The sequence below is a fragment of the Stomoxys calcitrans genome, chromosome 5, assembly GCF_963082655.1.
Source record: "Stomoxys calcitrans chromosome 5, idStoCalc2.1, whole genome shotgun sequence".
Taxonomy (NCBI): Eukaryota; Metazoa; Arthropoda; class Insecta; order Diptera; family Muscidae; genus Stomoxys; species Stomoxys calcitrans.
In genome coordinates this window covers 158,269,902-158,551,084 of record NC_081556.1, presented here as the reverse complement: position 1 = coordinate 158,551,084, position 281,183 = coordinate 158,269,902, and the positions used below count along the sequence as shown (strand labels likewise).

At 37.5% G+C, this 281,183-nt stretch overlaps 4 protein-coding genes and 1 long non-coding RNA gene across 10 annotated transcripts; 4 read left to right on the top strand and 1 right to left on the bottom strand.

The window, feature by feature from the left end:
* Window positions 1-47,738: 47,738 nt before the first annotated feature.
* On the bottom strand, window positions 47,739-48,226 carry LOC106095946 (uncharacterized). The gene is made up of 2 exons (XR_001222832.2): window positions 48,159-48,226; window positions 47,739-47,995 (listed from the first exon to the last, which is right to left on the bottom strand). It is a non-coding gene; the product is annotated as an uncharacterized LOC106095946 (long non-coding RNA).
* Window positions 48,227-94,892: 46,666 nt separating this feature from the next.
* LOC106095948 (uncharacterized) lies at window positions 94,893-161,055 on the top strand. 5 transcript variants are annotated; one of them, XM_013263408.2, is made up of 9 exons: window positions 94,893-95,053; window positions 100,698-101,399; window positions 147,460-149,032; window positions 149,092-149,286; window positions 149,352-149,517; window positions 149,579-149,732; window positions 149,792-149,934; window positions 150,101-150,317; window positions 158,421-161,055. In XM_013263408.2, the coding sequence occupies exons 2-9, from the start codon at window positions 101,354-101,356 to the stop codon at window positions 160,604-160,606; spliced, it is 4,680 nt and encodes a 1,559-aa protein (XP_013118862.2). In that variant the 5' UTR covers window positions 94,893-95,053; window positions 100,698-101,353; the 3' UTR covers window positions 160,607-161,055. The 5 variants fall into 5 exon arrangements, with proteins under 5 accessions (XP_013118862.2, XP_013118861.2, XP_013118859.2 ...); XM_013263407.2 differs by having other exon boundaries at window positions 94,893-95,207; XM_013263405.2 differs by having other exon boundaries at window positions 94,893-95,245.
* A 19,860-nt stretch (window positions 161,056-180,915) lies between these two features.
* On the top strand, window positions 180,916-219,850 carry LOC106095942 (uncharacterized). 2 transcript variants are annotated; one of them, XM_013263397.2, is made up of 8 exons: window positions 180,916-181,058; window positions 210,036-212,501; window positions 212,812-213,042; window positions 213,923-214,034; window positions 214,118-214,371; window positions 218,948-219,086; window positions 219,145-219,299; window positions 219,370-219,850. In XM_013263397.2, the coding sequence occupies exons 2-8, from the start codon at window positions 210,986-210,988 to the stop codon at window positions 219,483-219,485; spliced, it is 2,523 nt and encodes an 840-aa protein (XP_013118851.2). In that variant the 5' UTR covers window positions 180,916-181,058; window positions 210,036-210,985; the 3' UTR covers window positions 219,486-219,850. The 2 variants fall into 2 exon arrangements, with proteins under 2 accessions (XP_013118851.2, XP_013118850.2); XM_013263396.2 differs by lacking the exon at window positions 212,812-213,042.
* Window positions 219,851-227,921: 8,071 nt separating this feature from the next.
* LOC106095939 (serine proteinase stubble) lies at window positions 227,922-229,506 on the top strand. Its single transcript, XM_013263393.2, has 7 exons — window positions 227,922-228,006; window positions 228,072-228,352; window positions 228,413-228,786; window positions 228,840-228,985; window positions 229,043-229,150; window positions 229,264-229,299; window positions 229,376-229,506. The coding sequence occupies exons 1-7, from the start codon at window positions 227,922-227,924 to the stop codon at window positions 229,504-229,506; spliced, it is 1,161 nt and encodes a 386-aa protein (XP_013118847.2).
* Window positions 229,507-252,672: 23,166 nt separating this feature from the next.
* Window positions 252,673-276,300, top strand: LOC106095944 (serine proteinase stubble). The gene is made up of 6 exons (XM_059369982.1): window positions 252,673-252,898; window positions 266,636-266,815; window positions 274,412-275,026; window positions 275,254-275,431; window positions 275,494-275,791; window positions 275,846-276,300. Exons 1-6 carry the CDS (start codon window positions 252,673-252,675, stop codon window positions 276,140-276,142), a joined length of 1,794 nt encoding a protein of 597 aa, XP_059225965.1. The 3' UTR covers window positions 276,143-276,300.
* The last annotated feature ends 4,883 nt before the right edge of the window (window positions 276,301-281,183 follow it).

The window sequence follows — 281,183 nt, the reverse complement described above, 5'->3', positions numbered from 1 at the left end:
GTCAGCGTTTTCATTTCAATTTCAATGTTGATATTCAAAAATGTTTTTGTAAGGATCTCTCGTTGCACGTACTGCCAGTTTCAGAGTCAGAAAGAAATGAATTCGTTTGTTTGCTTCGCAAAAATCCACTCATTCATTCTCTTTTTTTGGTGGATAAATGCGATTTTACCATTGGTGTCGTTGATGTCTTTTGTCATTACCATTGTTGTTGTATTCATGGGTTTGTTGTTGTTGTTGCTGTTTGCTTTTTCAATTATTAATTGAAAACAAAAATGGACACTCATTAACCCAATTCCTTATTGAAATTAATAACCAAGTACGTGGGTGGTTTCCCACATTACCCGCAACGAATTGCTTGACCATTCGATATTTTCGTGGATTTGTATCGCTTCATTTTGGTTAAGTGGACAGTTTTGCAGTTATTATTCCATAGCGGACTCACAACACAACACTTCTGTGGTAAATGCGATAGAGAACACTATAAAACCAAATTTATTTACGTATGCAATGGGGACAGCCTTATTTGTGTCATATATACACTAATTCTGTAAACAAAATCCTATAGAAGTTTGCTTCATACAAGTTTGACACCTTTAATAAATGAATTTAAGGGCATATGTGAATTTGAAGTCCAAACTTTTTGAGAAATTTGTAGAATTTCGCTGTCAAAGGATAAGGGAAACTTTCCCAGTTTAGCACCTCCGTCTTTCGAAAACCTGACGATGATGGTCTGAGCGTAAATCCATCTTAAGTTCTTGTTTTTCTAAGTAGTAGACACACGTTGGCGCTCCTCGTACTTAATCTATTGAAAGTGACTTGGTTGGGATTTTTAACTTGCTGTCATGCATGGGCTGTATAATACAGATATCATACCATTCATAATATTGAATATGGTGTTGTCATCTGGTGGACGGCTCTTTAAAACCACCTATTGTTTAATAGTTAAACTGATCCAAAGAATGGCGAGTCCGTGAATTACCACAAGACTGAGGAAAACAGAATCTACGCAATAAAATTAAGTATACCTCTGTATATTGTGACCAGAGATCTGCAGCGATGTATCGCATTTCCTGCGCATCGCATTAACATTTATCGTGTGTGGTTTCCGAACTTGGACCGATTTGTCGGCAAAATCATCCACATTTTGTAAGACATTCGCCAAGAAATCGGTCTGAAATAGTCTACGAATTCGGTCCCAATTCGGTGCGACATAAAATTTCCATCAGAATTTTCCTGGAATTTTGCTCCGGCATCGGTACGATATGGCGGTAGATATATCAAATTTCCTTCAACCGTGTCGTTTCGACACGGTTGGCAATCTCTTAACTTTACTTTTTAAGAAGGTACATATTTATTGTTGTCATAATAAATGGGCTCTATTGTCTTTGTAAAATCAACACAGCAGCTAAAATTGGAATCAATATGTTGTGTTGATGCGGTGTTTACATTCTCGTCTTATATTCACTCATAACACTGCTATGGACAAAGCCGATGTAAAAGCGGTGATACACGAAGTATGAAAATTAATTTATAAGTATTCGAATGATCGCCACTTATATCAGTGTGCTGAGCCTAACACCGCATCGTACTTATACCGCTTTTTGGAGTGTATACCGCAAATCAGAACAAGTAAAAAGGTATTAAGTTCGGCCGGGCTGAACTTTGGGCACCCACCACCACCACAGGTATATATATATACCACCTTTCGTCATACTTCGGTAAAAAATGCATTATTTATGCATCCATAGCTGCTATATCCAAATATGGTCCGATTTGGACCAAATTCGGAACAGACATTGAGTGGTCTAATTAATACAAGTCACTGTTCAATTTTGGTTCAACATTCGTCTATTTGGCAGCTATATCCAAATATAAACCGATCTGAACCATATGGAACACGGATGTCGAAAAGCCTTTCATAAGTCACTGTGTCAAATTTCAGCGAAATCGGACAATAAATGCGCCTTTTATGGGGCCAAGACCTTAAATCGAGAGATCGGACAGTATGGCAGCTATATTAAAGTCCGGACAGATCTGGAGCAAATTGAAAAAGATGTCAAATAGCCTAGCACCGCTCACTGTCCCAAATTTCAGCGAAGTCAAACAATAAATGCGCCTTTTATGGGCCCAAGAACTTATATTGAGAGATCGGGCTATACGGGAGCTAAATCCAAATCAGGACCGATCAGGGCCAAACTGAAAAAGGAGTGGCCTAACACATTTCACTGTCCGATCTGGGCCAAATTGAAAAAAGGATATCGAAGGAACTAACCCAACTCACTGTCCTAAATTTCAGCGAAGTCGGCAATAAATGAGCCTTTTAAGGCACCAAGACCTTATATCGAGAGATCGGTCTTTATGGCAGCTATATTCAAATCTGGACCGATCTGGGCCAAACTGTTGGAGAATATATATATATATATATATATATATATATATATATATATATATATATATATATATATATATATATATATATATATATATATATATATATATATATATATGTATATATATATATATATATATATATATTTCATTGAAATGGGACCAAACATTCGCCTTTTATAGGCCCACAATCTAAAATGGGGAGATCGGACTGTATTGCTGCTATATTCAAATCTGGACCGATCTGGGCCAAATTGAAAAAAGATGTCGAAGGCCTAACACAACTCACTGTCCCAAATTTCAGCGAAGTCGGACAATAAGTGCACCTTTTAAGGGTCCAAGATCTTAAATCGAGAGATCGCACTACATGGCAGTTATATCCAAATCTGGACTAATTAGGGCCCAACTGAAGAAGGATGTCGAGTGGCCTACCACAACTCACTGTCTCAAGTTTCAGCAAACTCGGATAATAAATGTGTCTTTTATAGTCGTAAGACCTTAAATCGACAGATCGATCTATATTGGGGCTAGATCAATATATATAGTCCGATATAGCCCATCTTCAAACTTAACCAACCTATGGACAAAAAAGTATCTGTGCAAAATTTCAACTCAATATCTCAATTTTTAAAGGCTTCAGCGTGATTTCAACAGACAGACAACAGATGGACGGACATGTCTAGATGGTCTTAGATTTTTACCAGGATCAAGAATATGTACTTTATCCCAGCAAAATCTCTCAATACCAAATAACCAGACTTGTAAGCCATATTTTCGAATAACTTTTACATGGCGATGTCCTAGAAGTAAAGTCCTTCCCCACAAGCATAGCTAACGTTAAAAAATAAATGCTTATGGGTAAGCATACATGTTGTCAAAAAATAATGACATATTATCTTAGCTGAACGTTGCTAAAAAATAAGTATTTAGACTCAAACATGTTCGCGCCTATCACGGCATACTGAAATTGATCAAAAATTTAATCAGCATGCAAATGCTATCAGAACAACCGCAAATGTTCATAGATCAAATACAGTTTTTTATGAACAAAACGTTCCAAACTGTCCGCAAGAGTCCACATTTTAACTATGTCTAGTGTACAGTACAGTTCATTGAGCCGAAACTTGAATCGGACAACACGGATTGAGATGTGAGAAATTTGCCCCTGTGCCTTAATGAAATGTTCATGCGCAAATTTGTTGCATGTTAATAATCTAATAACTATGAGTATTGACGTCAATTTCAATCAGGATGAATCTTATATACCTTTGACCTTAGATAACATTGGCAAAGTATTTCAAAGTACTACTTTCGGTAATACATACATGTATATTGAACTAGAATATTAGAATTACATATTAAAAAATAATTGTTTCCACATGTCAGAAAATCAGTACATATGTGAGTTACATTGAGCTAAGAGTTGTTAGCTAACTCAGAATACTTGTGTAGAGGTAGACGATTCGCTTCTCACCAGAATGAGATAATTTTACCCAGCCTTAATTGGATTATTGACCAATTTGGAACACATTACGGTTATATTTTTTTCAAAGTCCGACCAAAGAACTGACTTTGATCTGCGATGGGCATTAAATCCATAAGCCTTAATGACTCAATTATTCCCGAAGTTTTAAAAACTTCATTAGTACGGCGTATATACAAGAATGGTAGCATTCTATTATATACATTCTATGTTATAGAAAAGAAATTGGAGGAAATCATGGTTAGGCGACTAAATAGCTTCCTGAAGAAATATAAAGTAATAAGCTAAACCCAGTATGGATTCCAAAAAGAAATAAATTTAAATCAGCTCCTCGGATATTTCTTCATCTGCATTAATAGAAATCTTGTTTTATTTATAGATTTTAGCAAAGCATTCGACACCCTGTCTTACACCCAGCTACTGAACACATTAGAAACATCAGGAATAAGAGGCAATTGCCTAAACTGGTTCAAGAGCTATCTCAATTGCAGAAAGTATAGGGTAAAAATAGATAATACGATGAGCAGTCACATAACAACAAGCTTCGTAGTACCGCAGGATTCCAAACTGGGTCCAATACTCTATATTATATATACAAACGAAATGGTGAAATTGCTGAATAATAGCGAAATGTTCGTATATGCTGACGACACTGCTATAGTCGTTTCACAAAGACGTACAAGAGGCAGAAAAAATTATGCAATCTAAGTTTAATGCAGTCTGTAAATGGTGCCACGACAATGGCCTTATAACAAACTCCAGCAAAACAAAAATAATGCGCATTAGACCTCGACACATTCCTCATTCAGATATTGAGATATTGAGATAACCTTTCACGATTTTAACTGTCTACATAAAACACAACTGAGCAGCAGTAACGATTATTGTACGACAAAGATTGAACTAGTTGATAAATATAAATATTTGGGGATCATACTTTCAAATGGAAGTTCACATCGTAGAACTTACTAAAAAACTACGAAGGTCCATGTTTTCTCTATACCATCTAAGCAACTGCTCACCATACTATGTCTTAAAGTAAGCCTACTGATCGAATCACAATTACGAAATGGAATCACACCTTGGGGCAAATCAAAGCAATGTAGGCTGCTCCAAAAGTATCAAAACCGACTTGTAAAATTTCTATACAAAAACAACAAAAGCATACAAACCAATCAAAACAAACCAAGGGATCATAATCTTTTTAAATCACTTGACATACTGAACATTGAAGGCATCTACAACGCGACTATTTGCCATGAATTCTACAACTCTTTCTACAACACATACAACACTCCAGAAATACCTGAAGTAGGCTCAGTGGAAAATACCATATACCCAGACACAATAACGACTACCGCAAATTCTCACTCATCACAATTCTGTTAAATAAATTACCATCAGGCATATTAAATACAAAAAATAATGCAATAAGAATGAATATGGTCAAGAAGTACTTACTATCACACTAAGAATGAATTAGAAATGTTAAGAGTATTGTCGCAGAAGCACTATTTAAATTAGTAAAATTTTGAAATATATTATTGTTATTCTTATTTTAGATATAAATACTACACCTTGGCTAAGATCTCATTCTACAGACAAACCAAATGGTTTCGTGGGAATTTAATTTTAAAACCAAAATGTACAACTTTAAAAATTTTCATAATGAATAATAACCCTCGCTATTAGCAAGTATTCTATTGTAATGGTGTGTTTGTTTGGCACACACCATTTTCGTGCAAAATTGCATTTATCACCGTAACCCACAAAGCAATCAGCAGAAGCCCGCTCATCAAAACAACGGCGGAAATCGGCAATGCTTGTGGCAGAAAAATGTGATCATTTTGTATTTTAAGCCAAACACTTAATCAAATTCCACATTTGAGTAATTGAAATAATCAATAGTGAAGGCATTTATGTATGTATGTGAGTGAATATGGGAGTTGGTATGCTAGTGTCAATACCACTGGGTATGTGTGTGTATGCCCCATTGCAGCCATGCATTGTGTCTTCTTCTTTTATTGCTTTACATTTGTGTGGCTGCTTTGTTTTTGTTGCTGCTGCTGCTGCTGCTGTTGTTGTTATTATCGATTGTTTGCGACTGCAGAAAGGCGTTAAACCATTTCAATGTCTAACGAATAATTCTATTTTTGGTATTTATGATTAATACCCATTTTTGCTATGGGAGTATTTTGTCTTATTTACTTTGCAGCACCGCATAAGTGCATGGCAACGACGAACATTAATACTTTCAAAGGGGATCCAACTATAGAAACTTATATGTTCATAAGTTGTCACGTGATACAATGCAAAATGTTACTGCTAGACTTTGTGTAGACATACCATAGATAATGAAATATAATTTAGGTTGTTAATGGCATTAGTTTTACGAAAACTTTGAACCATTGGAGAAGATTTGAATTATTGCAACAAATACCAATTGCCCTTGAGTAGCGTCGAAAGAAAGTTTCTGGGGTTATGAACTTAATGTTAAATAACAGGTTATGAACAATAACTTTACCTACAGAGTATGTGAAACGCTAAAAATTCGCCAATTTAGTTTCACTTATCCGTAATTTTCAGTTAAGCATAGTTCGGATAAGTGAATTTCATGTCCAATTAAACGATAATGCATAGGAAAAAATCACCGTTAAATCACCGTCTGTCTGTTTAAATCACGCTACAGTCTTCAAAAATAGAGATATTGAGTTGAAACTTTGCACAGATTCTTTTTTTTTATTCATAAGCAGGTTAAGTTCGAAGATGGGCTATATCGGACTATATCTTGATATAGCCCCTATATAGACCGATCCGCCTATTTAGGATCTTAGGCCAATAAAAGCCACATTTATTAGCCGATTTAGCTGAAATTTGGGAGAGTGAGTTGTCTTAGGCTCTTCGACATCCTTCTTCAATTTGGCCCTTATCGGATCAGATTTGGATATAGCTGCCATATAGACCGATCCTCCGATTTAGAGTCTTAGGCCCACAAAAGCCACATTTACAATATTATCCGATTTTGCTGAAATTTGGGACAGTGAGTTGTCTCAGGCCCTTCGACATCTTTCTTCAATTTGGCCCTGATCGAACTGATTTGGATATAGCTGCCATAAAGACCGAACCCTCGATTTAAGGTTTTGGGCCCATAAAAGGCGCATTTATTGTCCGATGTCGCCGAAATTTGGGACAGTGAGTAAAGTTAAGCCCTTTGACATACTTCTACATTATAACATAGATCGGTCCAGATTTGGACATAGCTGCCATATAGACCGATCTCTCGGTTTTAGGTTTTGGGGCCATAAAAAGTGCATTTATTGTCCGATGTCGCCACATTTTGGGACAGTGAGTTGCGTTAGGCCCTTCGATATCTTTCTTCAATTTCACTCAGATCAGTCCAGATTTGGATATAGCTGCCATATAGACCGATCTCTCGATTTAATGTGTTGGGCCCATAAAAGGCGCATTCATTTCTGCAATTTGGTCTAGATAGATCAAAATTTGCATATATCTGCCATATAGACCGATATCTCCCCAAAAAAAGGCGCATTTATAATCCGATTTAACTCAAATTTGACACATTGACCCATATTAGGTTTTTTGACATCCATGTTGTATATGGTTCAGATCGCTTTATTTTTAGATATAGCTACTAAAAAGACCAATATTTTTGAACAATGACTTGTACTTATTAGTATTTGGTCCAAATCGGATCATATTTCGATATAACTACTATGGGATTTTCACCGGATTTTGATGAAAGGTGGTTTACATATATACCCGAGGTGGTGGGTGTCCAAAGTTCGGCATCCAAATTTGACAACACACCTATTTGCAAAGTTATTTTGCGTCGTTATCTAAGGCTCACTGTTGTCTTGTCCCAAGGTCAATTTCCTTACTGTCAACGATATTTTGACCTTCATTTTAGATTTTTGTCTTTAATAACAAGACGCAAAGTTAAGGCTTTATTAACCCACTTAAAATAAACCAACCTTGATATGCAGGAAAATATTTTTCACCAAAGCGAATATTTCCTTAAAAAATTGGATAATTTATTCTACCTTTAAAATTATGAGTGTATTAGAAGCGAGTAGCGTATCCCTTGTGAGTAGTGTACTAAACCTATTCACATCTGCAAAATTCCAGATTTTGGTCATGAACATTCCACTAAGGAACAGGGGCAAACTTCTCACATATCAATGAGTTCAGTCCGATTTAAGTTTTAAGTTCTATGATGAGGAGCCTCCTTTTTGTAACCTCTTTAGACAGAAGTTTTACATTGCATAGTACCTCACAAATGTTGCCAACATTAGGAGGGGAAAACCACCGCTGACAATTTTTTCCGATGGTCTCGCCAGGATTCGAACCTAGGCGTTCAGTGTCATAGGCGGACATGCTAAATCTGCGCTACGGTGGCCTTCACACCTGCATCTCGTAAAATCTTTTCCAGCAGGATATAGAAGATATCCCACGATAAGCTGCCTACCTGACTGAAACAACGTTTGGTACGGTTTTGAGAAGTTCTTTCTAATTCTTACTGTGGGACATGCATTATAAAGCAGTCTTATTAATTTTGCTGGAATACCAACTCAAATATGGATTGAAATCCTTTGCACTATAAGAGTAGTCAAAAGTGAATTAAACGAAGATATGGTAAGTGCTGACCTGTCCTTCTCGTTTTTTTTTTCGAGATTTAGCGCAGTATGAATATCTGGTCTGTGTTGGATTTATCGGGACATAGTATGCTGAGGTTCCAATCATCATTAAGCGTTCTTCCAATCAGATGCATACGCCTTATTAGCGTGTCCAGTCTTAAATATTTCAGCTGTCAACCCACCGGGTCCTGCAGTTTTGTTATTTTTCAATCGGGTCACTACTATTTGGAACTCATTTTGACTAGGCGTTATACACTCTGTAGCATCATCTGGGACCAGTTTTGAGGCAATGTTTCATTTTTGGTAACATTTCAACAACATGTGATTAGAGTTGCATCCTAGATGCGCACGATTTTATACATCAGCTTTTACACGTTTCAAACCGATTTTGACCATACTCAACGTATAATATGTTACAAGTTATAAAATAATGTGATTTCAAACATGTTAGACAAATTGAAACAGCACAATTGTTGAAACATTCAAATGCGCAAGAAGTCTAATCTAATTGGCTTAACCGACCGAAAATCAATGTGATTCGATATGCAGATGGGCGGGCAAACAGCCTTTTATTAATCGACTAAAAATTTCAGGTTGCTCATAAACATATTTGCATCAATGTGTTACACACTGAATGTCGACGATAGCAGACTTACCTTCTAGCGTACGGTGAGTTTAACTAAGATTTTTGTTAAGTTGCCAAATTTCAAAGCAATTTGTTTTTCTCAGACCACAGATTTTTTGATAAATTATCAATTAAAAATAAGGCGTTCGCTACGTGATTAAATGACTTCTGCGATTTGTTCCCATCCGTGTTCAGATTGCATGCGCGATAAAGTGTCATCAGCGACTCATTTGTATCCATAACTCATTTTAGATTTGTTTTATACGTATGACTGGAATCACTTGGTAGCTTAATCGAATGAATTTAGTTTTACGGTATGCTCGTACTATTTACCTATTTAAGAAAATTTCATGGCAAAAATATATTTGTAGTTAGGACACCGAATGCAATCGTAAGTACAAAATGTACCTGTCTTTTCCGGGCGCCGCATAGTGTTCCAGAATCGATTTTAGAATTGTTGTAGTTTTGTAAAACTTCTATCGTAGGAGATGCTTTTCGGAACATTCAATCGTGGTTTAAGGGAAAGTGGATATTAAAACAAGTAAAAGCGTGCTAAGTTCGGTCGGGCCGAATTTTATATACCCTCCACCATGGATCCCATTTGTCAATTTTTTTGAATGAATTTTTCAATATATGTTAATATGAGCAACATCAAGTTATTGACCGATATGGGCCATAGTTGTCATGGCTGTGAGAAGTCACAAAAAATCCACCTCCGAAATTTCAGTCAAATCGAGTAAAAATGAGCCCTCTAGTGCACAGAGTGTCAAATTGGGAGATCGGTCTATATGGCAGCTATGTCAGGCTATCAACCGATTAAGACCATACTTGGCATAATTGTTAGAAGTCATACCAAAACGACCTATACAAAATGTCGGCTATTTCAGGTTACGAGTTGATGGAAGTCATTCTTCAACAATATGTGCAAAATTGCAGCCAAATCGGATAAAAATTGCGCCCTCTTCAAGCTCAAGAAATTAATTTTAAATGGCAGCTATATCAGGTTATTAACCCATTTAAACCATACTTGGCACAGTTGTTGGAAGTGATACCAAAACACCACGTGTAAAATTTCAGCCAAATCGGATAAGAATTGCGCCGACTAGAGGCTCAAAAAGTCGAGACCCAAGATCGATTTATATGGCATGGCTAGATCGTCTTTAAATCTCATGACGATAAAGAATATGTATATTTTATGGGGTCTTAGATTTCGAGTTGTTACAAATGGAATGACGATATTAGTATACTCCCATCCTATCCTGGAGGGTATAAAAATATCTGAAAATTGGCTGTATGTTATCTTATATAAAAATTGAAGTTGAATTTAGACTCAAAAACGGCTTAACCGATCACCTTGAAATTTTTACAGATTGTGTAGTTTGTTCTGGAAATAAACATAGGCTATATGATTTTTTGATAACGGACGGGGGGTGGACCCTCCCCCTAACCACAAAAGTACTACCCAAAAATAAAAGTGGACCGATCGGGACAATATGGGACTCAAACGAAAGGTATTCAGGAGTAGAGAACGAGTTTCATATTAAAAGTTGGGTCCAAGTAACTGGCCACAACCCCAAAACCCCCTAAAATATGTTTTTTGGACGATCATGACAATATGGATCTCAAATGCAAAGTATTCAGGAGTAGATTGCGAATATGGTCAGGAAGGAGAAATAGGCATTACAGTTTGTTGATTTCGGAAGAGGGCGGACCCCCCCCCTTTACCCAAAATCAAAAGTGGACCGATCGGGACAATATGTTTATCAAATGAGAGCTATTGGAAAATAGAATACGAATATGATATATAAATTTGGATCTAAGTACCCATCGGGCCGCCCCAACCCCCCCTTATCATTGAGCTTAAAAAACTTGAATCGGACTGCACTCATTGATATGTGAGGAAGAAATCTACCAACAATTAAAATTAAAGATTTGCGGCAGTTGGATTTCAATCTCGGACCACGGTGCGCCGATGAAAACCTTAACCATCCGTTTTCGCCAGCTACTAGGTAGTCAACCCTTAATATAAAACAGCAATGGACACATTTTTGAGTACGCACTGAAAAATATGAGGCCATGGGCTCGGAATTATTGTGCACTCAGGACCTTTGATATCGACAAAGCTTAACATAATTTTATACAATTAATTTGTGAAGAAGTCACAATGATTACTATAACTAACCTCCCATTTAATAATAAGTGACCGAAGTTTATATTTCCACTATGGAAGCTAAATTTTGTTCTCACTTTCGGTTTCGTGGATTTTGGTTGTACATAGCTGTACTTATCCAGATTTTTTTTTTAATTTTACACATCTTACTATCGACGGATCTTTTTGTTGCACATTTCTTCCAAATAATTATTCTTTTGATTTTCTTCAAATATACACTAAAAAAAAAGTTGGCCGAAAATTTAAGATTTTTTTCTTTGCAAGATTTTTGCAATGCAAGAAACCAAAGAACCATAACTTTGAAATAAAGATACTATCTTTAAATTGATTTTTTTTATGTACTAAAGGTTAATCATGTAACCCGTTTGAGTCTTATTTTACTTCAAAGGATGACTGTCCAATTATTATTTTTTGCAAAATTCTTTTTTAAACTTAGCATATTAACCAAAAAGAATTTTAAATTTATAGAAGCACCTGTGGTACACTATTGTCTTGCCCAAGGTCATTTTCCTAATTTTCAACGATATTTTGACCTTCATTTTAGATTTTTGTATATTTTGTATAATAACAAGACGCAAAGTTAGGGATTTATGGAACAACCATTTAAAAAAAAAAGAATCTTTAAAATGAAGGAAACTATTTGTTACCAAAGGGAATTTTACCTTTAAAAGTTGTAAAATGGATCATCTTTAAATTAAGCTTGCTAATGTTTGGCTCGAATCTCTAGAATTTAGACAAATGTTTTTTTCAGTGTATTTTCTGAAGGTCAAAATGATAATGACTTCTTGCAGCTTTTCATTAAATTCCATTTCCTCATTTTATCAACAAAAAACAAAATCCAAAATATTTAAAGTGAAACATTTTAATTTGCAAATCATAGAAATAAATTGTTCTTAAATGTCTTTATAAACATTCGGACCCCAAAAAAAAAACACATCGAAATGCTTTCATATAGCACAACATTTTTTTTTTTTTTTTAATATAAAACACTTGCCAGGCGTTTAATGCGACAAAGAAAACCTCTAACGCACTTATTTATCTCAACCTGTTTAGCACACTTATCGCTGATATCCACCATGCAAAAAATTTAATTTAATAAATTCCGATACGATGGCGTCATAACAGCGAAAAAAAATAATCACTTTTGTTTATATTATTTTGAAAATGACAGTAGCTAGTAAAATATTACCAGATAAATACCAGTGATATAAATAGAGTCAAAAGCATAAATTCTAGTGCCAGCACAAAAGGTTGTATCGCCTGAAAAGCATTTGGATAAAATAGTTAGCATAATTGAAAGCAAATATCGCAATCCTAAAAATAAAGACTATAGCCTCCACAAAAGGATGAAGGCAATACTGACTTTGTCATTAACTTTAGACCTAGGCAAGTTTTTTATTTAGCCCATAACTCTCATATAAACCGATCAACATTAACGAAATAAACGAAATGTTTACGTATCGTGTTTCATTACGGCTTCCACACTGAAAAAATTTTGTCTTTACTTTCAAGATGCTGAACCTTACTTAAAGATGTCCACTTTTCAAATTTTTTGAGGAAACAATTCCTTTGCAGAAAGATTTTTACTTGAAATTAAAGAATTTTTATATTATACTAACGGAACCAGGCCCGCTCCGCTGCGCCTTCTTTAACTCTCTAATATCTGTTTAGGGTGGGGACACTTTGCCCTGAATGCAGATATCGAATTCATGCCATTGTAACCTATGACGCGGAACACGTTCGAATCCTGGCGAGAACATCGAACAAAGTGATGTTATCCTCCCTTAATGTTGGCGACATTTGCGAGGAACAATGCCATGCATGCATCATTTAAAAAATTTTCCTCAAAGGGTTGTCGCACTGCGGGACGCCGCTCGGACTCGGCTATAAAAAAGGTGGCTTATCATTAAACTTGAATCGGAAAGCACTCATTGATGGGTGAGACTTTGCCCCTTCTCGGTTCCTGGTGGTAATGCTCATCCTTAGGGTAATGTTCTCATTAGGGGAGGGATGGCACCTCAGACATTTCGACTGAAATATGGATATCAAATTCGTTCTTTATTCCCAACGGAAATGAAGTTCAGTTTAGGAGGTGCTTTAGGGTGTACCCCAAAACACTTGGCTCCAAAACTGGATATCAAATTCGTTTTCAATATACCTTTAATTTGAGTCCCATATTCTCATAATGGGTCAAACAACCCATTTGACGTATGTTTAGGAGAAAAAGCGCTACCTAGACTTGAACGCAAAATTTTAATGTCATATTCGTAATCTTCTCCCTAATACCTTTCATTTGAGTCCCATATAGCCATGGTCGGCTAATACGCCCATTTTGGGTATTTGGGAGTGGGCGACCTCCCATTACCTTAACCTAATGTTCTATGCCATTTTTGTATTCTACTGTCTAATGGTTTTCATTTGAGTCCCATATTGACATGAACTTCGAATATATCTGTTTAGAGGAGTTTTAGGGTTGGGGGGACCCGCTGGGTACTTGGACCCAAATTTTAATACCATGTTCGTATACCATATTTCTGGACTCCATTACCCTTCATTTGAAACCCTTGTTGTGCCTATCGGACCACTTTCGGATATGGGTGGCGATTTTCGGGTTAGGGGGAGGGTCAGCCTCCACCCGATTTCTAATAATTATATAGCCTATGTTTCTGTTTCTGTCTGTAGTAATCACTCTACAGCCTTCTAAAATTGAGATATTGAGCTGAAATTTGGCACAGATACGTTTTTTTGATGCACGCTGGTTAAGTTCTTGAACGGGCCAAATCGAACCATATTTGGATATAGCTGCTATATATACCGATTTTCCGATAAAGGATCCGATTTTGCTGTAATTTGAAAAGGAGAGTAGTTTTAGGACTACCGTCATCTGATCCAAATACGGATAGATCAGACTATATTTAGATATAGCTGCCATATAGACCGATCTGCCCATAAATGGTATAGAGTCCACAAAAGCTTTAGTTTTTATCGGATTTCGGTGAAATTTTAAATAGGGGTTAGTTTCAGGCCTCCCGGCATCTGAAACAAATATGATTCGGATCAGACTATATTTAGATATAGCTGGCATATAGACCGATCTCCCGAGAAAGGGTCTGAAGCCCATAAAAGCTTTTTTTACCCGATTTCGCTGAAATTTGAAGCAGTGAGTAGTTATGGGCCTCTTTATATCCGACAAAAATATGGTTCAGATCGGACTATATTTAGATATTGCTGCCATTTAGACCGATCCCACGATAAAGGGTTTGAAGCACATAAAAGCTTTTTTTATTATCCAATTTCGCTAAAATTGTAACCAGTGAGTTGTTTTAAGCCTCCCGACAATTGATAGCATTATATTTAGTTATAGCTGTCTTATAGACCGATATGCCGATTAGGGGTCCGACGAACATGAAAGCTTTAATTATTACCCGATTTCACTAAAATGGGAATTAGTGACATGTTTTGAGCCTACCGCCATCTGACCCAGATATTATAAAGATTGGACGATGATGAGATATAGCTGCAATAAGGACCGACATGCCGATTAAGGGACTGACACCTATATAAACTGTATTTATTATCCGATTTTGTTGAATATTGAAATAGTGAGTTATTTTAAGCCTTCCGACATCTGACTCAAATATGAATCAGATCAGACTATACAGATATAGCCGTCATATAGACCAAACTTCTTATTTTGGGTCTTAATCTAATAAAAAGCGGATTTCTTGCCTGATTTCGCTGTTACTTGCATATGAATTCTCTGGACCTGAATAAAATATGATCAAGACCACCCCTTATTTGGATATAAGTATGGATATAATAGTAGAGTTATAATAAAATGGGATGAGTATTTTACCTTTGGTGGTGGATATCCAAAGTTCGGCCCGGCCGAACTTAACACGTTTTTACTTGTTTGGTTTTGTAATAATACATGTATAATAGAAAAAAAGTTGTATATATAACATTATTAAGTTTTTATAAGTTTTATTTGAAAAAAGCCCAAAAAAAAAACTATTGTTGTGTAGATTGTCCCTCGTCCATATACACATATGCGCTCTGCCCAAACTGGATTATTACAGGAATGGCAATAGTCCCTTGTTTCCCGTTGCCGTCCGTATTCAGAACGGCATAGGCGACATGACGGTCTGTTCGTTCTAGACATAAACGACGGTGCAGCTCCTTCTGCCAGTTTTGTTAATATCTAAAACGACCAAATTATGTAGTTATTCTGTTTTTGAACATTGGAATTGTTTTTTCTTACCTTTGCATCAAATGCTTCCATATCGTTCCGTATCCTTGAATATTTGGTTATTCAGGGATCATTCCTCAATCTTGGTAGTGCCAATTGTTTTGTCGGTAACAGTAGGAATGACCGTCGTTTGTCACTTCTTTTTATTGGCTTCAACTCATTGTATGAAATAAATGCAACTGATGCAGTAATGTCCACCCTATTATAAAACACGACCAATGGCCAGCGGTTTGTTCAGCGCTTGCATGTATATGTCAAGCATCGGGTCTATTGTATCAACGCCCGATTCGTAGGCGTTGTGATCCAAAATAGCAAACGGCTTCTTCTTTTCAGTTTGCGTGTCCACACCAGCATGATGTTGTGTCGACAACAAAATTACCGATTTGTTCTTCTTGGGCACATATGAACATAGTGCTATATTGCCTTCGTTGAAGCCGAACAATTTGCTGTTGATATTACGCGTATGATTTTTTTGGAATTCCTGAGGCATACATCTCTTCTTCAAGAGTACTGTTACAAAATATGCGGGTTTCTTCCTGATCAAAGTACGCACCAAATCCAAAGATGTGAAAAAATTTTCGGCATAAATTGTGCGAAAATTGAAGTACAACATTCGGCCCTTGTTTTACGTCTCGTGCCTGGTCGCGCAATTTCCCAGAGTAGATAATTTCTTTGACAGGATAAAATGATTTGAGTCGCACAACCACCAGTACTTGGCAGGATTCGATGGAATGTTAAGTAAAGTGGGTGTGACCTTTGTATAGGAGTAATTGCTTATCAACGGTCACTGCATCATGCAGAGTGTAAGCTGCTGCCAAGTTAGACTGAAACGTTTGCCACATATTATGAATGGCCGCAGTTTTGCTGTTGATTAGTCGCTGCTTCGCGTATTTCCATTGTCGTATCTAAGGCATTATTTTATGCACATCATACGATCTAGTGATAACGCAGCTTTATATATTGGACAGCGCTTTAGGCCCCATAACTCTTCAAGAGGCTCACTATTCGATTTAGTGAGTCCAGCATACAAAATAATAGCCAATGTCTTCTGTGATGAGCGAGGGAATATGGTAAAGGGATCATATGTGGTTTCCACTGGTCCTGGAAAACAAGCCAAAAGACAGTGCATTTATTAACGATTTCTTGAAATTTCTGTACACACGTTTAAATCTCAATAGAAACTAAACTATTGGTCGGATCGCTTTGAAATTTCTAGATAAGATTTCCTCGGAAAACATGTGAGGTTCGGGTCGGGTATACTTCCCATGGACCATCAAGGAATAATTTCGGTTTGAAAGTGAAAAAGGGACCCCAGGGACCTTCTCACCCGCCAGATGGAATAATTAGAATCAGATGTTTAACACTAAGGAAAGAGAAGGGAAATTAGGCGCCAAGTGTCTGGGTTCTGTTCTACTGACCTAATACCATCACTCTAACTTGAAATGCAGCAGTGACACACCAAAGGCTGGAGGAAGTCAAATCCAAGGTCAGTGGGTATAAAAAAATCAATTTACCAAAATTATCAATACAAATATTTAAATGTCTGCATAGTGTGACAATAATAACAAAACTGCAAAATGATGCGGATACCAAATACTGATGTTAGTTTCTGCGATACGGCCTAATATTCTATACAAACACTCATTAATGGTACCTAATTTATTTGCCTTTTCATTGCGATTGCGAAGATGAAGTGAAGGTGTTAAGGTAGGGTAGGTTTACTTTTGTACGCGTATTGCCACTGCATATTTATAACCGACGCAATCCAGAAAGTTCACACTGAATAACAAATTAGCGATTGCGAGACGCCGTGAAATACCTTTGGTCATCTAACAAACTACAACAAGTGTTTTTACAAATAACTGACAATCAAATAGTTGCACGCATTTTTGATTCTCTATCCCAATGAGTCACTCTGAGTCAGAGACACCCACAGCAAAGGTTTCAAGTGAATAGAAATTGTTTGCTCTTCTTATTAGTCAATTGAAGTGCTTCCGTTTGGTTTTCTGTGGACGAGATGAAGGCAATTCATACTTATTCCAGGAAAGGTCTGCAGATTCCATCATTCAATGTCTCTCTTTGTCTATCCGTTGGAGCTATGAGTGAGTTATGCACTCACTTGTCATAATTTCAAGTCGTAAATGATCAATTAATCGGAATGCTTCTGGCACTTAAGTGCTTCATGGGCAAATATTGCTACATGCTGCCTTGGCCATGATATTAGAGCCCCTGAAAATGCCAACTGATATGGATTGGGCACTGAGTGAGTATTTTATGATGTCGCACAGCAGTAAAGCAAATGGAATATGGGTGAATTATTCCCCCGTCTTAAATATAAAAGAGTGAGGATTTCTAGAACCACATTCCTACATTTGATTGGTCATATATTTTCGTTTTGTTGATTTTTTTTCAATTCATGTTGATTCTACCGCCAATATGCCATCAAACTCTCCTTTGGGCTGGGTGGAACGCCAATAAAGTATTTATGTTAACAAGATGTTTATGAATAGACCTTTGTAGGCTATTCATGATTGGAATGTGATATTATAAAATGTACGCACATGTAATCGATACACTGTAAAATATTGAATTTAGGTACAGAAAATCATTTTATTCAAGAAAGAATTCGATGAAACTGAATGATGAATTATATAACTTCCCCCAAGGATCGCATTTGTCAAATGCAAAGTCATAACAAAGCATTATGAGCAAAATTCTTGCAAAGTGGGGTGATAATTAATGAGTAATAGCTATGTAAGGTTTTCTTTTTTATCCTTATTGGATTCTTAAAATACAAAAATTATATTAAATAAATTATACTAGAGATTACTTAGTAGGATATTGTATAGAACAAATTTATTAAAACTGTTGTTTGTTTAGTATATAAATTCACATGTTGAATCAAAATAAACAAATAAAAAACAAATTAATGAGCACGCAAAATTTAAACTAAGTCTTACAGTAGTATACCAATTCTAACGTGTGGATTATTTCGATGCAACAAATCGTAACGCTGAAACTAGCGCGTTTTGGGTGCACTAGTTTCAGCAGGTGCATCCTATTTCGCGCCCGAATGGAAGCATAGTTTTTATGTTTAGCACAATATTTAACGAACTCTAGAAACTCGGACGTTTTAAAACGGACATGGGTGCAATACGAAGAATATCAAAGTGGTAATGACTTCATTAATGTTGTGCCTCTACAAACACGGGAAATTGCTTTAGAATGTCACCAATGCATTTAGTGCAGCAGTAGCGCATAGTGGTTTAAACTTCCTCAACTAAATAACTTTCTTGTGGAAATTCCGTTAAGGAACAGAAAGCTGCTGTATATTCAGAAAGTTTTCTGCTGGGATGCTCGCATGGGTTTTTTAGAGAGCGAATTCGTATTGTTGTCAATAAGATATTTCAATTTAATCTCATAGTGTCCCGATCGAGCACATGCTAGCAGTGGATATTTATACCCACCACCGAAGGATAGGGGTATATTCATTTTGTCATTCCGTTTGCAACACATCGAAATATCCAGCTCCGACCCTACAAAGTATATATATTCTTGAGCGTAAAAATCTAAGACAATCTAGCCATGTCCGTCCGTCTGTCTGTTGAAATCACGATACAGTGCTTAAAAATAGAAATATTGAGCTGAAACTTTGCACGAATTCTTTTTTTGTCCATAAGCAGGTTAAGTTCCAGGATGGGCTATATCGGACTATATCTTCATATAGTCCACACATAGACCGATCCGCCGACTTAAGGCCTTGGGCCCATAAAAGCCACATTTATTATCCGATTTTCCCGAAATTTGGGACAGCGAGTTGTGTTAGGCTTTTCGACATCTTTCTTCAATTTGACCCAGATCGATCCAGATTTGGATATAGCTGCCATATAGACCGATCTCTCGATTTAAGGTTTTGTGCTCATAAAAGGCGCATTTGTTTTCCGATTTTGCCAAAATTCGGGACAGTGGGTTATGTTAGGCCCTCCGACATCCTTCGGTAATTTGGCCTAGATCGGTCCAGATTTGGATATAGCTGCCATATAGACCGATCTCTCGATTTTGCCAAAATTTGGGACAGTGAGTTATGTTAGGCCCTTCGACATCCTACGTTAATTTGGACTAGATCGATCCAGATCGATCGATCTCTTGATTTATGGTTTTGGGCCCATAAAAGGCGCAATTATTGTCCGATGTCGCCGAAATTTCTACATTCTTCTTCAATTTGGCCCAGATGTGTCCAGACCGATCTCTCAATTTAAAGTTTTGGTCCCATAAAATGCGCTTTTGGTGTCCTATGTCGCCGAAATTTGGGACAGTGAGTTATGTTAAGCCTCTCGACATATTTCAGCAATATAGCACAGATCGGTCCAGATTTGGATATAACTGCCATATAGACGGATCTCTCGATTTAAGGTTTTGGGCCCATAAAAGGCGCAATTATTGCCCGAAGTCGGCGAAATTTGGGACAGTGAGTTGTGTTAGGCCCTTCGACATCCTTCTTCTATTTGACTCAGATAGGTCCAGATTTGAATATAGCTGCCATATAGACCGATCTCTCTATTTAAGGTTTTGGGCGCATAAAAGGCGCAGTCATTGTCCGATATCGCCGAAATTTGCGACAGTAAGTTAATTTAAGCCCCCGCGACATCCGATCTCTCGATTTAAGGTTTTGGGCCCATAAAAAGCGCAATTATTGTCCGATCTCGCCGAAATTTGAGACAGTGAGTTTTGTTAGGCCCTTCCACATTCCTCTTCAATTTGGCTCAGATCTGTTCAGATTTGGATATAGCTGCCATATATACCGATATATGCGGCATAAGGTATGCATTTTTCAAAGGATTTTGACGATAGGTGGTTTACATATGTACCCGAGGTGGTGGGTATAATGCCTTTTTACTTTTTTTTTTTGGCGACCCATCCTATTTTAAGGTGATTTTTGGGGTGGGACCCTGGCTGCTTGACTTCAATTATTTTTAAACACATTATTGTTTTTGGATAAGTAGAAAGGTGCAAACACATTTGAAACAACTGTGGGACGTACAATACCTCTTTGTGATAAAGTGACATGGCTGAAGGCTTCACAAATGCCGCCAGCATAAGTGACAGGGTAACCAACTCAAAACCTTTCATCTCAATTTCTCGCCAGGATTTAAACCTAGCCGTTCAGAGTCATGGGCTGTAATTCTAATCTGGTTGATACGGTGATCGCTGTAGTACGAGTATGTTCGAGTTTCTTGCTGTGTAGATTGATTGAACAGCAGCAATTATTAAATTACCCACTCACAAGTGTGTCCAACCAGCAAATGACAAGAAATAAAAGTTGGTGTATGACGATAACGTGCGTTTTTGCTGTTGTCGCTTATTTGTTGTTGATTTGTTGATATTTTTTGCTTTCAAGATCAATCCAATTGTGGTAAAGTGTAGTGGGGACGCATTCTGCCGTTGGCTCCAACGCTATCCCATGTGAGTGTGACTTGGAAGAGTGCGGACAAAATTGAAATTTATATTATTTTTTTTTATTACCGCAAACCATGGAATGTGCCGAGTTGTGCGTTGATTGGTTTACGTGTTTATTTTTATTAACAACTTTGTATGTGAACATTGATGGAATTGAAAGCCATCCAACGTATATGTTGAGGCTTCTAATCCAGGGCCCCCCACCAATCAACCAAACAACAAATCCATGGTAATTGGAAATAAGTTGGAGCAAATTACATGTGCTCAAAATGTTCGCTTTCATTACAGCCTTGATATTTCCCAAGCCATAGGGCTGATCGACAACTTGTGGCGTTCTCTACTTTTATTACGCATTGACACTTTTTGCTGCAATCGTAAAGATATCGTCCGCTAAAATCTAACCCAAAAAAAAAAAATACTTTAAGATAAGATTACTTGCTAATGTACGGATTGACTTGTGATTGCTGTTGTGGCAAAACAAAACAAACAATGTCCATTTTTAAACAATAACAAGCAAAGTCAAAACAAAAATACTCATAAACTGATTAGCCGTTAAATTTTTTAAATTTGAATTCAAGTGCAAACATTGGTACACCGCAAATAAACAACAACTTGAGTTACAAGACTCATCCTCCCCTCCAACAATAAAAATAAATTTATGAGCAAGCAGCATTCAGCAACAAAAACTCGTATCCACCAAGTTACCTCCCATATATCCATCGGCACAGGTATAAATTCCGATGCCCAAAATACTCGAAGATGTAAACATCTGAACGCACTTAAGTCCACCCACATCATGCCAAACTTTTTTGCATGGTGGATTACTAAAAATCTATATCTATTAATTTCATTGTTCAGATCGATGTTTTCGTCGAATCGATCATTTCAAGGCTCTTCCTCTGTTGATTCAAGTGCATAAATTCCGAGAAGAGAAGAAAAACTGCAGCCGAATGTTTTCAATTGCCTTTGCAGGGGAATCTGCAAGCGGCGTGGTGCATTCCTTTGTTGCAAATTGAAATAATAGAGATGTGAATAGTGGCCTGCTTGAGTGGTCTACTGATTTATCAAATTTTCAGTCTAATAAAAATAAATAAATTGGATTGATTTCGCATTCCACACATAACCATCCAATTTGGATATGACGTCAAATTTTAATGGCCCACATGGTAATAAAGTGCATTTGTATCCACCTTACACTGCGAAACTATTAAAACAATAACAGAGAGAAGCTGAAAAGGGTTATGAAAGAAGAGGCGAAAAGTGAGGGAAGTAACCTAAAATTAAAATTTTTACTAAATTTTATTCAAATTGTCTACAGTACTGATAAGATGAAGAGAAATATCTTTATGGGACATTGTAACACTCAGGCAAGTTAGTAAAGTGAAATTTTTCGATTCATGAATACCTCAACATTTTTTTTGTAAAATAAAAAACTCCAATAAGACAAAAAATAATTTTTGGGTTTCTGAGGGCCCTACCTACCACCCAAAACCCCATAGCAGGACAAATTTACCGTTTGGGAAAATATAGATGTCAAATGAAATCTATTTAAAGGTAGACTCCAATGCTGATATAAAAATTATTCCTTGGTGTCCGAGGCGCCTCCCCACTCCCAAAACCCCTCAACAGGACATGTTTACCGATTGGGACAATATGGGTATCAAACGAAAGATATTTGGAAGCTGAGTACACATATGTTATAACAATTTGGTCCAAAGTGTCTAGAGGGCCTCCCCAATCCAAAAAACCCCAATTGGGACAGAGTCTGGGACCCTGCCCACTCAGAAAATACCCTTCAATAGGACTTGTAGTTCGATCAGGATAATAAGTCAATTAAAAGAAAGGTCTATGACAGTATATTTTTAATCCAATGTTGGCATAAGGATTCAAGTATCTGGGTCACGTCCTACCATTCGGCAGGACAATAGATCGCGACAATAAAAGATTCAAATAAATTGCAACGCCAAACTGTCATGTAGGATGACCGAGAATATATTGTACTCAAATGAAAGGACGTGCCAGAGGGAAATCCCCCTACCCCTATCCTACCCAAAAAAGTGGAATTAAGAATAATATATGAATTATATGAAATTATAAATATATGAAGGCCGATCAGGATAGAATAGGACAGAAATAAAAGGTCTTTGATAGTAGAGTACGCTTTTTACCCTCAGATTGGGATGGACACAGGAGGACCTTTCGGATCTTCAAGAATGTAGTACCGCAAGTGGTCGCTTTGAAATATGATTCTGAATGTAGATAAACAATACAATAAAATTAATTAGTGTGTATCTGAATGAGACCCCTAGCTCTGAGTATCTTGAAAACCTCCTTCAAAATACTTACCATTATGGGGCTCAAACAAAATCATGCTCTATTGCGATGCTGATATTACTTCAGAGTCCGCCTCTATGGCAATAAATAATAGGTATTTCATAGTAGAAAAGGAATTTAATATCCAAGCTTGAGGCCAAATGTTTGGGATCGTGTTAACCCATAAACTCCCACTGAATCAATGACAATTGGGGCTCAAATGAAAGAAATTTGAGAGTAGAGCACGATGCTGATATTTTTTCAGGGCTAAGTACGGCTAATGCTGACAACATTTTTGAGATAGTATGCCATGTAAAACTTCTCTCCAAAGAGGTGGAGGCCCCTTATCATTGAGCTTAAAACTTGAATCCGAATGCACTCATTAATATGTGAAAAGTTTGCCCCTTTTCCATAGTGAATGGTCATGGGCAAAATTTTTTGTTTGTTTGTAAGTACGTGGGTGGCCGCCCCACCATGCATACCCCTCAACCTGGACATATTTATGGCAAGAACGGGCTCAAATCTGTATCTGTTTCATGGCCAAGTGTTTCAGGGACTCCTCACCTCACAAACTCCCCCAAAAACCACACATACATACTGACTATAGCAATATGTAGCTCCAATGTGATTTTTGGGAGTGGTGTATGAATCTGATATCCACTTTTGGGGCAAAAAGTTTGGCTACTCCTATCCACCACCAAATCCAAGAGAATTAACTAAATCTATTGTAAAAGTAATAGCGGATTTTTCATATAGTCGGCGTTGACAAATTTTTTCACAGCTTGTGACTCTGTAATTGCATTCTTTCTTCTGTCAGTTATCAGCTGTTACTTTTAGCTTGCTTTAGAAAAAAAGTGTAAAAAAAGTATATTTGATTAAAGTTCATTCTAAGTTTTATTAAAATGCATTTACTTTCTTTTAAAAAATCTGCAATTACTTTTTGGGCACCCAATAAAATCCAAACTGTAAAGGGCGGACCCTCCCCTTACCCTATTTCCAAAACCGCCAGATCTCGGAGATGGGTGGGATATCTAGGGGGCCGCTCCACCTCCAAAGCCACCAGCCAAATGGAATATAAACCAATAATGACAATATGAGACTCAAATGATAGGTATTTGAGACCATAGCACGAATCTGATATATGAGGATCCGCCTCACTCTCAAAAACACCCCCATACCGCACATATTTACCGACCATAGCAATATACGGCTCCAATGTAAGGTTTTTGGGAGAAGAGCACCAATTTAGTATCCTCATTGGTGCGAAATATCAGAAAGGCCGTACCAGCACCCCCAAACAGGACTTATTTCCTGACGTGACCGTATGGGGCTCAGATAAAATAAGAGAGTGAAAGAAGGCGCAGCGGAGCGGGCCCTAATTAGTAATATTATCAATGCTACTACATACCCTAAGGGAGGAGGATGCCCTGCTGGCATATTCATCCGCCTTCTCATTCCCCAGAACACCGTTGTGTCTGGGGCCGGCTTAATAATAGCCTTGCTCCACTTTCTCAGACACTATTTGCAGTTTCATAGCTCTATCGTTATATACACGTCTATCGCGTTCCAATTCTCCTCCGATTCTAACATGACGGTTACTATATTGTCTGCCATTAACTGTGGCAATAATGTATACGGCCGACGGCTTTTTGGGGAATTATCCCATTGCCTCCGCCAGTTTTTCATCGTTGTTACTCTCTCTGAAATTTTGGAGGTGATACATTTCTTTGTATTCTAAAAGTCATGACCAGTACGGTCCATATATGTGCGAAGTATGGTCTTAATCTGTCCATGGCCTGAAATAGGCCTAATATAAGCCGATCTCCTGATTAGACTTCTTGAGCTTTTAGAGGGCGCAATTCTTATCCTATTTGGTTGAAATGCTGCATTTATCGTTTTAGTATGACTTCCAACAGCTGTTTCAAATATTGGTTGATAGCCTAATATAGCTGCCGATCTCCCAATTTTTTTACCCGATTTGCCTGAAATTTTGGAGGAAATATTTTTGGAAATATTTTTCTATGTCTTCTAAAAGTCATGCCAAGTACGGTCCCTATCGGTCAATAACTTGATATAGCTCATATATATTGAAAAAATCGTTCAAAGACAAATGCGATCCATAGTGGAGGGTATATAAGATTCGGCCCGGCCGAATTAACAACGCAATGTGTTTTCAGCTCGTGAAATTGAAGCCGTTTTTGATATCAAAAGTTATGACTGCGCAGTACATTCTTCTTTTGCGCTTTGCCATAATGGCGTTTCCCCGTTACGAATCTGATAACATCGACTGATGATCCGGCTTTCCGCAAGCCAAATTGTCCTTTGGAAATTCCATTTACGTATGCATCCTCTGTTTGTAATCTATTATAGATAATTCTTTATAAACATTTTCCAAGCGTATCCAGCAGACATATAGGCCTGTATAATTCAGTTTCTGTAAGTTGTTTACCTGGTTTTGATTAACGCATAAGTTTCTATCTTTTCCATACTTCTGGGAAAACACCATCTTTCAGGCTCTTTTTAAAAATCATTAAAAATGGTCTCAGTTTCATTGCATGTATTAGAGTTCTGTTTGGTATGAGATCCGGTACTGGCGCTTCTTTGTCCTTCAAGTTTAGAGAGCGCTACGTCTACTCAAGATTCTCCAGTAGGAAACAATGTTTTCACAATCGTGTCTATAAGGTGGTTCTGGGGTACCCATATCACCGCCACTATTGGTAAGCTTATTTCTTTTAGGATTCTTTCCATATCCTAAGCATTCTTTCTCGCGTTTTGTATTACCATCTTGTGTAATAGCATAATATGCTGAAGTTCCAATCTTCAGCTATACATTCTCCTTACAAAATTGCGCAGACGGGAGCCTTCAGCCGCCAACCCATCGGTTTCTACTGCCTTATTGATCTTCATCCGGTTTACTACTACATTGATCTTATTCTAGGTTATATGAATTTTATACCGTCCCCTGCGATTGGTTCTGGGGTACTCTTACCACCGCCACTATTGGCAAGCAGATTTCTTTTAGAATTCTTTCCCAATCCCAAGCATACTTTCTTTCTTTGTTTGCCCTTGGAGGAGGAGTATTTCCAATACCAAAACCATCGGTTTGACATTTAGTTTTGTGTTGGAATTTTCGGACTTAATTCTGGCTCCTGAATATAACTATTCGCCCACTCCCACGTATTTCCATTTCATCCGCCTTCTTGCCCTGTTTTTACCTCGACGTTACTGACTGCAGAGTTGCATCTATGCGGTATTCTTGGATTTAGTAGCATTTCAACACTCCCGATCCTATGATGGGTTCCTTGGACCAGGAGTTTGGTACATTAATTAGAATTTTTTGATATTTTTCAATGAATTGGGCAATGAATTACCATTGGGACGCTATCGACGTTCTCTCTTAACATCGAACGTATCCTCAATACGCCTTCCATCACCACTACATGATCAATTTGATATATTTGATGCCATGATTTTGGAGCGCGAACTCTATTGGACTCAATCCATTATCTGATGTTTTCTCCTGGTGGCAAAATTTTCCGCTCACTGGGCCAAAGATAATCCAATTTCCTATTTTGGCATTAAAATCTCTCAGAACGAAGTCATGTGAAGGCAGCGTATTTCCTTGTTCTGTTCATCCTTGTCTTCCGTCGGGGAGTGTGCACATATGATGTTCAAATGTTGATCTTTTCTGCGAATTGTGGCTACCTATCGGAGGGGATAAAAGGGTGGGTGGGTCAGCCTGCGACTAATCACAAATCCACAGACAAACTCATGTTTGGCAACTTTAATACCAGGCGTCATCCCACGGTCCTTTCCTTTTACTTTTCTAGAACATTACCTATGGAGAGTTTGGACACTTCAAGAACAGATTAGACACTTTGGTGAGCGTGGACAGATGCTCAAGGGTTGCACATACGTGTGGGCGTGCCGGTTAGGCGTTTGCTCCCGAATCTTTATTTAATGCCATAAGCGGCCTTACGTCCTCTTCAGCAACCCCTATAATTTTGACCCGCTGGCCCTATTTTCCTTATAGAGCATCAACATATCACAGTTTCCACCAAAATGTCATATTTTCTGCTTTAGGTTTTTGTGTCTACTGCGTGAGAACTAATTGTCATATTTGCAAAATTTTATTTAAATGCACTCTAATCAATGAAGCCATTCTGTCATGTACGAGTGTGTGAAGTGTGTGTGGTATCTACATATTGAAATGGACATGTGATATGGTACTTCATTGTATTGAATGATGCATTCATCTTTTGTCATTTTGATTGACCTTGATCGCTTTCATATCATCACAAATGAAAATAATTGCCGAAAATTACCGCATAAAGTCCAAAACTGAATAACTATGACATCAACTTGGTGTGTTGTTGTACTCTTAAATTGGCCATTTTGGAATGTTTCTCTTCACTGGCTGAGTGATGGAATCGATCGATGATTGAGATCAAATAAAGGGTCAATCATACATGTCGCCATTGGGAATGCGACACCCGAAATCGATCGATCAAGGTACAAAGTGTCCAATGGCCACAACATTTATAACCATTTGTCATGTAAGCAGCTACTGATTCGCTTGAGGCTCCAACGCCTAATGGATGACCTGTCTTTTCAACATGGAATTCCATAGACAGCAAAATGGTAATGATTAGCAAAAAGGGGTTTAGCTCATGGTGTCAAGTGGTACGTACGCATTTGGCTTTCAGTTTGCGATAGCTGGCTTTTAGTGGCGCTGGCGCCTCTCAAAGTCATGCGGGCCAATTCGCTTAAAATGCCTCAATTTAATGTAAACGCTCAAAAAGTCTTCCGAAATGTTAAATGTTTGATATGATTATGAATTTGCACGCCAAAATACCACACAGCCATCCGTTGATTGAGGTGCCGTGCACACACAGCAAATTCCATTTTTAAAACTATTCGCTGAACTCATAATCGTTTGTGGCAACGATTTACTGACTGAAATTCTGTTCCATCTCTAATTGGACGACGATTCGCAAAGCGATCAAAGACCATTTATTAGAAATTTGTGCGAATTTTGTTTTAATTTTTTGCTGTTGTTTCATTTTTAAACCTACGGAATTTGTGAAGCATTAACGCAGTTTCCATTACCTCATCCGCAACTCGCATGTTCACAAGTACAACTAGAAAAGAAAAACCTCAGAAAAAAACTAACTCAAGAACTGCCTATTTGTCGTCATCAACGAAAATGGTCTACAACATCATCAGCTGCCTAATTGGGAGGGGGTCTCTGCAAGTCGGTTAACTTAATTAGCGGTTTGACGTCACACGATGGTCCGAGGGACGACGCATCGACAAACAGATGAACCATGCTGAAGGAGGGATTTTCTTTGGCGAATTTCATTTCCACTTCAATGTGTTTAGTGATTTCCATGAATGAATTTTCCTAAATTCACAGTAAAGTGAGCTCTTCACTTATTTTTTACGTCAGAATTTATTTAATGGAAATTTATTTAATCATCATCTTTAATGGAATTTTCACAAATGAGGCAAAATTTTTCTCCTGAGTTGCTGTAAAACCAGCAACAGTAAATATTATTCCAAAAAATATATTGGCACCTTTCAGAGAATATTCTAATTTATGGCCTCAGGAATTTCTTAAAAACTCAGAAAAATAATAAAAGGCCTTTTAGCTTGAAAATTATCATGGGAAATTATTGAGATTATTCCTAACATATATTTTAATAGGAATTCAAGATTGTACCATAATGTTCACTGAAAAAAAAAATTTGCCGAAAAATTAAGATTTTTCCTTATTTGTAGAATTTTAGCAATGAAAACAAGCCAAAGAACCAAAACTTTGAAATGAAGATGCTATCTTTAAATTTAATTTCCCATTTACTAACAGACATGGCCATCCGTTTCAAATTTTAATCGCTGATTGATTCTTATTTTAGTTTACAGATGACTGCCGAAATATTATTTTTTGCAAAATTCTTTCTTTAAACTTTGCATCTTAACCAAAAACAAGTAAAAAGGCGTTGAGTTCGGCCGGACCGTACTTTGGATACCCACCAACTCGGATATCTACGTAAACCACCTTTCATCAAAATCCGGTGAAAAATGCTTACATTATGCCCCATAGCAGCTATATCGAAATATGTTACGATTTGGACCAAATACTTATAAGTACAAGTCATTGTTCAGTTATGTATAACAAAATATTGATCTTTTTAGTAGATTTATCTAAAAATAAACAGATCTGAACCATATACGACGCTGATGTTAAAAAGCCTAACATAAGTTACTGCATCAAATTTCATGAAATCGGATTATAAATGCGCCCTTTACGGGATCAAGACTTAATATCGAGATATCGGTACCTAGACCGATTTTGTCGAAGAGCCTGACACACCTCACTGTCCAAATTTCGGCGAAATCGGACAATAAATGCGCCTTTTATGGCCTTAAAACCTTGAATCGACCAATCTGAGACAAATTGAAAAAGAATGTCGAAGAGCCCAACACAACTCACTGTCGCAAATTTCGGCGAAGTCGGACAATAAAAGCGCCTTTTATGGGCCCATAACCTTAAATCGTGAGATCGGTCTTTATGACAGCTATATCCAAATTAGGACCGATCTGTGCCATATTGCAGAAGTATGTCAAGAGGCTTAATCTAATTCACAGTCCCAAATTTCGGCGGCATCGTACAATAAATCCATCTTTTATGGCGCAAGACCCTTAATCGAGACATCGGTCTATATGGCAGCTATATTCAAATCTGGACAGATCTGGGCCAAATTGAAGAAGGATGTCGAAGAGAATAACGCAGCACACTGTCCCAAATTTCAGCAAAATCGGATGAAAAATGTAGCTTTTATGGGCCTAAGACCCTAATTCGGCGGATCGGTCTATATGGGGGCTATGGTGTTATCATACCCACCATAATTCGGGGATGGGTATTAAAACAAAATAATATAATAAATATAATATAAAAACTAAAAATTTAACAACAATTTTCTATGAAAATTAATTTTCCATAGAAATTTTTATGAAAAAACTCAACAAAATATTCAACATGTAGAAATGTAATCAAATAGGTTTACTAACATTTTATTCTTATAATATTACTCACCGGATAACAATAAAAATAATTGTTCATGAAATTTTTGCATAAAAATTTACTTCAACAACCCAATGTTCTAATTTAACCCATTTACATGTTTTCCAAATTTTCACATCTGTCTGAGCGAAGTACGGGCGAAGAAAGATGACCATGTTTTTCTGCACTCCATTTGATTTATAGCTTGAATTCCTATTATTACACCTTAGATGTTGGGATCGTCTAGGCGAGACAGAAGCAGAAGCAGCAGGAATCGACAAAAACATCGAGTCGAGATGGTCAACAGTTGTAAAGGTTTTTAACACCTTTCGAGAGTGAACACTTGGCATGTGGAGAAAATGTGTTCCGCTTGTCGATATTTAGCGCATTGTTTAGCTTAATTTCCCAGTTGGGGGATTGAGTGAATAGTCGATGGATAGACCTCTATGGGCAGAGGTGTAATATTCAAATAATGAAAGTGGTCTACAATATACACTCACACAAATACACAACATACATACGCGATTGATGCATCATTAGCCTAAAATTAGAATAATTATCGTACTGTGAACACAGTTGGCCAAGCGAACATCTTCTGGGTCCAATGCTACAGCCCAACAATTACGGTAGATTTCTTCTAAATACGAGAACTTGAAGTTGTTTTGTTGCAGAAAGTGGCGAATGTTTGAGGAGTGGCGTAATCTTCGTTAACAAATTTTGGATCGCTACAGTGAGTGCCCTTTATGTAGGCACGATGACCTCAAAACCTCAAATTAACATTATATTCGTTAATTAAATTTGGTTTGTTATTTACACAAAATTCCCATAGTCTGAAACATACAAAAATTTCTATGGAAAACGAAATAATAAGTTAGAGAAGGAGCGAAAAAGAAATATACAACAGATGGAGCCCTAACAACTGTGTCATAGTCTTTCAAGCTACATTCTCAGAAGAAATTACTGAGCATTAAACTGCATCAAAAAACATGCGGCTTACTTCAGATTCATTGATCAATTTTAAAATCTAAGTTTGATTTAAATAAAAGAAAATTCGGATGTTCCATATTTAGAGCGGCTAACGTAGCTTATTAGGATGTTGGCATTTATTCGACAGATAAACGGGTATCGCTAGATTATTTTCAATTTCATGACAACCAAGAACATATATTCTTTATAACGTCTTAGAGCTATATTTCTAGGAAACCCTTTGACGGAATGACGACGATAAAATAGGATACAGGGTGTCTATGAAGGATGTTATAAATATCATGACTAAAGTTATCACAATTGTCATAAGTTTAGTGAGCTAAACATATGATTATTTATTCCACTTGGAGTTGAACCACTCTGTTACAAGTGCAAAACTGTCTCAAAACTTTTTTCACTATAATCATATCCGTCAATATCTCTTGCGGAAATATAGAAGTTATTTAAACTCCAGAAGATTTGTGGTATGAGTATTTGTATCCGTTTGAATTGTCTGCAGTTAATTTATGTAAACAAGTGACATAACCTAAGCTTTAAATTAAACCATAAAACATTCCAAACGACACAGCTCTGAAAGTGACAGTTTCAAGACTCATGAATCAGTTAAGAAAAAAATTCTATGATTGACAAGTTTTTTACATTTATGCTAAAAAGTCAAATTCTTTACGCTGTTTTGGCATTTTCCCCAGTTTGAATAACTTAAATACGTAATTCGAATAGACCAGAGTTTGGCATACATTTATGTTTTTGCACAATGGGAAATAATTTCCATGTGCTAGGTGAATTAAAAAACATTGTATTCAAAATTTCTTCTTCACAAAGTTTCTTCTAAGATCTAATGAAAAATTTATTCCCAACTTGACTCGAGTGTTTTCTTGAAGCATGTGAGGGTTCCTCAACATTGCAGTGTATTTTAGTCAGAGAAACTGGTCATAATGGAAACTTGTTTCACACTTGCGGCACTCCTGACATTGAGATCTATTATAGTCATGTCAAGGCTTGAGCGAGAGCGTAAGGAAGAACTTGCTAAGATAGGTCGTCAGGCTACCGTTATTCTCACTATGATCCCCTGCCGTAATAGAATTAACGGTTATTACTTATCAAAAGCAATCGAATTAGCCAGAGCTGGATCCTTTTGTACACTCGAAAAAGTGGTTCAGTTAAAATTAATTAATTTTCAATCAAATTGAACTTTATATAGCGCTAAAGACATTTTTATTCGATTATAGTTTATGTTCTTATCAAAAATAGGGAAATCGTACGAACTTCTGGTTAGTTTAACGATAACTTGACCGAATTATTATTTGGTATAAAATGTTTGAAATTTTTACTGTGAGTAAATTAAAATGTACAAATATTTTCCAAAATCTTGTTTCCTATTTGGGCCAATTTTAAATAATTCACAATAAATAATTAATTTTTTTCACTTCAATTCTCGATAAATAAATATTGCCCCTGCTATAAAAAACTTTAATCATTAATTGAGAAATAAACAGTTTTATTTATATATGGCAGTCTGCTGACGGTCGCATTGGGCATTTTTTTATTTTTATCAATTTACATTTTATTCTATTCTATGTATATATTATGGCATTGGAAAAGGTGCAAACTTTTTCATATTTTAAGTACACAAAAACTCATCTGCAAAATACTCGTTCTGACCAAATGAGTTAGTGCTAAAAATTTCTTTAAACAATTTACATTATGTGAATTATTTTATAAAATGTCTAAAAAGAGAGCACAAAGTTTTAAGCATCATTAAATTTTCTTTCTATTATTATTTTGTATAAACCGATCTCCATTTGCCCATTTTAAGCCCAAATAAAATATTTTTCATTAAAAACAGTGATAGGCACTTTATCCGATTTTCCCTTCATATTATTCACGTCTTTGAATAAAAGCGGAGTTATGCTAAGCGATTACATAAAACAAACATACTAATATAATAGTGATAATAGACTGATCGGAAATGAATTGCCGAAAGATCTTTGAAAAATATGGCATATTCTTTAATGCGATGCAAAGATCATTGCATGAATGCTTTAAAAATGTATGTGAAAAATGCTAAATGAGATATTGTAAAACAAATTAATCATCGATTTTAATGTTTTATGCAAATTAATGTGCAATAAAAATAAATCCTGCAAAAATGGAATATATTTTTGTATGGTAAAACTTGCAAAAAAGCACAGGATTTAGCACTCAAATATCGAAGAAGCCATATATCCGGATTGGCGGACGTTCTAGAGGCCTAAGGGCAAATTTATAAAAATGTTTTTGAATTCGCTCAATACGACAAATACGAAACCCAAATGATGGCTAAATACTCTAACTTCCATCTAACAAAAGTGTTAGGAATAGGAAAATCAAAGAGATTTTTCTTAATAAAAGCAAGGGCTTTATAAGCGTCAGTTTTATATAATCAATATACGGAACAAAGGAAAACACAAAAAATCGCAATAGGATCGCGAGTTTGCCATGAGTTTTTAAGCACACAATTTTCAAAGAAGTAGGAATGAGATGACACAATCTGTAATTCAGTCCTCTTTCACTAACTCTGTAGTTGTAAGATTTTCAAAGTTAATTTGCTCTGGACGGTTATCAATATTATTAAATAAATACAACAGGTCCGTTATCATATTGGCTAAATTGAGTCACTGCCACTGGAAAAAATGTTTCCAACATCACGACTCTCGGTCGTAGTTTTTTTAATCGGTTAATTGCTGTGTTTTATTTTAATACTAAACAGCGCAAATCACATCTTATCGGCTTTAATCGCATGAAATTATGGCTATTCATTACCAATAGATATCTATGCACTGGAATTCAGTTCAGTTCATCTGATTTGCACTGGACAGAACTAAAATAAAGCACAGCATACATATGTATGTATATTAACTACAATGACAATACAATTATTCTTGAAGATTTAATACGGCTTGCATCGGGCGATGCATACATATGGGAGCTATGGTTTTTCACATGGGTAGTACACTACTCCATACAAAATTTCGTGGAAATTTTTAGGACTTATAAAGACTTTATGCAAATTATAGAAATATACGCCAATAGTTGGATGGAAGTTTTACCGGATATCTTTTCCATCAGTAACGGATTTTCGATCGATTTTAATAAAGTACGAAGAAGATATTAGCGGCATCATTTAAGCAGAACGTAGTCATTTAAAATCAATTGACCGACACAAACAATAACCTGTTGAAATCCTAAAACTAGTTTGAGAACAAATTAAAATGAGCGCAAAAGAAACAATTTCATCGAAATGCTGAAGCTGATTCGCCAAAACTAAGATATTCCCAAAGACAACCTCATTTTGAAGGCTTTGAAATATAAGGATCGGCCTATAAATAGTGTGTTGGCAAGCAGTACAAAGTTTAGCTCTGACTTTAACCAAATGCCTTCGAATATGGGCCAGTTCCTGCACCCAGTAGAGACTAAATTTTCAAAAAAAGTTTGAGATATCTTTACTAATTTCACAGTAACAGAAAAATTTTGGCAATTTTCGATTTTGAAAAAATGTGGGGTGGGACCTCCCCCAAAATCAAATCCTGGCTACGTCCCTGATGAGAGCTATATCTAAATTTGAGCCGAATTTCACCAAAACTCAAAACGTTTGTCCCTAAGCTAATCAAGTGATATGTGCCAAATTTCGTGAAGGTTGGTTATTAAATGCGACCTGTACCATGATTACAAAACACGGACACACAGGCGTATTCGCCGATAGATGAACATGCCTAGATCGAACTAGGATGTAAATCTGGGTCGATCATTTAAATGCCACAGTTGTGGTTCTAGGTGTAACTTGTGTTTAATTAGCAAAAAGTGCCATACTTTGTGCTCAAACTAAATTCTAAGACGTAAACTCCTCCAATGGATCCCAAAAAATTCACTTTTTCAAGTTTCGAACGCCGTTGTGGCACGCGTTAAGATATATTCATTTACAGGTAGTAGCAGTTGCCCAACAACAAAATATTGAGAGCACTATCTGTCAAAATCAATGATAAGTGCAACTCTGATTTTAGGTATGTCACTAGTTCGCTCTATTTTTCTTTGTTTGTGTGTGCCAGTAGTTATTGGGTTGCCCAAAAAGTAATTGCGGATTTTTTAAAAGAAAGTAAATGCATTTTTAATAAAACTTAGAATGAATTTTAATCAAATATACATTTTTTACACTTTTTTTCTAAAGCAAGCTAAAAGTAACAGCTTATAACTGACAGAGTCACAAGCTGTGAAAAAATTTGTCAACGCCGACTTTATGAAAAATCCGCAATTACTTTTTGGGCAACCCAATATTTACTATAATACACACACACACACAACCAAAACTCGTTGACAGATAGTGCACTTCGCGAGGAAAAATTGTACTCAGCAGTTTACGGTACACTACCTGGTAATTATGTCATGTTATTATTAACCGATCGTCATATTATTTCGTATTTCGCTAAAAAAAAAAAAACATGGAGAGTATGCGCTTCAAAAACAAACTCCTTCAGTTTTTTGAGACACTCTAACATACTTATATAGGAAAATGTCCCACTTCCATCAAAAAATATTCCTATAATCCAACCAATAAAATATGTATTTCGTTGTCGCAAAAAAGAAACAAAAACATAAAAAACATTGCGCATGAACTGATAGACATAGTGGCAAGTGCCTACATGTCTGTTTACTCATTCGCCAGAAAGTCATCGAGGACTGAGTGACAAATACCCAACCGCGTACAAATGTGTTAAAAATCATCATCGTTGCTTAAGATGTTATTCAAAAATTCGACAATAAAAACAATTTATCTAATCTTTTCAACATATTTCAGTTTATTATCAATGAATGGCCGCTGTTTTATTTACATACATTCTCATGTTTATTTTTGGAAGTTGTTGTTGTTGTTTTGCACTCAGATGCCGTTTCTTTCACTAAGGCTGATGGCAGCGTTTGTTTATGGCCATAAAGCAATGAAATCGACATAGAAAGTGATGTTTGGAGACGGTGACCAACAGCAGACTTAATTTTAATGTGTTTATATGACTTAAACACTACAATACAAATAGTATTTAATAGCTTATTTTGAATTTTGTACTCTTCTTTATAGTCTTCCATATATTTGTCCAAAAATAACACTTCTTAATATATAACCAATTAAGAAGACACTAAATTCGAATTGTATTACCATACAACTTAAAAGAAACCTATCACTAGTGGGGTTGCCAATGATGTCTATTTAACCATGGTTGCCTATTACGGCTGGTCAGTGAATTATATTTTATGTTATTTCACCCGAAGGGGAGTAAGTCGAGCTAATGACCATAAGAATGGTCATTAGCTCGATGTATTTAAATCGAAGCGTAAAAAACTTGTAAATTGCTTCTTCTACTGTACATCCTATACACCATAAAGCAGGGTACTCAGTTTTTAGTTGTGAAACACTTCAACAAAATATCTTAATTTACTTAACGTATTTTCTGCGCCAACACAATCCTGCCTTCATATTAACTACTTGGGCCTAATTGCTAATTTTAAGTCATTAGCATGAAAAGGATTTTAGTTGTTCACACATTTTGTATTTACAATTTTGTTCATATCAAAAGCCGAATAGAGAACCAACTCAAAGCGAAAATTGAAAAATGTCTTCGAGCAAACTTCTCAAGTAATGTAGTAGTCGTTGAGGAAAGCGTTTTGCAAAATGTTGGCAAGATTGGTCAAACAATGCGCTTGCAGTAGCTATTTGGGTGAAAATCTGTCGATATACATATATGACAGCTATATCTAAATCTGGGCCGATTTCTATGAAATTCACCAGTAATATCGAGAATCATAATAAAATTCTTCTTGCAAAATTTCGAAAGAATCCATTTAAAACTGAGCACTTCTGGTAATATTTCTCAAAATCGGACGAACATATATATGGGAGCTATACCTATATATGAACCAATTTCGAACAAACTTCTCAGATACAGTGGCAGTCGTCGAGGAAAGCGTTGTACGATGTTTTGGGAAGATTGGTCAATAAATGCGCTTGCAGTGGCTCTAGGAGTAAAAATCCGGCAATACATATATATATGAGCCGATTACCATGAAATTCACTAGTAATGTTGAGAGTCATAAGAAAATCCTTCCTGCCAAATTTCGAGAGAAGCGGTTAACAAATGACCATTTTATTGCATTATTACTGAAAATCGGACAAAAATATATATGGGAGCTATATCCAAATATGAACCGATTTTTTCCAATTTCAATGGGCTTCGTCTGACATGCCTGTAACTGCGATCTGTACTTTGCACACAAATTAACATCGACAGGCAGACAGACATACCTAAATCGAATCAGAAAGTGATTCTGAGTCGATCGGTATACTTATCAATGGGTCTATGTATCTCTCTTCCTTTTGGGTGTTACAAACAAATTCACTAAGTTATAATACCTTGTACCACAGTAGTGGTGTAGGGTATAAAAAGCTATAACTAAATTCATCATACACAAAACTAGTTTTATATATATTTGTATGTTTAAAACAATTCTTTGCAATTGTATATCATCATCAAATATTCATTTTATTACAACAACTATTTGACTTGTGGCAACACTGATCACAAAATAAAGAATTTTTTACGAGTTTAAAATTGTCATTCAAACATTTTTCTTTGTGAGAGAAATAGTAGCCAGCTGAATTCTATCATTTACAGTGGAACATCACTTTAACCAACTTCCCTATCTTATATATAAAAATGAATTTGTGTTTGTTTGTCGGTTTGTTTGTTTGTTCCACATGGACTCAAAAACGGCTGAACCGATTTCCTTGAAATTTTCACAGATTGTGTAGGTTGGTGTGGAGGCTATATAATTTTTTGATATCGGGAGGGAGCGGACCCTCCCCCTTAACCCAAAAGTACGATCCAAAAATAAAAGTTTCCCGAACAGGACAATATGGGACTCAAATGAAAGGTATTCAGGAGTAGAGTACGAATTTCATATTAAAAGTTGGGTCCAAGAGTCCATTGGGTCCGCCACAACCCCAATAACACCCTAAAATAGAATTATTGAACGATCATGGGACTTAAATGCAAGGAATTCGGGATTGGATTACGAATATAGTCCGGAAGGAGGAATAGGCTTTATAATTTGTTGATATTGTTATTGATATTTGTTACCCCAAAACACCACCCAAAATCAAAAGTGAACCGATAAGGACAATATGGATATCAAATGAAAAGTATTGAAGAGAAGAATTCGAATATGGTATTAAATATTGGGTCCAAGTACACAGGAAGTTGTCATAACTCCAAAACTTCTAAAAGCTGACAAATTGAACGTCCATATCAATATAGAGCTCAAATGAATGGTATTCGAGAGTAGATTACGAATCTGGCTTACAAAATCAGATCGAAAAATACGAGGTCACCCACCCCCTAAAAACGCTCCAAATAGGCATATCATCATGGCTATATGAGGCTCGGTTTATTTATTTGTTCCGTAAAATAAAAACGGCTGAACCGATTTTCTTAAAATTTCCCAGATTGTGTATCTTTTTGTGGAAGGAAACATAGGCTATATAATTTTTAGATATCGTATGGTGGCGGACCCTCCCCCTTACCGCAAAAACGCCAACCAAAAGTAGACTTATAGGCACAATGTGGGTATCAAATGGAAGGTATTGGAGATTTGAAAACGAATAACGCAATAAATATTGGGTCCAAGTACCCAGCGGGCCACCCAACCCCAAAACTCTTCTAAACAGATATATTCGACATTCCCATCAATATGGAACTCAAATGAAAAGTATTGGACTGGAGATTACAAATATAGCATTAAAAAATAGGTCCAAGTAATGGGAGGTCGCCCCCTAAATGGACATATCAGCCGACCATGGCTATACGGGATTCAGATGAAAAATATTTGGGAGTAGATTACGAATATGACATTCAAATTTGCGTACAAGTCTAGGTGGCGCTTTTCCTTCGTAAAATACGTCGAAAAGATTAATTGACCCATTATGACAATGTGGAACTCAAATGAAAGGTATTTGAAAGTAAATTACATACGTATTTGATATCCAATTTTAGAGCCAAATGTTTGGGGGTACGCCTAAGTCACCCCATAAACTGATTCTCATTTCCGCCTATAGCAAAATGGAGCTCAAATCAACGGTATTTGGAAGTAAAGATCGAATTTGATATCTATTTTCATGGCAAAGTGCCGGTGGTCGCCCAGGGCCCAAAGCACTCTCCAAACTGCTCATTTTTACCGACCACTTCAATGCAAATGCAAATTTTGCCCATTAATATTCCACCAGGGTACAGGGGCAAACTTCTCACATATCAATGAGTACAGTCCGATTCAAGTTTAAGCTCAATGACGAGGGGCCTAGTTTTAATTGCCGAGTTCCAACGGCATGCCGCATAGCGAAGAAGTTTTAACATGGCAGGATACTTCACAAAAAGTAACCATCGCTAAAAATGTTTCCCATGTTCACTCCGGAATTTGAAACTAGGCTTTCGACGTCATAAGCGGCCATGCTAACCTCTGCACCACGGTGGCCTCCACCATATCTCATCTGGTCCCGGGGATTTTCAACTTTTAATTTTTCTTAATTTTTTTTGAGAGAGGCTTCCTAAGAATTGTTCGCACCAAATAATATTTGTAGCCTCCTCCACAGTCGATTTACCAAAGAATGACAATTTTGAAAACACCTTTTCTTGGCCGAAATGCTTATTTGGGAATTTTAGAAAAAAAATTCGGGTAGTTTTTATTTGCGGAAAATTGAAAATCGGACCACAAATAAAGACCTCTTGGCAATGAAAACTTGCCTAGAGGTGTCCGCACTACCTAGGGCCCGCACAAAAATTACAAACAGTTATCTCTACCCGTTCCTAACCAGCGGATTTTTACTATTTTTTTATGCTATCCCGCTGTATTTTTGCACTTAGATCAAATTAAGCCTAATTTTGGTCAGTTTCTCTATAAGTGTTGGTATTCTATTTTGCTTTCGGAATAGCCGTAGAATTTTTTAATTGTTTCGCGAGCGAAGTTTTACAGCTATCAAATGTTTTTGAGTTAATACCAAAAACAAAAAATCTGCACTTATTGTTTTCTCTATTTTATATATTTTTTTCAAATAAAGAAAGAAAAACGAACCATTGAAACCAAGAAAACAAATAAAAATGATGCTGGCAATAGTTTCAAGTTTTGCCCCTACAATAGTGTTTTATCATTGTTCTCACTATAAACAGAGTACTACTTTCCCGCCCATTTTTAGTCAATGTTCCGTCTACGTTTTTTTTTATGTGGCAGCATTCCGCTCGAAAAGCTGAACAGAATACTCAGATTAAAGTAGTATTTGGTCTGTCCTCACTGATGCGTTATAGAGAAGTTTGACTGTATGTTGTTGTGTTGTACCACTTGCGTATTGTTGTTGCTATTGATGCCGTTGTTTCAGTTCTTCACACAGTGTTATCTACCTTTGGTTTTTCATTTCACAGCAGTCTGTTGTTGATCGCTGTTAAGTGGAGTGTTTTTTTGTTCTTCGTTGATTCTTTGTATCCCTTTCGTTTCTTTTAGTTGCCGCATATTTCTCGATGAGTGTATATTTAAACACGTACATGACGTTGGGGTTTTGTTGAACACACTCATTCACAAGGGAAATGAAGATTGTGGATAAGCTAGCTGCTATGCTTGAGAGCTGTCCACCCAACAAACATTGTTACGACTGTTTGGACAGCTTTGAAACCATCTGATCCCGTATGTGAATCGTAGACGAATCAATGTGATGGCATGCATAGGAATTGTGTAGAGGGGGTGGTTTTTATTCTGCTTCCGAAATAGTTGCTTATATGTTCAAAATATTGTTACGAGCGAAATTCGACAGTAATCATTTATTTGGATTTGTATATCTTACAGAACTTCTGTGGTACACAGGGAAGGGGTATTATAACTTAGAGCCCGCATGTTGTTATCGAAACGAATTTCATGTGTAATTAAGAGTTTGTCTAATTGGCAATTCGAGCAAAAAGGAAGTATTTCCAATGTACGTACATACGTCAGTGTTAAAAAGGCTAATAAAATTGAGAGTAAATACCGAAATGTCTATAAAATCAATAAGATAAGCTAAGATGTCTGTCTGTCCATATTAATTTGTGTGTACAAAAAGTACAGGTCGCAATTTTCATCTGATCGTCTTACTATTTAGTACATTATTTAACGTTTACAAATCAATATTAGACACTTAACACTAGTTAGATACTAACTACAATACAATCACTAAAGTGATCTAATAATTTATCTTTGAAAGAACAGCGCAACTGATAGTTTGAAGGTAATGTGAGAGAGAGAGTTTCAAAGCGGAACGGCGAATATGAATAGATGCCATTGAGAGAGCAAGCTACGGTGCATCATTGGTATCGATTTATTTCTTCGGTTCGACCTTGCAAATCTAATTCACTCAAAGAAATGAGATGGTGCTTGTGTATATATTATCTTATGTAAAAAGGTCAAAGCAACACGTCATAAAATAATACACCTTATAAAGATCTGGAGTGATGGAATGTGGAGTCACGGCTACGAAGACCATGCACATAGCGTACTACACTGTTGTAGAACGTATCGATCTTCCAGCTGCTTCGAGAGTCACAGTTAGCAAATATTGGGTTGCCCAAAAAGTAATTGCGGATTTTTTAAAAGAAAGTAAATGCATTTTTAATAAAACTTAGAATGAACTTTAATCAAATATACTTTTTTACACTTTTTTTCTAAAGCAAGCTAAAAGTAACAATTGACAGAAGAAAGAATGCAATTACAGAGTCACAAGCAGTGAAAAAATTTGTCAACGCCGACTATATGAAAAATCCGCAATTACTTTTTGGGCAACCCAATAGTTCACTACCGTAGAGAAGACTAGGTATAATATATGACTTTGCCAATAGTATTCTTACCCAAAGAGGAGTAACTTTTTGAGTAGCCCAAAGCGAGCGAAGCTTAGAATAACCTTGGCCAACAGCAGCATTCCATGACAAGGTACTGTTGAATGTCACCCCCAAGTTCTTCGCACGAGCCACGATATCCAATCTCTGATTAGCCACAACAACAACAGGGTCGCAAGTGTAACGTGAAACCCTTTTCTTAATAACCTTGGACTTAGGGGATTAAGGCACAAACCATTAGCATTTGCCCATTCATAACTCCGAGATAGGTCATGGTTGAGTATCCAGACGTGGTCTTCTGGTTATTCCTTAGAACTACTTATATAGGCCTGCACATCATCAGCATACATGTAGGCCTTACAAAATGAGAGCTGTTCTGGCAGGTCGTTGCTATATAAAGAAAATGGAATAGGACCCCAAATTGATCCCTGGGGCACTCCTCGAATAACAGGCAAGGGACTAGAAACAGCTGACTTCGAATCCACGGATTGGGTACGATTGGAATGATATGACATAATTAAGCGAACAGACGAAAACATATTGTTATCGACTGTATCGAAAGCCTTTGAATGGTCGAGAGGAGAACAATGAGGTTCAATTCGCCATTCTCCTAGTTATTTCTAACATCCTTCACGACATCTGCTTGAGCATATTATACAGCTACGTCCGGGTCCGAAACCTGACTGTTTCTAATATAAAAAGATAATTTTCATTTATATACGAAAACATCTGCCTATACATTATTATTTTAAATACATTGAACAGAAAACACAAAATGGGCCAAAACTCCTTGGAATTATTGGGTAAGGGTATAACGTTAGTGTACTTCCATACGACCGGAAATGAACTCCTAGTTAAAATACTATTAAAAATGTGGGTAATTTGTGGCAAAATATATGGCAACAGTGCCGTAAGAAATTTTGGTTCAATGCCATCGAATCCAACTGCATCTGATTTCACCATTGAGAAACCAACACCAAAACTGTCACTGACAAACCTCAAGAATGAAATCAAAATCATAGAAACTAGGATCTATGCTGGGATATTCGTGAAGGTAGCACTAAGTTCGTCCATATCTGTGAAGTTATCAGGGGATCTGCAATCGATGCCAATGTCGTGACTGGCCTTCGAAGTCTTCTTCGAACCGATCGTCGAGGTGAAACGTCTGATGTAGTAGTTGACTTTGGCAAATTTTATCAACTTATTGACTTGTGCTCTGTTGGAGCGATATTCCTCGAGTAGGTAGGCGACGTCCTAAAACGCTTCCATTTACGGTATGCAGTGTTACGGGTCGCAATTGCAACACGATAATCTGCCAAAAACCAAGGTTTAGTCCTTGGGAAAATTCATTTCATTCTGACCAGGAGTGTAAAATCCTGGATGGCACACACATTTCCAGACATAAAGTTCACCTGATCGTCTACCTATTCCTTATGGTACAGTAAAATCCAATCGATATCAGAAATTAAAGAAGACACGGCTTCGTGGTCCAGACTACTGTAATCTATATATGAATAAGACTCCTCCCTTCTAAGAATTTCAAAGCCGTAGGATATAAAAATTAAATCATTGTTAGAGCAGCACGATGCGGAGAGTTGGTCATACGAGGAAACATTTGAAATCTCACTGACAAAGAACAAATCTAGAAGGGTGCTGGAACTGGACGAAATATGAGTCGGCATGGATGTGTTAGTCGGTAATAAGCCCAATGAAGACATCTGCATGGTGAGACATGTGTCCAAAAGGATGTTAGAATTAAAATCACCTGCTATGATGACATCCTAGTAGGTAATAGTGAGGTGTTCCACTACTTCCATGAATGGTCCCCCATCAATGTTGTTGTTTGGCCTATAGACACAACTAAGTAACTGCTTCCTTTCCGCAGCAGATATTTCGATGAACACATATTCAATGCTATCATCACCTTCCGTTCTGGCACACATGCGAGTCCTTAAATTTCTGAGGACATAAATCGCTGTGCCACCTCCTCTGCGTAGTCAATCAGCCCTGATGTTACTTTTAAAACATCACAAATTTAAATAAAATGTACAAAATTTTTAGGAAAAGTGCTATTTTATTCGTATAAAACTTTTTGCAGACATTTTTTTCATTTAAGGAAACACATGCTACCATGCTTATTAATTTATTGTACACACACATATCCGTTTGGTAAACGAATTTCTATTCGTTAGCGAAAACATCTGATTTTAACAATTATAGGCTGGAACTTTGAGCTCCTACTTGTGTGGGCGCGTCCACAGGTTGCGGATGGTGGAAAGTCAGGAAAAACGTTTTTTCCGCAAAAAGGAAAAAGAAGACGTGAGTGTGAGCGAATTGAGATCTGGCAGAATGAAGTCCGGAAATTCTACCAAAGAATTAAACATCAAACCGATGGCTTTGGTGCAGGCACATCCTCCTGCAGAGACAAAGTAGGAAATCTGGTAACTGACACAGATAACATGCTGAGGATATGGAATGAACATTTTACCCAACTGCTAGTGTCCGACGTTGGGGGCGAAGAGGATACCGTAGAACCAATCCCTGATGATGGTATAGAAAATTTACCTCCTAGTCAGAATGTGGTCCATGTAGCAGTGACCCGACTAAAGAACAACAAGGCAGCAGGAGCCGACGGGTTACCCGCTGAACTATTTAAGACCGGAGGCGATACGCTGATAAGGCGTATGCATCAGCTTATCTGTGCAATCTGGCTAGAAGAACGCATACCCGATGATTGGAACTTCAGCATACTATGTCACGTACACAAGAAAGGAGACAAGAGGGAATGTGCCAACTACAGAGGAATAAGTCTCCTTCCCATCGCATACAAAATATTCATACAGCGCGAGAAGGAAAAATCAACACCTATCATCCCTTTATTGACTACACAGCCGCCTTCGATATTACTTTACGTTCAAAGGTATTTCAAGCCATGTCTGAGTTTGGTATCCCTGCAAAATTAATAAGACTCTGCAGGATGACACTTGCTGATACGCGTTCCTCAGTAAGAATAGGAAAGAATCTCTCCGAACCATTTAATACCAAACGAGGTTTCAGACAAGGAGACAGCCTATCGTGTGATCTCCTTAATATCCTGCTGGAGAAGATTATACGAGATGCAGATGTGAATAGATATGGCACACTAATCAAAAGAGAACACATGTTACTCGCCTATGCCGACGGCATCGATATCATAGGTCGGTCCCCGGAAGTAGTAGCTGTAGACTTTGAAATAATCGAAAGAGAGTCAGTGAAAATGGAGATAAGACGAATTGAATGGTTTCAACTCCCATAAAACCTTGCACAACCTAGCAGATAAAGAAAATGGAGAAAGTTGGGAACCACAACTTTGAGACAGTCAGTAACTAAATATATCTACTTCGGCACCGCCGTAATCGAAACTAATGACACAAGTTTTGAATTTAATCGAAGAATAATACTGGCAAACAGATACTACTTTGGATAAGTAAACAGTTTAGAATCAAGGCCACCTTTCAACAGACGAAGATTGCACTATACAAGACACTGATACTACCCGTTCTGTTATATGGTTCCGAAGCATGGGTACTTGTGAAAGCAGATGAGGCAGTGCTTGGAGTATTTGAGAGAAAGATTCTTCGTAAAATATATGCGTCAGTTTTATGTATTAATGGAGACAATAGGCGACGTATGATTCACGAGCTGTATGAGCATCAAAATACAACGGCTGCGTTGGCTAGGTCATGTTGTCAGAATGGATGAAGAAGCTCCAGAAAAGAAGTCTTTTGAAGGCAAATACGGTGATACACGCAAACCGAGAAGACCAAAAGCCCGATAGAAAGATCAAGTGGTGGGGGACACCTCGAAACTTGGTGTCCGGGATTTTAGAATGAGCGCAGAAGATTGAGGCGCTTGAACGCTATTCTACGTTCGGCTAGTGGAACAAATGTTCTGTCAATTAAAGAAAAGTAAGTAGTAGTAGGAAAGTAAGTGGCTACTGAATACCAAATTCGATAACTATTCTGTTATCGCTTTTTAATTAAACGATTTTCGTTAAAACATTTTACTGAATTCCACTACAGAGCAAGTTGGACAGAATAGTTATAAATATGGTACAATAATAATAGTCGATAACACGTGCCTTGTACTGTATTGTTGAAAAAAAAAAAACAAGGACATAATTTCTCATTGGTAGAGTTGCTGTATTATTTCAGTGCTATCCAGTGAAATCAGATGTTCTGGATACAATTTCTGTTTGGTGTTTTCTTTTTCCAGCAATTTGATATTAATTGGGAATTAAGGACTTGTATTTTCGTGACAAAATATAAAAAATATTGGCAGCGCTACTAAGGGAAACCTATATGACAGGCCACTGTCTCATGCCGATATCATTCTATGGCATCATAAATTGTCTGAGTTTGGTAACAGATTGCTGCATTAATCCAACCAATCACATCGAACGGAATATGGAAGAGGAAAAATTATATTTGCTAAACTATAATGTAAGCATTTGTTCTGCCTCAACAAATTACGAGTATTGCTTTTAATTGCAATCGTTATTAATTTTTCGTAATAGTAACACGAAATTATCATCTCAAATGCAAAAAGGCGTAAAACCATTACGTTAATTGTTCAAAACATTTCCGCTTGAACATATACGAAATGATTTGTAATAATTATGACATTATAACTTTAAAAATGTTCGGGCGGGTCGAAATATTGCGAGATATATAGTAAAATACTTAAAAAAGGCAAATCGCTAAATAAATCGGTCTAATCTGTGTATATCTTTATTTCCATAACAACGCTTACATGTTTTTGTAATCGACATTAAGAAAATAATACCTCCTACAATAGGAGTCAACAAGTTTTGTATATCCTAACTTTCAAAATGTTATTCCCCTCCACAAAACATTTTCGCTATTTGAAAATATTTTCTGTTACACCTTTCTGCATATCAAGCTCTACTGCAATATTTTAGTCATAATTTTTCCTTCAGCTCATGTTCCTATCACAGAAAACTTTTCAAACATTGTATAATTATTACTATGCTATAAGGAAATTTTTTCCATCTTATGATGCTGCGGAAAACAAATCAAGTAGGAAGGCATGCCTAATGTAGAACAACAGACTTTTCTCATTATATGTCGAGGTACAACCTGTCCGTATGTCACTTTCACTAACGGCAATTTAAATTTAGAAAATTTCTTCTTTCAATGTCATCGCATACTAAAGCCAAGAGAATGAATGGATGGACGGACGGACGGATGGACAGAGATAAAGAAGGCAATTGTGTTAGACATTTATAATTTGTTACATTTTTGTCATGCTGCAAGCGAGACCTTTTGGTAGGAATTCATGTCCACCGTTCAGGGGCCGTCACAGCGCTAGACAATGATGTGTGAGATGATACAATAAATTTAAATTAAAAGCAGAAGTGATCATTCCTAGATCGCGCAATTCTTGCGAAATTATTTGGGGAATGTGTTGTTACAAGAACTATCAACAGCATTCATAGATTAATTAATTTTAAAAATTCATTTATGTACATCACATTGTATCTGTGCAAACCATATGTAAGTACGCCTGAATGTCAATTACTTCGAAATCCATTTAAAGTGTCATCAGCATGATTTTACGATTGGCATTGCAAGAAATCGCAATTCTTGATAACGATTTCATTCATTCAACAGATTGTCTGAAAGTAATTAACCCTGATTTAGTGAAATTTTTATTCATTTATGACTTTCAGTTGTAATTAAAAAACGCCCAGCTATGAGCGATTCCAGTATAAGCTGTTCAAGTGATATACAATAAACTTGGTGGTAAACTTGCAGGCTAGAATTGTTCTCAATCTGTACCTGATGAAAATTATGGTAATGTGTTATTATCTACCAGTACGAGTATTTTAAAGCCCAGTTGATTGATACTTAAATAAATGTATAATGTCAGGTAATAGAAATTGTTATGGAAACTTGGAAATTTTTGAAATTTGCCCATGAACATTCCATTAAGAAACTGGGGCAAACTTCTCACAAATCAATGAGTGCTGTCCGCTTCAATTTTTAGCCAACGATAAGGGTCGCAGAGCGACACCCCTTTGTAGAGAAGTTTTAACATGGCAAAGTACTTCAGAAATGTAGCCAGCATTATTCCTGACAGGATTCGAACCCAGGCATTCAGGCTCATAGGTGGACATGCTAACCTCTGCGCTACGGTGGCCAAACACATTGTTATTCATATATACATAGGTAAAGATTTTGAAGTTCGCACCTACATACTTAATTGACCCGTAGTGAAATTTCAAGAGGACATGACTTTTATCTGACATGTCGATAGCGTCTTGGACAAGGCGAAGGCCGCATTCCACGCGGCATTATTGAGAAGGAAGGTGGAATAAGTAGAAGGGTCAAACTGACAATTTATAAACTGGTCGTCTGGCCCACAATGGCGTTTTCTTTCCCTGTGTGGAGTTCTATATCTTCGAGCCAGATGGAGAGGATAACATTGTTCGAAATGAACGTGTATGTGGGTGCCGGACTGCCCAGAATAGACGTATTCATGATCAACATGACCATTAAAAAACGGCGAGAATACATTACACACCCAAACGGCATCGTTCGCGACGCATGTCTCACCCATCAGGAGCTCCGGAAAGGTCCTCCCCCTACCTGTCTTGAACATATGACTGACAGCAATATGCTATTTAATGAATGTGGTGAGCTAATGTACTACCAAAGAAGATAGGGAGACATGGCTTCAAAGAAACGGTATACAATACTGACCAATAACGGCCTATTGGCACTTGACCTCTATTCTTAAATATATGTAAAAGCATCCACGAGAGTTGGATATCTTGTTTTATTCCTTTTCCTTGTAAATAGTTTTTGCTTTCAATTACATTACATCAATTACATGTTTGTTTATTTATTATACCCTCCACCATAGGATGGGGGTATACTTATTTCGTCATTCTGTTTGTAACACCTTGAAATATGCGCCTGAGACCCCATAAAGTATATATATTCTTGATCGTCATGTCCTTTCAAGTCGATCTAGCCATGTCCGTCTGTCCGTCCGACCGTCTGTCTGTCGAAAGGACGCTAATTTTTGAAGGCGTAAAGCTAGCCGCTTGAAATTTTGCACAAATACTTTTTATTAGAGTAGGTCAGTTGGGATTGGAAATGGGCCAAATCGGTCCATATTTTGATATAGCTGATATAGGTCTTGACTTCTTGAGCTTCTAGAGGGCGCAATTCTCGTCCGATTTGACTGAAATTTTGCACGTCGTGGTTTAGTATCACTTCCAATATTTGTGCGAAGTATGGTTCGAATCGGTCCATAACCTGATATAGTTGCCATATAAACCGATGTTGGGTCTTGACTTTTTTAGCTTTAAAAGGCGCAATTCTTATCCGATTTGGCTGTAATTTTGAACGTGGTGTTTTGGTATCACTTCCAACATTTGTGCGAAGTGTGGTTCGAAACGGTCCATAAACTGATATAGCTGTCATATAAACCGATCTGGGATCTTGATTTCTTGAGCCTCTAGAGAGCGTAGTTCTCATCCGATTTGGCAAAAATTTTGTAAAACGGCTTCTCCCATGTCATTCAACATACGTGTGCAATATGGTCTGAATAGAGCTATAGCTTGGTACAGCTCCCATATAAACCGATCTCCCGATTTTTCTTCTTGAGCCCCGAATCGGACTATAACATGATATAGCTTCTCCTTCTTCTCCGTCCTTATTCATTATTCTTTGTTTGCCTAAAAAGAGATACTGCGCAAAGAACTCGACAGATGCGATCCATGGTGGGGTTATATAAGATTCGGCCCGGCCGAAATTATCACGCTCTTACTTGTTTGATTTGGAGTTTGACAGCATTCCGCCTAATAAGCTGAACAGAATACTCCGCTATAAGGGGAAATATGAGAAAAGCGATTAACAGAATATAGATAACGCATAGCACTGTTAAAGGCTTTGCATACCTTATCCATACTCTGAATTGATGAACCACAATAATCCTCTAAACAGTAGAGAATATTGGACATTATCAGAGCATTTACTTCTTTTAATTCGATGTAGTTAGCTGTTGGAATTAGTTTTAGTTTGCAACGATGAATTCCAATTTTAACCCTTTTATTCAGGGAGCCCGGAAATGAATTTTAATTAAATGGAATACTCCCAATGATGCTATATATAAATAAAAAATTATCTCAACGCCAACACAAAAAAAATCGATTTTGAAAATTCTTACCACGGATGTTGGGGGTCATAACATAAATCATCATGCAAAATTTCAGGAAAATCGGTTAATATTTGCGCCTTCTAGACGCTTTAGAAGTGAAAACGGGAGGTCGGTTTATATGATAGCAAATTTTCAGCAAAATCAGATAACAATTGCGCCTTTTAGAGGCCAAAGAACACAATTCGGGGAAAGGTTTATTTCGGAGCTATATATCAGGTAGGTTATAGATCGATTTGGATCATTTTTATAATGGATGTTGGAGGTCATAGCAGTCATCATGCAAAAATTTGAGACAAATTAGATAAGAATTGCGCCCTCTAGAGGCAAAGCGCTGCTAGATTGGGCATTGTGCGTCGTTTGAAATCTTATATATAAAAATCAATTTGTGTATGTTTGTGTGTTCATTATAGACTCAAAAACGGCTGAACCGATTTTCTTGAAGTTTTCATAGATGGTGCATAATGATCCCGTGGGAAAATAGCGTACTACATTTTTTGATAGGGAAGCGGACCCTCCCCCTTACCCTTATTTTCAGAAACGCCAGATCTCAGAGGCTGGGGCGATTTAATCGAAATTTTGTGTGCTCTCTTATAATAACCTACAAACAAAAATTTGGTATCCTCATATCCAAATGTGGGACCAAGTTTCTGGGGGTCCACCCTTCCCCAAAATACCCCCCAAACAGGACTTATTTACTGACCATGGCAATATGGCGCTAAAATAAAGGGTATTTGAATGTAGAATACGAATCTTATATCCTGATGTAGAGCCAAGTGTTTGGGTGTAGCCCATCCTAGAGAACATCCCCCAAAGAGGAAAAATTTACGACCATAGCAATATGGGGCTCAAATGAAAGGTCTTTGGAAGTAAAGCACAATACTGATATCAATATTCGAGAAAAGTGTATACGGTGTCACCCCACCCCTTTAACACCACCCAAATAGGAAGTATTTGCTGACCATTGCAATATGAGTCTCAAATAAGAGGTTTTTGAGAGAGAACACGAATCTGGTATATATTTTCAAAGTCAAGTCACTGAGTGGCCGCCCCATTCCCCAAAACACCACCCAAGCCGGTCATGTTTCTCGACTATGAAAAAATGGGGCTCAAATGAAAGGTAATTGGGAGTATACCATGAATCTGATATCAACATTCGGGACCAACTGTCTAGGGGACGTCCCACCGCCATAACAACCCCTTAAATAAGACGTATTTGCTCACCAAGATATTTTGGGTCTTCAAGACAGCGGAGCTCGATATTCATAGTTTTTAGGGCCCATACCCCAAACCGGACATATTTGCTGGCTTTTGCAATAAGGGATTTAAATGAATGGTATTTGAGGTTAGAAAACGAATTTGTTATCAAATTTTGAGGCCAATGGCAATATGGGGTTCAAATAAATAAATGAGAATAGAGCACGTTGCTGATATATTGTATTTTCAGGGCTTAGTGTTTGGGGGACGACCCCACTCACAAAAATACCCCTAAATCAGGCATATTTACCGACGATGTCAATGTAGGGCTTAAATGAAAGGTATTGGGGGGCAGAGCAAGAATTGATATCCACTTTCGGGACCAATTTTCTAGTGGTCTATCCCTTTCCCAAAGTACCCCACAAATAGCAATTTTTTACTGACCATCGCAACATGGGGCTCAAATAAAGGTATTTGGGAGTAGAATACGAATTTGATATCGAAATGTAGGATCATGTAAAGGGTAAAACTTTTTCGACCATGCGAATATGTGGCTTAAATGAAAGGTATTTGAGATTAGAAAACGAATTTGATAACCAATTTTTGGGCCATGTGTTTGGGGACGCCGCATCCTGTAAACTCTAGGTAAACCAATGACAATATGGGGTTTAAATAAATGGTATTTGAGAAAAGAGCACGATGCTAATATTTTTTTCAGGGCATCATCATCAGACATCGTGAGAATATCGGGCTGAAATTAAAAATTTAAAGAATTGAGTACACCTTACATCCAAACTTAAATTCGTAGACCAATAAAGATCAAAAGGGGTTCAGATAAAGGCACTTATATTGTTAAACTGTTAGTCAAGCGATATACTATTTTCATAGCATGGTATTTCACTAAAAGCTCTTTAATTGACGAAAATAAATATTCAAGTGAAATTTTGCTCGATATAAAGTAAAAGAAGCCACAGCGGAGCGGGCCCGGTTCAGCTAGTCGGCTATAAACTTGAGTTGGATAGCACTCATTAATATGTGAAAAGTTTACCGCTGTCCTTAATAGAAAGTCCATGCCAAATTTGCATTTGAATAAACTCCTATATATAATTAATAGTATATGGTCTTCGCCGACTTTTGACTTTCTACTGCATAGATTGTCCAAAACTTTTACCTCTACCTGCATAGAGAATAGTTTTAAATCCCTTACTTGTTGATATTCTTGTCCCAAGGATTATAGTGGTTGCTTGGCATGTGTTATTCTTGCCTGTTATGTATTGACTGTAGCTTAACTACATTTTCTTTAGACCTTATTTTGGTATATATTTAATCGTTAAGGTTTTTTTCTTACATTGCTTTACATTTTTGACAAGAGTTTGAATCAGTTGTTTAAGTTCTTAAGTAGTATCACGGTAAGTTGAACCTCATAACCTTTATCTAGTGTAAAAGCTGGCTGCCGTAGGTGACATCACACCAAAGGTCAGTGGCCCCAGTTGTGATGATGGAGCTAGCAAGAGCTTTTGTCTAACGAATCTTACAAACCCTACGTCACCTTTGCTCTTTTTAGAATTATGTTTCCTAACCAATAAGACAAATGGACGGAAGGCATGGTTTAAGTATCACGAAACCATGGCTAAAATATTTTAATTATTTATTTTTTTTGTAACTAAATGTTACTTCAAAGTAACATGGAATAGCTGCTACAAATGGGTATCTGGGAGTATCCTAAACAAGCACATCTAAAGAAAACGCATATGATGATTGTCAAAAAAAAAACCTCTAGGAATATTTGTTTTGTCATCACTCGATTGTAAATTGAAACTATTGAAATTCTAGTCACTTAGCTATTGTTGTGCGGCGTCATTTATGAAATATTTTTTTCCTGGATTTTTTGGTGATTTATAGCTTTTTTGAGCGGCGGATTTGCATGAATCACACCAACAGCAACAGCGACAAATTTGTCACAAAAAACAGCATAAATTATTTATTTATTTTTATTATAATTTATTAATTGACCAATAACGGCAATCATTCACCAGCACATCCAGCCATCTACATTCATTCATTCATTCATTCATATTTATTTAAATATTCAAATAATTAATAGCAGAGGTGAAATTTATTCAAATAATCGAAGATCATCTGATACTCAATTAGCGAATAGCAATTAGAGAAGCATTTTATTTTGATTTAATTGAACCTAGATGTCATCGTAAGCATTTACGCTTAAATTGCCAGTGAATTATTCTCGTACTAATGTGAATAATTACTAGCACAAATTTATATAAAAATAGAAATGAATAAAATAATCAACAATAAAACAGGCCGAAAGGCAACCTCCAAGGCTTCCTCTTGCTCTAATCGAGCATTGTTTGTATTTAATTAATTTTTATTGGAATCTTTGCACTACGGGGTCCCGTTTAAATGAAGTTCAAAATCATATTTCTTTCATTTTAAATCGATTTGGCACATTTCTTTTAAGGAATATTTGTTTATTTTAGCAATCAACGCTACAATCGGAAGGGATTCTGTTCTTAGTGCAAATATATACATACGGAATGAATAAAAAATAATTCGAAACTGAAAGAAAATTTGGTTAGATAATTATGTAATTTTTTTTCGTGTTTATGGCCTCCTCCCCAAACTCTTAGAACTTTTATCCATTGATTTGACTTCCTGAGTTCCAGAAGCCACATTTTTCCTCGATTTAGTTGAGTGAAGTATACTTACACTGATAGAAAAACTGGATACTTTGGCAAAACCTATTGGTACTATTTTATACACATTAATTGGAATACCATTTGGTATTAAGGCAATGCCAAACGAGGGAGACTATAGGAAATTGATGGCTGTCTGGCCGACTGACAGTTCATTGCCCAGCCTAAACGGGTAAAGCTAGAAACCTGAAATTTGTCTTGGGTCATAGGTACACGATAAGGCTGGATATGGTGAAATTCGTACGTTTAGGTACTAAAAAGTACCGTACATAAGGTACTAAAAAGTACCAAAAGTACGAAATGATATATATTTGCCAGTGCGAACGGAAAGGGCTAGATTGTTGTTGTTCTTGGGCTCAAATTAAGGAGCGTCCCGAAAAACGAAGGCTTGATAAGAAAAATTTTGGAAAATCGTACCGGAAGTGGAAGAAATAGTACGTTTAGTACTACAATGGGTACTTTCTTTGTAAATTGAACTAGAGCTCTGAATTTCGCAACTTAGGTATACTATGACAACCTTAATTGGGTGACTAGAAAAGTTTTTGAAAATTTTTATGTTAAGGTACTAAAAAAGTACCGAAAAGGTACGAAATGGGTGAACGTTGTACAGAGCAAATGGATAGAGGTAGAATTTTGACTTAAAGTACATCTGGTGCAAAGAAAAAATAGAAAATAAGTACTGGTAACGGGATAAAACGTACGTTTAGTACAGCAATTGGTACCATTTGGAACTATTTTTACAGATTGAGCTAAAGGTGTGAAATTTGGCATGTAGGTAAATGCAGAATTTTGCCCATGAACATTCCACTAAGGAACAAGGGCAAACTTCTCACATATCAATGAGTGCAATTCGATTCAAGTTTAAGATCAATGATGAGGGGCCTCCTTTTTATAGCCGAGTCCGAACGGCGTGCCACAGTGCGACACCTCATTGGAGAGAAGTTTTACAACATTCTCACGAATGTTGCCAGCATTAGGAGGGGAAACCCACCGCTGAAAATTTTTTCTAATGGTCTCACCAGGATTCGAACCCAGGCGTTTAGCGTCATAGGCGGACATGCTAACCTCTGCGCTACGGTGGCCATATATTTCCTAGGTAAAACTAAGAAATAAATGATAGATGATTTAATGATCTATTCAAAATTCCTAAATTTTGGTACCAAAATTGGTACAATTTTGTACTTCCTATTCTGATGGAGTTTTAGTTCTGAAATATGGCATTTAGATACAACTAAGAAATATATGATGGATGATTAAATGTTCTATAGAAAATTCGTACATTTTGGTTCCGTTTGGTATTTCTGTTAATATGGAGCTAGAGGTCTGAAATTTGACATGAAGCTATGGAATGTAACTACGCAATGGTGGGTGGGTAAATGATCTATTTACCATTCGCATATTTTGGTACCAAAATTAGTATCATTCGGTACTTTTTGTTCAGAAGGAGTTAGAGTTCTGAAATCTTCTATGTAGGTACAAAAATTCATACATTGTAGTACCAAAATTGGTACTATTTTGTACTTTCTTTACAGATGGAGCTAGAGGTCTGATATTTGGCATGCAGGTACAATATGGTCGGAAAACGGAAAAATATGGTCGGGGACTTATTCATTGATTCACAACACGTACATTTTGGTACTTCTCTTCAGATGAAGTTACAAGAAGAAAATATATAATGGGTGACTAAATTATCCATTCAGAATTTGTACATTTTGGTACCAGAGCAAAATAGTACGAAATGGCTTATATTTGCATACAGCTAAAGGGGAATGCTAAAATTAAGCAATTTAACAAACATTATTGCAGTTTTCACAAAAATATGACACGTAGAAGAAAGATATGACACGTGGAAAAAGAAAGAATATATTGGGAAAATAGAAGATAGTTTTATTCATTTATTTAGGTACTCAAACGTACGTAATTGTATTTTCTTAACAGAGTGAGCTAAAGCTCTCAAAATTTGGATACAAGTACAACTTGACAATAAAGAGGTGACAAGAAAAACTTACAAAATGGTTCTTTCTTTGCGAATTGATTAAAGCATTACAAATTAGGATAGGGTTACACCTTGAAAGCAAAAAATGTTGGACGGTTAGAAGATTTGTTTTTAATTCGTGCATTTAGTTACTAAAACATAAAAAACCGTACTCTCTTTACAAAGTGATTTTAATCTCTCACGATTGGGATATAGCGACACTTTGACCATCAATTTTTGGGCGATCGGAAGATTTTTTCAAAATAGTACATTTCGGTACTAAAACATACAAAAGTGTTCTTTCTTTACGAATGAATCAAAATTGGGATTAATTTTTACCTTTACAATATATTATTGAGCGTGTTAATGATTTTTTTGATGTATTGTTAATCTTGGAACTATTTTGGTACTTTCTTTACGGAAAGGAACAGTTTTCTGAAATTTTATACTCAATTATAAGAAAACTTCATAAACTGAGTGACTACCTATGCTTTTGGAAGTGCTACATTAAAAAGGGGATATCAAAACGGGGGTAGCGTAGCGGATCACGGGGATGCTGGTTGTTTAATAAAACGAATCCAGAATTGTCAAGATGCAATATTATCCAAAATAATAATATTTTTAAGTTATTTGTTTCAATTCATTAGGGGGTGGGATGTTCAAGTAATAACGGGAATGGTATTAAAACAATCTCGGTTTGGTACAAAGCCCATAACAATGTGGTATTAAAAACAATACCTGTTTAATAATACATCTAATGCCAAACGGTACTTATTGTTTTGTATCCATACCAGAAGGTTTAATTTTGTTTACTGTTTGGTATCGAAATAGACAACCACTCTTAATATAATGGCGATGGATTCCGAAGTGAAAATAATTTCCTTATAAAGCTGTGCCCTGTTTTATTTTTAGATTTCCCTTTGCCAAAAGAATCCATTTCATAAAATGACAAAAATTTTATTACCATATTTACCCTTGATATACACATAGATCGAAAAAGTTTTATGATCATCTTTTTTCAGGGTGCCTCACTTCAATGTTGACACAAGACATTGAACATCAAGAGAGATTAATCTGCTAATGTGACAGAACATAGTTGAACTGGGAGCAGGCATCATCCAGAAGTGTAGATGCTCATCAGAAAACTGTGAAATTTTTTGGCTGCCATCGAGCTAATTGCTGTTGCAGCACAATGATAATTCATATGTACAGCTGTCATTCGGTAAGTTTGTCAAATTTATGTATGCGTTCATTTCGCTTTTCTTCAGTTTGTTTCTAAATTATATGTTTACACGCTACTGCTACTTTGTTTGGCGAAACGATGCCTCTATATGGCTGTCTGTCCGTCCATGCGTCTTACTGGCTATTTGTTTTCTTTTATTTTTTGTTTTGTGTTTGAGGATTTTTCGTTAAACAAGTGTTTTTCAATTGATTTCGCATTGTAGCGAGAGATGGCGGTGGAATTGTGTTGTGCCAACAATGGCGTCATTATTTTATGGGTGATTGTCGCAGAGATCTGTAGCTGATGTTGGTTGTTGGTCGTTGGCTGATGTCTGATTGTGCGATGCGATATCTTTGCTTAATTGAATTCACATTCGTATTCGCGCTTTAAATCGCAATGGACCATCATTTCTTCAAAGCGCCAGGCGACGGCACAGTGGATGAGAATTGGACTTAAATGGCCTTTTTATCTGCCACCAAATGTCAACGCAATGTAAGCTTCAAGCCATAAGATCTGCTTTAGTTCCCTGCATGGAACATTAATCACTGACATCATTTGTTACCAATTGTAGCCGATACAAATGGAAAATATTTGGAAGACTACATCATCATTTCAATAAATTAAGATTACAAATCTAGAGTTAGCAAATAAATCTAGATTCAGTGAATGATATCTCCTGAGACAGCAATTATTTTAATTGCATCCTAATAGCCGTACAAAGGGTTAAGGGTTTAAAAAAGCTTTGTTCAGTGAGCAAAGTTAAAGTGGACTCTGATTTACTTCAACCAAATAATAACCTCACTTATTGTAATTTCTGCATGCACTCGTACAATATTAATATTATCTAATAAAATATTTCGATAAAAATCTGTTGAAAAACAAAGAATTTTTACGAGACTTTAGAAAATGATCTCCTTACGATATGCAGATAAATATATTTTATACCACTTTATCAACACAATTTTTTTTTTTAATAAAATGACCAAAAAAATTTTCTTTTGGTAAAAATTTTGAAATTGGTAAAAATTTTGAAAATTGTGGTCGCTATTGTTTGCAGAAACTGACCCATTGGTGATGACATTTGGTCATAAACTCAGAGCTGAATTTTGCACTGATTGCCAACACACTTCCAAAAGATGCACACAAATGACATATATATGCCATGAAAGCTAAGTAGTCGTAACGCAAAAAAGTTTTTTACTACAAAGAAAAGATCAGCTAGTGTGAAAGGTGTCAGACTTGTTTTAGTGTCGTGCTGACATCGTAGACACGTTTTCGCTGTATATTCGGTAGTACGATCTACCAATGTATGGTCCTTGAAGTCACTACACCTAATATGGCCGATGAGTTATTCTAACCAAATGACGAAACGTGCCCCATAGTGGTTGGTGTGTATTGTGATCTCTGGCTTTCCTTTTCCATTCCAAAAATTTTCGATCGGTGTGCCCGTCTTGAAAGTGAAACAAAACGAAAAATTACTAATTTTTCTTTGGAAAAAATGTTCAGACTAACAAGCATATAATTCTTTTAAAGACATTTTTAAATAATATTTTTTCTTAAGATAAAATTTTAATTGAAATAATAAAACGAGAATTAAGAGAAAATTCATAAACAATTATGTCATAGAAAAATGTTTGTTAATTGTTTGTCTTTCGGATCAATTTTAATAAAAAATTTTTTGGCAAAAAAAATTTCATGGAGATTTTGGCTTAGAGAAACTTTTAATAACGTTTCACAAAAATTTTATCCGTTTTAATGTCTTATTGCTTTTGATGGTTTCTATACTAAAAAAATAAATTTGTGGCAATAATCCTACTTCTTTTGACAACAGGTGCTGTGCTGTTTTATGCCAAAATCATTATATCCAACTTTCTTCGCTATATGGTCATAAAATATTGGGTTGCCCAAAAAGTAATTGCGGATTTTTTAAAAGAAAGCAAATGCATTTTTAATAAAACTAAGAATGAACTTTAATCAAATATACTTTTTTTACACTTTCTTTCTAAAGCAAACTAAAAGTCACAGCTGATAACTGACAGAAGAAAGAATGCAATTACAGAGTCACATGCTGTGAAAAAATTTGTCAACGCCGACTATATGAAAAATCCGAAATTACTTTTTGGGCAACCCAATATGAAGAAAATGATTTTTTTGTTGTAAAGACTTAGGAAATAAAAAGATTTTTTATCAAAAAGTTTTAAAATTCAAAATCAAACAAAGGAATTTAGGGTCAGGCGTAATGGGTTAAAAATTGTCTACAGAGAGTTTTTTGCTGAAATTTTGTCCTTAACAAAATTTATTAAAATTTTGTCCTTCAAAACTAATTTTATTGATTTGTTTTTAATTTTGTCTTTAAAAAAATTTAATGAAAATATTGTTGTCTGAAGAAAAAATTTTTGTCTTAATAAAAATAATTTCGAGGAGAGTCTGGCCCTCATTAGAAAATGTTACGGTGAAATTTTGTCTTTAGAAAAATTTCATTAAAATTTGTTTAGAAAAAATGTCATTAGAAGTATGTTTTTTAATAAGAATTTCATTACAACTTTGTCCTTAAGAAAAATAATTTTAAGACAAAAACAATTTTATATCAAAATGTTGTCTTTGCAGAATATTATATATATGAAAATTTGGCATTTTAAAAAATGTTACTGATATTTTTTGTTAGAAAAAATTTAATTTAAATTTTTTCTTCAGACAAAATCATTATGGAGGGTGGGGGGCTCAGGCCCGAGGGCCCCCCACTTAGCAACGTCCCCAATTTATAAACCTATTGCGTCCATACATAGTTTAGCTGCTGGAGGTCAAAGTGAAACCCATTGTGTAAAATTTCAGCAAAATCGGATAAGAATTGCGCCCTCTATAGGTTGAAGAAGTATAATCGGGAGATCGGTTTATATGGGAGCTATATCAGGTAACAAGCCGATATAGACCATACTTGGCACAGTTGTTGGAAGTCATAACATTACGCTTAATGCTAAATTTCAGCCACATCGGGTATAAATTGCGCCCTCTAGCGGCTGAAGAATTCAAGATCCGAGATCGTTTTATAGGGGAGCTATATAAGGTAATGAACCGATTTGGACCATACTCAACAGAGTTGATGGAAGTTGAAACAAAACACTTCATGCAAAACTTCAGCCAAATCGGATAAGAATGGCGCCCTCCATCAGCTCAAAAAGTAAAGATCCAAGATCGGCAGCTATATCAAAACCTGGACTTATATGACCCATTTACGAATTCGTAAGAAAACTTTAAGGAAATTCTGAGGGACTTTTTGAAATTGCTCAGATATTTCCGATGTTTTATTAGATTTTCGTGACAATTTCAGAAACTCTAAAGTAACATTTGAAATAGGCCAGAGAATTGGAACATTTTCTGAAGTTTGACCCCAAATTCCAAACAGTTTCGGAAGTTCCATCGGAAAATCTGAAAAATTTCTCGTGTTTTGTCAGAATTTTGCCCGAAAAGTTACCTGTGATCTAAAAAAAAAACATCCGAAGAAATATGGAACCCTCTGCAAACTTTCGGAGGTTTGTTAATTTTATTTCCACAATAAAACTTCCAACTCTACTGCTCTAATGCTTCTAATCGACTAAAAAAAGCAAACAAAACCAGTAAACACAAAATTTGCCACGTGCAAACCTTTCCAAAACAAAAACAAACCAAACCGGTATACATATCAAAAATAGGCTAGTGCGAAAATGTGCAGAGATTCTGAAAAAACTCTCAGCTGATGCTCGGAAATACGAAAAATTGCAAAACAACAAATTCTTTATGCTTATGTGCGGATTTCTGCAGAATTTCGTTACAAACCCAATCGGTATACAAAAAAATTGACCAAGTCCGAGAATGTGCAGACATTCTAAAAAAAACTCTAAGCTAATGCTCGGAAAAACGAATACGACGAAACAAAAAATCCCCTTAAGAGTATGTGCAGAATTTTTACAGATTTTCGGTCATAACCGCAATGATCAAAAATGATCGTAAAATCTGGCCGAAAATCGGATAAATTTCAAAGGGAAATTTTGAGTATCCGGCAAATTTTCTTATAAAACATCAGAAAACTTCGGAAAAACACTGACTTCAGAGGGCTGGGCAAAAATTGCTCACTGGGCTATTTGAGTTAACCAAATATTCGATAATACGAAACCTCCCTCTTGATTCTATGGCATCACAGTAGTCGGAGTTGTCTACGTGATCTCCGCCATCTCGACCCAGCCTATTACTTGTATATTATTTAATAACCTATTTAGCTGCCTAAACTGTTGTCTTCCCCTCCTTCTTAGCTAACACAAAATTCCCAATCTAAGTACCTAAACAAACAATAACAAATCTTATAGAAAACGAAAGCAAGGTGTAAATGTTGTATGAAAAAATTTCGAGGCGTAAAGGTGCGAATTGTCAATTGGCCATGCAAACGACACTGTGCCGAATCGGATTGTCTGCCTCCTGGTGGTGTGGTTGGCACACACCCTGCTTTTGTGTGACTGCGTCTTTCAAGCATTTTTTTGGCATTTGTCAAAAGTTTAAATACTTGGCCGTTAGATCATAAATTAATTAACTTGTTATTTGAGGCGGGCCATAAATAAAATTTTGTCACATCCCTGTACTCAAGCGCTCAAATGGAAGCGAATTAATTCCGACTATTTCTTATTTCTGCCAATCGATGGCGGTTTGGTTTTTTTTTTGTCGCGTATTCTCAATAGGTTTCTATGCAAATCAACCTATATTCGCACTCATGTTTGTACATATGTCAGTCAATGTTTATTTAGTTATTTATGTACGTGTGACAGTTTTCATTCATTCATTCATTCGACTGCTTTGTCGACTGCTTGTGTTGCTAATTTTTTTATTTTTTATTTTGGTGGAATCAATTGAATAGCAACTTTTCAAGATGCATTCAATAAATCAAAGTTTTAACTTTCGCACCATTCACAATCTCCCACTGGAGATGACATCTACTAAAGGTTATCACAGCAATTAATATTTCATTGAAGTTTGAAGTGGCATTAAGAGGGTTGGTCTAATCAGATGGTTATTGTCTGCCACTTCCACAAGTTCTACAGGATTAGAAGAAATTCATGAGATAGTGGTACATGAGAGCTTTCGGCAGATGTTATTGTATTTTGAAATGGGTCATTTTCCGCCAATATTTAGGGGGGTCTAACATTTCGCCTAGGCAAACGATTTTGCTTGAACTTCATTGCTGGCGAGAAGAAAGATCTGTTGCTCAGTAAAAGGACAGCATGTAAAGTTTTTCATTTATTTATTTTTGTTTTGAAATTGCACCATTTCTAAAATCTTCTTCATCTGAGTTTCGAAACTTCATTCATCTCCTTGTCTGAACCTAGTTTTGTAATGAATGGCTCGTACTGGTCTAACTTATTTTAATTGATGAGCAAGTGTCTGTTTAAGTTATTCTGCAAATACTTACCTGTTTTTTATGGGATACCATAATCGGGCAAGACTTCAAATTGACTTTAAAACAGAATGTGTCGATCTGTTTCTCTATGGTCATTTCGAAGACCATCTGACTTTAGATCATTCAATCAGCTCACAATAAGTCATCTCTTTAAGCGTATTGAAATTGCCATCTCTGTGTTAGGTTTGGATCGGTTGTCGGAATGCTTAGCGCAACTCTATAGATTGCGCTGTAAATATTATATTTAAAACCAATAATTGGTATATGAAGCGACTCGTAAAGTTATTGACTGGTTCCTACATCTTATTAATGCAACATTTTCATATGGTATTAAACACATTTGTGGACTTTCGCCACAAGCCTTAATTCAAAAACGGAACATATACTATTCTCAAACTAATTTTTAAGTTTAGAAGAACTAACAAAAAAATTTGAGAGAACTTCTGTAGTTTTCATTAAAATTCTTATCCGATTTGGATGAAATTTTGCGTGACTTGTTTTGTTATGACTTTCAACAACAGTGCTAAGTATGGTTCAAATTGATTCTTTACCTAATGTAGCTGCCATATAAACCGATCTGGGATCCTAACTTTCTGAGCCCCTTATTATCCGATTTGGCTCAAATTTTGTAGGATTTGAGGGTATATAAGATTCGGCCCGCTGAATTTAGTACGCTTTTACTTGTTTTAAATTTATCAGCGTATTTTTCATAGCGTTTTGATTACTCTTGGGCTAATTCTCGCCCTTCTTTGGAACAGGGCTTTCTAAGTCCCACTATTACAGAAAGTATTTTTTAAAATTCATTCAAAGCTATGCAACAGTTTTATTATCACTTTTCTATTTTCACTTATTTTATTTAATTTTATAACAAATCATTTAGACTCTTACTCAAAGACCAAACGAGAAAACAATCAATGGCATCGAATATATTTATAATATCTATAATAGGCATATATTTGTAATTTTACTTCTTACATACCCTTCTAAATGCTCTTGGAATATCACATAGTTTGGATGTTGATATACCAACAAATTTGTCTTGTAAAAATATATAAGACCGAAGTAAAAAAATTTGGCATGGTTTGATCTCTTACCGACCTGAACATGTTTGCAAAATTTCATCAAAGTCGGTTCAGATTTGGATATAGCTGTCATATGTATGTACTTATCCCTCGACTTACACATATAAGACCATAGTAACAACAATTTTCTCCACGAAGTTAATGATAAATTTCTACCGATCTGCATGATGACATGTATTATCTTGTTACCGAAACAAGTCTGCAAATTTTTATCGAGTTATATAAAGCTCCCACATATGTCGCCCGATTGACACTTCTTTTAATCTTATAACTAAAATTTTCGCCGGTACACAAATAAAATCGCCTACAAAATTTCAATTAAAAATTTATGAACATAAATTCGGTTTCAATTAAATAATTAACTGATTCAATCATTTGTATACCCTACACCACCACTGTGGTACAGGGTATTATAGATTTGTGCATTTGTTTGCAACCCTAAGAAGGAGAAGTGCTAGACTTATCGATAAGTATACGGATCGGCTTAGAGTCACTTCCTGATTCGATTTAGCTATGTCCGTCTGTCTGTCTGTCCATGTATTCTTGTAATCAAGGTACAGGTCGCATTTGTTGTCTGATTTGCACAAAATTTTGCATAAGTCTCTTTTTTGGTACGAGGACGAACGCTATAGATTTGAAAAAAATTGGTCCAGATTTAGATAAAGCTCCCATATATATCTTTCGTCCGATGTGCCCTTTTAAAGCTGTAGAAGCCACAGTTTTGGTCCGATCCTTGCGCAAAATTTCTTTGAAATCGATCCAGATTTAGATATAGCTCCTATTTATATCTTTCAACCGATATGCCCTTTTAAAGCTGTAGGAGCCACAATTTTGGTCCAATGTTTACTAAATTCAGCATGATATGTTTCGTGTGACGTCTTAATACGTGTGCAAAATTTCATCTTAATCGGTTCAGATTTAGATATAGCATCCACATATAACTTTCATCCGATTTGACCTATTAAGGCTGTGGAAGGCACAATTTTGGTCCGATAATTACCAAATTTGGCACGAAGTGCTTTTGTGACGTCCCAATATGTGTGCAAAATTTCATCAGAATTGGACCAGATATATGTATAGCTCCCATATATATCTTTCATCCGATATGCCATTTTAAAACAGTACTAGCAACAATTTTGGCCCCATCCTTACGAATTTCGGCAGGAGATATTTTATTTGACGTCGCACTAAAGTTTCCATATATATATTTTATGCGTTTCGACTTTTAAGGCTGTAGTAGCTACAATTTTGGTCCGATCGGTACAAAATTTTTCATGAGATGTTTTAATTGACATCCCAATACGTGTGCATTTCATCAAAATCGAATCAGATTTAGATAAAACTCCCATATATATCATTTATGCGTTTCCATATTTAAGGCTGTAGAAGCCACAATTTTCGTACCATCGTAAGAAAATGGAAAGTTCTATTCGACATTTAAATAGGTATGCAAAATTAAAGTCTGACTAAATTTGGATATAAGTGCTATATATTAAAAGTATTACGTATACTAGGTGGAGTAGGGTATTATATAGTCAGTTCCACCCGACTTTTGCCTTTCCTTACTGGTTTTAATTAAATATGATTTTTTTTTAATTGCAGTCGTGATTGACATTTTTGGCAATTTTCTTCTTGATTCAATTAATGTTTTTATTGAATCTGAAGGAATTTTTTAGTTTTTAATTAGAAAATTAATTGAATCAATCATGTTTTTAATTGAATCGAAAAATGTTTGAATTATAATATGTGCACTGTAGCCTTTGATTGATTTTATTTTATCACTATATTACATATCGTCTCCTGTGTCCCACATTAAGAAAAGTAAAAAAAAAATTAATTCGATTAAAAAAATTAACTGAAAATTTCGAAAAATTTCAATAGTTATTTTATTAATTTCGTGATTAAAGACGATTTTTTTTATTTTCTGTGTATGCATAAATGCGGCACGTTTTTTTTTTGTTATTCCCCTGAACACTTTTGTCAAATTTCATCAAAATCGGATATAGGTTCTATACATTTGAATAACCCAATTTTCAATTACATATTAAATGGTTTAAACTACCAAATCCCAGATCTGAATTATATTCGTCATAAATCTGTCCATCTGTACCGTCCGATTCCCATTGACAGAACTGAAGTTCTCTGGAATAGTTGTCGGCTAGGTGAACGGTATTCTATATTCGGTTCCACCCAACTTTACCCTTTCCTTACTGGTTTTAAATTATAATTAATAATCGATAACTTCGGATAACTAAAATTAAGTTATAAATCGATAGTTTATGCAGTTGAAACTTTACAGATAACAAATATGAAGGATGAGTGGAAATTGATGGCTTGATAAACGTTTGATTGTTCATAATTAATGTCTTTAACTCTTTGCTTGACTTTGCATTGAGTGAATGATTTATAGTAAAAAATAATTTATTACCTCAAACAGATAATTGATGACAAATAATTATAGCAGAAGCTCCTAACTGCATTCTCAGAGAGTGACTACGGCAGCTTCTAAATTGACCATAATTGCCATACCACTCAGGCACCAGCCGCTATGACAAATAAGAAATAACCTCTTGAGAGATATTAAAACAAGCGACAATGAACATAACTTAAGAGAACTCCGATTGTAATAAAGCTTCCAATAAGATCTGTAATTATCGATAAGTCTATAAAACATTTATGCTGCTTTCGTTTAAATTGGTTACAAAACGGCCATTGGATTTTTATTTCATGTAGCGAGTTGATATTTAGTTTAGATTCGAGCTGTTTGATTGTGACATCAGCTTCAAGTGACTCGCCCAGAATGTCAGTTGCTCATTCAGACATTCATGGTATGCAAGTATGCCAGTCATCCAGTAAGTCAGTCGAATAAACGGACAGACAGATATTGTATTTATGAGTGCTGTCGTGTGATCATTTAATAAAAGTGTTTGGCAATTCCAATTGTTTTATTTTTTTGTATGTTTTAAAGGCTTACGTTCGTAATTGGGCTGCAATCCAAACAGAAACTCACAAACACACGTACGCACTCATTAGTTGTTGTTATTGTTCTCCAGCTATGCGAGAGTAGTCAACTACGCCCACACCTGAGGGCCAACCACCGCCACTGGTTGCATGGCGACACATACACACACTGACGCATGCGCCACATTTACATATTTAGCTCACCTCCAATTCAATTACCGAACACAACTCACCCCACACCACCCAACTCACATTTTCCAGTTAACACCAATACGGGGTCATGATATGTTGTAAAAGATGTAATCGCTGTATAACTAACATCTCACATCGCTATAAACAATTACGATACGCTGTTACAATTTGACTGGAGCGTTGAGGTAATTTTGGGATTAACTCTTAGCGAATGTTGGAGATAATAAGTTTTGTGTCATATTCTAACGGTAAGTAATAACAATGAGTCACCTCGTAAGATCATTACTAATCGATTACAGCGTTTATCTCATATTTCAACTTTTTGTCTTCTTGCCCAATAGGCTTAAGTCAGATTCTGCAGAAATATAGATTTCTTATAAATGTGCTTTCATCATTGCCAGGTGCTATCAATCAAACGCTAGAGAAATTAAGTGTTTTTTCTCTAATGTTAATGAATTCATAGAATTCTTATGATTTTTAAACAAAGCGTAAATCTGTTTTTACAAATGGCTTTATTAAAACAATTAACAAAGTTTCTAATTTCATGGATAAATTTCTGTGGATTTATTAGACATCGGAACTTTATGCAAATTCAAATAATCCATATTGCTATTGAAATCCAATATTTGAAAAATTTACATTAAATATATATCAAATTTACATTAAATATATATCCTATTACTGAATTCAATAAATTTTACTCGTTATGATCACCTTCTTCCTTTACTTTTGCTATGAGTCGGTTGAACATCGATTTTCAAGCTGTACGAATGTTATATGCCGGTATTTTGGGCCACTCCCGTACAATGGTTTTCTTCAGCGCATCGATACTGGCATATTTGTACACACATAACCAGGGCATGTGAGGTATACGAGTACTAGTCTAGACATTTCGTTTGTATCACCTCGAAATATTGATCTGCGACCCCTCAAAGTATATATCATAAATCGTATAGAAAAAACGAAAGCTACATCAAATTCTAAGAAAATTATCCAAAGAAACCATGTACCTAAAATAGCACCCTAATCGGTGCCTCTCAACTTGAAAATATAGATGACTGCCTTTGGCAAAAAATAAATGCTAGAAATAATAGCCTTTTCCAAGCTGAGAGAAGCGGATTATGATTTGATTTTAAATTCATGGTTTCTTCGCAGAATTTTCTTAAAGGAGAATTTTCTCTAAGGACCCGTTCCACCCGGGATAAAACATATGCTAAGGAACAGGTGGATAAATTGTCGATCCCATGACATCAATATAAGGTAGAAAGTGGCACAGAGCACGCTACAGAGGGGCATGTTATCGCCACTCCTCTGGGTGACCACCACAAATAACCTATTACGGATGCTGACTGAGGAGGGATTTGAACACGTCTGCTATGCAGAGGATATTATTCTTCTTCTAAGGGGTAAGGATCCGAACCAGCTATGCAGACTGAAATATGAATGTTTACGAGAAAGACGAAGATGGGCCAATTTGACGCACAACGTTTCGTCAATAAAACGATTTCGATGTCTGACAAGGTCAAATATTGGGTCAAATACTTGGGTGAAGAAGTGACATATTCAGAAGTGTACTGAGGAGGCTCACAGATGTTAGGTACTATGAAATAAAATAATTTATTAAATAATAATTGTTAAGTTAATACAATATATTTTAAAATGTGTTGAAATAGTGTAAAGCAGAAAAATAATGATGTGAACAAATGAAATAGATACAAACGAAACAAATTTAAGGACATGGAAGAAGGTTGACGTGGTACTTATAAATATTATTATACCCACCACCGTAGGATAGGGTCATTCCGTTTGCAACGCATCGAAATATGAATTTCCGATCCTACAAACTATATATATTTCGGATCGTCGTAAAAATCTACTACAGTGTGTTTGCCCGTCTGTGCGTCTGTCTGTTGTAATCACTCAGAGCCTTCAAAAATTGAGATAATGAGCTGAAATTTGGCACAGATTTATCTTTTTGACGCACGCTGGTAAAGTTCTTGAACGGGCCAAATCGGTCGGATGTCGGAAGCCTGCGTAGCTTCAGGCTTCCCGACATCCGACCCAAATATGGTACAGATCGGACTATATTTAGATATAGCTGTCATACAGACCGATCTGCCGATAAAGGGTCTGAAGCCCATAAAAGCTTTATTTTTTTTTACCGATTTCACGGAAATTTGAAGCAGTGAGTTATTTTTAGCCTCCTGACGTCCGACCTAAATATGGTTCAGATCGGACTATATTTAGATATAGCTATCATATAGACCGATCTCCCGATAAAGGGGTGAAGCCCATAAAAGCTTTATTTTTTATCCGATTTCGCTGAAATTTGAAACAGTGAGTCCCAACACATGACCCAAATATGATTCTGATCGTAGTATATTTAGACATAGCTGTCATATAGACCGATCTCTCGATAAAGTGGTGAAGACAATAAAAACTTTATTTATTGGGTTGACCAAAAAGTAATTGTCGGTAATATATTGGGTTGCCCAAAAAGTAATTGCGGATTTTTTAAAAGAAAGTAAATGCATTTTTAATAAAACTTAGAATAAACTTTAATCAAATATACTTTTTTTACCCTTTTTTTCTAAAGCAAGCCAAAAATAACAGCTGATAACTGACAGAAGAAAGAATGCAATTACAGAGTCACAAGCTGTGAAAAATTTTGTCAACGCCGACTAAAAGTTCATTCTAAGTTTTATTAAAAATGCATTTACTTTCTTTTAAAAAATCCGCAATTACTTTTTAGGCAACCCAATATTACCCGATTTTGCTGAAATTTGATACAGCGAGTAGGTCAAGCTTTATTTATTGTCCGATTTCGCTGAAATTTGAAACAGTGAGTTTTTATGAGCCTCCCGATATCCGACCCTTATATGGTTCAGATCGGTTTATATTTGGATATATCTCCCAAAAAGACCAATATTTTGTTCTACAACATATATTAGACTTAATTTATTTAATATATTAATATATTAGACTACTCAATGTCCGTGACGAATTTGTGTGTTAAGTTATCCAATTTTCACCGGATTGTGACGAAAGGGGATTCACATATATACCTGAGGTGGTGGGTATCCAAAGATCAGCCCGCCCGAACTTAATGCCTTTTTCCATGTTTTATTTTAATATGATATATATTATAATATGACATATAATATATCCTCATAGAGAGATTGGCTTGGAAAACGAAGCTGATGACGGAAGACAACAAATGTAGACTTCCTTCATGTGGATGTAGATTTCATGGTATTGTGCGGAAAATGCTAAGATTGGTATTTATTATGATTCACTTTAATATGTATATAAATTATACACATTCATTGTCAGTATCCACGACATCTATTCATTGCCCTTTTATCAAATTGGTAAAAAAAAGTTATTTGAGAGAAGGGATAACTTTCGAATAAATTGGGTTATTGAGTAAATCGCTTTAATTGGATTTGAGCTTGTCACAAATCCAAATAACAAATTTGTTAATCAATAATATATATTCGTTTATAGGTTCGATTTCAGCAAATTTTTTAATTGAATATACAAATTTCTTAATTGAACCAGGTTTTTCATTTTTCCTGTGTGTATTTTTGCGATAAAAATTATATCCACATTGTAAAATATAGTATACTAGCCGAACCAGGCCCACTCCGCTGCGCCTTCTTTAACTTTCTAATATCTGTGGCGACACTTCGCTCTGAATGTGGATATCGAATTCATGCCATTGTAGCCTATGACGCTGAACACGTTCGAATGCTGGCGAGAACATCGGACAAAGCGGTGGTTATCCCCTCTTAATACTGGCGACAATTACGAGGCACAATGCCTTGCATGGTCATTTAAAAAATTTTCCCCAAAGAGGTGTAGCACTGCGGGACGCCGTTCGGACTCGGCTATAAAAAGGACCCTTATCATTTAATTTAAACTTCAATCGGAAAGCACTCATTGATGTGTGAGAATTTTGCTTCTGCTCGGTTGTTTTTAAAAACTAGGGTAATGAGAAGTGCTTTTTAGGGGAGGGATGGCACCTCAGACATTTCGACTCAAATATGGATATCAAAGTCGTGCTGCACTTCCAACTCCCTTTAATTTGAGCCCAATATTGCCATGGTCGATAAATATGAACCGTTTGGAGGGTGTTTTGGACACTTTGCACTGAAAAAAGATATCAAATTCTTTCTCTATTCCCAAATACCCTTGATTAGAGCACCGTATAGCCATAGTCGGAAATTAAGTTCAGTTAAGGGGGTGCTTTAGGGCGTACCCCAAAACACTTGGAACCAAAATTGGATATTCGTTTTCTAATTTTAATACCTTTCATTTGAGTCCCATATTGTCATAATGGGTCAATTAACACATTTGACGTATCTTTAGGGCGAAACGCAAATTGTAATGTCATATTCGAAATCTGCTCCCAAATACCTTTCATTTAAGTCCCATATAGCCATGGTCGGCTAATATGTCCATTTGGGGGTATTTTGGGGTGGGCAACCTCCCATTACTTGGACTTAATTTTTTATTCCATGTTTGTAATCTACTGGCTAATACTTTTCATTTGAGTTCCATTTTGGCATGAACTTCGAATATATCTGTTTTGGGGATCTAGTCCCCAATACCTTTAATTTGATACCCTTATTGTGCCCATTGGGCCACTTTCGGATATGGATGGCGTTTTTGGGGTAAGGGGGAGGGTCCGCCCCATTCCGATATCAATAAATTATAAAGCCTGACCAAATAAACCTATTTTAAGGGGTTTTGGTCCTGTGGCGGCCTTCCAAGCCAAGTACCTGGGAGGTCCAAGTACCTGTGAGGTAGTTGGAAATAAAGTAATTTCAACTTTTTTACCATCTCCAAAAGCATGTGTAAAGAATCATGGCATATAAGTTTTGTATTGTCGATTTAAGACCATTTTGATTTAAAACTTTCCAGAGAGAGAAAGGTTTTAAGCCATTGACCCCAAATACTCAATTGTCAAACAAATTTTCTGCAAACTGTAAATTAAAAAAATATTTTTAACCACTTTGGGCTTTTAAAACTTTTATTCCCGTTTTGGGAATTGTAAAGGGATTACGTTTTATGTGAATACCATTATCATATTTTTTTATTATAGTCTTAACTTTTATAGAAACGGAACTTCAACGTTTTTCCCACTTTCATGAATGATTCTTTCCATTGATATGTGATTTTGGGAGAAAACAACTTTCGACAATGCAGTCACCATTTGCTAATTTTGCATTCGTAGTTTGGTAGCTCTGCTTATCCCAGTCATATATTCCAATCTCCAAATTTGCATGACACCATGAAGGCAGTGAATGATGATGGTCGTGATAAAGCTTCAGCGAAACAGCGTCGCATCGCTCAATGCACATTTGGATGGGAATAAAGAGGGTTTATCTAATTTTGGCCAAATTCTAAGCAGTTGATTTGTCAGTTTTCAGCTTTCTTGGCCATAAATCAAATTTTTAATTTTTCTGTTGGCATTTTTTTCCCTCTAGTTTGGTGTGCAACAATGTTTAGCGTCTAATGACTTTCTGGCTCTTGTTTGAGACGATTTTTTTTTGGCATTACTCCTTTCAAGTATTGGGGATTACCAATACCTGTGCCATGCGACGCTGGCTTTTGTTTGGGTTTGCTCTTGACTGATGTTTGCTGTTCTGATGGTCATGATCACGATGACGTGATTGAATATGGCCAGACGGACTTCATGGACAATGAACGATTTGCGAAACATGTTCTTGCTGAAACAGAACTACCAACTGTCGAAAGGGGGAATGAAATGAAATCTAAAGACTTCTGTGACGGCGACAACAAATAATCAAAAATGTATTACCATTGTTTACATCGGAATCTGGTTGCCTAAGGCACACAGCTCGTTGTGGCCGTTGCGTATGGCAGTTGTCAATTTACACCCAGCGAGAGGACAGACAGGTAAACTCACGCAAAATTTGTCAAACTGCTATCGAGACACATGAATTATGACCACATTGAGTAGTTAATTTTTTTACTCTTACCATGGAGACAGTATGTTTTTGACATAGTGTTCATATTTGCTTGCCCAAAGGCAAAGTTGAGGCGATGGTTCGGAGGGTTCGTCTGGACTCATGTGGGTGACGCTATGATGGCGAATATATCTGCCAATGAATCAAATTCCTTATAATCCATACTTAAGTTAGACAGCGGTCTATGACACTGGGTGGCCACTATCGTTAACTTTTTATTGTCTGTTTGACGATTAACCCATTAGCAGAAGTGCGCTCAAATTGTACACTCTCAAAAATATTAATTCGTATTGGAATAATGGAGTATAAGTAGCATTTACTACAAAATTTGGATATTATTTCATAATTTTGCCGCTAAATATTGAAAAAAACTTTTGTTTGAAAAATTTTAACTCAGTAATATTTTCTATGACAGTTAAAATTTTTCAAAATTATTTATGAAAATATATTGAAAAAAAAAATAAAAATTATGAAAATTAAAATTTGTTTGCGTTTAGCTGACCTTTTTCAATTTCTTTCATTTGATTGTTGCGGCTATTGGTCCATTAAAAACAAATACTAATACTACTAAATTTGCCCATTAACATTTCATTAAGGAACAGGTGATACTTCTCTCATACCAATGAATGCAGTGCGATTAAAATTTTAAGCTCTACGATATGGGGTCTCCTTTTTTATGTCGAGTTCGAACGGCGTGCCACATAGCGACAACTCTTTGGAGAGAAGTTTTACGTGGCATATTACCTCACAAATGTTGCCAGCATTAGGAGAAGAAAGCCACAGCTGAAAAATTTTTTCTGATGGTCTCGCCAGGATTCGAACCCAGGCGTCCAGCGTCATAGGCGGACATGCTAACCTCTGCGCTACAGTGGCCTAAAGCTACCCACTGTTTCAAATTTCAACGAAATCGGAAACAGTGGGTTTAAAGCTTTAATTGGTTTCTGGCCCTTTTTCGGCAGTTCGGTCTAAATGACAGCTATATCTATATATAGTCCGACCTTAACCATATTAGGCTTGGATATCGGTAGGCTCAAAAACTCACTGTTTCAAATTTCAGCGATATCGGGTAAAAAATAAAGCTTTTATGGGCTTCAGACCTTTTATCGGCAGATCGGTATATATGGCAGCTACATCTAAATATGGTCCCATCAGAACCATATTTGGATCAGATATCGGGAAGCCTTAAGCTACTCACTGTTTCAAATTTCAGCGAAATCGGATAAAAAATAAAGCTTTTTTAGGCATTAGACCCTTTAACGGAAATCGGTCTATATAGCAGCTATATCCAAATATGGTCCGGTTTTGGCCCGTTTAAGAACTTAACCAGCGTGCACCAATAAGACGTATCTGTGCCAAATTTCAGCTCAATATCTAAATTTTTGAGGGCTGGAGAGTGATTACAACAGACGGACGGACAGATGGATAGACGGACAGACACACGGACATCGTTAAATCGTCTTAGAATTTTACGACGATCCGAAATATATATACTTTGTAGGGTCGAACATTTATATTTCGATGTGTTGCAAACGGAATGACTAAATGAATTTACCCCCTATTCTACGGTGCCACCACCGTTAAGGTTAAACAAATTCCACGAAAGTTAAATGTTGAATTTTATTTATTTACTAAAATTTTTTTTTTTATCAAGATTATAGAATAGAACATAGAACTTTGACAGTTTGTTTTTGTAAAAATACAAATCTACAATAATAATATTTTCTATAAAAATCAAATCTTGGCCAAATTTTGTATAAAAATCTAAATTTTAAACAAGTAAAAGCGTGCAAAGTTCCGCCGGACCGAATCTTATATACCCTCCACCATTGATCGCATTTGTCGAGTTTTTTTACCGATATCTCATTCCGATTCGAACCATAACTGAATTGAATGTTGGAGACCATAGAAGAAGTCATTGTGTAAAATTTCAGACAATATGAGTAAGAATTGCAGCCTTTAGGGGCTCAAGAAGTGAAATAGGGAGATCGATGTATGAGACTATAGACCCATTCGGACCATATTTCACACGTATGTTGAAGGTCATGTTAGTAGCCGTTGTACAAAATTTCTCCAAATAGGATAATAATTACGACCTCTGGAGGGTCAAGAAGTCAAGATCCCAGATCGGTTTATATGGCGGCTATATCAGGTTATGGACCGGCTATATCAGGTTGAACCATAATTAACACAGTTATTAGTAGTCATAACAAAACACTTCATGCAAAATTACATCCAAATCGGATAGGATTTGCGCCCTCTAGACGCTCAAGAAATCAAGCCCCCAGATAGGTTTATATGACAGCTATATCTGGTTATGGACCGATTTCAACCATACTCAGCACAGTTGTTGGAAGTGATAAAAAACACAACATGCAAAATTTCAGCCAAATCGGAAAAGAATTGTGCCCTCTTGTGGCTCAAGAAGTCAAGATCCAAGATCGCTTTATATGACAGCTATATCAAAACATGGACCGATGGGCTATCCATTTACAATCCCAACCGACCTACACTAATAAGATTATAAGAAGTGTTTGTGAAAAATTTCAAGCAGCTGGCTTTACTCCTTCGAAAGTCAGCGTGCTTTCGACAGACAGACGAGCGGACATGACTAGATCGACTTAAAATGTCATCACGATCAAGAATATATATACTATATGGGGTTTTAGATGAATATTTCGAGGAGTTACAAACAGAATGACGAAATTAGTAGTGGAGGGTATGAAAATGTTAAATGAAAATTTGACATTTGAAAATATTTTTCGAACCTATGGTAGGTGAATATTCTCGCACCAAACATTAATTACCTCTCATTGAGATTCACAATTTTTCCAAGTGTATCATATAATCAAATAACTTTCAATTGTTGTCTCTTCAAAACTACTCAAATTTATGGAGTTTCTATTCATTTCATTAGCCAAGATGGATGGGATATACTATGGGGCGAGTACACAATTTGCCCAAAAATATTCAAATTCTTATTCATATTTAATAAAAACATGTTTGAAATGGCGTTCAGCCACGAAATTTGAACAGCCACGAAGTCATTTAGCCGATCAAACATACAAATCTCGAAAAACTTCTAAAAGAAAAGCATCACGACAGAAACGTGAGGAGCCCATTAAAACCAAAAGCCAAAACTAGCTTTTAAGCTAACGTTTGAGTGGTCTGGTAGCGCCGATCTTAAGGAATCAATTATGCAAATATCAATAAAAATAACTTCTGCAACAACAACAACAGAACGGCAAACCTTATACGAAATAATTGATATGTGATGTAATCGATTAATGTTAGTCACTTTGAAATGGCAAGCGATTGATTGCCTTTAATCGATAGACAACGATTGTCAAGAATTGCGGATGGTAATACTGACGCTTGGATGTTGGTAGTTGGATCATATCACTCTGACGCATAAATGTATGGATTTAGGAGCAGCACTTTCCCAATGCCCCCCACCCCATGTAGCATTACACATAAATTGGTTCAAGACAAACCCCAGCCACCGCCATTGCCAGCTTTATCTTTGCTACAAGTCAACATGAGAACATTCTTAACATTCAAGTTCGATTTGAATCATGAGCGGGGTATCCAGAAATACCATGGCCGGGGGCAAATGCGAGTTTTATTCATAATCCCCGCAATTACAGTGTGTAAATTATTCACACTCACATACCAATCGTAAAACTGACGACAACATTTTTAAATAAAGTAAACAATAGTTCTTATGGGGTCTGTAGGCGACTTTGTGATGCCTTATATTTAGAATCAACTTGATGGTGGTTGATAGTTGGGTCGGGATAACATCACTTATAACACTGTTTAGTGGAAAATAAAGAAAAATATTGGATATGTTATATCGAATTATGAAAATACTTGATTCCGTGATAACACCTAAGGCGATGGGTGAATGGATTGAGGATGGGAGCAGCTCATACCATCGCGGTATAATCGAGGCGACGAAAGGAAACCTGGAAGGAAGGGAATAGGTTTCCGATCGGATACCTGAGATGAACCTTGAACTCGAGTGCGAGGCACTGCAGCCATCGGCACAGTCTTGGATTGACGGAACCCTAGTATTGCCATCTGGAAGATCATGTTATACGGATGAATCAAAGCTAGAGGACAGAATGGGCCTGGGGGTTTACATTGAGAACCCAGGGAATGAGATCTGTTTTAGGCTGCCTGACCATAACACGGTCCTGCAGGCGGAGATCCGGGCGATCACGGAATGCGTGAAGTGGTGTGATGCTAACGCGAGGACGTCGAGTTTGAACATCTTTACCGACAGTAAAATTGCCATAAGGGCAATAACAACCAGGATGGTAATGTCACGAACATTCATGCAGTGTAAGAAGGAGAGTAACGCCTTTTCTGAGGATGGGAAAATCCGCATCATTTGGGTGCCGGGCAATAACGGAGTAAGGGGAAATGAAAGGGCAGACGATTTGGCGATGAAGGCCAGAGGACTGCCGTCAGTAAACTTGGTTAACCCGAAGCAACATTGTGGAACAACGAAACGGTCGGTAGGACGGCGAAAATCCTATGGGGGGATCCAGATCGTGAGAAGACTAGGCTATTACTGAATGGAAGCAAGAAGGAGGTCAGTATAGCTATTGGTATCATAACGGGACACATAGGACTATGAGCTCACTTATGTAAAATCGGTGCGGCAAGTGATAGCATGTGTAGGGCATGCGGGGAAAATGATGAGACGTTGGAGCATTTCTTTTGTCATTGCCCGGCTTTCGCGTCCAACAGATACCGGCACTATGTGTTTTTTAATAAAATGTTTATAGCACTGATAAAAATATACGATACTTTGCCAATACCTGCTAGTATTTTTTGTTTCTACCATTTGGTATTAATTTAATACCACCGCCATTATAATATTTTTGTTTTAATTTAATAAAAAATAATATTTTTTTCGATGTGGTCAAAGAACATTAGAGTGTATGTGTAATTAATGAAACATTTTTTTTATACCCACCACCATAGGATGGGGCCATCTAGCCATTCCGTTTTTAATGAAAATTTGCCCATGAACATTCCATTATGGAACAGGGGTAGGTTCTCACTTATCAATCAGTACTGTCTAATTCAAGTTTTTAGCTCAATGATATGGGGCCTCCCTGAATTTTTTTTCTGATGTTCTCGCCTGGATCCGAACCCAAGCGTTCAGCGTCATCGGCAGACATGCTGACCTCAGCGCTACTGTGGCCTCCATCGACCCCAAACGACCATATAGTATATGTATTACGCCGTGTTGATTTGTAGGCATGAAAAAAAAAAAGAATCGTATAGCAAAAACATAAACTACATGCAATTCTAAGAAGTTTCTCCGAAGAAACTAAAATAAAAAACTAAAGAAAATAAAATCCTTATCCGCGCCTCTCGACCTCAAAATTTTTTTTCTGTTAATTCAATATTTTTGTAATCAAGGACAGGTCCCATTTGTTGTCCGATTATCGTAAAATTTAGCATAGGTCCCTTTTCTGGTCTAAGAACAATCGCTATTGATTTTGAACAAAATCAAATCATCGGACAAAGCGGAGTTACCATCTTAAGGTTGGCGACATTTGCGAGGTACAATGCCATGCATGGTCATTTAAAAAATGTTCCCCAAAGTGGTGGCGCTCTGCAGGACGCCGTTCGGACTCGGATATAAAAAAGGTCCCTCATCATTGAGTTTAAACTTGAATTGGAAAGTACTTATTGATGTGTGAGGATTTGCCCCTTCTTGGTTCCAGGTGATAATGTTCTTCCTTAGGGTAATGTTCTCATTAGGGCAGAGATGGAACCTCGGACATTTCGACTCAAATATGGATATCAAATTCGTTTTTTATTCCCGAAGGAATCTCCACCCAATATTAAAAAATTATATAGCCTATATTTCCTTCCAGACAAACGCACAATCTATGCAAATTTTAAGAAAATCGGTTCAGCCAATTATCATACAGTCATAATAGGTCCAATGGTGTTTTGAGGAGTGGCGTGACCCCCTACACTTCGATCTGATTTTGTATGCCAGATTTGAAATCTACTCCCGAATATCTTTCATTTGAGCCCCATATTGAAATGAATGTCCAATATGTCTGTTTGGGGGAGTTTTGGGGTTGGGGCGTCCCGAGGGGTACTTAGACCCATATTTTAATACTTTATTCGTATTCTACTCTCTAATACCTTTCATTTGATAACTATATTGTCCCGATCGGTCCACTTTTGATTTTGGCTTGCGTTTTTGGCATAAGTGGGAGGGTCCGTCCCCCTTCCGATACCGAAAAATTATATAGCCTATGTTTCCTTCCAGAACAATCTACACAATATGCGAAAATTTCGAGAAAATCGGTTCCGCCGTTTTTAAGTCTATACGGAACAAACAACCGTGTCCCATATATCCGTGATTGGCTAATGTGCCCATTTTGGGCGTTTTTGTGGGGGTGGGGTGACCCCCTATACTTCGACAAGAATTTGTATGCCAGATTCTTTATCTTATCCCGCATACTTTTCATTTGATACCCATATTGTCCTTATCAGTCCACTTTTGATTTTGGGTGGTGTTTTTGGGACAACGGTGGAGGGTCCGCCCCTTCCGTTATCAATAAATTATAAAGCCTATTCCTACTTCCTGACCTTATTCGTAATCTTCTCCCGAATATCTTTCATTTGAGTCCCATATTGTCATGATCGTCAAATAATCCTATTTTAAGGGGGTTTGGTGCTGGGGCGGCCCCATGTACTTGGACCCAACTTTTATTATGAAATTCATACTCTACTCTTGAATACCTTTCATTTGAATCCCATATTGTCCCGATCGGTCTACTTTTCTTTTTGGGCAGTACTTTTGGGGTAAGGGGGAGGGTCCGCCCCTCCCAATATCAAAAAGTTATATAGCCTATGTTTTCTTCCAGACCAACCTACACAATTTGTGAAAATTTCAAGGTAATCAGTTAAGCCGCTGAAAATTTTGTTGATGTTTATGCTCAGGCGTTCAGCGTCATAGGCGAACATGCTAACCTTTGCGCCCCGGTGGCTATAACCTGATATAGTTACTAAAATACCTTTCGTTTTAAGGTCTTTAAAATAACGATTCAAAAGTGATAATATTTTAAGGGTTCTCATTTCAACTTGTCTTTTTGGTAATCGACATCACCTCACTAATAAATTTCATTGGAATGACGGAAAGTTTTATTGAAAATTCTTTTGGCCTGAATGTAAGACTGGCAAAGGATTTTGAGAGCCCTCTTGATACTGAAACTAATGTCAGATTTATATTCCTCTAAAATCCACCTTTTAGAGCAGTCTCATGATATCATGATCAATGGATTTGTAGATGAAAATTTTTTAACTATTTTTAGCCTACTTTAAGTCTTATTCCATAAAGTTCCCATAGGATGTTCAATCAAGGGCAACTTGGTTGTATGCTCGGCTTACGTGTACGGACCTGTGGTTTCGTTTTCCAGCCAATCTTAGTATCCACTCCATGGTTTTTGGCTTTAGATCACCCACCAGGCACGTGGCTCGAGTTCCACATCCTTGTGATTGGTTTTCATGTTTTAGGGTTTTTTGAGTAGTGCATGATAACATGTTCTAACTCTACTGCAAAATACTTTTCCTATCTGGAGTTTATGAGAATTTTATTTTATTTTTTTTAATCTGTAGCCAAATCTTATCTGTATTTCGCGATGGTGCCGAAAAGTGTAGCGTACATCTATAACTATTAACAATCAATAAAAAAAGCATGAAGTCTAATTTTGATTCGATGATGACGTCGCTCCATACAAGACGGACAAGATTCTGACGAGACAATAACTTCACAACTTCAGGTTTCCATTTGGCATTAGCAAAATAACGTAAAACGTTGTTAGCTGCTAAACTGAAAGCCGTAAACATCAACCAGTCGAACCAGTGAGCTGCTGGATCCAATCAAATATGCAACAAATAAAATGTGATTTCACACATTTCGCGAAACAAAAAATCTCTCTGGCCGGCGGCAATCTCAATGTTGCCATTAGCAAAATCGTTTAAAAATTCATTCGTTAAATTAGAACTCAGGTGATAAGTGTTGCAATTGCGGGATGATATTTATGAACAAACAACTGATTTGATTTATGACAATATTTGGCTACAATTTGGACGATTACCATGTCAATGGCCACATTTTAGATTGCTTTTCATTTGTTTTAGCTAAACTTCAGAATGACTCAGTTTAGAAGAATAAAATTCGGTCATTTCGCGCCATCGTGATTCGTTGCTCTAGTTCATGGATTGATAAAAAAAAAACATTACCAAGAAGCCTATCAGCGAGATATCTACAACACAAAAATATTCTAAGAAATTCTGCGTACATGCCCCCACTGCGGTACTCAGGTAAGTGGTCAGATCTCTCCAAAAAATAAAAATTAGTCACAGCAAAAGAACTCATAAGAACTCTACATTGATGATTGATAAGGTAGTTTTGTTTGCTTCCCCCCACTATTTCGATTGGAATGCAACACCCAACAACTGGGTAAACACGAGATGCAGTGGCCAGAAGCGTGGAATGTAAACATTTTTTTTTTATTGAAAAACCATTACAACACAATCCATTAATGGGCCAGGCCAATATTGGAGCAATGTGGCTCGATCAATTAAACGTTGGCAACGAATAAATGGGAAACCAGCCGACTTGGTGCTTGCGAAAAACAGTTTAGAATTGTTTTGTTTGAAAGGAGGCTTGATCATCGCCAACCCCATTATCATCATCATCATCATGATCGTTGTCGTCAACATGACGTAATTAAACGCGTGTGAGTATGAAAGTCGATGATAATTGGCTATCACCTCGAGCTTTTGAAATGAAATGGTCATTCAGTTTTCCGTGTAATTATCGACCATCCATCCATTATGCATGGAGGCACACTTTGGTGTGGCTTTGAGTCTTATTGCATTTTCCTGTGAGCGGCGCCGATGTTTATTTTTTGTCTCAAGTTCATGGTCATATTCACAATTAGCTTTTGTAGTTGGCGTTACACCATTTCCCAAGGCAATAAAAAACAAGTAAGGGCGTGCCAAGTTTGGCCGGGCCGAATCTTATATACCCTCCACCATGGATCGCATTTGTCGAGCTCTATGCGCGGTATCCCTTTTTAGGCAAACAAAAAATATTGATTAAGAACTGTAATGCGATTGGAGCTAAATCAAGTCATAGTCCGTTTCGGACTATGATAGAAGTCATTGTGTAATATTTCAGTTCATTCGGATAAGAATTGCGCCTTGTAGGGGCTCAAGAAGGAAAATCGGGAGATAGGTTTATATGGGAACTGTATCAAGCTCTTGATCGATTCAGACCATATTGGACACGCATGTTGAAGGTCATGAGAGAAGCCCTTGTACAAAATTTCTGCCAAATCGTATGATTTGTATGTCTTTTCAATTGCATATTATAGTTGTATAAACTCATCTTCATTGCATTTAGGGGATAATGAATGATTCTCTTCGTAATCGATTAGTTGTTGTTTACTCATTTTGACTTCGTTTTGTATGCCTCTCATTAAATTATCTAGGCTATGTATAAATTGTGTACAGTCATTTAACCATGGTATACAGTCATCATATCTGATATTATTATTTTCAACCAAAGTATTCAAGTTGTATTTATCAACACCGCAACATTTGATAGTTGGATGGAATTCTTTGTTACATGCACTGTCACATTTAACACTAGAATCCCCCCGAATGCCAATTTTGCACTTGCCGCACTTAGCCATGGCGAGCACATAAAATGTTCAAAAATTGATTTCTTTAATTTTGTTGTTTGTAAGAAAACTTCAGGTTGTCAACACAAGTTTAACTAGGATTCACTTTTGTAATCTTCTTCTTCTTATATATAAAATTTAATTTGTGTTTGTTTGTTTGTCGGTTTGTTTGTTTCTTGCGTATAGACTCAAAAAAGGCTGAACCGGTTACCCTGAAATTTTCACAGATTGTGTAGGTTGATCGGGAAGGACACATAGGCTATATAATTTTTTGATATTGAGAGGGGGCGGGCCCTCCACCTTATCCCAAAAGTACTACCCAAAAATAAAAGTGGACCGATCGGGACAATATGGGATTCAAATGAAAGGTATTCATGAGTTCGGGGAGTACGAATTTAACAATAAAAGTTGGGTCCAAGTACCTGGGGGGCCGCCCCTGCCCCAAAACCCCTTAAAATACGATCATGACAATATGAGACTAAATTGAAAAGTATTCGGGAGTAGATTATGAACATGGTCAGGAAGTAGGAATAGGCATTATAATTTATTGATAACGGAAGGGGTTGGACCCTCCACCGTCATCAAACACCACCCTCCTCCAACACCATCCAAAATCAAATGAAAAGTATGCGGGATAAGATAACGAATCTGGCATTCAAATTCATGTCGAAGTATAGGGGGTCACCACACCCCCCACAAAAACGCCCATAACGGGCACATTAGCCAATCACGGATATATGGGACTCGGTTTGTTTGGTCCGTATAGATTGAAAAACGGCAGAACCGATTTTCTCGAAATTTTCTCATATTGTGTAGGTTGGTCTGGAAGAAAACATAGGTTATATAATTTTTCGGTACCGGAAGGGGACGGACTCTCCCCCTTATGCCAAAAACACAACCCAAAGTCAAAAGTGGACCGATCGGGACAATATAGGTATCCAATGAAAGGGCCACTGGAGGTTACCGTAGCGCAGAGATTAGCATGTCCGCCTATGACGCTGAACGCCTGGGTTCGAATCCAGGCAAGACTAATGCTGGTAACATTTGTGAGTTACTGTGCCATGTAAAACTTCTCTCCAAAGTGGTGTGGCACGCCGTTCGGACTCGGCTATAAAAAGGAAGCCCCTAATCATTGAGCTTGAAACTTGTATTGGACTGCACTCATTGATATGTGAGAAGCTTGCCCCTGTTCCTTAGTGGAATGTTCATGGGCAATATTTGCAATTTTAACCCAACCCCAAAACTCTCCTAACCAGACATATTGGAAGTTGATTTTAATATGGGGCTCAAATGAAAGGTATTCGGGAGTAGATTTTAAACCTGGCATACAAAATCAGATCGCAGTACAGGGGGTCACCCCGCCCCTCAAAAACGCCATTATACCCATTATGACTACATGATACTTGGCTGAACACATTTTCTAAAAATTTTCATAGATTGTGTACATTTTTCTGGAAGAAAACATGGGGTATATAACTTTTAGATATCGGGGGGAGGCGGACCCTCGCCCTTACCCCAAAAACGCCACCCATATCCGAAAGTGGTCGAATGGGCCCAACAATGGTATCAAATGAAAGGTCTTGGAGACCAGAAAACGAATATGGTATTTGGGTCCGAGTACCTAGCGGCCCCCACCCCCAAACCCCAAAACTTCTCTAAACAGATATATTCGAAGTTCATGTCAATATGGGAATCCAATGAAAAGTATTAGGCGGCAGATTACAAATATGGCATAAAACATTAGGTCTAAGTAATGGGAGTTCGCCCACCCCCAAATATCCCTAAATGGGTATATTAACAGACCATGGCTATATGGGACTCAAATAAAAGGTATTAGGGAGTAGATTACGTATATGACCGACGTTAAGGACTAGGTGGCGCTTTTCCTTCTGAAGATATGTCAAATGGGTTATTTGACCCAGTGTGACAATATGGAGGACCTTTTCAAACGCATTTCTAAACCTATCAGTTTCTATAGCGATTTCCTCTATGATTCCCGCAGTATATTCTGATTTTGGTTGAAATTCCTCGTTTCAATTTTAAACAAATATTAGTTTCGGTGAATTAGCTAGCACGCATGCTACATGTGGAGTAGGCTATCAAAAGGTCGGCTAGGCCCGACTTTTGCCCAAACTTACTTGTTTAAGGCAATTTTTAAGACACATACAATGTGTTTGAGTTTTGTAGAAATGGTGTTATCTTTTAAATGACAATTGCTGGTGGGCGCACATTACTAGTAATGCAGCCATCACCTTCAGCTTCCTTAATGCAGTTTTTTTGTGGCGGATTTTTTTTTTTCATTCTGATTTGTACATTGTTTATGAATGCAATTTTATTAAATATGTACATATGAATGAAGTAAAATAATTTAACATGAACAGATGGAGGCTATGATCCATCAAGCAGCATGTCTTCATCAATAATCCATCCGCATGGAAGTGGGTCAACAAAGTTAAGCCGTTTGAAATTTGCATTTAGCCTTTGGGCTAAATGCAGGAATTAAATCGCTCTTGCACTTTTATAGAAATGCACAAAGCTTTCCGCATCAAAATATCGCTTTAGCTGATGTGTATCTCAAATCAAATAAAAAAAAAAAACAAAAACCAACAATGCTTGCAAGATATAAATTCGGTTTCTTTGAGAAATGTTAATAGCCTGAGCTAGCGTTTGGCCTTAGCCAAAAACTGTAAACTTTCGTCTGGGAACTGGTATCAATGATGTATTGCCTTATGCAAATCGACTCCTCCCACATGGTCAATACAGCAAACAAACATGTACAGGAGTTGTCTTTGCTGAATTTTTTGTTTTTTGCTTTAGTCTTACTTTCAGCATAAAATTACCATTTCGTTGGGAAAAATATTTTCAGTTTTCCTTTTGCAAAGAAAGTTTCCTTGTGAACTAAGCAACAAGTCCCAGCAGTTACCCAATTTTACCAAACATTGTGGTACACGTTTCTATGCCAAAAGGGTTTCAAACATGACCGTTTCACTTTCCCAATATGTGACAATGTTTCCATTGTAAAACCAATAAAAAGGCATAAAGTTCGGCCAGGCCGAACTTTGGATACCCACCACCTCGGGTGTATATGTAAACTCCATTTCGCCACAATCTGGTGAAAATTGGATAAATTTCTGGATTAGAGAACACAAAAAAAATGTTAATCATCAAAAATCGTTTTATTATTTTCCCATTAAGATATTCCAAAATATTCCCCCTTAAGATCTATACTCTGATTGAGTTATCTCCAAAACATGCATTCTGAAGGCATCAACCGCTTGCTCAGGTGTCGAAAAATGTTGACCTTCCATTTTATTTTTAACGTACGGCAATAAAAAGAAGTCATTCGGTGCCAAGGCAGGACTATACGGCAGATGATTCATCAAATTGATATTTTGAGTGCTCAAAAATGCAGTTGTTTCGTATTTTTGGAGCATTTCTTTCGACTAATCGACACGAGCCTTTTTGAGCGATTGATAAATTGTGTGGGATCCAACTGTATGCTGGTCCCACTAATGCCTAAGGTTGTCTCAATCTCACGATAGGTCACATGACGATCTTGCAATTTCAGTTGGCGCACAGCATTAATGGTTTGTGGAATAACAACTGATTTTGTAAAACATTCGTGAAATCCGTCTTGGAGTGACCTACGAGCTCGGTAGAATGCACAATACCATCGATAAGCACTGGCCCTTGATGAAGTTTCATCGCCAAAAATTTAATTTAGTTCAGTTGAGTTAATCCACGTCGAAATTTGTAAAAAAATAATCGCAGAAAATGTTCACGATTTTATTCCATTTTTTGGGCGAGATGAATCATTTAAGTTACTGTAAACAGCACAAATAGCGCTCGCATGTGAAAACGTTTTGATTACGTAAAACCTCAAAAATGTCAGGCTTAACGATAGAGCTGTCAGTTGGCAGATTGCAACACAAAGGTTGTCCAATCCCGAAATATAAAAGGCAACCTTCGTATAATATTCAGGGTCAAAACCAGGCAAACGTCCTAGTCGGCCACTAAATATTATTATTTATAGATTTTTATTGGTGGAGGCTTGGACAGACGATCCAACCTCAAATCAGCCATCGACTAGAATTATTACGATTTATTCTTGATTAATAATTGTTTAATTATTCCCTCCACCATAGGATGGGGGTATACTAATTTTGTCATTCTGTTTGTAACTCCTCGAAATATTCATCTGAGACCCCATAAAGTATATATGTTCTTGATCGTCATGTCACTTTAAGTCGATCTTGCCTTGTCCGTCTATCTGTCTGCCTGTCTGTCGAAAGCACGCAATCTTTCGAAGGAGCAAAGCTAGCCGCTTGAAATTTTACACGAATACTTCATATTAATGTAGGTCGGTTTGGATTGTAAATGCGCTATATCGGTCCATGGTTTGATATAGCTGCCATCTTGGATCTTGACTTCTTGAGCCTCTAGAGGGCGCAATTCTTATCCGATTTGGCTAACATTTTGCATGAGGTGTTTTGTTATGATTTACAACAAGTGTCTTAAGTGTGGTTTAAGTCGGTTCATATCCTGATATTGATATCATATGAACCGATTTGTGGTCTTGACTTCTTGAGCTTTTAGATGGCGCAATTTCTAACCGATTTTGGCTACCTGATATAGCTACCATAAAAACGATCTTGAATCTTGACTTTTTGAGCCACCAGAGAGCGCAAATCTTATCCGATTTGGCTAAAATTTTGCAAGAAGTGGTTTGTTATGACTTCCAACAACTGTGTCATAAATGGTTTTAGTTGGTCCATTACCTGATATAGCTGCCATATAAACCAATCTGGGATCTTGACTTCTTGAGCCTCTAGAGGTCGCAATTATTATCCGATTTGGTTGAAATACAACAACGACTTCATTGACTTCTCTCATGGCCTTCAATATACGTGTCAATTTTGGTCTATATAGGTCTGTAGCCTGATATAGTTCCCATATGCGATCTCCCGATCTCTCTATTTTACTTCTTGAGCCCCTAAAGGACGCTCTTTTTATTCGACTTCTGCTTTTGTCTCCAACATTCTACTCAATTATAGTCCGAATCGGACGATAACTTGTTTAGACTTATGATTGTCAATTGGCAAAGCTCCCCAATATCCGCTTTTCTATTATGTGCTCTTTTTTGGGTAGACGCAAGTCATAGAATGATGATTTTTACAAGGTGTTCCTTATTTTCCCTATAGACTGTTACAATTTAAAAATTGGAATGTTGAGAGAAAATGAGTAAACATAAAATTTCCAGTAAACATAAAATTGCATTTCAAAGGGACTTAGACATTAAACTCCAAAAAACAAGTGATCATTTAAATATTTTTTAAACATGTTAATACAAAGTAAATCAATGAATATAAATAACGATTTAGATAAACAAAGTGATTAAATTAAGGAAACCCATAGGATGATGACTCCCATAAAAAAATTTGCGGAAGTTATAGAGAAATCTCCATGGAAAATTTTAAGAAGATTGGTTTATAAATGTGCTTGCAAAGGCCCTTGAAGTGAATGGCGGGAGATATATAATGGCTAAATCTTAATCTGAACCGATTTCTTTGAAATTCACCAGTGATCAGACGGGTCATAAGAGAAACTTTCGTGCCAAATTTCGACAGGATCGGTTAACAAATCTCTAAAAATGCGTTTGCAAAGGCCCTTATAGTGAAATTAGAGAAGTACTATCAGTATTAGTTAAAATCGGACGAATATATTGCTATATTTAATTCCGGTCCGATTCCGACGAAAATTCGTGGTAGTCATAAAAGAAAATGTAGTGCAACATTTTGAGAAGGTGATCGGTTGATTATTGCACTTGCAAAGGCTACAGAAGCGAAAACCATGCGATGCTTATACACAAAAAAAAAAAATAACTCTTAGAAAAAAATCAGCTACCAAATTTGTATTTGAATCTTTCAATTCTCAACGAATTTTAGCATTGAATCGAAGACATTATTTGTTGAAGTAAGTAAGTCTCTACAATAGTAGAGACTTACAAAATTATTGAAATTTTGTTTACTTTCAACATATCCTTTAGTGGAGGTGGTTGTTAAAATAGGCGTACTACCATGTAGAACACAAAACTCACATGCCATTCGTGACTTGCGAATCCAGGTTCGAGTCCCCCGGTCGGTCAACAAAATGTTTTTTTTTTTTTTGTTTCATTCAAAACTTATATGGCATAAAAGAGTTGTTTTGACTTTTTATACCCTCCACCATAGGATGGAGGTATACTAATTTCGTCATTCTGTTTGTAACACCTCGAAATATGCGTCTAAGACCCCATAAAGTATATATATTGAAATTTTGCACAAATTCTTCTTATTAGTGTAGGTCTTTTGGGATTGCAAATGGGCCAAATCGTTCCATGTTTTGATATAGCAGCCATATAAACTGATCTTGGGTCTTGACTTCTTGCGCATTTAGAGACCGCAATTCCTATCCGATTTGACTGAGATTTTGCACGTGGTGTTTTGGTATCACTTCAAACAACTGTGCTAAGTATGGTTCAAATCGGTTCATAACCTGACATAGCTGTCATATAAACCGATCTTTGGTCTTGACTTCTTCAACCACTAGAGGGCGAAATTCTCATCCGATTTGGCTGAAATTTTGCACGTGGTGTTTTGTTATGACTTCCAATAACCGGTTCATAATTTGATATAGCTACCATATAAACCGATCTGGAATCTTGACTTCTTGAGCTAAAAGAGGGGTCGATTCTTATCTGATTTGGCTGAAATTTTGCATAAAGTTGTTTGTTAGGACTTCCAATACTTGTGAAAAATATGGATCAAATCGGTCTATAACCTGATATAGCTGCCATATATACCGTTCTTGGATCTTTATTTCTTGAACCAATAGAGGGAGCAATTCTTAACCGATTTGGCTAAAATTTGCCACGAAGTATTTTTTTATGACTTCCAACAACTGCGATAAATATGGTTCAAATCAATACGAAACCGGATATAGCTGCCATATAAACCCGTCTGGAATCTTGACTTTTAAAGCCTCTAGAGGGCGTAATTCTTATCCGATTCTACAACGGCTTCTCCCATGACCTTCAACATACGTGTCCGATATGGTCTTAATCGATCTATAGCCTCATACAGCTCCTATATAAACCGATATCCCGAATATGCTCCTTGAGCCCCTACAAGGCGCAATTCTTATCCGAATGGTCTAAAATATTAACCAATGACTTCTACTTTGGTCCTGAACATTAATTTTACTTATGGTCCGAAACGAACCATGACTTGATTTATCTCCAATAGCATAACAATTTCTCATTATTCTTTGTTTGCCCAAAAAGAGATACCGCGCAAAGCATTCGACAAATGCGTCCATGGTGGAGCGTATATAAGATTCGGCCCGGCCGAACTTTGCACGCTCTTACTTGTTTTATTCTCAAGCATAATGATTTTGCACAAAAACTATTATTTCTTGCCTTTCTTTCAACAACATTCGTCAGTAAGAAATATCTATGGAAATTTGAAGCACATAGTTCAAGAAAGTTTTAATGTTCAAGAAAGCTTTAATCCTTTAGTGTTAACAGTAATATTTTTAAAAAATAATTCAATCGTAAACTTTAATACTAATACCCAATTCGTAACCCTTACTTAAGATTTTGTTCAATACATACCAAAGACACAATATATTTTAGAAATATATTGCATTTACTAAACTCTTTGTCATGCAAAAGTTAAATCAATTTAATTTAAAAGTTTTTAGCCGTTACATTTTGGACTACAGCTTACGTAGATGATTTGCGATACGTTTATAGAGGGTTGTCAAATAACTGAAAATAAAAGCATATTTTTAGGCGCAATATAACAAACAGAGTTGCCAACACACCGAAGCATCATGCAATTATTTGCGGGCAAGATGAATGAGTTTTCGCAAGATGAAATTAAGCAACACATAAAACTTAAAAAAAAAATGATTTTAGCTCAAAAAATTAAAAACCTTATCGAAATAAAAGCATGAAAATATACCACAATAATACAAACATTTTAGCAAAGGTATATTTTGAGCTAATCAGAACAATATTGAACACAAAGGTATTTTAACATAAATTAGGAATATGATATCCTTGTTATGGATAAAATGTCAGTTTCTAAGGGTGCCACATTAGGATCTGAACTGATCTTTGAAGAAGTTTGAAGTTATAATAGAATACAACGTGCAAAATGTAAGGGCAATCGGAAAAGAATTGGCCTCTGTGTTTACTCAAGAAGTGTAATTGGGAGATCGATTTATAGAAAAGCTATATCAGATAATGATCAGATTTGAACCATCTTTGAGCTTTATTATACTTTTGGCATTATATACAAAATTTGATGAAAATTGACAACTAGTTTCGATTGATATATATTTTATATTCCTGGATGTCATAGCCAGATGAAAACACATTCGCCGGAAGTCGATTCCACATATGAACCGTTCGACTAAACAACGAATTATCTCTGTAGTGCATCTTCCAGTCAGCTGGCCAATCAATTACAAAACATGTGTTTTCAATTGTGAAAAACTACCATAGTTCAAGGCGATCAATAATAATTATGCAAGGGAATACGCTCAGAGAACTCATTGGTTGGAATTCGATCATAAGACCTAAGTGATGATCGGATCGGTAATTTTCACAGTTTAGTAGGCATCGTAAGTACAATTGAATAATATAGCTACATTCATCTTTAACTGTTGTATCAACAGTCTTCTATTTTAAGAGTCCCATTGTAATGCCAACAAAAGGTTAGCAGAGTCAACCTTTCTCCCATTGGGGTCTGTATTAGTTTGAACGTGGGCTACGGGGTCAACCAATTTTGGACCGACAGCGACTCCGGGAAAATTGCTTGTCTCCGGAACCGAGCCCTTAAACATGCATTTCGTTTGCAACACCTCCAAATATTTATCATCGCCCTACAAAGTTTATGTATTCTACACATTTTAAGTCAAGCTAGCTATATCTGTCCGTCCGTTTCACACATAGTACAAATCGAGGTAGAGTTCGAACTAATGAGGCCATCCATGATGTTTTCATAGATATTCTTATTGATCTATATTGTTGGCTGTTCCCGATTGGTTCAAATGAAAAAATGCACTTATGCGGATACAAAAAAAATTAAAAATGTTTTTAAATATAGAAAAACTAAAATTGAAATTTTTACTAAAAAAGTTGTTAAACGAATTTTGTTCTGAGAAACAGAATTTTAAAGAAATTTTGTCCAAACATAGAAATTCATTGACATTTTTCGCAAACACATAATTTCAATGAAATTTTTTGTTAATACAAAATTTTTAGACAATTTTTATGAAAGTGTTGTTCAACGAACTATTTTTTGAAGATAAAATTTCAATGAAAGACAAAGAAAAATTTTTAAGAAAAAACTTGATTAATATTTTTCTAAAGGCAAAATTTTACTGATATTTTTATAAAATTTCCTGAAGAAAAATTTTTTATAAAATTTTCTCTAACGATAAGGTTAGGTTAAGTAAGAGTGGCAGTCCTTTACAGACTCACTTAGACAATTTTAGGTCCATTGTGATACCACAGTAGCGGCAGACCAAGGCTTCTGGCGGGAATCGAACCCACAACACCTGCACTGGTAATCCAAGCACGCTACCAAAAAGGCTACCGGGACGCCCAAAAAACTTTTTTTCTATAGACAAAATTTCAATGAAGTTTTTTTTAAAGACAAAATTTCAATGAAATTTTTTCTAAAAGAAAATTTTAATGAAGTTTTTTCTAAAGACAAAATATCAATGAAATTTTTTTCTAAAGATAAAATTTCAATGACATTTTTTCTAAAGACAAAATTTCAAAAAAATTTTTTCTAAAAACAAAATTAGTTTTATGTTCTAAAGACAACTTTTCTCTGAAGAAAAAAATTTTAACGATTGATTTTTAAAACAAAATGTTAAAGATATTTTTCTTACGGAAAAATTTTAATGACTTGTTTTCCAAAGACAAAATTTTAATGAAATTTTTTATATTAATGACACTTTTGTCGGTTTATATGGGAGCTATATCTAAATCTAAACCGATATGCCCTATTTGCAATCCCAATTGACCTATAATAATAGGAAGTATCTGTGCAAAATTTCAAGCGGCTGTCTTTAAGCGTTCGACCGCTATCGTGATTTTGACAGACGGTTGGACGGACGGACATGGCTAGATCGACACAGAACGTTGAGACGATTAAAAATGTATATAATTTATGGGGTCATAGACGAATGTTTCAAGGTGATACAAACCGAATGACTAGATTAGTATATCCCCATTTTATGGTGGTGGGTTTAAAAAGATATTGACAAAAGCTTTATAGGATGAAGCCAAACACAAGTATTTTATCATCATAAAAAATAAACACAAATACAACATATTGACTTGCATTATGATTTTCGGATATTTCCATTATGCATGTAAATCACTGTATTCGGAATCAATTTTTTTCAATGTGGCAACTCAAATATCACCGATTGTTTATATTCTCTCTCCTATTCTTGTTCTCCTCTCTCGTAGGGGTTACCTCTTTCGCATATCTCAAAGATACACATTCATTTTGCTGTCATTATCATATAGCCATGAGTAGGCACTTGGGAGCAGCTATCGCACACATATGGATACACATGGGCGCAAATATCGGCTCTCTGTTTGTGCAACGGAATACAACGAACACTACAAATAAAACAAACACCAAACAAGTATGGACGGGCTAAAGTCGGGCAAAGCCGACCATTTGATACCTTACACCACTTTACATTACAAATTACATGTTGTGCAAGTCATAGAATAAATAGATGTATAAAATGCAGAGATCAGTTGATAATTTCGTTTGCAAAGACCGTGAAAGGGAAAATCGAAATTCACCAGATTAGTTAATAGATCACCCAAATAAAAAAGGGAGATTCAACAATCTAAATCTCAACCATTTGAAACAAAATCGGCACCCATAGTAAAAGTCATAAAAACGACATTGAGCAACATTTTGAGAAAATCTGTTAAGAAATACGCTGAAAAAGTTTCTCAACATTAAAATCGGGTGACCTATATGTACATATATATGGGAGCTAAATGTATAACGATTGCTGTGAAACTCAACTGCCGGGAGTCATAAGGGAATTATTTGTGCCAAAACTCATGAGAGATTAAGATTTTTGCAATATTATTCCATATCGGACACACATATATGGGAGCTATATTCAAATCTGATCCGATTTTGACAAAGATCCTCATTTTTTGTAATAGCTGTAGAAGAAAGCGAATTGGAAAATTTTGAGAAGATCAGTTGAAAAATGAGCTGCCAAAGGCTTTCCAAGTGAAAATCGGGCGTCACATTTGTATATAGAAGCTATATCTAAATCTGAAGCCATATCTATAAAATTCAACAGCAACGTTGAGAACCATAAGAAAAACTTCGTGTAAAGTTGAAAATCGGTTGACAAATGACGATATTAGAGCAATATTAGTTTAAATCGGACGAACATATATATCGGAGCAACATTAAAATCTGAACCGATTTCAATAGGCTTCGTCTCTAGGCTAAAAAAGAAGTCTGTGCAAAATTTCAAGATGATCGAAAAAAATTGCTACCTGCACACACAAATTAACATGGACAGAGACGGGGACATATATAACTCGAATCAGAAACTGATTCTGAGTCCATCGGTAAACTTATTAATGTGTCTATCGCTCCCCCTTTTGTATGTTACAAACAAATTCACCAAGTTATAATACCCTGCGCCACAGTTGTAGTGTAGGGTATAAACATGTTTCTAACCATCGGAGGAGATACGCTCTGGCGGTGCGATCTCATCGCAACTCATTCCATCAGTTGGAGTAAAAACGTTGCGCGAACATGAAGTACGGAACGCATGTGTTTTGTTTATTTCTATAATAAAATCACAAATGCTCTTAGGCACACGAACCAAGTCAATTGAATTTTAAGAAAAGAAAATAACAATAATAACACAACAACAAAAATAAAAAAAAAATCAACAATTGAGAAGTGAAGTGCATATTATTTTCATTATAAAAGACCCCCCTTAAATGATAGAATAAAAGAAATTCCAAGCTACAACAGCATACAAATAAAAAAAAAGAAAGGAAAAAAAGCTAAGGAAACGACGCTTTGGAATGTGTTGTGTGTGGTGTTTTCTGAAGTGAGCAGCAGTATTCAAAGCGATTGATCTGTTACATGGTTGGTTGACGGCTCCAGACGGGAAGTAAGTGCATAAACGAAGCCTAAATTAAACCCCCACCCCAAGCACCTTCAGTGATGCAAATCCCAGGGAGTGGAAAAGGGGAGCTTCGTTTACGCAATACGACCCAAATGACAACAACGATAGCAACAGCAGCAACAACAAGCGTTTGTTCTATTCTTAAAGTGAGCCAAGTTCATATGATTTGTTGTTTGCCCAAACTCTGGGTGAGCGAGTGTGTGTGTGTGTGTGTGTATGTGTAGAGGTAAAGCAACGGCGACGGTGGTTGTGTATTCAGTGTGTTAGTGATGTGTTGGTGGGGTTTGTTGTTTTGGATCGTCATTTGTGCGGGGCATCTGTGCGTTACAGAGTATGCCTATGCCTCCTCTCCACCATTCCTCCCCATCCCCCACGGCGCAATCAAAACAAGTGGCATGCTGATGTTTGAATAGGTTGTAAGACAATGAAATCATTTTCAACTAAAATTGTAAATGTTGTTTAATTGAATTCTGAGTTCTCATATTCCTCATATCTGTCGCGACTGATTACAAATGTACAACTACAACAATGTGAACGAACACAACAACTTATCGTCCCATGCCATTACATAGTGACTACCGAAAGTAACCGAGTAGGTATGTAGTTGAAGAGTTGTAGTTGGGTTTGGGCGTAAGGTAAAACAACTCTTTTTTTTCGCTGAGAAGGCTAAAAGCATTCAATACATGTTTTTGTTGTTGTCATTTGTGTGTAAGTGGATCCTCCTCAGTGGTAATATTGCAGCAGTGTTGCCACAGGAGAATATATTCGACCACAGTGTAGTTTTAAAATCAATGTTTTACAAATTTATTTTTGACCCATACCAATTTTAGACTATTATGGAACTTGCTAAAAGAACTAAATGTTTTTCTATATCTTTCAAGCCTTATAATATAGGGGTCAAATCAAGTGTGCGCATTTGCCCTATACTATATCTCACACTTAATTGTCATAGATCCCTTTATCATGATTGAAATATATTAATAAGAGTACCTATAAGTGCTGTAAAACTTGTGCATGCCTGTTCCTGATTACAATACATATGTATTTGGCCAATCCGTAATCATAAAATCATTGCCGTAAATGTACTTTTAATTACTCAGTTTATTCATAATTTTATTATTATTTTTTTATTTATTTAATATTTCCTCAATTTTTGAACATTTTAAATTTCTGCTGTAATGTTTTAATAATTTTATTATAATTTATTTTTTTATGTTATTTGATTTTATTTCCCTTACGTCCCTTCATTGCCCTTAAATATTTATAATATTTAAGGGCAACGAAGGAACGTACACCTTTTGATTGTTACTCCAAACGGTTTTAGTTTAAAAATCTTAAATCTAACTGACCAAATTTGGTAGAGAAACTCCAAACCGGTAACGCTTTATTTGAGCTTACAACAACAATGACTCTCTTCTCTCACGCTCTGCAGCACTCACCTCTTCGATGGAGGTGCATGGCAATTTTTTCGCACACAAATTGCAAATACTTGATTGTAAAGGTGGGGCGGTGTGTGAAGACAAGTTGGTAACTCTGAGTGGATTTGATTGAAATTAATTTTCGTATTCGGTTCGTGTGCCAACGATTCCGTCTGTCCATTTTTATCTGTTTTGTTTTGTTTTCACTGTTTTTTTTCTGTTCTGTTTTGTTTCTTTTTTGTTTAATTGTCTGCCAAAGTTTTGCATGAGTAACTCGCTTTCTGAGAATTAGGGTCGTTCATAGCTGTCCGTTTTCGCATATCGCATTCGTTAGTAACGCTGCTGAGTCTTAACACAATAAGAAAATTTAATTTCCTTCTGTTTCTTGTATTGCCACATCGTAAAGTTAAACGCAATAAACCGTAGATGGAAATTATTTCAATATGGACTCTTTAGACCAAAATAAACAAAACAAGTTAATAACATATTTGAGAATATAAGGATAAGGGTTGCCATGATGTTATGACATGATGTGTTATTGAGTTAATTCAAATAATTAAGATTTTCCTTCAACTCAAAGGATATAGCTCATCATTGATTGATAGAGGTTTAACAAATGAAATGTTCAGAGAAATTTGTTAGTAACACCATAAAAATGTTTGTTGTTACACCAGAAACTCTGATGAAAATGGAATAGCAGTTATTTTCTGTTCAAACAGTTGGTAGAGTTGAAAAGGCCACAGTAGCGCAGAGGTGGGCATGTTCGCTTATGACGCTGAAGGCCTGCGTTCGAATCCTGGCGAGAACATCCGAAAATTTTTCAGCAGTGATTAATGTCCACTAACGCTGGTGTCATTTGCGAGGTACTATAACATGCATAGAAGCCATGTAAAAAGTTCTCCCCAAGGAGGTGTCGCACTGCGGTACGCCTATGACGCTGAAGGCCTGCGTTCGAATCCTGGTGAGAACATCCTATAATTTTTCAGCAGTGGTTGATGCCCATTAATGCTGGTGTCATTTTTGAGGTACTATAACATGCATAGAAGCCATGTAAAAAGTTCTCCCCAAGGAGGTACCGCCATTAAAAGGAGGTTTCTCATCACTGAGCTTAAACTTGAATAGGACATAACTCATTGATATGTAAGAAGTTTGCTCCAGTTCCTTAATGAATTGTCATGGGCAAGCTTTAAGTCAATCTGCTATCCATAATTATAACCACAGCCATAAAACTACACACCAAAAATGGCAGCACTGGTTGATAATTGGGTCCAAACGTCTTCTTCGAAAATGAAGAGTGTTCTATTTACTCTGTCATTTCATCACGCGAAAAACTCACAAACGAACCACGTCCGAAAATCGTTGAAATTTAAAATTCGTGCTTTGTGACAATTTTCTATCGTTTTCTACGAACTTTTTATAGTCGTCATAACCAATGAGGCTCATTTCTGGTTAAATGGATGAAATACGCATTTTTGGAAACGTTTTAGTGAGCTAGAAAATTTTAATTTGAAAACCATAGACAGTGTTTGCAGATATGTTTATTGTTTTGCTCATTGCCCAATAAAGAGTTTAGAATACCTCCATACAAAGCTAACTAACTTTACTCAACAACTTTTTAATTTGTGATCTAGTCGCATACATAAGTGCCATTTCTATCTTTACAACATTTACAACTATCTGTTGGTATCGTTATTAGCGTATTTTAAGGGTTTTTCATATTTCATTATCAATAGTTGACAACAAGCAGAACAGTCCCAATGATATTTCTTTAAACAATAGCTGGTAAATTAAAAATTGTCTTTGCTTTTTATACCATCCACCATAGGATGGGGGTATACTATTTTCGTCATTCTGTTTATAACTCGTCGAAATATTCCTTTGAGACCCCGTTCTTGATCGTCATGTCATTTTAAGTCGATCTAGCCTTGTGCATTCTTCTGGTCGTCCATCCGACTGTCTGTCGAAAGCACGCTAACTTTCGAAGGAGTAAAGCTAGCCGCTTGAAATTTTGCACAAATACTTTTTATTTATGTAGGTCGGTTGGGATTGTAAATGGGCTATATCGGTCGATGTTTTGATACAGCTGCCATATGAATCGATCTGGATCTTGATTTCTTGAGCCACTAGAGGGCGCAATTCTTATCCGATTTGGCTGAAATTTTGCATGAGGTGTTTTGTTATGACTTTCAACAACTGTGCTAAGTATGTTTTAAATCAGTCCATAATCTTATATAGCTGCCATTTAAACCGATCTTGAATCTTGACTTCTTGAGCCACAAGAGGGCGCAATTCTCATCCCATTTGGCTGAAATTTTGCAAAATGTGTTTCGTTATTACTTCCAATAACTGTGTCAAATATGGTTTTAGTTGGTCCATAACATGATATAGCTGCCATATAAACCGATCTGGGATCTTGACTTCTTGAGCGTCTAGAGGTCGCAATTATTATCCAATTTGGCTGAAATTCTGTACAACGACTTTTCTCATAACCTTCAACATACGTGTCAAATATGGCCCGACTCGGTCTATAGCCTGATACAGGTCCCATATACACTAATCTCCCTAATTTACTTCTTGAGCCCCTAAAGGGCGCAATTTTTATTCGAATTGGTTGAAATTTTACACAACGACTTCTACTATGGTCTCCAACATTCAGTTCAATTACAATAGCTCCAATATCATAGCAATTGGCTATGATAACCTCTGCGCCACCGTAGTGCAGAGGTTAGCATGTCCGCCTATGACGCTGAACGCCTGGGTTAAAATCCTGGCGAGACCATCAGAAAAAATTTTTCACCGGTGGTTTCCCCTCCTAATACTGGCAACACCTTCAAAGAGTTGTCGCACTGCGGCACGCCGTTCGGACTCGGCTATAAAAGGAGGTACCTTATCATTGAGCTTAAACTTGTGTGGGACTGCACTCATTGATATGTGAGAATTTTGCCCCTGTTCCCTAGTGGAATGTTCATGGGCAAAATTTGCAATTTACATCATAGCAATTCTTTACTTTTATCATATGTTTGCCTAAAAAGAGATGCCGGGAAAAGAACTCGACAAATGTGATCCATGGTGGAGGGTATATAAGAATCGGCCTGGCCGAACTTAACACGCTTTTACTTGTTCTTCTTGTGATTTAAATTGTAAAGAAAAACCCTTAATATAGTTTGTGAGATGTCCTAAAATATTACGCTATCAAAATCCAGTGATGACATTTTCATGGCTAATATTTCTATAATTATCCACCTAAGTTTTTTGACACCCACAGCAGAGTGTTTATTATTGGATAATTATCCACAACACTGCAGTCGTACTCTTAATGGCAATGGAATGTCTGGCTCTCATCAAGAGACGAATGGGCTTTTAATGAAGGTCTCTGTTACAGGGGAAGGCCAATGTCGTGTCATCTTTTGGCCCTCTTGGCAAAGACAACAGACAACAGTCCGTGTTTGTCTAGTCTTTGAAGAAAAAGGTTTGTTTGCAGCTCTTGTTGTTATTGCGGCAAAGACAACTTCGATAAGATATAAAAAATAAAAACATTATAGAGTGCAAATTGTTCCAATATTACATGCAGACACACATTGCTGCGTACATAACGTACAAAGGCCCATAGGTACATAGGTACCAGTTTTGTATCTTATCGCCAAGAAATTTGACCAATTGATAAGTTTCAGTGAATGAGAATTGAGCTGGTGCGAGCAGATACTTTAGTTAGTCATTGGCATTCTCAACCACAGCCACGAAATTGTCCCAACCACGACAAACGTCCAACGCCAGCACTTAATATATCAGCAACGAGATCGGGTACCGCCTTTATCGATGACTGGATATACACACGTTAATGAAAAACCACGTTACTCGCTCGCCCTGGGGGCAAGACGTAGAGCACAATATCGTATGTATTTATTTTTCTGCTTCAGAGCTGTGATCGTTTCGCCGCAGATAACCACCAAAGAAAGCAAAGAATGATTCCTAAAGAATATTTTTACATCCCCAGTTTAGCCCAGTCAAAGCGAACGCAACGCGCAACGAGGGACACCACCAGAACAGTGAATAATAGCGCAGATAAATTAGTAAATAAATAAGAAAATAAATAAAATAAATGCATGATTTAAGTGGCAGTTTGTGAGCAGTGAGCAAGCAAGCGAGTGAGTGAGTGAGTGATCCAGCCAGCCAGCCAATATTGGATAACGCTTTCCTCGCTCGGTGTGAAAACAAAGACCTATCGCTAGTTTCAATCCATCCATCCACCCAACTATCCAACCATCAATCGAAGCAAGACAGTTTCTTTGTGCTGTTTGAAGCAGTGTCCCACAAGCGGGCAGGAATATCAACAGCCACTAAGTAAATGAGCAAGGGAGTGAGTGAGTGAGTGAATGTTTATGTCAAAAGATAAATAAAGTGGATATCAGTGATTAGTGTTTCAAGAAATAAAATATTCCACGAGCATAAAAGCCAGCAATAATTATGTTAAATATTTACATTTGTTTGGCAACAACTCAAACTCCAACTACAACAACCACCACAAAACAATTACAACTAAAATCCCTATAAGCTGAGCAAAGTCTTTTGCACCTCTAGGATCCATAATTTCAAGACAAACAGACAAAAGCAATATATACCCATCCATCAGCAGCCATTGAACCTTTTAACATGGATCTAGAATCCGATGATTTCGAGCCCTGGGAAGATTTCTTTGGTAAGTTTTATGCATGTTAAGGCCGGTACTATGTTCGTTTAAAAGACATGTTTTCGCGATTACTTTTTTGAAGCACTGCAAAATATTAATCTTAACGTAATAATTTTATTAAAATGTTATGAGAAGTCATATCCTGTTGAAGGTAATCAGCAAGTTTTTTTTTTTTGCTTCCAAATCTATTATCTGAAAACAGTAATCGCGAAAACGTATTGATTTTCAACGCAATAAGCGAGCATAGTAGCTGCCTTTATGTTTTACCCGTAACTTTCATTGTCTATCAGCTTTGCCGATTGGCTTATGATAAATTGTATTTTACTCACACAATACTGTCACTCTATAGTAGATGGCGCTTCAGTTGGCGCTTTTAGTCCAAATTGAATTGTGTTAGAACCCAGGGCAAAACTGCGCTTTATAGAGCGCAAATACAAAAAAAAACTCCTTTTTTTTCTTTTTTTGCATATCTATCGTAATCTACACTTTCATTTGATACCTATTTGCCTATGTTACCTGGGTTAAAAATTCTCAAGACCCCGGATCCAATTTTTAGACATGTTTTTGCATATTCGTAATCTACTCGACAATATCTTTCATTTGATACCTATAATGCCTAGGTTGAACCACTTCCCCCCAAGGAGGGGTTTTTGGCCCCTAGGGAGGCCCAGGAGCCTTTGCCCCAAAAACGGACTTCAGATTCGTGTTCCTGGGGTCAAAATTAGAAGAAGTCCAAAAAATTAAAAAATCGGGGGTGCGCCCAATGAAGTACAGTTTTCCCAAACCCAGAATTAGGGTTCAAGCCCACATTTATAGCTTTATTTGACAGATTTCCTATATAGCACACTAGCTGGACAGGGCCCGCTCCGCTGCGCCTTCTTTTACTCTCTAATATATATTTAGGGTGGGGACACCACGCCGTGAATGTGGATATCGTGCTACTGTAGCCTATGTCCGCCTATGACGCTGAACGCCAGTGTTCAAATCCTGGCGAAACTTCGGACAAAATTTAAAGTGGTGGTTATCTCCTCTTAATGCTGGTGATATTTGCGAGGTACCATACTATGCATGGTCATGTAAAAATTTCTCCCCAAAGAGGCGTCGCACTGCTGCACACCGTACGGACTCGAATCGGCTTAAAAAAAGGCCCCTTATCCTTTATAAACTCAACTTGAATCGGAAAGCACTCATTGATGTATGAAAAATTTTTACTCTACTCCCAAATGCCTTTCTTTTGAGCCCCATATTACTGTATTGGTAAATAATTCGGGTTTAGGGGGTATTTCGGGGGTGGTTAATTGGCCATCAAAGTAAATATGAGATCCGTGCTCTACTTTCAGAAACATTTCGTATGAGTATGAGTATGAATGGCATGATCGGTAAATAAGTTGTGTTTGAAGGTGGGAGTGGACCCCAGTGTTTTTTGTCCCGAAAATGGATATAAATTTCCCAAAAATCTAAAAATGTCCATCCCAAATACATGGCTCTATATTGTCGTGATTGGTCTATATATCCATTTGGCGGGTTTTGGGCTGTCCCATGGCGCCCGTCCCCAACAATAGAAACCATGTTTTTAGTTTGGTGATTGTTAGAGTGCACAAAATTTCGAAGTAATCACATTACCAATCTCCGAGATCTGATATTTTTGAAATTAGGGTAATGAGAATTGCTTTTTGGAGGGTGTTTTGGGGCTGGAGAGGCCATCGGCACCTGAAAATAGATATCAAATTCGTTCTTTACTCCCGAATACCGTTGATTTGAGCTCCATATTATTGCTATAGTTTGAAATGAAGTTCAGTTTAAGGGCTGATACCGACCAAATTGGATACTAAATTCGTTTTCTACTCTCAAATTCCTTTCATTTGTTCCCATATTGCCATAATGGTTCAGTTAATCTATTTGACGCATTTTTAGGAGGAAAATAGCCACCTTGACTTGAACGCAAATTTTAATGTCATATATTTAAACTAATGTCGTATATTTAATCTATTCCCGATTTCATTTGAATCATATATAGCAATGGACGGCTGATATGCCCATTTGGGGGTTTTTTGGGGCGACCTCCCATTACTTGGACCTAATTTTTTATGCCATATTTGTAATCTACTGCCCGATACTTTTCATTTGAGTCTCATATTGATAGGAACGTGGAATATTTCTGTTTAGAGGAGTTTTTGGGTTGGAGCGGCTCGCTGGGAACTTAGACTCAAAATTTAATATGATATTCATTTTCTAGTCTCCAATACCTTTCATTTGATACCCATCAGTTCTCTTTTGGTTTTGGGTGGCGTTTTTGGTATATAAAAATTATATAACTTACGTTTCCTTTTTTGATTCTACGGTACAAACAATCAAACCGAGTCTCACATAGTCATGATGGGTCATATGTCCATTTGGGGAGTTTTTACGGGGTGAAGTGACCCCCTACACTTCAATCTGATTTTGTATGCCAGATTCGTAATCTACTTCTGAATACCTTTCATTTAAGCCCCATATTGATATGGACGACCAAGTTTTCTGTTTTTAGACATTTTGGGGTTAGGGCGACGGGTACTTGGACCCAATTTTGAATACCGTATTCGTACTCTACTCTTTAGTACCTTTCATTTGATATCCATATTGTCTTTATCGGTCCACTTGTGATTTTGGGTAGTATTTTTGGGGTAACGGGGAAGTTCCGCCCCCTTCCGTTATCAACAAATTATAAAGCATATTTCTTCTTCCTGACCATATTCATAATCTACTCCCGAATACCTTTCATTTGAGTCCCATATTGTCATGATAGTCAAATAGACCTATTTTAAGGGGTTTTGGAGCTGGAGTGGCCCCCAGAAACCTGGACCCAACTTTTATTATGAAATTCGTACTCTACTCTTAAATACCTTTCATTTGAATCTTATATTGTCCCGATCGGTCCACTTTTATTTTTGGGTAATACTTTGGGGTAAGGGGAGGGTCCGCCCCCTTCCGATATCAAAATATTATATAGCCTTTGTTTCCTTCCAGACCAACCTACACAATTTATGAAAATTTCAAGGTAATCGGTTCAGCCGTTTTTTCGATGTGTTACAAATGACAAAATATAGTTGGCAGAAATGTTTCTACATCTTTAGTTTTGGGATCTATAACCACTTTACCCGGTTAGTACCTATACAGGTCTGCCCGTCCGTTTGGCTTTGAAAATTAAGTCAACGAATATTTGCCTTTCCAGTTTTTAATTTTCCTTTCCTATCGAAGCTTCCTCGCAACTACCTTAAATATTTTTAAGACAACTATTCTTCCGTCTTATATACTACGCTTTAGACTGAAAAATTAAAATAAATAATATTTCTGTTCCAATTTATCTCCCCCGATACATTCGTATTCATATAATTTCAAGTTTGTTGTACAAATTCTAATCCTAGACTGTATTATATGTTTACCCATAATTAACATACTTTAACTTAATGAAAAAACACAAAAAAACCCATGCAAAGAAATCCTCAACCATGACTTGTTTCTAATGCAAATTAAATTTCAAATTAATTTTAGTCTTGGTGTACATATATCGCTCACTATGTTTGTGCAAATATCATACGAAGCCATCTAAGATAGAGTCTATTTTCGAAACTTTTTTTCAGCTTGAGGTTTTCAAAGGCGAAATATTTGTTTTAGAGGCACTTATATGAAACATAAGGTTTGTAACAATAAAAATGTTTGCAAGAAAAATTTTATACCCACCACCAAACGATGAGGATATATTCATTTTGTCATTCCATTTGCAGCACATCGAAATATCCATTTACGACCCTATAAAGTATATATATATATATTCTTGATCGTTGTAAAACCCTAAGTCGATCTAGCCATGTCCACCCGTCCCTCCGTCTTCCCAATTGTCTATTGAAAACACGCTACTGTCTTAAAAAATAGAGATATTAAGCTGAAACTTTGCAGAGATTCCGTTTTATACCCTCCTACCCCCATAGGATAGGGGTATACTAATTTCGTCATTCTGCTTGTAACACCTCGAAATATGCGTCTAAGACTCCATACAGAATATATGTAATATTCTTGATCGTCGCGACATTTGAAGTCAAACTAGCCATGTCTGTCCGTCCGTCTGTCTGTCGAAAGCACGCTAACTTTGATCTTCGATCTTGACTTCTTGAGCCTCTAGAGGGCGCAATTCTCGTCCGATTTGACTGAAATTTTGCACGTATATAAACCGATCTTAGGTCTTGACTTCTTGGGCTTTAAGAAGGCGAAATTCTTATCCGATTTGACTGAAATTTTGCACATAGTGTTTTGATATCTCTTCCAAAAATTGCGCTAAGTATGGTTGAAATCGGTCCATGTTTTGATATAGCTGCCATATAAACCGATCTTGGGTCTTGACTTCTTGAGCCTCTAGGGGTGCAATTCTTATCCGATTTTACTGAAATTTTGCATGAAGTGTTTCACTTCTTACATCTGTGCGAAGTATGGTTCAAATCGGTCCATAACCTGATATAGCTGCTATATAAACCGATCTTGGGTCTTGACTTCTTGAGCCTCTAGAGGGTGCAATTCTATTCAATTCGACTGAAATTTTGCACATAGTGTTGTGATAGCACTTCCAACAACTGTGCGAGGTATGGTTCAAATAGGTTCATAACCTGATATAGCTGCTATATAAACCGATCTGGGATCTTGACATCTTTTAGAAGGCGCATTTCCTTTCCGATTTGACTGTAATTTTGCACGTGGTGCTTTGGTATCACTTTCAACATTTATGCGAAGTATGGTCCAAATCGGTCCATACCCTAATATAACCATATAGACTGATCTGGGATCTTGAGTTCTTGAGTCTCTAGAGAGCGCAATTCTCATCCGATTTGGCAGAGATTTTATACAACGGCTTCTCCCATGTTCTTCAACATACGTGTGCAATATGGTCTGAATCGATCTATAGCTTTACACAGTTCCCATATAAACCGATCTCCCGATTTTGCTTCTTGAGCCCCGAATCGGACTATAACTTGATATAGCTCCATCTCCTCCTCCGTCCATATTCATTATTCTTTGTTTGCTTAAAAAGAGATACTTCGCAAAGAACTCGACAGATGCGATCCATATAAGATTCGTCCCGTCCGAACTTAGCACGCTCTTACTTGTTTAAGTTCGAAGCTATCTTGATATAGCCCCCCTATAAACCGATAAGACGATTTGAGATCTTAGGCCCATTAAAGCCACGTTTATTATCCTATTTCGCTGAAATTTAGGACAGTTAGTTGTGTTAGGCCCCACCACATCCCTGTGATTATGACCCAAATTGGTCCAGATTTGGATATATCTGCCATATCTCTCGATTTATAGTCTTGGGCTCATAGGCGTTCATTGTCCGTTTTCGCCGAAATTTGAGGTAGTGAGTTGTGTTAATCCCCTCGACATCCCTGTTCAATATAGGCTAGATCGGTCCAGATTTGGATATAGCTACCATAGACACCGATCATCCCCATTTAGAGCGATCTCCCGATTTAAAATCTCGGTAAAAGGCGCATTTATTGTCCGATTTCGCCAAAATTTGGCACAGCGAGATATGTTGGGCTTTAGCATCGATCCATATTAGGATATAGCGGTACATATACCGATCCCCCGATTTAAGTTCTTGGGCGCATAAAAGATGCTTCTTTTAACCGATTTCGCTGAAATTTGAGATGAATTAAACCATTTTACATCCTTCCGTGTCTTAAAAAGTGCATTGTATTAAACGCATCGTAATCCTTGCCGAGTTGGGTCCAAATAGAATCATATTACGAAATAGCTACCATGGGTTCATAAATGATGCATTTTCCAACGTATTGTGATGAAAGGTGGTTGATATATATATCTGAGGTGGTGGGTATCCAAAGTTTGGCCGGCCGAACTTAATGGCTTCATATTTGTTTTTAAAACCCATTGAGAATAATTTAATAATTCAGTATAATTGATATTTGGCGTACTCAAAAGATGTAAAATCTTATTGGTCGCTACCTAATTCAAAATCACATCCTCTAAATATCGGAGAACATCCATGATAAGGGTTTGCGAAATTTTGGCGCCGCCATAGTTACCATCCTTTTGAGCATGTTTTTTGATAAAGTAACCAAAGTATTAAAATGCCAAATAAAGACCTCAACCATTTAAAATATGCACCTTGCATCTTAATAAAGATTAAGCAAAGTTGTTGACTTTTTTTGCGTAGCAATAATAAAAAAAAAATGACGAAATTTCCCAAATAATGTAACATTAAAAAAAATCGCACTTACCTTATTGCCTCTTTAGAAATAAATAAAAATTCCAATCAATATCAATAATAAAATCATCACAAAGAGGCTTTTTTTCAAAAAAGTCTCTTATTACGTCCTCAACCCTAAGCTGTTCTCCAAACGAGATACAAGCGGAGGGAATGTGAAAAAAAATCGACAACAACAGTTTTCGCATTAAATGCCTTTGCATGTCATTGACCTCGCTGATATGAAATTGTCATTCGATACTGCGCGTATTTAATTATGCCGCTCTAAATACTTACGAAAGCGATCATTAAGTATGGTTGAAATATTTGTGGAGATGCGGCTGCCTAAACCACCAGCCCCCACCAGAGGGGTAGGAGAGGCTGGCGGGCGGGCGTGCGAGCGGTCGGGTAGGCATTGTAAAGCGAACGGTTTTGATGCCCGTGCGAACGGTATTGATTTGTTGCTGATGAATGCGATCAATTGCCCATAAATTGGCCCAAAAAACTGCGACAATGGCGGCGACGATGACGACGGCGTCTACTCAACTACAATGGACGACGCCAATGATGCGATGAGGGAAAGATGAAATGGCTTTAACCCCAATACCATTTTAATGGCTTTTGTTCGATTGTTTGTTTTTACCAAAATGAACTGTTGTTGTTACCACTATTTACGCTACGACACAAGACACCACACACCACCCACCCTCCTGCTGCACCAACGATGTACGGCTTTTGGGATGCGCTACCACTAGTCACTGCAGAGAAGTGGTTGTGGCGCGTCAGTGTCGTTGGAGGACCGATCAAAGTTCGCTGTGTGGACCAGAAACTAAGAAACCAGTTTCGGAGGGTATCATGCCTGACCATATTCGGCATCGTGCTTGCTTTTTACCATAAATGAAACGCTGCTAACAAAGACAACAACAACCACCGAGACCACAACAATGGCAGCGAATCCAGCATACGAGAGACAACAGTGATTATTACACAATAACCTGTTGGACCTCATCGCAGTGGTGCCAGAAATAGCACCGACCACAGCATCACTGGGTATCGTCATTACATTGCCCGTATCTGTCCAGCGCAGCGAACGCGGGGCGCACACACATTTAGATTAAACTGTCCAACAAGCGTCCTCGTTGCCTCCATTCAGAGCGATCGAATAGCATTAGGCCATTAATTTGGTTTAGGCCATAACTAATCGTCAAATAACAAGTCAATGCTAAATGATTTTAGCCTTCTTTTGGATGCAGCCATAGTCCACAGTCCATAGTCCACAGTCCCGGTGGGCAATCCAAGGCATTGACATTCTAAATGCCATATGGGGTGCTATGGTGTCGGACGATAATAAAAATGTCAAATAATTTAATTAAAAGATAATATGCAAGACAATGGATGGGTAAAGAAAACAAATCGAAATCGAAATGGAGCTGGAAGAGGATGAGACATGAGCAAAGGAAGGGGGAGCTGTGATTAACAGTTGGGCTAACTGATTAACTTGAAAATGGCCATTTACCATTGAGACACCTTGAGCAAATAGGTGTTTTAGTTATTTCAATGATCCCAATAAACTTTTTTTTTTTTATTTTTGGTTAAATCACGTTGTAAATTCCATACAAATGAGTCATCCCTTTTTTGAATAATGATGAAGTGCTGTAGTTTAGTATAATGCACAAAAGACATGTGATTTACATATGCATACAGATTACTACGAATTAAGGACTTATCATGGGTCAAAGGATCTTGGCAGTGAATTAGAACCAATGCTATGCTAGTCATTCCATATGTAACAGCTAGAAATTTTGATTGGTGACACCTTAAAGTACATATATTCTTAATCGTCTTGGCTTCTTAAGACATTCTAGTTATATTTGTCCGGCAGTCTGTCGAAATCACGATAGCGATATAACGAATAAAAATATTGACTTGAAAGTTTACAGAGGTTCTTCTCATTGTCATAGGGGATTGAAAATGGGCCATATCAGTTCACATTTGGATGAATGTGGTCCATTGACTTGACTTCTTGAAACCTCAATTTTTGCTGATTTGGCTGGCATTTTGAATGTGAAGTTCGTCTGTATTCTCCAACATGCACACCAAATCCCGTCCAGATAGGTCCATAAGTAAATATAGCCCTAAATGGACCGATCGCCGAATTTGAATTCTTGAGCCATTAGAAGCCTCCAATTGTTCTTGGCTTGACCGAAATTTGGTATGTAAAGTACGGCATAAAGTCTTCCAAAAAGCACACCAAATCTCAAGACAGGTCTAATAAATTTAGATATAGCTCTCATATATATAACGACTACAGGATTTGAATTCTTTAGATGCTAAAAACCTCATTTTGTTGGATTTGTCTGAAATTTTGTATATGAAAAGCATTTGGGCCTTCTATAACCCACCTCAAATCCTAACCAGATAGGTCTATAAGTACATGAAGCCCCTCTACAAACCGATCCCGGTTTTAGTTCTTGAATCTTTATACTCCTCAATTTTTAAACTGAAATTTGGAATGTACACTTATCTCCTCTTAGGTTAGGTTTAAGTGGCAGTCTGCCATCAGACTCACTTAGACGTTTCCATTCAATGCCTTCTAATTCCTACCATTGAACCATTCAGATTGCTTCAAAAAGCCCAAATACTTGCGAATGTTCACATCCGCTAAATTAGGCAAGTTCTAATAGGAATCAGAATCTACAGTGGAATTCTTTGTGACTACCATTGCAGGACACACCCACAGCAGATGCAGTCTCTTCTTCATCGACGTCCTCACAGCTTCAGCAAAAGTCGTTACTTGTAACCTTCAGTTTTCCAATCAGACAGTGATCTGTCATGACGGGCACAATGATTGAGACATCTGTTGTAGCCAGCGATAGCAAAGCGGTGGACCTCTTCAAGTCCATCCCGTTCCATAAAAATCGATCCTGTCATGTAATTTCTGAGAGTCAATCAATACCCGATTTTTATACCCTCCACCATAGGATGGGAGTATACTTATTTCGTCATTCTGTTTGTAACTACTCGAAATATTCGTCTGAGACCCCATAAAGTGTATATATTCTTGATCGTCGTGACATTTTATGTCGATCTAGCCATGTCCGTCCGTCTGTCCATCCGTCTGTCTGTCGAAAGCACGCTTACTTTCGAAGGAGTAAAGCTAGCTGCATGAAATTGTGGACAAATATTTCTTATTAGTGCAGGTCGGTTGAGATTGTCCATGTTTTGACATAGCTGCGATATAAACCGTTCTTGGGTCTTGAGTTCTTGAGCCTCTAGAGTGCGCAATTCTTATCCGATTGGAATGAAATCTTGCACGACGTGTATTGTTATAATATCCAACAACAGTTCCAAGTATGGTTTAAGTCGGTCGTTAACCTGATATAGCTGTCATATAAACCGATCTGGGGACTTGACTTCTTGAGCTTCTAGAGGGCGCAATTCCTATCCGAATTGGCTGAAATATTGCATGACGTATTTTATAATGACTTTCAACAACTGTGCCAAATATGGTTCAAATCGGTACATAACCTGATATAGATGCCATATAAACCGATCTGGGATCTTGACTTCTTAAGCCTCTAGAGGGCGCAATTCTTATGCGATTTGCCTGAAATTTTGTACGATGTACATATAATTTAATTGTGGTCCAAACTGGAGCATAGCAGAGCAAATCTTTTCATTTATCCTTTTTTCGCTTAAGAAGAGATGCCGGGAAAAGAACTCAAAAAATGCGATCCATGGTGGAGGGTATATAAGATTCGGCCCGGCCGTAATTAGCACGCTTTTACTTGTTTTTCTTCAGACTAATACCGATAAGAATTAAGTTAATATGTATGGCCTTGTTTACGGAATCCATAGTGGTTGGTACTTAATATTCGGTCCGACCGAACTGAGCCCGTTTATTTTTAATCTTCATCATTAAAAATGATGTAGATATTGATCTGAAACTTTTCACTATCGATTTCGCTGAAATTTGGTACAATAAGTTGCGTTGAGCCCCTCGACATACGTACCGAGTATGGTCTACATCGGACTATATTTAAGTACAGCTGTCATATGTACCAATCACCCGATTTCGCTGAAGTTGGGCACAGTGAGCTGTATTAGGTCGCTCTACGTGCAGGCAGAGTATGGTTTAGATGGAACCATATTTAGATATTAGTTCCCATGTCGACCGATATTCCAATTAAGCGCCTTTCATCCAGAAATGGCGTATTTATTACCCGATTTTGCTGACATTTGATACAGTTTGTTATATTGTATTCCTTAATATCCCTCCCGAATATTGTAATTCTGCCGATTTGCGGTCTTGAACCCATATAAGTTCCATTTATTGCCCGATTTCGGTGAAGTTTGGAATAGTATGTTGTTTTAGACCCCACGACATCCCCACTGTGATTGATCAAGATCGGACCATATTTCGAAACAGCTGTTATAGGCTCAGATTAAGACGAAATATGGTTAATGTGCTCTAGAATCGATAATATTTGTCCTTAATTAAAACAAAAAAAAAAAAAAAACTCATACAAAATTTTACGACAATCGGACAACAAGAACATCTCCTGTACCTTGATCGCAAAATGCATGGCCAAACAGATAAACGGCGTGGCAAACTGGCTATGACAGAACATTTGTCCCATTAGCAGAACTTAGAATAGCATTCTCCTTCTAAAATCTCTGACACAAAGTTTTGAGATTTCTTTCACAACGTGATCTTTCCATCGGGCTCTTGGTCGTCCCGGTTTGCATGTTCCACCGTGATCGCGTCCAAAAGACTTCTTTGCTGGGGCTTCTTCATACATTCTGACCTAGCTAACGCAACCGTTGTATTTTGATGCGACTAACTATGCTATCATCGTCATACAGCTTAAACAACTTGTGCTTCATACAAGGCCTATATTCTCCATTAACGCAAACTGGTCCATATATTTTACGAAGGATTTTTCTCTCAAACACTCCTAGTACTACCTCATCTACTTTTGCAAGTAACCATGCTTCGAAGCCATACGACAGCACGGTTAGTATCAGTGTCTTGTATAGTGTAATTTTCGTCTGTGGTGGTGGATTAGGTGTCTTTGGCAAGCAGCTGAGGGCTTGCTTAATCGAAAGTAGCATCTGTTAGCCAATATTATCCTTCCTTTTATTTCAAAACTGGTGTCATTTGTTTCGGTTATGGCGGTGCCGAGGTAGATAAAGTTGCTGACTATCTCAAAGTTGAAGTTCCCAACTTTCTCTTTTCGATGCAAAAAAATTCAAGGTATAATACCACGCACCACAGAAATGGTGTAGGGTATAACAACAAAGTACACCATCTGGTTGGATAGACTTATTCCCATTTTGTTCAGTTCATCTCAATGGTCAGCTTTCCGGTTTGATCGCAGAACGCAGTGATGTGCCAAGAATTATAAAATTTTGTGCTTATGAAATTCCAAAACAAAAATCTAATTTGCAGACGATAAATTTGGACTGTCGCGTTTGATAAAAACTGTGCATCTGTTCCCATCCCTTGAAAGCGTTGCCAACAAAACCCACCGTGACGGACGGTTAAAGTTAAAGGAATGATAAACTTGTACCTTATGTTTTGCGATTTGTGGTTCCACAAGTTTCATTTTGTGTGATATCTTCACATATGTTCGGTACTGGCATGTACATATGTGCGAATGCAAGACGCCAGACGCCTGGCCATACAGAAATTGCCTCCCGCCTCAATTTCCCAACACGACAATATTTCATATTTTTGGACTGATTTAAGCTGCCGGTTTTGAAATACTTAGCGCACGATTTTCCTTTTCCTCTTCGATTTTTTATTTTGGTTTTATTTTGCTTTGTTTGGTTTGTAGACTCACAAAACTTCATAAATCTAAATGACATCTTTTGGTGAATTGCACACACATATCCATCGAAGAGCGAAGCGAAACGAGTGCGCTGGGCGCTACGCTGGTGGTTGGCGTTAATAGTTTTTGTCTTTTTGAAACTTTTTTATTAGATTTTTACCCGTTCCCCACATGTTGTCGCATGGATGGTAGTGGTGGTGTTGGTGGCGAACAAACAAATGAGCACGAACAGGTTTTACCTACTGATGCAACAATCGACACTACCACCACCCAGCATCCAACATCCAGCATGGGCGGCCCACGCATTCATCCAATGGCCACTTACTCGAGGCTAAACATTTCACAAATTTAAAAACAAGTCAAAAATCACAAAATACGCTCGAAACTACGTCAGCCAGCCAGTCAGTAATGGGTCTGGTATGGGGTAGTTAACTAACTCCTGCTCAGCTACACTGAGAGAAAATGGGTAAAATGAGAACTGCAGGTACAAAGTGTACTTAAAATAGTTACCATTTTGCCGAAAATTAAGTATTTTATTGGAAATCAAAAAAAAAAAAAAATAAACAAAATTTGGCTATTGTCAGTGCTTGAAAGGATATCTAAATTTCGAGATTTTTTTTTCATTCTTTTTTTCTATTTATCCATTTATTATTTGGTGTAAACCGATATTTCTGTTTTTGGCTATTTGGAAATTAATGGTGTCTAATTACAAAAATTTCCTATAAAGCTGCTGTCCATGCAAATCTTCAAAGAAACGACCAGCCCCAAAATACCCCTCTCGACGTCGAAACGACGAAAAAGAAAAGGAAGCGATTTCAAAGTTTTCTATTGGCGTTGTGCATATTTCTGAAGGTGATTTCTCTTTACGGCTATGAAACTAAAAGCCTTGCACCACTTACACTTGCGTTGTGTGCGTTTATGTTTCCTACTCGCATGGATGGGGCAGATAGTACATGGTGTCCGTGGTGGATGGTGCCACAATGGCCGTTGCAAGTCTCCGCATACTTCAACCATATCGGCGATTTTAGTTCAATCTTTTTTGCTGATGTTGTTGTCTTTCAGTGATCACATGGAGATGTGAAATTTCATATGCACTTTACATATGGTCATGTAACCCAGCAAAACAATTCATATTCGATTCTCTCATTTTTCACAATATGAGATTTTTTTGTTTGTTTTAATGAATGGGCATGGATCAAAAGAAAATTCAAATCAATCGCTAAATTTCGCACTTCAATAAAATGATGTTTAAGTACCAGCCAGCAGTGGTGATTTACATGTTACTCTCTTAAATACATCAAATAAAATTCCTCGATTGATGCGATTCTATGGCAACGAAAAACACTTTCTTAGATTCGTGGCTAGACCGCCTTTACAAAATATGTGAATGGGAAAACAGGAATATTCAACACCAATATCGGCTGATAGAAGGAAAAGTCAAATGTCGATTTCAAGCAAACTTCTCAGATACTGTGGCAGTCGTCAAGGAAAGCGTTTTGCAAAATTTTGGTTGGATGGGTCAATAAATGCGCTTGCAGTGGCTCTAAGAGTGAAAATCGGGCGATATATATATGAGAGCTATATCTAAATCTAAACCGATTTCTATATAATTCATTAGTATATCGAGAGTCATAAGAAAATCCTTCCCATCAAATTTCAAGAGAATCGGGTAACAAATGACCATTTCATTGCATTATTACTGCAAATCGGATGTACATATATATGGGAGCTATATCCAAATCTGAACCGATTTTTTCCAATTTCAATAGCCGAAAAACATGCCCGTACCATATTTTAAGACGATCGGATGAAATCTACGACCTGTAGTCTGAACACAAATTAATATGGACAGACAGACGGACGGACAGACAGACAGACGGACTTAGCTAAATCGAATCAGAAAGTGATTCTGAGTCGATCGGTATACTTATCAATGGGTCTATCTCTCTTCCTTCTGGGTGTTATAAACAAATGCACTAAGTTATAATACCCTGTACCCCAGTAGTGGTGTAGGGTATAAAAATCGACGTTACAGTTGACAAATTATATGGGGAACTTTAAAGCCAAGAAAGTGGACCTATGAATCGCCAAGCAAAAACGAACTTAGACACTGAAAATATTTGTTAAAGACCACATAGGGTATATAAATTCTTGATCGTCACGACATTCGTCTGTCTGTCGCAAGCACGCTAACTTTCGAAGGGGTAAAGCTAGGCGCTTGAAATTTTTGACAAATGCTTCTTATTAGTGCAGATCAGTTGGGATAGTAAATGAATCAAATCGGTCCATGTTCTGATGTAGCTGTCATATAAAGCAATCTTGGGTCCCGACTTCTTCAGCTATAAGAGGGCGCAACTCTTATCCGATTTGGTTCAAATTTAGCACGTGGTATTTTGGTGTGACTTCTAAAAAACTATGCCAAATATGGTCTAAATCAGTTCATAACTTGATATAGCTGCCATATAAACCGGTCTCCCGACAAGAATACTTGAGATTTAGAGAACGCAATTGTTATCCAATTTGGTTGAAATTTTGCCCATATTGTTTTGGTATGACTTCCACCAACTGCGCCAAGTAGGGTCGAAATCGATATATAACCTTATATAGCTGCTATAAAAACCGAACCACCGACTTGATTTCTGGAACCCCTGGAAGCCGCAATTGTTGTCCGATTTGGCCGAAATTTTGCGCATAACGTTCTGCTACCACTTCCAATAAGTGTGCCAAGTACGGTCCAAATAGGTCTATAACCTGATACAGCTCACTGGAAATCGCAATTGTTGTCCGATTTGGCTGAAATTTTGCATGTTGTATTCTGTTACGACTTCCAACAACTATACCAAGTACGGTCCATATCGGTGAAAGACCTGATACATACAACCAATCTCCCGATTTGACTTCTTGAGCCCCTGGAAGCCGCAATGTTAGTCTGATTTGACTGAAATTTTGCATGTACTATTCTGTTACGACTTCCCACAAGTACGGTCCAAATCGGGGTAATACCTGATATAGCTCCCATATAAACCGATCTCCCAAATACCCTTGTTCGTTTCTAGAAGCCTTAATTTTTGTAGGTTTGGCAGAAATTTGGCATGTGGAATTATATTATGACCCTTACTTAATTTATTTTATGTACATTTTTTTCACCCCTGGTGGTGGATGCCCAAGATTCAGCCAGATCGAACTTAACACGTTTTTACTTGTTTGGGGCTAAAAAAGTCAAATCCAAGAACTTATTTTTATGGGAGCTCTATCCGAATCTGAATTGATATGGTCCATTTGCAATCGACCAACGACTTACAATAAACGCTCACAAGCATCATCCACCTATAGTAGAAAAACCCACTGCCTATACACAGTGGTTAAAGTCTAGTACTAACTACGACTTTTCGCCCGAACAACTGTCAAAAATGGTGACGAAAATGCAAACACACGAAGTGGTACTGTTTTCTATAAGCAAAATTTTAGCTACATGTGGCTGCGCTAATACAAATTTCGCTTCAATTAAATGCTCACGAAATTGGCTCCAATCAACCCTGTTTCAATGATGTTGTCTTTGATGTATTTGAGCCTCATATTACAATAGTCAGCAAATACTTCCCCTTTGGGTGGTGTTGTGGGGGTGGGGTGGCCCAATAGACACTTTTCGCGAATATTGATATCAGATTCGTGCTTTACTCCCAAAGACCTGTCATTTGAGCCCCATATTGCTATGGTCGTATATTTGTCCTCTTTGGGGAATGTTTTTGGAAAGAGGCGCCCCCCCAAACACTTGGTCCCATATTGCGATATCACCTTCGAATTCTACTCTCAAATACCTTTTATTTAAGCCCCATATTCCCATGGTCAGTAAATAAGTCCTGTTTGGGGGGTGTTTTGGGGAACGGGTGGACCCCCTGACACGTGGTCCCACATTTGGATATTAGATTCGTATTCTACTCGCAAATACCTTTCATTTGTGCCCCATATTGCCATGGTCGGAAAATATTTCTGTTTAGGGATGTTTTAGGGTGGGTCGGCCCCCCTAGGTACCCCATCTGAAATTTGGACACCAAAATTTTTATTTTTAGTGTACTATATACGTGCACACAAAATTTCTCTTAAATTGCACCACCCATCTTCGAGTTGTGGCGTTTCTGAAAATTAGGGTAAGGGGGAGGAACCGACCCCCCCCCCCCCCCCCCCCCCCCCTTCAGATATCAAAAAAATTTAGTACTCTATTTTCACCACTCGATCATTATGCACCATCTATGAACATTTCAAGAAAATCTGTTCAGCCGTTTCTGAGTCTATAAGGAACACACACACAAACATACAAACAAACAAACACAAATTGATTTTTATATATAAGAAGAAGATATAAATTCAGAAGATTTGTTTGAACACTCTTTACTTTTTTACACTTATCTCTAGTGTCTCAGCATTTAACCATCCATCAACTGATTGATGTAGCACAATTAAGAAAATACAACTCTCTGGATTTGACATAGAGGTGGTTTCCAAGCCCCAGGCACGGTGTCTTTCAATCACATATGCTTCAAGTAGCCCAATAATGTGTACTGAGTTATGGCACTTTGTTCTAATTACACACAGTGGGAAGTGTGACTGGGTTATTACACATAAAGGAGAGTGTATGTGGATGTGTGTGTGTGTGTGTGTGTGTGGTTATGGAAGTGTGTTCTGCAACGATTTGTTATGATCTCCGGTTTATCTGAAAGTCTGTTCGTCTGTCCGTCCTTTCAAAACGAAATAGAAAATCACTGAACGCAAATGGCCATCAAATGATGGCTTGGTGGCTATCGATGTGAACATGAAGTAAATGTGCGAATAAATATTAGAAGTCAATTGCGATGAGTTTTAGCGTTTCAGCATTTCATCGTTTCAGCCTGCCTGCCCGCCTGAAAATCTTAGAGCACATTACCATCTATTTATGGAGCCAAGACGCATTAGTTAATCGACGACATAGATTGATTGACAACCTGTTGCGAAAGGTGTTCCATGAGCTGTCCCCCAAATGGATATCACATCGATATGGCTGGCTGGCTTGCTCGCTTGCTGGAAATGGATAGGCAGAATCACTGATCGCTAGAATCATGGTAGAATGTAAGATGACAGTTCGTTTCATTGGCTAAATTTGCTAAATTTTCAATGTTCGAAGATTGATCGATTCACTCTCAGCTTTAAAGATGCAAATGGATCGCTAAACTTTCGAATGCTCCATCCAGCGATCGAAGGAAATTACTGCGACCCAACATTTAAGCAACATTCCGTCTTCACGACAAAAGTCTAATAAATAATTGTGAGAAGCATTTGTTTCTTAGAATTCTAGGCATGGACGTGAGCGACTGCTTCCTTGGAGACACCAGCCGCAGCTTAGGAGCTGTGGAGCATATATATTTACCTGTGTGTATGTCATCTGACTGGACATGATGTGGCCATAAATGTTATCACATGTTTCTTTCTTTCTCTCTTTTTTCACATGCGATGGCTCTGCCTATTAATTTGTATGCGAGTGTATGCAGTTCCCCGGCGTTGGTTGGCTAAGCTTTCCGCGATTTAAGGTGAAAAAGACGAAGAAGCGACCCATGCTCCATTAGTCTCCAAGGAAAACATGATTTATGGCTAAGTTTAGACCAAAACATAACTGCCGCTATTGGCCAAGACTAGTTACGGCCACATTCCAGCGAACATTGAAGCCGTTGCTAACATCCACCATCCCATGGCCTCAATTCGGTTGTCATTTAGTCTTGGCAGCAATCGTCCAAACCCATAACGAGCAACCAAGAGAGGGAGAGCACAGCGATAATTTAGTAGACTGCCAGACAGTAGCAAAGCAAAAATGTCACCCGGCCATGATCCACCAAATGGGGCGAGGGGCCTTTGAGGCAAATAGTCCAAATTTGATGTTGCTGAAATGCCATATCAAATGTCTCGCACTGAGGTGGATACTACTGGGGTGTGTAGGGTGATGTGTGAGTCAATTGTGGAAATTATTTTTGCAAACGTTTCAGAAAGCAAAAGTACTGAAGCAGACATTTTTCAAGTGTAAAGAACGCTCCCAAAAAACAACTAATGAAAAGAAAATTGAAGCAGGTGTTACATATTCTGTTTGTTTTATTGTACTACATCTAAAAAAAAAAGATTGAATAATAATGAACGAGAAAGCAAAGTTGACGAAATTATATTCATTGTTTTTTTTTAGCCAAAAGCTGCCGTTTCAAAGTCTTGATGACAATTCGCATAAATTTAAACCTTTATTATCTGAGATTTGCTTCCCGGTTTCAATTTGTGAGACACGCTCTAAAGTCGTTAAATTAGCTAAATTTACGATCAAAGTACAACCAAGACTGTGGTTTTCTTCCGTATATATTTGTATATCCATAGGTGGTCCGTTTGGATGGGCCAGACTTTTTAATATCAAATGTCATCGGTTCTCTCGAGCCTTCTGTTGACGCCAAACTAATGAGGTTGATTTATATGACAGCTACATGGTAACAGTGAACTCTACGAAGGGCTAGTTTGAAAGTTTGGGTGCTTTCGACAGACGGAGGGACAAGGATACATCGAATAAATATGTGGTGCCTAGGAAGATTAGGTATTCTTTATTGAGACATACACCAATATTTCGACGTGTTACAAAACGGAATGACGATAATAGGTTATGTTTTAGGACACGCGCCTGGCAACCGCAGGCAATCCGTCAGAGCAGTATCATTGAGGCATCGTTAATTGGCTCAGCAGTTTTGTTGTACATCCGTATTGTTAGCGGTGCGCATCTCATCGCAACCCAAGATCAGCCGCGTCTTTCGGCTATTCTCAAACCTGTGCACCACGTCATTTAGCGGGTTCATGACCTAGTGGGGAAAGTAAACGGATGAGATAAGCAAGTTGTGTCGCCATTGCTGTAATCAGATTGGAGATTTGAGTTTAATCTCTTCTTTCCTACAGAACATCTTCATCTTGTTGACCATTGAGATAAGGTTCCTAAATTAGAACAATTTATACTGAGGATTTAGAGAGTGCAAAGTACTGCTTCTGCTTGCCCAATTCAGTACGTTCATGATGTTGGCACTATTTGAATATATATTTCAACAAACGATATATCCTTAAGCTTTACCCCTGGCCAGAGGGACTGTTTTCTTCCAATTGTCCAACGCATGAAATCCTTGGATTTTTCATTGGTGCAATCGATTACCTTGAGTTTTTCCTATCAATGGGTCTCACAAACATTATATAACTACTGCTGACACTATCAGCTTGGTGTCAAATTGCTTCTAATAGTCGACCAACCAATACTTTGTGTGTTTTGGGCAACTTAATGGTGGCCTCATCTCCAGTGCGAACCTTGCCGCCTGTCGGAATGTCGAGGTGACCTCTGTTACTGTCTGCCAACCCCATCCATCATGGTTCAGACGGAGAGGATTCCTAACTTGTTTGATGTTTTGCTGCTGACTCCCCCGTTGAGTCGACTAGAATCATCACTCAGTCAGAACCACTCTCCGACTGAGTCCAATATAAGACCCATCAACCGCCATCTCTACCAGGCGCCTTTCAAGCTCGCTATATTGCTCGGCTAGATCCCAAATCAGCTTTCCAAGGTCTTTTATCATTAGTGATTTCTGTCCCTGCGTATCACTTATTGCGAGATCTGGAGAGGAGGGTGTGGGGATAATCCTATACGAAGAGGAAGATTTCATTTATTTCTATTTATCGTCGTAGGTCGGACCATGGGGAAGGCTCAGAAAGAGGGGCCTACCACTAATATGGGAGTCTTAAGCGGCTAGAACAGGATTCAAAACTCCAGATCTCGTCAAGATTATTACCTCGCAAAGGCAATGACGATGGTAATATACCCCCATCCTATGTCGCAGGATTAACAAGTCAAAACAGAGCTCAATGTGGTAAATTTCTGACAAATTGGATGGTAAGAACGGTTTATATAGCAGCCATAACGAGCATGTGTTGAAGTGTCCATGTGTTGAAATGCAATATAAATCGACCTACATCATGCAAGATTACTCTCTTTGTTGTCAAAAACGTTATGACACAAACATTCGTTTAAAAGACCATACATATCGCAGTAGACTAATCCCATTCTCAATTTAATTAATGAGATTGAGATCTTATCGCCTTGATACAAAATTTCCGCTGCCCAATGTGAAACCTGAGTAAATAATAAGGTATTGGTCGCAGTGCCAGGTAGTTTGAAATCTTCCTTAGAAAACCTTCAGCATACCGGAGGCCACCGTAGCGCAGAGGTTATCATGTCCGCCTATGATGCTTAACGCCTGGGTTCGAATCCTGGCGAGACCATCAGAAAAAATGTTCGGCGGTGGCTTTCCCCTCCTAATGCTGGCAACATTTGTGAGGTAATATGCCATGTAAAAATTCTCTTCAAAGAGGTGTCGGTTATATACCCTCCACCATGGATCGCATTTGTCGAGTTCTATGCGCGGTATCTCTTTTTAGGCAAACAAAGAATATTGAATAAGAACTGTTATGTTATTGGAGCTATATCAAGTCATAGTCTGATTCGGACCATAAATGAATACTGAACATAGTAGAAGTCATTGTGTAATACATCAGTTCATTCGGATTAGAATTGCGCCTTGTTGGGGCTCAAGAAGCAAAATCGCAAGATCAGTTTATATGGGAGCTGTATCAAGCAATTGATCGATTCAGACAATATTAGACACGTATGTTGAAGGTCATGAGAGAAGCTGTTGTACAAGATTCCATCAACTATCCACTAGCCATTAGTTTATTATTAAAAAAATCAGTTTAACTTGGTGTGAAATCACTTTGTCGTTCGATTTTTTTTTTAATGATCAATTTGGGCAAAAATAACCTTCCTCAAAAACGCACACTTGATAGCTGGACTTTGGTCGGAACATTTGGCTGTCCAAGGGCTCATGTTCAAATGAGCGGACGACATTTAATTCTATTATAAATGACTATGACTTTGAATTTAGCTGCAATAAATGTTTGTCTTTGTTGTTGGGTTCATATGAAGCCATTTATAGAGTAGCAACCACGACATCCGCAAAAGTGACGTTCACTTTCAATTGAATAAATTGGCAAAAGCTACGATTTTGGCACGTACAATACTTTTAAGTGATATTTGATATGCTAAACCCAAATTGGCAACCTTTTCTTGGCTTAATAAATATTATGACTAATGAAGTTTCCTACTTTCAATTTTTTATTGTAAGTGTAAAATGTAATGTTTGCAGCTATTAATTATATTGTCGACTCCAATTCTTAGGTAAATTAATAAATTTAGTATGGACTATCCGAATAAACACTAACGCCTATCAAAGATGAAACTGTTGTCCATGATTCAAGCGAGTAGTTTGTGTTAATGGTTGTAATTTTTTCATTGGGGGATATCAAATCTTAATTAGGCCGCATTTATATGTTAGATGATGTATAACACGACATCTTCTTAAACCTAATTTCAGTTTCTAGGCACAACAACAAATCAGCAGTGGAGAATGATGCCAAAGACAACATTTTTCGAAGGAATTAATTAATTGAATTAATTTTTCTCAAAAGACAAAATTTCCAAAAAAAAGAACTCTAACAACTCCTAGCTGAGCTTACACTATCGATTTAATTTTGGTCACTGTGTCTAAGTTTGACTAATGGAAAACTTTTTTTCATTACTAGGGACTCATCAAATTATTTTCCTTTAAATGTTTGTAATGCTTATCCAATTCTCTGCCAATTTATAATTCTTTGTTTTAATTAGATGCTCTGTTTTTTTTTCAAATTGCAAAACAGTATTCTGCCATTGCAACTTATGTTTGGTTAACCAACAGCATGTAATTGCAACTAAGTAGTCTTGTGCAGAGCAGAGCATCATTATCATCATACTCACCGCCATCCATCCATCTATCTGTCTATTTATCTATTAATATTGACATTCGGTTACCATGGAGAGGAACATGTATCATATTCATGTGAATTATTTACTGCGAGGATGAGATTGAAGCTGCCTCATAACATCGAACGTCAACCATTTACCTCAACTGCATCAATAAATAAACGGATGGATAGATGGATATGTCTTGGAGCCGCAACGATTCATTCTCGTCTTGATGCGAATGTGGCTTTTGCATTGATTCGTCATGGCATTTGTCACCCTTAGTTGTGTATGCATTTGCGGCATTGTTAGAGGCGTGAATAATATCTGACGAAATTAGGTCAGGCCAATTGATTTCATTATCTTCGTCGGCAGTTGTGGCATCGTTTTAAAAAAGTCCCTTCAAATCGAAACATTTGTCTAATGACAATATTAGTACAAGTATGACGGAGTACAAATATTTGTTTTGCGATTTCAAGGCCATTAAAGAAAGCCCCGTAATTAAGAAAATGTACAAATATTTACAAATTGCCATAAATATGTTTGACTACGAGTTGTGGAAGGTGGGTGGAAATATTGTCTTAAAACTAACTATTGTTTCAGAAATGTTGCCTCATTTGTTAGCTAAGTAAGTCATATCAATTGCTGCATTTCTTCAGAACAATAGTCAATTTACACACCAAGAAATATAGAATCTATAGAACAAACACACCCAATAAAGGTGAAAAGAAGATGACGATGATATGTTAACTAAATTTGAATGTTCAAGCCTTAAAATATGTCATAAACAAATTCTGATACTGCACTAAACATACAGTTTTGTTACACTTACTTTAAACTTTTTAAGGTTTCTTCTGCCTTAAATGGTAGTAGAAGAATTAACGAACTAACTTATTTATTATTTAATATTTTCGTAGGCAGGTTTAGTAGGTCACATTATCATTGAAGTTCAAGAAAAAGCTTTTGGAAAAAAGGGCGACATAATAACTTGGTTAAATATCCTAAAACAGAAAATAGGAAAAGAAAAAAGGTAATTTTTAAAGTAAAATGGGAAGAGAAAACTTGTGTCCGATAATGTATAGAGACTTAAATTGAAACATCATAAACGTATTTTAAACTCTTTCTTCTTCTTTCATCCATTATCAAAATCATTCGATTGAATAACTCTTTTTTTACAATATATAGTGCAAACAAATAACATTCAATAAGATTCATTTTTTATTTATACTATACTGAGCTTATATAAAATATAAGTAAGGCTACTAAGGCCATCAGGTAATGATATTATTTATCAGGTTCCTCAGAAGACGATTTTCTGTAGAGATCAAAGCTATAAACCAATTTGTTTCTAAAATCATTACTGGAAGCACTCTAAGGCTTCAGCTGCAGCAACTACAACAAAAGTGATACTTTTAAATTTCATATGTTCTTTCTCTGAAGATGTTAATTAATATTCAATAAGGCAGAACAAATACAAGCTTAAGCTATTATTGAATCTAATAATCCCAAAAGATTGAAGTGTGGAAAACATTACACATATGAACTGTAGATATTTTTAGTATCTTTAGGGATTTAAAGAGAGTTTTTAAAGAAAAGAGTTTGCAGTTGCTTTGCAACTCAAATACTGAGAAAATGTGTGACCTAATGCTAATGATTCGAGCCAAAGATAAGCAAACTTAATTGAAAGATGATCAAACTTCCAAATTTTTAAGGATACATTTCCTTTGTTGAAAGGTATTTTCCTTGATATTAAGGATTTTTTCTTTAAATAATAGGCCAATGGATCCTTAACTTTACGTCTTGTTATTCAAGACAAAAATATAAGATGAAGATCAAAATATTGTTAAAAGTTAGGAAATTGACTTAAAGATGCAAATCTTAAGTTTTTTTTTTTTTAGGTTAAAAGAAGAATTTTATAAAAACTAATAATTGAACAGTGATCTGTAAAGTAAAATAAGAATCAAGCAGCGATCGAAATTTGAAACGGATGGTGGTGTCCGTTAGGATGTAGGTAATTAAATTTGAAGATAGCATCCTTATTTTAAAGTTTTGGTTCTTTAGCTCGTTTTCATTGCTGAAATATTACAAATAAGGTAAAATCTTACATTTTGGGCCAAAGTTTTTTTCTGTGTATGTAGGTCCTATAATGGAATGTTAATTCATTTCTCTTATACACTTAAATATGAAGTTAAGTTTGGTTTATATTGGCCTTTGCTCTACTGAATGTGTTTTCGGTCTACGATATCAGTAATTGTCGCAAGAAGAGGTGAGTAATTCTTTCTGCTAAAAACGCGAATGCCAGTATTACAATTATAAGCTTCTTGCTTTTCTATCTTTGCCTATAAAAAGCATAATATTCACCTCCTTTTTGATAAGACGGTTGAATAGATTTATGGGAGATTCCCAGTCTTAAATGTGGTTTTGAAATAATAAAAAAAAATATTTTTATTGTTCAGATGATTAATACAGGGGGTACTATACAAGCATAGAATTCATTTTGCTCTTTATTAATAACTTTAAAAACTTTTATCATAAAATTTTAGAGTAGTTTTATGAGAACAAGTGATGTGCTAAGTAAGGGTAGTAACATTGCAATGAACTGACATTGAAGTAAATTTTAATAAAACAGGATTGTTTAAAAGTTAATATGAAGACCATTTAGATAAAAATTGCGTCCTGCAAAAGAACATGCAGACGCTCCATAAAGCGGTTTGCAGTTTGTGGGATTGGAGTCCTAACAGAAAATTCTATGAAGAGTTTCTGTCAAAATTGATAAGATTTGCTATCTTCAGAAGCACAAGAAGATTGGTTTATATAATTATAGTCTTACAAACAAGTTCAAGTGAGTAGGTTGGGCGGTAATCTTCTCCCCAGAGTTTGAGTTCCAGTAAGGAAAAAAGACAAAAGTCGGACAAAGTCCCGCCGAGTTTACATACCCACTACTTTTAATACATGCAACGTATTCCAGACTGATTTTGTATATGTATTGAAATATTAAACATGACCTTGCAAGGTTTCATACGATCGAACCTAAATTGTGGCTGCTGCAAACTTAAAAGCTCGTGTCGGTTAAAAGATTTACATATACATAAGCTATATATATATATATATCTGAACCGATAAAGTACCTCATGCGAATTTGTATAGATCGGACTTAAATTGCCACACTACAGCCTTTAAAGGCCGATATGGCCTGAAATTTATATATAGAATCGAATCAGGAAGTAGTTCTAAGACAATCGGTATACATAACAATGGGTATAGCTTGTCTCCTTCGTAGCGTTGCAAACAAATGCACAAAGTTATGATATCCTCTTTCACAGCTATAGTGTAGCGTACAAAAAGGAAATGACAGGTACTCATGAATGGCCCCAAAATCAATTATTGATTAACATTTCCACTTTTCCGGGCGTTTGACAAATTGGTTGCGGATCCATAGTGGCATGGCATACATATTTGGAACCCATCTAACATAGGACTGTTTTTGTTGAAAAACTAAAATCCAAACGCACAGTCAAAATTCCATTCCATGTAAATTACATGGCACAAGTTTTTTTGATAGACAAATTAGAGGGCAGGGCAAGTACAAATAAAAGTTGAACGAAAGTTCAACAGTGACAAATGCTCTCTTTGGTGGTCTAAAAGGAATTCCGGTTGTCAGTAACATTAAAACGTCGTAAATAACCGATTTGTATAATTAAGTGTAACGCCTTTTTACAAATTAATGACGATCTCGTTTAATGGCTATGAATCGCGACCTTTTCCCATTGGCAATGGGCATGTCAAAGAAATGGTGAAATTGAAAAAAAAAAAAAACAAATTAAAAATCGAATTTGGTAAGTAGGGCGGCCGGCACAATAATGCCCTCTACCCCTCCTTACATGCCTAGTCATTCCCACTGCTGTTTTAATCTTATTTTTGCTTTTTGTAAACAACAGCAACTGCAGCCTGTTTTTGCTCCATGGACTGATAGACAGAAATACTGAATGTCTTAGAGCATTGACAACGTTTTTCAATTTTAATTGATCTTTCGGCCTTTGGCTGGCGGCTATGCCACCGTTACGCGAAAATCCAATTGAATGATATGCTCAAGTCACACAGAGTACTCTTTGTGGATGGCTGGCGGTATGGCTGGGATAGATGGATTGGGGCTCGTCGCCTGATGTGCTTCTACTCAAGACCATGGCATGTGGTAGTTTGTTTAGTTCACTCGCAAGATTTGAATACGATCATAAAAGGCAAATACTAAACCCCATGACCCAAATTTGTGGTGCCGCCATCAACATTTTTTCGCTTTCAATTGGAATGGAAAAATACAACAACTGCAAGAACTACCACAACATGCCACATAAACTATAGATGAACGAACGACCGACCAAGCGATCGAACGTTTCCCTGGAGCGTCGGCCAACATTCTATCCAAATGGTCACACCAAATACTTTTTGTTTTGTAAATTTAATTTGTTTTTTTTTTTTTGGGGAAAAGGGTGACCAAAGTTGCTGTGACACCGACAAAAATCGCCGCGTGAAAGTCAAGTACAAGCCATAAATTGGACAAGCCTCTCTCCCGCCCCGGTCACTCGAACAACAGTCTGCTTGCAACAAATAAGCAAATGGACTAAGTGAGCAAGTAGATAAACAAGCAATTGCCGCCGCCACCACCACCAGCACTACAACTACAGCAAGCAATCAAATATGACATACGGCGAGCGTGTGTGCTATGCACTGCGCATGAGTGCATGCCATGGCTCCATACTCTCCATTATTATTTGGTCGCTGGTGCAACTAACTAAGCCGCACTTTCATTTGTTTTCTAAACTTTAATTTATCGAATGGATAAAACGCTCAGCCTCTGCGATTTGCGACGAGGGGATCAAATGTTCGGCACAGAAATGGAAACATCTCTTTTTCCACTCTGGGGATTTGAAAGCCTTGCCTGTTTATTGCCATATCGATTCGTTTTGGTTTGGTTTAGTTGCATGGATGGATGGATGGATGGCATGAGTTAAGTTGAGGCATTGAAAATGCGTCTGAGGATCCGCGAGCAAACATTTCATTTGCTGCGTCGAATTCGAGTTGGCGTAGATGATATTCGCCTATTGGCTTGGGTATGGGTTTGGGTTTCCATTTGTGAATGGAAAAGCAGTGTTATCTTGCATTCGATATCATTGTTCTACTTTTCACCATTTCAGCTAAAAGGCAATTTAATTGTTTTCAAAAGAACCGCAGAATAACAACCCAAAGCCCCAATTGTTGCAAAAACAAACCAACATAAATACGTACATATGTTCATAGATAGAGATACAAAGGGAGATACACAATAGACAGCCATGGGCGAATTAGTAGCAAAACGATAAGAACGAGTAGCTATTGTATTAGAGTTTGGGAAATACTTGAATAGAGTTTTCAATAATTATGCTTATCTAAATGAGATGTGTTCCTTCTTGGAGTCCATAACCAAAAGGCAAATTACCATAATGCTACAATTAAAAAAATATGATATAGCTTGAATCCAAAGTACACGCAAAAAAATAAAACGTTTAGTATATTTGTACGACAAATATATAACTTTTATCATGAAGTGTTTCTTTTATTGCAACCGTATAACGTTTCACTTCAACATATCAAACTTTAGCCATTAACGTAGCATTATTGAACGTTGCTAACTTTCTATATTCTAAACTTTTGGCAGCTTCGCCTACGGCAAAAGGACCTTTCTTTTGTTGTAAAACCAAAAAGTCTTTAATTTCTAAATCATTCGATGGCCGTGAGGGATTATTCTTGTACCGGACAATAATTATTCTCTTGTATCTTTCCTACCAGAGAGAAAGAGAGTATTTGAGCGTATAGACAAGTGGTTCGGAAAAAACTTTACACTGTTGCACATTACTTTGTTCTTAAAAACACAAGAAAATAATCCCAAGCAGGACCATGGACAAATAATTGCAATGGTGTGCTCGTCCCTTGTGTTGACATATTCTCACACATGACATTGTTCCTTTTTTCTGACTGGGCAAGGAACATTCAGTTTATTGAGCTGTTCGGTCGAGTGCGGATGGTAAACTCGGAAAGTAACCTTTTTAAAGTTTCGCCTTATGGTTGGTACTATGTTCGTTTTTCACTGTTGAAAATACATGCTTTTCGCTATTACTTTTTTGAAACACTACAAAAAGTGCAATGCTTACATAATAATTTTATTAAAATTGTTTCATAAGTTACGGGGGAATGTCCTACTGAATCAAATCACCAAGTTCTTTTGCTTCAAAGTCAATTATCTAATATATATAATCACAGAAAGACTTCACAGAAAGCGTTCATAGTACCAGACTTTTAGTACAAAAAAGGTGATATGTCCAGTGCCAAAATCATTAGAGCTACAGACAGATGTCTGTCAGGTACAAGAAAACATAGCATGCTTTTATAGGCACATGCATTGTTTGGTAACATTTACGCTATAAAGGAATATCCATCAGAAAGTAGGTATTTAAATGTGCGAAAACAACAACCCCTATAAGTAAGTTTTTGTTTTATTTAAAGCATATCGAATAGAGAAGCTGATAATACAAAACCATAATGGAGTTATGAATAGGAAGTCTTTTAACTTAATTGTGCATCATAATATTGAAATAAATCCAATTAAACTCTGAAAGAGTTTGTTTGCCTATAATTGATAAATAATTGAGCTTGAATTATCATATTTTAAAACCAGTAAGGAAAGGCAAAAGTCGGGCGGTGCCGCCTTTATAATACCCTACCCCTACCCTATAGGTAGAAAGTGGGAGCTATATCTTATTTTGACAGAATTTGATGGACCTCGCTGGATGCTTTCAGATGGGTTGTTAAACAATCCGTATCACATTTCGATCAAATACAATATGTTCAAACTGTAATAACTACGGTTCACAAATGACAACATTATTGCGAATTTGATAATGTGGTGCTCGTCGAGAAAAACGTTGTGCTAAATTTTGGCAAGATTGGTCAAAAAATGCTCTTGGAGTGGCTCTAGAAGTGAAAAATCGGGCGATATGCATATGTGTCCTGCCATATTGCGAGAGAATCGGTAAACAAATGACCATTTGATTGCAATATTACTGCAAATCGGACGAGAATATATATATGAGAGCTATGTCTAAACCTGAACCGATTTCGAGCAAACCTAGACATTAGACATTATGAAAGTCGTCGTCGAAGATCGTCGGTAAGATTGAACAATAAATGCACTTGCATGGGCTCTAGGAGTAAACATCGGGGGATATATATATATATATATATATATATATATATATATATATATATATATATATATAGCTCTCATATATATATATATATATATATATGAGAGCTATATCTAAAACTAAACCGATTTCCTAGAAATTCACAAGTAATTTCGAGAGTCATTAAATATTTCTTCCTGCCAAATTTCGATAGAATCGGGTAACAAATGACCATTTTCTTGCATTATTACTGCAAATCGGGAGCTATATCCAAATCTGAACCGATTTATGAAATTCACCAGTAATGTCGGGAGTCATAAGAAAATCCTTCCTGCCAAATTTCGAGAAAATCTGTTAACAAATGGCTATTTTATTGCAGTATTACTGCAAATCGAACGATCATAAATATTGAAGCTATATCCAAATCTGAACCGATTTTTTCCAATTTCAATAGGCTTCGTCTCTAGGCCGAAAACATGCCCATACCAAATTTGAAGACGATCTAATGGGTCATACCCATTTTCAACTTATTCTGCAGAATTGCTGCAGCCACTAGTAATGAATAACAACAGAGCTAGGACTTTATTTCATCTTTTAGACTTTTTTCCTGTTGTGGGTTAGACATTTCTCAGCTCGTCTTTCCCCCGCTACCTTGTTTGAATGTTATTTATGAATTTTCCCCCCATTAAAATTTCATTTTGAGTCGGATGGTATTCTTCTTGCAAAGTAATGTCTCGAAACGGTATAAGCATCTTCAATCGACCTCTCGATTAAAAGTCGTTCTCTTTCCAAACACAACAAATTCAATCAATATATTCAACATCTCTTTTAGTATTATGTATGTCTTTTACAAGCTTTCTGTTTTCCCTTTTTATATTCAAAAGAAAAAACTCTTTTTATCAATATAAACTATTTAAAGCCAAACTTTTTTTTACTCATCCGCAAATAACCACGATATACCAACAATGATGGCAACTACTCTTTCTCATCCTACCCTTATCTTTAATCACCTGAATTATACATGCATTTGATTGAAAGCCAACATTTGTAATACATACCGGGAAGAGTTTTTCTCGTTAGCAAACACTCTATTTCGCTCATCCACTTCATCTTTGCTTCGTCATTTGTGTGTCAATAGAAAATGAGGTTCGTTCATCTCTCGCAAGGGATTACTTGTGTGTGACCTATAATATTGGTATTCAAAGGATATTCCCATGAAGTATGTGGTGGGCATGTTAGCACGAAGCAAAAGCTTTAAGCTTCAACAGGAAACGGGAGCATAAACTATAACACTAAGGGAGTGGTATCAGATGCAACATTGAGCATTGGGTTTGCAGTATAGAAACCTGTAAAGACAGATACATTGAATGCTGCATCAATACACTTAGAAAATAGATTTGTTGCCTCAACCGCAACTTTTCTGTTGCCACAACCAAATTTGGTTTTCATTCGGCACGTTGGTTTTTCGTTCTTTTTCTTGCTTGTTCTCTTTTTTTCTTCGTTCTCTGTCAACTTATTACTCTTTCAAAACAATTTTAGTAGATTTGTGGGTGGTCGAAGAGATTTAATTGATAGTTTCCACGCATCCGCTAGTGTACCGATATCATCTTCTTAATGATGAATTAACGCAATAAGAAAAAAACTGGCCAGCCGAGGGATTTCAATCTGGATTTGCCATTCCTTCAGTTGCATGTTGGTACGGTATGCAGTACTAACTGATATTGAAATTTTGTCCGGTGGGGTAGTTATACCAACTCTATGTTGGTACAACTACCCTTAGGAGTGACTTTTATAATATAAAGTTGTTGATACAACAGACAGAAGAATTTATTTTTTATGGAAGTGATTGATGGAACTGACGCATCGGTTATGAACATCTTCTAGTAATTCTTTTTATAGTATAGTAGTTAGGATAGGTTCTGAACTATGAAAAAAGCCAATCTGTGGTTCAAACAATTAAAACTGATTTGACATTTTGTTCTTATAATTGAATTCCAACAAATAATTTCTCTGGGTGTAAAAATTATTGCTAGTCTATGCACCAAACATTTTTAACCCTTTTTATATAAGATTCGGGCCGGCCTAACTTAGCACGCTCTTACTTGTTAACAATAACCTTTTTTTCAATGTTTATATATCTTGGAATATAGTAAAATATTTGCAAATTGTCGGATATTTTTTGTTTTTAGTTTTTTTAGTGTTTCATCATGCATCCTCTCCGCCTATTTTTACAACTCGCCAAGCTTCATAAGTTTTTTTTTCGAAACTAAACAAATGCTGAAACTTTTCGGTTGAACTAAACAAATCGCTGCTAAGACAGACATCCATTTAACAAAGATAAATGCTAATTAGCATTCATAAAAAAATCCATCATCAATCTCGATAAAGTAGATACCAAAAAGATTCCTACGTAAATGAGCACAATGGTAGGCGAGTGTAAGACATGCGAGTATTTACATATTCTAGTATTTTTCTTATGCGAAACACCAAATCACTGAATGTACGATTTAACGCCCCAATTCTTCGGTGTTGACATGGCCCTACATATGGAACACGTACCTTCGGCATGTGGTTCCGGTTTGGTTGAGCAATAATTTATAAGTATGCCCATTTTGTACATTTCCATGTTAAGGGAGACAAGCCGGGAGCAGCAACTTCAATTCACCTGCAGCAACTAACGAAGTCATTTCCTATCTCTCTTTTAATCTATGCACTCGCTCGCACATTTGTCACCAAACGAGAGCTTTCGAGTGATTGTGTCTCAATGTGCAATGCAATAAGGGTTGCCAATCAATAAAATGAAATCAAGAAAAATAAAATAAAATAAAATAAAATAAAATAAAACAAAATAAAATAAAATAAAATAAAAAATAAAATAAAACAAAATAAAATGTAAAATAAAATAAAATAAACTAAAATAAAAGAATAAAAAAAAATAAAATAAAATAAATTATTGTTTGATTATATTAATTATTTTAAATGAAAAAAAATATCCAATTTCTTGTTACAAAAACAATGATTGACAAAAAGCATGTACATATGGCAATCCTTAATTGCATCCCCTAATTGTTTAAAGTCTCTTTTTTCCATGTTATACCCCCAAAATACTGTGAATACTCTTCTCCTACAAAGTTTGGCTACGCACAGAGAAAATATCCAAAAGAGAGGTGGAAAAAAAGGTGACACAATGTTGCCGGGCTTGGAATGCACCAAAGTTAATCAGCTAAAGTTAGTACCGGTTTGCAATCGAATCGAATCTGGTCGTTAGTGGTATGCAGCACGCAAATGAACATTGTCCGGCATTTGACAAGTGGCGTTGTTTTGCATTTTAACCCATAGTACGTTGGGAGTTGAACACACAACCATCCGTGCATTCGGCTGTTGAAATCGATAACGGCAAAGTCTTGTGATTGTGGACTGTTTCATATTTTTCAATGGGATACATTTTTGAAGGATGTTTTGTTGCATGCCAAAATTAAGAGTGAATCTGGCTTTCAAAGCTCCACATATAAATAGGCTTCTTAAGCTTCTGGCTTGCTCTTTGTGTGGTAGGATGTTCGTTAATACGACTTAATTTGCAGTGGCTCAAAGTTTCTCTTCTAAGGTAAGCAAACAAACAGTCCTCCCAAATAAGAATGAAACCTTACATAGGTGCAATTCACACACACACACACACACACATACTCGTACGTGCACCCCATAACGCCTTTCAACATACGGTCATCGGCCAGCCTGCCAGGCTTTATACCCTTAACCTTTGCCAGCGTCTCGGTTAAGGAGTATTTAGCACCATTTGCTATCGACCCTGATATTGTTGTTGTTTTCGTTGTCTTGTGGTGTTTCATTCATGAACCGCCGATGTCGCTGCTTTGAAATGGGCGCAAAAACAAAAGGCGGGCAGAAATACAAAGTCTAGACATTGTGGCCATAAGTGCATGCACACATTCTAGTGGAGCATTCTGTTGCATGTCGTTTGTTGCAGGCTTTAAGTGATTTCTTTCAGGTGGGCGATGTCGTATGAACGCCTACATTTCGTCATGTGAGCGTGCCGCACACGCATATACACACATGCACTTGTGGTTCCTTCCTTTGGTTACAATGGGGGGGAATGTCTCCCAAGTCAAAGACTTGATTTACCTTGGCATAGATGTGTGTCAACTGATTTCATTCATTTCTGGCCAAATCTATTCAGTGATCAAAATAATCACAGCTGAGTATTTCAAATTGCACTCTACATGGCAATAAATGGAAATTAAAAAAAATAAATATATTTTTTACTTGATTCAATTAATGAATTGAGATTGAATGACAATTTGGAAAGAAACAAACATATTTTTTTTCATATTTGCTTTTGACAAGTATCAGACATTCCGAAAACTTTCAGCAAAATTTGATTAACATAAAAAATGTTTAAATTCCTCAAAATTAAATTTCCATAACAAATTTCGACAAAATATGATTCTCACACTGAAAAAATGTTTGTCGTAATTTTAAAGATCTAAGTAAAAGGTAAGCAAACTTATTTTAAAGATGATAATTTTTTTAACTTTATTGGGAAACATTTTCTTTGGTGAAACAAATTTTCCTTAATATTAAGGATTTTTTATTTTAAATGGTAAGTTAATAGATCCTTAAGTTTGCGTCTTGTAATTAAGGACAAAAATCAAAAATAAGGTCAAAATATCGTTGAAAGTTTATCACAACACATTAAAGAGACGGGACACAACATTGACTTAAAAGCTGTCAGAATTCTTGATAGAGAGAGGAATGAAAATAAGAGGTATACTCTTGAAAGTTTACGAATACAACAGAGGATAGAGACGTCGATGAACACGAAAGCGGATGATGATAAAACAAAGCTACAGTATTCCGTTGCAATAGTTTAGAGTGTAAACATAGTTCTGTGATATTAGTTTTTAATTTTTCGCTGGAATTTTTTACATTTTTTTTCATTATAAATGTGTCGTGATGTCCAGTTTTTTAAAAAATTAATAGGATAATCCAAATGTAAATATATGTAAGTAAAAACTAGAAAAGTAACGAAATAGAACAAAATATTTAAAATGCGTCTCTTGTTAATAGATTTCACTAAATAAACTCTTGAAAAAATCGGAAAAAGCCGACGAAACGTCGAGAAAAGGATGAAATAAACTTGTTTTATTTGCATTTTGACACATATTGACGCTAACAACCCGCAAAAATCACGTAAGAGATTATAGAGCAACAGTGGTCACTAACAAAAATAATAGAAGTTAAGAAATTGAGTTTGAGATAAGCCAAAAGTGAACCTTAGATAAAGACGCAATATTGCCTTAGAAATAGGAGCGTTTTCAAATGTTTAGTTTTTTTAGGATATGGATTCTTAGTTAAAAAAAAAATACTTAAAACAAGTAAAAGCGTGCTAAGTTCGGCCGGGCCGAATCTTATATACCCTCCACCATGGATCGCAATTGTGGAGTTCTATGCGCGGTATCTCTTTTTAGGGAAACAAAGAATATTGAATAAGAACTGTTATGATATTGGAGCTATATCAAGTTATAGACCGATTCAGACTATAAATGAACAATGAACATTGTAGAAGTCATTGTGTAATATTCCAGTTCATTCGGATAAGAATTGCGCCTTGTAGGGGCTCAATAAGCAAAATCGGGAGTTCGGTTTATATGGGAGCTGTATCAATCTATAGTTCGATTCAGACCATACTAGACACGTATGTTGAAAGTTATGAGGGAAGCCGTAGTACAAAATTTCTTCCAAATCAGATGAGAATTACGCCCTCTAGAGGCTCAAGAAATCAAGATCCCAGATCGGTTTATATGGCAGCTATATCGGATTCTATACCGATGTACGCCATACTTAGCACAGTTATTGAAAGTCATAACAGAATACCTCATGCAAAGTTTTAACCAAATTGGATGAGAATTGCGCGCTCTATTGGCTCAAGAAGTCACAATTCAAGATAGGTTTATATAGCAGCTATATCAGGTTATGGACCGATTTGAAACATAATTAGCGCAGTTGTTGGGAGTGATACCAAACCACTATGTGCAACATTTCAATCAAATCGGACGAGAATTGAGCCCTCTAGAGGCTCAAGAAGTCACGACCCAAGATCGGATTCTATGGAAACTACATCAAAACATGGACATGTTTTGGACCGATTTGGCCCATTTACAATCCCAACCGACCAACACTAATAAAAAGTATTTTCAGTTAGCTTTACTCCTTCGAAAGTTAGCTTGCTTTCGACAGACAGACGGACGGACGGATGGACGGACAGACTGACGGACATGGCTAGATCGACTTAGCTCGGCTCATGTTTGGATATACACCGTATTCACCGATCTCCCGATTTAGTTTTTTATCCCAAAAATGGCTTGTTTATTAACCGATTTTGCTGAATTTCGGAAAAGTGAGCTGTGTTAGAGCCAGACGTCCGAGCTGTTTTTGGCCTAGATCGGACCATATTTCGAAAAAGTTGCTACGGATTCATAAATGGTGCTTTTTCTAGTGAACATTTTCGTCAAAATGCGGGTAATATGGAAATCTGAGGTGGTGGGTATTCAAAGGTCTGCGAAGGCCGAACTTACTTGTTTAAATTTCGTTGGTTGGTTGGTTTATCTAACCAATTCACAAATCCCGAGTCTTTAGAAACTACACGGCGTGTAGTGTATCCCAACCATTCAACTTTGCCTACCTGCAGTCATCACAAATAGAGATTGTGTTTACCTTTAATATCTTTGCGATATTTAGCATATGTATGTCTATCTGTGCGTCTGTCTGTCCGTCAGTAATCCAAGGTGTATGGATAAACATTTGTTCATAGATTCGATGCTTTGTGGCAGGCAGATAACAACACCAAGTACATGTAGCACTAAGCACTGGGACACCAGCTACAACTCCAGCACACCATATGCGGCTCAATTGTGGCGGTCTATTGGCGCTGCCGCGGCTGCGGCTGATGCTTAACGCTTTTGCCTAAACGTTCACTGATATCTGCACACATTTAGCGCTAACGCTTGCCATGGCGACGGTGTATTTATGAATGCAAATAAGGCGCACTGAAAGGCATACGCCAAGACGTGTGTCTGTGTGTGTGTGGTGGCACATTTGGAGAGAACTTCTCGAGAAGTCATTCAACTTTTCAGGGTTACAGACGTCTTCCATGCGCCACGACCGTGTTGAAGAAGTTGTAGACGAAGAAGAAAAAACCCAAACGAAATGAAAGGAAACGACAACTGCATAAATGTGTACGCTTGTGTGTGTGTGCAGCTCATATGAATGACTCTTGACGAATGAATCTCTTGACTGTTCCAAGTTGCAGGATTTATGTTCCAAGAATTCATGAACACTTTGCTGCTGCCACACAATCCCATCCCATGTCATCCATCTTGGTGCCCTTGCAACACACATGAAATATGAATGAAGCCAACACAGCTCTTCTTCATGTCGTTGGGAGAAGGCTTTGAAGGAAACGGAGGCATTTCCGCTTAGTTTGGCATGCAAAATATGACATTTATTTTTGGATATTTTTTTTTGTATTGTTGTTTTCGCTTCAACGCCCACCCTGGAAGCAGTGTGGTATTTATTTACATTTGAAGTGCTCGCATGAGGCTATTTATGTCCTTCTATTTGTGTGAATGGGGATGGCGAAGAGAAACTGCGTTTGTTCCAGGGTGAATTTCAAAGGCTTTCAATGAAGGGTGCATTTCAATGAGACAGATTATCCCACTTCTATTGCCTCAAAACAATGCAAAAGTGTTAATTTATTGAATGTTTTACTTGCAACTTCAACGGTAATTTAAATAACAATAGAATCAGTGGGAATATTACGATAAAATATCTCACCTTACAACATTTGTATATGAATGATTTATAACGAACAATTAAAGTAAGGCAGCGATCAGTTCGTGTGACCCCGAAACTTATATACCCTCCATTATTGATCGCAAGTGATGACTTTTTCAAATATATAGGACGCACATCATGTTATGGGCCGATAATGACTGTGCCTCTCATAACTGCTGCAAGTCATAAAAAAATACGACATTTAAACTTTCAGCCAATTCAGATAGTAATTGCGCCCTCTAGAGGCTCGAGAAGTCAAATCGGGAGATCGGTTTAAATGGTGGCTTTATGATTTTATAATCCTGGTTGGAAGTCAAAACAAAACACCACGTGCAACATGTCAGCCACATCAGATATGAATTGCACTGTCTAGAGGCTTAAGAAGTCAAATCGGGTGATCGGTTTATATGGCAGCCATATCAAAACGTGAACCGATTTATTCCATTAACATTCCCAGCCGACTTACACTAATAAGAAGTACTTCTGTAAAATTTCAAGCGGCTAGCTTTACTCCTTCGCGACAATTCACGGAAAGGGAAAATTCACCGAAAATATTCAAATCATCAGCATATATGACAAGAATAGCTTTAGGCTAGCATTCATAAGTAAGAATACCGTAGGTAGTTTATTTAGTAGGACAAAGATTAAGACAAAGACCGAAGACCGAAGACAAGTCTAATGTTGTATACAACTTCAACGGTAATTTAAATAACAATAGAATCAGTGGGAATATTACGATAAAATATCTCACCTTACAACATTTGTATATGAATGATTTATAACGAACAATTAAAGTAAAGTAGCGATCAGTTCGTGTGACCTCCATTATTGATCGCAAGTGATGACTTTTTCAAATATATAGGACGCACATCATGTTATGGGCCGATAATGACTGTACTTCTCATAACTGCTGCAAGTCATAAAAATACGACGTTTAAACTTTCAGCCAATTCAGATAGTAATTGCGCCATCTAGTGGCTCGAAAAGTCAAATCGGGAGACCGGTTTATATGGGATCTATACCGGATTATGCACCGATTTGGACCATACTTGGCACGGTTGCTTTAAATCTTAGCAATACATTACTCACCAAATTTCAGCCATATTGGTTATGAATTGCTTTCTATAAGGTTCCAAAAGTCACATCGGGAGATCAGTTTAAATGGTGGCTAATAAGAAGTACTTCTGTAAAATTTCAAGCGGCTAGCTTTACTCCTTCGCGATAATTCACGGAAAGGGAAAATTCACCGAAAACATTCAAATCATCAACATACATACCTGGGTTTTCAGAACGCCTTAATAACTCGGACATATATGACAAGAATAGCTCTAGGCTAGCATTCATAAGTAAGAATACCGTAGGTAGTTTATTTAGTAGGACAAGGACTAAGTTAAAGACCGAAGACAAGACTAATGTTGTATACAAAATACAATGCGATGGGGACAATTTAAATTTATGCCCAATGGCATATGTAAGAACCACTCGGACAAAATTAAAAACTATACTTTCGGCACATAAATCCGATCAAAAAATGGTACACAAAATAGTATCATGTATATCGCTTGGCTAACAGTATTACAATATAAATGGCTTTATATGATTTCTGCATGATCTTTATTGCTCTACGAATTCGCTCGAAGTCTTTTAGTTTGAATTTTAGATGAACTCCACTCTTAAAATCCGATTAATGTTCGATTTAGGAGTGTTTACGGGGTCCCCCAAGCACTTAGCTCTGAAAAAAATATAAGCATCGTGCTCTGTTTATCAAATTCGTTTTCTAATCTCCAATACCTTTCATTTAAGCCACATATGGCCATGGTCGGTAAATTTGTACTTTTTGGGGGGTGTTTTGAGGAAGGGGCGGTGTCCCAAATACATGATCCATATTCCACTCCCAAATACCATTGTTTGAGCCCCATAGTAAATAATTGCTGTTTGAGGGGTTTTGGAAAAGGGGTAGAACCCCAGAAAATTGGTCCCGAAAGTGGGTATCAATTTTGTGCTCAACTCCCAAATACCTTTCATTTGAGGTCCACATTGACATGGTCGGTAAATATGTCCGATTTAGGGAGCGGTGTGGTTCGCCGAAAACTTAGGCCTGAAAATAAATCAGCGTCGTGTTCGACTTTCAAATATCATTTATTTGAACCTCATATTGCCATTGGACTCAAAATTGGATATCAAAATCGGTTTTCTAATCTCAAATACCTGTCATTTAAAACCATTACTGGAAAAATCTATAAATATGTCCGGTTTGGGATACGGGCTCTAAAAACTTATATTTTTATATATTCCACCATAGGATGGGGGTATACTAATTTCGTCATTCTGTTTGTAGCACCTCGAAATATGCGTCTGAGACCCCATAAAGAATATACATTCGTGATCGTCATGTCATTTGAAGTCGATCTAGCCATGTCCGCCTGTCTGTCTGTCGAAAGCACGACGAGCACAAGCTAGCCGCTTGAAATTTTGCACAAATACTTCCTATTAGTGTAGGTCGCTTGGGATTGTAAATGGTTCAAATCGGTCCAAGTTTTGATATAGCTGCCATATAAACCGATCTTGGGTCTTGACTTCTTGAGCCTCTAATGGGCTTAATATTTGTCCGATTCGACTGAAATGTTGCGCGTAGTGTTTTGGTATATTTTCCAATAACTATGTTAAGTATAATTCAAATCGGTTCATAATCTGGTATAGCTGTCCTATAAACCTATCTTGGATCTTGACTTCTTGAGCCAATAGAGCGCGCAATTCTCATCCGATATGGCTGAAATTTTGCATGAGGTGTTTTGTTCTGACTTCCTATAACTGTGTTAAGTATGGCGCAAATCGGTACTTAACCTGATATAGCTGCCATATAAACCGATTTGGGATCTTGACTTCTTGGGCCTCTAGAGGGCCCAAGTCTCATACGATTTGGAAGAGATTTTGTACAACGGCTTTCTTATGACCTTCAATATACGTGTCTAATATGGTCTGAATCGATCAATACAGCTCCCATATAAACCGATCTCCCGATTTTTCTTCTTGAGCCCCTCCCTACAAGGCGCAATTCTTATCCGAATGAACTGAAATATTACACAATAGCATATTCTTATTCAAAATTCTTTGTTTGCCTAAAAAGAGATACTGCGCATAGAACTCGACAAGTGCGATCGATGGTGGAGGGTATATAAGATTCGGCCCGGCCGAACTTAGCACGCTCTTACTTGTTGAGTCTATGAGGAGCACACAAAAAAACATACAAACAAAACGACAAACAAACACAGATTGATTTTTGTAATAATATATATTCTCAGAAAATTATGTAGATTTTCTATATATAAAAATGAAATTGCATTTGTTTGTAGGCTTATAAATTTGTTTGTTCCGTATGGGTTAGTCCGGAAGAAGAAATAAGCTATATAATCTCTTCATATCGGATGGGGGATGACCCTCCCCCTAACCTTCTAAACGCCACCCTAAATCAAAAGTGGACCGATCGGGTCAATAAGATGCTCAAATGAAAGGGTGTAGAGTACGAAAAGCCTCCCCTACCCAAAACTCTCCAAAAATAGGCATACTGTACCATCATGTCAATATGGAACTCAAATAAAGGGTATTCGGGAGTAGATTAAAAATATGGACAATAAAAATTAGGTCCTAATAAAAGGAGCCGTCTTAACCCCAAACGCCCTCCGAAACCCCCCAATGGGAAAATTAGCCAATCATGGCTGTATGGGGTTCAAATGAAAGCTATTTTCGAGTAAATTACGAATATGACAATAATATTCATGTCCAATTGTCTGAGGGAACAGCGGAGCGGGCCAAATTCAGCTAATATTTATATAAAAGATGTACTTTTACCAAAGTTTCATATATATTATCGAAAAATTTAATATATCCCAAGAAAAGTTAAGAGTAGTTTATTCGAAGAAATACTTTTAAATTGTGCTACCATTTGATCAAAGGGTTCATATATTCTTCTGCAAATTGGGTTTTAGTAATATTTTGATAAAATTTATCGAACCGTGGTGCAATTTTATACAAGGGGTCAAAATGACCAGGAAGTCAATCTAGGTTTATCACATAGCTTTTCCCGTAAAAATTTTTATTTAAATAAAAGAATATATGAAAATGAAAGATTATACCAATTTAATAAAATGCTTCATACTTTTTCAAAAAAAAAAAAAAAATGTTTTCTTCGAAAAAATTTCGAATTTCAAAAAGAGGTCAAAATGACCGGTTGGTCTCTCTAGTGTTTACTAAGGTACACTGATGTCTTGTTGCAAAGTTAAGGTACTATTAAACTACGATTTAAAATAACAAAAACTCCATAATATCAAGGAATATATATTTCAGGAAAGACACATTTTTCACCTTAAAAAGTTGAAAATTTTCTCATTTTTAAATTAAGTTTGCTTATCTTTGGCTCGAATCTTTAAAATTAAATCAGCAAAGTTACTCACAACTTATCTACAAAAGAATATCCTTCTATATTCTTTCCCTTTATTTTTTTATGAATAAATAATTCTGTACGTTTCTTTCTGTGATTGTGGGAGAAAATGTGGTAAAGCTTACCAGAGACTGTACACTCCAAACACCTATGACATTCCATAGAAAAAAATAAAAAAAACCTTAAAGTCCCCATGTGGGAGAGCATCCTTTTTTTTGATGGCTCAACCTAAACATAGTTTCTCAAAAAAAAAAAAATCCAAAATACTCTGCATTCCTTTCCTCCTAGCTAGCAGCTCACAACCAGTCCTACCGCTCGAAGCTCAATTCTTTGTGAATCAATCACTGCTGCTGATACGCATTCCTAAGCGTTTAATCATCGCATGCGCACAATTCTCGCATGGATTTTATATTGAAGCGCACTGGCATTAACATCGCAATCCGCGTCGCCGTCGTTGTTGTCCCAGAAAGTCAAAAGGAAAAGAAGAAAAACTCAATAAAACAAAGCTCAAGCTCTTCCCAGTTACCAATGGCAGGCATCTGGTTTTGTTTGCTTCTTTGTTGTCGACTACAAACTTTTGTAATTCTCCCCTGGCAACCCACACACAGCTACACCGCTCTCCAACTCTGCGCCTGGGGCACAACTTGTCGACGCTGTTGTAAGCATATGTGTTCGAACTTTTCGCCTGGCTTGTAACACTGGAACGTGTCTTAGAGGCGCCAGTTGTATTCATCTTCAATGGCAAAAGCAGTGAGCTTGGAGCTGAGAGGGGGTAGAGGTGGTGGTGGGCGTTCGACTTACTGGAATTCCAAAGTTCAAAGTAATCGCATGGAGCTAGGGAATCATTGGTTGCTGGCGGCAGAGGCGACGGCAGTGGAGGTGGTGGTGATGCATGTTAAATTGCAATTGCCCACACTCTCTGAGGCGGATATTTTCCTTCGAAATTCACATTCGCAGATCTAATAATGAAACAAAGTTCTTTGTTGCCTTCCTGAACCCATGAGTGTTGGCGTTGATCCTCTGCGATTCGATCTACACGTGCTCTGCACCATGCACACACATACGCCGTTGGTGGAAGCCATAGCCACATGTGTCGTACATAGGGACTCAGGGTGCCATGCTGGAGCTGGTTACAAAGGCCATAATTGTTTTCCTGGTCTTCCCTGAACTTCCCCATTGCCTTTGCCACAGTGCCAGAACGCGCATCTTGCTCACTGAAAGTTATTTTTAGTTTGCTCACCCAACCAATCAACCAAGCAGCCAACGCAGCTCTGCATTCCTGGCCCATTGTATCGGTGGGAGATTTTCCTTTCATCTCATGCTGCAGTAATGGTGATCTTCTGGAATCCATGTTAATAAGAAAAAAAAAAAAAACAAAAAAAGCATTAATCGACCACATCATCCCAGTATTCGCAGAATCGTCATTACACTACACTGATAGGCAGCAGACGGAGAAGGCAGAAGGGAGTCACCCGACCTCAGAATGCATTCTCCTATCAGAACTAAGGCAAAAATTCATTTGAATCATTGACGATGTACAATTGGATGTTTATATGGATGTCTAAGGCTGAATTTTTGAATGCAGTTTGGCCCATGCCATGTGTTTGTGATGCAGCCACGACCGCATGCACACGTGTCTGTGTGCGTCCGAATGAATTTGGGTTAAAGTACTTTTGGACGGCAGGAGGTCAAAATACTTGAGAACCAGAAGATATATGAAGATCGCAGCCATAATGGCAGAGGGTGTGCGTAAATCGAGTTTGTCGCATTTGTAGCCTGCCATGCCGGTTTGCAGAGGACTAAATTCTGTTTAGACTGCAATTTCACTACTGCTTATTGGGACCATCCGTTTAAGAAGCTGCAAAAGTATTTTCTATTGATTTATACCCCACTTTTAACCCACTAATGACGAGTATAAATCCAAAAAAAAAAAATATTTTAAAAATGATCACCATAAAAATTGGTGCCCATTTGTAAAGCAATAAAGAATTTTTTTCAAGTGTGGCGTGGTTCTTATTTTGAAACATTGTGAACCAATGTGGTGGAAGATGTCTAGTCCCCATTTTTGCCTATGGATGGGTGTTACTTACGAATGGCTATTTACTTCGTTACTCGTGAGTACGAGGGTTGCCTTTTATATTTGCAGGTTAGACACCCCTTGTGTTGCAATCTGCCAACTGACAGCTCTATCGTAAAGCTTGACATTTTTGAGGTTATACGTACTCAGAACGTTTTGACATACCATAGCTATTTGTGTTGTTTACAGTAACTCAAAAGATTCATCTCTCCCAAAAAATGTAATTAAAACGAGAACATTTTCGTGCGATTATTCTTTACAACTTTCGACGTGGATAAACTCAACAACAGTGCATCGATGAACTTAATTAAATTTTTGACGATAAAACTCCATCAAGGACCAGTGCTTAAGGTTATTTAACAGAGCTCGTAGTTCACCACAAGACGAATTTCGGGAAGATCGTCCAAAATCAGTTTTTGATACTGCAAGTTCGTCATGTGACCTTTGGTGAGATTGAGACAACCTTGGGCATTAGAGGGACCAGCATACATTCAAAATTAAAGGGTGATTTTTTTGAGGTTAGGATTTTCATGCATTAGTATTTGACACATCACGTGGGATTTCAGACATGGTGTCAAAGAGAAAGATGCTCAGTATGCTTTGACATTTCATCATGAATAGACTTACTAACGAGCAACGCTTGCAAATCATTGAATTTTATTACCAAAATCAGTGTTCGGTTCGAAATGTGTTCAAATTTTGACAAATTTTGTTCAGCGATGAGGCTCATTTCTGGTTGAATGGCTACGTAAATAAGCAAAATTGCCGCATTTGGAGTGAAGAGCAACCAGAAGCCGTTCAAGAACTGCCCATGAATCCCGAAAAATGCACTGTTTGGTGTGGTTTGTACGCTGGTGGAATCATTGGACCGTATTTTTTCAAAGATGCTGATGCGGACGCAACGTTACGGTGAATAAACACATTTCGAACCGAACACTGATTTTGGTAATAAAATTCAATGATTTGCAAGCGTTGCTCGTTAGTAAGTCTATTCATGATGAAATGTCAAAGCATACTGAGCATCTTTCTCTTTGACACCATGTCTGAAATCCCACGTGATCTGTCAAATACTAATGCATGAAAATCCTAACCTCAAAAAAATCACCCTTTACATGAACATTTGACCGTCCAAAAAATTTGTTCGCGTTGAATCCCACACAATTTGTCAATCGCTCAAATAAAAAGCTCGTGTCGATTAGTCGAAAGAAATGCTCGTCTATGACATCGTGACAGGTGATGAATTGTGGATTTACGCGTGTATGAGCTCGAAATTAAACAGCAGTCGACTGTATGGGTGTTTCAAGATAAGCCAGGAAAATGATCGCCTGTTTTTTCGGAAAAACTGGACATGTCTCCATCGTACCACTAGAACAATGCAGAACAGTCAATTCTGAGTGGTACACAAGCATTTTTTTGCCAGTTGTTTTCCAGGAAATCAGGAAAACCAATCGCCCAAGATGGACCAGTCTTCACCGCAACATTGCGAGCTCTCACACATCGGCTCAAACAACTGCATTTTGAGCACTCAAAACATCGATTTGATGAGTCATTCGCCGTTTAGTCCTGATTTGGCACCGAATGACTTCTTTTTATTCCTGTATGTAAAAAATAATATGAGAGGAAGCGGTTGTTGCGTTCAGAATGCATGTTTTGGAGATACCTCAATCAGAGTGGCAAAAGTGCTTTGAAAATTGATTCAAACGCATGCAAAAGTGTATAGATTTTAATGGGGAATATTTCGAAAAAACAACAATTATTAATATTAGTTTTGTGTTCTCTAATCCCGAAATATAAAAGGCTACCGTCGTAAGTCCCAAAATACTGACATGTTCATATATCCATGATTCTTTTGAAATTCTAAAAAGTCCGCTTAACAAACCCTTAATTTTTTCTGACCTTCTCCATCACCTGCAGATGAGACTGCATGGACAATGATGTCAATTTCCTAGGAAAATACGGCTGTAGTCATACGCCGTTCTTTCTACTCTCTAATTTTATAGCCATACACTGTCTTTACAGTTATACAGTCTTTGGTTCTGTTGCACTAAGAAAGATTTGAAATTTTTTTGGGTAAAAGTTTATGGCCTTGAATAATGGATTTTGCAGGAATTTTAATTTTTTGCCTTAATACTATAGAAGCATAAAATGTCAACATGTCGTCAAGAACTTGGGCCGAGTGGAGTATTTGTAATTCTTCTACTGTGCGGCTTTCTAGCGTCGATCTTGCACCCTGCTTCAGTTTTTAAATTGTTGCCAACTTTTGCTGCTTTGGGCAAAGATACAAAAGCTGTCAAAGAATTTGCGAATTGCAGCTCTTATCCACAACAGAGATTTTCTATGTCGTATTTTCTGTAATTTTTCAAGTACTTCACTTTAAAGATGACGAAGGAAGGATTCCCAATATTGTAGACTTTGCCACTGAGTCTGCATACTCAGTTGACCGAGTCTGTAGCCTAAGTAACTCAAACTCATACATATATGCTTCGTATATTTCGCTTATTTTATTTGCCTATCCAACATTTTAATAAATTTCCTTTTCTTTCCAATTCTTACAGGCATTTCTACAGATTTCGCGCCTTCGCTTTTGGGCATTTACGATAGATTGACCACATCGCTGGATGGAGGTGTTATAAAACATTCAACACCCATCAAAAGCAGTATACCAAACTCAGACTGTGATAACCAACTTGTAAGCAAGACACCCAAATCTGAAGTCACCGCCCAGCCCCACACGGAATCGTATTTAAGTAAACTACAGAGTTACGCCAAACGGGCTGAGCCCAAGGCAACTCTGGTAGAGGGCGATAATTTGTCACAAGCTTCGCATACCCACTCTAACAGTGGTGGCAGTAGCAGCAATAGTAGCTTAAGAGGGTCTCTAGAATCGGTGGCATCATCGAACGGTACGCTTAGCAAGCATCGCACCAACATTCGAATTTTATCTGCAAATGTACAACGCATTATAACACATTCCGATGCAGAGGCTGTCGATGCGGTGGACATAGAGGCTCTTCAGAGCACTACTAGAACAACAGATGTGAATGGTCCTCACCAAAGATTATACAAAAAAACATCAACGCCCCACCCAAATTCACACCACAAATTAAAATTTTCCCATTTGCCTTTGTCAAAGACCACCGGGAAATTGACACAAACAGGCACCGAGTTGGTGGAAACATTTAATGTTGCCCTTAAAGATGAGGCAAGTCCTGCCCGCAGAAATGAATTGAAAACGAATGGTCTGGGGAAGCCTGCAACGCCAGTCGTTTGTCCCATATCTGGAGTGGATGATGACAGAACTCCCACGAATGCCTCACCATTCAGTTTCGAAACCAATGCCAGTGAGAGAGGCCATGGCTCTCGCCTGCTAAGCCTGCCCCAAAACAACTACCTTCAAGACTGTTTGGCAAATGAAGAATCGACTTTGGATGAGATAGTCTCCAATATGTCGCTGGAATATATGACAGCAAAGGAGGAAACCGCCGAGGCTATCAATGCAACAGTTATAGCTGAGAACCAAAAAAATCTCAATCTCGATACAACCTTTGAGGACGTCTCAAAGGACTTGCCGGACAGACAGTTTGTGGATGCCATAAATGCTCCATTGATCTCAAAATATGCCACCCGCACAGCAACAACCAGGCCTTTGACTTATGCGCGTTCCAAAAGTTTGGCGGCCCGCGACTTTGCCCAGAAAAATATTGAAGTTAAGAAAACAGCGGCCACCTATTCGCGATCTATGCTGCTACCCGATTTGGAGAGTGAAGAGAATCAATTTTCAGCCGAGAGCTTGGACCGCCTAACCGATATCAAGTCCAAATTCTCTCCCAAAGAGTCAAGAAAGATCTCCAGCCTAGTGTCACCGGATATAGCCAAGCTTAAACATCGTCCCTTGTCTTCCTCATCAATATGCTCGACTTCATCTAGCTCCAGCTCCAGTTCGGGTGCCGAGCACATGAACGGAAAACTGCAAACATCTTACCTGGCAAGTGTGGAGAGTTTGGCTGATCACAGTGAGAACGAGTTGGCGGACACACATTCCGGCATGACGGTGTTTGAGAGATCCTGTATGGAAATAGTGGACTCGGAGAAGAACTATGTCAACGATTTAGGAGAAGTTATAAATGGGTGAGTGAGGTGGTATGAATACCCGCCCTGAGAGTTCACCTAAAATGTCTGCTTTACAGATATCTCTTGGATTGGAAGGAGCGTGCTTGCCTGCGCCAAGATGACCTGGATGTTTTGTTTTCAAATATTGAGGATGTCTATCACTTCAATAAGTTTCTGCTCAAACAGCTATCGGAAGCCATCTTAAATCCGGTGAAAATTGCAAAATGTTTCATAGATCTGAGAGAAGGCTTTGATGTTTACACAACCTACTGGTAAGTTTTGCTGAGGAAATACCTCTACAACACGAGCAATTCATTGAAAAAACACGCTTTTGCAGCACCAGTTATCCCGAAGCCATATCCCTGCTTACCAAACTTCTTCAGGCCACCCATACCAATGCCTTGTTGGCCTCCACCCAAAGAATGCTGCACCACACCCTGCCACTGGGCTCGTATTTGCTGAAGCCAGTTCAAAGGATTCTGAAGTATCACCTGCTGCTGGATGTGAGTAAAAAGTCGTAGGGTGTAGATTCGGCTATGAGTATTCATTCTGTTTTTCGTTTAGAATTTAAGAAAGCATTGCGATATCAAGGAAGTCATGCAGGCCTATGAAATTATGCGTCAGGTGGCCCGCAACATAGATCAGGTCAAAAGGAAGTTGGAACAGCAAACCAGAGTGAAGGAACTTTCCGGCATTCTGGATGGCTGGCTGGGACCAGGTAAGTCACTAAGTAAGGACCTCTATGTTCAGGTCGATTATACTTTCCTACCATTCCAGAGCTCACTGTCCTTGGGGAGTTGTGTCTGGAGGGTGTACTAATGGAGAACAACAAGCCACGCAAAGTTTTGCTTTTCGCCACCATGCTGATAATAGCCAAAGCCAAAGAGGACAGTCGTTTGCAATTCAAAAGTTACATTCACGTAAGTAACCGACTGCTAGTACTGATACTTCAATGGCAGTTGCTGGTGTTTTTGGCAGCAACAGCAGCCATGCAATTGCATCGTCGAATTTGAAAATAGAAAAACCAAAGCATAACAAAAACAGAAATAGAAAAAAAAAGAGTAACGCTTATCTCCTCTTTTGCAGCAAAACAATCTCATGCTGAACGAACACTTGGCTGGCGAACCCACAAGCTTTTATGTAATACCATACGATGAACCTCGCAGCCAAATCAAGTTAACAGCCAAAAATCGTGACCAGAAACGCCTGTGGACACAACACATTAAAAGTGTCATACTCGAAAAGTTCGATAACATTCCATTACGCGCCAAGGAGCTGGTCTACCAATTGGGCGATGAAGAAGGTATGTCGCCCGTTTCAATCTCATATCGCACGCCTTCCACGGAAGTATAGCAACTTTCTTGCTCTCCCTCTCTCTCTCTCTCTCTCTCTGACTAAGTTGCTGTTGTTACACGTTTTACACACACACACACACATACGTACTTTGTTGGGACCAAAGTCTATGATTGTTTGTAAACCACGTGTGCCTACTGTTTAATCTGCCAAAGGGAGGTTCTGCTGACTAGTAATTGGTTTTAATTGGCTTTATGCACCAAGTCCTTGTTTCAAACTTATGAACTTCCTACTTGAGCAGAAAATATCTCTTAAGGAAATTTGGAAAATTCGCAAGCACATATCAGCAGTCAAGTGGAAGCTATTGCAAGTGAAAATGGGTTAAGTTTGGCCAGGCCAAACCTTGTATGGGGGGTCATGCCAAAATTCAGCCAAATTAAAGAAGTCACATCTTAAATTTACACAACGACCTACATCAATGCAAAATTTCAAGCGTATGTGGGATGATTCGTTGGAATGCTATCACGATTTTGAAGACAAAATCGGCTCAAAGTGTGACATAACCCCATACTTCAAGGTGTTACATTCGAAATCACGATATTAGTATACCTTCCTATATGATGATTGGTATAATAGAGAAAGTGATATTCAAGGTTCAGTCTAAATACAGTAAGCCCAGGAATTTTGATACCTTCCAACGTTTGCAAAACCTTGGAATAATAGTCGAAGGCCCTTCAAAGTCTCCATATATTCTTGATCATTATGACACTTTGAGTCAATCTAGATATGTCCGTCTGTCTGCCTGTCGAATATGACAGATGACATGCATGATGACATGTATTCGTCGGCAAATTTGCATTTACATGACTAATCTACAACCAATCGGAAAAAGTTTTGAACCAGAAACCATGGGACTAAAATCAAAATCAAGTCTCCGGTTTTAACAATAAATTTTTGGTTCTGGAACAATGTATACAGCAATGCTGGCAACTATGCCATGTAAAACTTCTCTCCAAAGAGATATCGCACTGCGGCACGCCGTTCGGACTCCGTTATAAAAAGGAGGCCCCTTATCATTGAGCTTGAACTTGAATCCGACTGCACTCAGTGATATGTGAGAAATTCCTTGGTGGAATATTCATGGGCAATATTTGTATTTGTTGTTGTATATAAAGCAAACTTCCGATTGTTTCCAAGGCCCACGGTTTCTTGAGAAAAACATTCTCGTATTTGACATAGATTACGATTGCGACAACCACTAAAATGGACCCACCCTAATGTGCATGTGAAATTTGAATAACATTGGCATTTACGATTATGAACCTTTGGGTTTTTAACGCGCACTCAGACTATTTAAGCCTTATTGCTGCCTTAATTTTGAATGTTAGATGTACTTCATTCCTGAAATCCTTTCATTAAGCTGCATATTGCCCGCTTGATGTGCTTTGGGGGGGAAGGCAAAGGTCCAAATACTAAATTCAATTTGGCATCCGACTCTCAACCAAATACTCTACACCATATTGAAAGACTGACATGTTTGTTCGTTCAAGAGGGAAAGTCCCCCTCCTCTTCACAAATCGAAAAAGGAGTACCTCATTTTGTATTTTTCACATGTAATCATTATAGTTTTTAGAGAAAAAATTTCATATGGAACTAGCCGGACGGGCTAGTTCGACTTAAAATGTCATGACGGTCAAGAATATATATACTTTATGGGATCTTAGACGAATATTTCGAAGAGTTACAAACAAAATGACGAAATTAGTATACCCCCATCCTATGGTGGAGGGTATAAAAATTAAACTAATTGAACGAAATTTTGAATGTAAAGTTTTACTATGACTTCTAACACCAGAACATAAAGATGATGTTAACAGCAAAATAAATCGATTAACCGCTGAAAATTATTCGAATAATTGTCTATTTGGAAATGTAGCACTTTGAATTGCTTGTTTATTTGAAAGTTCACAAATAACCGATTAATCGTATTTACACCCAAATAGCATGTTTTCTTTGAAATTTGTATGATCTGGATTTAACTAAATCCAAAAACAAATCCAGAAAATTTGTACTGCGTTTTGGGGGATTTAAGTGACCTACCCAAGCGTACATGCATGTACATGAATATGGTTATCACACACATCAATTCACAATTCTTGAAAACAGTTGCATATTTTGGTACTTTTATCGATTATTCAGCCATGTAATCGGATTTATGTGAGATTTAATTTTTTTTAACCCCTGTAAAAATGGGATTTATTTTTGCATAGCAAAACCTGCAAAAACACCTAGGATTTAGCACTTTAATCTCGAAAATACCATAATCCCGGATTTAGGTGCCAATGTGAAGTCATCGCATAACAATTATGGCTTCCATGGGATTAAAATGTAAATTTCATCCAAACCGATAAAACTTCTAGGCTCGTATGTAGTTAATTTGAAGAACCACTTTGTATGATAGCTATATCCAAAACTACCTACAATCAATAAGACGGACGGACATATCTAGATCGACTTGGAATGTCAAGACGATCAAGTGTATATACATTATGGGTTTGCAGATCAATATTTCGAGATGTGACAAACGGATTAAATAGATTATTATACTTCCCACTCTATGGTGGTCGGTACCACAATGATAACGCTGCTCTATAAACAGTCAATACTATCATTAGGAATTGTAAAGGGTGATTTTTTTGAGGTTAGGATTTTCATGCATTAGTATTTGACAGATCACGTGGGATTTCAGACATGGTGTCAAAGAGAAAGATGCTCAGTATGCTTTGACATTTCATCATGAATAGACTTACTAACGAGCAACGCTTGCAAATCATTGAATTTTATTACCAAAATCAGTGTTCGGTTCGAAATGTGTTCATTCACCGTAACGTTGCGTCCAACAGCATCTTTGAAAAAATACGGTCCAATGATTCCACCAGCGTACAAACCACACCAAACAGTGCATTTTTCGGGATGCATGGGCAGTTCTTGAACGGCTTCTGGTTGCTCTTCACTCCAAATGCGGCAATTTTGCTTATTTACGTAGCCATTCAACCAGAAATGAGCCTCATCGCTGAACAAAATTTGTCAAAATTTGAACACATTTCGAACCGAACACTGATTTTGGTAATAAAATTCAATGATTTGCAAGCGTTGCTCGTTAGTAAGTCTATTCATGATGAAATGTCAAAGCATACTGAGCATCTTTCTCTTTGACACCATGTCTGAAATCCCACGTGATCTGTCAAATACTAATGCATGAAAATCCTAACCTCAAAAAAATCACCCTTTATATCAAATAAATAAATGGAGAACTATATCCGTATTCTTCATAAGTGAAATACCTTTTACCAAATGCATCCAATTAGCTCCCATGTTAACCTTTTGAGGTCGAAGAATTAACCCTTGATAGAGTTTTGATCTTTTACACAGTCATTCTTAAAACAGACCTATTTACTAAGTAAAGTGTCGCCACAATGGTAAAAATGTTATATGCCCATTCGTCCTCAAAGGTAATTATTTGGGTAGAAAAGTGTTTTCGAATATAGCTTAGAATTCAAAATAAATCAGTTTGTGTATTCTCTATAGGCCACCGTAGCACAGAGGTTAGCACGTCCGCCTACGACGCTGAACGCCTGGGTTGGAATCCTGGCGAGACCATCAGAAAAAAATTTTCGGCGGTGGATTTCCCCTCCTAATGCTGGCAACATTTGTGAGGTAAAACTTCTCTCCAAAAAGTGTCGCACTGCGGCATGCCGTTCGGATTCGGCTATAAAAAGGAGGCCCCTTATCATTGAGCTTAAACTTGAATCGGACTGCACTCATTGATATGTGAGAAGTTTGCCTCTGTTCCTTAATAGAATGTTCATGGGCAAAATTTGCAATTTGCAATTCTATATAGACTGCCAGAAATAAAAACACAGTAAAAATAAGGCATGCGCTAATTGTTGTGGTGGGTGTGTTGACTATACAGTGAGCGCCAAAATTAAATGTACAACATTATTTGATTTAAAAAGTTTTAGTTTCAGCCCTTAAATTTAGTTCGTATACAAAATACGAAAATAAATAAGTTTTTTGTTTCTGAAAAAACGTTCTATTTAGTGATGAAAGCAAATGTGAGGTTTTTGCAAAAAAAAACAAAACTTGTAAAAGTATGGCTTTTGTACACTTTATGTTGGCGCTTACTGTAAGCTTTCTTATATAACTAAATTCGGTAAAATCCCATAAAAATTAGTTACCTGGATGCTCAAGAAGCCAATTCAGGGCTATATATATTTATAGAACTGTCTGGCTGACGACAGACGGACGAACACATTGATCGACTTAGAATGTGAAAATTAAATCAAAAGGGTTGGAAATCGATTTTTCGAGGCGAGACGAGTAAAAATATTCTCCCCATCATATGGTGGTGACTATAATAAATATTTTCCGCCTTAAATTCTGGCCTTTACAAGTCAAAAACATAGAAAATTGTGAATGGCCCGATATTTTTCGATCTAAATTTTTTCAGCAGATCTCTAGTACTGCATAAAATAAAGGAAGATGACATCTAACTCTCTCAAACTGTAAAATTTATCGCTGATACTGCTTTAAAAGAGTTTCCGTTGCAATTATGATAGCTACTAAAGGGATAACTATTTCAACAGGAAACTGCACCTCGTCAAACACTTTGACGATCTAATTTAGCTAATTTCTTTGCTTTATCTACTCAGTTAGAATCACTTTATGATTCAATTAAGCTATGTCCGTCCTTTCGTTTGTCTGTCTATCGGTGTATATATGTATATGGCAGCTAGATATAGTTCCAGGTTTTATCCGACGTGGACATTTTTGGCTGCAGTAGCGCCGCAATTGTAATCTAAATATGACAAGTTTTCGCATGAAAAATATTTTTCATGTGATATGCACTGATAATGCATATACTGATAATATTCGATAAGGCATTATACTCGATATCATATTTTTATACCCACCACTATAGGATTGGGGGTATATTCACTAAGTCGTTCCGTTTACAACACATCGAAATATCCATTTCCGACCTTATAAACTATATATCTTTGGGATAGTCGTAAAATTTCAAAACAATTAACCGTCCGTGTCCGTGTGCCTGTTCGTCTGTCCATCTGTGTGTCTGTCAGTCACGTTTTAGTATTTAAAAATTGATATATTGAGTTGAAATTTTGCACAGACTCGTATTTCTTTTATATGCAGGTTCAATCTTCATGTCCGAAATCGGACTAAATTTGGATGTAGCTTCATAGAGGCCGATCTGGCGACTAAGGGTCTTAAGGCCATAACAGGTGCATTTTTTGTCCAATTTCGCTGAAATTTGAAACTGTGGGCTGTACTAAGGGCCCCGACATCTGACCCGAATATGGTGTAAAACGGGACCAATATATAGACCAATGTGCTGATTTAGGGTCTTAAGCCCGTAACAAGCGCATTTATTACCCGATTTCGCTGAAATTCTGAACAGTGAGTTCTATTAGGCCCGCCGATATCCGAACCAAATATTGTCCAGATCACAACATATTTGGATATAGTTGCCATATAGACCGATCTGTCGTTTACAACCCGTTTTCGGTGAAATTTGGAACAGTGAGATGTAGCAGGACTCCCGGTATAGTCCAGATCAGTCTTTTTCTAGATATAGCTCCCAGCTTTAATGTCTTGGCCCATAAAAGCTGCATTTATAACCCAATTTCGCTGGAACTTACAACATTGGGCTGCTTGGAGGCATCCGCCATCCGACTCAAATATGGTCCAGATCGAACAATATTTCTATATAGCTGCCATATAGATCGTTCTGCCGATCAAGGGTTTAAGCACATAAATGGCGTATTATTTATACGATTTGGGTAAAATTTGAAATAGTGAGTTGTATTAAGATTCCCGAAATCCGATCCGAATATGGACCAGATCGGACCATATTTAGATATATCAGCCAAATAGACCGATCAGTCGATTAAGGGTCTTAAGCCCATAACAGCGGCAGCGCAATTTTCGACAAAATTGCGGCTTTCAGAAGTCACATCAGGAGATCGGTTTATATAGGAGCTATATCAGGTTATTGACCGATTTTGGACCGTACTTGGCACAGTTGTTGGAAGTCATAACAAAACACTATCTACAATAATTGCGGTTTCTAGGGGCTCAACAAATCAAATCAGGAGATCGGTTTATATGGGAGCTATATCAGGTTATTGACCCATTTAGACCTTACTTGGCACAGTTTTAAGAAGTCATCTGCGTATTCTTAGCCAAATCGAAGAGAAATTGCGGCTTGTAAGGACTCAAGAAGTCAAATCGGGAGATAGGTTTATATGGGAGCAATATCAGGTTATAAACCAATTTGGACCTTTCTAGGCACAGTTGTTGGAAGTCATAACAGAACACTACATGCACAATTTCAGCCAAATCGGACAAAATTGCGGCTTCCAGGGGCTCAAGAAGTCAAATCGGAAGATCGGTTTATATGGGAGCTATATCAAGTTATAGACCAATTTGGACCGTACTAGGCATAGTTGGTGGAAGTCATAACAAAACACCACATGCAAAATTTCATATTATAAGCCAAATCGAAAAAAAATAAGTGCGGCTTGCAAGAGCTCAAGAAATCAAATCAGGAGATCGGTTTATATGGGACCTATATCAGGTTATTGACGGATTTAGACTGTACTTGGCACAGTTTTTAGAAGTCATCTGCGTATTCTTAGCCAAATCGAAGAGAAATTGCGGCTTGTTAGGACTCAAGAAGTCAAATCGGGAGATCGGTTTATATGGGAGCTATATCAGGTTATAGACCGATTTGGACCCCACTTGGCACAGTTGTTGGAAATCATAACAGAACACTACATGGAAAAATTTCAGCCAAATCGGACAAAATTTCAGCTTCCAGGGGCTCAAGAAATCAAATCGGGAGATCGGTTTATATGGGAGCTATATCAGGTTATTGACCGATTAAGACCGTACTTGGCACAGTTTTTAGAAGTCATCTGCGTATTCCTAGCCAAATCGAAGAGAAATTGCGGCTTGTAAGGACTCAAGAAGTCAAATCGGGAGATCGGTTTGTATTGGAGCTATATCAGGTAATAGACCGATTTGGACCACACTTGGCACATTTATTGGAAGTCCTAACATAACACCGCACCGAGATCGGTTTATATGGGAGCTACATCTAAATCTAAACCGATAGGGCTCATTTTCAATCTCCAAAGACCTACATCAATATTAAGTATCTGTGCAAAATTTCAAGCAGTTATCTCTACGTGTTCGATCGCTATCGTGATTTCGACAGACAAGCGGACGGACGGACATGGCTCGATCGACTCAGAACGTCGGGACGATCAAGGATATATATACTTTATGGGGTCTTTCGACTATTATTTCGAGTTGTTACAAACGGAATGACTAGATTTGTATACCCCCTTCCTATGGCGGTGGGTATAACAAATTTGAGATTGACCCTTGGTAAAAATTTAAGTGCACACAACATTTATATTACAAACTTTTAAGTCAACTATCTAAGTTGATTATTTTTGGCAGGCTTCATCTCTCACATATCTAACCAAACATTGGTGATAACAAGTCGGTGTTGGGGTCTAACTGGCTATTCCTTTTAGTTGATTTTTTAGCAAATAATGAACACTTTTTAATTTTTTATATGGCTAATGCACGCTGATATTGTTTTCTTCTCTCAATTTTAGTGAATTAGAAAAAAAAAAAATACCAAACAAATTGTAAAATGCAGATATTGGTGAAATCGAAAGTTGTATTTTACACAAACAAATAAAAACAAAACCAACTTAAAAACAAATCCCAAGTGACAACACCTTTGGGGTTAGTACTGCCAGTAAAAATTGCTTTTACAAAAAAATTGCACCTCACGCACCATTTTTTAGACATTGCAGCCACAAGTGCATCTCGAGCCACACAGAAGGTCATTTTTATGTGGGGGTAGATGTACAAGGCAAAGCGCACAAGCATGGGTTTTAGGCACATCTCTTTCACTGGAACGCATTAAATAAACATTGGCTTTTTAGTTAAACACCCCCCACCCTCCCGTTTCCATGCAAGGCTCCATTAATTGTAATCCCTTTTTGTCTTTTAGATCGCTCCACGGATAAGAGTCACAGGCGATGGGGTTTGAACACCACTTCCACGCCCACCTATTTGGAACGGCGCAACCAATTTCGGCGCAGCGAAATGCGTAATCGCTCCAAGGGCAAAAGGAAGACCATTACGAGTGCGGCATCCATTGAGGTATTCAACGAGACGGCCAATAAGGAGCCCCACAACTTCTTGAAGTCAATTTCCAAAAGTGCCGAAAGCATAAACGAACAGGCCAATTTTGAAATAGAAGGCGTGGAGGACATGGTGCGACTGCGCGATGAAAAATGTGATAATGAGAATTGTCTCAAGGCACACAACTGTACATGCCCCAAGACCAATGGCAAGGAGGAGGACATCAGATCAATGTCAGTCAGACAAATAACTAAATCGTTCCGTTTCGGTGGCAGCGGAAAACCACTGAAGGAGCGCAGTAAGTCGGTGCCGCGCATAAGCATGCAAGTGGGTAACTTGGACAAAATTACCCAGGATCCAACCAAAGAGAATTCTTCTAAATGTGCCAGCGCAGAGAGCGAGGTGACAAATTTCAAAACCTTGCCCAAACGCATGTCGTCCACCTTAAAGAAACAAAAGTCCAAGACTAAAGAAACCTCCACCTTCTACATGGCCCTTAGTGAGTTCGAAGATGCGAGCACCACGGTTTTAAAAATCACCGAATCTTCAGAGAATATCTTAGGCCCCATCAAGCCTGAGGACGTTCAGAACACTGAGGATATGCAACAACAATCAAAGCAGTTGCCCGATGTGATACAAAAGGTTGAGGATAAAAATGCGACTGAAAAAGAGAGACCCCATACTCTGGCCATAACCGCCTCCGAAAAGGCCAAACAGGATGCCCAAATTGTTTTGGACCTACTCAAGAATAGTAAGGAGTTCGACAAACTTTGTTCCAAATTGCAAAAGAAACGCTCATTCGATAAAAATATGGGTTCTCCGAAAATTGGAGATCCTAAATGGACCAAAGAGGGAATGCTGGAAATGCCACCTAGACCACCCTCAAGGTCTCCACCGCCTTTGGAAACCGATATGGAGGGTGAGGAGCTTAAACCCCCCAATGATCATCCTCTGGAGGAGCCTATTTATGAGACTCTCTTGAGAAATGTTCATGTGCCCTACAAATTCTCGCCCGTATTGGCGAGATCAAAGTCTGTGCAATACAACAACAACAATGCTAACCTAACCAAGGAATCGCCAAAAAAGTCTCCACCGCCCAGACCAGAATCGGACTATGTTACCTTGGTCTACAATGCAGAGGGAGTTTTAAAACACATTGATGACGTAGAGGTGTCACAGCCATTGCCCAAGGAAAATGATGCCACTTCTCCATCATCCTCCTCCTCGTCTACAGTAACGTTGAAAAGGGAAAGTATCGATTCGAAAAGTCCCCCCGAAAATAATCTGTCCCCGGATATACCTCAGCTAATGAGCGCCAGTTTCCATGGCACTTCCGACTTCAATCAAGCCAGGTCACACACACCAAAAAGTATTCTCAAGCGGCTTTGGAGCCATTCCACGTTGACCGTGCAAGAGTCATCCTCGCCATCTTCAGCAGCTTTGTGCCGTTCGGTCAGTAGCCTGGAGAGGCGTGGCTCCTCCGAATTCGAAAAAGAGAGGCATTCCGTCTTGCATTTGCAAGGCAGTGAGACCATAGGTGAACGCATGGCGCATGTCGATTATGCAGATCCCAGAACCCTCTTCGCTGTCTGCAAATTTGATCAGGCCAAACAGCTGCAGCGGGACTCTGTCTTTTCGTTGACCTCCTCCAATGATAGTGTTTGTGATACAAAACCTTCAAATCTCAATTCGTCCCATATCAAAGACAACTTCGCCTACGAAGACTGTGTGGAGGCTTGCCTCGAGAACGACTTTAGAGATTCCGCAGTGTACAGTGATGACAATGCGGGGAGGAATGATAAAAATCTAACGCTTAATCTAAGGATGTCCCAAAATCCTCCTCTATTGCCAAAACCGGCGAAAGTTCCTCCATCTCCATTGGACAAAATGCCACTGAAGCGTACAACATCGTCAAACAGGGAACCGGCAACGCCATTGCCTTTACCCCCGGTCAACTTTCGTACACCCGGTGTTATAATGTGTCCCCCGGACTTGAGTCCTTCGAGTACCCGCAGTTGGGTGCTAAAACAAATTGATAATTTTAGCAAATAAGTTTAGAAAACACTCATAGAGTAGCGTTGCCATATTAAACAAAAAAAAAAAGAAATAGTTCTCCAACAACAATTTCTTTGTTCATGCATTTCGAGCATTGAACAGAAAAATTCATCATCCAAAGACTAGGGCTTTGACCAAATAGCAAATGCCTTTAGATTAGACATAGACCAGTTATATTATTGTATTCTGCATAGCATATTTTTGGGCGCATCAATAGTGACTACCCACAATCGCATTTTGCGCCCAAGGCGTATGCATGTATGTATATTGCTATGTAAGTATGTTTGTTTTTAGTATTATATATTTGTAGTGAGTTGCATTATTATTATAATTATTATTACAAAGGATAATAATTTAATATACAAATTAATTTATTTTACATTCACAATAGATGAATGTAATTTTAACAATTGTTTTTATTGTAAACTTTAGCCAATTTTGTAAAGAAAATCAACAATTAAAGAAAAATCAATCGTAAAATGTTACGCATATATGTAAATAACCATAGCTCAGTGTTGTTTTATTCCTAAGCGAATGGGGGAAGGTAAGATGTATGGTTGAAAATGAAATTTCTCGAGTGATTTTTCAGCAAAAGTTATAAGTTTTGGAAATGTTTGATACCATACCGTATCAATTTTTCTTGGTGTGTAAGACATGTGCCGGGCATGTTGGGAAAAAAAAAACTAAATCTGATGCCAAATGTTCATTAATGGTCCGATTTCCAATTTTTGGATAGTGCTCGAAAATTTGTTAAAAAAAACCGCTTGAGGTTCATTACATCTCTTTTGGCATCGGTGGTTTTCGACCTTTCTTTTATTTTTTTTTTTTTTTTGGAGTTTCGGCAGAGCCAGTCTTCGTATTTTGCGATTTACAAAGGCATTTGTGGTTCGATTTTCATTTTGACATTTCTGGCTACCGCAATAGGAAAAAATCGGCAAAAATATATATATGAGAGCTACATATAAATCTAGGCACTCCGGTAACCGAGTTGGAGGCATGCTCGGATTGCCAAAGCGGGTGTCCTGGGTCCGATTCCTAGCAGAGGCCTTGATGTGTTGCTACTGTGGTATCCAATGCACTTAAAATTGTTAAACTGAGCCTTGAAAGGACTTCCACTCTTACCTAGCCATACCTACATGTAAATCTGGACGTCAATCATAAAACCTCCAAAAAAAAAAAAAAACCAAAATTGTTTTTTCTACCGCCTTAAAAGACCATATCGGATGAAAAATATATATGGGAGATCTAAATCTGACCCAATTTTGATAAAATTTTGCACACATATTGAAACTTCACACGATACGTCTCATGCTAAAATTTTGTAAAGATAGGACCAAGAGTGTGGATACAAGGACTTAAAAGAGCAAATCTGGACTGATTTTTTCAAATCAATTGCGTTCGTCCTTGGACCAAAGAAGTGACTTGTGCAAAATAATATGAAAATCGGATAAAAAATCGGACAATGCACGGATAGACAGGCAGACATAGCTAAATCGAATCAGGAAGTGATTCAATGGATCTAGCTCTTCTCCTTCATAGCATTGCAAACAAATGCACAAAGTTATGGTACCCTGTACCACAGAGGTGGTGTAGGGTATAGAGATAAGGGAAAAATTGTCCCCCATACACTTGCCCCATAAGCTGATACCACGTTTCTTTTCTACTCTCAAATACCTTCCAATTGAATCTCTATTGTGCGGATCGGTATATAATCCGGTTTGAGGAGGTTTTAGGTTGGGGCTGTCCCCCGATAACTTACCCCCAAATTTGCATACGAAATTCTTGGTTCTGAAAATATGCGCCGAGGTCCATCAAAATTGGTGCAGAATTGGATATATTGTAGCTCCCACATTGTACATAAAGTTAGGTGTAGGGTATTATACAGTCGGCACTGCCCGACTTTTGCCCTTCCTTACTGGTTTTGCTTAAATCGGTCACTTATCTCCTTGATCTGGCTTTTTTGAAAACTGTGGTGAATACGTTCGAATTATTGAAGATATCAAATTTCGCAAATGGGCTTTACCTTCATACTTGATTACTGCTTTCGATTTTACTTTTTTTTATCCGACTGGATTTATGGATATACATTTTACATGACTGAAAGCTTCCCAAATGTCTATCTTCTGATCTTCCTGCTAGCATCGAAACACAGATTGATAGAGTTATTCGCAAAATATCCGCATAAGCGCCAAGGTGTTCTTCTAAGGAGAGACAGTGTTATCTTCTTAAAATTAAGCTGAAAAAATTATGACAATTTTTAAAAAGCGTCCCATTTTACATACTTCTCCCCTATAATATTCACTTGAGATTGTTTTGGGTGATGAAAACGTCTCAATAGTATTTCTTCAAGTATTGAATTGAAATGAATCAATCAAATGACTACGAATACAAGTCATTCTTTGAACGAACAAAGTGCAAATTTTAAACATTCCCAACAAAAACCAAAATAAAAAAACCGATCTTAAGAAATTACAGAGTCATGTACCCATGACACCGACTGACTGTGAATTTGCCTACAGCCATAGGTATTATGACTGTGCGTTCATCTGCACAGTAGTAAAATAGCTCGGTCACCCAAAGAGATTGCCAGGGGTACCATGGTCAATGAATGAACAACTGTCGTATCATGTGACTAGGCCAGATTCATGGTATTCTCCACACAAAGCTTGCAATACCAGTGAAAGCCATTCTCCTGACTTCACATTAGATAGTCAATTGTAACGAAAAAAAAAAACTATTGCTTTGCATGCTCCTAGAGGAGCAAGTGAAGGCCATGGCTTTAGCTGCAATGTAAAAGAGTATCAATAGTCATGTGTATATGTTTATGATGTAAAATTGCAGCAAAGATTGTGAGAATTGACCGGAGGGATGTGTAAAACTTTTAATTAGAGTCTGTTAAATGGTTACTTCGTTTCTCCAATGAACTATGATGAGCTAATTCATCATTATGGTCGATTATTAAACATCTGTGTATATCTTTCACAGCAGTGAAACGGTATGCAACCTTTAACCATTGTACAATGGTCATAGGCCACTGGCTGCATAAATAAAGGGTGATTTTTTTGAGGTTAGGATTTTCATGCATTAGTATTTGACAGATCACGTGGGATTTCAGACATGGTGTCAAAGAGAAAGATGCTCAGTATGCTTTGACATTTCATCATGAATAGACTTACTAACGAGCAACGCTTGCAAATCATTTTCAGTGAATCATTTTCAGTGAAATCATTTTCAGTGAATCGACAAATTTTGTTCAGCGATGAGGCTCATTTCTGGTTGAATGGCTACGTAAATAAGCAAAATTGCCGCATTTGGAGTGAAGAGCAACCAGAAGCCGTTCAAGAACTGCCCATGCATCCCGAAAAATGCACTGTTTGGTGTGGTTTGTACGCTGGTGGAATCATTGGACCGTATTTTTTCAAAGATGCTGTTGGACGCAACGTTACGGTGAATGAACACATTTCGAACCGAACACTGATTTTGGTAATAAAATTCAATGATTTGCAAGCGTTGCTCGTTAGTAAGTCTATTCATGATGAAATGTCAAAGCATACTGAGCATCTTTCTCTTTGACACCATGTCTGAAGTCCCACGTGATCTGTCAAATACTAATGCATGAAAATCCTAACCTCAAAAAAATCACCCTTTATTTATGACCTATACCATTTTCGTTCCTCTAGGAATTTTGTAACATTGGATTTGCTTGTAATGAGTAGAGGCCAGCTCTCGGATGCATCTTTTACGAAGTTGCAGAATCTTATCCAGGGGTTTTCGACTCTTTCAAATATAATCTCATTCGACTCATTCTAATATTTTCTTTACTTAGACTGAGAGATGTACGCAACCTATTCTTAGATCAAACAGTTTTGTGGATATTGTGGTCCACGGTCGTTTTTGCCTCTTCGTTTGGTCCCAAGACTTGCAGACTTAAGTCATTCGTATAGGACGTCCGCTTGACCATCATTGTCCTTCAATGTCCTCCTTAAATTCCACTTCCTTTTCAGGTCGTAAGTTCACTTGAGCAAACAACTATAATTGAATTTTGTAAATAACTAACCGGCTGAACCGATTACCTTGAAATTTTTACAGATTGTGTAGGTTGGTCTGGAAGGAAACATAGGCTATATAATTTTTCGATATCGGGAGGGGGGCGGACTCTCCCCTTAACCACAATAGTACTACTCAAAAATAAAAGTAGACCGATCGGGACAATATGGGATTCAAATCAAAGGTATTCAAGAGTAGAGTACGAATTTCATAATAAAAGTTGGGTCCAAGTACCTGGGGGGCCGCCCCAGCCCAAAACCCCCTAAAATAGGTTTATTTGACGATCATGACAATATGGGACTCAAATGAATGGTATTCGAGAGTAGATAACGAATATGGTCAGAAAGTAGGAATAGTATTTATAATTTGTTGATAACGGAAGGGGGCGGACCCTCCACCGTTACCCCAAAAACACCACCCAAAATCTAAAGTGGACCGATAAGAACAATATGGGTATCAAATGAAAAGTATGCGGGAGTAGATAATGAAACTGGCATAGAAATTCATGTCGAAGTATTGGGAGGTCACCCCACACCCACAAAAACGCCCAAACCGGGCACATTAGCCAATCACGGATGTATGGTACTCGGTTTGTTTGTTCCGTATAAACTGTAAAACGGCTGAACTGATTTTTCGAAATTTTCGCATATTGTGTAGGTTGATCTGGAAAGAAACATAGGTTATATAATTTTTCGGTACCGGAAGGGAGACGGAAACTCCCCCTTATGACAAAAACACAACCCAAAATCAAAAGTGGACCGATCGCGATAATAAAGGTACCAAATGAAAGGTATTGGAGAATAAAATACGAATATGGTATTAAAATTTGTGTGTAAGTACCCATCGAACCGCCCCAAACCAAAACTCCCTCAAACAGATATATTGATCATTTCAATATGGGGCTCAAATGAAAGTTTTTCGGGAGAAGATTTCGAATGTGGCATACAAAATCAGATCGAAGTATAGGGGGTCACACCACCCCTCAAAAACGCCATTAGACCCATTATGACTATATGATACTTGGTTGAACCGATTTTCTTAAAATTTTCATAGATTGTGTACGTTTGTCTGGAAGGAAACATAGGCTTTATAATTTTTAGATATCGTTCCCCTTTCCCCAAAAACGCCACCCATATCCGAAATCGGTCTGATGGGCACAATAAAGGTATCAAATGAAAGCTATTGGAGACCAGAAAACAAATATGGTATTTAGATTTGGGTCCAAGCAACCAGCGGGCCCCCCTACCCCAAAAATCCTCTAAACAGATGTAATCGAAGTTCATGTCAATATGGGACTCGCATGAAAAGTATTAGGCAGTAGATTAAAAATATGGCATAAAACATTAGGTCCAAGTAATGGGAGGTCGCCCACCCCCAAATATTCCCAAATGGGCATATTAGTCGACCACGGCTATATGGGACTCAAATGAAAGGTATTAGGAAGTAGATTACGATTATGACCTTAAAATTTGCGTTCAAATCTACGTGGCGCTTTTCCTCCTAAAGCTAGGTCAAATGGGTTATTTGACCCATTATCACAATATGGGACTCAATTGAAAGGTATTTGAGAGTAGAAAACGAATTTGATATCTAATTTTGGATCCAAGTGTTTGGGGTACGCCCTAAAGCACCCTTAAACAGAACTTCATATCCGTTGGGAATTAATAACAAATTTGATACAGATTTTCAGTGAAAAGTGCCGGTGGCTGCTCCAGCCCCCAAAACACTCTACAAACGGTTCATATTTACCGGCCTTGGCAAAATGGGGCTCAAATTAAAGGGATTTGGAAGTGCAGCACGAATTTGGTATCCATATTTGGGACGAAATGTCTGAGGTGCCATCCCTCCCCTAATGAGAACATTACCCTAAGGAAGAACATTTCCCACCATCGGAACCAAGAAGGGGCAAACTGTCACACATCAATGAGTATTTTCCGATTCAAGTTTAAACTCAATGATGAGGGAACTTTTTTTTATAGCCGAGTCCGAACGACGTTCCGCAGTGCGACATCTCTTTGGGGAAATTTTTTAAATGACCATGCATGGCATTGTACCTCACAAATGCCGCAACCTTAAGAAGAGATAAACACCGCTATGTCCGATGTTCTCGCCAGGATTCGAACGCGTTCCGCGTAATAGGCTACAATGGCACGAATTCGATATCCACCTTCAGAGAGAAGTGTTCCCACCCTAAAAAGATATTAGAGAGTAAAAGAAGGCGCTGCGGAGCGGGCCCAGCTCGACTAGTATCTAAATATAAACCGATCTGAACCATAAAGGACACGGATGTCGAATTGCCTAACATAAGTTACTTTAATTTGATGTAGACAAATTAAACAAGGATATAATAATCATCGTATTTTATTATAACTCCACTACAATATGCGTAGTTATATCTTAATAGGGGCTGGTCTCGGTCATATTTTATTCAGGTTCCGAGAACTCATATACAAGTAAATTTTTCGCACAATAAATCTGCTTTTTATGGGATTAAGACCCTAATTGGAAGATCGGTCTATATGACAGCTATTTCTATATAGTCTGATCTGACCCATATTTGGGGCGGATGTCGGGAGGCTAAAAATACTCACTATTTCAACTTTCACCGAAATCGGAGAAAAAATAAAGCTATTATCGGCTTCAGACCCTTTATCTACCGATCGGTATATATGACAGCTATTTCTTAATATAGTCCGATCTGAACCATGTTGAGGTGGGATATCGGGAGGCTGAAAACAACTCACTGTTTCAAATTTTAGCGATATCGGGTAATAAATAAAGACCCCATATCGACATCGGTCTATGTGACAGCCATATATAAATATAGTCTGATCTGAACCATATTCGGGTCCTATGTTGGGTGGTCTAAAAATACTCATTGTTTCAAATTTCAAATGTTTCAGCAAAATCGGTTAAAAAATAACGATTTTATGGGCTTCAGACCTTTATCGGGAGATCGGTCTATATGGCAGCAATATAGTCCGATCAGGTGTCGGGAGGCTTAAGATAATTCACTGTCTCAAATTTCAGTAAAATCGGATGAAAATTAAAGTTTTAATGGGCATTATCGGCAGATCGGTCTATATAGCAGCTATATCCAAATATGGTCCGATTTGGCCCGTTTAAGAACTTAACCAGCGTGCATCAAAAAGACTGTGCCAAATTTCAGCTCAATAACTCAATTTTTGAAGGCTGTAGATTGATTACAATAGACGGACGGACAGATGAACAGAAGGACAGACACATGGACATCGTTAAATCGTCTTAGAATTTTACGACGATCCGAAATATATATACTTTGTAGAGTCGGTAATTGATATTTCGATGTGTTGCAAACGGAATGACTAAATGAATATATCTCCTATGCTACGGTGGTGGGTATAAAAAAATATATCTACAAAAGTTACGAGTATATTATTGGACTTTATGCTTGAAATTGCATTACCATTGAACATCACGTTTATGCAGCAACAGTACCCTCTCTTGGAGCTTTTCGAGCTTAGAAATACCGAATTGGTCGAGACAAACCTGCAGACTCACTCACATGACACGTTCGTGTGGATGTTGACCACGTTTTACATTTTTCATTGGAGAGGATTCCTGTAGATGCTTCACTTCCTACATGAACGATAAACGGCTCACGTTCAAATTGCTAAAAGTTGCATGTATGTTATGAATATTTTGTTTTATAATTTTGTGGTTATTCCACATCTCGAGGTAGCTTACAATGTTTATGTGGCCACTTTAATTTAGTTCCTGTTGAATATCGACTCTCCGGCCATGATTACTCCTAGGCAATTCCATTTCGCGTGTGATCGCTAGCGAGCCATGCAGCAGTGGAGTTTGTTGATTCAATCAATTTGCAATTTTCGCCCATTTCTCGTATTAACGATAATTACTGAATACATTAAACAGTCCCGAAAATGTTTTGCAGCAATTAGCAGATAATTATTACATTTTATTGGGGACAGTAAAAGAAAAGATGTATCATATTAAGGAAGATGAAAAAGTATTCATCATAATTAATTTTCTGGAGAATAAAAAATAAATGAATTGGTCTAGGCCACCGTAGCGCAGAGGTTAGCATGTCCGCCTATGACGCTGAATCCCTGGGGTCGAATGCTGGCGAGAGCATGAAAAACATTTTCAGCGGTGGTTATGCCATTTAAAAGCCTCTTCCCAAATTGGTGATGTACTTCAACACTCCGTTTGGACTCGACTATAAAAAGGAGGCCCTTTATCATTGAGCTTAAACTTGTTTCAGACAGCACCCATTGATATGTGAGAAGTTTGCCGCTGTTCTTTAATGGAATGTCAGCGGGAAAATTTGCATTTGCAATGAATTGCTTTAGAATTGCTTGCGAATTGAAGTCATCCAATTGTTTGCCGTTCTGCGAACAAAAAGGATTTTAAGCTTTATCGAGTTTTTTTTTCAATATGACAAGAAGTTGATCACACGACAATATTTGTAGGAAAACCTGCACACTGGGAGCGCCAGCGAGAGCCATTGCAACGCTACATGTGGATACCATTGAAGGAATTTTATTTGTGTGGACAATAAATCCATCTCTTCAACACAAACACATCCATTGGAAAAAGAACAGCTAGTAGACTTGGTGTCGAACTTAATTGGTTCGAACTTACATCACAAAGGCGTTTTCGCAATGAATTCGATAAAAGTACAACGTAAGGCTCTTAAAGCCTTCAAACCTGGGGATATCCGATAATGACCTCCTTAGCCAAGAGGTTGAAACGCATCAGACCATGTTTGGTGTTGTGGTATCTTCTGACTGACTGACTTCTACTTTTCCCTTGCAAAGAATTATTCGATCAATAAGCTCGTCTCGACAGAGGAATAGATTCTTAGATAAAAAAATCAACAAAATTAATTTAAATTAAAAAAAAAAAAACACTAAAAAAATTGAATAGATTTTTTTTTTAATTTTATTGTAACCCGGTGTAATATACGTCACATTAAATTGATATGTCAGGATTTGATACTATGATTTTCCTAGGATGGGACAATTAAAGGGACAGTAATTGTTACCTTTATGAGGGCCAGGTCGGTCCATATTTTAATATTGCTGCCATATAGACCGATCTTTCTACTTAAGATCTTGGACCCATATAAGTACAATTTCTTAGAAGGTTTCGCTGCAATCTTGAAAAGAGATATGTGCCGAATATTATCCCGACCAGACTACACTTGGTTGTAGCTGTCATACCGAGCGAGCTCCCGATTTGAATCAACTTTGACGAAGTTTATGGCAGTGAGTTGTTTTAAACTCCATAATCACCGTGCCAAATTGAATCCATATTGAATTATCTATGAATACTAGCTGGATCGGGCCCGCTCCGCTGCGCCTTATTTTACTTTAAATGGAACAAAATTTTCATTGGATGTCAAAGTGGGTGGGAAAAACATTAGCCGGAAGTCGGTTCCACATACGAACGGTTCGGGCGAAATAGGAATACTCTCTATAATGTATTGTGCGGTCCGCTGGCCAATCAATTACAAACGGGTGTGAGTTCCTGGAATGTCTAGTATCCCTGACATACATCCTTACAACAGGAATAAAAAGAGTAATATCAGACGAACACACAGTATGAAAGTACCGATAGAATAGCGCAAAACAACCCACATTGCGACGATGGTGAAGGGAGGCAACAGAGTTGGATACTCCACTGTCCCCAATCAACGCCATCGCTCTCCTCTGTACACGGTCCAGTAGCTCCAAGGATGATTTTGAAGCTCCAGCCCATGTGAGTTGTACTCCATTTTCGGCCTTATGAAAATTAAAAAGCTTTTAATGATATACCATGCTACGAAAATAGTATATCGCTTGACAAACAGTTTAACAATATACAATAAGTGCCTTCATCTGAATCCCATATGATCTTTATTGGACTACGAATTTAAGTTTGGACGTAAGGTGTACTCCATTCTTAAAATACTTTAATTCAGCTCGATATTCTCATGTTTTCTCTGATTTAGGGGGTGAGGAGGTCCCCTCGACACATGGGCCTGAAAAAATATCAGCATCGTGCTCTTCTCTCAAATACCTTTTATTTAAACTCCATATTGCCATTGGTTTTGAGGGGAGTCTACAGGATAAGGCGCCCCCCAAATACATGGCCCCAAAATTGGTTATCAAATTCGTTTTCTAATCTCAAATACCTTTCATTTGAGCCAAATATTGGCTATTTTGGTTATTTTGGGGAAGTGGTGATGCCTTAAATAAAGGGTGATTTTTTTGAGGTTAGGATTTTCATGCATTAGTATTTGACAGATCACGTGGGATTTCAGACATGGTGTCAAAGAGAAAGATGCTCAGTATGCTTTGACATTTCATCATTAATAGACTTACTAACGAGCAACGCTTGCAAATCATTGAATTTATTACCAAAATCAGTGTTCGGTTCGAAATGTGTTCATTCACCGTAACGTTGCGTCCAACAGCATCTTTGAAAAAATACGGTCCAATGATTCCACCAGCGTACAAACCACACCAAACAGTGCATTTTTCGGGATGCATGGGCAGTTCTTGAACGGCTTCTGGTTGCTCTTCACTCCAAATGCGGCAATTTTGCTTATTTACGTAGCCATTCAACCAGAAATGAGCCTCATCGCTGAACGGTGAATGAACACATTTCGAACCGAACACTGATTTTGGTAATAAAATTCAATGATTTGCAAGCGTTGCTCGTTAGTAAGTCTATTCATGATGAAATGTCAAAGCATACTGAGCATCTTTCTCTTTGACACCATGTCTGAAATCCCACGTGATCTGTCAAATACTAATGCATGAAAATCCTAACCTCAAAAAAATCACCCTTTATTTCCAAGAAACCTTCCAAATGGGCGCAGGTTGATTGGGACATAAAGGGGTTTCAAATCAAAGGTCTTAGGGAGTAGAGTACAAATCGAAAATGCAAATACAACTGACTGTGAAGGATCTCTGGCTCATTCAAAATTTTGTATCTGATATGGTACAACACAAACATATTAAATAATGTATTTAAATAAGGATCCGTTGCTGTGAAAGTTCAAATTATTTCTAGACATATCCAATATTACCGAAAAGCCGTGGTAGGGTGGTACTCTGTTTCGAGTGGCATCTTTTATATATAAATGAAGTTTTTTAATATTATTGTAAATATTATTTTGTAAATATTTCTTGATATTTAAAATTTTTCATAAAATTTCATAGGAATTTTTTTATTCAAGCCTATCGATTCCAGTTAACCGATTTCCAGCAATTATTAAAAATCTTTTAGACACTAATTAGCGCTGTTTTTTTTCAGCGTTTTTCGACGCATTTAAATTTAGCCAGTTATCTTTCTGCCAAATAATATTTAATTTACAAATAATTATTAAAATCTAATTTATCAAATCCCTTAATGCGCTCTATTTAGCATCGACATTGCAAAATTTTGTTAACAATTTTTTTTTTTGAGGGGCTATCAAATCACTGCCCAATTGATTTTATTACCCAGTAGACAGTTATAAGACAAAAGCAACGGAAAAGCCCAACAAAGCAATTCGATTAACATTTCAATCGCACAACAACACCCCAAAGTGTGCTAATACCCTCAAGTTAATCGAATTCGGATTGTGGTAGGTTTTTGTCTTATGCGCATATTAAACGCTTTCGTAACACAGTGATCGCTTCAAGGTCACATTCAAACCGAATGATTTACTAATCAATCTTACTTAACTGTTTTATACGCACATTACGATTTGATATCAAAACGGAATATGTTTTACGTTTAAATTGAATTTTCAAACTACCTGCGCATATTCCAGGAAATAAAAATGTATCATTTTAATGCCATTTTCTGAAAATTCATAATACACGGAGACATTTAAAATTGAAAAAAAAGGAAAAAATTTTAAAATCGCACAAAAAAAAAGAGTAATATCTTAAAATTTTAATTTTGGCTACGGCGATTTTCGCAGTTTTGCCGGCGCTATTTGTTATTATTTATAGGGAAAAATGATTTAAAAAATCCGCAATTTATAAAATATTAATATTCTGTTTTAGGGCCAACAAAGTCTGTGTTTCTCTCAATTGCAACAGTCATTAAAGGTATAGGATGATTTTTAGCAATTATTTTTTTTGGCAACACTGGTTTAAATAGCTCACGCACGTTTCGTGTTTTTTTTTCACTGTCAAACATCGTCAGTTTGGTCTATAATTTAACCATGATTCGTCCTACAAAACGAACAACGCTTACAAATAATTGAATTTTATTTTAAAAAAAGCGTGATCTGTTAAGAAAGTTAATCACGCGTTTCTTCCATTTCCATATTAATTCTGCTCATTTTTGGCTCAATGGTTACTTAAATAAGCAGAATTATCAAATTTGGAGTGAAGACCAACCAGAAGCAATGCATCCAGAAAAAAATCACAGTTTGGTGCGGTTTATGGGCTGGTGGCATCATTGGACCGTACTTCTTCAAAGATGATGCGAATCGCAACGTAACTGTGAATGGTGAGCGCTGAAGAAGTATGATATCCAATTTTTTTTTGCCCAAAATACAAGAGCTTGATTTGCATGACGTGTGGTTTCAACAAGACAGTGCCACATGCCACACAGCACGGGTAAAAATAGACTTATTGAGAGATGAGTTATGTGATTAATTTATTTTGCGATCGTGACCGGTCGATTGACCGCCTAATCTTCAAACATTAAGATTACGTACTATCGATTCAAATATGGATTTCATGCATTTTTCTGAATTTAATGCCTTTTTTTAAACTTTCCTATAACTCTTAACAAATCATCCCTTATTAAGCTTAAACTTAACACAGTTTCATCTTTTGTCGATACGCAAATTAAGATCTTGAACGGTTATTGGACAAAGCCGAACCCACTTTTTTCGCAAATAGACCTATCTCTCAATTTAAAGCGACTATGTCATAATAAGTGTATTTTTAATCAGAGTTGGCCAAACCCGGACCCCATTAGTTACTCAATAGGCCGATCCCCTGATTTAGCGTAATGATTCAATAACAACTATATTTTAAATCCCATTTCGCTGAAATAAGTAGCGATATGATCCAATATAATTGCCTATAACTTGGCACTTCAGATTGGCAGTGGTTAAAAAGCCTCCCCGTTAGACTTTGTTTGTTCACTGTATTCCGCGATCTCTGCTTTTTGCTATAAAGCTTCGGCAAAAGCAAAGTTCATGGTCCATTAAATACCCTCTCTTCCTACACATTTTGCATTTCTTTCAAACAGCCAACATACATAGTTTTCTACAAGTTGAGAAGGTATATTCAAGTAATTAGAATAGCCAGCATATACTCAAAGAGGCGTTAATTTCAAAAAATAAAATGAAAAACGCATATCTCATTGCCCTCAACCATCATTACTGTCATTGACTCTATTAATGTTAGCAGAACAAATCCGCGGAAACAATTAAAATTACCAAATGAAGCCACAGAGCGAAATGTTATGAATCATGGTTTATCATGAAGCTTACGAAGCTGCAAGATCGGCCCATTAGTGGTTGAAATGACCGTGATTTCTTCTCTTACGCACGGGCAACTGGCCAGCAGCTAGCCAGTCAGCTAGTCGAACGTTTAAAGTCGCATTCAATGAGGGGGTTTTACCACTCACATCTCTAGGCATTGACGGAGACGTTAATTACGAGTACAATGCTTCGTTTTGACAATTTTGAAGGTTTAGGTTTTTGGCAAAAAGAAGTCTGCATTGAATTCGAACTCGCACACATACCCACACACACACATACACTTCTTGCAATGGATGTGTATGGGCATATGCTAGCGCCAATGGTCTCTGGGATAGCCAGAAAGATCTTAACCCCTCTGAGGGTTCATGTAATTTCCGCACATTAAAATGTCCCATGATGGTGATGGTCGTATGTATTGTCAAGCAAAGCAAGTATTTGCTACCGAAGAAGACTAAACGATAAATACAACTTTAGGTCCCATGTAAATCTTAGCCAACAACGGTTTCTCTGTGCTTTTTTTTTTCTTGTGTTCAAATCCCAAAAATTCAGCAAAACTGCCATAAATCCAAAGCCGCAAATAAATAACCGTTCCCAATGCGCCACCGCTACTGTGGAATCATGGATCGATGCAATGGCCAAGAGATGACATGAAAAGAGCCAATCAACCGGCTAAGTATGTAGATAGATAGATAGATTGGTAGGTAGGTAGTCAGGCCGTCAAGTGGTCAAAAGCGGCGGCAAACTATTGACCGACCATTGATTTGTGTTTCGGGGAGGGCGGGACTGTAATGGACTGCGTTGAGCCGGGCTTTGTTGTGGGTCTGTTCGTTTTGCTTGAATGATTCGAATCCACCACACAAATGCTTCCAATGTAATCTTAATTACCACATTTGACCAATGTGATGACCGTGGCGACATTATGCATCCATCGACGAGTAGTATTACTGTAATTATGGCTGGTTAAGTTGGCTTTTTGGGAAATTAGGCAATTTTTGGCTTTTGTTGTTAACAAAACAAAAACACTGTTCAAATAAAACAACCGCACACACACACACACACACACACTAACGAGCAAGTATCCATATATCAAGCCAAACAATTGCCTCTTAATCAGTGTTGCCAGCATTATTGCCTTAACAGAAGTATTTGTTGCAACAAACCAAACACGGACACAAAAGGTCTTTGATTTGATTACAAGTTTCATTATCCCTTTGATTAGACAAAAAGCTTGCCATTTAGGATAGTTATGGGAATTTTATAATAATCTGCAAAGCCAACGGAACATTTTTTGTTTTTTATTTTATGTTACTTATTTGACATGCTAATCAAGGCACATTTGTATTAAGAAATGTTTTTATAGCCTTCCATTTGTAGTTCCTCCCAAAAACTGTGATTTTGTGAACTCAATAACTTTTAAGATGCTTATGGTTATTTTGGCAACTCTTATTTGGTTGAGAGGAGGTGGAGCACTTACCTTAAATGCAGTCAATGACATTAGATATTCCACATTTTCAAATTTATGATGAGCACAATTTTTGTAAATGTATGGAAGTAAAATTGAACAAATGTCGGTCGATATGCCATTCGTGAACATCACCGCTAGGGGTCAAATACTGTTATTTTATATAAAGGGTTTTATTTTGCCATGTAAAAAGAAAAATGCCATTTGGTTAGAATAAATTATCGGATGTTTATGTCATAATAAAGAGGAAGATGTGTCGTTAATAATGAAAAAGAACATGATCCCAATGGCCAATTGTGATCACCCTTTGTCAGAGGAAGCACGGCCCGGAAACTTTTCCCGATAAAGAACAATGGTTTCGTTGCTTATGTGGCACGTAGCGCCATTTTGTTGAAGGTAAATGTTGTCCAGATCTACACCATCCGACTTCGAACATAAAAAATTATTGATCATCTCTTGATAGCGCAATCCATTCACAGTAGCTGTTAATACAAACTCATTTTCTAAGAACTAAGGTTCAATGATCCCGCCGGAACAAAAATCGCATCAAACAGTTACACGTTGAGGAGGGCTATTACGGATGCTGACTGAGGAGGGATTTGAACCCGTCCAATTGAGCAGAAATTTTGCACAAAGACTTCCAACATTCGGCCCACACTCATAGAAAAAAGTTTGTTGAAAATAGCAACCACTGTCTGCTGAGTATTAGTAGTTAATTTTGCTACTATTGTAGCAGTAGTTCTGATATTGCAGCGGTAGTACAGCAATTTCAGAGTAGCAGGCTTACTGCTAAAAAGGCTTTTGTTTGCTGAAAATGACTCCTGCTTAATTATGAAGGGGATGTTAGAAGAAACAAGTAAAAGTGAGCTAATTTCGGCCGGGCCCAATCTTATATGCTCTCCACCATGGATCGCATTTGTCAAGTTCTTTGAATGACTTTTTTAGATAGAAAAACACTAGTCAAAGAAAAACCACCCCCAAAATTTCAGGCAAATCAATTAATAATTGCGCCCTACAGAGGCTCAAAAAGTCAAACTGGTAGATCGGTTTATATGGGTGGTATATCAAATTATATACCATACTTGGAACAGTTGTTGGAAGTCATAACAGAACGACATATGCAAAATTTCCACCATATTGGATAAGAATTGTGCCCTCAGAAGCCCAAGAAGTCTAATCGGGAGAACGGTTTATATGGCAGCTTAATATATCAAAACATGAACCTATTTAGCTCATTTACAATCCCAACCGACCTACACTAATAAGAAGTATTTGTGTAAAATTTCAAGCTCCTAGCTTTACTTCCTCGAAAGTTAGCGTGTTTTCGACAGACGGAAGGAGGGATAGACGGACGGACATGGCTAGATCGACTTAAAATGTCATGATGATCAAGAATATACTGAATACCTAATGGGGTCTTAGACGCATATTTCACAGTGTTACAAACGGAATGACGAAATTTGTGTACCCCTACTCCATCTTGTATCCTATGGTGTAGGGTATAAAAATAGATCACATATGTAAATGTGTATCTCAGTGAATGTTTATAATCACCACTGAGTGCAAACTTTCCTTAACCTTTTTTCTTTAAATTTAGATACAAATTTCGAAAACAGGCAACCATAAAAAGTAACAGACAAATTACAAATGTTTGCTAATACAGTAGCCCTATGTTTGCTGAAACAGCAGTAATGTCTGCTTTCCCATTTCCAGCAGACAAAAATTGCTATCTTAGTAAACATTTTTGCTGTTTCGAAAAAAAAATTTTGGGTTGAGTCCATGGATGGTCCATAATCTGCTTTAGCTCCAATAGCATAGCAATTCGTAACCATTATCCATTGTTTACTTACAGAGAGATATCGGGCAAAGAACTTGACAAAAATAAGTTTCGACCCGGTCGAACTTAGCACGCCTTTGCGTGCTATGATTTCTAATAGTGTATGGTTCATATCGGTCCATAACTTCAGGTAATGCAAATTTCCCCATGAACATTCCACTTAGGAGCTAGGTCAAACTTCTCACATATCACTGAGTGCTGTCCGATTAAAACTTTAAGCTCAATGTAAAGGCTCCTTCTTTTTATAGCCGAGTCCGAACGGCGTGCCGTAGTGACCAGATTTAACATGGCATAGTACCTCACAAATGTCGGTAGCATTAGGAGGGGATAAACACTGCTGAAAATATTTTCTGAATGTTCCCGCCAGGATTCGAACCCAGTCATTCAGCGTCATAAGCGGACATGCTAGCCTCTGCGCTACCTTGTCCTCCGTACTCCATAATTTCATGTATCTTCCATATTTTTGAACAAGTTATACAGAGAACATATGAAATGCGATCCGTGTTGGAGGGAATATAAGATTCGGCCCGGCCGAACTTAACGCGCTTTAAATTTTTTATACCCACCACCGAAGGATGGGGGTATATTCATTTTGTCATTCCGCTTGGAACACATCGATATATCTATTTCCGACCCTATAAAGTATATATATTCATGATCAGCGTAAAAATCTAAGACGATCTAGACATGTCCGTCCGTCTGTCTGTTGAAATCACGCTACAGTCTTTAAAAATAGAGATATTGAGCTGAAATTTTGCAAAGATTCTTTTTTTTGTCCATAAGCAGGTTTAGTTCCAAGATGCGCTATATCGGACTATATATTCATATAGCCCCCATATAGACCGATTTAGGGTCTTAGGCCCATGAAAGCCACATTTATTATTCGATTTCGCTGAAGTTTGGAACAGAGAGTTATGTTAGGCCACTCGACATCCTTCCTCAATTTGCCCCAGATCGGTCCAGATTTCGATATAGCTGCCATATGGACCGATTCGCCAATTTAGGGTCTTAGGCCCAAAAAAGCCACATTTATTATCCGATTTTGCTGAAATTTCCGACAATGAGTTGCGTTAGGTCACACGACATCATTCCTCAATTTGGCCCAGATCGGTCCAGATTGCGATGTAGCTGCCATATAGACCGATCTCTCGATTTTAGGTCTTGCGCCCATAAAAGATGCATTTATTATCCGATTTTGCGAAATTTGGTTAAGTCAGTTAAGTTAAGCGCCTCGACGTCCTTCTTCAATTTTGCCCAGATCGGTTCAGATTTGGATATAGCTGCCATATAGATCGATCTCTCGATTTAAGGTTTTGGGCCCATAAAAAGCGCATTTATTGTCCGATGTCGTCGAAATTTCGGACAGTGAGTTACGTTAAGACTCTCGACATGCTTCTGCAATATGGCACAGATCGGTCCAGATTTGGATATAGCTGCCATATAGACCGATCTCTCGATTTTAAGTTTTGAGCGCATAAGAGGCGCATTTATTATCCGATGTCGCTGAAATTTGGGACAGTGAGTTGTGTTAGGACCTTCGACATCCTTCTTCAATTTGGCCCAGATCGGTTTAGATTTGGATATAGCCCGGCCGAATTTAACCCCTTTTTACTTGTTTGTTCTAATCTTACTCTTAAACTTTGCATCTTTACTTTGAGAATATTAGCATTTAAAGACGATCCTGTGTTTTAGGATTTTCTTTGTCATTAATACCCGAAGATTAATGTGGTATGCTCTGGGTATCTTCGTTTATTAAAATCGTCTCGAAAGAAAAATTCCCTGTCAAATCATGAACAAATGATCTTGGGTTACGTAAGGTAAGAGTGGCAGTCTATAATTTAAACAGACTCACTTAGACTTTTTTAGTCCACTGTGATGCCATTGCAGCGACAGACCAAAAAAGGTTATAATACGATGTTATAATACTTCTAAGGAGTAAGGATCCGAACCAGCTATGCAGAAGGGCCGAAAGGGTCTTGCAGATGGCACACGACTGGGCTAGACCTAGGGGTCTTAATGTTAGTCTAGAGAACACTGAAATCTGCATGTTCACGAGGAAGACAAAGATGGGCCAAATTGACGCAACATGATTCCTCAATAAAATGATTTCGATATCTGACAACGTCAAATACTTAGGTGTGATCTTGGGCAGGAAACTGAATTGGAAATGTCACATTCAGGAGCGTACTGAAAAGGCTCACAGATGTTGGGCACTATGTAGGCGGGACGGAGGCTCGAAATGGTTAAATATATCACCCATATAAAAAGAACCCCGATACCTTCTTGAGTCTTCAAGATGAACCGATTTGATTCCTAAAATAATTAAAATATGAAGTGATTCATGTTAATTAGCCTCAGATTAGGCCCAGATGAACTCAGCCTATTTCTACTTATAAATTTATTTGAATTTGTGGCTTCTCTAAATAGTTTTAAATGCCTTACGTTTTCCCCAATCTACTCTGGTTTCTTCATAACAGTAGGCCTATTATTTTCGTTTAAAACCGGCTTTTAATGGGCCTAATTTCCAATCGTTTATGCCCTTCTCTACGCTACCAGCTAATTTTCTAGTCATTATCTCTGCCATTAAACTACTGGGTCAAAAGTCGAGTTAACCTTTTATCTTTTACCAATCTAATTCAATAAATTTGCATATTTTATACAAATTTTCTTTTCGGTTCATAAATGTAAAGCGTTTAGGGAAATCCAAAACAAAAAACTGAAGACATTTTTATTTAAATTAATTAGGAACACTGAATAACCATTCTTCCACAAAGCACTGTGTGCGTAACAAACGGTTTTTGTTTCATCCCACCACCTTGGAGCTTTAGCAACGCTCCTATCAGCGGTTGCCTCATCATTACGATGATGTTGACGTCGTCGCCAAGCACCGGCCAACCGTCATTTGAGACAGCAGTTATGAGAGAGATGTTATGAACGCACTGCCATTGTGCCAGGATCACCCCAAAAGATATGGGGAAGACAGACTTTTCGCACATTTATCGCGCAAGACAGTAGCCAAATGGAGACCAAAACAAAACACAATTTCAGCAAAGCAATCAAAATCGACGAAAAAAAAAAACAAATTTAAGCTTTTTGGCTGCAAAACCGCAAGACAGCGACGACTGTGAACTACTCCCATCCAGCTATGACCGCCGCCGCTGCCGCTATAGCAGCAGAAGCAGAGACTTGCGCCGCGTTGGAGCAATGCAGTGTAAACAATAACAAAAATCGGAGACAGCTGTTTTGTTTTGCTTCTTTCTCCCATCGGTTGGGATTGTTGCTACGGCACTCATTGTGCGCAAGCGCGTCAGACTTCTTTGAGACTCGACTCGAGAAGGTCGTTTCGATTCGTTTGAACGCTTAGCAATCAATCCAACGCTTTCCGTTGACTTCTTCGTTTGTTTGCATTTCGGCTTTACGTTTTGTCTTCTCCATAGTCCAAAAGCCCAAAACCATCGTCGATCGTCGTCAAGCAGTGGTCGGCGATTTGTTTTGATTAATTATCGATTAAACGTCGTTGGGTCTAAACGCGGCACGCGCAACGGTTTCGATTTGCGGAAAGACTTAAAAAGATTACAAACGTCTCTTTTGTGAATCTGTGGTTGGCAAAAAACAAAGTGTAAGTGGTGCTTTTTGGCAATGTGTTATGCCTATCAAAACAGAAAAACACCCATCCAAACCCAAAAAAGAAGGAAAATGGGAATAATTTTAAACAACAAATTAACAAAAAATATGCTTGAGAAGAAACCAAACAAATTTAGAAAAATTTAAACTAAATGTGTAAACGAATTAAAGGAAATTTAATTGTTGTGTGTTGATAATGATGTTGCATGCAGCAAGTTGCATGTTGCAGCTGTCTTCATCCTGGAGCCATTAAACTCTAAGTCAATCGTCATCGCAAATTACCAACCCAGCAACGACCAACATCAACAGAGAGTTGCCGTAACTGTTGTGTCGCTGTCGTTGTGACAACAATTGCTTGCAACAATTGCAACACTAACAGAGACTGAGATCAAGACTTGAGTAAAGTAAAAAGTAAAAAATATAAAAAATTAAAAAAAAAAACGAAAGAAACAGTTGGTCCGTGGTTTGTCATGGCATTGTGACCATGTGCTGCAGCGATATTTTAACCACAGACTGCAAACCTCAAACGTCGTTGGTACAGCAATTTTGTTGGTATTTTTGCGTCATTTTTACTATAGCCCAAATTACAAATTGTGTTTTAGTGTGAGTGTGAATGTAAATTTCAACGTATCAATCTTTATCTGGTTTAGTGTTTTTGCGTGAGTATTACCTCCTGTTGGGGATTTCCTATTGACATCGTTGCATACACACACTCACGCTCTCGAATCATATGGACTTGGGATGTATGCATTGGAGTATTAAAACCAGACATGAAAACCTTGAAATGAAATTTTTGTTTACGTCGAAATCGATCGGGATATGGAATATTGATCATTGAAATAAAATAACCCAATTTTTTGCCCCAATCACTATGGAAAGTTATAGGATTTGATGAAATTTATAAAGTTTTATATATGGCCAAAACATAAAAAAACGCAATAAAATATTTACGTCTAAAACAAAAAGAACCAGTAAGGAAGGGCGGTACCGACTGTATAATACCCTACACCTACCCTAGAAGTACAATGTAGGAGCTATATCCATTTCTGAACAAATTTTAATGGACCTCGGCGAGCAAATATGTTCAAACTGTAATAACTACGTTTGACAAATGACAACGTTATTGCAAATTACTTTGACGAACATATATATGGGAGCTACATCTAAATCTGAACCGATTTAGAGCAAACTTCTCATGTAATGTGGTAGTCATCGAGGAAAGCTTTGTGCAAAATTTTGGCAAGATTGCTCAAATAATGCGTTTGCAGTTGCTCTAGAAGTGAAAATCGACCGATATACATATATGACAGCAATATCTAAAACTCGCCGATTTCTATGAAATTCACCAGCAATATCGACAGTCATAAGAAAATCCTTCCTGCAAAATTTCGAGAGAATCGGTTAACAAATGACCATTTTATTGCATTATTACTGAAAATCGGACGAACATATGCATGAGGGCTATATCCAAATTTGGACCGATTTTTTCCAATTTCGTCTCTAGACCGAAAAACATGCTTGAACCACATTTTAAGACGATCGGATGAAAACTGCGACCTATATTTTGTACGCAAGTTAACATGGACAGACGGACAAAGTTAAATCGAATCAGAATGTGATTCTGAGTCGATCGGTATACCGATCTATCTCTCTCCATTCTGGGCTTCGTCTCTAGGCCGAAAAATATGCCTGAACCCAATTTTTAGACGATCGGATGAAAACTGCGACCTATACTTTGTACGCAAGATAACATGGAGAGACCGACAGGCGAACAGAAAGACGGACATAGCTAAATCGAATCGGAAAGTGATTCTGAGTCGATCGGTATACTTATCAATGGGTCTATCTCTCTTTCTCCTGGGTGTTACAAACAAATGCACTAAGTTATAATACCCTGTACCACAGTAGTAGGGTATAAAAATATATTTTTTTAATTGATTAAAATAAATGTAAATACCTTCAATGAACAATCGCAATCGCACAATTTGAAAGGGATTCTGGTCTTTCTTTATACTTAAGAGAAGATTTTTCTTTTCTGGCATTTAGCGTTGCAAACAAATGCATAAAAATAAACCATATACTACTCTGGCACAAATCGGCACTACCCCTCGAATCATTCGGTACATATTTTCATAGATCTTTCTAGGCTACATTTGGTGTGGGTGTTGGGAGGTGTACTACTACTACAACTTAATGTCCCATGAACATTCCATTAAGCAATAGAGGATACCTCTCTTACATCAATGAGTGCAGTCCGATTAAAGCTCAATAATAAGGGACCTCCTTTTTATGCCAAGTGCTAACGGCGTGTGGCATAGCGACACCACTTGGTAGAGAAGTTGTAATATGCAGGATATCTCACAAATGAAGTCAGCATTAATAAGAGGATAACCATCGCTGAATTTTTTTTTATATGTTCACGCCGGGAGTTGAACCCAGGCGTTCCGCGTCATATGCGAACATGCCAACCTGTGCGCCACGGTGGCTTTCTTTGGGGGGTATAATTCGGATAAAAATTTAAAAATCTGAAAGCTCTACACAAGAACTGAGACATTGATTTTAAGCTTCAATATGGGGTAACTATTTATGTGTGGGGTAAATCTATTTATAGGCCCATCAACGCCAAGTATGGAGGACATCAACATATTTCACATACACTCATAGAAAAAAGCCTGCCAATAATAACAAAAAAGAAAAGAGACAACAGCACTAGCACAACCTAGCAAACACCCACTGAGGCATATATCTCCATTTGCCTACTGGTTAATATCCCAGTCATGGAACTGCTCTAATACACATCTGCCAGCATTTATTCTTTTTTGATTGGCAATGCATGTGTACAGGACACCTTCGCAGCGCAAAAGTTACCATGTCGACCTATGATGCTGAACGCCTGGCGAGAACTTCATCAAAAATTGTTCAGCGGTTTTGTGATGCGCCATTTGTGAGGTTCTACGCCATATAAAAACTTCTCCCCAGGGAACTTCCGCACTACGGCACACTATTCGCACTCGACTTCAATAATGAGACCCCTTATCATTGAGCTTAAGACTTGATCGTACAGCACTCATTGAAATGTGAGGTTTGCCACTGTTCCTTATTGGAATGTTTATGGGCAAATTTACAATGCATTGATTACAACAATGCACAGTGGGAGAAAATGGAAAAAAATAGTAACAAATATGCCGTGTGAGAACGGGCAAAGATATTTCTTTGAAATTTAGAATGGTAAGAGTTGAGGTGTTAGCGAGATAGCTTGGAAAAAGTTGTCCGATCGCCTTTTGTCAGGCCCCTAAAGTTGGTCACCTCTGTATTTCGAAAATTTGTTGGGACTGCTAAATATTCGTTTGTGGCCCGATTTCCAAAATTTTTAATTGATGGCAAGCGGAACGGGCAATGCATAGCAGAAATAATTCTTATTTCGCCCGAAACGTTTGCATATAGAATTAACTTCCGGCTAGTGTTTAACCCACTATGACATTCAGAGATTTAAGACAAATGTTTGTTTGTTTCTCTTTCGAGACGAGCGCAATGATCGGAGATGCAAATGAAAAAGGAAAGCCAAAGATAGCAACACACACCAACCACTGTGGGAAGCGTTTCGTCATTGGTTAGAAGACTTTTCAACCATATTAGGTGTGATGGCTTCAAGGGCCGTGCGTTGGCCCTTGTATTTGAATCGTATTAATAGCGAAAACGCATATATGATACAATTACCACATTAACCACACTCGATAACCCTGTCTATTAGCTGTACTTTTTCCCAAGCATGTATTTTTGTGTAATGACAAACATTCTTTCTGAAAAACTAGCTTTAATACCTCAATTTTTTCTTTTTTTTTTTGTAAAGAACACATATTGTACGTGGATGCGTCGCTCGAGTTCTCAAATTCCAAACTCCAGATCTCCCATTTGGGCTTATGTATTTTTTATACCATATAAGGGGACATATGAAACAAAAAAAAAAATTGCTAAATAATCCCGATTTTGAAAGCATCTTTGCCAGAAAGGGAAATTTCGGAGATTTTTGAAAAAAAATTAACTACGACTTTTATAATTATGCTCTCAAACTAAAAATAAAAGCCGAAATTGTCAAATTGTTTGTATAATTCAAAAATTTTGAATGGATTTGTACAAAAGTTTTAAAATTTGATTTTAATATCAGCAGACAGTGTTTGCTACTATCAGCCGACAAATTTTTTTGGGTATGTATTTGGAAAGTTCTCACTAGTCCGCGGTTCCCAAAAGGTTTTCCTCATTTTTTCATTTTGTGAACTGTGATCTTTATTGGAAGCTTTCAGCTGCTGAGATTTGCTTTCTTTGCAGTTTTTCTTAAGTTCAGTGGGTTTTTTACGCAAAACTCTTGAGAGGCTTGTGCTCCCATATCAGCTTCCCACCTTTCGCAGCCGGCCATCAGGCCCAGCCGTCCAAAGTGGCACTGTCAGTGAAAGTGATTTTATTTCTGTTTGGATTTTTCTTTGCCCGTTTGTGCACAGTGCTCCCCGGTTGTTGTACAGTGTGGTGCTCTTTATTATTTTTTTTTACTGCCGAGTTTTGTTTTTTTCCACCAACATCACTTTTATTTATTTTTGTTTGTGAGCTGTCTTATTGTGTTGCTTACTTACTATTATTGTTATTATTTTTACACCGCTTTGTGTTTGCCACACGATGTCTGTATGTACGTTTACCTGTTGTGGTATATAAGCGTACATAGTATATAACCACATCCATATAATACACTCATGCTTGTACATAAATGTAAATAGCAGTCGTAACTTTTTTTTCCATTTCACAGTGACTTTAAGTACAATTCACTTAATTTTTGCTTCGACGATGTTGTAGCTGCTGCTACATTTCGCAGAAGTGGTAAGCGTTTAAATGTGCGCTGTTATGGTGGCAGTGATGGCAATCATAATAGGGTAATAGCGGACACATTCTCTTATTTGTTGTTGAAATGTTTCGAATTTGTTTGTCTGTTGGGGCAACTTTGCAACTGGATGGCTGCCTAGGTGGCTGGCTGGCTGGCTGGATTGTTACACTTACGTATTTCATGGAGTTTAAGTAAGACATTCCCAGCCCCCTGCCACTCACCCCTCTGCTACCGCACTGCTGAGTGGGGGTGAGGCTTTGTGGACTATGAGTATTACACTTATCACCAGTTTGGTTATGGTGTAAAATATTCGCACTGGCCACAGACGAACAAATATTTTTGGCTTTCATAGAAACATGAAATTTGCAACATTGTTTGGCATTTATCAGGCGGGCCCGTCCAAAATTATTTGAAATGTTATGATGCTCTAGTAAGTGCTAATTTCTCAAAAGGTGCCTACACCACACAAATCATGGAAAATTAGTCACACATTATGTTATGCAGAGCAATTTACTGTATTTCCCAATCAGACATTACTGCAGTGCAGTTTCACTTCATGTTTGTTGCTTAAGTCTTTTGTAGCATTCAGTTAAGGTAATTCAAGTTCGTTACTTAAGTCTTTTATGAATGGCTGCGTATTGGTTTCTAACTGGAGGTAAATAGTCTACAAGCATTTGTCAATTGTTAAGGTATAGCATTGAAGTTTTGCGGTAAAAGCAATTGAATTTATTCCTTCAGTATTCCAAACAATTGACTTAAATGACTTTGTCAATAATCAAATGTTTGCTCATAAGTAATAAAATCTTCAAACTACAGTAGTTTTATGGGTTTGTTTTCTTTAATCGCCTTTTAAATCGAGTAGCGTTGGTGGGAGAGTCTTTTCTATGTTTGAGTCAAAAGACATTTCGCGGTGTAACAATTGAATTGTTTAATATAATTCTTTATTGGATGGTTTAAAATCTGATTACTCTTCAAATCTATGATGTTTGTTTATTTGCACACTCTGTACAGACTCAAAAACGGCTGAATCGGTATTCTTAGGGAGTTGATCATTCCCCGAATCAAGCGAAATTTTGTTTGCATTCTTATAGCAACAGAAAATCGAAAATTTTATATCGAACTTTGAGATGGGTTACCTTTATGTGGCCTCCGCATACCTAATGCCCGCCAAATAGTTATAAGGACCAATCAAGACAATATGGGATGCAAATAAAAGGTATTTAGGAGTAGAAAACAGATCTGACATCTACATGTGAGTCCAAGTGTTAGGGAGGCCGTTTCAAATCGCGAGATTATTTAAAATGTTGTTCGTCTCCGTCTGTTAAAAAAAATGAAAAATACTTTCAACTGAAAAATATCTATCGGCTGCTGCGCTATTTTCAAAAACATTAAAAATATTTTCAAAAAGTCACACGATTTTGAAAGAATTTTTTTCTTTAAGCACAAACTGGTTTGAATGGAAATTATTTTCCGAAAATCGCTCAATTTTTCAAAATATTCTACAAATAAAAAACTTTTTGCTTTTCAAAAATATTGAAAATTTTTTTCATAAAGTCGCGGGCTTTTATATATCTTTTGAAATTGTTTTCAAAAAATCGCGCAATTTTTAAAAATATTTTACAAATAGGAAACTTTTTGCTTTTTCAAAAAATTGAAAATTTTTAACAAAAAATTGAAAATTTTTATCAAAAATTTGAAAATTTTTAACAAAAAATTTTTTTTTTTTTTGTGAAACAAACTGGGGTGATTATCCAAACTATGGAAGCCACCGTAGCGCAGAGGTTACCACCTGTCCGCCTTTGACGATTGGGTTCGAATACTGGCGAGAACATGAAAAAAATTTTCAGCGATGGTTATCCCCTCAAATTGGGTTTATTTTTGGGGTGCATTTGCTTGGGGGTCATTTTTCATAATGAAAATCGCCCCAAATTTGGACCACAATTGTTGGAACGGATCCAGCCCAGCTAGTTGGATAAAAATATATTCTTCTCAGGTCTCAACGAACAGTTCGGAGATCGATCTATAGGAAAGTTATATCAAAATGTGGGTGGTTAAGAGCTTTATACAGGGTAGCTGACACAAACGACTACATTTGCCTTGTGTGAATATATGTTTTTATTGATTCAAATGACAATAATTTGTGGAAGTAAGCTGAACTTCTGAATCTATAGAATCTTATTTTCGATACCACCCTTTGCCTTGACTGAAGTCTGAATCTTTTAAGAAACGAGTTGCATGTGGTTCAAAGTAGTCTATATGCCAGATTGTTGCCTGCTTTGAATCAAACTATGCGTGGAAGTTAAAAGTCATATAAATGATGCTATATAAGTTTCTGGCCTAGGCAAACTAAGTGTTCTCTGGTAAAATCTGACATATCCATTGGAATGTTTGACATTTTCAAACATAAACGTACTGAGAACGTTTTGAGGTAAGATCATTTTTAGATTTTCGTGCCACTATTATTCCTACTTTTGACGTGGATTATCACTATAAAATTTTATATTTTTGTACGACGAGGAGGCAACATCCTATAGCACTTAGTTAAATGAATTAAGTAGTGGCCGACACTCGCCCAAACTCGAGTTCCGTAATGTGATGGCTCTCAGATCAATATTTCGATGACTTGCAAACGGAATAACGAAATTAGTATACGCCAATCCCATGGTTGTCGTTTTCCATTATTTAAACATATTTAAGACTATCTAACAAATGTTGAGCGTATTTGGATGCTACAATACAAGAAATTAGAATAGTGGCACAAATCACCTTGAAAATCAGTTCCACTCATCCATAGCAAATAATTTATGGTAATTATTGTCAACATATTTTGACCCTTTAGCAAGTGGGCGACAAAAAAACCCACTAATTGCAGCAATTTACAAACGACCTTGCGTGGCCGCTTAAGAAGCGTCAACTGTTTGCTGAAGGTCAATACATTGCATACGCATCGGAGTCCCGAAAATGGCAGTACAATAGCCTTTTCAGAAAGTTGGGGGAAGCCCTCAGCCATGTGACCATTTTGAAGAAAACAAAAGCGAATTGATGTCATGGCATTGACACATATCGGCTGATTATGCTAATACCGAAAACTCGTAGCTTCACAGCACCATCAAAATAATTATTATAAACAAAACACACACTCACACACACACACACACACACATTCAAGACGTCAAAAGAAAGAGGAGAGTAGAAAAGGCAAAAAACAAAAGTGTTAAATAATACCACAATACCAAAAGTCATTTGTTATAATTTAAACACGACGACTACGGAGAGGGAGACGGCGGCGAAGGCAATGTATGCAGTTGTCAATTAGTCAAGCCAGTGAGCAAATACAAAAAACAAGGCAACCAAAAACAAGAAATTATTGGGTAAGGTAAGTGCGTACAAATACACAATAATCGCCCGAGGCAGACCTAATTCATTCAAACTTGTACTACAGCAAGTGCGGTTGTATGTCAGCTAAACGTTCAAACACCTCTTGCCAGAGATGCCATAAGGCAAACAAACAGGCAGACCGACATCCACACACATCAATAGCAGGAGCAGAAGCAAGCAAAGCATTCGGAAAAGTATTAAAAAGTGTTATTAAATATTCAGTCCACAACAAGTCTACGCAACTGGCAAGCGAGCGCTTCAATCACTACGGTTAAGCAATTTTGGTATAACAACAAAGCCGCCCTCCTTCTTTAAACCTCCATAGCCCCGGCTGCCAATGATACAACAAAGCCGAAACAAAAGCCACCTTCTTTTCATTTCTTCTGCTCACCACCCATCAATCCATCCATCTAACTAAACAGCAAGCCAACCAGCCAGCCAGCGATCTATCACACCATCCATCCCTCAAACCCCCCACATGGAAATGTTCGCAATGTGAGTGAGCCGAGTGTCATGCAAATGTTTAGCGCCACTTTGGTTACTTCTTTCGACGTTTATGTCTGCGTCTGTGCCGATGTTGGATTGTTGGTGTGCGGTATCTTCTTTCCCGCACACTATCGATGATTATGCAATTTAAGCCATTTCAAATTATTATAAAAAAACAACAAATTTATTTTTTTATGTAATATCATAACAGCGGTTTAATAAACATAACCAAAAAAAAAATTAAAACAGCTGAACTCGGCTTTTATGGATATAGCAAGCATGAGATTTAGTTCGTAGAGAAAGAAATTAAATAAAAAAAAACCGAAAAACACTGAAAAATAACACCGAGAAAGAGATTGAAAATGGTTTTGGTTGGCTGGCTGACTGGTCGACTGGCAGGGGATGGCTGAAGGAGGATGCATGCATGTAAAAATGAAATGAAATATCAAAGACAGCATTTCCCCTGTATTTTCAGTTCCCCTTTGGTTGCTGAAATTATTACTTAAGAGCAACAAAACTAAGAGCTTCTTCGAAAACATCATCACCACGTCTGCGATATTAATAGCAACATAAAAAAAATTATAACATAATCATGTTTATATGAAACAAAATTAACATCGAGAAACAGCCAAAAATTAGTTTACAACGTATGTATGTATGTAGTTCAGTTGAAAAAAAAAAACGAAAGACTTAAGCAACAAACCTGATTTATGGTTTCGTGCTTAGTGAGTGTGAACTGGTGTTTGTCTATTCAGCCCAACACTTGGGGCTGTACTGTATGCCCTAATTAAGGCAAGCTAATTGCAAACGGATGAATGGATAAATACAAGTTCTAGGACTCCCCCTTCGTTAGGTATTATGGCGTAATAGATAAATTTCCTTTTTTTTAATTTCTAAACTATAATTAAAGGAAAAAGTAAGAATTCAACAATTCTGATTTAGCTGTCAAAGTCAATGGAATGGAAATTTTAATTTACCAAAAGAAAAGAAAATTCTTATATGTCCTCCACAATAAATAGTCTTCACCAAGTTCCGTCAATCCCAAGGCAGCCGGTGTACGTACCGCATCGACCAGATGAAGTCCTTCATTGGCAAGGGCTGCCGCCAAACAAACTGCTACAACAGAAACCAAGTTCCATAACGACAACTTTATATGAACGGAAACCATATCATAGTATCGACTATTTCTGATCATATTTGATATGGATGAACATAAGAATTGACAAGTATTCCACAAGTAAAATCGTGTTCAAGAAATAGAATAGTATATCACAAGTAAAATCAGAGAAGCGGCATATATATACAGAATAAAAATTAAAAATTAGTTTCAGTCACAACATTGATAATGTCAATCCCCTTATTCAAAAAAGTAATTGAAAAATTTTCAAATAAAAAAAATTCAATTAAAAAATGATTGAAATTTTCAATTAATTTTTTAACTGATCCAATTGAAGAAATGACTAAAATATTTAATTTTTTTTTGATCCAATTAAAAAAATATTTGAAATTTATCGAAATTTTCAATTAAGTGATTAATATTTTTTGGAATTTTCGGGGCCCTAGAAGGTCCGTAAGTCCATTAGTGGGCCTTCAAAGTTAGTCATCTCGGCCCTGCAAAATTTTGTTTTGGCTCTCAAAAGCGCATTTTTTTTGGGTAATTTGCAATAATATATTCATTCAGCTCCCACATTGTCCTTATAGGGTAGGTGTAGGGTATTATACAGTCGGCTCCGCTCGACTTTTGACTTTCGTTACAAGTTTAAAGAGGTTTTGGTCAAAAAAAAATTAGTTTCATTGTTTAGTCTCTCTAAAGAAAACTTGATCTAAAATCAATTTAGATTACAGTACTGTTAAGAGGGCTTAATGTAGATGTATTTTAAATGTAGTTTTCACAATTTGTGTTAATCCTAGTAGGAAATATGTGGACTACATTTTTGGGATTTTTTTTTCTAAGAAAAACGGAAAAAACCGTCCGAGCTTTAAAACGCAAAGCTCAAATTCCCAACTTTACAACTTACTTACCTAAATACATACAAAATCTTTTTTGCGGCACCCATGCATTGAGATCTCTACGTACATTTTACTGAAAAATGCCATTTTTGTAAACTCCTTTCCCCAGTATGGGCATTTTGGATATTTTCGTCAAGAAATGTGGTCCATATTTATACTTATTTTTTGAAGAGAAATTGGTGTGTTTTGGTTTTATGATATTCTCGAATTGAATTTTAGTTTTTGCAACAGTGTACATTTTGGATTCATTTGGTATTTTAATCAACTTGGAATTTTAATTGTAAAGCAAATACATATATTTTTTATTGTATATGAAAAAAATTTAAATATAGATAAAAATGTCTACCCAATGCGGACAAATCGGCCATACATTCTCGACAAATCACGCATTCGAAAGACTTAAAAGATGTGAAAATCAGCCTGTGATTTTTGAATGAAATCTGTATGAAATTTTAAATGTGTAGAGCGTTCATCCCCTACCTATCTTTGTTTGCTTTGCGAAATATTCATTTCGGTCCAATTTAAAAATCTTTTTTTTTTTGAACACATGCTTTTCTGTGCCAAATATCTCTAATCTTTATGGTGATATTTGATTTAAAGAATTATTTTCTTTTTGTTAAAAAAAAATGAAATCGGTTATGATATACCTTTACAAAATACAAATTAAAAGAATAGCCTTTGCGAATTTCAAAAAAAAAAAAAAATTATTGTTTACCGAATTTCTTGAGCACTATAAAAGATATCCCACACACAAAAACAATTTTGTGTAGGGTTTTTAAGTACAGTCTGAACTTTTTTATTGTAGGACTGAGGTGACCAACACTGAAGGCCCACCTAGTGGTTCCCGACCCTACTAGCAATGAAAATCTGTACACAGTCTGGAAAACACCTCACCATTAACATATATAAAATTTCGTGAAAATATCTTTAAACGTTTTTTTTCTCATCGCACTGTGCGACTCTTGAACCTGACCTCAGGCGTTCACATACTGGCAACGTCTACTATACAGTTTTTTTTAAGACTGCAAAAAGTTGTCTGTGCTTCTGAGAATAGAACGTATATTGCCATGACTGTGTGTTTTTTAACCCCTTTACTAATAGAGTATCCCAAAACACCAAAATCTTTTTTGAAACGCATACCCTCCATTTTTCTTCCTTTTTGTCCTAATAAGCAAAATTCGAAATATTATGGCAATCGATTAACGAAAAACCATTCCAGCATGACGTCCAAAGTTGAATGTTATACTTTCTAAGGGCTCCAGGGCAGGATTTTACAGATTTAAGAGGATTACCTTTTATATTTCGGGATTAGGGAACACAAAGACAAATATTAATCGGCGGAAATCGCTTTATTGTTTTTCAAAATATTCCCCATTAAGATTTATACACTGCATGCGTTTGAACCAATTGTCGAAGAACTTTTTCCAATCTGATTAAGGTATCTCCATATCATACATTCTGAAAGCATCGACCGCTTTTTGGAAAGCGAAAAACGTTGACCTGTGACCTATGGCACGGAATAGCTGTGAGCTCCACACAGGCTGGGACTTTGAGGTCTGAGCGGTGTGGTGCTCATAGCTGTCACGAGAATCTTAGCTGGAAGCCGTCGGCCGCTTTCACTGGTTGCTGTTAGTAGAATGCCTTATAAGCAGTACCTGTAACGGCAGTCGCAGTCAATCAGCGACATCGAGCGGATAGTCTCAGTGAGAGGCCGGGCGGCACCGACTCTTGCATAAATACTAAGTGCCTATGATGATGATTTTAGTTTTTGGGGTACGTCTTTCTTCCGATTTCTGTATAATAACGAGTAATATCAGCACCACCTACGCATGTCTCAAATATTTTTTACATTTCGATCAAGCCGCCATCTAAATCAATTTCTTAATTTAGTTTTTGGAGCTGACGAAAGTTCCATTCTTTCGATTTAGATTAATACACTGAGAATGGCTTACAGAGGTCCAAATCAACCCTTATTTTTGAGCCAGTATAAGTTTCGCCGAAAATTCATAATCGTGGGTTTACAAAAGTTTGTGATTGGCAAATGCCGTTACTGCAAGTAACATCTTCATCTATACTCTGGTGGAGTTCCTAGTTTTATATCTTTAATGACTCTTAGGAAATACTTCGGGAATTAGAGATGAATTTTCGCTAACGCTGATAGGAATACCGTAGCTCAGAGTTTTTGGGAAATCGAAATTTGTCGCTGAACGCCTTGGTTCAAATCCCGACAAACAAACTTCACCTTCTTAGGTATTCAACATAGATAATCAGCTGTGGAAACTGGTGGTGTCACTCTGCAGCAAGCCATTCGAACTCGGCAATAAAACGGAGGACCCTCTCGTTGAGTTTAAATTTGTATTGGATAGCACTCATTGATATGAGAGAAGTATCCCCCCTTTTTCTTAATGGAATTTTCATGGACATATTGGCCCATTTGCTCCTTTCTTAAGTTTTGGCATACATATAATAAAATATGGTAATGGTCAAAAAATAACCAAATAACTCGCGGGGGTACCGCAGTACTCTCGATGCTTAAAAAGTATTAAAAAAAGTACCAAAGTATCGAAATTATGATCCCTGACCTATACCATCAGATGGAAAATTACTTCAGGTAGCAGTAAGTAGGCTCCAATTCATGTTCGTGCGCTTGGGTAAGTAAACACGATAATTTTGAAAGTTTACGAATTGCTCAATTAGGAAATTTTTCTCGTCAGAGAACTCCAATTTGGAGGCAGCCATGTAAAATCTTCTCCACAAAAAAGTGTTGCACTGCGGCACGCCGTTCGAACTCCGCTATAAAAAGAAGACGCCCTATCATTGAGCTTTAACTTGATTCGCACAGCTCTCAATGATATGTGAGAAGTTTGCTCCTGTTCCTTAATGGAATGTTCACGGGCAAATTTGCATTTGCTTGGTCCAATATGACCTATTACCCTAACCCTGTGCAAAATTTGGAGTGGAGGGGATTTTCCGCCCAAAGCGTAAAGTACTTTTGTGTGTTTGTTCATACAACACAAAAAGGTAATTAAAAATTAAGATTACAAATTTTAATGTTCAAATTACGCATCAGAAACTTAAAAAATTACAAAGCCTTGGATCTGTAATAGCTCTACTCATTATTCTCGGAAAAAGAAGAGTGCCCTTTAATTACAGGCCATATTAGTTTAATTAACTTAAGACATAATCATGTTTAAATGAAATTAAAAAATCTGGCGAAATTTCAATGACTTAAACTTTGTTCCCAACGGAAAAGACCAGGGGAATATCCGTTTAAATCAAAAGACTTAAGCAACAAACTTGATTTATAGTTTCATCTTGCAAGAGTTTGAGCGTTGGCTTGCCTTTTCACCAAAAAGCTTAGGGAAATTTGTGAATGCCCCCATCTAAACAAAGCAATTGGAAACATTTGGGAAATAATATACAATTGCGAGACACCACCACCGCCGACACATTGCTGCCCGGGAGACGACCACTTCCGCCTTCGACTTTTTGCGAACTTTGCTAAAATTTAACATTATTTACAAATAAAACCATCATCACCAGCACAACACATCATCTGCTCTGTCGCCATCATTTGCATAATCAATTGGGTAAACATAGTCAAGAGAGTTTATGTAACAACAAAACCAACAAACACAATAACAGATGCAAATACTCTCAAACGCACACCCAAACAAAAAGAGGCTCATATACATGTACACGCATACAAGCTGCCATCATACATTGCAATTGTAACGGTATCCGTAAACTGCATCTCCTACCCCCCATGAGAGCGCATGGTAATGCTGCACCAACCTCTGTCTGTGTTAATGATCAGTTAACGAAAAGTTACCTATGGCTGTTTTGCCATGGCCATGGCCACAATTTAACGAAAAACAACAAACTGGTTCCTCACCGAGGAAAACGACCAAAATAAAAAAGCATGGTCTACCCTGCAAACTCAAGCATACAACATATCCACACTAAACTCCACTGAACTGAGTGATGTGAGTGACGATGACGATGATGTTGACCATCATCGTCATCATGTGCAGCCTCATAATGAAGTTATTACGTGATTTTCGAATGCGTCGAATGCGAGCAATTTTTTTGTTCAGCCTCGAAAACTGATATTCATACCTTTTGAACGGTGTGGTGCCCTTAAATCGTGTCGACTTGGCTCAAAACAAAACAAACCCAAACAAGTTTATGACACTCTCGGTAATGGCATCTCAATCCGATAAACACTGTTGCTATTTTTGGCCTTGTTACCGCATCGCAGTTTGGACACATCGATAACCGGTCGACTGTTTGGCCTTTTGGTCATTTTTATTTTCGTTTGATGGGTGTTGATGTGTTGCCTCTCCAAGTGTTCTTGAAGCGAAATTATTGCAATGTCTTTATTTGGCGACATCCACTCGACTCTCATTTTCTCCACTTATGCAATGAGAAGAGCTTCACGACGTATACTTCGAATATGACCCACAAATTTCAAGTGATGATAACGCGGCAACAAATAAAAAATAGGCTTCCCATCAACTAACATTGGGAAAGGGAAGCGGCATCCGCCCCCACAAGCTATCTTATGAAACCACGAAAACCTAAGATAAAACGGCAACACCAACACAAACTGTTAAAACAGATTAAGCCGCACAGTCTGCAGGTTGCAACATATATTTGTAAAATAATTTGGATATTTAAACTATTAAAAACTATTTCTATAGCGATTACAAATGGTTTGGCTATTTGGATGAATTTTCATGAAAGGAAATTCAACTATAATCAATTTAGCAATATTTGACCCAATTTTAGTGTTATTTAAGTAGTTTAGCCACCATGCCCATAGAGGTTCGTTTGCTTTCGAAGTAAAAGAGTTTTAATCACATCTGGAGGCACTACCAAATAAAAAAATAGACTCAAAATGTAAAAACCTTACACAACCAGAAAAAATTTACAACAATTGGTTAAAAAAAAAGTTGGAAGTCATGAGAGAAATCATTGTACAAAATGTTAGTCTAATCAGATGAAAATTGCTCCCTCTATAGGCGCAATGTATCTTAAAGCATACATTCAGTGTCGGATTGCTTATTTTTATTAAGTTTCGCAAAAAATTTTGCTTTTGCGATAGTATCAATCGGAAAAATATCAATCGATATTCAGTCAAAATATAAAATATCGATAGTATCGATAGTTCCATCGATATGCTGCCAGCTCTATCCCACATGCCCTACACATGCTTGCCGCACCTTTCTCTCAGTAATATCCTCGTCTTCTCGCGATGCGGATCTCCCCATAGGATTTTCGTCCTCCTACCGACTGTTTCGCTATTCCATAGCATTTCATACGCGTTCATCGCCTACGCCCTTAACTCGAACTGCGTCGCCCAGAAAATCTTCAGATTCATCAAATTCACTGATGACAATCCTCTAGCCTTCGCGGCCAAATCGTCTGCTCTTTCATTCACCCTTACTCCGCAATGGCCCGCACCAAAACAATGTTGACGGGTCATATACATAGAAGGCGTTAATCTCCTTCTTACACTCCAAAACTGTTCGTGACCTTTCCGTCCTGGATGTTATAATACCGATGGCCAGTTTATTGTCCGTAAATATGTTCACACTCGACATCCTCTCATTAATGGCATACCAACTCACGCCCTGATCTCTGCCTGCAAACCGTATTATGGTCAGACTGTCGGAAATAGATCTCAGCCCCTGGGTTCTCAATGTAGACCCACAGGCCCACTCTGTTCTCTACCTTTGATCCATCCTTGTAGCATGAAATTCCAGCAGTGCCTAGCATTCGACCTCAAGTGTCATCTCTGGTATCCAATCTGTAGTCTTATCCATTCCTTCCAGATTTCCTATTGTCGCCTCGATTACGAGTATACAGCTATGGTATGACCCGCTCCCATCCTCTATCCGTTCGTCCACCGCCTTACATCTCATAGCCGCAGTGGCTGTCACCAGCTTAATCTGCATCTGGGTCGGATATCTAGAATAGTCTTGTGTGTCTTTGTGGGCGTGGTCGTCATCGCACCGCCCATGCCAAGACAAAATGATCTCTGAACCTGTTGTTCTATCCTTGCGCTGCACTTTTTCTCCATTGCAGTCCATCAAACTACTGAGGCGTAAGTATGTATTGGTCTCCTGTAGAGAGCGCTAGTGGGCGTGGTCCCCATAACTCCACCCATGCCAAGACAACATGTTCTCTGAACCTGCTGTATTATCATTCCGTTGCACTTTTTCTCCATCGAAGTTTCTTGTATAGCCAGTGGACTATTCTCGGATTTAGGCCCCATTTCTACCCTACGTCCCGTCTGCGTAGTGTCCAACATCTGTGAACCATCTCGGTACGCTTATGTGACACTTCCAATTCATTATCCTGTTCAAAATCATTCCTAATTATTTGGCCTTGTCAGATATCGAAATCGTTCTATTGTGGAAACTTGGTGCGTGGGTGCGTAAAATTGGCCCGACTTCGTCTTCCTCATGAACAGGCAGATTTCAGCCTTCTGTGGGCTAACATTCAGACCCTTTCGCCTTTTTGCATAGCTGAGTCAAACCCTTATCCCTGAAGCAAAGCAAATCTTAAAATCCCTACTCATATCCCTACACAGACAGCATCCGTAATGGATTATTTAAGAGTGGCGATAAAAAGACCCGTGTAATTTGCCCTTTGGTACTTTCTTCCTTATATTTATGTCATGGGACCCATAATTTATCCACCTGTTCCTTAACTTATGGTTTATCATATTGAGCATTAGTTGAATTAAAATTTTACAGTACATCCTATCCATCAAAAATGGATTTTCGTTGTATTTAAATGAAAGTCGAAGAAGAATTTAAGCACGTCATTTAAGCAGAAAGTTGGTGGTTTTTCATAAAATTTAATCAAAAATTATTTTTTTTGAAATAATAAATAACCAACTTTTTTCTTTTTGTCATTCGACTCGTTCGCCCATTCATTGAAAACAGCTGATTTTATAAAAGGAAACAGCCATTTTCATAGAATTGCCAAACGAATCGAGGAACAGAAAGAAAAAAATATTAGTGGTCTATGCAGTAAATTCTTAAATTTTTTAAGTGTATCGGATAAAGAAGATAATACTACCCGACAAACAGTCTTTAGACTATCTTTTTAAATTTCTAGACGAAATTCTAATCTTAATTATGATCAGAATATTCATATCAATGATACAGAGACCTGATCCTATGCAAAAGCATATTTCGAACGGATGAACGTATTGAAATCCCGATTTCACACTAATGATTTTTGACCTAAATTAAAACGTTTTAAGATATTTAAGTTTTGCATATCATTATGCTAAGAAATATGCAAATATGCTACAATATGCAAATTGCATTATATTGTAGAACTAAATGTATAAGACTAACTAGTATAGATGCCTGTTGCAATGAAAGCAACAATAGGCTACATAAGTTTTTGATATCGGAAGGGGGTGGACCATCCTGCTACCCCCAAAAATCACGCAAAATCAAAAGTGATCCAATGGGACAAAACCAACCCCCATCTCCAAAATACACACCTTGACCTATGAAAAATGATGAAAATGTGATCGGAAGCCACAAAGTCATTTGAAGAAAGAACTCGACATGTTGTACAATGTTATAGTTAACCATGTGGTCATTTTAGGTGCTATCTGTATATATCTTCTCATCTCTCTATACGTAAAAGAGGCGCGTGACTGACTGACTGATCATCAATAAATCGTACAAGAAGTGGAAGAAAATGCCCTATCGTGCTGCAATAGGTACTATTTGGTACAAAAGTACCAATTGTGGAATAATAGCACCACATGACAGTAAATTTTGAAGTTGGCACATTTAGGTTCTAAAAGATACAAAGAGGTACTTTCTTTCTTAAAATTGGGATACAGATACATCTTGCCAGTATATATTGGGCCAATAGTAGAGTTTCCTGAAATTTTTTGTTATCGTTGTAAAAAAATACAATATGGTCCTTCCTTACGGATTGAGATAGAGCTCTGAAATTTGGCATGCAGTTACATCTTGACAGTATATTGGGCGATTGTAAGAATTTTTTCAGGGCATATTGCTTTATGAAGCAGCTGTATTCATATAATATATATCCACAGTTTAAAAAATATGGAAAAAAACAATAAATAAATCTACCTTACATGGGGTTTTGTCCAGAAATTTCCAAAATATGGTCCTATCTGAACCATATTAGGTAAGGATATAGAGGGACCTAGTGTTTCAAACTGTCTCAACTTTCAGCGAAATCGGCTAATAAATGCCTCTTCTATACACAAAACCATATAACGGCCGATCGGTCTATATGGCAGCTATATCTAAATTTGGTTCGATTCTCAAAGCCCTAGTGCCACCTATTGTTTCAAATTTTAGGGAAATTAAAAAATAAATGCTGCTGTTGTGAGCTTAAAACCCAAAATCCACAAATTTCTTCAAAATCCCGAACAAATACGCCTTTTATGGAAGCGATTTGGCTAGTTCAAGAAATTATCCTGCTTTTGTACAAAATACGAATCTGTGTTAAACAGTCATTTCAACTAATAAACGGACAGACACAAGGACAACGTAACATCATCTTAGAGTTAAAGGAGGATGTGTTGTATCCCATGGTGTGTAAAAATAAATTTTTTAGTGGTTTGTTACAACTTTATAAGAAAGAGCATTTGTGCCAAATTTTATGTTCCCCTCAATTGCTTCTAAGTTGTACCTGCAAATGCAAATTTGCCCATGAACATGCCATTAAGGAACAACGGAATACATCTCTCATATCAATGGGTGTTGCCTGATTCAAGTTTAAGGTCGATGTCAACTGACCTCATTTTAATAGCCGAGTCCGTACAGCATGCCGCAGCGCGACACCTTTCTAAGAAAACACTAATAATAACACTTTCTGCTGTTGGGGTTACTTCCCCAATGCATGCAATTCATAAAGTCACTGTTATAAAAATATAGTAATAACTGTTAGTCTATGTGGGTAACTAGACCTAAACCCGACTTGCTACTCTTTCTTTTATACGTGAAGCTACAAGAAAATATAAAGTAAATCCAGTAAGGAAAGGCAAAAGTCAGGCGGTGCCGACTTTATAATACCTTACACCTACCCTATAGGTACAAAGTGGGAGCTATGTCTAATTCTGAAACAATTTTGAAGGACCTCGCCGGATGTTTTCAGATGGGTTGTTTAACCATCCGTATCACATTTCGAGCAAATATGTTCCAACTATAATAACTACGGTTCACAAATGACAACATTATTGCAAATTACCCAAAATTTGACAAACATATATATGGGAGCTGTATCTAATTCTAAACCGATTTCGAGCAAACTTCTCAGAAAATGTGGTACTCGTCGAAGCGTTGTGCAAAATTTTGGCAAGATTTGTCAAAAAATGTGAACGCAATGGCTCTAGAAGTGAAAATCGGGCGATATACATATATGACAGATATATCTAAATATGAACCAATTTCTATGAAATTTTTTTACAATATAATGTCGAGTGTCAAGAGAAAATCCTTCCTGCATATTTCGAGAGAATCGATTAACAAATGACCATTTTATCACATTATTACTGCAAATCGAACAAACATATATATGGGAGCTACATCCAAATCTGAACCCATTTCGAGCATATTTTATAGACATTGTGGATGTTATCGAGGAAAGCGTTGTACAAAATTTTGGGAAGATTGGTCAATAAATGCGCTTGCAGTGGCTCTAGGAGTGAAAATCTGGCGATATATATATATATATATGAGAGCTATATCTAAATCTGAACCGATTTCCACGAAATTCACCAGTAATGTCGAGAGTCAAGAGAAAATCCTTCCTAACAAATTTCAAGAGAATCGGTTAACAAATGACCATTTGATTTTATTATTACTATTCGGATGAACATATATATGGGGCTATATCCAGATCTGAACCGATTTTTATGAAATTTACCTGTTATGTCGAAAATCATAAGGAAATTCTTCCTGCCAAATTTCTAGGGAATCGGTTAGCAAATGATCACTTTATCGCATTATTACTGGAAATCGGACGAACATATATATGGGAGCTATATTAAAATCTGTACCGATTTCTATGAAGTTCACCTGTAATGTCGGGAGTCATAAGAAAATCCTTTCTGCCAAATTTCGAGAGAATCGATTAACAAATGACCATTTTATTGCAGTTTTACTGCAAATCGGACGAACATATCTATATAAGAGCTATATCCAAATCTGAGCTGATTTTTTCCAATTTCAATAGGCTTCGTCTCTAGGCCGAAAAACATGCCCATACCAAATTGGAAGACGATCGGATGAAAATTGCGACCTGTAGATTGTACACAAATTAACATGGACAGACGGACGGACGGACAGACAGACAGACGGACATAGCTAAATCGAATCAGAAAGTGATTCTGAGTCGATCGGTATACTTATCAATGGGTCTCTCTCTCTCTTCCATCTAGGTGTTACAAACTAATTCACAAAGTTATAATACCGTGTACCACAGTAGTGGTGTAGGGTATAACAAGTAAGGAATTGTAAAAGTCGGATGTTGTCGATTATCATATAGTCGGCCGGTACCAACTACTATATAGTCACATTCACCTAAACATTCCTTTGTGTATGGGCGTTATGTCTAATTCTGAACCGTACTAAATTTCGAATAAATATGTGCATAATATTAATGACCACATCTCTATAAGTGCGACTAGGGCGATGCATGTATATGGAAGCTAAAATTTGATGTGGGCCGATTTTGATAAAATTCCCTGAAAATGGCAATAGTTATAAGACAATGACATGTGAGAAATTTTGTGGTAATTAGTTAACCAATAACTACATTATTGCAATATCTGTGATTTTCTTTTCTGAAACGATTGTTCCAGTTTCAATATGCGTCGATTCTAGGCCGAAAAATTGCCTGTGCCAAATCTGAAGATGATCGGATGAAATAATTGCGATATGTACATTGTATGCAAATTAACACATACAGGCAGACAGATAAATAGAATGACAGACAGACAGACGGACATGGGTAAATCGAGGCAGAATTCGATACTGAGTCAATCTGTATACTTATCAATGGATCTATCTCTTACTTACTTTTGGGTGTTACAAACAAATGCACTAAGTTAATATATCAGGTACCACAGTGGGGGTGTAGGGTACAAATAGATATTTAGAAAAAGAAAACATCCACATTTCCATCTGTGATATTGTTATTGTATTAATAACACTATGCTGCTGCTATTCGTAATCCTCAAGGAATCATATTTCCACATTTTAAGATTGTGGGTGACAATGTAAGTAACCATTACGAAAGGTTGCTTTAAAGGGCTGTATTTGAATGTCTCAATAGCTTGTTTTACTGCTCCTATTGAAGCTGACTCAAGTGAAGAAAAAATACTTCAATTACTTCCAGGTTTGAAATTGTCAACTCGTTTAATCATTTTCAAAAATCTCTAAATCAATAGTGGATTATTGCAACTTATCTGTGAACAAGGCATCTCTTTGCGTCCTCGTGATGTGTTATGATTTCCACAATTCCCTGCTTGCTCATTTAAGTGCCGTTCCAAATGCTGTCTTCATTGCAGGCATTTCAAGATAGTTGCACAATTGTGGTGTGGTGACTGGAAAATGAGGAGGTTCCATGCCAAATTAATGACATAATCGCTTGAGAAATGGATACAATTTCATTAATAATCCCCATCACCATCACCATCATCGTCATCGTTCACATCATGAAACGTTTCAAATCGACTTGACTTGAGTTGAGTCGAATCAAGTCATCGGGTGACACTAGAAATACTCAACCCCATTGTGAGTTTCAGAGTTGTTTCTTTCTTTGCTGCCTGTTGTTAGCTGGCGTTGAACGGTGCTAATCGCTGCTGTAATCGCGCTAAATAGTCCTTCGTCATGAAAGGCGGATTATTTTGATGTGTGCGCTCGATTCGTGCAGAAACAAAGGCAGCAGCAGCAGCAGTATTTAATAAAATAATAGACCATTTCGAAATGTTAATTGCTCCTTTGGTATTTGATTAACAAAATGTGAATGTGCGCATGAGGTGTGAGCAGGCGCCCATATCTCTCTGTTGAATACCTTCAGATATGATAATGATTCGACAGCACACAGCATATGCCATTTTATTGTATTGCTCGTATAGCTCCTAAAGAGCAGAATGTTGAAAAACAATTTAACAAATACGAGTATGTCGTCAACTTAAAAATACCGTCCGTACATAACCATCGATTGTTTTTGAAATTATGATTTAGGAAACACCTCATTTACCACGGCTTGTTGAATGCAAATTCAACAGCATTTGTCGTAAGCCTGGAGAGTGGTCCTCGTCATTGTTGCTTTGTCTCGTTGTCAGTTTTCACTTTCAATAATGAGTTCAGCACACTTTAAGAGGATGTTGTAATACAGAGAAAAAAAAAAATAAAAATAAAAAAATCATTTAACCGCAAAAAACTACAAACTCACTTCACAGATACTCGCACTAACACTCACTCATTCACTCATGGGCACAACTCTCCACAATTTGAGACCCCCACTTTGTCTTACAAAATGAGCTTCAAATAACATTTCCTATGCGGGCGGGAGCCCACTCCAGCGTTGTTGATGACTTTAGCGTTAAACGATGTTCGTAAACTTGAATTTCCACTTTTTCTCTCGCTTTGACGTTGCACAAAACCGGCGGGCGGTTAACTTTCCATTTATCTGCGCATGCGCAACATCAGCCACAGCGGCAACAAAAATTGCAAAGCAACTTCCAACCAACCAACCAACCCATTACCTCGATCCGCCAGAGAAAAGCGGAAGTAAAGTGGTAATGCCATAAAACACAACTGACCTTGAAGAGTGTTCACGAAACAAGGCGAAGAAGGCATCTCCCCGAATGGAGTTACATCCGAAGGAGTGTAAATATTTGCACTAACAGTTCGCTGCCAACGTGAACACAATTTACGTTAGGATGATTTACAGGAAATATAGTCAATTTGAACTTTTGTTTAAAGGTGATAATGAAATATGCATAACCCAATTGTGTTTTTGAAGATCTCCCTTCGTCGCATTATCGTATTGAAGAAAAAGTGATTTGTAAAGTTTGTGCAATACTTAGCCAGTTGCAGGACCATAAAAATTGGCAGACATTTGTCACTTTTTCTTTTGTTATTTAAATAAAATGGCGAAGAATTTTTATAATGGAAAATCAATATCAAAATATTTCTTTCTTCTTTTGATTTATAAAGGCAGTGATGGACAGTTTTTCCCAGCTCTTTGGCTTATAAGCGTTTATGTTCTTACGTGTTAACACGGTAATGTGCAATAGTGTGTGTGTATTTGCCCACTTCTGCTTCAGAGAGACGAGCTTCTCCTTGGTTGAAGAAGCAACCCAAAGATGGTTGAATATGACATGACACTTAAGCAATATATGGTGTGTTCAAAGAAGATTTGCATTAACGACTCAATTTTAAGCTAGTTGCACAGTTTTTGTGGTGAGCAACTTGGGAAAACGATACATCATTGTAGTCTTTAAATAAAAGTGGACCTGGAATGAAATAAAAGTGCGCTGGTTTGAGCTGATCTGTGAGAGTTTGCATTGTTATGATGAGCACTGATTCGTCTTCTCTGGTTCGTTTTTCAAATTACTCTGAAGACTTCAGGCAAACAAATTGAGGTGTACCAGTAAGAATTGACCCTCCTGTGTTGTTCTAGCGGAACAGTCAACATATAACTTTTGCCGAGTTTGCTTTAAAGTGCTACTTCCACGAACAACAACTTTCGTATATCAAAACATGGACCGATTTTTGTTTCGGGCTCATGCACATAGATCCATGATTCGTCATCTGTGACAATCTTATATTCGTCTTTCGAAGCACTGCGATCAGATTTTTCAACATTTCTTTGCATAGAACGACACAAGCCTTTTTTAAGGGATTATCAAGTTGTGCGGGATCTCTGGATGGGCGACCTTCACGGAATTTGTCTTTGAGCGAGCATCGTCCACTATTGAATTCGTTAAACCATTATTCCACAGTCTTAAAATCTCTTTTGGGATTTTATACAGGATATTGTCTAGTTTCGTTAATTAATTTCCCGCTTCTATTCAAAGAATTGCACAGTATAGTATTTTTTTTAGTTAGCCAATAATACACAGAAAAAAATCGCTAACAAGAATTTCCAATTCAAAATTTAATTGAAAATAAAATAATTTTCAATTAAAAAATTAATTGCTTCAATAATTTTTTATATGAAAAAAAAAATTTTTTTTCAACAACGGTCGTGATTGAAATTTTTGTAATTTTCAATTAAAAATTAATTGATCCAATCGTCTTTTTAATCGAATCTTAAAAAAATTTCAAATTTGGTGTTTCAGTAAGTTCAATCAAAGGCTATTTTGTCCCCTACAATATGAAGGGACGCAGATTTCAAAAACCCATACGTCTTACATTTCGACAAATCTATAGCAATACCATTGCAGCCGGTTCTATGTGACGGATTAACCCGAAGGAGTCCTTCGTCAGTCAAGGGCTGCATCCTCTGTGCAACTCTCACTGCTATGACAATAACAAATCTATAGCGCACTTCTATCCGACACCGCTAATTTTTTGGAGAACCCCGCGTGTAACTTTTTACACCCTCCACCATTGGATGGGGGCATACTAATTTTGTCATTCCGTTTGTAACACCTTGAAATATGAGTCTAAGACTCCATAAAATATATATTCTTGATCTGTCTATCGAAAGCACGCTAACTTTCGAAGGAGTAAAGCTAAACGCTTGAAATATTTCTTATTAGCGTAGGTCAGTAGGGATTGTAAATGGGTCAAATCGATCCATGTTTTGACATAGTTGCCATACAAGTCGATCTTGGGTCTTGATTTCTTGAGCTTTTAGAGGGTGCAATTCTTATCCGATTTGACTGACACTTTGGACGTCCCGATTAGATTTCTGGAGCTTCTACAGATCGTACTTCTTATCCCGTTCTGAAATTTTGCACATATGGTTTGAGCGTAACTTCCAACAACTGTGCTTAGTATGGTCTAGATCAATCCATAACCGCCATATAAACCGATATCCCGATTTGAATGACTTCCAACAACTGTTCAAAGTATGGTCTAAATTAGTAGATAACCTGATATAGCTGCCATATAAACCGAGCTCAAAACTGTGTTGCCCGAGTAAAAAAAATGGATATGGTTAGATCCAAACATATCTAGGATAAGATATAGTTGGATATTATTTCTCGTCTAAAATTTTTTCTTTCCCTTGGAGGTCTATATGGCAGCTATATCCAAATAAGGGCCGATCTGAGGCACATTTAACAAAAAGGTGTGGGGGTCTATCAAAACTCACTGTTTTAAATTTCATTAAAATCTGATAAGAAAATCCTTCTTTTATGGGCTCTATGGCTCTTCATATAAACGAAATGTAGAGAGTGAGCGCAATCAAACACAAAGAGTAAGAGGAAATTCAAATTCATTACCACTTTCCAAGAACAAGCAAAACAAAAACAAGTAAAAGCGTGCTAAGTTCGGCCGGGCCGAACCGTATATACCCATGGTGAAGGGATCGCATTTGTCTAGTTACTCCAGAAATCAAGACCCAAGATCGGTTTATGGCAGCTATATCAAAACATGGACCATTTTGAACCATACTTGGCACAGTTGTTGGATATCATAACAAAATACGTCATGCTAAATTTCATTCCAATCGGATAAGAATTGCGCACTCTAGAGGCTCAAGAATTCAAGACCCAAGATCGGTTTATATGGCAGCTATATCAGGTTTTGGACCGATTTGAACCATACTTGGCACAATTGTTGGATATCATAACAAAACACGTCGTGCAAAATTTCATTCTAATCGGATAAGAATTGGCTAAAGAAATCAAGACCCAAGATCGGTTTATATGGCAGCAATATCAAAACATGGACCGATATGGCCCATTTACAATCACAACCGACCTACACTAATAAGAAGTATTTGTGCAAAATTTCAAGCGGCTAACTCTACTCTTTCGAAAGTTAGCGTGATTTCGGCAGACAGACGGACTGACGGACATGGCTAAATCGACATAAAATGTCACGACGATCAAGAAGATATATACTTTATGGGGTCTCAGACGAATATTTCGAGTAGTTACAAATATAAAGACGAAATTAGTATACCCCCATACTATGGTGGAGGGTATACAAAAATAAAGAGTACCGACGGGAGCAAGGAACGATGCTGTTTCTTCTAAAAATAGAGCAATTGTATTTGAAAAATTTAATTGTCCGTATTGAAATACTCATATACATAGTTCTGTGAAAATCATACAAATATGTTTATTAATTAAATTAAAATGTTGGGGATAAACAAACGTCAAAAAAAATAATCTTTTTCTTGATACCTCTTATATATAAGAGGTATGTGAAAATCGTTTCTAGTTTGTTGTTTTTTTTTTACAACAAAAACATTTGAATCCCAAATTTGTGAAATAAGGCTCCACAGCAAAATGAGAACATTCACCGTATTATTTATATATATATAAATTGGTCCCATCGGTTGCAAGGAACAATGGGCCCCAGCTTTGGGTTTGGGTGTCATTTAACTAGGTCAAACTTCTTACCTCCAATTCAATTTAATCGGAAATTTTTGTTCTTTCGTATGCAATGGCCGTTTCGACAGACGGGCATAGTAGATTTTTCTAAGAATGTGAAGATGATCAGGACGGAATCAACAGAAATGTTGATGAAATGCAAATTCTGTAAACAATTTTCATACAACAAAATATTACGGAAATCGAATGCCAGCGAAATTCACCCATAAATTTTGGGTGAATCCACTGATGTCAGTATTAATTGTCATATCTAGCTTCTGACCTGTATCATAGCAAAAGTCTCCCGGACTATGTAAAGTTTCTAGGAATATTTGGTTGTCGCAATGATATGCTCGCAAACGATTTTGTCTTTTTGAATGTATGTTGGGTCCCATATATTTAATGCATGCCTTCTATCAACCATAACATGATCGATGGAAGCATTTTTAATAAATCCAGGCCCTTCAAACTAGAATGGCTTTGTTATTCTTTTAAGTGGTAACAATTGTTCGCTGCCTACGTTTGCCTTTTCTTTGTGTATGTCAAAAATGAAAAGTAATAGTTACGTCAAAAGCTTTTTTTGAACGCTTGTCAATTTATCAAGCCCAGTCTATAGTCTTTTATACTACAAGGGATAGATAGATTAAGTCATGGGGGAGTGACCCCTTTTCGAATGAGTAAAGCCGATGGATGGATTGTCACCAAAAGCACCATACAATTTGTCCTATTAAAAGATCGCTGCATAAAAGACATCATTTGGAGTCTTAAAAGAGATTTTCGTGGTCGATTTGTGTTTATTTTGGCTTTTGTGGCCGATTTGTTTCAACCATGGGCCATAATGACTTGATGTTGCCTTTGTTTTTGGCCTTTTGTTTTCACTAATCATTCGCATTATTTGTTCGAAAATGTTATGCGGTTTCTGTTGCTGTTGTCATTTACTGTTGCATTGTTCAAACATTTGTGTGAGATGTAAGAAATGGGCTTTCCATCGAATTGAGTGGTTTGCTTGTCATTTTCGTTAGTGTTTTGTGTTTTGCACATCGCCATTGTAAAGGAGAGTGGGATGGCTGGATGGATGCATACCCTTTGTGAGTGCAAACATTGGTGTACTTACCGAATCACGCAACTGACTATCTGCGTATATTTTTGGCCGCCGTCCGTCTGTCCGGCCTTCCATTTGTCGCTACAGATTCAATTTCAATGTTTGTGCAGTGAAAGTTTTTTTCTGTTGTTTTTTATGATCTTTTCTTTTATTTTGACAATAACTAAAATATCAAAAAATACCCAGCGTAAGTTATGTTATCATTTGGCAATGTAATAAAATGCATTCCAACACCAAAGAAAATGCATTCTCCGACCGTATCTGAAGGTGGGAAAATCCTAGAGCTCATGTGGGCTCTCAACTAAAAAAAATGTTGGAGAAATTCAGGTTCATTCATATCTCAATGTCACCCATGTTGGTCCAAGTTCAGGAAACCTCTATGTGTGACAAAGAAAACTAACTAAAACTATGATAAATCTCTGTTCGGGTGAGATCAAGTTCATGTTACATTTTCACTCCTCTCTTAGATTAGCAAAAAGCTTCCTCATAAGCTTCACCGGTAATAAACACATGTTGTAATTAACCAAAACCTCTTTCTGTCTCTTTTTAGTGGGGCTATTCAAGGCTATTAGAGGCGCAGTAAGGAAGTCAATTATCGATATCACTCGCCTGCAACGTTAACAACAGCTACAACCACATAAAATTAGCTGCAACAGCAATGAAAGGAAGACGAAACTCCAAAACAATCCAGTGATGCGATGTGCGGACTTTGTTAACACAAGTTTTTCATGTTCACGTAATAACAGCAATAACAGCCACAGCAGTAGTGAAGCAAGGTGCTCGACGTGAAACATCCTCATCATCTGCACCGCCGTTCCTCTTCGGTCGCAATAGCTGCTGCCTTGGATGCCCAAAACTGACAGAGCCATCCAACACCGCGGAGAGAAGTGGTAGATGAACAACAGCTTTTGAACGGCAGCTAGGCCAAGTTGAAAAAGACCAATAACCGCTGTCAGACGGGTTGCGCGCACATCCATTGCAGCGGTGAGTCGCAGCAGCATACGGTGGAAACTACGCCAACAACTAGAGCAATAACACAAGACACCGGTGAATAGTGGTAGAGTAGTGTCTTCATCAAAGTTTGGCTCATCCATCCCCCCTAAATTTGAGAGCAGTTCCTCTAAGAGGCCGCGTCAGCAGTAGCTGCAGCTGCCGCAGAGGCACGAGATATCCGAGGCAGGTACATATCACCTTCACCAACATCATCATCGTCATCGCCATCGCCATCGCTACTGGATCATAGCGGCGCCCGCTAAAAAATAAAATAATAAATATTGTTGAACAGGAAAAGAGCAGGCAGCGTTGTTGAAACAACATTCCATAACATCCAAACGGGAGTTCAATGAACGAGTTGGCTCTCTAAGCTAACAGGCAACCGGAAGCAACGCTAACTTCCCCTCTCCAAACCGGCTTGACTTTGGAAACTCCAACGGAAGCCTCACCACCACCCATCCACTCCCTCTAACCAACACCATCATCCTTCGGAGAGCTCAATGTAAAATGAAAACAACGACACAATGCAGTATCTGGTCTCTTATCGTCTTATCAGCAGCAGCAACAGCAGTGTCTGTGGCCTCAGCTCAGGTGATCGAAGGCAATGCACCTCTTCGCCATACACCATCGCTGGCACCTGCGTTACAACTGACGGCCACCCCCACAACACCGTTACAAGCCTCTTCTACACAAGCCTATGCGAGGGCAGCAAATCAACCTCCTTGGTTGGACTACCAGCCACGCGACCCTAAGCATACAGCTCGCAATCTCTATGCACCCTACCAAAGCTTCTCCAAGAATGACGTGGCCAACTTTGCCAATGTGGTGATAAGACCAGATGGCTCGGCGGTGCAGACTTTCGGCGCTTACCGCCAAGGCCGTGCAGACATGCAGCTTCGTGCACAAGCGACTGCCGCTGTTAATAGACGCTCCGACAATGCCGAAGTGGAGATTATTAACGCGCCTGCAGTGGAGTTACCAGCCAGTCCTTTGATAACCATACCCAAGACCGTTGTGCCCGCCACAACGGCTACAAATTTCACCGGACAAGGTCGTAAACGCAATTATCTCTATATTCCATTGCAGCAAGATCCCTCCCAGAACTATCTTTTACAGCTCAAGCCGAAAGGAAATGCCTCGCTCAACGATTTAGGACCACCAGCGAGCAATATTTTACCAGTGGTGCCGGAAATTGCAGAGGATCCACATTCATTGGTGGACAAAACCGAACGCAGTGATAGCTTCCCCGTAAGCCCAGCCACATCCACCTCTACAGATCGCTATGACCGGGGAGAAGAGTCGAGTAGTCGTCGTGTGGGTTTTCAGTTTCCCAGTTACAGTCTGAGTCCCTCTAGCCCCTTCCAGCCGCAGGGCTATCGGGAAGACAATCCTGTTTTCGTGGAGCCTTCAGGTTTTGAGGAGTCCCCAGGCATTCAAGATAAACGCTTAACTCGGCAATTGGTATTCGAACCGGATGCTTCGCCCACCTCCTACTCGTACGACTTCTCCGGCCTCGGATCGAGTGCCATACCGCACACTTTAAATGCAGCGGTGGCAGCCGGTAAACAATATCGCGATGAAGTGACAAAATTCGGAGATATCAATGGCCCCATTACAGCTCTGCCGCAAAGACCTCAAAGGGGAATTTTCTTTGGCGACACCGAGTTCAGAACGGGCTCCGTAGTTCGACCCTTTACAGCACAGAAAACCTTCAACGATTTCATTGGGTCTGCGGTGGATCCCTCAAGTTCTCGCAAGAGTCGTTACTATCCCTTCAAGTCTTCGCGCAGTCCTCGAGTGGTCTTTCCCACAAATGACAATGGCGCTTCGACTGGACCCAGCGGCACCGGCACCGGGGTCTATTTCAACGACAACGTCGTGTTCCGCGATCAAAATTTTGGACTCAATGAGCTGGCTTCGGTGCAGGATGTGCGCAATGAATTTACTTTGCAGGATCTGGACAGCACCTCCGAGAGCAATGGCCTGAACGGAGCCCAATCGGCCAGTACATTCAAGGAAAAGGGTAAGTGTTCGGTAGTGAGTAGTGCAAATTAAACGCCCCCCCAAAATAAGCTTGAGCCAAAATAGAAAAAATTAACCCCAGCCGCCACCACCACCACCAACCACCAATTGAAAAAGGTAACTTTTTAATGAGAATGTGGTGGAGCATTGATCATCGTCCTTTGATTACTTTTGAATTGCTTCTGGTGTAAGTTGAAAGGTCCATTAGCACCGCTCTGCAACACTGGTAAACGCTTCCTCTCTCTCCTATCCCCCTCTCTCACACTTTCTTTGTCTCTCTCTCTCTCTCTCCATGTCTTTTTCACATTCAGCTGACATCACAAGCGAATTGGAGTGTCAGCATCGCGGTGGATCCTGTGAGTTTTTCATAGGCTGCTGGATGACTGGCGGTCTATTGCAGGGCACATGCAATGGCTTGTTGCGTGGCTGCTGTCATCGGACAGCCAAGTCGGCCAACTTGCGTACCTCCGAATACGTGGGCAACACCATCGATTTGACTGATCTTCCGCAAAAGAACTATGGACCTGTGAAAAACGATCCCAGTGAGTGTTAGACACCAAAAGAAATATGCACGGCAACGGTTAACGCTCCCCCTCCCCCTCTCTCTGTCTCTGCATCGCTCTTTATTTCTGATGAAGCACTGGCTTTGAGCATTATTTCCCACTTGTCCTCTCTTCCCCCCCGCGTTGTGGGAGATGATCCTTGGGTTTGTTGCAGCCGGTGTTTGGGGTTTGCATGCTACCTATTTATTGGGAGGGGGGATAATGTTATAGAGAGCACTGTATTTTGGCCTGCTGCATGACTTGATACGCATGTTTATATTTACATATATTTTCTCATTTTCAATCTCCTGGAATTGAACTCTGTACTCTGTAGGCTCGGTATAATAATGTTGCTCACCGTCATCTCGTACTTATGCATATCCTATCTTAGTGTAGTTCCTTCGGGGGTGGGTGCGTCAAGCCTGGGGTAGTAGGTGCGCCTTCTTGGTATTGGGGACTTTTGTAGTTTTCGTCTGGGATGCATGATGACCCCATACAATGAACGAGTTTCTCAATCAATCACAGACGAACATTCTCGTAAGCTAACCCATCTAACCAAAGACAAGCATTGTTCCAAGCGGAAGATCAGGCTCGATTCGTTATCCATTATTATCCACCATTCCAAATCTATACACCCTCTATTTCCCTCTCTCTAGTCTCACACGCATTTAGCTGGGCTTGGCTTTGCATTTGTATATGCTTGTTGTACTTGTTGTTGCACTCTAAAACAAATTTATGCTGTCCTAACTTTTGCCTAAAAATAATGCCTATTAGCATATCGAATATCAAATATTATGTGGTGTCTTGTTGTTGTGATTTTAATAATTGGGATGAAACAAAAGAGAAACATCATTTCCTCCATCCATCTGTGTCTATATAGGTTGCGGCATATCCTTGGCAAAGCAGACAGCCCAGAGGCGTATAGTTGGTGGAGATGATGCTGGCTTTGGCTCATTCCCCTGGCAGGCCTACATTCGCATTGGATCATCAAGGTAAGCTAAAGAATGCAATCGGTGGGATTCCTTGGAGTCATTGAATTGATTGGCTCTTAAAACCTTTGTTTTTTTAATTACAGATGCGGTGGTTCCCTAATATCCCGCCGGCACGTGGTAACAGCTGGCCATTGTGTAGCCAGAGCGACGCCACGTCAAGTTCATGTCACCTTAGGCGATTATGTTATCAATTCGGCTGTGGAACCTCTGCCGGCCTATACGTTTGGTGTGCGTCGCATTGATGTGCATCCCTACTTTAAGTTCACACCACAAGCGGATCGTTTTGATGTCTCTGTGTTGACTTTGGAGAGGGCGGTGCACTTTATGCCTCATATAGGTAAAGAAAGGGAAATATTATGTTGCTAGTCTTAACTGCTAAGATTCGGTATTAGCCGATATCAGAGAAGGTTTGACGAACTTTTATTGTAAGTGTTTAGCAGGGTTGCAAAAAACTCTCCAAGGGTTGTCGATAAACCGATAGGCCTGAAATATTCATAGAGCTTTCAGATTTTAAAGAGAAAAATGTCTATTTGTGATGGTTAACTATATATCACTCAAGCGAACGTCTTCTTTTGCTTCTAGTCCAAATTAGGTGTTTCACACTATCAACCAAATCGTTTGGGAAACAGTTTAAGTAGTTTTGCCTTCAAGTGTACAAAACCTACTAAAAGGTAGTTAATGCCGTCCCACAGGTATGAGCGAACTTATATAGATAAATTGTTGAACATTCTTGTGTGGCCACCGTGGCCCAGAGGTTCGCATAACCGTCAATGACGCAGTGCGCTGGGTTTAAATCTTGGTTATCCTCTCCTAATGATGGCGTCATTTGTGAGTTACTGTGTCATTTGAAAATATGGTATGAAAGCCCAAGCTATCCCCAAGGAGATGTCACACTGCGGCACGCCGCACTGTGGCGCGGACAGAGGAGACAGGTGGCAAAAAATCAAAATGGTCGTGTGTGCCTACGAAGTTTTGAAGGAACCTATTTGTTGTAAAACTTTCCAACGATTTAAATAATGCTACCTATAGAAATGTTCGATTTTTATATTGGAGGATGTGACCTTTCAAAGATTAAGTACCCACAGCTTTTAGGTAATTTAGTCCGTGTTATATCTCGAAAACTAGATAAGGAAGCAATAGATAATAATAGACAATTAATTTGAAATTATCAAAACTAAGTAAAAGTGTGCTAAGTTCAGCCGGGCCGAATCTTGTATACCCTCAACCATGGATCGCATTTGTCAAGTGCTTTGGCCGATATCTCCTTTTAGGCAAACAAAGGATTGCTCTGCTGTTTGACCTATACCAAGTTAAGAACCGATATTTGGGTTGGCTGTTGGAGACCAAAGTGGAATTCATTGAGCAAAATTTCGGCCAAAAAGTATAAGAATTGCTCCCTCTAGAGGCTCCAGAAGTGAAGCTATATCAGTAAATGAACCGGTTTGGACCATACTAAGCACAGTTGTTGAAGCTCAAACTAAAACACTACATGCAAAGATCCAACCGTATCATATATTAATTGCGCCCTCTAGAGACTCAAAAATTCAATATCCGAAATTGGTTTATATGGCAGCAACATCAGATTAGGAACCGATTTGAACCAAACTTGGCGCAGTTGTTATAAGTTAAAAGAAAACATTTCATGTTATATTTCAGCAAAATCAGATATTAATTGCGCCCTCTAGCGGCTCAAAATTTGCTGGCCATTTCTGAGTGGGGTCCACTGAATCGAGTAGATTTTAAAGCACGAAAGACACAGTGCTACTTGTTGTCACACAAACGATTCGCTGACCCATTACGATCATCTCTGTCTATCAACGGTGTAGATGTTGAGCAATCAGAAGCTCTTGATGTTCTGGGCATGAAAATAAATACAAAGTGATGTCCGTTGGGCTAAACATGTATTTGAAGTGTCGAAAGAAGCATTCAAGTGTTTAGGCTTCCTTAAACGGTGTAAGAATTACTTCACTCCTTCTGATCTTCTTAACATTTACACCACTTTGATAAGGCCGAAAATGGAGTACAACTCACATGTATGAGCTGGAGCTTCAAAATCATGCCTGGAGCTACTGGAAGGTGTACAGAGGAGAGCGATGGCGTTGCTTGGCGACAGAAGGGAATCCAACTCCATTACCTCCCTTTATCATCGCCGCAATGTGGGTTGTTTGTCACTGTTCTATCGATACTTTCATGGTGTGTGTTCATCTGATATTCGTCTTCTTATTCCTGATGTGAGGATGTATGTCAGGGATACTAGACATTTCAGGAACTTACACCCGTTTGTAATTGATTGGCCAGCGGACCACACAATGCATTATAGAGAGAATTCTTATTTCGCCCGAACCGTTCGTATGTGGAATCGACTTGCCAAAAATGTTTTTCCCACCCACTTTGACATCCAAAGATTTAAGACAAATGTCAATAAGCACTACATCCTTTCCCCCCACCTCCCTCCAATTCTTAATTTCCTCTCGCCAACGCAATGCACTGGATTCATAGGGGACATCCCCTGCGTGTTGGCTGACGAAAAAAAAGATGTCTTAAACCGAAATCGGTTTATATGGGAGCTATATTAAGTTATCAATCGCTTTCGACCATACTTAGCACAGCTGTTACAAGTTAAAATAAAACAGAATAAGAAATGCGCCCTGTAGAGTCTCAAGAAGTCCATGATCGGTTTATATACATATATTTCAGCTATATCAATACATGGACCGATATAGCCCATTTACAATCCCAACCGACTCACACTAAAAAAAAGTATTCGCGCAAAATTTCAAGTGTTTAGCTTTATTACTTCGAAAGATATCGTGCTTTCTACAGACAGACAAAGCCAAATTGACGAAGAATGACAACACGATCAAGATTGTATATACTTAATTGGGTCTTAGATCAATCTTTCGATGTGTTACAAACGGAATGTCGAAATTGGTATACTTCCATCCTATGGTGGATTAAATGGTTTCTTTGAGCTTCTCAAAGTTAATCGGCTTTTAAAAAATACCCATATTTTTAAGATTTTTCAACTTTGATTAAAAAAGTCAAAGTTGAAAAACCATATTTTTAAACTACGATCTTTGATTGCCCCTTAACATAATTCAAAAGAATTGAACTGTCCGTACCTGCCCCATTTTTTTAAAGGCAAAAAATACATGGTTCAGGAATTGTACAGAGAGAATTTCACATAGTCGAAAACTTTTGCGAGTAATTCTACTTTACATATTGAATGTTGAGATGGTTTCCAAGAAATATTTGCAAAATGGGGTTGACATAGGGCGTGAATATCGGTCACCTCGTGTATTTCTCACGTTTAAGTACTGTCAAATAAGCATTTATAGACCGATCTTGATCATGATCTTTATCTTTTGTATACCACTTAATTACCATTTTTCCAGAAATTTTGACTTTGAACATTTGATGACATTTTCAAATATTCATTTCATAGCCTAAACACTCGAGAGGGATATTTGCAACAAAAAACACAAACCTCCCCACTGCGCGCTTTTCGGACTCGGCTGTAAAAAGGAGGTCCCTTATCATTGAGCCTATTTAAATAGTTGTCTCTTGAGAAGCCTAGAGTGTATTTCCCATTAAATTCGATAAAATACGGAGTTGGGGCACTTAGGTCCACTATTCAATATACCCCATGCAAATAGATTTTGTAGTTTTAATTCTAGAGGCCTCAGAGGGCACATTTTCGATCTTTTTGATAAAATGTATAATAGTGGATTATTTTAGTCACTCCAAAATCTTTTTCGAGCACGGAACCACTTATTTGCCCATCCCACGCCGATTCCAAAGATTTCGATGAACTTTTAAATGGTTCGTTTTATATTTTGGTGACCTGGTTGACCAACGCTTCCACATCAGACTGGCTCTAATGGGGAACTTCAAGGTGCTCTTTAACATTTGGAAATAAGACGCCGTTTCTATTTCCAATACTTAGAAGTTTGAAAATACAATACTTAAACATTAAGTTGTAATTAAATTATTTTCGATGTCATATACGAATATTCAACTTCTAACTACTCTGCTAAAAACCATTAAGCAGAGTAGTCCATTAAGCAACATGGAGGAATTTTCTTATAACAATGAGTGCTGTCCGAATTGGTTCAATGATAAGGGTGAAAGTAAGTGATATGTCATTGTGGAGAAATTCTGATACCTTACAAATAGCACTAACATTACTTCACTCATCGAAAGAAGACATTGCAAAATCTTGCACCAATGGTGTCATTATCGTTTACAGCCGTTGTTGAAAATGAGTGAATGATAATGTGAAAGGGCGTTGATGATGCACCATGCACCAACCATAAGAACAGCATCCGTACAAAATGTGTCTATAAACCAACCTTAAGTTTAAAGGTTGAAGGCTATGGTTCATATTCCATGTATAGAAAGCAGGTTCCATAACCCGCAGCACAAAAAACTTATGCCTAATTTCTAATCTTTTTAACTTCGATAAATGTTTCAATAAATGTTTAATAAATGTTAAAAATTGAGCTTTATTATAAAGTTCAGCTTAAAGATTAACTTCTTCTTTGATGTTACGCCTGCCTCACCATTTAATATTTATCAGCTTCAAATAATTTCCTACCTGAATATTACAACAACAATGTACAATGTTGAAATGTTTGAAAACCACTTTTGATTAACGGACAGGTGGCCTAAAAACTGGTAGGGCCAAGAGCAAATAGTGTCATGGCATCTAAATAAGATATCGCAATGTTTGCACTTTTACTTGCCAAATAAAACAAACACAAAACTTGGTTGATTGCAAGCCAAGCTAGTTAGCGGAGGCGCTTTACATAACCAACAGCAACTTTTCTTACCTGCTGACCATATTTGCTGTTCGTTTTATAAATGTTGGCACAATTCAAGTTAGAGTTCATTAAAATTCATTATATTTTCAGCTCCCATATGTTTACCCGAAAAGAATGAAGATTTTCTTGGCAAATTTGGTTGGGCAGCGGGTTGGGGTGCCCTAAATCCAGGATCGCGTTTAAGACCCAAGACCCTGCAGGCTGTCGATGTTCCCGTCATTGAAAACAGGTGCGTTGAGAATTGAGTTAAAATTTTATCTCATTTAAAATTACGAAACCATTTTCAGAATATGTGAAAGATGGCATCGCCAAAATGGCATAAATGTTGTGATATATCCCGAGATGATGTGTGCCGGCTATCGAAATGGTGGCAAAGATTCTTGTCAGGGAGATTCCGGCGGTCCACTCATGCATGAAAAGAACGGACGTTGGCATTTGATAGGTAAGTTATTACCAGTGACTTAATGGAAAGTTACATCAATTTACCTTTCTGTCACCCAAAACAACAACAGGTGTGGTATCGGCTGGCTACTCTTGTGCTTCCCGTGGTCAGCCTGGCATTTACCATCGCGTGCCCTACACAGTCGATTGGATATCCTATGTTGTCGGTCTAACGGGGAACATCTAATCACCTTCTACTTTTGCCACCTACCTTCATCGATTAATTCAACTCTATTGTAAATAGTGGCTAATAATGATTCGCATGGAATCCATGGACTATATACTACCTACAGCCGCAAGCTTTAGTGGCTTAAGTGCCCCTGCAGGCCCTACGCTTAGGTTTCTCATTAATGTTAGAATGTATGTTTTATCTAATTTAAGTTCAGCCTTCCCCTCCCTCCTGCTACCACCATTAAGCATTAAGTTTATTGTATTTATTAACCATCCAAAACATGCAGTTTTCTGTTATAACCTACCAAATGTAGGTTGTGCAACAGGCTTAAATCGAGTTATTAAATTAAGTGTAAAGAAATTAAAAAAAGAAACTTTTATATTTATTCACAAAAATGTAATTTATTTTCTATTTTATCATTAAGAAGAGAACAAACAAAAAATGTAAATAAAAATTAAAAATATTTCAAAAAAGTTGTCTTTTAATCTGCGATGCATTCCGGAACTTTGGCAACTGCCCTCGTATCTAAATCCAAAACAATTGAGCTTGACTGGACATTAACATAAAAATGCATGAAACACAAAAAAAATATTTAATCCCCAAACTAGTATGTAACACAGAGAGGAAGCAAAATGATGGACACATAATTATTTGGGACAAGTCAAATGTTATTAAGATGCTACATAAATTCCGTAGGCAAAATGATGCGGCTTTTTAAATAGACACAGCATAGTATAGAAGGTAAAGATTGTACGCCAAATATTAGACCCACTTTATAATAAAAACAAGAAAAACTGCGGTAAAATCGAAAGGTTTAAGCTTTTGTATACCCATCGCAGTTATATTGATAGAACAAACAGCTACAAGTAAAATCGTGCTAGAACCTTGGGAACCCACCACCATGCATTATGCAAAAATTTAGAAAAATGAACTTAGCTGAGTAACATATGTGTTGAAGCTTCTAGGTAAAGAAGAAGAATAAACGACTATAGGTTTTTATAGGACCAATAACAGGTAATAGACCGATTTCGACAATACTTACCTTGGATGTAGGAAGTCATAGCAAAACACTACATGCAAAATTTTTGCCAAATCGAATAATAATTGCTGCCTCTAGGGACCCACGATGTCAGGCCGAAAGACCATTTCATAACCATATCTGAATCAATATGGCCCATTTCTTCAATGAAGTATATGTGAAAATTTTCAAATTCCGTTCGACCGGTGTCGTGATTTCGACACACATACAGGCTAGATCAAAACCATCATGAAAAGGAATGACAATTAAATATTTCGAGGTATTACAAAGGGAATGTCTGGATTATTATGCTCCCTAATCCATGGTGGTGGGTATAACAGAACCTACAAAAAAAACATCAATACAACTTCCAAGAGATGCACAGAATCATGTGTACTACGGGAGTAGTGTAATTGTCGCAGAAAAAAGTCTGTCATTACACAAAAAACATATGCAATGGGAAAGTACAGCTGATAGACAGGGTTGTCGAGAGTGGTTAATGTGGTAATTGCATCATAGAGGCATTTACGCAATTAATACGATTCCAATACAACATAGCCCCGCACGGCCCTTGAAGCCATCACACATAATATGGCTGAAAATTCTTCTAAACAAAGACGACATATAGACCTACCAGTCTTATCACTATTTGCTGTTATAAAGATGCGTACACTAAAGAAATTTTTTTATTCAAAACAGCATAAATGTCTGCTAAAACAGCAGTTTTTTGTGTGCTGAAAATGGGAAAGCAGACATTCTGCTGTTTCAGCAAACATAGGGCTGCTGTATTAGCAAACATTTCTTGCTGCTATTTCAACTAACAAAATCTGCTGCCTTGAGTACACAAGTCTGCTGAAAAAAAGTGTATGCTACTTTTTATGGTTGCCTGTTACATGTTTTGATTACTTTAGGAATTTTTTTTCGAAATTGTGTCGGAAGAAATGATTTTAATTTGTGGAATATTACTGCAAAGAAGCTATCTGATCCCTCTATTGGTATACATTTCGAAATCTGCCTGAGCTAGATCGCATTTTTTGTTATTGTTCGAAAGTATGCATTCAGTGGTGATTATAAACATCCACTGAGACACACATTAAATATGTGTTCTATTTTTTCTTCTTACATCCCCTTCATAACTAAGCAGCAGCCGTTTTCAGCAAATAACAGACTTTTCAGCTGTATGCCTGCTACTCTGAAATTGCAGTACTACTGCTGCAATAGCAGAACTACTGCTACAATAGCACCAATATTAACTACTAATATTCAGCAGTGTTTGCTATTTTCAACAAACTTTTTTCTATGAGTGTTATATACTCCTAGTAGAGTGCCGCAATAAAATAACATGTTTGGCCGGATTGGCACAATATAGGACTCAATTGCAAAATATTTGATTTGAAACCAATAAAGCAAATTTGCTGAAGAACAATTAATTAAGGAACAGGGGCAAGCTTCAAGTTAAAGCTCAATACACCCAGAGAAATTTGTTAGTAAGAATAGCAAATATGCTTGCAGTAACAGCAGAAAGTCTGCGCTGAAAATGGGACAGCAGTAATTTTTTGGCTAAAACAGCAAACATTTCAACAATTTTTACAATCCATCTTACAAACATAGGCAACGTATTCTGTTCAGCTTCAGTCGGCGAAACATTGGTTAAAAATAGGCGGAAAAGTATTACTCTGCTTATTGTGAGGAAAATGACAAAATAAAAATCAAAGTGGCAACATTTAAAACCATTGCCGGTATCAATTTTGTATGTTCAAATGGTTTCAATGGTTCTTTTTTTATTTTGTCATTCCGTTTTCAACTAATCAAAATATCCATATCCGACCCTATAAAGTATATATATTCTTGATCAGCGTAAAAATCTAAGACGATCTAGCCAAGTTCGTCCATCTGTCTGCTGAAATTACTCTACAGCCTTTAAAAATAGAGATATTGAGCTGAACTTTTGCACAGATTTTTGTGATTTGTCCATAGGCAGGTTCGAAGACGGACCATATCTTCATATAGCCCCCATATAGACCGATCCACCGATTTAGGGTCTTACGCCCATAAAAGCCACATTTATTATCCGATTTACTTGAAATTTGGGACAGTTGTGTTAGGCCAGTCGACATCCCAGTTCAATTTGGCCCAGATCAGTCCATATTTGGATAAAGCTGCCATACAGATCGATCTCTCGATTTAAGGTTTTGGGCCCATAAAAGGCGCATTTATTTCCGATGTCGCCGAAATTTGGGACATTGAGTTGTGTTAGGCCCTTCGACATCCTTCATAAATATGGCCCAGATCGGTCCAGATTTTAATATAGCTTCCATATAGACCGATCTCTCTAAGGTTTTGGGGCCACAAAAGGCGCATTTATTGTCCGGGGTCGCCGAAATTTGGGATAGTGAGTTGTGTTAGGCCCTTCGAGATCCTTCTTCAATTTGCCCCAGATCGGTCCAGATTTGGATACAGCTGCCATATAGACCGATCTCTCGATCTAAGGTTTTGGAGCCACAGAAGGCGCATTTATTGTCCGATTGCGCCGAATATAGACCGATATCTCGATTTAAGGTTTTGGGTCCATAAAGTGTGCATTTATAGTCCGATAGCGCCGAAATTTGGGACAGTGAGTTGTGTTGGGTCCTTAGACATCCTACTTCAATTTAGCTCAGATCGGTCCAGATTTGGATACAGCTGCCATAGAGACCGATCTCTCTATCTAATATTTTGGAGCCACAAAAGGCACATATATTGTCCGATTTCGCAGAATATAGACCGATATCTCGATTTAAGGTTTTGGGTCCATAAAAGGTGCAATTGAACAATGACTTGTACTTATAAGTATTTGGTCCAAATCGGAACATGTTTCGATATAGCTGCTTTGGGGCATAAGGTATGAATTTTTCACCGGATTTTGACGAAAGGTGTTTAACATATATACCCGAGGTGGTGGGTATCCAAAGTTTGGCCCGGCCGAACTTAACGCCCTTAGAAAAAGAAAAAATTACCTCAGACATTGATTTTTTGTACGTTCAGAAATCATTTGTAACTATCATTAAGTTGTATAAACTGAATAAATGTTTGGTTTCTATATTGGTTTCATCTGAATCATCACTGCTAACACCACCCTCGTACTTCGTATGACTACAACATTTCACAACATGCATTAATAAAATGATTCTGTTCTAAGCTATCCAAGAAGAAGATCTTCTTAATAACCCATGTGTCCACAAAGAACCTGTTGCCAATGCGGTGATGGTGTAGCTGGAGAGCTGGAGCCATTATTGGTACCCATGTCTGCATGCAACACATCATGATCATGATGATGGCTTGGTTTTGATACTTTTACTCTTCCAGCACCAGTTTTATTCGATCCGTCAACGTGTAAAGTCGGTCGTCCGTCGTAGAAGAAAGTAATATTCTCAACAAAATAAAACCAAAATCGAATATAAAACGAGTAGTGTCTGTTTCCATCGCTTCGATATCAGTGGTATGGAAAGTGGCCAAAACAATAACAACTTCTCTCAAATTTCAGTTCAAGTCTCTCGAGAGTCACTGAAACTGTCATTTTACATATGGGAATACTAATTGTTCGGATGACCTTGAATTTGTTTTTCTCAAACAAAAAAGTCCAGAGTAACTTAAAATCTCCTGCACTTCAAGTTTGTTTGTACCTCATTCATAACCATGGTACGCACTCACAGTTAGGTTACGATGCTTGAGTGACAGTATCCACGTATTTGGGATCGTCTATAATTATCCATTCATGATTACCACAAATGGAGATAAAAACGCAAAACTGAGTACACATGTCGTCGTTGTTACAAACTAGATCAGTGCCAGTGTCATTGCAAGAGTGTAGAAGAAATTCTTCTCAATGGTGTCATTACCTTACAAAGCACAGTGTTAAGAACCCGAAATGTGTCTGTGTATACCTTCGAGGAATAATCTAAAAATTGACAAAGTTCTTTGAGTCGTGCAAAAACTGAAAATAATTCATCTGCGTTTCTAGTTATAAAGTAGATATTGTCAATTTACTCCAAGAGTGCAAAAATTATACTACGTTTAAAGAAAAAATAATGAAAATAAAAGAAAGAACTAAAAACATGAATCTATTACACAATGTAAAGCAATACAAGAAGCATATTTTTATTTTTTGCTCAAAACACAAAATATTTCAACACTTTTCAAGTCTGTGAGCGATATATCACCTTGATATTCTTAGTCAATACAGGCGTGTTTGTAAATTTTGTCGAAATTGCGATAGCTTTCCAAGATGTTATGTCATCCGCCTAAAATTTCACAGATGTATTGTACTTTTACTCCTGTAGATCATGGGATTTGGTCTTAGGACTTTCAACAAACACACGGTTCAGATAAATCCTATGTATTGACTTTTAAAGCCCCACAAAGTTTCAATTAGATTCAAATTTCCAAATCTTTGTATGAACAAACATTCTATTAACGAACAAGACGGTTGATTGCTGTCCGATTCAAGTTTAAGTTCAATCATCGTAAGGCACCTCCTTTTTATATGCCAATCCGAATGGCGCACAGTGCTGCACCGGTGAACAAAATTTCAAAAAACGAAGAAAATAGTAATAATAAAATTATTTACTTATCGTCTACAGAACACTTCAAATAAGAAGAATTCACAAAAATTTATGCGCCTTTGAAATCCCGGTTCAACTGATTAGTGTTTACACACATAGGTTGCGGTTGAATTGGCAGCCCACCCTGAGAGGCGAGTTCACTCGGAGGCCAGTCCGGCCCATTGTGACACCATAGTAAGAACAAGTAAAAGCGTGCTTAGTTCGGCTGGGCCGAATCTTACATAGCTTCAACCATGAATCGCTTATGCCAAGTTTTTTGGCCGATATCTCTTTATAGGCAAACAAAGGTTAATGGATAAGAATTGCTATGCTATTGGAGCTATACCAAGTTATGAACCGATTGGGGTCATGCTTGGTTTGACTGTTGGAGACCAAAGTGAAAGTCATTGTCAGCCAAATCGGATAGTAATTGCACCCTCTAGAGGCTCAAGAAGTATAATCGAAAGATTTATATAGGAGTTATATCAGGTTATGCACCGTTTTAGACCATACTTGGCACAAGTGTTGGAAGTTGAAACAAATTACATGCAAAATTTCAACCAAAATCGGATAATAATTATGCTCTCTAGCGGCTCTAGAAGACAAGATCTGAAAACACTTGATGCTGAATTTATATGGCAGCTATATCAAAACAAGGACCGATGTAGCCTATTTACACTCCCAACACACCTACACTAATAGGAGGCATTAGTGCAAAATGTCAAGCGCCTAGCTTGACTCCTTCAAAGCGTGCTTTCGAGAGACGAACGGGCGAATAGACTTTGAATATCAAAACGATCAAGAATATAAATACTTTGGTGTGTCTCAGATCAAAATTTCGATGTGTTACAAACGGAATGACGAAATTAGTATACCCCCATACTATGGTGGAGGGTATAAAAAGAAAACAAAGGGAAAACCTGATAAAAAAGACTACTAACTGCTACTACTAAATTTCCCACAATCCCATGGTAGCCGGTTGTATGTACCGGATTGACCCGATGAATTCCTTCATCAGCAAGGGCTGCCGCCTCAGTGTACCACACACTGCTACTACAACAACAACTAAATTTCCCATGAACATTCCATTAAGGAACAGTGGATACTTCTCTCCAAAAGAACTATGATGATGAAATACACTGTCCCCCGCTAAGTCCTTAAGGGGAGACGACGAGATATGAATAATACAAGAAAAAAGGAATTGAATAGGGACCAAACTCCCATTCGTCAGGCCACCATGCGAGTGCTTCCACGGAACAAAAGCCCACACTCAATCAGGTATTCACTCACCAAGAGTCAAACTTTGATGATTCGCTTCTGCGAATTTCTAGGAATACCAATGTTCTCGGGAACACAGGCCAACACAAATTCATGAGCTAGAAGTCCGTTCGGGGCCCCCAAACACTCCGCCACGCACCTCGACCTCATATTCCTTGAATCCAAGGGCTTAAGGGCCGCAATACTGTCCACATATATCGCGAGTTCGGACAGTGGCACGTCCATCCTCCGTCCATCTCCTTTGCGGCCAACGTAATGGCACACAACTCTGCCAGAAGGATCGTGCACTCGTTCGTTAGTCTAACTGATATAACGATGTCGATTATTTCTGAGTAAACCCCCAGTTCCGTCCCTGACTCCATCCTGGAGCCGTCAATAAAAACTAACGTCTCATCCAACTCAAACACAGTATTCGCCTCCGTTCCAGGAAAGCTAATCTAGAATAACCTCACTGAAATCGGTCTGGACGACAGATAGTCCGAGACCCGAATATATACCTCAACAGTTTGTAAATTCGGCATCCCATTCCGACTCACCTACGATGTAAATCTAAACGCCCCCATGATCCCGACACAGGCCAAACTCAGTATTTTTTGAAGTTCCTTGGTCCGTGTATGCTTCTCCATACATAGGTTATATTGTATAACAACTAATGTGGACAAATTTTTTTCAAATTATACCTTGGAGAGAGGACTCTGTATAAAATGTCAATAAGCGAGGGCGACTGAAATATAAAAACTGTATGTACATAAAAAATTTGTCCTAAATTTAACGATTCGGGCCAAAGATACCGAAGTTAATATAAAGAAGCCCCATTCCTCCATTGGAGGCCACCGTAGTGCAGAGTTTACCATGACCGTTTATGACGCTGAACGCATTGGTTCGAATCCTGTCGAGAACATCAGAAAATTTTCAGCGGTGGCTATCTCCTCCTAATGCTGGCGACTTTTCTACGGTACTAGCCATGCAAAAACTGCTCATCAAAGAGTCGCGGCACGCTGTTCAGATTCGGCTATAAAAAGGAGGCCCTTTATAATTGAGTATAAACTTTAATTGCACTGCTCTCATAAAATGTGAGAAGTTTGCCCCTTAATGGAACGTTCACCGGTAAATTTGCATATGCAATGTTTCTATTAATGAAACAATTCCTTTCGTAAAAGACTTTACTAGATATAAAAAAAAATATCTGTAATGTTCGGTAAGTATATCCTTAACTTTGCGACCCTTTACTAAAGACAACAATCGTTTAGTTTGAAATATCGTTGAAGGTTATGAAATTGAATTTTGGGACAAGTACAGCGTTGTACCGGAGTTAAAGTTACAGGAACGTCTATGGAATTTTTCAAAAATGTTGAGTCTTCTCTGCACTGATCAGTGATCGAAATTTGAATCGGAAGGTTGTTTCCGTTGGTATTGTGACTTTAATTAGAACATTCCCTTCTAAAGCTCTGGGCATGGAAATTCGAAACCTGACAATAGTTTATTAACTTTGTTTATTTTTTTTATATATATATTCAAGACTGACCATCGATCGATAAAGAAATGATGCAAAAACGTCGATAACACTCTCCAAAGATGTACATATGGAACTGTCTGACACTAATCTCTGGAGTTATCTATATAACAGCCATTGAACTGGGAACAAGTTCGGCCCAAGCCAGTAAGTATGAGTAGGTGTTTTGGAAATTCTGGTGTCTAACAAAAATTCCAACTTCGTGGTTGTAGATATTTTGAACACAATTCTGGGTGTCCCCTCAGAATGTTTACATCAGGGTGGTGTTTGGCCTTGCAAGTTATCATTTTCTTGCTGGCTGCAGGGAGGCAAGCATGCTCGTGGCTGTGGAAACAACAAATGGTTCTTTTCATGTTGCATTGCAGCAGAGGGAGACATTTCACCAGCAGCAAATTTGGTGGAGACTGCCCTGGTGGAGTACAACAAAAAAGTCACTTCTCTACCCAAAAGAGTGTTTCTCAGAAGGCGGGAGGAAAACGATATAGCAATTAAGGTGAGTGAGTACAGCTTGATTTTTTCTTAAAATACAACCTACGACTCTCGCTTTTTTCAGCCGGAATGTGGCTTCGCTCGCAATTTTCAACAAACTTTACAGAAACGCATTATAGGCGGCAGACCAGCTCAATTTGCCGAAAATCCTTGGCAGGCTCACATACGTATTGCCGAATATCAATGTGGTGGAGTTTTGGTCTCCAAAAATATGGTGGCCACTGCTGCCCATTGTGTTCAGCAGGCCCGATTACAGGACATCTCAGTTTATTTGGGGGAATTGGATACCCAAAATTTGGGTCATGCACATGAGCCTTTGCCGGCTGAGAAACACAATGTCATACAAAAGATAATACATCCGCTCTTTGAGTTTCGTATGACACAACCGGATCGTTTTGATTTGGCCTTATTGAAATTGGCCAAGCCCACAGGATTTAGGTAAGAGGACAATTTGGTGTGAAACAATTGTGTCAAGGTTTGTTTTGTTACAGTGAACACATATTACCCATATGTTTGCCCATGTATCCCATACGCTTGGTGGGTCGCAAGGCCATTGTAGCCGGTTGGGGTAAAACGGAAGCCAGCATGGGCCAGGCGGGTACAAATATGCTACAAGTGGCTACGGTACCCATTATAAGTAAAGACTTTATTATAAATTTCCATTTTCAAGTATTATAACACTTGCATTTTCCAGCTTCTGTGGAATGCCTTCGCTGGCATGAAAGCAAACAAATCAAAGTCGAGCTCTTTAATGAAATGTTTTGTGCTGGTCATTCAGATGGCCATCAAGACGCTTGTTTAGGTAGGTGTTTAAAATTTGAAGTGTCGAAAGTTGCATAGCATACTTTAAGGCTTATCAAAATAAACGTAATAATAATGATGTTAATTATTCCTTTTTTTATGGGGTTTATGTAGGAGATTCCGGTGGCCCTCTCATAATCAAAGAAAGAGGCAAGTTTCACTTATATTCACTTCACTTGCACTTACAGCAAAATGTTTAATATTATTTATTTTCCTTTTATTTAAGGTCGCTTCTTCTTGGTAGGCATAACCAGCGCAGGTTTTGGCTGTGGCGTCGATCACCAACCAGGCATTTATCACAACGTGCAGAAGACCACCAAATGGATTCAGGAGATCTTAATACGTCATGCCTCCTAACTGCTAAAGACAAATATTGAAAATTTCCTCTTAGACATAATTTAATCAAAAGCTTACAAATGTACAACTAAATATCACATAAGATAAGTACACAAATTAGACATGTAGTATTCAGGGTAATCTACGTTATAACTAATAAATTCTAAATATTAAAATTTTATGAAAACAATATTTAACATTTTATTGCTTATTGAGAAGCTACAAATGCATAGATATAAATTTAATAAATACACACAATGATTGACACTATTTTCTCAACTCTGCCTGATCCAATAAAGAGTACCTTAGCGACACATGGATGGGACGAATCTTGCCTGAATTGGCATACATTATTACTTATTGGATGTATAAACCGTATGAAAAGGTTTTTCTCTATTCCAATGCCTCAAAGAAGTCAACTCTACATTTTGAATTTCCTCAAAAATAAAGAATCGATCTGCCCGCATATGAGTTACAATAGATTTTTTTCTTTGGGAAAATAGAGTTATTTGAGAAAAATCCTTACATAACTGATTGTACTTTTGAAAATCGGGCTTACTTTGCCTTCACTACACACAAAAACTAAAAATTTGTTTCAATCACGCCATTAATTAATATAATTAATTTTTTAATTGAAATAATATTACCAATCACAGTTTTGATAAAGTTGATTGAAAAACTTTCATATAAAAAAATTGCAATTTCAATTAAAAAAATAATTTTGAAAATTTTAAATGCCCTAATTAAATTTTTGATTGATCCAATTAAAAACATTATCGAATTTTTGGTAAAAATTTCGAACAGACATATGGACATAACAGTGTTACATTGACCGAGGGAGTAATAATGTATACTTTAAAGGGTATAAAACCATATTTTTTATTTGAAAAACGTTCTGATTCAATAAAATTATTTAAACTATTAATTATTTAATTGAAAAATATACTATTTTACATCACATTCATTACTTTTTCATTTCCAATTAAAAACTAATTCCATTAATTAATATTTTAACTGAATATAGCAAAAAATTTGTTTGAGACCGATGTCGGGATCGTAATTGAAAAAAGTTCATATTCAATTAAAAACAAGTAAAAACGTGTTAAGTCCGACCGCGCCGAACTTTGGATACCCACCACCATGGATAAAATAACCATCCTCTTTTATAACACCTCCACTACCATATCCATAGTATAATGCAAGTGGAGGCTGGTCTGGATCATATATGATTCTGGTCCCGAGAACTCTTATACAACTCGCAGTTTTGTCTATATGCAGTCAGTCTATATGACAGCTATATCTGAATAAAGGCGGATCTAAACTATGTTTGAGACCGATGTGGGGAGGTTTAAAACAATTTTCTATTTAAAAATTTAATAACAATTGCGGTTTTTATTGGCTTAAGTCCCTAAATCGGCAGATCAGTCTATATGGCAGCTTATCTAAATATAGTCCGATCTGAACCACATTTGATTCCGATATCAAGAGGCTTTAGTCAATTCACTGTTTTAAGTTTCTGCGAAATCGGGTTATAAATGCAGCTTTCGTGGTCTTAAGACCCTAAATCAGCGATCGGTCTATATGATAGCTATATTTTAATATTGTCCGATCTGGACCATATTTAAGTCGGATATCGGGAGGCTTAAGACAACTCACAGTTCCTAATTTCATCGAAATCGGATAATAAATGTGTCTATTACGTGCGTAAAACCCTAACCGACATATCGGTCTATATGGCAGCTACATGTAAATGTGGTCCGAAGTAGACCATATTCAGTTTGAATATCGGAACCTCTAGTGAAACTTCCTGTTTCAAATTTCAGCAAAATCGGCAAAAAATGCGACTTTTATGGACTTAAAACCTTAAATCCCCAGATCGGTCTGTATGGCAGCTATATCCAAATATAGTCCGATTTGGCCCATTCAAGAACTTAACCTGCGTATAGAAGTGGTAGCGCAGAGGTTAGCATGTCCGCCTATGACGCTGAACGCCTGGGTTCGAGTTCTGGCGAGACCATCAGAAAAAAATTTCAGCGGTGGTTTTCCCCTCCTAATGCTGGCAACATTTGTGAGGTACTATGCCATGTAAAACTTCTCTCCAAAGAGGTATCGCACGCCGTTCGGACTCGGCTATAAAAAGGAGACCCCTTATCATTGAGCTTAAATTTAAATCGGACTGCACTCATTGATATGTGAGAAGTTTGCCCTGTTCCGTAGTGGAATGTGCATTGGCCAAATTTGCATTTGCATAGAAGAAATGCGAGTCTGTGCAAAATTTCAACTCAATTTTTTAATTTTTAAAGACGGTAGCGTAACTACAACTGACGTACACAAGGACGGACAGACACATGGACGTCTAAGAATTTTACGACGATCAGAAATATATACTCCGTGGGGTAGGATATGGATATTTCGATGTGTTGCAAACCGAATGACTAAATGACCCCCCATGCTATGGAGGTGGGTATAAAAACATTGAATCAATATATTTTTAAATTTGTATTTTCAATTACACATTTTTAATTGAAATAAAATTAGTCCTATTTTTTTCTGTGTATGACCAAGCAACATTTAAAACGACAAAAATCCTTTAAATCCAGGGTTAATGTTGGAATTCCCACCGCTAACAATGTCTACCAGGGTTTAATCTTAACAAGTGCTTACTACATTTGTGAACATTAAACCAGTAACGAAAGGCAAAAGTCGGGCGGTGTTGACTGTATAATACCCTACACCTACCCTTTGAGTACAAAGTGCGAGCTATATCTAATTCTGAACCAATTTTGATGAACCTCGGCGGATGTTTTCTGATGGGTTTTTAAACGATCCGTAATAATTACGGTTGAAAATGACAACATTATTGCAAATTATCCAAAATCTGAGAAACATATATATGGGAGCTGGATCTAAATCTGAACCGATTTTGAACAAACATCTTAGATATTGTGGTAAGCACCGAGGAAAGCATTGTGCATAGTTTTGGCATTATTAATAGATGCGTCTATAGTGGCCATAGAAGTAAAAATAGGTCGGTATACATATATGTCAGCTACATCTAAATCTCGACCGATTTCTATGAAAATCACCTGCAATAATAAAAGTCATAAGAAAATCCTTCCTGCCAAACTTTGAGAGAATCGGTTAACAAATGAGCACTTAATTGCAATATTTCTCAAAATCGGACGAACATAAATCTGATCCGATTTGAGGAAAACGTTGTACAAAATTTTGGTAAGATTGATGAATAAATGAGCTTGCAGTGGTCATAAGGGTGAAAATCTGGCGATATACTTAAATGCAGCTATATCTAAATCTGGACCGATTTCTACGAAATTCACCAGTAAAGTCAAGACTCATAAAAAACCCCTTTCCGCTAAATTTCCAGAGAACCAGTTATCAAATGAGCACTTTATTGCAATATTTCTCAAAATCGGAAGAACATATATATGGGAGCTATATCTAAATCTGAACCAATTTCGACCAAACTTTCAGATATCGTCAAGGAAAGCGTTTTACAAAATTTTGGGAAGATTGGTGAATAAATGCGATTGCAGTGGCCATAGAAGTGAAAATGGGGCGATATTTTTATATGAAAGCTGCATCTATTGTAAATCTTAACCGATTTTTATGAAATTCACCAGTAATGTCGAGAGTCAAGAGATCCTATCTATCAAATTTCAAATGACCATCGGTTAACAAATGACCATTTTGTTGCATTATTATTGCAAATCGGACGAACATATATATGGGATCTATATCCAAATCTGAACCGACTTTTTCTAATTTCAATTGGCTTCATCTCTAGGCCGCAAAACATGCCTGTACCAAATTTGAAGACGATCGGATGAAAATTGCAAACCTTTCCTTGTACACAAATCAACATGGAAAGACGGACATAGCTAAATGAAATCCGAAAGTGATTATGAGTCGATCGGTATACTTATCAATGGGTCTATCACTCTTCCTTCTGGGTGTTACAAACAAATGCACTAAGTTATAATACTCGGTACCACAGTGGTGGTGTAGGGTATAAAAAGTTCCTTATAAAAGGAGCAGAAGGAGGCTTCTTATAACGATCGAATCGAATATAAATTTCGGTTTGTCCTTTAATTTAGTACGTTCGACACCTAACTTGGGCTTAATTGGGTAACGGAGTTACCAAATAATCCAACTGGCACTTAACAAATGTTATTAAAGGCTTGTGTATCCAGTGCAAAAATTAAAATAGGCCTTATGATCAACCATACTAACAACTGCAGTAAATCGAATTAAAATCTTTCATTTTCTTTTAATCATTGTGTAATCAATGTGAGATTCATTTCCGTACACTTCACGAGCCGGCCATGGCCTGTTAATTGGCGAACTTTTGAATTTAAAATCTACTTAACTTCCATACCATACTACCCCCAAATTTACCACTGTAGTAGAATAAAAACCCAGTACAACTTTAATTTAACTGCATATTCTACAAAGATGGTCTTACCAGCACTCAATCAAAAATTCCAATGACTCGTCTTCCTCCTACAGTGCAGTAGCAGCCGAGACGAATCAGTAGTTATGGTCCACTTGAAACCAAAACAAGTTTCTCGACGAAGCGTCTGCATTTGACCTTGCCACGGTCAGTTATTGGTGACGACGGTGACATTTGAATTTGAAATGTGTTCATTCACCGCAAACCATAGACCAAAACAATAAACAGTCATTTTGGAGGCGATTCCATCGCCGACGCCAACTTCTTTGACAACGATGCCGACGCAGCGTTAACAAGGGGACCAAAACAAGCTTTGTCATTACATAACCTGGCTACCGACTGCTATGGCAGCGAAACCAATTCAAAAATGTGGTAAGTGTGAAGATGTTCCAATTTGGCCAACATTTGTACAAACATAATACATGACTAATGCCAGTGTTCGGACAGTTGACATACTGAAATAAAAACCGCCAAAGATATATGAACATTTTTACCTCTCACCTACAGCGATGAATGATGTTCAATACCAATATGAATTTTGGCAAATGAGTGGTTTTGTTTTTCAAATATTTTTAGCGCACATTTTGACCCCATATAAATAAACACTGGGAGATACGTTGATATTTGCGATGGACGCTGAGTTTTAACATAAAGTTCAGCTCGTTCTTTAAGTAAAGTGGATGTTAAATTTCCTTTTTATTAATAATAAAAATAAAGATTTTTGATCATAACAAGAAAGGAGTTCTATTTGGTTCAAGTTAAGAAAATCATTGACTTTGGGTTTAGAAAAATATTTTCAAAAACAGTTGCATTTTTTTAATTATACACATTCCCTATTCTACTTTGATAATTCACGTTTCCCAATGGAGTCGGTGAAACAATGGCTCCATTTGTTGAGTTTTGGAGAGAATACCATTAGCTGCAAGTGATGGATGCATAAAACACACAAACTGAAACAGCCGACTGCTCTCAAATAAATTGCATAACTCTTGGAAATGCACATTCACAATACACACTCGTATATCGAAAAAAACGAGCACTAAACTTTCCTTCCAAATGCATGCAAGTTGCTCTATGCACAAAAACTTTAAATGCCTTAAGCAAACTATCAGCCCAAGCTACCAGGTTTTAAAAATTTTGGCACTTATTTATCATTGCTTGGCCGATGAGCTTCGCTACACCCTACAAAACCATTTTATACCCACCACCGAAGGATAGGGGTATACTCATTTTGTCATTCCATTTGCAACACATCGAAATATCCATTTCAGACCCTATATATTCTTGATCAGCGGAAAATCTAAGACGATCTAGCCATGTCCGTCCGTCCATCCGTCTGTCTGTTGAAATCACTCAGCAGTCTTTAAAAATGGAGATATTGAGCTAAAAATTTGTACAGACTCTTTTTTTGTTCACAAGCAGGTTAAATTCGAAGATGGGCTATATCGGACTATATCTTGGTATAGCCCCCACATAGACCGATCTACCGATTTAGTGTCTTAGGCCCATAAAAGCCATATTTATAATCCGATTTTGGGAAATTTGGGACAGTGAGTTGTGTTAGGCCCTTCGACATCCACCTTCAATTTGGCCCGGATCGGTCCAGATTTGGATATAGCTGCCATATAGACCGATCCTCCGATTTAGGGTCATAGGTCCATAAAAGCCACATTTATTATCCGATTTTGCTGAAATTTGGGACAGTGAGTTGTGGTAGGTCATTCGACATCCTTCGTTAATTTGGCCCAGATCGGTCCAGGACCAGATCGGTTCGATCCTCCGATTTAGGGTCATAGGCCCATAAAAGCCACATTTATTATCCGATTTTGTTGAAATTTGAGACAGTGAGTTGTGTTAGGCCCTTCGACATCCTTCGTTAATTTGGCCCAGATCGGTCCAGGACCAGATCGGTCCTATCCTCCGATTTAGGGTCTTAGGCCCATAAAAGCCACATTTATTATCCGTTTTGCTGAAATTTGAGACAGTGAGTTGTACTAGGCCCTTCAATATCCTTCTGTAATTTGGCCCAGATCAGGTCAGATTTGGATATAGCTGCCATATAGACCGATCTCTCGATCTAAGGTTTTGGACCCATAAAAGGCGCATATATTGTCCGATTTCGCCGAAATTTGGGAGAGTGAGTTAAGTTAAGACCCTCGATATACTTCTGCAATATGGTTATAGCTGCCATAAAGACCGATATCTCGATTTACGGTTTTGGGCCCATAAAGGCGCATTTATTGTCCGATTTCGCCGAAATTTGGGACAATAAGTTAAGTTAAGCCCCTCGACATACTTCTTCAATTTGGCTCAGATCGGTCCAGATTTGGATATAGCTGCCATATAGACCGATCTCTCGATTTAAGGTTTTGGGGCCATAAAGGTCGCATTTATTTTCCGATTTCTCCGAATTTTGGGACAGTGAGTTGTGTTAAGATCTTCGACATTTTTTTTGAACTTGGCCCAAATCGGACCAGATTTGGATATAGCTGCCATATAGACCGATATCTCGTTTTAAAGTCTTGGCCCCATAAAAAGCGCATTTATAATCCGATAGCACTGAAATATGACACAGTGACTTATGTTAGGCTTTTCGACATCCGTGTCGCATATGGCTCAGATCGGTTTATTATTAGATTTAGCTACTTAAAATTTGACTGAAATTTGGGACAATGTTTTATGCTAATATCCACAACGTCCGTGCCGCATATGGTTCAGATCGGTCTGTAGCTTAATATAGCCTCTACATAGACCGATCTCCCAATTTAAAATTTAAGGCTCATAAAAGCCAAATCTATTCCCCGCTTTCATTAAAATCCGTTTGGCCCAAATCGGTACAGAAATTAATATAGCCTCCATATAGAGCGAACTCTCGATGTAGGCGTTTAGACTCATAAAATCTGCAATATGCGTAGGATTTTGGCAATGAAATTTGAATTTCTAAAAACATACTTATCGAATAGATTCTTAAGAGTTAAACAAGATGACACTTACTCGGAAATGAAAAAAATTGGTACAGGTGTAGGTCCCGTCTTATAGCGACTTACCACAACCACCAAACTCAGTCATTGCAACTTTTTCAGACGATACTGTTATAAGTGGCAGATACAGAATTTCAATCACTAAAATTCAACAAGCTCTGAATGAAATAAATCGTTGGGCCTCCGTTTGGCAAATAAAGTTAAACCATTCGAAGTCGGTTCATGGTAATTTTACAAATAAAGCTACAAGGAACATACCCGTGTATATAAATGAAGTCGGTATCCCTTATTCGGACAATGCAAAATATTTGGTATGACTCTAGATGCGAAATTACGCTGGAAAGAGCATGTCAAAAAGTAAATCGAAGAACCTAATATTAAATGGTCAAAACTCAAATATCTTTTGTGTAAGAAATCTGAACTTGCCTTTCAAAATAAACTACTTTTAGATAATCAACAATTAAAACCAATATGGCTATATGGCGTCCAACTCTGGGGTTGCACTCATAAGAAATATATCGACATGATTCAAAATTTTTAAAACAAAATGCTAAGGAGCATAGTTAACTCCGTAACTTCGCAACAGTGATCTCCATAGAGACCTCCGCATGAACACAATATCAATTGCAGCAACAAAACATTTTGCCTGGTCCCTGCATAGATGTGGCCCTAAACAGAACGATTCCCGATATGACCCAATTGTTTTTCTTAAAAAAGGTAAATTATTTATTGCATATTTTTTTCAGAATCCATGGTCCGGTATAACTAGTCCATTTTTGCTTATGGTAAAAGCGCAATGTTTTTTGGTAATTACCTGGCAACTCTGCCTCAATCAAAACAATCAATGAGAGCAAAGAGTCATTTAGTCGAAAATCGGAGTGAACCATCCATTACTTACAACTATTACTTCCATTGTACAGCCACTCACACTCATGGTTGCTGAAAAGCCTCCCTGTTCATGATAGGCGCTGAAGTGGCCCTCTCAATAGTTTTGTTGTGTTATTGCTGCTGCTCATGTTATTTTTTGTTATTAAGTGTAAATGGCCTGTTGACAAGCATTGTGGCGAATTGCCACTGTTACCCGAATGTTGTGCTAGTTTCCCAATTTCTTCTAAAATTGGCACTATTAAAGGCCAAATGACATAATTTGTTGTTTGTCAATACGCATACGCATGAGATTGAGGGTATGGAGTTTTTTCTTATGGACTCATCGCAATATGGTAGGAAGAAGGCTTTACAACCAAAAGACAATAAACAATTACATTGTATATGCGATAATTTTGCATTTATTGCCGTTGTTTTGGTTTCATTCACAACGGTTTATACGATTGCCCCTCCAAAGCCACAGCAAAGGCATCCATTCGCTGCATGGGCATTCTGTTTGCCCTGCTAATTTTTAAAACATGTCTCTCTTTGTTTGTTTTAGGCCTAAAGACCCAAACGACTTTGTCAGCTGTTAACTGGCTTTAATTTAGTGTCGTTGCTTGTTAAATTTTTAGTTGGATTGTCTTTGTTGTTGTTGTTTGACTTACGAAACTGCACATGCGCACACACACACACACATACTCATGAACATACCCACAATTCCATAGGAATGTAGGTAAATAAATAAACATTATTGGTCATAATTGGAAAAATACCTACCTTGGATTACAAAATACATATGTATGTCTGCACAAATGGCAGCGGCAGGCAGACGGTGCCAGCCAAAACACTGTAAATGTGTCAGAAATTGATTTCAAGGTTAGAGTGTTGTGCAATGAACGACTGCAGTGATTATCAACGGCACAAATGCAGTTCCGCATGATGATAGAAAGAAACCGAAGGTCGGGATGATTGATGCTTCGACCCAAAATGATATGTTGTCGCAAAACTGTATAGGAATTTCCAACTAGTTAGTTTTTTGCTGCAACAAACCTCTGTGAGAAATTACGGTAATTTAATCATTTGATTTTTATAAAATCCATTTTCTCATTCCATTTGTAACCGATCGAAGTATTCATTTCCCACCCTATTATATATATTTAACATACATGTTCATAATCGTAGTTGAAGTCTAAGACGATTCGGCGAATATGCCATATGACCTTTGGGAGGAATATGGATCAGATCGGACTACATCTAAGTCTATATGGACCGGTTTGCCTATTTAGCCTGAATTTCGGAGAAATATGGGAATGATGTTTTCTTAGACTCCTCGAGACCTATGCTGAGTACAGTCCAAATCGGTCGATAATGGAGACATGTCACTGTCATGTTAAAGTTACCCGATTCAACTCTGATGGATAAATACAAATTATGACCAGATTTTAATGATAAACCAGTTAGGATGGACAAAATTCGGGCGGTGCCGACTGTATAATACCCTATACCTCACCTTAAAGTACAATGTGGGAGCTTTATCCAATTCTGAACCAATTTTGATGGACCTCGGCGGATTTTTTCAGATGGGTTATTAAACAATCCCTATCAAATTTCGAGCAAATATGTTCAAATGACAACATTATTGCAAATTACCCAAAATCTGACGTACATACAATTTTGCCCATGAACATTCCACTAAGGAACAGGGGCAAAGTTCTCACCTATCAATGAGTGCAGTCCGATTCAAGTTTAAGCTCAATGATAAGGGGCCTCCTTTTTATATCCCGAACGGCGCGCCGCAGTGCGACACCTCTTTGGAGAGAAGTTTTACATGGCGTAGTACCTCACAAATATGGTTTTCCCCTCCTAATGCTGGATTGGGTGTGGAAACCACCGCTGAAAATATTTTTCTGATGGTCTCGCCAGGATTCGAACCGAAACGTTCAAAGTCATAGGCGGACATGCTAACCTCTGCGCTACGGTGGCCTCCAATATATATGGTAGCTATATATAAATCTCAACCGATTTCGAGCAAACTACTCAGATATTGTGGTAGTTGTCTAGGAAAGCGTTGTGCAACATTTTGGCAATATTGGTCAATAAATGCGCTTGCAGTGGCTCTAGAAGCTAAAATCGGGCGATATATATATGCGAGGTATATCAAAATCTGAACCGATTTCCATGAAATTCACCATTTATGTCAAGAGCCTTCCTACCCAATTTCGAGAGAATCGGTTAACAAATGACCATTTATTGCATTATTACTGCAAATCAAACGAACACATATATGGGAGCTGTATCCAAATCAAAACCGATTCTTTTCCAATTTCAATAGGCTTCGTCTCTTGGACGAAATGCATGGCTGTACCGAATTCTAAAACGATCGGTTGAAAACTGCGACCTGTAGATTGTACACAAATGAACATTGACAGACGGACAAAGCTAAATCGTATCAGAAATTGGTTGATTGATAATAGGGTGTCCCAAAAAAAGTATTTTTTCAATGCATACCCTCCATTTTGTTCTTATTGGTCCCAAAATGCTAAATACGAAATATTAGGGCGATTGGTTATAGATAACCCTTACCGACACGACGTACAAATTTGGTTAAAGTATTTTCAAAAGGATTTAGTCGAAGATCTTTCGTCTTAGAATCAAATTTGTGTAGACATATGATTCGGTAAAGTCATGTCCATCTGTCTGTGTTTTCTTCACGTGCCGTTTATCTTTGTGTAATCAAGGTGCGGGTTTGTTATTTGGTCTCAAATAATTGAGGCTTTACGTTTCCCTTTTTGTTCTCCCTTATAGCGTAGGACAGTCCAAAACGATATACATTACGGTATGGACCTCCATAGATCATATTAAAAAATTGATACCACAGTTTGACTTTTAGTGCTAATCTCTTTCGTTGGTCATTTGCCCGACAGCCCGATTATCGAAATCACGATTGCGTTCGAAAGAATAAGGCTTTCAGCTTGACATTTTGCACAGGTATATTCTTATTGATGTAGACCATTGGGAATGGTAAATGAGCCATATCTCTTCTTATATCCCCCATATGAACCGATCCGTTGATTCGACTTCTTGGGCCTCTTGATTTCTCAATCTTATACGATTTGGCTGTAGTTTGGTACATGGGGTAATTCTATGCCCTTTTATAAGCCCACCAAGTCGTACCTATGCCCAATTGAGTCCACAAATAGATACAACCCTTTAAAAACTTACTTACGATCCGACTTCCTATGTCTCTAGCCGTTTGATTTCTTCGAAATAATTTATATAAATATAAACTGTGCCTAAAAGTGCTCATTTTTTTACACCGAGATTTACAAAACTTTATTCAAACTTAATAAAGGCTTCATTAAGTTTTGTGAATATGGCCTTTAGTTGTTATCATCGTCTTTTATACACAGAAAAAAAGTTGGCGGAAATTTTAAAATGTTTCCTTAATTGTAGGATTTTAGCAATGAAAACGAGCCAAACAACCAAAACTTTGAAATAGAGATGCTATCTTTAAATTTAACTTCCATAGTGACCGTTATACGACTATCCGTTTTAAATTTCGATCGCTGATTGATTCTTATTTTACTGCACAGAAGACTGTCTAATTATAATTTTTTTTTTTTAAATTCTTCTTTTAAACTTTGCATCTTAACCTAAAAAACTAAACATTTTAATACGCTAACATTTCTAAGGATATTTTGCGTTTTCATCTAAGGTACACTGTTGTCTTGTCCCAAAGCCAATCCCGAACTTTCAGTAATATTTTAAACTTAATTTTAGATTTTTGTCTTTAAGAACAATACGAAAAGTTAAGAATTTATTAACCACACCATTTAAAATAAAAAATTCTTAATTTCAAGGAAAAGTTTTTTCATTTGTTTCTCTTTCGAGACGAGCTTAATGATCGGAGATTGCAAATGGAAAAGGAAAGCCAAAGATAGCAACACGCACCAAACACTATGGGACGCGTTTCATCTTTAGTGAGAAGACTGTTCAACCGTATTAGATGTGATGGCTTCAAGGGCCGTGCGTTGGTATGTTGTATTTAAATCGTATTAATTGCGAAAACGCATCTATGATAGAATCACCACTTTAATCACGCTCGACAACCCTGTCTATTTGCTGTACTTTTTCCCAATGCATGTGTTTTTGACAGACTGTTTTCTGTGGCAATTACATTACTTCCGTGATACACATGATGCTGTGCATCTATTGGAAGTTGAATTGATGGCTTTGAATGCTAGACAACGGCTATGGCTCTCGCTGTTGCTCCGCGTGCCCAGGTTCGAATCCCGGCCGGGCTCTGCCACATTTTTTTCATTTTTCAAGTTTATTGCCTGTAAGGGCGAGATCGTTAAATTTTACAATTTTTGTTTGTATCTCTTTCGGGACGAGCTCAATGATCGATTTTTTTCACAAAAGTAAATGTTTCCTTAAAAAATTGGATAATTGGTCATCTTTACGTTAAGTTTGCTTACCTTTGGACCAAAATGTTTTCAGTGCATCATTGATGTGAATGTCTTTACAGTGGGAAATGACTTATAATAAAAAAGAAGGATTATGTCTTCAAGCTCAAATCTAATTCCCATCAAGTGTATTTTGTATTGTATCCGATAGGGGAAATCCAATGCAAAAGCTCGCTCCATTTGTCTTTTCTCTCTTATGCCTCACCCTTTTCGTTAACAGCTGATGTTGTAGTCACTTCTCACATGTTGCATGGAGACAAATCAGCTGCAATTTATGCACATCAGCAACTGGCATCGACCGCTGACAACGTCAACAACATCTATCCAAACCATCATTAACCACTTTAAATATTAAGGCATTGTGGTAATGACGGATGTGGGGGACGTACTAACATGCCTTAAATTTTGTAATGTACGCAATAAGAAATGGCCAGCAGCAGTAGCGCAGACGCAACAGCCACATTAAGAGACTCAGTCATCGCCAGTCGATTCATAACTGGCAGCCATACAATATGACGTCGTTGTTCCGTCGTTGCCGTAGCCTTTATTGACTCACTTACTTTCGATTTCATTTGAGTGCTGTATTACTGCTCTTGCCGCCGTTTTGGTTCATTTTGCTGAGGCGAGCTTTAAGCAAAACCCCAAGCGAGTACGTGAATCGCACATTTCCACAATTTTGGAAGAGCGCGCTTAACGCTCGTCCATGAATCGGCATGTGGTATCTGTCGTCCAGTGTTATTAGTTATTTCGAACCTAACGCATATCGATCACATTAAACGGAGTGCGTCCCCATCCGCCATCCATCCATCCACTGTCGCGCACTCTCAACTGCTCAAATAAAATAACGCGAATTTTTCAAAATGATTTGCATATTGTCAGATGCGTTATATTGACGACGAGCTATAATCACGTCACATAAAATATTCAAAGTGTTTGGTGTGCGCGTAACTGAAACGTATTTAAAAATTCAGTACAAATTCAAGAAATCACTCTTTTGCCGCCGAAACAAAAGAGAAATAGGGTTGAATACCTCCCAAATCAAATTAAATATAGTTCATCGCGAGTGTTGAAGTGATCAATTAGTGAAAATACCATAACATTTCTCCCACAACATGGGCTCTGTACATTAAAGTTCATAGAGAAGAAAAAAAAATATTCTCCTATCCCGAGATAGGAAAACCTTATCTTGGTTACCTAAAAATCCGACTATGTTAACCAACTCAATATTATGGATAATTCCTCTATGGACGTGTTTTCTTATTGCCAGCTCATCGCAAAATTATAATTCAGTGTATAACAAAGCCATCACGCCCGATTTAAAACAGGCCATCGAAAAGGAATTACCCAAGGAAGCGAAATTCTTCGATGATTTTGACTGTAAGTAATGGCCGTTCATCTAATTCTTAGAGCTTTTCTGAGATATTTATAAATTTTTTTATCAATCCAAAAACCCCAAATTCATTTTTCCATGTCAAGGTGAACTTTTTTTTAATGTATTGATCTTTGGTATGGAATTCCGTCTTTTTTTTACAAAAACGAAAATTATCATTTTCTGTAGTGATTCATTCATACAACCATGCAACATTGTTGATTTAATTGAATCATATTCATTTGTTTCCAATTTTTTGTGAAATCAGTCGAATCGAATATTTGAATTTTAAGAGCTCAAAAAGGCATAACGGAAGATCAGTTTTCTCGTAAAGTTACAACTTTGTACTTATTTAACGATGTTTACCATATCTAGCATTGGTTGTTAGGAGTTTGAAAACAAATTACTAATCTAAATTTTATTGAAATTCAGTTTAAGCGGAATGAATCAAAATGAATAAAACATCCAACTTATAGTACACAATGTTTTAAAATCAACTTTTTAGTAATTCTTATTAAATTAATGATAGCCTACCTTCCTATTAAGAGAATTCCTACCAAATTATGTATTGTAGGTTCTTCCAAGTACGGAAGAACATACAGTAAAAACTTATGAGTTTATAGTTCGATTACAAATCACTTCAATATTCTATGAAGCCATGTCTGTCCATATTACAATAATTTGTGTTCCAAGTACAGATCGTAATTATATTAGTTTTTTTTTATTCGACCTTTTTGGTAATAACCGTTTTATTTAGTGAATTCAAGCTGTTATTGAAAATTTACTTATTTAAGTTTATTTTTAACAACATTTCGCCTTCCATCGGTTAGCATCAGCAGGTTTAAGCACTAAACCACCTTTTTTGTTCAAATTTGAATATAGCCCCCACATGCTTTTACCAATTTTGCTCAATATTGCAATAGTATGGTCATTTGTAAATCGATTCTCACATTTCGATTCTCTCAGTTTCTCGTAGAAATCGTTTCGGATTTAGATATAGCTCCAATAAATGACATATGTTTGCTTTTTTTTCATTTAATTTTTCATTCATTTTTCTTAAAATTTTCCCGTATGACTCTCACTAGTCTACGGGATTTGGTAGAAATTACCAGCACCATCAGACTTTGGTAATCCTTTATCTTTTTGAAGACTAGTCATCATCGATTTAAAAAACTTATTCGAAATTATATAAAATTTCCTAGTACAGCAGGGAATTCTGCTCAGTTTTTCGAAAATTTGCAGAAACTTTAAAACCGCCACCTCGGGTATACACCTTTCATCAAAATCCGTTGAAAATGTCCCATAGCAGTTATATCGAAATATGTTCCGATTTGGACCAAATACTAATAAGTACAAGTCATTGTTCAATTGTGTATGACAAAATATTGGTCTTTTTAGTAGCTGTATCTAATCTAATTGTACAAATGTGTCAAGGGGCTTAACTTAACTCACTGTCCGAAATGTCGGCGAAATCGGACAATAAATGTGCCTTTTATGGCCCCAAAACCTAAAACCGAGAGATCGGTCTATATGGCGGCTATATCCAAATTTGAACTGATCTGTGCCATATTGCAGAAGTATATCGGGGGGCTTAACTTAACTTATTGTCTAAAATTTCGGTGACATCGGACAATAAATGCGCCTTTTATGGGCCCAAAACCTTACATCGAGAAATCGGTCTATATGGCAGCTATATCCAAATCTGAATTGATCAGGGCCAAATTAAAGAAAGATGTGGAAGGGCCTAAGACAACACAATGTCCCAAATTTCAGCAAAATCGGATAATAAATGTGGCTTTTATGGGCCTAAGACCCTAAATCGGAAGATCGATCTATATTGCAGCTATATCCAAATCTCTACCGATCTAGGCCAAATTAACGAAAGATATCGAAGGGCTTTATACAACTCTCTGTCCCAAATTTCAGCAAAATCGGATAATAAATGTGGCTTTTATGGACTTAAGACCCTAAATCCAAATCTGGACCGATCTGGGCCAAATTGACGAAGGATGTCGAAGAGCCTAACACAACTCACTGTCCCAAATTTCAGCAAAATCGGATAATAAATGTGGCTTTTATGGGCCTATGATCCTAAATCGGAGGATCGGTCTATATGGGGGATATATCAAGATATAGTTCGATATAGCCCATCTTCGGATTTAACCTGCCTGTGGATATAAAAAGAATCTGTGTAAAGTTTTAGCTCAATATCTCTATTTTTAAAGACTGTAGCGTGATTTCAACAGACAGACGGATAGACGGACGGACATGACTAGATCGTCTTAGATTTTTACGCTGATCAAAAATATATATACTTTATAGGGTCGGAAATGGATAATTCGATGTGTTGCAAACGCAATGACAAAGTGAATATACTCCCATCCTTCGGTGGTGGGTATAAAATGCTAAATTTTCACCTAAGCGTATGAATTATAAAATTATTGCTTGCGATAGTAATGAAACGACCCCATGCGCCTCATCAAACTTTTTCGCAAATAAAAATGCAGAATTAATATTTTGTATAGCAAACACCATTAAATTGGCTTTTAATATTCTTATCATTTGTAATAATTCGTAATATCGCTTTCCGATGTTATAATGTACATAAGTTCTAAAAGTGCCTAAGTTTCGCCCTAAGATGATGTCCGTGTATCTGGCCACTATACGTCTGACAATTATTATCTCTCCACAACTGTAGCTCCAATAGATAACAAGCCAAAAACAAGCAAAAGCGTGCTAAGTTCAGCCGGACCGTATCTTATGTAGCCTACACCATGCATCGCATTTGTCAAGATCTTCGCCCGGCATATATTTAAAGACAAACATAGGTTAATGAATAAAAATTGTCGTGCTATTGGAGCTATATCTGGTTATTGACCGATTCGGACCATACTTGGTTTTGATGTTGGACCAGACCAAAGTTTCTGCCAAATCGGATAAGAATTGAGCCCTATAGATGCTTTTCTAACAAAATGCCCGCCTGTCTGTATTTGGTTTCCATATCGTCTATCCGTCTGTTCTTTTTGCAATCAAGCTTGAGGTGGCATTTGTCAACCAATCATACGAAATTTTCCCCACATGAATCTTTTAGTGCAAAGGAAAATACGGCTCCAATATATAATCATCTTCCGATTTTCACATATAAAGACGTAGTGACCATGGATTTAAACCGGATTTAAAATTTGCACAAAATTCAATATGGAATGTGATATTAACCATTTGAAAATTTCTACTAAATTTCCGGACAGACTTTGGCCTTATAAACCGGAAGCTGAATTTTGATTTTAGACCAGTGATGGGCACACTAATACATGTACAAACACATGGGCTTATATTATTGTGCATGTACACGATAATGAGCAATAAGGTTTGAGCAAGAGCAAATTATCTTAGAATTCATCGTATAATCCGATTTCGATTTCGATGTTCATAATGATATGGGGCAGACTAAAATCCATATCCTCTTTCAAATCCACATAGTCTATCTGAAAAATATTACGACTAAATTAAATCGATAAATGCTCTTGCTATTGCGACACATCGGACGAAATGAGTGCTATAACACAATTTGAAATGGTTTTTGTGAACAGAAGCATCAAGAATCATGAAAATCCTATCTGTTCGTAAAATCGGGTGAAAATTGTCACATTTTGTAATATGAATCCAAATGGAACGAACGTATATATGTGAGCTTTATCTAAATCTAAACCGACTACTACTTAATACATCATACATTATTCCTCACCAAAGTCATCTGCTTTAAATTTCAAGATAATTCGATGAAAATTACCAAAAATGGACAGAGAGATGGGCACGGTGATATCGACTTACGAAGAGCTTCTCGAGTGGGTACTTCTCTAATCAATATGTCTACAAATAGATGTAAAAAGAAAATATTGTTAGTGTCTTTTACACTCCAAGTGAATGAAATCTATTCTAATCTACCTTGGGCCTACTCTTTTGTTACCACTAGCCTCGAACTAACACTTATTACGCCATATTTCCGAAAATATTTGTAACATGATGGCCAAAAATTCCCTTTCTTCCAAATATGTCTGGAATTAATTTAATTTGAAGTATTACCCAACACTTTCACATAAATTTAAGAGCTAAAACGAAAAGCAACAACATTAACATCCACCAATAAATCCCAATTCATGGCATTTTACCTGGTTGCAAGAAACTCCAACTCACCAAACCAAAGGAAACCACGATAAACTTCTTGTGAAATCTTCAACAGCTTTTGTGATCTTTACAGGCAAGTTGAAGCCATAAATTTCAACGCACCATTCCTAGTGTGTCATTCGTAAAGACCGAAACAGACAGACGGACTTCCAGTCAGTCAGCCAGTCAAGCCAGACCAACACCTTCCACACTGCGCCAATAATCATCATATAAACCAATTAAGTCAAAGTTAATTTATGTAAAACTCTCCGAAGGGAAGCCAATGCGGATGGAGTTCAAGTGAAAGTAATTCATTTAGCCAGCACCCAGTCACTAAATGATTCTGAGCATTAAAGTTGGACGAATTGCCTCTTGCTTTCCACCAACAAAACAGCAGCAACAACTGTTTTTGAATGATTTAGACATAAAAAGATAACAACCAACAAATCAGCAAAAACAAATATACGAGTAATAATTAAATTTAATCTATTACCCAAATCTTTGTTTTTCATTAAAACTCCAGGTGGTTGAAACGATTAGCAGCTTTTATAGATGCTGTTAGTAAGGTCTTCATTTCTACAAATTTCAATTATTCAAAACTTGCCTAAACTAAGGTAAACAATAAGCACTCCTTGTTCCGATGATATAATGGCGCAGTGGCAAACTAATGGCGGCGAAGAGGATACCGCAGAACCAATCCCTGATGATGGTATAGAATGTTTAACTCCTAGTCAGAATGAGGGCCAAGTAGCAGTGACCCGACTAAAGAACATCAAGGCAGCAGAAGCTGAGGGGTTACCCGCTGAACTATTTAAGATCGGAGGCGACACGCTGATAAGGCGTATGCATCAGCTTATCTGCGCAATCTGGCTAGAAGAACGCATACCCGATGATTGGAACCTTAGTATACTATGTGCCGTACACAAGAAAGGAGACAAGACGGAATGTGCCAACTACAGAGGAATAAGTCTCCTCCCCATCGCATACAAGATACTCTCGAGCGTACTGTGTGAAAGATTAAAACCTAAAGTCAATGAGATAATTGGGCCCTATTAATGCGGCTTTAGACCTGTAAAATCCACCCTGGACCTGGACACTGCGTCTAATCCTGATAAAGACCCTAGAAGGACAAATCAACACCTACCATCTCTTTGTTGACTACAAAGCCGCCTCGATACTCCTTTACGTTCAAAGGTATTTCAAGCCATGTCTGAGTTTGATATCCCTGCAAAATTAATAAGACTCTGCAGAATGACACTTGCTGATGCACGTTCCTCAGTAAGAATAGGAAAGAATCTCTCCGAACCATTTAATAACAAACGAGGTTTCAAACAAGGAGACAGCCTTTCTTGTGATATATGAGATGCAGTTGTGAATAGATAAGGCAAACTAATTACAGGATAACACATGCTACTCGCCTCTGCCGATGACATGGATATCATAGGTCGGTCACCGGAAGTAATAACTGCTGCCTTTGAAAGAATCGAAAAAGAGTCAGTGAAAATGGGATAAGACGAAATGGATGGTTTAACTCCCAAAATGGATGGTTTCTACTTCCGATTTAGACCAAATACCAATATAAGCAAGACATTGTTCATTTGTGTATAACAAAATTTGATCATTTTAGTAGTAATATCTAAAAATAAACCGATCTGAACCATATACGAGACGGATGTCGAAAAGCCTAACATAAGTCACTGTGACAAATTTCAGTGAAATCGGATTATAAAGGCGCCTTTTATGGGGCCAAGGCTTTAAATCGAGATATTGATCTATATGGCAGCTATATCCAAATCTGGACCGATTTAGGCCAAGTTCCAGAAAAATATCGAAGAGCCTAACATAACCCACTGTACCAAATTTCGGCGACATCGGACAATAAATGTGACTTTTATGACCACAAAACCTTAAATCGAGAGATCGGTCTATATGGCAGCTATAGCAAATCTGGACCGATCTGAGCCAAATTGAAACAGAATGTCGAAAGGCCCATCATATCTCACTGTCCCAAATTTCGCGACATCGGACAATAAATGCGTTTTTTATGGGCCCAAAACCTACAAATTGAGAGATCGGTCTATATGGCAGGTATATCCAAATCTTGATCGATCGAGAATTACTGCAGGAATATGTCGAAGGGATAATCTTAACTCCCTGTCCCAAAACCATAAATCGAGAGATGGGTCTATATGGCAGCTATATTCGAATCTCGACCGATCGAGACCAAATTGAAAAAGGATGTCGAAGAGCCTAACACAACTCACTGTCAAAAATTCTGGCAAAATCGGAAATTAATGCGCCTTTTATGGCCTCAAAACCTTAAATCGAGTGATTGGTTCAGATCGGTTCAGATTTGGATATAGCTGCCATATACTATATCCAAATCTGAACCGATCTGTGCCGTATTGCAGAAGTATGTCGAGACTTAACGTAACTCATTGTCCCAAATTTTGGCGACATCGGACAATAGATGCGCCGTTTATGGGCCCAAAGCCTTAAATCGAGAGATCGGTCTATATGCAGCTATATCCAAATCTGGACCGATCTGGGCCAAATTGAAGAAAGATGTCGAAGGGCCTAACAAAACTCACTGTCCCAAATTTCAGTAATATCGGATAATAAATGTGGCCCAAGACCCTAAATCGGCAGATCGGTCTATATGGGGGCTATATTGAGATATAGTCCTATATGACCCATCTTCGAACTTAACCTGCTTATGGACAAAAAAAAGAATCTGTGCAAAGTTTCAGCTCAATATCTCTATTTTTAAAGACTGTAGCGTGATTTCAACCGACAAGCGGACGGACATGGCTAGATCGTCTTAGATTTTTAGGCTGATCAAGAATATATGTACTTTATAGGGTCGGAAATGGATATATCGATGTGTTGTAAACGGAATGACAAAATGAATATACCCCCATCCTTCGGTGGTGGGTATAAAAATAACCTTTTTAACAGGTTTTGTAAAAATTTCAAAAACTTAAACCGGTTTTTAAAAAAAAGGTAATTTCTCGAATAGTTCGAAAACCGGTTTCAGCAGTTTCGTTTAGGTGTTGAAAATAAATTTGTTATGGATGGACGTTAAAAACAGGAAGTTCTTAACCACTTACGTACTTTGTCGTTGAAATCCGGAAGTGAGATTTTGATCTTAGGGCCTTAGTTTCTGCTGTCTCATGTACCCATGTAGCTCTTACTTGATGCTGTCTAATAATATGAACTTGCTAGACATCTACTACAGCAAGATGCGCACCTAATAAAGATCACTTCGCCTAAATTGCTGGAAATTTCAAATTGATTGGTTTTCCGAATTTTTTTTTGGAAAAACAACTGTCAAACCATTAACATTGTAATTTCCACCAAAACTGGTAGCTTTTAGGAGCAAAGCTAAAGAAAAAATCAAAAAACAAGATCGTTTTGTCAGTGCAACAAGTTCAATGGCATGCAATTTAGACATTAATATTTAGCTGCAGGCGTTTTTGTGGCTGCAACGGCATCAAAAACCAACAAAAGCGGCAGCCAACAACAGCCTCCAAGTTTGTGGCATGTGTGTCCGTAAAATCCAGGAAAACAACTTTTCCAAGACACCGCAGCGACACCATTACATGCGTATCAATGGATGAATGTCTGAATCAATGCATGTTGTGCATGGTCTCTGTTACACATGGGACAAACCAACAACTTTGCCACAATCACAACAGAAATAAAAACAACTCCATTGTAATTGCAGGCGAACAAGAAGAAGATGAAGAGGAAAAAATATCAAAGACATTTTAGATCATCAGGCAACATCAGACATCATTTTCCGTTTATATTAAACGGCACGGAAAAGACGCCGGAGAAGAGAGCAACACTTCACCCACCCACCACTAAGGGGGAGAATGATTTGCAAGTCTTCCTATTCCATACGCACACAAAGATATACGAATACTCACACCTATGACTGCTGCAAACAACTCAATTACAAAATGTTGCTGAATGCGCAAGAGCGCCTGTGCGCATGCGTTGCAATCTTTACTACTAAACCACCAGTCGGGTTTAATTAAGGCAAAAAACAGCTTTGATCAAAAGAAAACAAAAAGAAGAAATAATAAAACAAAGAAATAAAACAAGGCGAACCAAAACAAAATGACAGTAAACAAGTGCAAAGAAAGGTTGGAAGAGTAACCGAAATGATTTTGAAATGGCTTGCTGGCTGGCTGGCTGGTTGGGTGGATGAGCGGATGGACGTATGAATGGGTTGGAAAGTGAAAAGCGTTTGCCAAACGAAAACGGGGAGTTGAGACCTCCATGTCTTGCTTTTGTTAATGTTGTTGTTATTGTTATTGTTGTCGATAATGATGATCATGATTCTCTGTTTGTTGGATTATTTTTCTTTACTTGGCTTCTTCTTCTTTTTCTTTGTCTCATCATTAGTTGCGATTGCTCGCTGTTTTCTTTCGTGCAAGCTTAGCTGGCGTTTCGTACCTCCATGAGGGAGCGCCAGCTCTTCGCCCGTTTAGTTCTGATTTGTGTGCGCAGAAGAGCGGTTCGTGAAAAGTCTAAACAAACACCGAACGGTTGAGGGAAAATCTTTTTTATGATCTTGTGCTCAAGCCAAAGAGCTTTCTTTTCTACCTGCGATCAGCCACTCATCACCACCAACCCCCGGGCAATAAGTAACGATTTTATTTAATTCCTTTCGCTTTCAAACGTCAACGTGAAAAATCAGTGCCGCCGATAACAATTTCGATAACTTTTCCCCATTTTCTTTTTTCTTTGCAAAGAAAACTAGAGAAGACGTTAAAACGAAATAATGAACCGAAAGTGTTAACAAAAAAAAAGTGACAAAAAAATTCCCCCAAGTGCCCAAAAGTATTAAGTGTCGTCGAAATGTTAAGTGCGAGGACTAAACGTCGACATGCTTGCAAAAAGGATACGTGGCTAAGACGGACTTTTGAGATTCTGTGTATTTTTGTGCATTCCTGCAATTCGCTTTCATCGCTGGGCTATCCCACACCGCAGCAGGAGCATGACCTCATTATACTGGATGCTCTGTCAAGGCGCAGTGGACCTGGTTATTATGGAGAAAACTCTGTTATGGAAATGCTGGCGAGAAGTATTGCCATTATCTTTAGTTTCTTTATGCTTTTAATATTTACGTACTTTTTGCTAAAACCATTACAAAAGAAAATCGTCAAAGCCTGAAATGACGAAAAAGCTTTAAGCCAATATGAACATTTTAAAATAATACTAAACGCTTAGATGTTCATTAGTTTTCTATTACCTTTGTAAACCATCTTAACCTGGATATGACAACATTGGCTTTTAATATGATAAGAATTGTTAAAGCTTATGTTCATGTTCATTTGCGAAAACCATCTTTTCAACTGGGATTGAGGGGGAACTTAAAGTTATAAGATCCAAGTGGGAAATGTATGGATTTTAGCGTAAAGACCAATAGTCTCTACCATGCAGATTGCTACATAATTTTCGCCAAGAATCTCACTTTCGCACATGCTTCGTACTTTCTCTTCTGATTTCACAAGAATCCATGCCTAAAACCCGTATAACAACACCACCAGTATAAGAGGGATTTTTGTCTGTCATCCCTCTATTCGGATCCATATTATTTCATTGTTAAGAGTATTTGCTATCCATTTTCAAATATATTTGGACTTATATGGCATACAATATTTTAAAAAGACTCTCGGATCTTTGACCCCAACGACCGGCCTACACGCCTTCGTAGGAATATGTGGGACCTGCAATGAAGTTATAAATTTCCTTGATTTGAGTGCCGTATTATCCTAATCGGGGTCGGACAAATTTGATTGCCGAATTGCTTCTCTAATCTCAAACACTTTTCTCTTGCATCCCAAAATATCACGATTGGCCTACATATCCGCTGGGGGCTTTTGAGGGGTTAAACAGTCTGCCGTCTCTAAATTTGGATATTTGCTTATTATTCCCTCCAACTTAGGTTGGGGTATACTAACATCTTCATTCTGTTTGTACCACATCGACCCCATAAAGTTTATGTTTATATCCTTAATGGCCATGACATTTTAAGTCGATCTAGCCCTGTCCGTCTGCCCGTCTGTAGAAAGCACGCTAATTTATGTAAAGCTAGGTGCTTGAAATGTTGCACAAATACTCCCTGTTAGTAAAGGCAGGTTGGGATTGTAAATGGGCTATATCGGCCCATGTTTTGGTATAGCTCCCATATAAACCGGTCTCCCGATTATACTTATTGAGCCTGTAGAGGTCACAATTTCCATACGATTTGGCTGAAATTTTGCACATTAATTTTTCCTACGACTGAATTAGTGTATTGTTCTTAAGTTTCTATAGGGAGTAATTTTAAACTGATTTGGCTGAAATTTTACACAGTCACTGTTTTTATAACCTATTAAATACATATCAAATATGTACATATCAATTCTTATCCAATTTGGTTGAAACTTTGCACAATGATATCTACTATAGTCCCCAACACTCCAGCCAAATATGGCCCGAATCGCTTCATAACCTGATATAGTTCGAATTGCATTGCAATTCTTGACTTGACAAAAGCGATCCATGGTGGAGGGTATATAAAATTCAGCCCGGCCGAACCTAGTCCGGCTATCTTTCAATTGACACCTACAATATTCCCCTATCACCCATATGGTTCAAATACGCAGCGCACAGTGGGCCAAATGGCAAAAAAATTGGAAATAAGTCTACAACTTTTTATCTGTTGATTTTAGCCATACAAAATGTTCTAGACATTTGTAGAGGAGGACATAGGCTTTCAGAAAAGTGCTGTTGTTGGTCCATATCTTTAATACAGGGTGAGCTACAGGGTGTCAAAGTTGACCACTTTTGACTTCTCCAAGCTTCTGGGGGCCATAACTTTTGATCTACTCAACCGATTTACATGATTTAGGACTCTAGAGAAAGAGCTTGACAAGATCTAAAAAACTTATGCATAAAGTACCATGCCATCGTGTACTGTTAAGGAGTTATGAATTGTTTAATTTTAAAATATGAAAATTTGGCCTTGGTTTTTTTCAGTGTTTTTTAAATAACTCCGTCAATTTTAAAGCTATAAACTTCATACTTCACACAAATTATGCCAGCATATGTGTGCATAAAATACAAAAGGAATCACGTGAATATCTTTGGCGGTTTAAAAATGGCATCGTTTTCAATATGAAAAATATTTTTTTTGTCAAAAAATTGCAAAATTTTTCAAAAAAGATACTCCCATTTCCTTTAAGTTTTCGCAAACTTTGGCCATCAAAGCATTATCATTTCTTTCCATTTTCACAAAGTCGAGGTATTAAGAAAAGTTTTAAGTGCTAATTTGGCTAATTTCGATATCAAACAACACCGTTATCTTAAGACCAAAATGGCCAATTTTTTTACTAAACTTCAAAAGTTTCTCACTGGAAAAAAAGTTCCACGGGGATTTTTTCGCTTTTTTTGAACTTAAATGAAAGCTTAAAATGTTCCCAACATTTTAAGGTATGTCTCGCCATATCCTAGCCATAAATGAGATCGTAGCGATCAAAATACTGAAAAAAGTCAATTTTCAAGTAGTGCTATATTCATTGCTAAAAAACAAGTATTACGTCACATTTTATTGCAAAGATGTTAAATAAACTTTTATTTGGTAACACTTCTTCTACAAAACACAAAAAGAATCATGGAAATATCTCTATTCTATTCCATTTTATGGAACCGGCAATAAAAAAGTCAATTTTTCAAAAAAGTCGAATTTCCCAAATTTTGTTTTTGTTGTCCTAATTGCACATGACACACTATAGCCATATTTACGCAACATACCTTATCGTAAAGGAAATTTTCATACCTTTCCAACGATGTATAAAACATTTCTCAACTCGGATTCTATCTACTCTAAAATTCATTTACACTTCATTAAACTCTATATAAAAATGTCTATTTGTGAAATGGAACCTTATATGGGGCCTACACTAAAACATTGATAGATTTGCCCAGGGTTTACAATACAAATGTGTTAGAATAAAAAAAGGTCTCCTGCCAAAGTTTAAAAAAATTGGAATAAAAATATGTGTTTTAGAGCGAAAACACTTCGCATCGGCGTGCGTTTATATGTATATTAGCTACTCCCAAAATAAAAAAGCATTTTAGTTTTGTATTATTTGATTTTATTCTCTACCAAATAATCTAAGGTATCAAAATTTAAAAGCTCTTTAATTTGAATGGCATCGGGATCGTCCTTATCTATATCGTCACATATTTTTGGTAGCCATTTAGTTCTGATGCTGTATAGTACCGGATCAGACGATAACAATAAATATTGAAGTAAATCATAATTTTGGTTAAATTTGGTGCTCTTTCGGGTATTGAAAAGCCGGAACTGTTTAACATCTCTATTACGGGATTCCTGAGCTTCTTCTGTAAGTTCTCCTAACGGAAGTATGTTGTATTCCACAATTTCCTTGCCATGATGTAAGACTTTATGTACTGTCGGTGTTAAAGCTTTCCACGAATATAAATCAGATAAAATGTTTTTTGTGTCATTACTATAAGCTTCAAATTTGGTTGAATTTATCATCTTTTTGCTATTGATTACAGCCAAAATCACTTTGAATCGTCTTAGCAAGTGTTCATCAAGACCGGTTATTTTAGATGTCGATACGGGGTCCTCAAAAAACCGCCTTGCCGAGTTGCCATCATTTGTGCTTCCGTATCCGTAAAGAGGTTTATCTATTATAAGTCCCTTTTGTTTAAACTCCAACTGGATTCGATTCTTCTCTTCCTGCCTCATTTTGTGAAGATCTTGGTTGTTTCTAGCAGAGACATCGCGGTTTCCAGGGCTAGTCCGATATTTAAGGTCATACGATAAATGCAAACAATACTCCATGAATCGAATTCTACAGTGCAGGGGCGAAATACCGAAATTGAGCGCATTTTCGTTTACTAAATTTTCATCAGACTTGTCCTCGAATTGCCCATTCTTCTTGCCACAAATATTGCATCTCCAATTGGACATAACGCCAGTTAATGCGTTTGCCACCTTTCCATCGATCATAGTGAGTTGTAGTTGAAACGAAACTTTTATATTTCTTCCCAATTGGTTTATAACAATCATGGGTAATGCAGCAATTTCTTCCTTTATTTCGTTCACCAAAGATCGTGTTGTGTTCCGGTCTTCCTTTGTATACTCAAACCGAATTGGGCGACATAAATATTTTGACCCAGGTGTTCTATTTATCCATATATCTTGAAATGCATTTTCTTTCGATGATGAAGATTGGTCCTTGTACAATCTCATTCTCAATGGTACTAATGATGCCATGAAAATTGATGCGAAGTTGGTATCTATTTCTGTTTGTTGCTTATATTCGGAAAATCCAGATGATCCATCACAACCCCATTTGCTGATCAAAACCACTTCGGAATTATTACATGTGTTCAACTGTTCTTCAGTAAAATTAGAAATAATTCTAACAGCTGTATTTTCAACAAGATCAGCAAGTTTCACTCTTGCTTTTAATTCGTCCACGTATATATTTGATGGCACCATTTTCGTCCTGGTGTTGTACAATTTATGTTTTGAGGGTAAACAACCCCATCCTTTTTCACGAAGAGCCTTCCTCATTGTTGAGTATTTGTTTCTTGAGAGGCCTAGGTTCAAAATCAGGGCCAGTGCATCTTCCTCCGTGAATTCTGTAGTCGATTTTGGAGTTGGAATACTTTCTACCATTCTCTTTACCCTTTTCGGAGATGCTAATGGTAAAACATCGACAATTCGTCCAACATTTTTTGGTTGTGTTTTTAACAATGCTGTTTTGAACGTATCTTTTATTAAATTTGGCGGATGTGCCGCCAATAGTTCCTCTTGTTTTTTCTTTTTGGTTTTCTCCGTAACTTCGTCGTATGCTTTGCTAGGCCGGCCGGGAATCAGCGGTTTAATTTCAATAAGTAGATCCGATTTCAGCCACTTCTCATACATTTTGAAAAACTTGATTTTTGCGAATGAACATTCTGGCAACCTTCTCTCAAATGATTTGTAGAATTTTTCAAGTTTGTCTAAAGCGTCTTTATTTAGCCTTATTCCATATATGTGGTCCAAAGTGTAAACAAGTTCCTTAAATGACTCCGTGTATGATTTGGAATCATTTTTGATGTCCCATACAATTTTCGAAAGAGTGGAATACTTCAGTATGACTTCCATAACTTATAAATGTCCTTTACGCCTCTACAAAATATAATGAAGAAAATTTGGATTTTGTTCAAATATTTATGCAATATATTCACAATTAATGACCCATTTCAGGTATCAGACGCAATCGTAAAAAGGGGTCCAAAGTGCCTCTTTTTACTTACTCTTCTATAATTATTTACCTGGACTCGAATTTGGTTAAAAAAAATGACAATGAATTTTTTATGGGTAGGTTTTTTCACATTCATTGATACGGTGGATTTCCTGGGAATTCGACATAGCGAAACAGGTAACATTTGTCTGCATCAAATCTTAACACAAATATATATATATATGCAGGTATATTTCTAGGTTACTTTTTATTCAAAAATCATCAGCTTACATTAAAAATAGATGTAGGTACTATACAAACGCACGCCGATGCGAAGTGTTTTCGCTCTAAAACACATATTTTTATTCCAATTTTTTTAAACTTTGGCAGGAGACCTTTTTTTATTCTAACACATTTGTATTGTAAACCCTGGGCAAATCTATCAATGTTTTAGTGTAGGCCCCATATAAGGTTCCATTTCACAAATAGACATTTTTATATAGAGTTTAATGAAGTGTAAATGAATTTTAGAGTAGATAGAATCCGAGTTGAGAAATGTTTTATACATCGTTGGAAAGGTATGAAAATTTCCTTTACGATAAGGTATGTTGCGTAAATATGGCTATAGTGTGTCATGTGCAATTAGGACAACAAAAACAAAATTTGGGAAATTCGACTTTTTTGAAAAATTGACTTTTTTATTGCCGGTTCCATAAAATGGAATAGAATAGAGATATTTCCATGATTCTTTTTGTGTTTTGTAGAAGAAGTGTTACCAAATAAAAGTTTATTTAACATCTTTGCAATAAAATGTGACGTAATACTTGTTTTTTAGCAATGAATATAGCACTACTTGAAAATTGACTTTTTTCAGTATTTTGATCGCTACGATCTCATTTATGGCTAGGATATGGCGAGACATACCTTAAAATGTTGGGAACATTTTAAGCTTTCATTTAAGTTCAAAAAAAGCGAAAAAATCCCCGTGGAACTTTTTTTCCAGTGAGAAACTTTTGAAGTTTAGTAAAAAAATTGGCCATTTTGGTCTTAAGATAACGGTGTTGTTTGATATCGAAATTAGCCAAATTAGCACTTAAAACTTTTCTTAATACCTCGACTTTGTGAAAATGGAAAGAAATGATAATGCTTTGATGGCCAAAGTTTGCGAAAACTTAAAGGAAATGGGAGTATCTTTTTTGAAAAATTTTGCAATTTTTTGACAAAAAAAATATTTTTCATATTGAAAACGATGCCATTTTTAAACCGCCAAAGATATTCACGTGATTCCTTTTGTATTTTATGCACACATATGCTGGCATAATTTGTGTGAAGTATGAAGTTTATAGCTTTAAAATTGACGGAGTTATTTAAAAAACACTGAAAAAAACCAAGGCCAAATTTTCATATTTTAAAATTAAACAATTCATAACTCCTTAACAGTACACGATGGCATGGTACTTTATGCATAAGTTTTTTAGATCTTGTCAAGCTCTTTCTCTAGAGTCCTAAATCATGTAAATCGGTTGAGTAGATCAAAAGTTATGGCCCCCAGAAGCTTGGAGAAGTCAAAAGTGGTCAACTTTGACACCCTGTAGCTCACCCTGTATTAAAGATATGGACCAACAACAGCACTTTTCTGAAAGCCTATGTCCTCCTCTACAAATGTCTAGAACATTTTGTATGGCTAAAATCAACAGATAAAAAGTTGTAGACTTATTTCCAATTTTTTTGCCATTTGGCCCACTGTGCAGCGTTAAAAAAACAAATAAGTACCATATTTTTACGGGGGTCAAGGGCATATTTCACATTTTATGATTGCTGTAAAATCGGTTCAGCCTACGAAAAAATGTGAAGCTGCTATAGAACACCCCGTTTTATGATGGTGGTATTGTGTGGGAGCTAAATATTGTTTTAGAAGCCATCGCGGCGCATATGATTAGAGTAGCATGTCCCATATTATCGTAGATTAGCACAAAGAACAATTTAACAGCGCTGGTCATCCCCTTTCAATGAAGTCGACATCTGTGGAAACTTCAACCATGTCAAACTTTTCTATCAAGAGGTGTCGGTCAGCCAGAATTTATTGGTTTGGAAAAAATTCTTCACCACAGTTTATTTACGGGATATTCCTAAGAAAAATTGCATTTGTATATAAATTAAGCGGATGTGTCTCTAAAACGGATCACGGAACGAAATATTTAGGTCTACGGTCTATATGACGGCTATTTAAAGATCAAATTACCTCAACCGGCCAGCTTCGCTGCGCTTGCTTATTAATAAAAAAGATGGAACGAATCATCGTATACAATATACGGAACGAGCTGAACCAATTTGCTTCCTTCCAGACCAATCTACACTCATAGAAATTTGTTAGTTGAAACTGCGCAAATGTTTGCTTAAACAGCAGACAGTCTGCTGAAAATGGGACAGTAGTAATTTCTTGCTAAAACCGCAAACTTTTTCTGCTCTTTTCAAAATTTTAAAAGTTAAAAAAAGCTCAAAAATGTCGCAGATATTTCAAAAATTGTTATATTTCATCTTATTTTTCAATTTTACAAGTATATAAATATCTTAAAATGTTTTCAAATTTTCAACAAATTGCTGAGTTTTGATCGAATTTAAATAACAGCAGACAAAATAACTACTACATTTTAATATAGGCTTTTGAACAAAAAATTAACGAGCAAAAATGCCAATGTTGTTGCTACTATATCGAAGTTCAAAATTTTTATATGGATTTATTCAAAGTCCAACATTGTTAATTTAATATCAGCAGACATTGTTTGCGGTTATCAACAGACTAATGTTTATGGGTATATATGGTCTGAAAGGAGCAATAGGCTATATATTTTTTGATATCGGAAGTGGGGCGGGCCCACCTCCTCTTACCCCAACAGCACCACACAAAATCGATCGGAACAAACTGGTATTTGGGAGTAGAATACGAAAGCGATTTAACAATTGATTTTAAGTACATAGGGCGCTGGCCCGAGCACAAAACGGCCAAAGAAGAACCACCCAAAATCAAAATGGACCGGTTGGGGCAATTAGGACTCAAATAAGAGGTATTCAGAAATAGAGTACGAATACAATATTAAAATATTGGGTACAAGTACCTAGGTGGTCCCCTTCAGCCCAACACCGCTCCAAATAGGCATATTGGACCATCATACCAATATGAGATTCAAATGAAAAGTATTTGGGAGTAGATATGAGCATGGCATTAAAAATCAAGTAATGGACCTCCAAAGCCTCTTCCAAAATGGGAATAATTTGGGGTTCAAATGAAAGGTACTTGGTATTAGATTACGAATATGAAATTAAAATTGGTGTCAAGCTATATAAGTGTCGTTCTACCCGCAAATCTACTCCAAATAGGATAACTGACCGATCATGACAATATGTGTATTAAGTGATAAATATTTTTCTGTTTGTTCGAAAATGCCAGAACTTTTTTTCTTGGAATTTTTCACAGATTGTGGAGGTTGGTATGGAAGGAATAATATCCTATACAATTTGTAGATATCGGAAGGGTGCAGACCCTTCCCCTACTCCAAAAGAACCACCAAAAAATAAAAGTAGACTGATCGGGACAATATGGCACATAAATGAAAGGTATTCGAGAGAAGAGTGCAAAGTTGGTATTAAAAATTGGACCCTGATAACTAGGGGCATATTGGACGATAATGACAATATGGGACTCAAGTGAAAGGTATTAAGGAGTAGATAATAAATAGCTAAAGGCTATAGAATTTGGTGATATCAAATATCAAATGACTTATGTATAAGTTTTACATTGTGAGAAGAAAGTCGTTTGATATTGTTAAGAATAAATGAAATTCCCTGAGGAAGAAAATCGGTGGTTTTCGAAATATTGGATTGGAGAATAATAAAACAATTTTCAAAAACAACAACATCAGTTTTTTAACAATTGTTTTCATGACCTCGAGCCGAACAAACCAAAAAATTATAACCTAAAGAAGAGAGCGAATTTTTTTTATCTAAACACGGGAAGCAATATCTAGCCGGCCATCCCACCCCCAAACGATCCGCAAACTAAACAAATTTACGGACGATGGAAATATGGGGCTCAATTAAAAATTATTAGTGAAAGAACCCGCAGCGGAGTGGGCCCGATCCAGCTGGTATTGCATAAAAGCTGAAATCCGAAATTATTAGATTCCCATTGATACTACCCTGGACTAATATTTTATGTAAATTTTTTATATCTAACTTCTAAAATCATTTTCATGTGCATGGCATATTGTCTCGATTGGCCTCAATGTTCTCTAAGGTATTTTTTTCAAAACGTATTACAAATATAAAACAGGTCGTTTGAACCTGGCATAAAAAAGCAGGCCCCATATCACAGAGCTATAACTTGAAATCTTTAAGTGAGGGAAATCTTGTTCCAAAATGCCAAAATTTTGACGATCTCGTTTTTCCAGTACCAAATGTGGTGTCAAATATCTAAATATTTTTTAATGTAAAATTCGAGGATCAAGCTGTTTCGTCTGGGCCTAAAAGACAAATTAATAACAGACAAACTTTATCATTAACAATCGGCAGCTTAATTTACCATAATTGCTTGGATAAATTTTCTAATTTTCCCAATTTTTATTGGATATATTCTAACAAATACCTTTCAATTGAGTCTTATAAAACTCTGATCAGTGTATATATATGTCTGATAGAGGTTTTTAGGGACTCCCGTATACCTTACTTTGGATTTTGGATGGCCTGCAAAAGTTTGTTATGAACACAGAAAAAATGTAGGCCCAAAATTTAAGATTTTTCTTTATTTGTGGGATTTCGGCAAGAAGACGATCCAAATGACCAAAACTTTGAAATTAAGTTATTATCTTTAAATTTAAGTTCTTATTTACTAACGGACACGACCATCCATTCAAAATTTCAGCAGATTTAAATACGAGGGTTGCCTTTTATATTTCGGGATAAGAGATCACAATGTTAATCATAGAAAATCGCTTTATAGTTTTTCAAAATATTCCCCCTTGAGATCTATACACTCTTGGATGCGTTTGAACCAATTGTCGTAGAACTTTTACCACTCTAATAGAGGTATCTCCAAATCCATGGTCCAAGCATGGTAAACCAGCTCAAACCACTTCAAAGGCTGATATCCACCAAAAGAAGGTTATGCTGCCGTTTGGTGGGATTGGAAGGGTGTGGTATATTTTGAGCTGCTTCCAAGGAAGCAAACGATTAATTCGGATGTTTACTGTCAACAATTGGACAAATTGAATACAGCCATCAAGGAGAAAGGACCAGAATTGGTCAATCGTAAAGGTGTCATATTCCACCAGGACAACGCTAGACCGCACACATCTTTGGTCACTCGCCAAAAACTGAGTGAGCTTGGCTGGGAACTTTTGATGCATCCACCATATAGCCCTGACATTGCACCATCAGACTACCATTTATTTCGATCTTTGCAGAACTCCTTAAATGGTAAAACTTTCGGCAATGATGAGATCGCACTTGGTTCAGTTTTTTGCAGATAAAGGCCAAAGTTCTATGAGCGTGGAATACTAAATTTGCCAGGAAGATGGCGAAAGGTTATCGAACAAAATGGCAATTATATATTTGATTAAAGTTTATTCTAAGCTTTATTAAAAATGCATTTACTTTCTTTCAAAAAATCCGCAATTACTTTTTAGGCAACCCAATAAACACGTCTTGGAGTGAACTACGAGCTCGGTTGAATTCAGCATACAATCGATAAACACTGGTCGTTGATGGAGCTTTGTAGCCAAAAATTTGATTAAGTTCATCGATGCACTGTTGTGAACTAATCCACGTCGAAAATTTTAAAAAATAGTCGCACGAAAATGTTCACGATTTATTTCCATTTTTTGCGAGAGTTTAATCTTTTAAGTTATATACATATGTCTAAACATGTTGAGTATATATGTCTAAACATGTTGAGTATATACGTACCGCAAAAATGTCAAGCTTTGCGATGGAGCTGTCAGTTGGAAGATTGCAACACAAGGGTTGTCCAATCCCGAAATAGAAAAGGCAACCCTCGTACGCTCCTATTTGTAAGGCTATTTTACGTCCTTCATTAAGGTACACTGTTGTCGTGTCTCAAAGTCTTACTTCTGACGATATTTTGACCATCATTTTAGATTTTTGCTTTCAATAACAAAACGTAAAGTTAGGATCTATTGTATTAACGTACCATTTAAAATAAGAAATCTTTAATATCAAAGGAAATGTTTCGTTAAAAAGTTGGAAAATTTATCATCTTTAAATTAAGTTTTTGTATCTTTGGATTGAAACTTTAAAATTAGGACAAACATTTTTTCATTGTAAATATTTTTATATTTAATCTAAGCTAACCATTTAAACGACCAATTACCACTTATAGTTCTGACTACAAATAATTGTCACATTGTCATCATTTTGTCTTTTTCAAATCAAATACATTTGAGCAAGGCTATTGTAACGCGACAATTCTTAGAAAGCCTTTGACTTTAAATCGTGAGATTTATACTTATAGACTTTAGTTCAAATCATTGAATTTCACAGTACATGTATTGAAAAAATTTATTATAGTAGATTAAAAAAAAAATTTTCCTAATTGTTCTATGATTTCTTTTATACCCTACACCACTACTGTGGCACAGGGTATTATAGCTTAGTGAATTAGTTTGTAACACCTAAAAGGAAGAGAGATAGACCCATTGATAAGCATACCGATCGACTCAGAATCACTTTCTGATTCGATTTAGCCATGTCCGTCTGTCTGTCCGTCTGTCCATGTCAATTTATGTACAAACTACAGGTCGCAATTTTCATCGGAGCGTCTTAGTTTGTAACACCTAGAAGGAAGAGAGATAGACCCATCGATAAGCATACCGGTCGACTCAGAATCACTTTCTGATTCGATTTAGCTATGTCTGCCCGTCCGTCTGTCTGTCCATGCTAACTTGTGTACTCACTACAGGTCGCAATTTTCATCCGAGCGTCTTCCAATTTGGTATGGGCATGTTTTTCGGCCTAGAGACGAAGCTTATTGAAATTGGAAAAAATCGTATCAGATTTGGATATAGCTCATATATATATGTTCGTCCGATTTGCAGTAATACTGCAATGAAAATGGTAATTTGTTGCCGATTCTCACGAAATTTGGCAGGAAGGATTTTCTTATGACTCCTTACATTACGGCTGAATTTCATAGAAATCGATTTAAATTTGGATATAGCTCCCATATATATGTTCGTCCGATTTATAAAGGGTGATTTTTTTGAGGTTAGGATTTTCATGCATTAGTATTTGACAGATCACGTGGGATTTCAGACATGGTGTCAAAGAGAAAGATGCTCAGTATGCTTTGACATTTCATCATGAATAGACTTACTAACGAGCAACGCAATCACATTTCGAACCGAACACTGATTTTGGTAATAAAATTCAATGATTTGCAAGCGTTGCTCGTTAGTAAGTCTATTCATGATGAAATGTCAAAGCATACTGAGCATCTTTCTCTTTGACACCATGTCTGAAATCCCACGTGATCTGTCAAATACTAATGCATGAAAATCCTAACCTCAAAAAAATCACCCTTTAGTAATAATGCGAAAAAATGTAATTTTTTAACCGATTCCATAGAAATTTGGCAGGAAGAATTTTCTTATGACTTTTGACATTACAGGTAAATTTCATAAAAATTGGTTCAGATCTGGATATAGCTCCCATATATATGTTCGTCCGAACAGTAATGTAATGCAATAAAATGGTCATTTGTTAACCGATTCTCTTGAAATTTGTTAGGAAAGATTTGACTCTCGACATTACTGATGAATTTCGTGGAAATCGGTTCAGATTTAGATATAGCTCTCATATATATATATCGCTCGATTTTCAGTCCCAAACCACTGCAAGCGCATTTATTGACCAATCTTCCCAAAATTGTGTACAACGCTTTCCTCAATGACATCCACAATGTCTATAAAGCATGCTCGAAATCGGTTCAGATTTAGACATAGCTCCCATATATATGTTTGTCCGATTTGCAGTAATATTGCAATCAAATGGTCATTTGTTAATAGATTCTCTCGAAATATTGCAGGAAGGATTTTCTCTTGACTCTCGACATTATAGATGAATTTCAAAGAATTTGGTTCATATTTAGATATAGCTGTCATATATGTATATCGACCGATTTTCACTTCTAGAGTCATTGCAATCACATATTTTGACAAATCTTGCCAAAATTTTGCACAAAGCTTTTCTAGACGAGTACTTTATTATCTGAGAAGTTTGCTCGAAATCGGTTCAGAATTAGATATAGCTCCCATATATATGTTTGTCAAATTTTGGGTAATTTGCATTAATGTTGTCATTTGTGAATCGTAGTTATTATAGTTTGAACATATCTGAAAACATCCGACGGAGTTCATCAAAATTGTTTCAGAGTTAGACATAGGTCCCACTTTGTACCTAGGTGTAGGGTATTATAAAGTCCGCACCGCCCGACTTTTGCTTTTCTTTACTGGTTTAATATAAATAACCGTTTTTTTTAACTATTTCTATTTCAGTGATTCCACAAACTTGTCGTTATCGTGGCCAGAAATTCGAGTGTGGCCTTTCGATATCATGTGTACTGGGCGGTGGCAAACCTTTGGATTTATGCTCCGGTGGCATGATCTGGTCCTGTTGTGTGGACAAGGATAACACTGAGGAGGAGACCAGCAATGCAGGGCAAGTCAATAATACCAGTAAGTAATCCAAACCAAAAACTACCATCCCTGAAAAAGAATCGTGTTAACAATATTCCAACAATGTTAAGTGTGCTTTTCAAAATTGCCGCTATTTTGTACACAATAAATGGCAATGCGCGCATGGTTTGCAGGCAACCCCCTTACACCATTCCATTACGAGTACCCAGGCATACACTTTGTAAAAACCAAATCACACATGCCTATCTCGACCAAGTTGTGCAACGCGCTCTTCTGCAAAATAAAAAATGTTTAGCTTAAATTGCACAAAATTGAATTTGGATTTGTAGATCAATTTCGCAAAACTCGCCTGTATTCTTCAAGACAAAATGCACTCAGCAATAGAATTAAAAATTGAAAAAAATGTTCAACACAAAACAAAGCGGCAAAGTAACGGTTGCAAGGAAACCACCAATTTGCCTCAGTGTGCAGTGCAGTGTGATGTTAAATAAGCATGCGCACGCTTCGTTTAATTAACACCCTCCAATCGATGCCATAAAAAGATTGGAACACACAATTCAATGCCACTGTTCTCATAACAATTAACGACAGCTAATGTGACCGACTACACTCTGTAACAGTAGATTTTTTAGAAGTGTGGAACTCCACAAAGTGATTAATGACTCCAAACAACAAGCAAACAAAATTTAAAGGATATGAGTGCCCACAATTTCAATGAACAAAATATAGATATTTTAACCTAAAAAAGCTGCACAAACAGATTTGAAGGAGGCTTTAGGCTCTAGTAAAAAGATTACAAACATTTTCGGTATTGGTTATCCCTATACGAATGGTGGCACCGTTTATTAATATTCCAGCAATATAAAAGTGCTGTAACTCTGCTGCTTGCCGTTCGAAATCTGCTATAATTAGCAGATTCCTTGTCATTTAGCCAACACTAGGCATAGGACAACACTCATTAACATTAGTGAAGTATCACCTCTGTTCCTTAATGGAATGTTCTTGGGAAAATTTGTATTTGCATTTTGAAGAAATTTCTTTTTGCAGTTAAGTCTGAAACTGATCAAACTACCGGAAATTTGTGCAAACAAACTAAGTGACTTTTAATTGGTGTAAGTGGTAGATAAAAACATGAAACATGAAACACGCTCTGTGTACTTGCGTAAAAAACACACAACAGCAAATGCAATTAATTTTTGTACGACGCATTAGATTTGCCTGGGAGATACTACATCACGTTAATGTTCATGCATTACAATTTTTGCGTTTTAGTGAGGTGCTTTATTTTTCCACTACACCGAAAAAAAATCGGTTTCAATCACAAAATTAATTGATAGAATTAACGGTTTAATTGAAACTGCTTTAAACACGAAAATAAATGATGCTCAATTAATAAATTGCATATTCTATTTAAAAAATTAATGAAAATTGTTTAAGTTTCCAAATTATTTTTTTAACGATCATTTAAAAATTCAAAAATTTAAAGATCCCAATAAAAAAATTATTGAAATATTCGAAATTTCCAATTAATTTCTTAAGTGTATCAATCCATTTACCTTTGCTTTATACGAAGGCTGCTATATATGTTTCTAGCCTAACAATGAAAATGCAAATATGCATAATCAAAAAAAAAATTTTTTTTTTGTTTTTCTAAGTATTCTCCAACATGATTCGCATGCGCTCAAACCAATTGTCGTACTCTCCGATTGAGACACCTCATGTGCCGGTATAAAGAGATGTTATTGGGCTAAGTCTGGGCTGTACGGAGGATGAACCATCAATTCGATGTTTTGGCCCGTCAAAAAGGCGCTGGTTTGAGCCGATGTGTGAGAGCTCGCATTGTCATCGGGAACAAAGATCCGTCTTCTCTTGTCCGTGTTTCGAATTATCTCCCAAGACGTCAGGCAAACAAATTGTGATGTACCACACAGTTTGACCATTGAGCAACGAAGCTCAAGTAGAAACGTCGCCAAATGACCAGTTTTGCCCAAGATACAGACTACCATTTGCTTGCACGAACTTTCGTTCGATTTGGCTCTACTTCGAAGACACACACGGTCGATTGTTTTTTGTATATACGCATAAACGTCTTTTGATGTTCTCTGGTAAAAGGACCATTTTTGGAAAACCTTCACGGAATTTATCCTTGAACGAGCGTCGGCCACTATTGAATTCATCAAACTAATTTTTCACAATGCTATAGGATGGTGTTTCATTGCCATACAAAGATTTAAGTTCATCAATGCACTCTTGTCTTCAAAATCCACGTTGAAAGTTGTGAATAATGATCGTGCGAAAATATTTACGAGTTAATTCCTTTTTTTTCAAATTAATTTTTTAAAGGCACTGTAAACAACACAAATTATGGTCGTACGACAAACCTAGCAACACTTAGGCTGGGCCAGAAAAATATATAGCAGCCCTCGTATGACTAGCTTCTGCCTTGACTATTGCTCTGAACCGGTTGAAAAACGAGATGCCAGCTGCACGAATGTAAGCTGTCGGTATTTTGGAACATTATCTTCAACACATCCATACCGACATATTTTTATACCCTACACCACTACTGTGGTACAGGTTATTATAACCTAGTGCAGTATTCTTTTTTTTTTTTTTTGAACACCCAGGATGAAGAGAGATAGACCTATTGAGATAGAACCATTTTGCTATATCCGTCTGTCCATGTTAATCTGTGTACAAAGTACAGGCCGCAATTTTCGTCCGATCGTCTTCAAATTTGGCACAAGCACTTTCTTGTGCCTAAAGACGAAGTCTATTGAAATTGGAAAAAATCAGTTCAGATTTAGACATAGCGCACATATATATATTCGTCCGATTTGGACTGAAATTGCAATTTTATCGTCATTTGTATATTGTAAACCGATTCTCACGAAATTCTGCACGAGGGGTTCTCTTACAAGTCTCAACTTTATTGGAGAATTTTATAGAAATCGACTCGGATTCAGATATAACTCCCATATATACGTTCGTCCGTTTTGGACTAAAATTGCAATTTTATCGTTAATTGTAAACCGATTCTCATGAAATTTTGCACGAGCGATTCTCTTGTAAGTCTCAACATTATTGGTTCAGATTTAGGTATAGCTCCCATTTGGACGAGTATTGCAATAATTTGGTCATTTGTTAACCGATTCACATGAAAATTAGCACAAGGGGTTTCCTTGTTACTCCCGGTGTTGCTATTGAATTTAATATAAATCGGTCCAGATTGAGATATAGCTTCCATATATAGTTTTGTCCGATTTTGAATAACAGATCTTACCAATTTTGGTACGAAGGTTTCTCTTATAACTCTTCTGATGACAGATGAATTTCAAACAAATTTGTTCGGTTTAAGATATAGCTCCCGGATTTTCAAATTAAGGCCATTGCTATCCCATTTATCAATCGGTCTTCTTGAAAAAAGCAAATTTAAGCAAATTTTAAATTCGGAGACTTAGGGTAGTGTAGGGTATCAAAAGGTCGGCTTCGCCCGACTTTATCCCGTTATCCCTTGTTACCACCACCGAAGGATGGGGGTATATATATATATGGGATATATTCTTGATCGTCGAAAAAATCTTAGACGATGACCATGTCCATCCCTCTATCTGTTGAAATCACTCTACAGTGTTTAAAAATAAAGATATGGAGTTGAAACTTTGCACAGATTCTTTTTTTGTCCATAAGCAGGTTAAGTTCGAAGATTTTGACCGATCCGCCTATTTAGGGTCTTAGGCCCATAAAAGCCACATTTATTATCCCATTTTGCAGAAATTTGGGACAGTGAGTTGTGTTAAGCCAGTTCATATTCTTCTTTAATTTGGTCCCGATCGGTCCAGATTTGGATAAAGCTGCCACATAGACAGATCTCTCGATTTAAGGTCTTCGGCCTATAAAAGGCGCATTTATTGTCCGATTATGCCAAAATTTGGAACAGTGAGTTGTGTTAGGCCCATCGATATTTTTCTTCGATTTTGCATAGATCGGTCCAAATTTGGATATAGCTGCCATACAGACCGATCTCTCGATTTAGAGTCCTGGCCCCATAAAAGCGTATTTATATCCGATTACGCTGAAATTTGACACAATAACTTATGTTAGGTTTTTCTACATCCGTGTCATATATGGTTCAGATCGGTCCATATTTGGATATAGCTACCAAAAAGACCAATATTTTGTTCTACAAAATTGAACCATGACTTGTACTTATAGATCGCTCAATGTCCTGCCGAATTTGATACAAATCGGATCATATTTCGATATAGCTGCTATGGAGCCATAAATTACGCATTTTCCACCGGACTATGACGAAAGGTGGTTTACATATATACCCGAGGTGGTGGGTATCCAAAATTCGACCGGCCGAACGTAATGCGTTTTTACTTGTTCTTTGATTGAAAATGATTTTATCTGCAATTAAATACTCGTATTTAATTGAAAATGTGATTTTTTTCTTCTTTGTATGGGATCACTTGAGATGAAAAATTATTTTGGTGTACAATTCGAGGGCTTAAATTCTCGTTCGTGCTCTGAGTTAAGTAAACGCAATACTTTTGAGAGTTTATGAATTGCTCAATTTAGTCATTTTTCTCGTCAGAGAACACGATGTTCGAAAATTCAACTTTTTCATGCAAGCTTAGCAACTTATTTGATCTTTCGAGTCTACTTTTCTTTCGCATGTCTTTCAAACATGTGAAGCTTTACAATGAACTCGTTTTTCAATACATATGGTATGTTCTTTCACGGGATATTTTGAGGTCTATAACCATTTGAATCCCACTACGGTGTATATTACATTAAATTCAAGCCTCTACTCGCCATACCATTTCAGCTGTTGTTGCAGTTTTTTTTACCACCGCCATGGCCTTTGAAAACCCTACCAGTACAATTTTAACGACTTATGCGATACTCAAACATTTTGCTCACTCAGAGGTGTTTAAGGTCTACAAAAATCGCCGGTTGTGATTTTCAGCCACGCCTCCATCACACTATTACCCTTGAAGTCCATAATGAACAACTTTCTTTACAAAAATCTCTGTCAATAAAACAAATATTATGTAGCTGTCATTTCTAATTTGACAGATATACCAGTGTGAACTTGGTAACACTCCGTGTCAGCTACCCTGTATAACACAGTTATATCTAGACCATACTCCGAACGGGTACATCTCACTGTTTCCATACTCGGCACTGAGGTTCCAAAACAACTCACAGTTCCTAATTTCATTGAAATCGTACCTTACCTGAAATCGGAAGATCGCTCTTGATAGGGGTGGCTATACCAAGATATAATGCGACATAGCCCACCTTCGAACTGCCAATGTGAAAAAATTAATGTGCAAAGTTTCAGTTCAATATATTCTTTAGATTGTCTTAAAATTTACGAAAACCTAGAATATACTCCACAGTGTTAAAATTGAGTATTCCGATGATTTGCAACCCCTCCTTTTTGTAGGACAATCCAACTGTGACTTATATTTAATAATTAAACAATCAGAGAATGCAGTTGCTAAAATAAAAAACAAAAATTAAAATTTTCACTTCATAAATAAAAATGTACAATATCTGGACCTTTCCTTGGACATTTTTCACCAAAGCAATTGAAAATTCATGCACCATGGCATGACATGGCAGTCACAAAATAAAAAATTCTCTTTAATTTTGCGAGAGTAATTAAGACGGTGATTTTTTTCGCCCTCAAAAATAAAATTCATATTATTTGGATTTCAGTTAACTTACTCTCTGCAAGTGGTTGTAGTGGCAGCAATCACACTCACCCAGTAGAGGCAGATTTTGTTTTGCTTGTTTTAATTCTCCATAATAATTTTAAGTCGGTGGATAAACGCGTTTATTATGTCTTAAAAATAAAAGTGAAACTCTTTTGACAGACGTACCTTGTTGCTTTATGATGTACGAGTACACGGGACATGGCGATGATTTAAGGCATTTATGGAGCTGGCGGAGCGGTGGGAATGGGTTATGAGTGTGTAAATTTTGTTGTTTCATTTTCATTTGTAATGTTTTATAAATGAATTCGCATGACTTTTCTTTCTTTTTCCACTGCTTGCTTCATGTCTGTAGTTGGAAGTGGGAAGGTTGGATGTTTGGCAGCTGTGTGGGCTATGGGCGCATAGGAACTGAAACAGTTCGAGTGTGACGCTTTTACTTACCGACCGACACATTCATTGGAAAAGATCAACGATGCCATCATCGCCATAGCCGACACCATCCAACCACCTCGCCACCATCTTTGCAAATTACCCTTCATCTGTCCCTGCCTCTGTTGGCGCATTCATCCATCCATCCATCCAGCCATCCATCCGTTTGGATAACAAGTGCTAATGAAGGTCTCGCGTTCCTTGAATTACATTTCTTCTGATTCCCTCCTGAAGCTACACAAACATGCATGGCATTGCCTTGGCTTGGTCTGTGTGAGTTAAAATGGCTATCTGTCGGTCTGTCCCAGCGTTTGTGCACTCTTTGACTTGTGTAATTACAATAACGGCAATGAGGGCAGATAGGGGATAGGGGCTTTGGGGAGTGTTATTTATGTGTGAATGCTTAAAGAAGTTATCTCATCATTACGATATTGTCTTGGCTAGGACTGACTCGCTGAATGAATGAATGGCTCTTGGGGTATTTTTTTCTTTCTATAAAATAGAGTTTGCACATAGCTGTTATATTTGTTTTATTTTAATACATTTGTTTGTTTGCTCGTCTGTTGGGGTTTAACACCGTGAAAATGATATAATTCCACAACAACACCAACAACACCAACAACACGACAACAATACGAACACGACTCAAGTGGACAGTTGGTTAATGTTATGTCATTTCAGCCACAACATTCAGTGAAGCATATAATCTGTATCGTTTAACTGTGACAATTACAGGTTGACCTTTCTTGGCCAATATGCGGCTATAATTTGCAGTTGAAGAACATGAAACAAAAGACTTAAGACACATACTCTCTAGAGTATGGCATTTCACAAAAGACTTAAGCCACATACTCTCATAGAGTATGGCAAAAAAATTGCAAATATACTAAAACTCGGCAAGAAATAAATATTGGAAGAAATTTTATTTATTTTATGGAAATTTGGTGAAACTTGTTGTAAAGGCATATATAGGGGACGTTTGACGAAAATGCTGTTACAAAATTGACTTTTATTGGATTTTATCTTGTACATGTGCAAAGTTTTTTACGATATTTACAGCAAAAAGCCATTATTTTGAAAAAGTTTAGAATTTCCGTCTGGTTCCAAACAACTGTGCATTTTCTCACAGACAATATGTCTCAGCTTTTAAAGGAGCTCCCGAATCATTTAGCTCCAACCGAAAACAAATATCACTCATTGATAGTGGGCACATTTGCAATCGTATACAAGTTTATTTACACCAATTGAAAATTCGCAAATTTACTGCATTTAAAATTTCAGAAAGTGGGAAATTCCCCCACTCTTTTGACACTCACTTTAACAATTTCCGCGTTTAAGTAGTTATCGAAAAAAAAAACATATTTTGTTCCACAGTGCTATCAATGCTCAAGGATGTCATACGCATCTCGCTTTGTAACTAATTTATGTTGAAATGAAAGCTATACGGCACAACCATTTACTCTACTTCCCACAGGTGACATCATACACTTATACGATATATACCCGGATCTGGCGAATCACAACAAACATCAAGGCAACAATGTGGGAGGCAGCAGCCACGCCTATGTGACATCTCTGAAACGTCCCAGTCACAGCAATATGATCAACTCGCACAGTACCTCGACCAGTCATTCGTCCTTATCGAATGGCTTGGCGAATGTTTATCCAACGGTTGTGAATAATCACCCATATCCCATATCTTCATCGTCAGCTGCACACTACACTACCAATAGACCACATTTACACTCACACCCACCCTACAAACCGATAACGACCAGACCCTCAGGAGCCAGCACTGGATTCGCCGGTCCACTGGGATCATGGGATCATGATACGAATCATCTTGGTGGTCATGCCGGGGGCAGTCACACAGGTATTACAAATCACCTGGATAGCTTCTTTGATGTACCTGCCGAGCCCCAAGTGCAGAGGCCTGCAGGTAGTTTGGACAGCAGCTTGCATTCCCTGGGACCACCAAACGAATCTTCATTTGCCGTGGGCAATGTATTGGACTTGAATACTGGCGAAGAGGGCCAAGACTACAATGGCGGTCCATCGCATACATCTGGATCATATCGTCCTGTGCCGGGTATAAGAAAAAAAATTAAGAGCTCCTTCTCACCCAGATTTCTTTGTCAAACTATACACCTTTCACCATCTGTCTTTTATGTAGGGGACTCTTTTGTTGTTTCTTATTTGGGTTTTTGGTATGGGCACCCTAAACTGTCTGTCTTGGCACCCTGGCTTAATGCACTTTTATGTTTTAAAAATTCTATTTGCGACAACTTCTAATAAAGGTATTTTTATGTATTTTAGGTTGCGGCGAAGTTTTCTCGCGTTCCAATCGTATTGTGGGTGGCCATTCCACTGGCTTTGGCTCTCATCCCTGGCAGGTGGCTCTGATTAAGAGCGGTTTCTTGTCCCGCAAGCTAAGCTGTGGAGGCGCACTTATCTCCAATCGATGGGTCGTCACTGCTGCCCATTGTGTGGCCACGTAAGTGCAAAGTTGCAAAGAGCAAATTACGGCTTTAACCGAATTTCCCCTCTCACTCACAGCACACCAAATTCGAATATGAAAATCCGTCTGGGAGAATGGGATGTGCGAGGCCAGGAGGAGCGTCTCAATCACGAAGAATTTGGAATAGAACGCAAGGAGGTGCATCCAAATTACAATCCGGCTGACTTTAAAAATGATTTGGCCCTCATTAGATTGGATCGAAATGTGGTGTACAAACAACACATCATACCTGTGTGTTTGCCACCGCCAGCATCGAAGCTGGTGGGCAAAATGGCCACCGTTGCCGGCTGGGGCAGAACCAGGCATGGGCAGAGTACAGTGCCCTCAGTGCTACAGGTAATATCACACAGTTGAATGTTTAAGCGAGTATGACCCCTTTTTCCATTTCAGGAAGTTGATGTCGAGGTGCTTTCCAACGATCGCTGTCAGCGTTGGTTCCGCGCCGCAGGAAGAAGGGAGGCCATCCACGATGTATTTCTATGTGCCGGCTACAAGGAGGGTGGTCGCGACTCGTGTCAAGGTGATTCGGGAGGTCCTCTAACGCTAACCCTGGATGGGCGCAAAACCCTCATTGGCCTTGTGTCCTGGGGCATTGGCTGTGGTCGGGAACATTTGCCCGGAGTTTACACCAACATTCAAAAGTTCGTACCTTGGATCAACAAAGTGATGTTCAACGACAATGCGTAGCCTGTGGCCCAGCAGCCATAGCAGATCCCCATCCCTCCCATCTATTTCGAGCGTCGTACATCTTGCGATGGTCCATGTCAACAACTCGGGGTTGTTAGCACTTAAGTCATCAGTGTTTAAGTCTTCTAGGCATCTGACCTGTTTTCCCACTTGTCATTGTCGTCACCGTATTCGTGTAAAATAAACGCACAAATCCTGTTTTTCAAGTCCCATGTTCCGATTCACGAATTTTGCAAATTTTCTATCGAACTGAATATCGCTGTATTATCTCTCGTATTTACTTTTCGCTTTAGTTTATAATTAATTTATTTATTTTTACTCGATTTTTTGATATTTGTTTTTACATAAATTATATGAATAATAATAAGATTCAAAACGAAACATAAACATTGCGCTGTTTTTATATTTTTAAGGAAAATGACCCATAGGTATTCCATTCACATCTACAACACGTTGATATTCTATTGCAATAAAGTACGCTCCATATTTTTTTTTTAAAGATGAGTGTTTTAGAAAGGTGATGAAAGTGGAAGTGAAGGCCACCGTAGTAAAGAGGAAAGCATGTCCGCCTATGACGCTGAACGCCTCGGTTCGAATTCTGACGAGAACATCAGAAACAAGTAAATGCGGCGGGGCCGAATTTTATATACCCTCCACCATGGATCGCATTTGTCAAGTTGTTTTCCCGGCATCTCTTCTTAGGCAAAAAAAAGGATAAAAGAAAAGATTTGCTCTGCTACTAGAGCGATATCAAGATATGGTCCGGTTCGGACCACAATTAAATTATATGTTGAAGACCAGTGTAAAATGTCAGCCAATTCGAATAAGAATTGCGCCCTTTGGGGGATCAAGAAGTGAAATAGAGAGATCGATTTATATGGGAACTGTATCAGGCTATATAACGATTCAGACCATAATAAATGAGAGGATCCGTCGTACCAAATTTCCGGCAAATCGGATTATAATTGCGACCTCTAGAGGCTCAAGAAGTCAAGATCCTAGATCGGATCTATATCAGGTTATGAACCGATTTGAACCATACTTGACACCATAACAAAATACGTCATGCAAAATTTCATTCCAATCGGATAGGAATTGCGCCCTCTAGAGGCCCAAGAAGTCAAGACCCAAGATCGGTTTATATGGCAGCTATATCAGGTTATGAACCGATTTGAACCATACTTACAATCCCTACCGACCAACACTAATAGGAAGTATTTGCGCAAAATTTCATGCGGATAGCTTTACTCCTTCGAGAGTTGGCGTGCTTTCGACAGACAGACGGACGAACGGACAGACAGACGGATGGACGGACAGACGGGCGGACATGACTAGATCGACATAAAATGTCACAACGATCAAGAATTTATATACTTTATGGGGTCTCACACAAATATTTCGAGTAGTTACAAACAGAATGACGAAATTATACCCTGCACCATCCTATGGTGGAGGGTATAAAAAAATGTCTAAAGTAATCAAAACAGGTAACAGGCAAACATAAAAAATAGCATAACATTTTTATCAGCATTTTTTTTTTTGTACTTAAAACAGCAGATTTTGTTTGCTGTTCTAGCTGAGCCAAAAGTTTGCTAATACAGTAGTCTTATGTTTGCTGAAGCAGCAACAGAGTCTGTTTTTCCATTTTCAGCAGGCAAAAACTGCTGTTTTAGCAAACATTTTTGCTGTTTTGATTAACAAATTTAGTTGAGTGTAGTTCTTCAAGACATTTCATTAATGGAATTGAGGTTTTCCGGCATTTTTATCTGCATCTCTCCTCGACACTCAGATTTTTTGCCTAACTTTCTCACCAACTTTTACATTTCCAAAGTTTTAATCGTTTGTCTTAAACCATTGCTAAAGCTTCGCAGTTTCTAATTTTATAATGATCAACGCAAAATTTTGAGGGCTACTACCTTACAAATGTGAATCGTAGGAAATATATATGCGAGAGCTACTTATAATTCTGAACCGATGTTCAAAATTGCCCATGAACATTCCATTTAGGAAACGATGTTCACTAAAATCATTACCGTTCGTCCTTAGACCAAAAAGTTGATGTGCAAATTTAATAATATTCGAAAAGTAAATGCGACCTATGGCTGAAAACATACAAGTGCTGCGTTTTATTTTAGTACTATATAGTGCAAATAACAATTATTAGTTTCTTTTCATATGTTATTGCATGCTATCGATAACTTACCAGCACAATTTTGCACTGATATTTTATCCAGAACATTTGACTTGCATTATATAGGTCTAAAATAAAACACAACGAAGGACAAACGGAGATCAATTAATTGAATATACATATATTGAATGTATTAAAATATATTGCCTGGAGGCCACTGTAGCACAGAGGTTAGCATGTCCGCCTATGACACTGAACGCCTGGGTTCGAGACCTGGCGAGACCATCAGAAAAAACTTTTCAGCGGTGGTTTCGGGGTTCCCCTCCTAATGCTGGCAACATTTGTGCGGTACTACGCCATGTAAAACTTCTCTCGAAAGATATGTCGCACTGTGGCACGTCGTTCGGACTCAGCTATAAAAAGGACGCCCCTTATCATTGAGCTTGAAACTTGAATCGGACTGCACTCATTAATATGTGAGAAGTTTGCCCCAGTTCCTTAGTGGAATGTTCAAGGGCAAAATTTGCAATTAGCAAACCGTATTGCCTACTTTCAGGCATTAATCTTTAATTTGTGGAGTTAGCGTAGACCACAACCATCGGATAAACTTCTTAATTGCGCGGATAACATAAAATGCATTGACTTAAATTGGTGGTTTTTTTACCCATGTGAAGCAAAATTTGAGTGTAGGCTGTTTTCGAGTGGTCTATCAGACGTTGTTAAGTTGAATAATTGCAGAAATCAACAATGATGCACACAATAAAAATCTGATTTCCATAAAATTTTACATTTCTTTTTACCAAAATGAAAGTGCAAACAATTTTTAATGAAATTCAATTTGTAATAGGCTCAAAATGAAAAATTGGAATATATACATTTATGGTAAATATATTTATCTGTGCACTTATTAGTGTCGTATTAAGTGCGGGTATTCGAAGGCGAACCCCGCAATCAGTAGTCAGATGAAGGAGAGGTATCGGTAGAAAAGGAGAGAGTAGAAACGACTATTTCGCAGAAAGAAGAAGGAAATTGAAAAATGAATTAAGGTTTACAGGAGTCAGAGTGAAGTCGGGAAACTCTACCAAAGAATCAAACATCAAACCAATGGCTTTGGTACAGGCACATCCTCCTGAAGAGACAAATAGGGAAATCTGGTAACTGATACAGATAGTGTGCTGAGGATATGGAAAGAACCTTTTACCAAGCTGCTAGTGTCCGACGATGGCTGCGAAGAAGATCCATCCCTGATGACGGCATAGAATGTTTACCAGAATGAGGTCCATGTACCTGCGACCCGACTGAAGAACAACAAGGCAGCAGGAGCCGACGGATTGCCCGATGAACTATTTAAGACCGGAGGCGACTCGCTGATAAGGCGTTTGCATCAGCTTGTTTGCACGATCTGGCTAGAAGAACGCATACCCGATGATTGGAACCTCAACATACTATGTTCCGTACACAAAAAAAGGAGACAAGACGGAATGTCGCAACTACAGAGGAATAAGTCTCCTCCCCATCGCATACAAGATACTCTCGAGAGTACTGTGTGAAATATCAAAACCTAAAGTCAATGAGATAATAGAGCCATATCAATGAGAATTTAGACTTGGTAAATCCGCCATAGACAAGATATTCACACTGCGCCAAATCCTGGAAAAGACCCGAGAAGAACATCTATTTGTTGACTAAAAAGCCGCTTCGGACAGTCCTATACGTTCAAAGGTACTTCAAGCCATGTCTGAATTTGGTTATTTGATACATATTTAATACACTGAGGAACAGCAAGAATAGAAAAGAAACTCTCCAGACCATTCAATACCAAACAAGGTTTCAGACAAGTAGACCGCCTATCTTGTAAATTGCAAATTTTGCCCATGAACATTCCACTAAGGAACAGGGGCAAACTTCTCACATATCAAGGACTGCAGTCCGATTCAAGTTTAAGCTCCTAAGGGGCCTCCTTTTATAGCCGAGCCCGAACGGCGTGCCGCAGTGCGACACCTCTTTGGAGAGAAATTTTACATGGCATAGTACCTCACAAATGTTGCCAGCATTAGGAGGGGAAAACCACCGCTGAAGATTTTTCTGATGGTCTCGCCAGGAATCGAACCCAGGATTCACTTCCGGTCGGTCACCGGAAGTGATGACTGCAGCCTTTGAAAGAATCGAAAGCGAGTCAGGGAAAATGGGCCTGGCAGTAAATGGAGATTAAACTTAATGGATGGCATCAACTCCCAAAATGTCTTATACCACTGATTAGATAAAGAATATGGAGAAAGTTGGGAACCAGAACTTTGAGATAATGAGCAACTTTGTCTACCTCGGCACCGCCGTAACCGAAACGAATGACACCAGTTTTTAAATAAAGCGAAGAATAATACTGCCAAACAGATGATACTTTGGGCTAAGTAGGCAGTTTAGAAACAAGGTCACTTCTCGGCAAACAAAGATTACACTATACAAGACTCTGATACTGCCTGTGTTGTTATATGGCTGTGAAGCATGGCTACTTGTGGAAGCAGACGAGACAGTGCTTGGAGTGTTTGAGAGAAAGATGCTTCGAAAAATATATGGATGATTTTGCATTAATGGAGAATATATAGGGGTGGTTTGAACCACGAGCTGTATGACGACGATAGCATTGTTACACGTATCAAAATACAACGACTACATTGGCTAGGTCATGTTGTCAGAATGGATGAAGAAGCTTCAGCAAAGATGTCTTTTGAAGGCAAACACGGTGGTACACGCAAACCGGGACGACCAAAAGCCCAACAGAAAGACCAAGTGGTGGGAGACAACTCCAAAATTTGGTGTCATAGATTATAGAAGGAGCGCAGAAGATCGAGACGCTAGGCAGGCAACTCTGAGTTCGGCTAATGGGACAAATTTGCTGTCATAGCCCATTAA

What these genes read in the sequence shown, in the direction of transcription:
- LOC106095942 (XM_013263397.2), top strand. Translation starts at nt 210,986, where the DNA reads ATGAAAACAACGACACAATGCAGTATCTGGTCTCTTATCGTCTTATCA. An exon ending in ATTCGCATTGGATCATCAAG is followed by an intron (nt 214,035 to 214,117) that starts GTAAGCTAAAGA and finishes TTTTAATTACAG; the next exon opens with ATGCGGTGGTTCCCTAATAT. An exon ending in CGGACGTTGGCATTTGATAG is followed by an intron (nt 219,300 to 219,369) that starts GTAAGTTATTAC and finishes AAACAACAACAG; the next exon opens with GTGTGGTATCGGCTGGCTAC.
- LOC106095948 (XM_013263408.2), top strand. Translation starts at nt 101,354, where the DNA reads ATGGATCTAGAATCCGATGATTTCGAGCCCTGGGAAGATTTCTTTG. An exon ending in AGTATCACCTGCTGCTGGAT is followed by an intron (nt 149,518 to 149,578) that starts GTGAGTAAAAAG and finishes TTTTTCGTTTAG; the next exon opens with AATTTAAGAAAGCATTGCGA. An exon ending in CCAATTGGGCGATGAAGAAG is followed by an intron (nt 150,318 to 158,420) that starts GTATGTCGCCCG and finishes TTTGTCTTTTAG; the next exon opens with ATCGCTCCACGGATAAGAGT.
- LOC106095944 (XM_059369982.1), top strand. Translation starts at nt 252,673, where the DNA reads ATGTTAAGTGCGAGGACTAAACGTCGACATGCTTGCAAAAAGGATACG. An exon ending in ATCATATCGTCCTGTGCCGG is followed by an intron (nt 275,027 to 275,253) that starts GTATAAGAAAAA and finishes TATGTATTTTAG; the next exon opens with GTTGCGGCGAAGTTTTCTCG. An exon ending in GCTGCCCATTGTGTGGCCAC is followed by an intron (nt 275,432 to 275,493) that starts GTAAGTGCAAAG and finishes TCTCACTCACAG; the next exon opens with CACACCAAATTCGAATATGA.
- LOC106095939 (XM_013263393.2), top strand. Translation starts at nt 227,922, where the DNA reads ATGTACATATGGAACTGTCTGACACTAATCTCTGGAGTTATCTATATA. An exon ending in AACAAGTTCGGCCCAAGCCA is followed by an intron (nt 228,007 to 228,071) that starts GTAAGTATGAGT and finishes TCGTGGTTGTAG; the next exon opens with ATATTTTGAACACAATTCTG. An exon ending in CCATCAAGACGCTTGTTTAG is followed by an intron (nt 229,151 to 229,263) that starts GTAGGTGTTTAA and finishes GGGTTTATGTAG; the next exon opens with GAGATTCCGGTGGCCCTCTC.